The 210,368-nt window shown below is 40.9% G+C and overlaps 5 protein-coding genes and 1 pseudogene across 8 annotated transcripts; 4 read left to right on the forward strand and 2 right to left on the reverse strand.

The window, feature by feature from the left end:
• Window positions 1-25,642: 25,642 nt before the first annotated feature.
• Window positions 25,643-66,488, forward strand: HYCC2 (hyccin PI4KA lipid kinase complex subunit 2; the record flags this gene model as incomplete). Of its 2 annotated transcripts, XM_080689635.1 has the most annotated exons (11): window positions 25,643-25,693; window positions 27,430-27,531; window positions 35,897-36,076; window positions 41,535-41,615; window positions 43,248-43,363; window positions 45,339-45,434; window positions 49,674-49,790; window positions 51,181-51,268; window positions 58,564-58,723; window positions 59,461-59,628; window positions 65,893-66,488. In XM_080689635.1, the coding sequence occupies 11 exons, from the start codon at window positions 25,643-25,645 to the stop codon at window positions 66,486-66,488; spliced, it is 1,755 nt and encodes a 584-aa protein (XP_080545761.1). The 2 variants fall into 2 exon arrangements, with proteins under 2 accessions (XP_080545761.1, XP_080545762.1); XM_080689636.1 differs by lacking the exon at window positions 59,461-59,628.
• A 21,636-nt stretch (window positions 66,489-88,124) lies between these two features.
• Window positions 88,125-137,606, forward strand: ORC2 (origin recognition complex subunit 2; the record flags this gene model as incomplete). Its single annotated transcript, XM_080719905.1, has 16 exons — window positions 88,125-88,218; window positions 91,886-92,029; window positions 96,032-96,121; window positions 98,481-98,573; window positions 99,698-99,729; window positions 104,921-104,981; window positions 108,346-108,539; window positions 110,984-111,082; window positions 114,620-114,729; window positions 119,131-119,263; window positions 120,969-121,065; window positions 123,748-123,894; window positions 127,273-127,444; window positions 133,392-133,453; window positions 134,869-134,987; window positions 137,520-137,606. The coding sequence occupies 16 exons, from the start codon at window positions 88,125-88,127 to the stop codon at window positions 137,604-137,606; spliced, it is 1,734 nt and encodes a 577-aa protein (XP_080576031.1).
• Window positions 137,607-141,086: 3,480 nt separating this feature from the next.
• On the reverse strand, window positions 141,087-142,140 carry LOC308258681 (large ribosomal subunit protein eL32-like; annotated as a pseudogene). Its single transcript has 3 exons — window positions 142,045-142,140; window positions 141,518-141,675; window positions 141,087-141,330 (listed from the first exon to the last, which is right to left on the reverse strand). The product of its transcript is annotated as a large ribosomal subunit protein eL32-like (transcript).
• Window positions 142,141-146,454: 4,314 nt separating this feature from the next.
• On the reverse strand, window positions 146,455-154,926 carry NIF3L1 (NGG1 interacting factor 3 like 1; the record flags this gene model as incomplete). Of its 2 annotated transcripts, XM_080688931.1 has the most annotated exons (6): window positions 146,455-146,639; window positions 148,298-148,381; window positions 149,946-150,084; window positions 151,124-151,250; window positions 153,143-153,305; window positions 154,491-154,926. In XM_080688931.1, 6 exons carry the CDS (start codon window positions 154,924-154,926, stop codon window positions 146,455-146,457), a joined length of 1,134 nt encoding a protein of 377 aa, XP_080545057.1. The 2 variants fall into 2 exon arrangements, with proteins under 2 accessions (XP_080545057.1, XP_080545058.1); XM_080688932.1 differs by lacking the exons at window positions 146,455-146,639; window positions 149,946-150,084 and having other exon boundaries at window positions 148,319-148,381; window positions 154,491-154,845.
• Window positions 154,927-156,231: 1,305 nt separating this feature from the next.
• Window positions 156,232-170,042, forward strand: PPIL3 (peptidylprolyl isomerase like 3; the record flags this gene model as incomplete). The annotated part of the gene is made up of 7 exons (XM_080689352.1): window positions 156,232-156,412; window positions 156,689-156,801; window positions 159,563-159,637; window positions 161,916-162,009; window positions 162,752-162,819; window positions 166,410-166,528; window positions 169,916-170,042. The coding sequence occupies 7 exons, from the start codon at window positions 156,232-156,234 to the stop codon at window positions 170,040-170,042; spliced, it is 777 nt and encodes a 258-aa protein (XP_080545478.1).
• Window positions 170,043-176,388: 6,346 nt separating this feature from the next.
• CLK1 (CDC like kinase 1) lies at window positions 176,389-185,971 on the forward strand (the record flags this gene model as incomplete). The annotated part of the gene is made up of 12 exons (XM_080690182.1): window positions 176,389-176,549; window positions 176,872-177,100; window positions 178,102-178,192; window positions 178,591-178,657; window positions 180,147-180,263; window positions 180,352-180,518; window positions 182,670-182,764; window positions 182,852-182,981; window positions 184,565-184,647; window positions 184,939-185,018; window positions 185,190-185,280; window positions 185,828-185,971. 12 exons carry the CDS (start codon window positions 176,389-176,391, stop codon window positions 185,969-185,971), a joined length of 1,455 nt encoding a protein of 484 aa, XP_080546308.1.
• Between the last annotated feature and the right edge of the window lie 24,397 nt (window positions 185,972-210,368).

The following is a 210,368-nucleotide window of genomic DNA, read 5'->3' on the forward strand; positions in this document are numbered from 1 at the left end:
CTTTCAATAGTTCCTCGACTTCCTTCCCTCTTTCTTCTTCCTCCTATTTATTATTATTATTATTATTATTATTATTATTAATTATTATTATGTGGTGCTAGAGATTTAACCCAGGGGCATTCTACCTCCGAGCTACAACCCCAGTTCTTTTGTTTTGAAACAGGGTCTAAGTTGCTGACAGCCTCACTAAAATTGCTGAAGCTTTGAACCTTCAATCCTCCAGTCTCAGCCTCCCAAGTACTGGTATTACTGGAGTACAACACCACGCCCGGCTCTTCTTCCGTCAGTTGTCCTTTCTCATCACATTTCCCCATTTAGTCTCTCCCTTTCTGCATTCCCAGAATAGACTTTACCTCTTATTCCTAATCCAGAGGTCTCCCACCAACTTTCCTAATTTACCTGATAGCAACCTGACCTCTCAGGACATTCAATAAGCAACCTTCCAGCTGAAGCCAAGCGGAAACGGAAGTTGTCACATAGAGTTCCAAACGGTAGGAAAGTAGAGGAGACATTTAACGTTCCGGACCTGGCTCACAAATTCCTAGATCAGGTGGAGATAATATGAGGGATATCAGCAGTGGATATTTTTCCCCACATACGTGAATCGGATATCTGACGGACATAAGAGACATTGCAGAGAAGAGAAAGGCGGGGAAGAGATGTTTTTCTAGCTTGAACACGGAATCTTTAGACGTTGCACAAAGGGGAGGGCCGAGGACCTACCGCAGCCAATAGGAGGGGCTGTTGTTGAGGGCGCGTACTCACCCAATGAGAGGGCCGGTTATTGCGCTGCAGTTGGCAGGCTGCTGCGGGAGGCGGTGGCGGTAGGAAGCTGGAGGCGGCGGGGTGACGGGTAGGCGGCGGTGCTGTGGTCGGGGGGACGCAAAGTACTAGCTGAAGAGGGTTTCTCTTCCTCTCCGGCTGCGGAAACTACAGTGGGTGTCTGACAAGGGTGGTCTGGGGAGGCGGTAGCCAGGCTGTTGGTTCCAGAGCCTGGTGAGCCAGGTAGCAGCTCGGGGGGTCGTGAGAAGGCGGCCGAGGCGGGCGGGCGCCGAGCCCTGGGCGTCGGGGCCGCGCGCGGGCGTGGGCCGCCGCGGGGAGGAGCGGGGGAGACCGTGGTCGTGAGGGATGGAAGCATTCCTTGCACGAAGCCCCAGGCGAGAAAAGGACACGGCGTTGCAGACACCTGAGAGAAATCCCAGGGACTGCTTCTTTTGGCCATTTCTTAGGGGTGGGTGGTGGGTGCGGAGAAGAAAGATATTTACGGGCGGTCAGGTCCTGGAAACTCTTTGTAGCTGTTCATTATGTAACCCGCGGCGGTTATTTACCTTAACAGCCAGGCGGTTGACCCTCTTGGAAGAGGAGGTCTTGCAACCTATGTCAGGCGTTTTTTTTTTTTTATATGTCAAGCGCTTTTTTTCTTCATTGCCTTCAGTACTTTCTACCCAGACCGTCTCTGTAGGCAAAGGGTGATACCGTGAAGGGTAGAGAAGTCAAAAGGAGCTTATCCGGAATAGGGAGTTGGCTTGAGAGATGTTAGTTTAACTGAGATGAGTATGATCGGATTCATGTTTTGTAGTTCATGAATTTGTTTTCAGGGTCAAAGCTGGTAACAGGTACTTTTTTTAATCTTCAGGAAAGTGGAGAACCTCAAAACTCTAGTTACAGGTAAGTGCAAGTTATAAAATGACTAGAAAATTAGTTGGTTGATAACCTCCCCAACACACACACACACACACACACACACACACACACACACTGTGTGTATGTTAGGGTCTGTGAAAATAAGGGATGTCTGAATGGGGCCAGGAATAATCTTTTAAGTAGTTTGTTTTCTAAGTCTGAAAAGCTACACACACACACACACACACACACACACACACACACACACACACTGTGTGTGTATGTTAGGGTCTGTGAAAATAAGGGATGTCTGAATGGGGCCAGGAATAATCTTTTAAGTAGTTTGTTTTCTAAGTCTGAAAAGCTAGTTATGAGTTGTTTATTTCTTAGGTTGAAATATATGCACTTTGAATCTCCTAGAATTATATAAAATGTACTTATAGGTAAAATTAACCATAAATTACGTTGTTTTTAAAAAGTCTTTTGTAAAGCATTGGGTTCAGCTCCCTCTACAGCCCTTCCAAGTGAATAGAATTTATTGCTTGCACAATGAAATGTAGAATTAATACTGAAATTCTAGTTAGCATGTACATAAAACTTGATTTTTATAGCTCATTGAAAAATGATTTTAAAAGACAGGAAAATTATCTATTGCTAGAATGTAAGCTATTTGAAATGTTGTCTTTAGCTACATGATAAGGAGAGATGTATTAGTAAGTGTATCATTTTGTTGAGCTTCTCTTCCTAGTGTAGTCAGGAAAACTTTTTTCTATTAATGATACTTTATGTTAAAGCATACAAACCCTAAATCAAAATTTCATTTTTTTCCTCTCAAAATAGTATTTGTGAAAAAGGTAGATCCTTTGAATTTGCTCTGAAGTGTTCAGAATACTGAGACATTTGTGCTTTAATTAAACATTTTAAGAGATACTTTGTGTTTCATACTGTCTTTTATCTTTTTAAAAGTATGGTATGACAGTCACAAAGAAAACTCCTGTTTCTCTTTTTGGTGAATTTCTGTAGTATTTTGAATACTTTTGAACCTTTGCCTTTAAGCAGGGTGAGGAGTGTGTGTGTGTGTGTGTGTGTGTGTGTGTGTGTGTGTGTGTGTGTGTGTTTCTTATGTAACCAGCCTACTCCAACTGTCTTAGAGAACTAATGGCTGATTTTGAGTGGCCAGTAGGTGTCATTGTAGAATTCCATAAATTGAATATTGAGTAGGAAATTACTAAGTAATTAAAGAAACAGCCCAGTTAGCATATAATTGGATGATTATTTATAAATCTCTTCTGAAACATTTCAGCACTGGAGCTATTTATAAGGAATTTGAAACAAGAGATGTAAGGAAGTATAACTTTGCTTTAAAACGGATGTCGACTTTTTAAATCCAACCTTTAAGTTATCTTGGCATGCAATGTGAATTTAAGTTTGATTGTTTTTAAGCACAAAATATTGATATCTTAGTGTATTAAGTTCTAGAATGATTAACATTCTCAGCTTGAGGTTTATCATAGAAAAACCAGTGCTACATAATGAAAAACTAAAATAATAAAATATGGGCAGAAGTTTCCAAACAAGTTACCACTCTTACCACTGAGGTACATACATCCCCTAGCCCTCTTATTTATTTATTTATTTGTTTATTTATTTATTTTGCAGCCAAGAGAGTTATTCAGGCAGCGGGGGACGGGGACAGTCAGAAGAAGAAGTCAGAGAACTAGCCCCCTTTATTTTTTGAGATAGGCTTTTTCTATTTTGCCAAAGCTGGCCTTAAATTTGTGATCTTCCTGCCTCAGCTGGGATTGTAGGTGTGCACACCCTTCAACTATCTCCACTGGCTGTCTGTGGCCTCTTTTTGTTGTTTCTTATACATTTTGTTTGGCTAATATACTATGCAGTTTTTCTCAGGATAATGAACTGAACATTTGTCATTATCTAAAATGTAATATAGTGAATTCAGGAAGTAGCTGGCACTGAAATCTCTAAAGGTGGTTTGTTTACACCTGCTTAGAATATCTCTCTTTACCTGCATAGCTTTCTGATGAGCTCTTGTCAATTTGCAGCTCTGTTTCTTATGCTTGCTATTAATAGAATGTTTTAAAAGGGGGAAGGGGTTGGGCCCTAAAGGGAGTTAAGAATTTTCCATAAAGGTGTAGATAAATAGATATCTCAATATAATCATACTTTCAGATATCATATTATCTACACTTTCCTTCAAAATCCTAGTGATAGGGGAAATATGAAAGAAGATGCATGGGAGGGCTTAATGATTTGGTTCATCTCCATCTTCCATTTTAGTATCACTGATCTAATTCAAGGCTCTGGCACTTATGGTATAAACCACTAACAATAGTTTTGGTTTGAGAGAAAGGGCTGCCAATCTACCAATATTTTTATAGCTCAATAAATTGTTACCATTTAAAAGTGTAGCTAGGGAAGCATTTCTAGCCAGGAACTGAGGCTGCCAGAAATAAAATTTGTACTAAATGTTTTGGTTAGGATCTTGGCATTTAGCTGCTTTCCATAAACCAAGCTAGTGTCCTTTATAATTCAGATGTGTGCTAATTAATTTGCAAAGATATTTAACTATGTTCTCTTTTCTTAATGTCTTGGAAAGCTATCTAGTTTTAGAATTCAAACAAAATAGAAATAAGAATTGGTAGTTTTCTTGACTAAAGGTATTTTTCAATACTGCTATGATATACATATACATTACTATATGCATAATTATTCTCACAATATGTACTGAACCCAGAATTCCAAATGTGTTGACCTTGACATGGATATAGTTTATAAATTCCTGGTTCATTTTATGAAATCTAGACTTTTTGTTTGGGGATCTGGCTACCATGTAGATAATTATGAGAGAAATTAAATGAGAAAACCTTAATTTGGGGGAAAGAGTAAAAATTTAATTATGCAATATATTAAGAGGTGTGACTGGTTATTTATGGAATGTTCGTACTTTCTTGGTTTGTGATTTAACTGCTAAAATAGTAGTCATAAAATGTGATAAGTGGCACCAGTTTTTTGTTTGTTTGCTAGTTTTGTTTTTGTGGTACTGGGGATAGAACCCAGGGGCTTTCTACCTCTAGCTACACTCCCAGACTTATTTTATATTTTATTTAGAAACAGAGTCTCATTAAGTTGCTGACAGCCTCACTAAGTACCTGAGGCTTGCTTCAAACCTGCCCATCCTCCTGTCTCAGCCTCCCAAGTACTAGGATTACAAATGCGTGACACCATGCCCCGCCATGGCACTAGTTTTTTTAATGGTAAAGCACGGGTTACAGGATAGCCATTTTGTTCTAAACTTCTGAAAACAATCTGGAGATGGTGGCTCACACTTGCAATGCCAGTTCTTAGGAGGCTGAGACAGGATGATCGCAGGTTCAAAGCCAGCCTTGACAATTTAGTTAGGCCTTCTACAAATTAGCAAGAACTTGTTTCAAAATAAGAGATAAAATTGGCCTGGGGGTATAATGCCTCTGGGTTCAGTCCCAAGTACAAAAAAAAAAAAAAATTGGAATCAGATCTTTCCATCACCTTTATAAGTACTTGACTCTTTTTATTAGTGCATATTAATCATACAGAATAGTGTGTTTCCTTGTGTCCTATTAATATATGCATAAAACATTTTGGTCATTTCCACCACCACCACCACCCGCACACCTGCCTTTGCTCTGCTCACCCCTCCCCTTCCTTCCTCTTTATTAATAATCTCCCTTCTACATTCAAGTCATTTTTGTTTTCTGTATTTCACATAGGAGATAAAACATGTAATACTTGTCCTTTTTTCCTAAGTTTCAAATATGAATGAGATTGAGTATATCTATTTTTGTTACAGGTTTTCTGTTCACCTAGTATGATGTTCTGTAGGCTTATCCATGTCACAAATGACAGGATTTCATTCTTATGTAACTCAATAATATTCCATCTTGTATGGAATATTCCTGTATTTTCTTTATTCATTTGTCAGTTGATGGACACTTAGATTGATTCTGTGTCTTGTCCATATTAAATAGTGCTGCAAGAAACACAGAGTGCAGATGTCTCTTCAACATACTGATTTTCTTTCCTTTGGAAATATACCCAGTAATGGAATTGCTAAATTGCCACCTGATACTTTATTAAACATAATGCAGCATTGTATCCCATGATATCAAATTATGGAATTTTTTATGCAGGTCTGTAGGATAGGCCACAGAGAAATTGGTCTTTCTTTTCCTTTCTTTTCTTTTCTTTTCTTTCTTTCTTTCTTTCTTTCTTTCTTTCTTTCTTTCTTTCTTTCTTTCTTTCTTTCTTTCTGGTATTGGGGTTCCTGGAAACCCTTCTACCTCCAGGCTACACTCCCAGACCTATTTTATATTTTTCTTTGGAAACAGGGTCTCTTAAGCCAGTGCGGCTGGCTTTGAACCTGCGCAATCCTCCTGTCTCCGCCTCCCAAGCACAGGGATTACAAGCATGCGCCACCACGTCCAACCTATTTTCCTTTTTTGGGTGTTACTGGGAATGGAAACCAGGGACATTCTACCTCTGAGCTATACCCCCACCTGTATATTTTATTCTTTATTTTGAAACAGTGTCTCACTAAGCTGCAGAAGGCCTCATTACTCTAGTTGAGGCTGGCCATGAACCTGCAGTTTTCCTGTCTCAGCCTCCTAAGTATTGGGATTACAAATGTGTGTGAAAGCAGCCCAGGGGCTATGGTTATAGTTCAGTGGTAGAGTACTGGCCCAGCATGTGCAAAGTCCTCAGGCTCTAGCACTGTAAAAAAGAAGAAAGAAAAAAAAAAGTCAGAAAAATGACATCACTATAAGAATTTTTATTATTATTTTTTATTTTTTTGCGGGTCTGGGGATTGAACCTAGAGACCTAGAGGCATTTGACCTCCAAGATACAACCCTGCCTTTTTTTTTTTTTTTTTTTTTTTTTTTTTTTTGGTGATACTGGGGTTCCGGGAAGCCCTTCTACCTCCGGGCTGCACTCCCAGACCTATTTTATACTTTTTTTTTTTTTTTTTTAATTTTTGGAAGCAGGGTCTCTTAAGCCAGCGGGGCTGGCTCTGAACCAGCGCGATTCTCCGGTCTCTGCCTCTCAAGTGTGGGGATTACATGCGTGCGCCACCACGCCCGGTTTATTTTTTTTTTTATTTTTTTGTGGGTCTGGGGATGGACTCCAGGGGCATTTGACCTCCGAGCTACACTCCCTGCCCTACTTTTTATTCTTTATTTTGAAACCGGGTCTCACTGAGTTGCAGAGGGCCTCACTAAGTAGCTGAGGCTGTCCGCGAACCGCGATCCTCCAGGTCTCAGCCTCCCGAATGCTGGGATTACAAGCGTGTGTCACCACGCCCGGCACTATAAGAATTTTTTAAAAGCTTTGCTGGGACTTAACAAAACCTAAAAACATAAATGTGAAAGACATTAAGTGGCAAACCATAAAATTTTGGTCAAAAATGTTATGATGTAGAGAACAGGGAAGATTGCAGGCTCCAGAGCAACCTCAGCAATTTAGCAAGATTCTTGGCAACCTAGTGAGATCCTGTTTCAAAACAAAAAATAAAAAGGACTAGGAGTGAACATTGGAGGTAGATGCCCCTGGTTTTAAGCCCCAGTAACTATCCCCCCCACACCCCTTGAATGGTATGTAGAAAATTAGCCATACCTTATTGTGTTATAACAGTGTTTTTTGAAAACTTGGTTAGTATGTAAGAGTCACTATTCTTTTACTTAAAAAATATGAACAAGCTGGGCGTGGTGGTGCACACTTGTAACCCCTGCGCTTGGGAGACAGAGACAGGAGGATTGCGCAGGTTCGAAGCCACCCATGCTGGCTTAAGAGACCCTGTTTCCAAATAAAAAATATAAAATAGGTTTGGGAGTGTAGCTTGGAGGTAGAAGGGTTTCCAGGAACCCCAGTACCACCCCCCCCAAAAAAATATATATATACGTATATATGTATATATTTATGTATATATATACACACACACATATATATGTGTGTGTGTATATATATATATATATATATATATATATATAAATGAACAAGTTGTAAACCACTGGTTTAACATTTTCTATTAAAATATTTAATTTTCCTAGCCGGGTGTGGTGGCGCACGCCTGTAATCCCCGCGCTTGGGACGCTGAGATAGGAGGATCGCGCAGGTTCTAAGCCAGCCTCAGCTGCCTTAAGAGACCCTGTTTCCAAATAAAATAATAATAAAATAAGTCTGGGAGTGTAGCCCGGAAGTAGAAGGCCCCTGGGTTCCACCCCCAGCACCATCCCCCCCAAAAATTTGGCAACAGCATCTCTTAAGCCAGCGTGGCTGGCTTTGAACCTGCGCGACCCTCCTGTCTCCACCTCCCAAGTATGGAGATTACAAGCCTGCACCACCACATTCAGCGCTCAATTTCTAAAATTTACACTTCTTTGTAGGGGTAATGCTGGTATAGCATATGGAACTACGTGTAAACCAGGGTCAATTTATTCTTTCATTTGATATAGGGAACTCTGCAAGGCCATAGATTAAGTTGATATTTAGTGGGAGTAAGCACTACTGCTATCTGAGCTATTGATTCATTTTACCTGTGCTTTTATGGTCTGCTCTAAGGTCATATAATTATTGTAGTTAGAAGTAGCTGGTTATGTAGTGGTAACAACTGATCTTCAATAATGACCTAAAGTGGCCAGGTGTGGTGGCGCATGCTTGTAATCCCCGTGCTTCGGAGGCTGAGTCAGGAGGATCACACAGGTTCAAAGCCAGCCTCAGCTACTTGGTGAGGCTCTCAGCAACTTAGTGAGACCCTGTTTCCAAATAAAGTATAAAAAAAAATAGGTCTGGGAGTATAACCCAGAGGTATAAAAGCTCCTGGGTTCCACTCCTAGTACCACAAAATAATAATAATGATGATGATGATGATGACCTAAAGTGTAGCGGGTTTTTTTTTGTTGTTGTTGGTTGTTTGTTTTGTTTGTTTGTCTTTGCAATATTGGTTTTGAGCCCAGGGGCATTCTACCTCTGAGCTACAGCCCTATTTTGAAACAGGGTTTCACTAAGTTGCAGAGGGCCTCACTAAGTAACTGAATATGGCCTCCAACTTGCCACCTTTCTGCCTTATCCTCCCAAGTTACTGCGATTACAAGTGTGTGCCACCATGCCCGGCTTAAGTTTGTTAAGTTTGTTTGTTGAGCCCGGGGGCATTCCACCTCTGAGCTACACTCCCAGCCCTATTTTTTATTCTTTATTTTGAAACAGGATCTTAGTAAGTTGCTAAGAGCCTCACTAAGTAGCTGAAGCTGGTTGTGAACCTGTGATTGATCCTTTTTCTCAGCCTCCCAAGTACTAGGATTACGAGTATGTGCCACCATGGCCAGCTAAATTTATTTTTTTTAAGGATTTGTTTATTCTAATGTAAACTCTGCTGCAAATCTGGATGATTCCAGGCAGCTGTTCTTCATGTGATAGGTCAGCACTGCATCTCTATATTTATCTCTGCTTCTATTGTACTGGCAAGAGAAGAACAGGCTGGAGAAAAGCACATTGGAATTAAAAGCTTTTACAGAAGTGTGTGTGTGTGTGGTGTATGTGTGTAAGTAAGTAAGTAAGTAATCAAACCCAGGGCTGTGTACATGCTAGGCAAACACTCTACCACTGAGCTACACTTTCTAGGGCATTCGACCTCTGAACTACATTCCCTGCCTTTTTTCTTTGGAATAGGGTGTCACTAAGTTGCTGAGACCTTTGAGCTTGTGATCCTTCTGCTTTAGTCTCTCAAGTAGCTGGAATTGCAGACTTTGTTACCACATCAGCTATGGAAATCATTTCTACTTTTTGGTCAAAAGAAGTTATGAAATTGCATTTGACTTACAAAAACTATATATGTGTATTCTTCTCATGGATTCCTTTGATGGAGTGAAAAAAGCTAATATCTGACATGCAATAACACTACTGCTTGATGGAATGCTGCTATCGCATTCAGGCTTGTGGTTTGGTGGGTCAGAACCCTCAGTTCTTGAGGAAAGGTTAGGTCACATGGTCACTGGTGACTCATGGTTGGGGTGTTTTTTTTTAATTACTGGGGATTCAACACAGCACATTCTACCTCTGAGCTTTACCCCCTATCCTCTTTTTAATTTTTTAATTTGAAACAGGGTCTTGCTAAGGTGCTGAGACTAACACAGAACCTGAAGTCCTCCAGTCTCAGCTTTCCAAGTACTGAGATTAGAGTATGCACCACCACATCCTGCTATGATCAGTCTTTATAAGGGCCCAAACACTGGGCAAGAAGCTCTTACTCAAAAGAGTAATTTTCTGCAGAAGAGAGCATAGTTCTGTTTTAAAGCAATGGTTCTCAACCAGGGGCTTTTTTGTTCCCCATGAGACACTTGACAATATTTGGGAATATTTTGTTTATCGCAGTTTAGAGGAAGTGCTACTGACATGCAATGGTAGAGGCCAGGGATGCCATTAAACGTCCTGCCATGCACAGGGTAGCCTCTTAAGATGTCAGGAGTTACCAAAATTTACCACCACCTTGACTTGCCTTTTGTGGGCTCTATTAGTTTAAAACTGGCAGGAATGGGGCAGAGTAGCACACTAAGATATGGTGTATATTATTTTTAGAATTTAAAGAGCACCACCAAACACTATTTTTTCTAAGTGGAGGTAGCTGGGTGAACTATGGCACCTTCATTTTGAAGGGAGTATTTTGGCATAATCCAAACTACTAAACTCGTAAAGACTAAATGAAGGTGGTAGTTCTCTAAATTTTCATACAGTTCTACCTGTAACATGCATGTAACTTTTACTGAGGAATCTTTTTTTATGATACTAGAAATTGAACCCAGAAGCATTCTACCTCTCACTTACACCTCCAACCCTACTTTATTTTTTATTTTTTTTGAAACAGGATCTCAATAAGTTGCTGAGGCTTGGCTTGAATCTGCAATCCTTTTGTCTCAGCCTCCTAAGTACTAGAATTACGGCATGTACCATACTAGGCCTTAAGGAGTCTTGCTGGGTAAAATAAGCATGATGTTCTCAGTATAATGAACAAGTGTGATATCCAGTGGTTGGTGAGATGTTCAAAGTTCTTGTAGTGTAACTTGACAGAAACTTGGCTTCACCACTTGCTAATTGTGTGACATTAGGCAAAGTGCATGTTTCTTCATCTATAAAATGGAAATAATAACACTGCCTATTATATAGGATTGCTGTAAGTAGATGTAAAATACATAGATAGTGCTGATTTATAGTAAATGCTAAAAATGCTAGCTAATAAAACTATTTTTTGTCTCTTTGCATACTTTGTAATTTTTTATTGTATGCCAGATTTTGTATCTGAAAGATTCATACAGGTGGTTTCCATTTTTCTCTGTTGCATAAATGGCTGAGGGACTAATTACTTCCAAACAGCCAGAGATTCGGCCAGTTTAATTCTGTATTAAAAGATTTTAGCTGGGTGTGATGGTGCACACCTATAATCCCAGTACTTGGGAGGCTGAGACAGGATCTCAGGTTTGAGGACAAGCCTCAGCAAGTAGTGAGACTCTATCAACATAGTGAGACCTTGTTCCTAAATAAGAAATAAAATCGAGCTGGGGGTGTAATGCTAAGGTAGAATACCTTTGGGTTCTATCCCCAGTACCCCCCACACATACACACAGATTTTTAAAACTCAGCTTTCTGGTCATTGGCCTTTTTTTGTTATGTTTTGCTTTTGCTTTTTTATTTATTTATTTATTTATTTATTTTATTATTTTGGTACTGGGGGCTCAGCCCCTTGGTTAAGAGGGGCTTTTCTACCTCCGATCTATACTCCCAGACCAATTTATACTTTATTTGGAAACAGAATCTCACTAAGTTGCTGAGAGCCTCACTAAGTAGCTGAAAGCCTCACTGAGTAGCTGAGGCTGGCTTCAAACCTGTGTGATCCTCCTGTCTCAGCCTCCCAAGCGCTGGGATTACAAGTGTGAGCTACCACGTTTGGCCTGCTTTTGCTTTTTTAACTGAGAGCCCTAGTATCTGTCTTAGACATAGCACTCTAGAGGTTTTCCACATAGCACTCTAGTCTTCCTTGTTCACGTGGCTTCAAAATCTGGCAGTTGTCTTTGTGCTTAAAATTTTCCAAAGTACAAAAAGATGGTCAGAGTCTTATTTTCACCCCATTTCCTTGACATTAAGTGCACCTACCCAAAGTGTTTCCAGGCTTTTGGTATATCTTTCCAGAGATGATATTAATCCTTTTAAAGTCCTCTTCCCTGCCATGAAGTCCCCCTCCTATTTATAAAATCAAAATCTCATGAAAGCCCAGTGTGGAAGAGAGAAAAAGTCACTGCTATCATTAAAGTTAGGGATTCCTAGTAATTCTTCAGCCTGGAAAATATTGGAGACTTCACAATAATGTAATTTAACTGCAAGAGAATTTTTTGCCTATTTTTTGTATTTTAAAAAGTCTATTTTGCTGAGACAGGAGGATTGCGTAGGGTTGAAGCCAGCCTCCGCTACTTACTGAGGCTCTCAGCAACTCAGTGAGACCCTGTTTCCAAATAAATAATATAGAATAGGGCTGGGGGGTGTGGCTTGGAGGTAGAATCCCAGTACGGGGCGGGGGTCTACTTTAGCTGGATGTGGTGGCACACACTTGTAATCCCAGTGCTTGGGAGGCTGCAACAGGAAGATCCCAGGTTCATGGCCAGCCTCAGCAAATTTAGAGAGTTAGTTACTTAGTTTGTTTGTTTGTTTCTTTCTTTCTTCTTTTGTGATACTGGGAATTGAATACAGGGGCATTCTACCTCTGAGCTACATCCCCAGCACTATTTTATCTTTATTTATTTTTACTTTGTTTTTATATATATACTTTTATTAGTGCATTATGCCCTCACATCATAATGTAAATCACAATGATACTGGCATACATGCATGCATAGCACTTGGTGGGCTTTCCCCACCCCCTCCACTCCTATTCTCCCCCTTTCCTTGTACAGGGTACTGAGATTGGCATTGGTATTCTCACAGACATACATAATGTCAATGAAGTATTTCCTTCATTGATCCTCCCTCACTCCCCCTTTCCCCTAGACCACCTCTTTTTAGTTTTTCAAATAAAATGTCACTAAGTTGTGGAGGGCCTAAATTGCTGAGGTTGGCTTTAAACATGCAAACCTTCTGTCTTAGCCTCCCAAATATTGGAATTACACTATGTGCCACCATGCCTGACTTGAGACCCTATTTCAAAATAAAAAATAGAAAAGGCTGGGGGTATAGCTCAGAGGTAGAACATCCCTGGGTTGAATCTACAGTACCACAAATGGGGGAAAAAAGCATGCTGTGATGTTGCATGCTTGTAATCCTGGCACTTGGGAGGCTAAGGCAGAAGGATTACAGGTTCTAGGCCAACCTCAGGTACTTAGTGAAATCTTTGCAATTTAATGAGACCCTGTTTCAAAATAAGGAATAAAGCGGGGCTTGGTGGCAAACCCTTGTAATCCCAGCATTTGGAAGGCAGAGACCGGAGGATCCTGGTTCACAGACAGCCTCAGCTACTTAGAGAGGCCCTTTCCAACTCAGTGAGGCCCTGATTCAAAAAAATAAAAATAAAAAAAGACTAGCCTAGTGTGGTGGCGTACGCTTGTAATCCCAGTGCTTGGGAGGCTAAGACAGGAGGATCACACAGGTTCAAAGCCAGCCTCAGCTATTTAGTGAGGCTCTCAGCAACTTAGTGAGACCCTGTTTCCAAATAAAGTATAAATAGGTCTGGAGTATAGCCTGAAGGAAGAAAAGCCCCTAGGTTCTATCCCCAGTACCACCAAAAAATTTTAAAAAAATTTTAAAAAGACTAAAAAAAAGCAGGGCTTGGGAGTATAGCTCAGAGGTAGAATGACCTTGGGTTCCATACTCAGTACCCCCAACAAAAAAAAATTTTTAAAGGACTAGGAATATATCTTGAGTACACCACTGGATTTAATTCCCAGTAATGCTCAGAGAAAAAGAGGTGTGTGTGTGCATGTTGTTAATGAACATATTTTAAAATATTGTTTTCTAGCTGGGCGTGGTGGTGCACGCTTGTAATCCCAGCATTTGGGAGCCAGGGAATAGAGGATCGCGGTTTGCGGACAGCCTCAGCTACTTAGGCTCTCCGCAACTCAGTGAGACCCTGTTTCAAAATAAAGAATAAAAAATTGGACAGGGAGCTAGGCGTGGTGGCACACGCTTGTAATCCCAGCATTCGGGAGGCTAAAACTGGAGGATCGCGGTTCACAGACAGCCTCAGCTACTTAGTGAGGCCCTCTGCAACTTAGTGAGACCCTGCTTCAATATAAAGAATTAAAAAATAGGGCCAGGGATGTGGTTCAGAGGTCAAATGCCCCTGGGTTTCATCCCCAGACCCACAAATAAATAAATAAACAAATAAAAATAAAAAAATTTGGGCAGGGGGTGTAGCTCGGAGGTTGAATACCTCTGGGTTCCATCCCAGACCTGCAAAAAAAAAAAAAAAAAAAAGATATATATATATTTTTTTTAGTGTCTTAGGTTTTAAAGTTATGATACAGTTTTGAATCAAAGAGGTGTTGAATATAATGTGGTTAGCAAGTACATGGAAATAGTTATTACTTTCTAAGAAATTTCTTATTTTTAGCTATTTGAAAGTGATTCTTTCTGACCAGAAAACTTTAATATATTTTTGTGCCAGAAATTCTAGTAATAGAATTTTCTGTGTAAAAAGTGATATTTTCAGTTATGTAAAGTTCATTCAAAATTATTTTGTAGCATTTAATACTGTTTAAGTTTGGTTTTATGCAACATATTTAAAAAAAATTTTGGGGGGGGTGGATGTTACTGGGAATCTAATCCATGGCTTCAGGTGTGCTAATAAGCATGCACTCTACCACTGAGCCAGCCCTGCATGTTAAAGTTTTAACAAGCACCAGGCATGGTGGTGTACACTTGTAATCCCAGCACTTGGGAGGCTGAGACAGGAGGATTACAGGTTCTTGGCCAACCTCAGATATTTAGTGAAGCCCTCTGCAACTTAGCGAGATCCAGTTTCAAAATAAATAATAAAAACAGGACTAGAGATGTAGCTTGGTGGTAGAAGGTCCCGAATTCTACCCCCAATACCACACTAAAAAGAAATTTTAATGAGGGATTTTTAAAAATGATGGTGTATATGTGACAATCACATTAATATGTTTTAAAAGTTAGAGTCATGCCGGGCCTGATGGCGCACGCTTGTAATCCTTGCACTTGGGAGATGGAGATAGGAGGATCTTGCAGGTTTGAAGCCAGCTGCTCTGGCTTAAGAGACCCTGTTTCTAAATAAAGTATAAAATAGGTCTGGGAGTTTAGCCCAGAGGTAGAAGGGTTTCCAGGAACCCCAGTACCACCAACCCCCCCCCCAAAACAAAAAAAGTTATTGTCATAAAATCTTTTTCTAAAAGGGATGTAATTTTACAGCTGGGTGTGGTGGTTCACGCTTGTAAACCCAGCCTTTGGGAGGCTGAGACCAGAGGATCACGGTTCGTGGACAGCCGCAGCTACTTAGAGCCTCGGGCCCTTCACAACTTAGTGAGACCCTGTTTCCAAATAAAGAATAAAAAATAGGATAGGGGGTGTAGCTCATAGGTCAAATGTCCCTGGTTTCCATCCCCAGACCCACAAAAAATTTAAAAAAGGGATGTAATTTTATAGATTATACAAGCGAGAATTCCAGTTAATTTAAGTAACCTACCCAAGGTCTTGCAGGTAACTAATGACAGATTTTGAAATTCAGAGTTTCTGCTTCCCAAATAAGAATTTATTAGATTTGGTAAAGGTATACAAGTATGCCAGTTATTATAGAAAAACCTTTTTTTTTTTTTTTTTTAGGATGGTCAGGGGACAATTTATTCATAGTCAAAATCACCCTTAAATTCTTAGGAAAATCTTAATGCCTGTAATTCCCGTACTTTGGAGGCTGAGAAAGGAGGATCACAGATTCAAAGCCAGACTCAGCAACTTAGCGAGACCCTATTTCAAATTAAAAATAAAAGGGGCTGGGGATGTAGCTCAGAGGAAGATGCCCCTGGGTTCAATCCCCAATACCAGAAAGAAGAATGAAAAAATTTGAATCTGTAATTATTTTTAAGAATTAGATGAACTATATTATAAATGTATAATTAAATCTGTTCTTTCTGTTATATTTCAAGAATATTCTAATATTTCATTTTTTTAAATTTTTTATAGAGTTGGAAAATATTTAACTCTCAACAAATGAATTCCACACTTGAACTCTGCCGCATTCCAGTGCCGCCACCTCCTTTAGAAAACTGATCTTAAAAGAGGTAAAATTTTTACTTTTAACTCTTTAAAGGAAAACATCCATGTCATTAGACATGGCAGAGTTTTTGGTAATCTTTGGTGAGTATCTTCTAGTTATTTTATAGTTTTATCCAAAATTATAGCATATTAATTACACCTTTGAATTCTCCTTTTAAAAAACCAAGTGTGGTGGGATGTGGTTGTAATCCCAGTACTTGGGAGGCTGAGACAGGAGAATTGCAGGTTTGAAGCCAGCCTCAACAGCTTAATGAGGCCATGTTTCAAATATAAAAAACATGGCTGAGGGCTGTAGCTTGGAGGTAGACTATCCTAGGATTTCATATCTTCAGTAACATACACACACACAGTATTTTCCTTTAGTAATTGTGTGTTTAAAAATCTAAATTTTAAGCCAGGTGTGGTGGCACACACTTGTAATCCCAGTACTTAGGAGGCTGAAATAGGAGGATCGCAGGTTTGCAGCCAGCCTCAACTATATAGGCCTTCTGCAACGTAGTGAGACCCTGTTTCAAAATAAAATAAGATAGAGCTGGGGTGGAGCTCAGAAGTAGAATGTTCCTGGGTTCCATCCTCAGTACCAAAAAGTCTAAAGTTTATGTTTATTGAATTATTGATTTATTCAGTATAATTGCTACATCTAAATCAGTGCTATCTAACAAACTTTTGTGGTAATGCCTATGTTCTGTATCAGTGCTGCCCATGGGAGACTAGCTTTATATAGCTGCAGGGCACTGTAAATGTAGTTAATACATCTAAAGGAATTAAATTTTTAAATTTTATTTTTCAAAAAATAAAAGGTTCTCTTTCTGTTATATTTTTGTTTGTTTGTGTTATTTCCCTTGTGGAACTGGGAATTGAATCCAGGAGCATTCTACCTTTGAACTATACCTAAGCCTTAGCCCTTTTTATTTTTTATTTTGAGACAAGGCCATACTAAATTGCTGAGGCTGGCCTCAAATCTGCAATCCTCCTATCTTAGCCTCCCAAAAACTGGGATTATAGGTATGTGCCACCACACCCAGCTCTGCTACTTATTATTAATATACAAAATAAAATAAAATCAAAAGTACTCATCCTGAAATACACTATGGCTCCAACCTAAGACCCTGCACAAAACCCACCAATCCATTGTTTTTATAGGAAAAAGCTAATGTCAAGACAGATTAAGTAGAGGACTGTGAAAAGGCAAAACCATCTCGCTGCATCTAGATGGAAGGCTCCGGTGGGGTTCTGAAGTGACTGACGGCAAGGTTGCTAGAGCCCTCACACTGACAGGATTATGGGTGGGGAGAGGAGCAAGGGGACTCCCAAAGGAGGTGTATGCGGTGTGACTGTCAGGCCTGGTGTGCTGGGCTTAAGTTGATGAAACTGATCTCACTGAAGTGTTACATGACGTCTCCAGAACTGCAGTAGGCAGGGTCACACTGATACTACTGACCTCATCTCTGCCTGCTAAAACTTAACGCCGGATGCAGACTTGACTTGCCATCCTCGTTGGTCAACCTTAGTAGACCCAGGATATGCTCTTGGATGTGAAGGTTGTAAAGTCTTACTTTTGAAAGGACTTAGAGCATAGGACCTGTTACGGGGAAAAAGAACACACATTGAGCCTGACTGAGCCCTCCCAGTGCAGCAAGAAAAATATTCCTCTCTCCACCCTATCGGGAAGAATGAACTTGGCTGGGATGATTTCTTAAGTGTAGCTGATTGCGTGCCAGAGTTCTTTGTAAGGACCCACAATAGAATAAAAGTGCTCTCTACCTTTGGGTTCTTAGGCATTAGGACCCCCCAGCCCTATTTCTTATTCTTTATTTTGAAACAGGGTCTCACTGAGTTACAGAGGGCCTCACTAAGTAGCTGAGACTGTCCACAAACCCAGATCCTCCTGTCTCAGCCTCCCAAATGCGGGGATTACAAGTATGTGCCACTATACCAGGCTTAGATTTTAGTTTTTTGAGACAGGATCTTGCTAAATTGCTGAGGCTGTCCTGGAACCTTTGATTATTCATCTCAGTCTCCCAAGTACTAGGATTATGCAGCACCATACCAGGCTTTTATTTGTGTTAATATATTTGATATTTTAAAATCTTTGTCATAGGCACTTGTGTTATCCCCATTTATTATATATGAGGAATTTGAGAACACAGAGTAAGAAACTTTCCCAAGGACGTGTAGCTTGTAGATCATGGTACTAGAATTTATACTGCTTGACCGGCATAGATTGTATTGTCATTTATATTCTGATTCTGTGAAAATTGACAGTTCCTGTCAGGCATGGTCGCACACGCTTGTAATCCCAGGACTTGGGATTCTGAGATGGGAGGATCGCAGTTCTCAGCCAGCCTCAAGTTACTTAGTGAGGCCTAGCCCAAAGAATTTAAAGTGATTTGTCCAGTGACCTAAGGAGTATGGTTCATTCATTCAACAAATATAAGAATTAAATACCTAATATAATGGACCAATAATTTTTTGTGTGTGTGGTGGTGGTAATGGGGGTAGAACCCAGAGGCTTTCTACCTCCAGGCTATACTCCCAGACTTTATATTTTATTTGGAAACAGGGTCTCACTAAGTTGCTGAGAGCCTCACTAAGTAGCTGAGGCTGGCTTTGAACCTGTGCGATCCTCCTGTCTCAGTCTCCCAAGTGCTGGGATTACAAGCATGAGCCACCACGTCTGGCTACCAATAAAAATTTTTAAAAAAAGAATTAAATACCTGTTATTTGTCCAGGTACCTTAGTATGCTTGTTAGCTTAAATGCATAGTGGTCAGCAATACAGAGATAGACTCTGTTCTCATGGAATTTACAATCCGATGGGGAAGATAGATAATCAATAAGTAATGAGGTCTAATAAATAAGTTACAAGATCCAAAACTCTAGGAAGGAAATAAACCTCGTGTTGGGATGGAAAATACTGAGGAATGGAGAAAGGGCTCCTATTTATATAAAATGGTTGGGAAAGGGCTGCTGAGACTTAAGGGATTGGAAGGAGCCCTATAGCATTCCAGGCAGAAACAGCCAACTGAGATGCCCTGGGGTGAAGGTGTGCATGAGACTATAGAGAAACAAAAAGGACAGTGTGACTAGAACTATGGGGAAAGTAGTATGAGCCCTAAGATAGGGAGCAAATTATGTAGTGCCTTTTCAACTATAGATTTTAAAGTAGGCATTAAATACTTGTTTTTATTTTTCTAGGGTTGTGTTGGAATCCAACTGAGGGCCTGGTGCATGCCAGGCAAGTGCTCTGCCACTGAGCTTTAATTCCAGCCAGTAGACATTAAATTCAAATCTGAGTTTTACCACTTAAACTATTTCCATGTATAGGTCACCATCCTATTTACACTTTACTTTTCTTGTCTGTTGAACAGGAATAACAGAAACTATTTCGTAGCACATAGCATCGTGAGGATCAAGTATGTGGTACTTATGGCAGACAGTACTGATAATCCTCAGTGTGCAATAACTATATGAAGTAGGCACCATTTTTTTTTTTTTTTTTTTTTTTTTTTGGTGGTACTGGGGTTCCTGGAAGCCCTTCTATCTCCGGACTTCACTCCCAGACCTATTTTTTTTCCATTTTTATTTGGAAACAGGGTCTCTTAAGCCACCCCGCGAGGCTGGCTTCGAACCTGCGCGATCCTCCTGTCTCTGCCTCCCAAGCGCGGGGATTACAAGCGTGCGCCACCACGCCCGGCAGTAGGCACCATTTTTATCTCCAGTTTTGAAAGGAGAAAAGTGAGTCACCAAGAGCTTGAGTGTAGCTAGTAAGGGAAGGGTATGAGGGTTTACACATAGCTAGTAAGTACCCTTAACCTTAGGCTGTCGGCTCCAGAGTCTGAGATCAAAGTGTGGTCTGGAGATCTTTTAAAGGGGCTCTTGGGGGTCACAGTTATTTTCATATTAATAATAAGTCAGGTGCCTCATATGCTGGTGTATGCCTGTAATCCTAGTACTTGGACAGCTGAAAATGGAGGATCGTAGGTTCAAGGCCAGCCTCAGCAATTTAGTAGACCTGGTTTAAAAATAAGAAATAAGCTGGGTGTGTGGCTCATGCTTGTAATCCCAGCATTTGGGAGGCTGAGACAGGAGGATCGCGGTTCGTGAATAGCCTTAGCTACTACTTAGTGAAGCCCTTTGCAACTCAGTGAGACCCTGTTTCAGAAAACAAAAAATAAAAAATAGGGCTGGGGGTGTAGCTTGAAGGTAGAATGCCCCTGGCTTCCATCCCCAGTACCGAAAAAAAGAAAAGAAAGAAAGAAGGGAGACGGGGAGCTAATGTTATAGCTCTGAGGTAAACTGTCCCTTGGTTCAACAAACCCACTACCATAAACTAAATAAATAACAATAAGACAGTATTTGCATCTTTTATTGTCATTTTCATAGAGTGAAATTTTTCAGCAACAGATTGAATGCAGAAGCAATTATAAGATTAGTGGGAAATGTTCTCACTAAATTTGTTTGTTTTGGAAGACTGTAAGTTTTATTTAAAATGTTATTTATGCGCCGGGCGTGGTGGCACACGCTTGTAATCCCTGTGCTTGGGAGGCAGAGACAGGAGGATCGCACTGGTTCAGAGCCAGCCTCGCTGGCTTAAGAGACCCTGTTTCCACATAAAGTTAAATAGGTCTGGGAGTGTAGCCCGGAGGTAGAAGGGCTTCCAGGAACCCCAGTACCACCAAAAAATAAAAAATAAATAATAATAATAATAATAATAATAATAATAATAAATAAAATGTTATTTATGTTAACATGAAATGGGTGTGTGTGTGTGAGAGAGAGAGAGAGAGAGAGAGACAGACAGACAGACAGACAGACAGACACTAGGGATTGGACCCTGGGGTGTTCTACCTCTGAGCTATACATGCAGCCCGACCCTTTTTACTTTTTACTTGGAAACAGGGTCTTGCAAAGTTACCATGCTCTCCCCTTAACCATGCAATCCTCTTATCTCAGCCTGGGATTATAGGAATGTATCACTATATCCAGCTGAAGTGAATTTTTTAAAAAGTAAATTAATAAAAAATAAACTTTTGAATGAGACAAAAAAAAAGTTGAGTTCTGCCTTAAATTCCTAGATTGTACTTTCATTAAATCAGATATAATATTAAAGTGTCGTGTGTGTGTGTGTGTGTGTGTGTGTGTGTGTGTGTCTGTTTGCATTTGCTGAGAGCCTTGCTAAATTTCTGAGGTTGATTTCCAACCTAAGATCCTCCTGTTTCTGCCTTGCAAATATTGGGCTTGTGAGTATGTCACCACTCTCTACACTCAAATACCTTCGTAGGCTCAACAATAACTTACTTATTTTTGTGGGTTTTTTTTTTTTTTTTTTTTTTTGGTGGTACTGGAAATGGAACCCAGGGGCCTTCTACCTCCGGGCTACACTCTCAGACCTATCTTATATTTTATTTGGAAACAGGGTCTCTTAAACCAGCTGAGGCTGGCTTTGAACCTGCGAGATCCTCCTGTCTCAGCCTCCCAAGCGCTGGGATTATAAGCGTGCGCCATCACGCCCGGCTATTTTTCTGTTTTCATTTTAGTTTAGCTTACTTTTTGCCCTACTGGGGATTGAATCCAGGAGCATTCAACCTAGCTCTTTTTATTTTTTATTTTAAAATAGGGTTTCCTTAAGTTGTTGAGGCTGACCTAGAACCTGCACTCCTCCTGTCTCAGCTTCCCTAGTACTGGGATTACAGGTCTATGCCATCACACCTGGCTATTTCTTTTTTTTCCAGAGTTGGAGATCGCACCCAGGGGCATTTTACCTTGAGCTAGATTTTCATCCCTATTTTTTTTATTTTTCATTTTGGAACAGGGTCTCACTAAATTGCAGAGGGCCTCACTGAGTGGCTGTGAATTTGTGATTCCCCTGTCTCAGCCTCCCAAGTACTGAGATTACAAGTATTTTTAAGATATATTTTTCCGCCAGGCGTGGTGGTGCACGCTTGTAATCCCCATGCTTGGGAGGCTGAGACAGGTCTGGGAGTATAGCCCGGAGGTAGAAAGCCTCTGGGTTCCACCCCCAGTACCACCAAAAAATATATATATATTTTTTTTTCCCTACATTTTAACATTTTTTAAAATCAAGATGGTTCTTGTCAGAAGAAACTTTTCAGTTGTCAGGCGAGTAATTGTGAAAGATCAATAGTCATTCATACTTACCATTTCTAGAATTTAGCTTTTATTCACTTATATTTTCTTTGATATTATCAACACCACATAGAGTTGAAATTTTAATTAAAGTCTCTGAGTGTTGTTTAAAATGTCTACAGTAGGCCAGGCATGGTGGCACACGCTTGTAATCCCCGCACTTGGGAGGCAGAGACAGGAGGATCACGCAGGTTTAAAGGCAGCCGCGCTGGCTTAAGAGATCCTGCTTCCAAATAAAAAGTATAAAATAGGTCTGGGAGTGTAGCCTGGAGGTAGAAGGGCTTCCAAGAACCTCAGTACCACCAAAAAAAAAAAAAAAAAAAAAAAAAATGTCTACAGTATATCACTGTATAGCAGTTTTGAATGAAATTGTCTCAGAAGATTGCCTGACATATGCCAGTTAATTCAAAGACAGAAAAACCATCAACTCTCAGTCTTAACTTAAAGGTTGGTGTTACTGACTCATGCATCTTGGAGAATAGTTACCTGTCAAGCATTTCTGGGTTGCCAGGCATGATGGCATACTCCTGTAATCCCAGTACTTAGGCTGAGACAGGAGGATTGCAGGTTCAGGGACAGCCACAGCAAGTAATGAGACTCATCAAACTAGTGAGATCCTGTTTCAAAATAAAAATAAAATAGGGCTGGGGCATATAGCTTGGAGCTAGAACATCCCTGGGTTTAATACCCAGTAACCCCCCCCAAAAAAAAATTTCTGAGTGATTTTTTGGAGAATCTATTTAACTTCTATCTGTATTAAATTCTCCAGATAAAATTAAGCTTAACCAAATAGGAAATGCAGGCAAAAATCTCAGGTTTTGTTATGACCAAAAATAAAGCTGTTGATGCTAAAGATAGTAAATTATGTTCATAAGCACAAGTAACAAAATTATCACGTTTGAGTGTGTCTTATGCCCAGCACTTGAGAAACAGTGCCTGTCCCTGTGAAGTACAGATTTCAGTGGGTAAGATAAACAGTAATAAATATACAAGTAATAGCCAATATGGTGGTACATAGCTGTAATCCTAGGAATTGGGAGGCTGAGACAGGAGGATTGCAACCTTGAGGCCAGTTTCAGGAATTAGACCCTCAGTGACTTAGTGAGACCTGTTTCAAAATAAAAAATATAAAATACGTCTGGGATGTAGCTTAGAGGCAAATGCCCCTGGGTTTAAGCCCCAGTACCACAGACATATACAAGTTAAAATTATTAACAAAGTACCTGTATAAAATATATAAAACTAGTGCAATAAAAATCAGAATTAGGGTGTTCTAGTGTATCTACAGCTGAAATATTGATACCTAGAATGTTGCAATATATTTGAAAAGGATATAACAAACAGATTTCACAATTTATTTTACTGTACTTTAAATAAATCACCTTACTTGATTGGATATGACTTGCATTTTTTCAAATTAAACAGCACATTTACAGTTTACTTTTTAAATAAATCAAGAGGTCCTTGTGTAGGGCCTTGCTATAAGTTGCTGAGACTGGCTTTTGCTAATAATAATAAAACATTTCTACAATTACTAGCTCTTCAGAATTTTAATTTCTAGAGCTGTGGTAGAAGCTCTCAGGGCTAATGCTATATTGAACCTGGATTTTTGTTGTTATTAGTCTTGTACAATTGGGGAATTTGCAACTAGCTGTGAAAAGAATATCAGTCCTTTCTATCATAGCCAGGTAAGCTTTTAAAACCTTGAATTTTATTATACACATGCTTAAAAACCTAAATCAGGTCATGTGTGGTAATCATACCTGTAATCTCAATATGTGAAAGGCTGAGGCAGGAAGGTCATGGGTTCAAGGCCAGACTTAACAATTTAGGGAGGCCCTCAGCCACCTAGTGAGGCCCTTAGCAACTTAGTGAGACCTTATTTAAAAATAAAACATAAAATAGGGCCGGGGATATAGCTCCAAGGCCGAACATTCTTGGGTTCAATTCCCAGTGCCACCAAACACACACACACAACACACACACACACCCTAATCAACTTCCCAAATATATACTGAGAAAGTTCTGTTCATACCATGCCTGAGTCTTCAACCTCAACTCTACTCCTTCTGCTCTAACCTCCAAGGTACATGGCTTTCCCGATCCAACTTCCTATTTTGCTATAGGACCTATATATAGGTTGTTCCCTCTTCTTAGAATATTCCTTTTCTAATCCCCTTAACTCTGTGGATCCTTGATATCATAGGTTAAACATTATATTTAAGAAGCCTTTTATTTTTTAATTTCATTTGTTTATTTTTTGTAGTACTGGGAATTAAACCCTAACACATGCTAGGCAAGTGTTCTATAACAACTATATCCCCAGCCCTTTTTTATTTTTTTATTTTAATTATTTATTTTGGTGGTACTGGGGATTGAACTCAGCGGCATTCTACCTCTGAGCTCTACCCCAAGGCCTATTTTTATTGTTTATTTTGAAACAAGGCCTCACTGTGTTGCAAAGGGCCTCACTAAGTAGCTGAGCCCAGTCTTTTTTTAAAAAATTTCAAGCCGGGAAGTCGGGCATGGTGGCACACACTTGTAATCCCAGTATTTGAGAGGCTGAGACAGGAGGATTGCAGGTTCACCATCAGCCTCAGCTACTTAGTGAGACCTGGTTTCCAAATAAATAATATATATATGGCTCGCGATTTAGCTTGGAGTTGGAATGCCACTTGGTTCAATCCCCAGTACCACACATACACACACAAAAAAATTCAAGCCGGGAGTGGTGGTATATGCTTGTAATCCCAGCCTTTAGGAGGCGGAGACTGGAGGATGGCTGTTCACCGACAGCCTCAGCTACTTAGCGAGGCCCTTTGCAACTCAGACCCTGTTTCAAAAAATAAAAAGACTAAAAAATAGGGCTGGGGGTGTAGCTTAGAGGTAGAATGCTTCTTAGTTCCATCCCCACTACCGGAAAAAAAAAAAAAAAAATTCATACAGGATCATACTAAGTTGCCCAGCCTGGCCTCAAATTTGTGATCCATCTGACTCAGACTCCCTAGTGGCTGGAAATACTGGCATATACCATTACATAGGGCACTTTCTTTGCTGCTTTGAAGTATAGTTTTGGGGGAAATTGCGAAATCATTGGGATAATAGGTTGCAACTATATCACTAAAATAGAACTTATTTCTGTAATATTTTGCTTTAATTGCACTCCAATCTAAAACAATTCTTATCTAAAGTGTATACTAGCTGCACATGGTGGTACATACCTGTAATCCCAGTACTTAAGAGGCAGAGACAGGAAGACCACAAGTTTGAGGCCAGCCTGGACAATTTAGCAAGACTCTGTTTCAAAATAAATAATAAAAAATAGGTCTGGGAAATCAGAGGTAGAATATCTCTGGGTTTAATTCCTAGTACCACACATGCACAAAATAAATAAAAATAAAAATGTTAAAAAATAAAGAATATTCTAGCATTAGTTAAAGGCATGCAAATATCATTGTCCTTGTTTTTTTTCATAAGTAATACTATTCTCAGAATCAGTGATTTTTTTATTATTATTTTAGAGATAAAAGAAGAATAGAAGGTAAAAGAAGATGCTGGGATCTGAACGTGGTGTTGTAGAAGAATGGTTATCAGAATTCAAGGTAAAGGATTGTGGATAAAAATGTATATATAGTTTATATGTCACTAATTCAAACTGAATATGGTTTTTTTTTTTTTTTTTTTTAAGTGGTACTGGGGTTTCTAGAAACCCTTCTACCTCCGAGCTACACTCCCAGACCTATTTTATACTTTTTTATTTGGAAACAGGGTCTCTTAAGCCAGCACAGCTGGATTCGAACCTGCGCGATCCTCCTGTCTCTGCCTCCCAAGCGCGGGGATTACAAGCGTGAGCCACCACCACGCCTGGCCTGAATATGTATTTTATGGATAAACATACAAATATGCTATGAAGTAGAAATGGAAAAACGTGAAGTAATATATCTTTAATTGCAAGTCTATAAAAAGGTACCAATGTGTTGGGTGTGGTGGCACACATCTATAATCCCAGTACTTGAGAGGCTGAGGCAGGAGGATTACAGATTCAGAAACAGCCTCAGCAATGTAGAGATACTCTCTGCAACCTAGAGAGACCCTGTTTCAATATTTAAAAAAGGGGGGGGGCGGGCGTCTGGGGCAATAACTCAGAGGTAGAATGCCCCTAGGTTTAATCCCTCGGGGCATTTATCACACACACAACACAAAAAGCACTGGTGTGAATAAGGGCCAGAAGGAAGATGTAAATATAAAAATAACTATTAGGATTGATGAGGAGGCATTTAAATTTTAAAATATATTTAATAAAAAACTGACTGTGGTGGTATATACCTATAGTCCGTCCCAGCTACTTGGGACACTGAGGCAAGAGGATCACTTGAGCCCTGGAGTTTGAGACCTGCCTGGTTTGTTTTGTTTTGAGACATGATCTCAAAGCAAGCAAACAAAAAATGAAATACAGAAGAAAAAAAAAAAAAAGAGCCTCAGAGTTTTAATAAAGCACAAAAAAGAATTTATGCCTTACACTTTCTTTTCTTCTTTTGTGGTACATGGGATGGAACCTAGGGGCCTTCTACCTCTGGGCTACCTCCAGACCTGTTTTATATTTTTATTTGGAAACAGGGTCTCACTAAGTTGCTGAGAGCCTCATTAAGTAGCTGGGGCTGGTTTTGAACCTGCGCGATCCTCCTGTCTCAGCCTCCCAAGTAAAGGGATTACAAGCGTGTGCCACCATGCCCAGCCTAACATTTTTATTTTTTATAATTAAAATAAAATAATTTTGATGACAATTATATAACTGAACATTATGGAAACAGATATTTTGTAAAACATAAATGCAAGAATTGAAATACACTGGGCATGGTAGGATACATGTATAATCCCAGGATTTTGGAGGCTGAGACAGAAAGATCACAGGTTCAAAGCCAGCCTTAGCAACTTAGTGAGACCCTGTTTCCAAACAATAATAAAATAGGATTGGGGGTATATCTTGGAGATAGAATGCCCCTGGGTTCAGTCCCCAGCAACACAAAATAAATAAGTTAAATAAATATGTCCTACATTTATTTTTTTTAGGTCAGATTAGTTTAAGGTGGGCTATTTCAGCAAATATAGGTATAATTTGTGATTTCTAATCATTTTTATGGTTCAGTAGTCAAAAGAATTGTTAAATGTAACATCCTAACTTAATTTGTTTTATTAACTCTCACAGTTATTTCTTTTATTAATTACTTATAGTTTTCTTACTTTACCCTTACAAATCTGTTCAAGAGGACTCACATATAATAAAGTTTATGACCTTCTAAATATTAGGTTTCCTTTTGTTTTCCTTTGGTTCTTTTAGGCATTACCTGACACTCAGATCACCAATTATGCAGCAACTTTACATCGGAAAAAAACACTTGTACCAGCACTGTATAAAGTTATTCAAGATTCTAATAATGAGGTAGGAAAATTCATTAAAAATAATTTCTACATAATAAGATGAAATGCCTGTCTTAAAACATGTAAGTGTAAGTTTTGTAGTTTTCTGTCCTTACTTACAGATCTGGAATTTTTTCTTTCTGCTACTTTTCATTCTGTTAGTGCTTTGGCTTTACCCATTTCCTCCTTTTCCACATTTTAAAATATTTTTTGTCAGATTTTTCTTCTGTTGAGGGCATTATGTTTTGATTCTTGGTTTGAGTGACCATTGCCTCACTAGATTGTTTATTTGATTCGAAACTCTCCTCTGTTTTCTGTTGTGGAATATTTCCTGTTCTGGAATCCAGATTTTAACTGTATACTGATTTCTCTTTTTTAAATATTGTTTGCTCTTATTTTAGCAATAATGTAGAATTATATACAATCACTCCTATCAGTGAAACCAAACTTGTAAAACACAAAATAATGCTGCTACTAAGTGTAGTTTTAAAATGGCCAGAGGACACACTTGTTAGTCTAAATAGTTAAAATCAGTAGACTTAGAATATCAGATTCCCATTATTCTGCCTGTGATGGAAGGACGAAACTGCACTATGAATCTATATGTTATGCCAAAAACACACTTTCAATTATACAAAAGCAAGACAGATTTATCACCACTGGGTACATGTATGCTTTAAAATGAAAACGAAAGGAACACCCAGGAAAGTAGCTTCTTATCTTCCCAGATACAGCCTCCAGGAATGCCCTGCTGTGTACTGGAATGAGTTTGAAGAAGTTCAGGTAATCATCTCCTAACCAGCAGCTTAACGTAAAGTGTATCTTCATTTTTGTCCTGTCACTAAAAGCCTGCTTATTGACCCTTTCTTTCCTATCTTCTATATTTGGATTGCTTTTCTGTTAGACTTGCATCTCTTGCTATTTGTAGCAGCAATTGCAGGGTTCATTTGCTTCTTTTTCTCTTGCAGTATATTTCTGAATGTTTTGTAATTCTAGGTATAAGTAATGTACATATATGCATATCCTTCTGAGTCAGGAGTATTCAGAATTCTTGGTTTGAATAATAAATATGCATATTCCCTCCCCTTGTTTTATGCTGTCTTAACATTTAAGCTTTGCTTATTAAAATTTATTTGCTTATGCTTTCTCCTTAGATTGTAAGCTCTTCATGGGCAGTGATCATATAGTTTATGTTTGTTATTTCTTTGGAATCTAGTACTATATCATGTACATAGTGAGCATGTAAGAAATACTGATTGGACTGAGACCAAAGCTCAGTGGTAGAGTCCTTGCCCAGCATGTGTGGGCCCCTGGGTTTGATCTTCAGCATAACTAAATAAGTAAATGAATAAATTTTGATTAGAAAAACATGAAATACAGAAAGATTCTAAAATGCTGTCATTTTCATTAGGCCTCACAAATGTATAAAAAGTTTCTTCCCTTTTTTAATACTTTGAAAGGTACAGCATTTTTATTTTGTTATTATTATTTTTAAACTTTCTTACTCTTAAGTTAATATGATATTTTTAAAAAGTTATTACTTGCCGGGCGTGGTGGCACACACTTGTAATCCCCGGGCTTGGGAGGTGGAGAAAAAGAGGATCGCGCAGGTTGGAAGCCAGCCGCGCTGGCTTAAGAGACCCTGTTTCCAAATAAAATATAAAATAGGTCTGAGAGGGCAGCCTGGAGGTAGAGGGGTTCCATCACCAGTACCACCAAAAAAAAAAAATTATTACTTTAAGCCAGGTGTGGTCGCGCATGCTTGTAATTTCAGCATTTGGGAGGCTGAGACAGGAGGATCACAGTTCGAGGACAGCTTCAGCTACTACTTAGTGAAGCCCTTTGCAACTCAGTGAGACCCTGTTTCAAAATAAAGAATAAAAAACAAAAATTAGGGTTGGGGGTGTAACACAGAGGTAGAATGCCCCTGTGTTCTATCCCCAGTACTGCAAAAACAACATCAACAACAAAAAGTTATTACTTTATATTGTTATGCTTCAAAGTATTAATGTGGGGGATACTGCAATTGTGGCTAGAAATGGAAATATAATCTGAGAGGTCAGAGCTTAACACCAAGCATTCACTATAATCAAGCTGCAAGAGCAGGTCTGAGTTTCCATTTTTTCTCCTGGCAGATCAGCAGTAAATCTGAACTTATAGTTCAGACTGCAGAAAAACAATGATAAGGTCTATAGAACTTCAAAACAGTTCTGGACTTTAGTCATAGAAGGAGAGCCCTTTTGGTCAGGATTTTGTTATATTCTGAAATATAAACAAATGTATTATTTAAGTTGTTTCAGAAAATAGTCACATGCCATATTTACTATGAGTTGGAATTTATGCAGTCATACAAATCTTATTTAAAGACTATAAAAGTTCTTAAAATGGTATTTTCCTTTCTTTTCTTTTTTATTTTTTGTGGTACTAGAGATTGAACCCAGGGGCATTCTACCTCCAAGCTATACCCCTAGCCCTATTTTTTATTCTTTATTTTGAAAGTGGGTCTTACTGAGTTGCAAAGGGCCTCACTAAGTAGTAGAGGCTGCCCTTGAACTACGATCCTCCTGTCTCGGCCTCCCAAATGCTGGAATTACAAGTATGTGCCACCACGCCCGGTTTTATATTTTTCTTAAAAGTTTAATGTTACCATATTATTATGGCCAACATGTGTTAATGCTTTGGTTTTAGTTTATATAGACTAACAGTCTTTATTATTTCTTCTACCAGATCCATTAGTCACTCCTAGCAATCCTTCCACTTAAAGGAGTCCAGCAAGTTTCTTCATCACCCCTATCATTATTTTAAGATTTGAATGCCTTTCCTCCTCCCCTATTGTAGCTAAATTTTCATGGTCCATCATTACTACTATTCCTTTGCAAATATTCTTCGCTTCTTTGCCTCTTATTCCCTTAGTTTCTATTCTTTGGGCAAAATTTCAACACTGAAGCTGGGAGTGGTGGTACACACTTGAAATCTCAGTACTTGGGAGGCTGAGGAAGGAGGATCCAGGTCGTGTCCAATTAGTGAGGTCCTCTTCAACTTGGTGAGACCATGTTTCAAAATAAAGAATAAAAAGCTGGGCGTGGTGGCACACACTTGTAATCCCAGCATTCCGGAGGCTGAGACCTGAGGATCGCGGTTTGTGGACAGCTTCAGCTACTTAGTGAGGCCCTTTGCAACTCAGTGAGACCCAGTTTCAAAACAAAGAATTAAAAATAGGGCAGGGGCTGTAGCTTGGAGGTCAAATGCCCCTGGGTTCCATCCCAAGACCCGCAAATAAATAAATAAAATTTAAAAATTAAAAAAATAAAGAATAAAAATTAGGGCTTGAGGTGTAGCTTGGAAGTAGAATGCCCCTGGTTCCATTCCCAGTACTGAAAAAAAAAAAAAAAAAAACAAGTCAACACTGGGTAAGACCTAGCCATGTGTGGAGAAAATGCAGTTTTTTTTCTTTCTCTTTAAATTCAGGACTACAAATCTTAAATGAACACATTATATGTAGCCTTGCACTCTTATTTTTATACTTCCTTTGTACACTGTCCCACTGTTGGTGTTACACTTTCTCTTGTTCTCATACTTTTACTCTCCTTCCTCTTCATTTTCAGCTTGCTTTTGAGTTTATTAACAAATAAGAAAATAGTTGGGAACTCTCTTCCCATTCATATCTACCTCTCAAATAGCATCTCTGCTTACATTCTTGCCCTTTTTGGTATTAAGTAGGTAAAATGGTAAACAACCGTATTCTATTTTTTACCTTGCCTATTATCTACCCCATTTCTCTCTCCCCATTCACAGGTGAACTTCAAATACAGTTGCTTATTTATAGCCTCAATCTGCTTGTCTCTATTTCTTTACCTCATATTCTTTATTTAACCCACTTAAGTTAGGCTTAGGTCTCCATTATTAAACCAGAAATAGTCTCAGCATGTTCATGTCTTTTGATAGTTATCCTATCAAAACAGTGTTCGCAAGCCGGGCATTGTGGCACTTGATTGTAATCCCTTGGGAGGCTGAGACAGGAGAATTGCATAGGTTCGAAGCCAGCCTCAGCTGTTGAGTGAGGCTCTCAGCAACTTAGTGAAATCTGGTTTCCAAATAAAGTATAAAATAGGTCTGAGAGTATATCCTGGAGGTAGAAAGCCCCTGGGTTCCACTCCCAGTACCACACTAAATAAATAAATAAATAAATAAATAAATAAATAAATAAATCCCTTATTTCTAAGCATTAGCATCATGCCATCATGTTTTCAAATTCTCAATATAAAGAAAAGTCTGATCTCTCCTAAATGGTACAAGCACCCATGGCAATTAAGCCCGGCATGGTGGTACATGCTTGTAATCCCAATACTTGGGAGGCTGAGACAGGGGATCGCAGGTTCGTGGCCAGCCTCAGCTACATAGTGAGGCCCTGTTTAAAAAATAAAAAGGACGAATATTTATTTACTTATTGGTGGTACTGGGGTACCTGGAAGCCCTTCTACCTTAGGGCTACACTCCCAGACCTATTTTGTATTTTTTTTATAATTTGGAAACAGGGTCACTTAAGCCAGCGCGGCTGGCTTCGAACTGCGCGATCCTCCTGTCTCCGCCTCCCAAGCGTGGGGATTACAAGCGTGCACCACCACGCCCAGCTAGAAATAAGGGTTTTAACAGGATAGCATTGGCAGGTTTTTTTTTAACAGTGTATTTTGTAATGGTATCTGATTAAAAGTTCCTCGATGGCTAGAATCCTTGACTACTTAAAAAAAAAACCTGAATAGTAATGTTGGAAGCTGTATTTCTTTGCTTAATTAAAATAAAGTGTCCTCTTTGCCACTGCCCTTCTCAATTCTCAAAAGGGATTGAATTATTATTGTTGGTTTTGGTACTGGGGATTGAACCTAGGGGTACTGTACCTCCAAACTATATCCCCAGCCCTTTCTTGTTTTTGAAAAAGGATCTTGTTAAATTGCAAAAGGTCTCACTAAATTGTTGAAGCTTATTTGGAACCTGTGATCCTCTTGTTTCAGCTCCCCAAGTACTGAGGTTACAGGCTTATGCCATCACAATCAGCTGATTAAATTCTTTAAAACAGAAATTTGTTGTAATTTTATTACAGCCCATAAAATTTAATGAAAGCAATTTTGGGGAGTCTTTTACTAATGTGTATAATGAGTTTGAATAAGTATGTACTTTCAACAAATTTATGAAAGCTTCCACATTCTTTAATTCCTCAGAAGAGCCAAATAGTGCTGTCTGAATTTAAGAAAGATGCTATTGACTATTTTCAAAAGTTTATTCTTAGCCGGGCGTGTTGGTGCACACATGTAATCCCAGTACTTGGGAGGTTGAGACAGGAGGATTGCACCAGTTCGAAGCCAGCCTCAGCTACTTAGGCTCTCAGCAACTTAGTGTGACCCTGTTTCCAAATAAAATATAAAATAGGTCTGAGAGTATAGCCCAGAGGTTGAAAGCCCCTAGGTTCCATCCTCAGCACCACACACAAAAAAGTTTATTACTTGTTCATTATTGATACTATATGATATACTGTCTTTAGTCAAACAACTCTCACTTCCTTTCTAGTATAAAAAAATGTGGTAGAATAGAAAAATCAACTTGATATTAGAAGACATGAGTTTAGAATCTCCCTCTACCACTAATTTCTGTGACTTTTGATGAATTGTCTTACCGGCCTAGACTTTAATGTAAGAGGAGAATTGGAATATTTTTAAGACGTTAAAACTATGTAATGATATGACTAGGTCATGTAAGTTTTAGAGTTGTTCTTTAATAGTTAACTTATCTAAATATTAACTGTAAATTAGCATAGACTTGAGTTTTATGATTAAAAGTTCCTAGATTGCTAGAATCCTTGACTTCTTTTAAAAGAAAGTGATTTTAGTTTTACAATTGTGAGAGTAGCAGCTTTATTCTAGAGTGTTAGATTATCACAGACATATGTAACTACATTCAAGCAAATTTCTAAATGTGTCAGTCTTTTAGAACAGAAAACATATGAAATTACTGGGTTTATTTTCTAAAGAGTTTGAGTTAAATTTTAATTTAAAAATTTTAGTTTAACCAGGTGTGGTGGCACATGCTTGTAATCCCAGTATTTAGGCCCGCAAAAAAAAAAAAAAAAAAAAAAAAGATAGGGCTAGAGGTGTAGCTTGAAGGTAGAATGCCTTTCAGTCCAATCCCCAGAACCACACACACACATACACAAAAGTATGGTTTCAAGTCAGTTTTTTACATACATTTAAAAGTCATAACCAGTTTTATTCAGTCTGCAGTTATTCCAACAAAATATTTATTATTTATTTATTTATTTATGTGTGATAATGGAGACTGAAGCCATAGGCATTCTACCTCTGAGCTATACCCCCAACTCAAATTTATTTTTTACAGCCAGGCATGGTGGTGTATGCTTGTAATCGGAGTACTTGGGGAGCTGAGACAGGAGGATCATGTAGGTTCAAAGCCAGCCTTGGCTACTTACTGAGCCTCTCAGCAATTTAGTGAGACCCTGTTTCCAAATAAAATATAAAATAGGTCTGGGATATAATCTGGAGGTAGAAGGTCTCTGGGTTCCACCTCCAGTACCACAAAACAAACATACATACATACATACATACATACATGCGTGCATACATACATACATATATATATACACACACACACACATATATATGTATATATATATTTTTTGAAGATTTAAAGAAGTTTATTAAAAAGATTGAAATACAGAAAATAGAAATACAGAAAATAGTTACAGCCCCATGCCAAAATGGCATGAGGGGGGAGGGTGGCCCGGGCCAACTCACCACTCCCCTATGTATATATATTTTAAGCCTGGAAACAAGGTCCCACTAGGTTGATGAGAGTCTCATTATTTGCTGAGGCAGTCCTCAAATCTGTGATCCTCCTGACTCAGCTACCCAAGTACAGGGATTACAGAAGTGTGCTACCACACCTGGCCCAATAAAACTTTTAAGTTAGCAATACGTGAAACTGCTTATTTCATGCAGCTTTCAGGAGCATGAGTTACTTATAAGTAATTTCATTTTTGATAGCATATAAATAGCCAATTAAATATTGAAAACGCTATTTCTTTATAATTTGTTTTTGAAAATCTTTTAAATATTTAAAAAATAGTGCCGGGCGTGGTGGCGCACGCTTGTAATCCCAGTATTTGGGAAGCTGAGACAGGAGAATCGCGGTTCGCGGACAGCCTCGGCTACTTAGTGAGGCCCTCTGCAATTCAGTGAGACCCTGTTTCAAAATAAAGAATAAAAAATTGGCCGGGGGTGTAGCTCGGAGGTCAAATGCCTCTGGGTTCCATCCCCAGACCTGCAAAAAGTAAAATAAAAAAAAATAGTAATTTTAAAAATCTATTTTGAAACTTAAAGGTTTGTTTTTCTTGTATGTATTTAAATTGTTAGCTACAATTTTACATTCTCAAATAGTACATATTGCAAAATCTTTTTCTCTAGTGAGAGGTAATATAATTGTTCTAAATCATAGTCTCATGTGAGATTTAAAGTTTATTTAAAGTTATTTTAGTAAGGCCTTTTGAAATTCTAAAGGACACTTTAAAATGGAGGATAGTATGAGTTGGTAAGAACAGAAAAGGAAATTCGCCAAACATAAATGTAATACATTGGCTGAAATTATAATTATCTAATAAACTTAGTAGTGCTATATATTAAGTGCTATGGTGAGCCAGGTACAATGGAAAATGCCTATAATTCTAGCTATTCAGGAAGCTAAGGCAGGAGAACTACAAGTTTGAGGCCAGCATGGTGAGATCTTGTATCAAAAATAAAAGAACTAGAGATGTAGCTCAGTAGGGTACTTGACATGAATGTTCAAGGCCATAGGTTTAACCCCCAATACTGATGTTGGGGAGGGGTATAGTGATATTATATGAGCACACATACTTGGGTATTGTTTGTTTTGTGTTCTCTCTCTTTCCCTCTCCCCACCCCCCCACCCACCTTTCTCAGTTTTTATGGTACTGGAAATCCAATCCAGGGTTGTTCTACCACTGAGATATATCTCCAGCCCTTTTTATTTTTTACTTTGAGACAGGGTCTCACTAAGGTGTTCAGGCTGGCCTTAAGTATGGGATCTTCCTGTCTCTGCCTCCTATGTACTAAAATCACAGGTTTTGTGCCAGGACACCTGGCTATAAAGTACTGATTATAGTTAGTGGATTGGTCAGTTTAATATGTGGTCTTTTTATATAAATAGAGGTGTAAAGGCTTTGAATTAACTAAAAAATATGAGAAATTAATATAGATAATTAATATTTAAAATATAAAGCAAATCAGGTAAATGTGCCTTTTTAAAAGATACATCTATAACCAGAAGAATGAAAATAATTGATGTACCTTTTTTCATTTTAGCTTTTGGAGCCTGTTTGCCACCAGCTGTTTGAGCTCTATCGTAGCTCCGAAGTTCGACTTAAGAGGTTTACACTGCAGTTCTTACCAGAATTGATGTGGATTTATTTACGGTTTACAGTTAGCCGAGACAGACAGAGTAATGGTTGTATTGAAGCGCTTCTGTTAGGAATTTACAATTTGGTAAGTTGAAAATGGCAGTTTGGGAAATTAAAAATATTTTTAAATTATCTGAAATAATGTTTAGAGAAAAAATAAATTAAAATGCCTACTGAGCCTGTAGTGGTGGTGCATGCTTGTAACCCCAGGCTGAGACAGGAAGATAACAGGGTTTAGAGCCAGCTGCGGCAATTTAGTAAGGCTCTGAGCAACCTAGTGAGACCCTGATTTCAAATAAGAAATAAGATTGGTCTGCAAGTATAGCTCAGAGGTAGAATGCCTCTGGGTTCAGTCCCTAGTACTACCAAAAAAAAAAAAAAAAAAAAGCCTACTGAATAATTTGAATTAATCAGGTATAGAGGTAAGGACAAGTGTTTTATAAAATTGGTAAAACTATAATTGATAGCATTACTATCTTATGACTTATTTCTCTAAGTTATTTTATTTGACCAGTGTTTATGAATGCTTTCTGGGTAAGGCATTGAGTTGGACATTCAAAACACAAAGACTTAGATGTGATGCCTGCTTTTAGGGTAACTTATGCTGTATTAGAAGAGACATGTTGATAGATTATGCAAAATGTAGAGTTTGTATGGAAAGAGGATTTCAGAGAGAAATTCAAATATTAGCTGAAGTTATTACAGGTTTTCCTTAGGAAATGTCCACCAAGCTGGGCATTATGAAGAAGTATGATTTTGATAGGTTGAGCTTAGGAGTTGGTATGATTCAAGAAGTAATCATCTGGGTGTGTTGTGGTACATGCCAAAATCCTCATACTTGGGAGGCTGAGACAGGAGAAACACAGGTTGAAGAACAGCCTCAGAAGCAGAGCAAGACTCTAAGTAACCTAGCCAGACCATTTCCAAACCAGAAATAAAAAGGGCCAAGGTTGTAGCTTGGATATAGAATGCCCCTAGATTCAGTCCCCAGTAAACACACACACACACACACACACACACACACACACTGAAGCAATGAAGTATTTAGATGAGTATTAGCAAAGAGGCAGGATAGTCAAGTCATATTTTAGGAAAAGGAAAGTAACTGTTTTAAGCATAAAATATATAAGTAAGCAGGAAAGATGATTTTGTTTCAGTTTTAGAGTCTTTACAGTGAAGAGTTTAAATTTTCTTATACATTGGGAAAGAAAGAGTTGGAAAGTTTTGAGCAGTTGGATAGTTTTTGTACTATGTTAGGAAAATGAATTAGTGGTGGTATGCAAAGAGACCTTGGAATTATAAGTTGAATTTAATCACCACTCCTTATATTTTAAAGGATACATAAATAATTGAGATGAATAGAAGTACACATGAGATTTCTGGTCTCTTAAGTAGAAGCAAAAAGTCCAATATACTTTTAAAGTATGATGACTTTTTTATACGTCTGAGTAAGAACACAGTGGAAATTAGCCAGATGTGGTGGCACACGCTTGTAATCCCAGTACTTGGAAGGCTGAGACAGGAGGATTGCAAAGCGCGCGCGCGCGCGCACACAGACACACACACACACACACACACACACACACACACACACACACAGGAAATTAGAGGGAGAAAAGAAACCACTAGCACTTTGGGCAGCCTTATATGAGGATTATAGAAAGTGACCTGAAAAGGTGGGGAAGAATTCCAGGACTTCATTTTATTTATTCTTTATTTTGAAACAGGGTCTCACTGAGTTGCAGAATGACTCACTAAGTAGCTGAGGCTGGCTGCGAACCTGGATCCTTCTGACTCAGCCTCCCAAATGTAGGCATTACAAGCGTGTACCATCATGCCCAGCTGAATTCCAGGACTTTAAAATGTCTATAAGACACCCTTCAGAAGATTTGGGCAGCAAGGCTCCTTTGCCTGTGCCATGCAAGAGAACAAAGCAGTATACTATATTTCAACCCTTATGTGCCTCTGTACAGAATTGGGACAGTTATCTCAACTCATTAATAAAAATTATGAATTTTATGAGTGTGTCATGGAGAGGGGAATGGTTGAGAAATCACCAGCTTTACCTAAAACTTATGCTTCTTTGTTTTTTTTAGATTATAGAACTTGCTTATATAAATTTCCAATTCAAAGTATAGTTTTTACCAAAATGTAGTTTGATCACCAAACTTTTGATATTGAAATTTATTAATTTATTAATTATTATTTGATAAAATATAGGCTACTACACTGTTTATCAAGCTCTTTCCTTCTAAGGAATTCTTAAGTACCTTAAAAATTCTTTTTTTTTTTTTAATCTGGATGCCTAGTTTAGGACATTTGTGTTACTATTCCTACCCTTTGAAGTCTGTGTATTATACTTAATAAACAAATACTTCACATAATAAAGTTTAGTTTTATAGTTGAAAGGTAATAAAGTACCTGAATCTGAATTTTACAATATATAAATACTCTGTATCAGTGCCCACTCCTTTATGTCTTATCACTTAAAATTTTTTTCAATGGCTAGAATTCTAAAGGAAGAAACAAATAATTTGTATTCTATTCAAAACCATGCTGCGCTGCTTACTGGCTTTTTAAAATTTGGGCAAGTTACTGTCTTGACTTTGCTTCATCAGTAAAACAAAACTTTATTAGTAGGATTTAGAATAACTTAAAAACCCACCAGGTTGGCTAAGATACTCAGTGTTTATCTTATTGTCATCATAGTTAGAAGTAGTTTTTTAGTTGGTTTTTGGTTTGTTTTTTTTTGTTTTGTTTTGTTTTTTTGGTAGTGCTGGGGTTTCTGGAAACCCTTCTACCTCCAGGCTACACTCCCAGACCTATTTTATATTTTTATCTGGAAACAGGGTCTTTTAAGCCAGCAAAACTGACTTAGAACCAGTGTGATCCTCCTGTCTCCGCCTCCCAAGCACGGGGATTACAAGTGTGCGCCACCATGCCCAGCATTAAAAGTAGTTTTTAAATGAAAAGATTAGTCTAGTAATATAGTTCTCTACTTTGCTAATTTACATGATTGTTTTTCTTTGAGAGAAGGAAATTTGTTTTATAGATCCTGCATTTCTTACAGTGTTTACCACAGATATTTAGTAAATGTTTAATTTAATAATTGAGTTTAGTGTTTTTATTTTTATTTTTTGAGATACTGGGGATTGAATCTAAGGGACTTCTACCTCTGAGCTACACCTCCAGACCTATTTTTTATTTTTTATTTTGAAACAGGGTCTCACTAAGTTGCAGAGGGCCTCGCTAAGTAGCTGAGGCTGGCCATGAACCCAGATCCTCCTGTCTTAGCCTCCCGAGTATTGGGATTACAAGCATGCATAACCACGCTTGGCTAAAGGTTAGTGTTTTAGATTATTTAACATTAAGCTCTCATTTTATTAATTTGTGTAATGTAATAAAAATTGATAATGCGATAGATGAAAACAAAAATATTGCGCAAAGCACATTGTGTAACAGTGTGACAAGTTATTGTCAGTACTTGTTGGTATCATGAGGGAGTGGTGGTGCACAACTACAACTTTAATCTTAAAACTTGGGAGTCTGGAAGAGCAGGAGCACAGGTTCGAGACCAGCCTCAGCAACTAAATGAGACTCTCAATAGCCTAGCAAGACACTGTTTCAGAGCTGAATGTTATGGTGCACACTTGTAATCCCAGTATTTGAGTGGCTGAGATAGGAGGATTTCAGGTTCACAAACAGCCTCAGCTACTTAATGAGGCCCTCCACAACTCAGTGAGACCCTGTTTCAAAATAAAAAATAAAACAGGGCTGGAGGTGTAGCTCAGAGGTAGAATGCCCCAAGACCCTGTTCCTGTTTCAAAACAAAAAGAGTAAAAATAAGTGAGAAAGGACTGGAGGTACGAATCAGAGGTAGCATAGCCCTGGGCTTAATTCCCAGTGCCACCAAAAAAAAAAAAGTTTTTATATTAAAATGCCCAGTTTTATGTCAGAAATGCAACTCTGGGCTTTTGACTTGTAATTCTCATAGTATCTGTGTTCTCTGTTTCTCAGCTTTTCTTACCACACTCGTTTTTTTTGTTGTTCTCCCCTCCCAATATCCTAATTTTTCTTTTTCCTCTTTTCTTCTCCAGCATTTATTTTGTTTTGCCTCATATAGCCCCAGGGGGAGTTTTATATTACTCTCAACAGATTTCAGCCTACCTTGCTCTACAAATACATGCAAAGATAAAAGTATTTAGCTTACTCTGAAGTTTAAGAATACAAATTAAAACTTTTTGCCTAACTAATTAGGGTCATTCATCTTAAATAGTCTTTGAAGTACAAATAGTCTAGATGTGATAGTCACTAGTGTAATACAAACAACTTACATGAGCTCTCTAGGGACTTTTCTTGACAAAATTAGAGGTATGGTAATTGTTCACTTCTATGTACTCTCATGACATAATAAATTAAAATAAGCTATAATGGGAAGTTCTTTAAGGTTAGTGTTTTAGTGATGATAGTTGTTTTTATTTTTATTCTTATTTTTTCTTTTATGCTATGCAGTTATTCAGTCTGTCTACCATACAGGTGTACTAATCTCTTTATGAATTGCATGCCAGCGATGTGTACTCACATGAGCTTTTAAGAAACATACAAAACTAAGGCAACAGGGAAAAAAACAGATACCATACTACTTCACTCCCGATTGCTATCATCTCTAGACAGATATTTATTCATACCTGATGAAGATTGGAGGTGCCAGAGACTAGAAAAATGAAGAACAACATTGACCTTTTTAGGGAGAGATAAAGTACTTTTTAAAAAAGGACAGCAATTTTTTGCTGGACGTGGTGGTGCACGCTTGTAAGCCCCGCGCTTGGGAGGCTGAGACAGGGTCGCACAGGTTCGAAGCCAGCCTCAGCTACTTAGGCTCTCAGCAACTTAGTGAGACCCTATTTCCAAATAAAATATAAAAATAGGTCTGGGAGTATAGCCCGGAGGTAGAAAGCCCTTGGGTTTCACCCCCAGTACTACCAAAAAATAAATAGATAAAATGTCATGTTGTAGCCAGGCACAGTGGCTCCACAACTGTGATCCTGGTACTTGGGAGGCTGAAACAGAAGGATCTCAGGAGGCCAGCCATAGCAACTCAGGGAGACCCTATCTCAAAATAAAAAATGGCTGGGGAAATACCTTGGAGGTAGAATGCCTGTGGGTTAAATTCTCAGTACAAAAAAATGTGACATTGTACACCATCAGTATATCCTATTTACTTGTCAGTTATATTTCAACAGAGCTGGAAAAAATTTACTTTGTATTAGAACAATGTTTTAATCTCCCTATTCTTTATATAAATTTAGCATAAAAATTTATGTGCCTGCTTGCTCACATGTTGTATGATTTGATAGAGTTGTGTTCAGTTGTTCTGGCCAGTAAGTTAAAGCAAATATGTTAAGGTAAGGGTAGTACTACTTTTACCATATTAATATTTCTAAAATTCTTTCTCAATTACCAGTGATAAATTTAATAAAGTAATTATTAGTAGTATATAGACCTGTGATTATTAAATTATCTTTGTTTTTATTTTACTATAGGAAATTGCTGATAAAGATGGAAACAATAAAGTTCTGTCTTTCACTATTCCTTCCTTATCCAAGCCTTCAATATACCATGAAGTAAGTAACCTTGGAAAGGTGGAATTGTTTAAAATTATATTTTAAAAAATCAGTTTTTTACCAGAGATAAAAATTGCTATATCTTTACTGATTTGTTTCTTTTTTTCTTTTTCTTTTTTTTTTTTTTTTTTTTTGGTACTAGGGGCAAGAGACTTTCTACCTCTGGGCTACACTCCCAGACCTATTATTATTATTATTTTTTTTTGGAAACAGGGTCTCAATAAGTTGCTGAGAGCCTCACTATGTAGCTGAGGCTGGCTTCGAACCTGTGCAATCCTCCTGTCTCAGCCTCCCAAGCGCGGGGATTACAAGCGTGCACTACCACGCCCGGCTTACTGATTTGTTTCTTAAAGGCAATGTTTTAGCACATGCCTGTAATCCCAGTACTTGGGAGGCTGAAATAGGAGGATTGCAGGTTTGAGGACAGGCTCAGCAGTATAGTGAGACTCTTGGCAACATAGTGAGAACCTGTCTCAAAACAGAAAATAAAAAAGAACTGGATTATAGCTCAGAGGTCAAATGCCTCTGGGTTCAATCCCTAGTACCACCCCCAAAAAAGTAGATATTTGTTAGCCAAGGACAGTAGCACAAACCTGTAATCTCAGCTACTTGGGAGAACTAGACACAGTTTTTTACAAGTTCCAGTACAGCCAGGGTGACGAGGCAAGACCCAGTTTTAAAAATAAAATTTAAGTGTGCATGAATGCCTCCACCATCTTGTACTCCATTAAGATGTATGACTACAGCGGATCATGGTGGCGCACACTTATAACCCCAGCATTTGTGAAGTGGAGACCTGAGGATCATGGTTCGTGGACAGCCTCAACTGCTTAGTGAGGCCCTTTGCTACTCAGTGAGACCCTGTTTCAAAAATAAAAAGACCAAAAAAAAAAAAAATCAGGCTGGGGGTGTAGCTTGGAGGTAGATTGCCTCTGAGTTCCATCCTCAGTACCACACACACAAAAAAAAGATATATGACTGCAATGCACTTATAACAAATTTAAATACATTAAAAAATAAAATAAAATTTAAAAGAAAGGCTGGGAGCCAAGCACCATGATGCATGCCTGTAATCCCAGTACATTGGAGGCTGAGAGAAGGAGGATCAAAAATTCAAGGCCAGCTTTTGTAACAGACTGAGACCCAATTTCAAATTTTTTTTTTTTCGCCGGGCATGGTGGCACACGCTTGTAATCGCCATGCTTGGGAGGCAGAGACAGGAGGATCACGCAGGTTTGAAGCCAGCTGTGCTGGCTTAAGAGACCCTGTTTCCAAATTTTAAAAGTATAATAAATAGGTCTGGGAGTGTAGCCTGGAGGTAGAAGGGTTTCCAGGAACCCCAGTACCACCAAAAAATAAAAATAGAGATTTTGCTGGGCATGGTGGTGCACGCTTGTAATCCCTGCACTTGGGAGGCTGAGACAGGAGGATCACACAGGTTCGAAGCCAGCCTCAACTACTTAGTGAGGCCTTCAGCAACTTAGTGAGTCCCTGTTTCCAAATAAAATATTAAAAAGGTCTGTGAGTATAGCCCGGAGGTAGAAAGCCTCTGGGTTCCACCTTAAGTACCACCACCAAAAAAAAGAGAGATTTTTACTTCATTTTGTCTCATACTGTACCTTATTTCTGTAGCCCTCTACAATTGGATCCATGGCTTTGACAGAAGGGGCTTTGTGTCAACATGATCTCATCAAAGTTGTTTATAGTGATCTTCATCCTCAGAGGGAAACATTCACTGCACAAAACCGGTAATGGTCAAAACTAAAGAGAGTAACAGTTGTGAATTTATGCTTAATAGTTAACCATAACTACTTCACGTTTGATTAAAAAGAATAGTCTAAAATTTAAATGTCATACTAGTGAGATACATCATAGTACAAGGTAAGCATCTTAATCTAAAAATCTGAAATCCCAGTTGCTTCAAAATCTAAAGCTTTTTGAGTGCCAACGTAACACCACAAGGGGAAAATCCTACACATGACCTCTTGTGATGGGGATACAATAAAAATGTAAGCACACTGACTGTTGTGTAAAATTACCTTCAGGCTATGTGTATAAAGATATATCTGAAACATAAATTAATTTCTTGTTTAGGCTCTGTCTCAACCCAAGATACCTCATCATGTATATGCAATCTTTCCAAAATCTGAAACACTTCTGGTCCTAAGCATGTAGTGAAATACCCCTCTGTCTAATGTTTGGTATTATGTTATGACCATCTTATTTAATTAAAGTGTGTGTGAAGTCAGCGAAACCAGGATTCATATTTTCGCAGTGCAATTTAGAAACTTATCCCATAAGCTAATTTACTTTCCTTACCTTGCTTAATTTTATTATTATAAAACAGGATGAGTACCTCAAGTTAGACAAACTGCACAATTCTAAACTGCCCTCAGTTTTGACAATAACTGAAAGTTTGCCTTGGGTTGGAGGTCTCCAAAACCACCCTCTTGTTTGATAATTTGCTAGAAGTACTTTTAGAACTCAAGAAAAGCCAATATAGTAACAGTTAAGGTTTATTACAGAGAATTAGCCCAAAGAAAACAGATATTATATATAATAGAATATGGGAGGACTCAAAAAGCGAAATCTTTATTGTCCTTTCTCATGGAGACATTAACCTCCAAGAATCAATGTGTGACCATATACACAGAGTATTGCTCTCTACAGAAACTCTCAATCTTTGGTTTTTGGAGTCTTACTGAGGCTTCATTATTTAGGCATACATAGTTGATTGATTGCCCACATGCCTGATCTCAGCCTCCAAGTTGACTGACAGTGTGACTTGAAGCCACCACCTTAAATCACATGGTAGTTCTTTCTGGAATGTCCAGCCCCCACCTAAAATGTCAGATGTGGACAGCACAACCCAAGTTCTGGTGTCACCAGCCTCCTTCCTAAACAAAAATTCTATCAGAAATGACATAGATTACTTCCTAGAAGCAAAAGCCAGGCTTCTCTTTGGGCAGGGCCAAATTATTTCCTACACAGACCATCCCCTGGTTTTTGGCCAAGGCTTTCTTACACAAAACCAAATACGTTTTTCTGGACATTTACATTTATTATAGCATTTCTATCACAGAAACAGCAATACTCTCATCGTGAATATGACTAATGTGGAGGAGCCAGTGTAAGCTAGGGATTTAAAGAGAGAGCTAACTTGCCTATTGAAGCCACTGCACACATTTTCAGGTTTTATACTAATTTGATCTACCATGTCATAAACAGTTTGTCACAGAAGTTAACTGATAATTAACTAACACTCATCATTTTCCACCACTAATTCTGAGGATTTGACCATCAAGATTAATTACCATAACCATATCAACACTGCCAGTGTTACACTGTGTCACAAGATGACAGTAGATGTAGCCTGCAGAAGTAGGGATTTACATGCCTTCTGTTTGTAATACCTCTCTATCTGTGAATTCTGCCTTTTGATTCAACCAAGCATAGATGGAAAATATTTGCATCTGTACTGATCATAGATTTTTTTTGTCATTGCTCCCTATGCAATGCATTATAACATAACATCTCTTTGTATAAAGTTTACAAAGCATTAGATACTGCTGTGACAGCAAGGAATATGGCATATAAAAGGAGAATGATAACAAAACAGTTCAAGAAGATGCTATAGTAATCCAATTGAAAATCAAGGTCAGTGGTAAAGGTATATTTCCAGTAGAAATAACTATTTATAATCCTTTTCCATTGATTTTCTAGATTTGAAGTTCTTAGTTTTCTCATGCTGTGTTATAATTCTGCTATTGTCTATATGCCTGCCTCATCTTACCAGTCTCTTTGTCGGATGGGCTCCAGGTAAGAAAGTAATTATGATTAATTTTCATATTCATTTATTTGACAGGTATTTATTGAGCAAATTCTCTATGCTGGGCACTGTTCTCATGATAAAGCAGTAAAAAAAAAAAAAAAATACCTCATGGAGCTCACTTTCCCATAGTCTTTATTATCCCTCATGACTTTCTGAAAATTATTTTAATATGAAGGGAATATTTTCTAGCTAAACAAGGAATTAGTTCAAGAACAAGGAGTTAGGTCAAGGGAGGATATTGTTTACTGATATATCTAATCACTCCTTGAAAACAAGGAGTTAGATCAAGTTAGAATATTGTTAGCCAAGTGAGGTGACACACACTTGTAATCCCAGCTTGGGAGCCTGAGACAAGAGGATTGCAAGTTCAAACCCAGCCTCAGCAATTTAGCAAGGCTCTCAGTAACCTAGAAATAGAAATAAGAAATAAAATTGGGCTAGGGGTATAGCTTGGAGGTAGAGAACCTCTGGTTTCAATCCTCAGTGCCAAAATAAAGAAACCAAAAATAAAAAAAATATCATTTAGTGATAATATCTAATCACTCTTGGATGCCACTTTTTAATGAATCATGCTGAGTTTTGAATAAATAGACCTATCTAAGCCAGTTGTGGTGACACACACCTATAATCCTACTACTTGGGAAGGTGAGACAGGAGGAGCAGTTTTGAGGACAGCCGCAGAAACTTATCAAGACCCTCTTTCAAAATAAAATAGACTGGGTGTAGCTCAGAAGTTGAGTGACCGAGGGTTCGGTCCCCAATAACAAACAAACAAACAAACAAACAAAATGGCCTATGTATGGGAAACATCTAAAAAGAATGTGAACCTTTTACAAGAACTGTCTCTGTTGGAGAATAAGGTTAGCAGTACCAATAGTTGTCTGTGTGTATGTTGGCGGCAGGTGGGGAGATGCCTCTGTGTGTTTCACAGGTTATAATCTTTACTAAATCAGAATTTCTAATACTTTGGACAGACCTTGCTGAAGTTTAAGTTTCCACTACAGAAAAATTTTAATATAAATTAGAGTCAAGAATTTTAATTTTGAGTTTATACTTCTAATTTTAATGAGGATACTAATGAGAAGATTAAATAGTCCCCAGAAGATTAAGTAGTTTTTTAGTTTTCCATTGTGCATAAAAAAGTATGAACTAGATTGGTGTGGTGGCACATGCTTGGAATCCCAGCATTTGGGAGGTGGAGACCAGAGGATCGTGGTTCGGGAAAGCTTCAGCTACTTAGCCAGGCCCTTTGCAACTCAGTGAGACTGTTTGAAAAAAATAAAAAGAGCCGGGTATGGTGGCACACGCTTGTAATCCCCGTGCTTGGGAGGTGGAGACAGGAGGATCACGCAGGTTCAAAGCCAGCCTCACTGGCTTAAGAGACCCTGTTTCCAAATAAAAAAAAATATAAAATAGGTCTGGGAGTGTAGCCCAGAGGAAGAAGGGTTTCCAGGAACCCCAGTACCACCAAAATAAAAATATAAATAAAAAGAATAAAAAATAGGACCGTGGGTGTAGCTTGGAGGTAGAATGTCCTTGGGTTCCATCCCCATTACCAAAAAAAAAAGTATGAACTAGTCAGGTGTGGTGGCACAGACCTGTAATTTCAATACTTGAAAGACTGAGACAGTAAGGTCTCAGATTCAAGGATAACCTCAATAATGTAGCAAGACTAAGCAACCTATTGAGACCCTATTTCAAAATAAAAGAGCTAGGAGTGTAGCTTAGAGGTAGAATGCTCCTGGGTTCAATTTCCAGTAACACACACACACAAACAAAAATGACATTATTTCACAGATTTTATGAGCCTAGAATCTAGACATAAGTTAGCTGAGACCTCTTAGAGTTTTATAAGGCTGTAGGTAGTATGTTTTCTGGGGTGGGTGTGGTGGCGCATGCTTGTAATTCCCTTACTTGGTAAGCCAAGATAGGAGGGTTGCAGGTGTGAGGCCAGTCTCAGCAATTTAATGAAACTCTGTTTCTAAATAAAACTTGAAAAGGGCTGGGTGTGGTGGCACACACTTGTAATCCCAGCATTCAGGAGGCTAAGACCGGAAGGATCGCGGTTCGTGGACAGCCTTAGCTACTTAGGCCCTTCGCGATTTAGTGAGACTCTGTTTCAAAATAAAGAATAAAAAAGAAAAAAATAGGACAGGGGGAGGTCAAATGCCCCCCAGGTTCCATCCCCAGATCCACACACACAAAAAATGAAGAGGGCTGGGGGTTAAGCTCAGAGATGGAAAACCCTGGGTTCAGTAATCAGTACCAAAAACAAAATAAAAATTAAATAAAACAGTGTTGGGGGTTTAGCTCAGAGGTAGATTACCCTTGAGTTTAATCCCCTGTACCACAAAACATTCTCATTCTGTTCTGTGGTTTTAGGGTCCTGGTCCAGGTATCAAGGACTTGAAAATGCTGCTAAATGCAGCAAATCTTGCTATCTGGTGTTGGTTGCATTGTTTCCATTGTAGAAAGAACAGTCTAGCTGACCATCAGTTTCCTGTTGGCCATCTGCCATTGTCCATCTTCAATTCCATGCCAAATGGACCTCCCAGTACAGGCAATTTACAACAGGGCAGCCCCTTCTTCAAAGCCAGGGAAGAAGTGAGAAAGATACCAGCAAGACCCTTTACCTTATGTAATAGGATCACATAGCCAAATACACAGAATTGGAGAATCCCATCACTTCACAAATTCCATCTTCACGTAGAGGAGAAGTGATGACAAAGAATGTAAATACCAGGAAGGAGGGATCATAGGGATTCCTTTCAAGAGTCTGTCTGCCACATATGTTTTGTTACTGGGACAAATGTGTGATCCTCTTTATACAAAACTCATTAATTTTCCTAATTAAGGGATGATCAATCTAAATTAGTTATACTTAGATTATCTTTTTTGTTGTTGGTTTGGTACTGGGGATTAAACTCAAGGGCATTCTACCTCTGAGCCAAACCCATAGCCCTATTTTTTTTTTTAACTTAGTCTCACTAAGTTGCTGAGGCTGGCTATAAACCTATGGTACTCCTATGTCAGCCTCCCAAGTAATAAGATTACAGGCATGTGCCACCATCCCTGACATATATTCAATGAATGTAATGTAAGTCAGGTGCAGTGGCTTACTGCAGGTTTGAGTCCAGCCTCAGTAATTTAGCAAGATCAAACTAAAAAATAAAAAGGGTTGGGTATATTAGCTCAGGTGTACCTTTGTTCAACTTCCAGTGCAGTGAGTGAGTGAGCGAGTGGGTGGGTGGGTGGGTAAATGGATGGATGGATGGATGGATGGATGGATGGATGGATGGATGGATGGTTGGATGGATAGATTGATATAATGTAAATACCACAAAGGTTTGATATCCACCCTCATCCATTGAGGAATAAATAAGCAAACCTCTTTTTTAATAGCCTGACATTACACTGTCCCCTTTTCTCTACTTTTTCTGCACAACTTTTTTTTAATATAATGCAGTTTTCAACTTGCAGTCTCTTATTGATCACTACATTATACATACTTGTCATAAATATTTGTGTATTTGACACTTTTTTTTTTTAATTTTAGTTTAAGCCAGGTGTGGTGGCACACACTTACAATCCCAGCATTTGGGAGGCTGAGACAGGAGGATCCGGGCTTAATGTGGCCAGCTTTTGCAACTCAGTGAGAGCTTTTGTTTCAAAATAAAGAATAAAATCTAGAGCAAGGGGTATAGCTTGGAGGTAGAATGCCCCTGGGTCCCATCCCCAGTACCGCAAAAAAATAAAAAAAGGAGGTTGTTAGCTATTTGAGAAAAGTTATTGTTTGATGTTAGGGATTGAACTCAGAGGCCTTCTACTTCCAAGCTTTGCCCTGGTTCTTTTTTAATTTTTGTTTTAAATCAGGGTCTTTTAAGTTGTTGAGAGTCTTACTAAATTGCTGAGGCCAATCTTGAACCTGTAATCCTCTGGTCACAGCCTCCCAAGTACTGGGATTACAGGTGTGCACCAACATGCCCAGCTAAAGTTGTTGCTTTAATAGATATAATGGTTTACAAGAATGTATGCTATATGAGCATATGGATTTTACTTTCTAATCTTTTACCTCTTATGACTGTGCAAGGCTCAGAACAGTGCCAACATATAGCTGGCGTCAGTAAATATTTGAGGAATGAATAATTGAGTCAATGAATTTATGAAAGCAAAAACTATATTTAATGAATAAAGAAATAACATGAAAAATACGATATTTTTCCTAGGGTTTGTGTAAGTGGGTTTCCACGACAACATGAAAAACACTGGAAAGAACTCTGTGGTCGAATAGTATTGGATCCTGAATTTATGGTGCAGCTTCTTACAGGGGTTTATTATGCCATGTAAGTAGGTGGAATATGAAATTATGTGAGGTCTTCCTAATGTTTTGAATCTTTTTATATTTCCCATATCAGACATAACAATCTTTTGTTCCATTATGGGCCTCTTCTCCTGTTTTTCTAATAAGTTCTTCTTATAGTACTTTAAAAATAGTCAGTGTATAGCAGATAGCTATTAAGACTGGAGTCAAGCCAGGCGTGGTGGCACATGCTTGTAATCCCAGTATTTGGGAGGTAGAGACTGGAGGATTGTGGTTCCTGGACACCCTGCTTATCCAGGCCCTTCACAACTCAGTGAGGCCATTTCACAAACTAAAAAGACTAAAAAAAAAAAAAAACTGGAGTCATTTTAGAAATTGTCAGGAAGCTGGGCGTGGTGCCGCACGCTTGTAATCCCAGCATTCGGAAGGCTGAGACTGGAGGATTGTGGTTCACAGACAGCCTCAGCTACTTAGTGAGGCCCTCCCCAACTCAGTGAGATCCAGTTTCAAAATAAAGAATAAAAAGTAGGGCAGGAGGTGTAGCTTGGAGGTCAAACGCCCCTGGGTTCCATCCCCAGACCCACAAAAAAAGAAAAAGAAAAAAAAAAGAAATTGTCAGGTTTTCTATATGGAATATTATTTCTATAAAGTTCATAGCCTAGATATTCATGAATGCATTTGATTAATTATGTGAGGAAACATGTGTAAACTAAACATAGTATTTGAAATCTCCATTTTGTTTTTGTTTTGTCTCAGCCTCCCGAACGCTGGAATTACAAGCGTGTGCCACCACGCCCGGCTCCATTTTGTTATTATAACCAGAACTAGGACAATTTAGAAACGATATGATTGAAAATAATTGATGTTGCTGGGTGTGGTGGCGCACACTTGTAATCCCCGCACTTGGGAGGAGGAGGCAGGAGTATCGTGCAGGTTTGAAGCCAGCTGTGCTGGCTTAAGAGACCTTGTTTCCAAATAAAAAATATAAGAATGGGTCCGGGAGTGTAGCCCGGAGGTAGAAGGGTTTCCAGGAACCCCAGTGCCACCCCCCCAAAAAAATAATAATTGATGTTTAATTTTTGTCCAGTTTTCTTGCCAGCAAGTCAGGCTTGGTGGTACATGCCTAGAATCCTAGCTTCTCTGGAAGATGTGGTGGTAGAATCACAAGTTTGAGACCAGGAAAGCCAACTTAGGGACATCTTATCTCAATTTTTTTTTTTTTTAAAGATGAATTTGGGAACATAACTCAGTGACAAAAACTGCTGGGCTCAGCCTTCAGGACCAGAACAAAGAAACTGATGTAAAAATCTGTTTTACAACCAAAATAGTAGGACTTACAACAATTTTTTAAAAAGTTGCTTTGAAGATTAGAGATATTTACTAAAGATAGTAAATGATTTGCTTTTCCACAGGTATAATGGACAGTGGGACCTTGGCCAGGAAGTTCTTGATGACATCATTTATAGAGCTCAACTGGAGCTCTTTTCTCAACCACTATTGGTAAATTATTTGTTCTGTTCTATAAAAAAAAAAAAAAAAATATATATATATATATATATATATATACTTATAATTAAACATCTTAGGTTCAAAGTCATACAAACATATACAGTGTGTGTGTGTGTGTCTGTGTGTGTGTGTGTGTGTGTGTGTGTGTGTGTGTGTGTGTGTGTGTTCTAGGAATTGAACCCAGGGGCATTCTACCTCTGTTACATCTCCAGCCCTATTTTTTATTTTTATTTTGAAACAGGGTTTTGCTGGGTTAATGAGAGTCTTACAACTTGCTGAGGCTGCCCTTGAACCAATGATCATCCTGTCTCAGCCTCCCAAGTACTAGGATTAGAGGCGTGGGCCACCATGCCCAACAGTTTCATTCATTTCTCTCTTTCTTTCTCTTTCTTCCTTCCATCCTTCCTTTCTTCCTTTCTTTTTTCTTTCTTAGTAGTACTGGGAATTGAACCTAGGAACCCAGGGTACTCTAAGACTGAGCTATATCATCAGCCCCGCCCCGCCTTTTTTTGTTTTGTTTTGTTTTAAGATAAGGTCTAAGCCAGGCATGGTGGCACACACTTGAAATGCCAGCATTTGAGAGGCTGAGATGGGAGGATTGCAGTTTGCAAACAGCCTCAGCTACTTAGGCCCTTTGCAACACAGTGAGACCCTGTTTGAAAATAAAGAATAAAAAATAGGGCTGGGGTGTAGCTCAGAAGTAGAATGCCCTTGGGTTCCATCCCCAGCACTATAAATAAACAAACAAACAATAAGTAAATAATAAAAAAAGACACGGTCTTGCTAAATTGCATAGGTTAGCCTTAAACTTGGGATCTTCTTTCCTCAGCTTCCGGAGTAGCTGTGATTATAGATATGCACCACCACACTGGTTTATTTACTCCATTTTTGTTTTGTTTTTTGTACTGGGGATTGAACCAAGGGACACCTTTGAGCTACACCTCCAGCTCTATTTTTTTTTTCTTTAATTTGAAGCAAAGTCTCTAAGTTGCAGAGGGCCTCACTGAGTAGCTGAGGCTGGCCATGAACCTGCAGTCCTCTTGTCTCAGCCTCTCAAGTACTGGGTTTACAAGCATGTGCCACCATGCCTGGCTGTATTTGTTTTTGATATTGGGGATTAAATTTAGGGACATTCTACCTTCAAGCTAGACCCCCAACTCTTATTTTTATTTTATTTATTTTCATTTATTTATTTTTTGGTACTAAGGATGAAATCCAGGGGCATTCAGCCTCCAAACTACACCCCTAGCCCTATTTTTTATTCTTTATTTTGAAATAGGGTCTAAGTTGCATAGGCTCTCACTAAGTAACTGAGGCTGGCTGTGAACCTGTGATCCTCTTGTCTCAGCTTCCCAAGTACTGTGATTACAAGTGTGTGCCACCATGCCCGGCTTTATTTTTATTTTTTATTTAGCAACTGTTAGGTATGCGCAGTAAAGAGATGAGGAAGCGCGGTAAGTTTTTATGGGGTCCTCTCGGGGATGGGGGCTGGACCTCCCAGAGACCTGCAAGCCCCTCTGAGGCTGAAAGGGTAATGCTTCTCTTTTAAGGCATATTTCTTGGGGGTGGGACTATGCATGGGAACGCTGCCCCTCTCGCAACATCACCTAGCAGAGTCTCCTCCTTTTCCAGGGTTCTGCCCCTGTGGGAAGTGGGAGGGACCCGACTTGTCAGAAACAGGATCACAAATTTGCAGTCTTCCTGTCTCAGTTTCCCAGGTACTGGGATTATAGGCATGCGCTACCATATTTGTCTTTATTTGTCTTTATTTATTCTCTTTTGTGTGTGTGTGGTACTGAGCCATTCTCTCAGTCCCCCCCCCCCTTTTTTTTTTGAAACAAAGTCTTGCTAGGTTGCCGAAAACCTTGATACATTACTGAGGCTCTCTAACCTGTGATTCTGTCTCAGCCTCCCAAGTACTGGGATTACAAGTGTATGCCACCACACATGGGTTTATTCATTTTTATTACACATATTTGTACCTAAAGAAGGCCCTATTCAGTTTAAAGAGAGGAAGAGGGCCGAACATAGTGGTGCACACTTGGAATCCCAGCATTTGGGAGGCTGAGACCGAGGGATCATGGTTTGCAGACAGCCTCAGCTACTTAGTGAGGCTCTCCGCAACTCAGTGAGACCCTGTTTCAAAATAAAGAATAAAAAATAGGGTAGGGGGTATAGCTCGGAGGTCGAATATCGCTGGGTCCCATCCTCAGAATCCAATAAATGAATGAATGAATGAATGAATGAATGAATGAATGAATGAAGATAAAGCTGGGTGAAGTGGTGTGCACTTGTAATCCCAGCATTTTGGAGGCCGAGATAGCAGAATTGCGGTTCAAGGACAGCCTCAGCTAGTGAGACACTTTGCAACTCAATGAGACCCTGTTTCAAAATAAATAGTAAAAAATAGGGCTGGGGGTATAGCTCAGAGGTAGAATGCCCTTGGGTTCCACCCCTAACACCACAAAAAATATAAAGAGAGGGAAGCAGGGCGTGGTGGCACACGCTTATAATCCCCGTGCTTGAGAGGCTGAGACAGGAGGATTGCACAGGTTCAAAGCCAGCCTCAGCTACTTAATGAGGCTCTCAGCAATTTAGTTGAGACCGTGTTTCCAAAAAATATAAAATAGGTCTGGGAGTATAGCTTGGAGGTAGAAAGGCTCTCAGTTCCACCCCCAGTAACCATCAAAAAATAAAAAATAAAAAAATAATAAAGGAAGATAAAGTTCAGATAAATTAAAGAATTAAATGTTTTGATGTCTATTAAGAAAAGAGAAAAAATGTTAAATATTCAGATTTCTAAAAAAGGGAAGCCTTTCTAATCTTAAGAAGCAGGAATAGTTACTAAAAGGAAATTGACCTCTCCTCACATAACTATCCAAATTCTGCACTATTCTTTTTTAAAAGCAAAATTAAATATGCAGTGCATATACAAGAACAATATTTTCAATAGTCATGACAAGAAAAAGCCAATTATATTATTCCATATAAAAGATTTCATACTCCCCTACATGTCAAAAACATAAATAATTAAAAAACAAATGCGAACATCCAGTAGGGGAGTGAAGAGGTATTGTTTATGTTACCGTGGTATTATAGCACAACTCTATCTGCAGAAGCAATTTGGTAATGTGTTTCTTTTCTTTCTTTCTCTATCCTTTGTCTAGCAGTGTATCCCAGGAAACAAATTTAAATAACATTAACAGGCATGGGGAAAACATTACAGTGTTATTTTAAATATTAAAGAATAAAAATAGAGCTGGGTGTGTTGGCACAGGCTTGTAATCCCAGCATTTGGAAGGCTGAGACAGGAGGATTGCGGTTCGCGGACAGCCTCAGCTTCTTAGGCCCTTTGCTACTCAGTGGGACCCTGTTTCAAAATAAAGAATAAAAAATAGGGTTTGGAGTGTTACGTGTTCTAAATGTTCCGCAGCAGAGTTGTTGTTGTTGTTGTTGTTGTTTGGTTTTTTTTTTTGTGTGTGTGTGTGTGTGGTACTGAGAATGGAACCCAGGAGCATTCTACCTCTGAGCTATACCGCAGCCCTATTTTTTATTCTTTATTTTGAAACAGGGTCTCACTGAGAGTTGTAAAGGGCCTCACTAAGTAGCTGAGGCTGTCTGTGAACCACGATCCTCCTGTCTCAGCCTCCCAGATGCTGGGATTACAAGTGTGCACCAACACCTCTGGCTTGAGAATGATTTAAGTTACATGATATTTACTTGACATAATTATCTTTTAAATTTTATACTAAAGAAAAATGCTAGCTGTTTAAGTGAAAAAGCAGTATACACCTTTTAAAAAAAATCTAGACAAGACATAAGAAACACAAAATGCTGTTATCTAAGTGACTTGACTTAATGAATTTTTAATTCTTCCTAAGTTTCTTTTCTCTTTTTACTTTTAAAAAATTTTTTTGCAGTAGTAGGGATGGAACCCCAACATTTTCTACCACTGGGCAACACTCCCAGACCTATTTTATATTTTATTTGGAAACAGGGTTTCACTAAGTTGCTGAGATCCTAACTAAGTAGCTGAGGTTGGCTTCAAACTTGTAGGATCCTCTGTCTCAGCCTCCCAAGTACTAGGATTACAAGGGTGTGCCACCACGCTCAGCTCTCTTCCTAGTTTTCTAAGCTTTTTGTAGTATTTTTATAATAGTATTTTAAGAATCTTATTTGTGGCCATTCGTTTTGGCGCAGCTTGTAATCCCAGTGTTTGGGAGGTTGAGACAGGAAGATCGGGTTTGGCAAACAGCCTCAGCCACAGGCCCTTTGCAACTCAGTGAGACCCTGCTTCAAAATAAAGAATAAAAGCGGGGTATGGTGGTGCATGCTTGTAATCCCCGTTCTTGGGAGGCTGAGATAGGAGGATCTCACAGGTTTGAAACCAGCCTCAGCTACTTAATGAGGCTCTCAGCATCTTAGTGAGACCCTGTTTCCAAATAAAGTATAAAATAGGTCCAGGAGTATAGCCTGGAAGTAGAAAGTCCCTGGTTTCTACCCCCAGTACCACCAAAAAAATTAATAATAATAAAATAAAGAATAAAAAATATTGCTGGGGGTATAGCCAGAGGTAGAATACCCCTGGGTTCCATCCTCAGTACCGCAAAAAAAAAAAAAGGTTATTTGTTCAATTTCAACTTTTAGTACTTTTTTAAAAGCCTTTTTTTCGTGTATCTTGCATTTATATCTTATTTATATTGTAAGCTAAATATTAAGATAGCGTCTTCAGTAATTCTTTGATACTGTAATTCCTTTTTTTAAAATCTCAGTATCCCTAATTTTTCCGTAAGGGTTACATGAAAACAAATACATCACAGATTACATCATCATTGTAATGTCATGCATTTATGAGACTCTTTAAATTCATGGTTTATAGCCGGACGTGGTGGCACATGCTTGTAATCCCAGCATTGGGGAGGGTGAGACAGGAGGATTGCGGTTCATTGACAACCTCAGCTACTTAGTGAGACCCTTTGCAACTCAATGAGACCCTGTTTTCTTTTTTTTTCTTTTTTTTTTTTTTTTCTTTTCTTTTTTGTGGTACTTGGGATGGAACCCAGGGGCTTTCTACCTCTGGGCTACACTCCCAGACATATTTTATATTTTATTTGGAAACAGGGTCTCACTCATTTGCTGAAAGCCTCACTAAGTAGCTGAGGCTGGCTTCGAACCTATGCGATCCTCCTGTCTCAGCCTCCCAAGTACTGGGGTTACAAGCATGTGCCAACATGCCTTGCGAGACCCTGTTTTAAAATAAAGAATAAAAGCCGGGTGTGGTGCTGCACGCTTGTAATCCCAGGATTCGGGAGGCTGAGACCAGAGGATCGAGGTTCGCAGACAGCCTCAGCTACTTAGTGAGGCCCTCTGCAACTTAGTGAGACCATGTTTCAAAATAAAGAATAAAAAATAGGGCAGGGGGTGTAGCTCGGAGGTCAAATGCCTCTGGGTTCCTTCTCTAGACCCGCAATAAAATAAAATAAAGAATAAAAAAGGGCTGGGGGTGTAGCTTGAAGGTAGAATGCCTCTGAGTTCCATCCCAAGCACCGCAAAAAAAAAAGGGGGTGGGCAAGCTGGGCATGGTGGCACATGCTTATAATCCCAGTACTTGGGAGGCTGAGACAGGAGGATAGCAAGTTCATGACCAGCCTCAGCAAAGTGTCAGGCCCTCTGCAACTAAGTGAGACTCTGTTTCCAAATAAAGAATAAAATAGGGCTGGGTATATAGCTCAGGTTGAATACCCTTGGGTTCCATCCCCAGTACTGGCAAGAAAAAAAAAATCTAGAGCCATCTGAGCATGGTGGCAAATACCTGTAATCCCAGTACTTGGGAGTCTGAGACAGGAGGATTAAAGGTTTGCAGGCAGCCTCAGCAACCTAGTTAGGTCCTCCACAATTTAGTGAGACCCTGTTTGAAAATAAAATAGGTCTGGGGTGTAGCTCAGAGATAGAATGTCCCTCGATTCAATCTCCAGTACCAAAAAAAAAAAAAAAAAAGAAACAAACAAACAAACATGGGCTGCATGTGCACACCTAATTTCAGTACTTGGGAGACTAAGACAGAGGATTCTAAATTGGAGGCTAGCCTCAGCAATATAGTGACCCTTAGCAACTTAGACCCTATTTCAAAATAATAAAATAGAGCTGTGCATGGTGGCATATGCTTATAATCCCAGTACTTGGGAGACTGAGACAGGAGGATCACAGGTTCACAACTAGCTTCAGCAACTTAGTGAAATACTGTTTCAAAAAGTAAAATTTAAAAAAAACAAAAAAAGGCTGGGAGTATAGCTCAGAGGTAGAATGCCCCTGGGTTCAATCCCCAGAACTGCAAAAAAAAAATTAAGTAGGGCTGGGGATATACCTCAGACATAGAATGCACCTAGGTTCAGTTCTCAGTAAAACACACACACATACACACACACACACACACACACGCACACACACACGCACACACACACACACGGATTAATCTAATGGCAATTACAGAACAACTAGTTCTCTCCATCTTTTCTAGGATAGCCAAAAGTAGTAGGACAAAATATTAGTCTTTAGGAAAAATTTATCCTTATGGGGACAGAGGAATGGAGAAAAGCCTAATGTTTGTCAGAGTTTAAATTCGGCATGTTATTTACCATGTGAAGAATCAGAAGCTTTTTCTAATTATTTTATATCAGGATATAACACTTTTTCTTTGGAATACCTTTTCTCTTTAAAAGTTAAGAACTTCAAGGAATCAGTGGGATATGACTCACTGTTTTGTTGTTTGGGGTTTTTTGTTTGTTTTTGTTTGTTTTTTTGCTAGGAATCAAACCCAGGGTCTTAGGTACATTCCCACTGAGCTATGCCCACAGCCTTGTGACTCACATTTTTTAAAATAAATTCTCATTTGTAAAGCCTGCTCTAAAGAATACAAAATATTGGAGATAACAAACATCCTGACACATTTGTACTTTTATATGTTATCATACTACATGTTTTAAATACATATTCAAAAAATTATGGGAACATGAAGTATAAAATAAGCAATGATGCATGCTGGTAGCTGAGCATGGTGGCACATGTCTGTAATCCCAGTACTTGGGAGGCTGACACAGAAGGATCACAGGTTTGAGGTTAGTCTAAGCAACTTTGTGAATAAATATTTCAAAATAAAAGTAAAATTGTTCTCAGGATTTAGCTCACAGTTAGAATGTCCCTGAGTTCAATACTCAGTGCTGCAAAAAAAGAAAAAAAAAAGATGCATGTTGGTTGTAAATTTGTATAGATTTATATTACTATTTTAGGTTGCCAATGCCATGAAAAACTCATTACCATTTGATGCTCCTGATTCTTCACAAGAAGGACAGAAAGTACTCAAGGTGGAAGTCACTCCAACAGTGCCCAGGATTTCTCGGACTGCAATTACAACAGCTTCAATCCGTCGTCATAGATGGAGGAGAGAAGGTAAGTACGAAGTCCCCATAATCTACCCATGGATTCAAATAAATTTATCACTGTTTGTATAGACAGGTGATAGTATAGTACTCTAGATAATTTAAAAATTTTTTTTTACTTTTTAAAACAGCACCAGAAATGTGATTGATTAAATGCTTAATGCTATTTTAATATAAGTATGTGTATATTTATAAAGTAAATAGATGTTAGACTACTGTATGAATGTTAAAACAGAAAAATAAGATCAGGTTAATTTTTGTCTGCTTTTGACTTAGTAAAAGAATAGGAAAAAGTTTCTTTGAGTCTGTTAACTTACTGGGGGAAAAAAAGGTGCGTGTATGAGCATTGTGGGAGAAAACTATATAACTGACCAAACTAACAGTATAATACAAGCTATTCATAAAATAATTGATTATTGTTTTTGGGTTTTTTTATCTTTTCCTTTTTTACAAGTGCTGAACCGAGCAGTATTAATACATTGTGGTATTTGAATAGTCGAGCTCTCTTGCCTAGGAAATATTGTCATTTTAATGATCCCTATTTTTCTGTCCTAATCATTTGCAAACCTCCCATTGTTCATCTGCCGCCTTATGTGTGTGCAAGCTGTGCGCACACATGTAATTATATAAATAGTGTTTGTGTTAATATCATATCCATATATACATTCTCTTATCTGCCTGGGTCAAAATGCTCAGAAAAGAATAGAGCAGCACAAAAGCACTAAAATTTTATATGTTGAATCCCAGATGGCTTTGACTTCTCAAACGAGGCTGACTCGAGTATTCCTGGCTCCCCGATCCAACACGGCTCCACTGACCTAGGGATCAAACGTGTGCAAGAGGGGGAGGTGCTGGTGCGCAGGACCCCTGAGCATGGCTCGCCGGAGCCCAACTCAGCAGCAGCCACAACAGAGGGTAGGACAGAGATGAGGAGGCAGAAGGCAGTGAGGCAGTTGCTGGAGAAGGATCCTGGCTCTCTGTCCCCAAGCAGAACAGCTTTCCATTCTAGTGTGTGTTTCCAGTACCCTGGGGTGTATTAGCCCCTCCTTGCAAAGCACCTCTCTTCCCCATATGCTTAGTACCAGGTTAGGTACAATCTTTAGTTACCATTTGTGCTGGCCTGGAGTGTGCATCCCTGTGTAATCTAAGAATAGCTTGGCATGGCTACTAACAAGGCAGGGGCCTGTATCCAAAGGGTCTGCAAATGCTTGGAAATTTTTCATTACTGAGCATGTTTATTCTAACATTAGGAAAGAAAAAAATGCACCCAATGATGTGAGCCTTATTAGTCAATATGATGCATTTATACAATAGTTTATTCTTTAAAAATCTGTGAAGCCTGGCATAGGGGTACACATTTATAACTCTAGTGCTTGGGAAGCTGAGATAGAAGGATCGCAAGTTCAAGGACAACCTCAGCAAGTAGTGAAGCTCTCATCAACCTCATGAGACCGTGTTTCAAAATAAAAATAAAATAGGGCTAGGGGTGTAACTCAACGGTAGAATGCCCCTGGGTTCAGTCCCTAATGCCCCCTTCCACACAAACACACACAAACTATGAAGAGTTTTAAAACATTAGTAAGTATATTTGGGAAATTGAAGTGGAGCTAGCCAATTTATCTGTAATTCTAGGATGTTCAGTTAATAAGAGTTTCTTATTCTTTTGACAGAATATACTGGTATTGATTGACTTTTTATAATCTGTGTATTAAGTTGCCTATGTCAAGTAAATTACTAACATTTTCCTTTATAATTGTGCTATCCCATGCACACTACATTTTATAATGTATTATAAATAATGGTCATATTATTTAGTTCCCAAATGGAATTGAAATGTATTATTTAGAGATCAGATATCCTAGTAGATCCTTGTTTCTATAATGTAGGTTTCTCAAAATGAGAATTTCTTATATACCACCTCCCCTCACTGTCTATACTTTGCTTTCCCAAGAAATTATTTACTTGCTGTTTTGCATGTAATTCCATAGGAGTTAGCTTTGTTTTAAAGGAGGGAACTACAGCCAAATAGTTTTCTCATTACTTTCATGTATTTCCATTGTGGAATCTTTACATTAATTTATGAAGTTAACCACGTAGTTTTAGAAGAGGCTACATATTTTTGTGTGTTTTAAAGCCAAAACATTTATAAACAACCTTAAGGAAGTCTTTTGCTCTTTGGTGCATTCGAAATTTGAGCATGCTCAGTAAGAATCTGTATCTACCCTTTCTGCCCTTGCTCATTTGCCCAGATTGACCTTAACTTCATTTAATGGTGTTGCATGTGCATGACCTAGGGACCCAGAGAAATAGGTACTGTTTTAGAGATCCTTCTTTATATGACTATGGAAGATGCGGCCTTCCCCTCCACTTCTTTTATATATATCTTTATACTATCCCTAAGAGTCACTATTACCTTGAATAAATGCATAAAAATGAGAATATGAATAGATGTGGAACCCCAAGTTGATCTAAATTCAACAACATCTCATTTCTTTATATTCTTTTTTATTGGTGGTGGTAGTGCTTGAGGTTGAAACCAGAGGCATTCTACTTCCGAGCTACTCCCTCAGCCCTATTTATTTTTTTATTTAGAAACAGGGTCTCACTAAGTTGCAGCAGGCCTCCAGGTAACTGAGGTTGGCCATGAACTTGCAATTCTCCTGTCTCAGCCTCCCAACTATTGTGATTACAAGCATGTACCACCATGCCCAGCTTTGATTTCTCTACATTCTTATGACTGAATTATTTGATATATATCTTCTATTATTGTTAGGATTGTTAGAAGAATTTGTGGTAAATTTAGTACTATGTTAGTTAACAGATGATATTATTCTAGAAAGTGTGGGATTGATTTGAAGCATTGCTTCCAGTTCATCAAAGTCATACATTTTATTTATTTATTTATTTATTCATTTATTTATTTGGTGGCACTGGACATTGAACCCAGAGGCATTCTACCTCTGAGCAACACCACCGCCTTATTTTATTTGTGGGTCTGGGTGTGAAACCCAGAGGCATTTGACCTGTGAGTTACACCCCCTGCCCTATTTTATTCTTTATTTTGAAACCAGGTCTCATTGAGTTGCAGAGGGCCTCACTAAGTAGCTGAGGCTGTCCGCAAACCACGATCCTCCAGTCTCTGCCTCCCAAATGCTGGGATAACAAGCGTGCACCACCACGCCCAGCTAAAATATACATTTTAAAAAAGGAACCAAAATAGTAATTTCTCTTCAACATTGTATTAAATTCTATTAAATATTAAAATATCCTATTTTGATAATTTGTATTATTGATAAAATTCCAGTTTCGGGGAAGGAATAGGAATGTGAAGCCATAAGGAAAGAAGAGTAAGTTTCTTGAGTTTGAAATTTCTGAAAAATATTTTTATCTATGGACATGGTGGTGCACACTTATAATTCCAGTATGTGGGAGGCTGAGACAGGAGGATCACAGGTTCAAAGCTAGCCTCATTAGTTAATGAGGCTGTCAGCAACTTTGTGAGACCCTGTTTCCAAATAAAAAGTGAAATAGACCTGGGGTGTAGTTTATAGATAGAATGCCCCTGGGTTCAATCTGCAGCACCACAGGGGGAAAAATTACCTCTATATCTAGAATTAACTAAGACTCAATTTAAATAAATATTAATAGAAAGTAAGCTTTTTGGAAAGACAGCTGTCAATAGAAAAGTTTATTAACATTTTTCAGAGTCAGGCATGGTAGCGTTTGGGAGGCTGAGACAGGAGGACAGCCTCAGCTACTTAGTGAGGCCCATTGCAAGACCCTGTTTCAAAATAAAGAATAAAAACTAGGGCTGAGGGTATAGCTTGGAGGTAGAATGCCCCTGGGTTCCATCTCCCCGGTACTGCAAAAAAAAAAAGAGAGATTTTTTTTTTTTTTTTTTTTTTTGAGCTGGGCATGGTGGCACATGCCTATCAATCTTAGTACTTGGGAGGCTGAAGCAGGAGGATCACAGGTTTGAAGGCAGCCTCAGCAACTTAGCAAGATCCACTTCAAAAGAAAAAGATAGGACTGGAAATGTAGCTCAGAGGTAAATTGTCCCTGGAGATTGAACCCAGGGGCATTCTACCTATGAGCTGTGCTCCCTTCTACCTCCAGGCTACACTCCCAGACCTATTTTATATTTTTATTTGGAAACAGGGTCTCTTAAGCCAGCACGGCTGGCTTCAAACCTGCACAATCTTCCTGTCTCTGCCTCCCAAGCGCAGGAATTACAAGCGTGCGCCACCACACCCGGCTTAGTCTTTTTTTATTTTTTTGAAACAGGGTCTCACTGAGTTGCAAAGGGCCTCACCAACTAGCTGAGGCTGCCCACAAGCCACAATCCTCCATTCTCAGCCTCCCAAATGCTGAGAATGCTGAGATTACAAGCGTGCGCCACCACGCCCAGCTTTATTGTTATTATTTTTCAAAGAAATACTTTTCAGCTTGGCATGGTGGCACACGCTTGGGAGGCTGAGACAGGAGGATTGCATAAGTTAGAAGCCAGCCTCAGCTACTCAGTGAGGCTCTCAACAACTTAGACCCTGTTTTCAAATAAAGTATAAAATAGGTCTGGGAGTGTAGCCTGGAGGTAGAAAAGCCCCTGGTTTCCACCCCCCAGTACCACAAAAAAATAAATAAAAATTAAAAAATAAGTCCTTTTCAGGTGTCTCTTCTTTGGATTATGAGTGGTATTATCACCTAGAAAGAAAATTACAAAGAAAATAATGTTTTAAACATGTTTTAGGGTAGGCATGGTTACCCCTATAATCCCAGTACTTAGGAGGCTGAGAAAAAAAGGATTACAGGTGTGAGGACAGCCTCAGCAAGTAGTGAGACTTATCAACCTAGACATCTGGTGTAGCTTGGAGGTAAAATGTCCCTTGGTTTAATCACTAGTCACACACACACACACACACACACACACACACACACACACACGTTTTGAGCCGGATGTGATGGCACATGCCTATAATCCCAGTACTTGGGAGACTGACACAGGATTGCAGGACAACCTCTACAACATAGCAATTCTCAGCAATGAGTGAGACCCTGTTTCAAAATAAAAGCTAAAAATAAAATAGACCTGGGGGTATAGCTCTTTGGTAGAATGCTCCTGGGTTCAACCCCCAGTACCACTTAAAAAAAAATGTTTTGTAGTATGATTAAAATAGTTTTACAGTTAAAATTGTGTATATTTTAAAATTGAAGAATGAAGCCGGTCGTGGTGATACACGCTTGTGATCCCAGTACTTTACGGCCAGCCTCAGCTTCATAGTGAGGCCCCCTACAACTTAGTGAGACCCTGTTTCAAATAAAGAATAAAAAATTGAGCTAGGAGTATAGCTCAGAGGTAGAATGCCCCTGGGTTCAATCCCCAGAACCACAAAAAAATAAATAAAGGAAGAATATAAATCCATCATCAGCCTACTAAGCTGAGGATAATGCCTATGATTATAGTCAGTGTTCCATTATTTTGAAACAGCATTTCCTAGTATATAAAATAACAGTAGCTTCTCTTGCATGGTGGCTTTTACCATTATCTTTTTATGGCCATATTGCTTGGGCATCAGATCTGCATGCAGCAAGATTCAGAACTAGCACTGAGTCTCTCAGTCTCCTTTCCTAAGTCAATAGATAAACCCAGTGATACATTTCTGCTCACTCCCAGTTTTATATTACTAATATATCTGAACCAGTAGCTATTTGTTCTTGAGCACTTTTGAGTTCTTTGTATTAATTATAAATAATTTACTAAAATTATATCATGTGAATATAAAGTTTTTATTTTAAGATACATTTATACAATTCTTTGAAGAGGTTGAGAGAAGTGGTGTGAGCTGCTACTACTGTTTTTAGTAAATGCATTTTCACATGGCTTTGCATGATGATTAAACATTATTAAACTGCTGGATATATATACATATATATATATATATATATGAAACAAGATGCCTTTTGCTTTAAGGATAGCCTAATTCTTTATTTAGAATCTTTAGAAGGAAGGAATCCAAATGAGAAGAAATATTTTTATTTTTCCAGGTATTGTGTTAATAAGAGATTGTGTTGAAATGTTACATATATATGTATGTTTTCCTTCTGTAACCTGTATCTCATAATAATTGTTTAGCTTGTTTCCTAACATTTTACCTTAACTATAATGTTGATATCTGTTTTATAGATTCAGATTAAACTTTCTCACAGTCTGGGAAAAATATTTAATAATGTAGCAAACCAGTATCAATTTTTGAGAAAAAGAAATGTGTTAACTTTCTAAAAGAATGTTTGATCATACTTACATTAAGAGAATTGAGCTTTCTGGAAACCACAAGCTGGATATTATATATATATATATTTTTTTTTTTTTCACAAAAACTCAAGATAAAGATTCTTTCATGTACCAAAGTTTGTATGTGAAGTATAATGGAGCATTACAGTATTTTGTGATTGTGACAACACATCTCAGTGCCAAGAATATAAAATATTATAGAAATTCATAATGTAAACAGTAAAAATCTTTTTAAAGTACCCCTGATATTTCCCTATTTTGCTGCTAATAATGTTTTCTCATTATTTGATCAAGAAAATATGAACTAGTGAGCAGGTATGACCATAAGACAAAATTTGATTGTGAAATTGCGAAAAACAATGTAGTTTTTAGTTTTAAGTCAGAAAATTTCCTAGTTTCATGTTAAAGGTTTTAAAGCTTTGTAGAAGCAGTTAGCTGTTGAGTAAATATAAAATTTTATTGTAGTTTAGAAAACAGATTTGGTTTGTAGGCTTAAAGAAGCCTTGGGTATAATTCTGAGTAAATGAAATTAGCAGTGTCTCTTTATCATATGGTTGGTTAAAAAAAGGCTTTCAATTGTCACAATGAATGACAGAATGTTGTATTTATGATAACAAAATGTATTTTATTTAGTTTTATGTGCCTAAATTTTGAGAGTATACTAAGTTTATTTGTAAGTTTTATAAAAGCTGAAGTAATTAAAGCTAGATGAACACAATAATTAACATTAGAATTATATGTAATTAATGTTTATTCTCCTAAATTAAAGGAAGTATTGGTAATAAGTCCATTAAGAACTTAGAGCAAACATTAATCAAGAAATAAGGTTAGTTTTGTTAGTCACAACTTCTTAATTTTCTATTGCTGAATCTGTCTGATTTGTCTTTTAGGTGCTGAGGGTATAAATGGAGGAGAGGAGTCTGTAAACCTGAATGATGCAGATGAAGGATTTTCATCAGGGGCTTCCCTCAGCAGCCAGCCAATTGGGACCAAACCATCCTCCTCTTCTCAGAGGGGGAGTTTAAGGAAAGTAGCAACTGGGCGTTCAGCCAAAGATAAAGAAACAGCTTCTGCCATCAAATCCAGTGAGATCTCTCGAGATTCAGTCATTCGCAAACAGTATATGCAGCAACCAACTGATTTTAGTGTAGATTCAATTGAGCTGACACCGGTGAAGAAACACCTGAGCCTGCCTGCTGGCCAGGTGGTGCCAAAAACCAGTAGTTTAATCCGGACAGCCAGTGCTTCCTCAAGTAAATCATTTGACTATGTAAATGGCAGTCAAGCAAGTACCAGCATTGGGGTTGGCACTGAGGGAGTTACTAATCTAGCAGCTAACAATGCTAATCGATATTCAACTATCAGTCTACAGGAAGACCGGCTAGGTCAAGCTGGTGAAGGTAAAGAGCTCCTCAGCCCAGGAGCCCCCCTAACCAAGCAGTCTCGATCCCCAAGTTTCAATATGCAGCTAATATCCCAGGTGTAGTTTTGACATCCTCTCTCTTTTGCTTACCTTTTAAACTCAACATTTCATTGTGTAAGAAGATACTTCGTCCCACATTGTGAAAATATTGGTCATCTCAATCAGATTTTATTTAGTTTAGGAATCTTCATACTATATTTTGTATGGAAACAGCAATAAGGTTTTCTTTTCCCTCCTTCCTATATCTCCTCATCACCTATTCCTTGCAAATGTGTTCGTGAAGCAGTATAACCTGCTTGCCTTTTCCATGCCTTCCTTTCTCCTTGGGTGATGTGCAATCCATTGTAGGCTGATCGGTCCCATTTCAACACTGTGAGACTGAGGGTACGTTAGAGGAAATGGTGGATATGATCCCTATGAAATGATTCTTTGGCTTCTGTTTAAAAACAAAACGGGTTTGTTGACATAATCTATAGAACTATGAAGATTACTGGATCATATTTTTTTCTTTCTTAACCAGGAGTGCCTCAGAGATTCTGCTATGACTTTGGACTTCTCTGAGTCTGTGCAATCATTTTCTTGAGAAGCTTGGGGAAAGGTATAGATTGCTGCACTTTTTCATTAAAATGAGGGTAGCTCTTTTTTTCCCCATTTTCTTTATCCCAAGGACAATTGTTCAATTACTGAGGCATTTAAATCAATTTGTGACTACTTCGTTTGGAGGGTGGAGCTCCAAGTTGATTGTGTAATTGTTAATGCACTTTTCAATGGCTCTCTAGTCATTAACATGTCTTCCCTCTTCCTACAGGACCTAAGGTCATTTCTGTCCTTAAAGTTTGAACAGCTAACAAATCAGTGTATCCAAGAGGCATGTTCTCTTTCCCAGGAATGATTGACACTTTGGTGCTGGGGCTTTGTGGGGGGAGGGGTGGTTTTTGTTTAGCTTGTGTGGGATTGTTAGGGGAGATTTGATTGATTATTTTTCTTTTCCTTTGTGAGCTGATAATGACTGAAGTAGAGCTGTACGTCTTCAGGTAAAGAGAGGGATTTCTCAGTCCATTTTCTGTAATGTCAGACTATTGGAGAAACCCTTTCAGCTGCTTTCTAGATGTACCTAGATTCAGTCAAATGTTTTGGATTAAGAAACCTAAAGTCCTGATAGATCATATACTCCAAGGAAATAATATATCAGGGACAGATAATTGGCTGAAAACACTGATGCTTCAATGTGACACATTTTTATAGAACATTTCTACCAGGGGTACTGAACTGGATTTCTCCTACAAGGACCATACTGCCTTTGTGTTTAATGTAATGCAATTTGTGTATCTTCTAATCATAAATCTGCAAAGTTCCTCATTTTTATAAAACTTTGAAATCATGCCAGTAAGCTAGAGATGTTGAATGTATGTAAGTAGCATTTGATAACTGCTAAGAGGCCACAAAATACATTATTGATTTAGAAAAATATTTTCATTTTTATTTGGTTGGATAAGGGTTTATTATAACCTCTTCTGGGTATCAGGCTCTAATGTTTAAAAAAGAAAATAATATATTGGGTTTGAAATCAGTATTGTGACTTGAACTGCTGTCAATTATTCTTCCACAAAATACATCAATTATTAGCGCTTTGTATATTTAGACAGTTTTACTTTATTATTGTGAAAGAAAAATATACTGAGTTTATAGAAAGCAAGTATTCTCCTAATTAACAAAGTTTAAAATTTTATCTCTATGAATTAAAATTAGTTGATTTTGATGAATAACCACAAAATGTCTGTTTTATTTACATTTAACAAGTTCCCCTCCCCCCTTTTTATTGTAAAAGCTTTTTTTTTTAAGGGAGTTTATGTTAGAATTTTCATACGACCACAGAGATGTGTGTCTGTAACATTTTCAGTTCATAAGGAAATGGAAAACTAAAGCCTAAACTAGCCCACAGTATTGCCAAAGCTGGGTAAAGGCAAAAGCTGATAGGTGACTTCCTGATGTGTGTGATGTGTGTAGTATATATATGTGCATATCACATGAACACTTTTAAGTATCCCTTATTTATTTTCATTTAACTAAGCAATGTCATGTAAATGAAAAGAATTTAAAATAACCAAAATAAATGAAGTATACAAGTTTAGGGCATACTAAAGAAAACAAGGTTTTAGATATATAGAGAAAGAAAAATTGTGCTTACCAGAAAATGAGATTTTGGCTGTAAGGCTTGTAGTTCATATTATAGAAAAAAGATGCCTGTTTTATACAAAGATAATGGGCTGTTTATATTGATACTGAAAGTATTTTGGTTAAAGCACAAAAGAAATACCAAATTACAGCAAAAGCTGTAAAAAATATAATAAAAAAATTCCCTTTGATTAGAAAACTTTTGTTAATCTTGAAAACTTGGTTTAAATATTTTTTCATCTCTTAGAGGATTTCATTTATCTGTGTATATACATATATTTTATATGTGTATATACTCATTAATGTTTCATGACCCTACATTATTTGTTTTCCTTTCTTATGAGTTGGCCCCAATGAAGAATCGTTTCATTTAGTTTAAACTTTGCATTACGGGTCTTAGAACAGATTTCCTGCGTGAGATATAGTTGCTGGGTTTTTTGGCTTTTGTTTGTTTTTTGTTTGTTTGCTTGTTTGTTTGTTTGTTTGTTTTTGCAGTACTGGGGATGGAACCCAGGAGCTATATCCCCAACCTTATTTTTTATTCTTTATTTTGAAACAGGGTCTCACTGAGTTACAGAGGGCCTCACTAAGTATTAACTGAGGCTGGCTGCTAACCTGGATCCTCCTGTCTCAAACCTCCCAAATGCTGGGATTACAAGCCTGTGCCACCACACGGGGATGAGATGTAGTTTTAAAGTAAACAAGTTAATTTAACAAACTATCAAATATTCTAAGAGTTTTTTTAATCCCTCTCATTTATTGGCATTTAATTATAAATACTTTTTGTTTCAAGTATGCAACAGCTGTTACAATAAATACAAGCCTGCAATATTCATGCTTTGTCATTTGACAGTGTTTTGTTTTAAACTGAAGTTCCATTAAAAAGTCCAGCCAGCCAGGCATGGTGGCACATACCTGTAATCTCAGTACTTGGAAGGCTGAGACAGGAAGATCACATACTCAGCAATTTAGTGAGACTCTTATTTCAAAATAAAAAATAAGATAGGAGTAAGGGTGTAGCTCAGAGGTAGAATGCCCCTGAGTTCATTCCCCAGTACCAAAGGGGAGAGAGGGAGTCCATCCATTGAAGAAGACATTCAAGGAGAAAATACTTGTTTTCTATAATATGAAACAATTTGATTAATACCATCTATATTCATGTTGGATATAGGAGTATAAAATATCTGAAAGTTTGGGGAATGCTTCTCTATGAAATAATTTTTAAAAACATGTTACTAGAAAACTAAGTTGTAAAATAGAGTTTACTTAGGTGTTTAAATATGAGAATATTTTAAGGAGCTAGTGAGGAAAGTGATTATAATTTAAAATTCTAATCCCATACCATCACCACCCTTGTCAGAACCACTCTTCTGTGCCTATTTATTATAGATAGAATCAGAAGTTTTTGCTAGAAGAGACCCTAGAGATATAATCTAGTTAATCTACACACACACACACACACACACACACACACACACACACACTCATCCTCAGAAAACTGAAGCTCAAAGAGATGATGACATGATATCACATAATTAAGCAGAGCCAGAATCAAACCTTGTCGCCCATCAGGTGCATATTAACAACCCACTGCCTCTCTCTACCCATGCTTTGGTAAATATGGTACATAACACTTTCCATTTCTGCAGATTCTTTACATTTCTGGTCTAGTAATTGATGAATACAGCACATTAAGGAAAGCATTAAATTCAGAAAAAATGCAAAGTGATAAATATAGATAGAGAACTATTAGAAATGTCGGCTATACAGATGTAAAGATAGGTACATTATTATTTTAATTTACATTTACTAATTTTCTATAACAGTTTTTTGCTGCCATGTTTATATTTGTGGAAGTTTATTTAAATGCAAAATAAACCCAGTGAAAATGCTTTGATCAGTGTGTCTAGCTATTTTAAAGTAACATTTGAATCGGCTTTCAGTCAACAAGGTAGCAAGTTAATTGTATTTCACAATGGAGTATTGCAAACTAAAGATTAAATCCAATTTCATTAATTTCTAATGTAGAGAGAGACTGATTATGCCTAGAGCAGATTAAAGCAATATATCCTTATGTGACTGAAAAAGATTTGTATAGTGAAGCTTATAATTTCATAATAGAACAGTGACCATGTCATTTAAAGTGTACATGCCGTATAAAATGTCTTAAATGTGGTAGTCAGCTATATAAGCTCCATGTTTTCAACTTGTATTCTTAAGTTCCACTTAGTAGCTTTAAATTAATTGTAATTATTTATTAGACACTGGAATACTGAAAACTTCAGATTGTTTTGTTGCACTATTTTTGTGAATATTTTCATGAAGTGGGTGTTTTTTTCTACCTCACTTTGTGAGGTTTGTATGGGTCCATTTCTGAGTACTTTAGTTGTTGACAATCAGTTGTCTCATTTAATTTTCTGCATGTTCAGTTGTAAATATTAGTATCTGTTTTATGGGAAGCATACTGTACAAACACTAGCAAGGAGGATCTCTCCATTTCTTATCTTGGATTACATTACCAAGTTTTTTTTGTAATCAGCATTTTAATTACATGTTTTTTTTTTTGTTTGTTTGTTTTTTGGTGGTACTGGGGTTCCTGGAAGCCCTTCTACCTCCGGGCTACACTCCCAGACCTATTTTATATTTTTGAAACAGGGTCTCTTACGCCAGCGCGGCTGGCTTCGAACCTGCGCGATCCTCCTGTCTCCGCCTCCCAAGCCCGGGGATTACAAGTGTGCGCCACCACGCCCGGCTTACATGTTTGTTTTCAGTTAAAAAAAAGAGTTTAATAGGTCATACCAGTGGTCACAAAATCTAAGAATGTTAGGACCATTTTTTTAAATTGTGGCTATTTTAGACAGTCTGAACATGAGACTTTTTATCTGTCAACTTGAATAATTACTGTCGTTTCAAAGTGCTTAGAAACAAGATGACTGGAAAACAACCAGATATTGACAGTTTAAACTCTTAAAAATTAGAATATTTGGCAGATTACAAGAAGATAGAATGCAGCATAAAATTAGTAAAGCTAATACAATCATAATGAGTCACCAGATTGTTATAATTTTTCATGCTTAGGTGGTCATGATTGATCGTGTAAAAAAAGCTTTAGTATTCATTGCATTGTATGTATCTAATGGGCATATTGATACTGGCACTGAACATATGTAGGAAAATATTTTCCATACAGGAGTCACCATCTAATCTCCCTGCCCAGATAGGCTTTTTTTTTTTTTTTTTTTAACCCTGACCACACAACCACAAAGTTTTGGCCATTTCTTCAGTATTTTGTAATTTTAGCCATATACACAAGAGCAAACAATTGAGATAGAAGTTAGCAGAAAGTTAGGAATGATGAGAAATAACTGGCAGCACAGTACAGAAATACAGATTCTATGTTTTGTTACTGGATTTTGAGAAAATGTATTCATAATGTTTACAAATTAAGAAATATTCCATATGTCTGTTATTATGCTACTTAATATAGATTTTACAAGAAATAGAATTAGGTATAGCTTAAGGTATAAATGAAAGTATAAAAGAGTCTTTTTTAAAAATTGTGTATTTGGAGGTAGAGAGATCCTTTTATTTTCAATGAACTTAATTGGACAATCCATCCCCAGCTACACAATTGATATCCATCTGGTTTCTGTATTTGAGTGTAAACAGCTCCGTGTTAATAATATCAGTGGAAATTTTTTACATCTTCGTTGATTATAAAATTTACCAAAGAAAATGTTATTGACCAAATATAATTTTTATACCTGTTAAGGAATGAAGTCCCTTTAACATAAAGGATTGTTTACCCTGGGGGAAATAAATATTATAATAGACTTTGACCTGAAAAAGAGGTATACAGTACCTACACAATTCCATTTGAGATTTTCTTATGTCAATAAGATGTCAAAAGTACCAGTTAAAGGCTAAGTCCAAATATTATTCCTTATGACGCATTTTCATGTCTCCTTAACTAAAATTAAGGATGCTCATTAGTATTGTACAAAAGGAGAAATTCCTAAAATTGATGTATTGTGTGATAATTGTGGATTTTTAAAATTTTGATAGGAGTTATGGAAGTACACCTCTTTCATTGGGCAGTGGCAATTTCTAATACAATATTGATTAAACTAGTATGGTTTATTTACTTAATTTCTGTACATGATCACTGGTTCTTTTTCTTTGTATAAAAACATGACTGGTTCAAGAAAAGCTAAAATACTCATTTTTTTTAAGTGTGTAGCCCGAAAATAACTAAAAATTTATAAACTGTTAGATAATTATTTCTTAGAGTCATGAAGTATAATTGTATAATAACTGATGTTCCAAAAAGGTTTTATGTATTATTTTTTCATATCAAGTGGTAGTTGAAAGTATTGAATGTATTAGCTATCTTGAAAAGAGACTTTCTAACAATCACTGATACTAGTTTGGGGTTTTTGTGTTTTTAGTTTTATCATCCAAACTGAGTCAAGGGAGATGCTCCATATGGTGTTTTAAAATATTTTTAAGAAGTTCATGTAATGTTCTACATTGAGTGTTTTTCTCCTTATCCTAAAAATTAGTCTGGCTTTGCATTCAGTTTAATTGGCTAGGTGAAATGGCTTTTACAGTGCATATTACTTCCCCTCTACTTTTCTCCAGATTATTTGGCTCTCCTAAGCCATCATTTCTGAAGGATTTTTACTGCATTGGCTTTGTGTGATCTGGTCTTTATAACAGTGGCCAAGTAGACAGGACATATCCCGCTTTCATATTGTAGATTAGCTCTTTCATTGTTGTTTGACCAGCATCAACCGATAGCTTGGTATAAATTTCCCAAGTATTCAGAAAATGGTGCTGGAGAAAATTTAAATAGAGTACGCATGTAAAAATGATCTCTCTTGAGTAATGTCCTTCTAACCCAGGAGTGGTGAAAATTCATTTTTTTCAAAGCTGAAGAAAAAGAAAACCCGCACAATTTAAGATCATATATAGGTGCATGTAAGCCATTATCCAGTCTTACTGAACTGATTAATGCTGTTGATTGTTGAAATGTGAAATGTAGTCATTGTTAACCTTGTAAATATCTTCCAGAGATGAAAAAATATTTTAAGTTATTGTAAATAAAGATGTATAAAATTCAGTATAAGTCTGCAATGCAGAAGCATAATCTAAGATGTTAAATACTGTGTTTTTTGAGAGATGTGTAATTTTCCCCTAGTTGTTTCTAGTTACATTAAGAATGTAAATTTTCTTTTGTACAGTATAAAAATACATCTTTATTTGGCTTTTAACTGTATTTCCTTGTTGGTTTTATCATATGTAAGTTTTACACTTTATAGTAGTTCTTTATATTTTTTTCAAAGCATGCCATTTTATTTATGTATAGCTAGACTTTTTCTTTGTGTAATACTCTATTAAAGTAAGAGTAAGGTAACATAAAATTACATATAACGCTGGGCACGGTGGCACACGCTTATAATCCCTGTGCTTGGGAGGCAGAGACAGGAAGATCGCGCAGGTTTAAAACCAGCCGTGCTGACTTAAGAGACCCTGTTTCCAAATGAAAAAGTATAAAATAGGTCTGGGAGTGTAGCCCGGAGGTAGAAGGGTTTCCAGGAACCCCAATACCACCAAAAAAAAAAAAAAAAAAAAATTACATATAACACTCCATTAAAAAAATAATATTAAGGCAGGAATTAAATTAATACATAAACTGTATACTATACATATGTTAATTATAGGGACACAAATTTAGCACATTGTAAAATAGCCAATATAAAGAGAGAAGATTGATTACATGATTTTCAAACATTCTTAAGATCAAGCAAATCCGTTTCTCAGGGGAAGCCCAACAGTTTCTAATACTACAATGTCAACAGTTTTTCTTACCTGGATCCTTACGAAGAGGAGCCGCCATTATGAACAATAGTATGTGTATTTCTGTCCCTCTGTCTGTCTCTGGAACTCCCTCCTCTGTGCTAGGCAAGTGATGTATCAAGGAGCTGCACCCCACCCCTTATACTCTATTTTGCATAGCATGAAAGTTCCTGTTGCGTCACACTCATACTAGGAGTTTTCTCATAATTATACTTTTGGAGTTATGGTGTGTGTGTGTGTGTGTGTGTGTGTGTGTGTGTGTGTGTGTGTGTGTGTGTGTTACTAGGGATTGAACCAGGGGCATTCTACCTCCAGGCTACATCCCCAACCCTTTTTATTTTATTATTTGGAAATAGTGTATCATTAAGTTGCAGAGGGAGGGCTCACTAAATTGCTAAGACTGACTTCAAACCTGCCAGCCCAAGTACTGGGATTACAAGCATGCACAACCACAACCACGTTGTTGTTACATGTTTTGAGAATGTTATGGTTTTGAGGAAACTGTCTCCGGGAACCCCTGTTAGGGTCCCGGACACAATTTCCCTCAAACCACAACAGAACCAAAAAAAAACAGAAAACCCGTGGATTCTTGTCCTGAGCTAAGGATAAATACACATTAGCCCGGACTTTTGCTAAAGATTTAAAGAAGTTTATTAGAAAGATAGAAATACAGAAGACAGTTCAAGCCCCATGCCATTCAGAAATGGCATGGAGGGGGAGGCAGTTCAAGCAAATTCACCAAAAATCCCTGCATGCTGAGTGTTCTTGTCCCACCAAGTCCTCATCAGGTCCTTTGATATGTAGATGTGCTGCCCTATCTCTAGCCCAGGTCTCCTGCTCATCTCCACCCCAGCCAGATCCGCCCCCTCCTAGGCAGAGGGGGGCAGCCCTGTCTTAGGCACAGACCCCCACACCTTTTGTTACACTCCCAAGATGTGTTGTTTATCCAGGATCTGGGATTTAGGAATGTAAAAAGGCCCTTTTTCCTGAAGAACTTTGCCTCTCTTTAGACATGTAAAAAGGCCCTTTTCCCTGAAGCCCCTGACTTTCTTTATTACCAAAGATACATTTTTAAAGTTGGAAATCTTTCCCAATACTGGTACATTAATACATTTTGACACCTCTTCCCAATACTGGTACAATTGTATTGTCTAAAGATCTTTAATCTTTTGGATCTTGGTTTAGTCAAGGGTTGAGGCTAAAGTGCTCTTTTACTTTCCCTGTTTGTTACTAGGGATTGAACTCAGGGGCATTCTTCCTCTGAGTTACAATCCAGGCCCTTTTTTAAAATTTTGTTTGCAGTACTGGGGATTGGACCCTGGGGCATTCTACCTGCAAGATACACCTCCGGCCCAATTTTTTTTATTCTTTATTTTTCAAATGGTCTCAATAAGTTGCAGAGGGCGTCACTAAGTAGCTGAGGCTGGCGGCAAACATGCGATTCTCATGTCTCAGCCACCCAAATGCTGGGATTACAAGGGTACACCACTAGCCTGGATCCTTTTTTATTGTTATTTTGAAACAATCTAGGTTGAAGAGAGTTTCAACACTTGCTAAAGTTGTCCTTGAACCTGTGATCCTCCTTTGTCAGCCCCCCAAGAATTGGGGTTATGAAACGGGGTTTCTTGAGAAGAAACACAGCATTTCCTTAGGATGAAAGGGAGTTTCTTGAGAAGAAACTCGGCGTTTCCTTACCGGATTCTTGTCTGTGGTGAAAGAATGACACCCGCAGACCTCAGGAAGAGGAGTAAAAGGTTTATTGGAAGCAACAGGGAGTAGGAAAAAGTGGCCGAACACCCGTACAGGCTGTTGGAACTTTTGATGTCCAGCAGCTGCCTTCAGATCAATACTTGAGGGTAGCCCAAGCCAAATACCTTCATTTGCAAGCTGCTTTCTCCCAAAGTCCATGCGATCTACCAGAAAAGAATAGGGAAAGTGGCTGAGCACCCCTAAGGGCTGTCGGGGCTCTGATGTCCAGCAGCTGCCTTCAGGACAATACTTGAGGGTAGCCCAAGCCAAATGCTTTCAGTTGCAAGCTGCTTTCTCCCAAAGTCCACACAATCTGCCAGAAAAGAAGTGCAGGTCACCCCTAGGGGCCCTGGTCGGCCTTGATGTCCAGCAGAGGCCTTCAGGTCACTACCCGAGTGACGCGATCTGCCAGAAAAGAAGTGCAGGTCACCCCTAGGGGCCCTGGTCGGCCTTGATGTCCAGCAGAGGCCTTCAGGTCACTACCCGAGTGTAGCCCAGGCCAAGTGCCTTCAATTGCACCCCACCTTCTCACAAAGCCAACGCGACCTGCCAGAGAGCAAAGCTCCCCAACGGGGAGGGGTTCCCGGAGTGGGTAACCGTTCTGATGACTGGTCTAGGGGTTTATATATTTCTGCATGTCTTCTGTTGGAGTCTGGAAGGCAGTTCTTAAAATCTGCATAGGGTGTTTGCATGTTCTTTGAGGGGTCTCCTTTCAGTAGGGGTGTCAGACTTGCTCCAGTGATGTCTCCTGGGTTTGTTGATTAGTAACCAGATGGGGATGGAACCCAGGGGCATTATACTTATACCTTAGAATCAGGGTCTCATTGAGTTGCAAAGGGCCTTGCTAAGTAACTGAGGCTGGCCTCACTAACTTTCCCTTTTTTAATATGCATTTCCTAGAAAAATCTTATGACCCCCCCCCGTGACTATTATTCCTTACCATAAGCCAAAGCTTTATTCATTTTATTTCAAATGCAAGCAATACAAAGCACATGTTTCTTTCTTTCTCCCCCCAAAAAAAAACTGGGGATGGAACCCTCTGAGTTACACTCTCAGCCCTATTTTTATTTTTTATTTTGAAACAGGATTTCACTAAGTTGTAGAGGGCCTCACTGAGTAGCTGAGGGTAGCTACCAACCTGTGATACTCTGGTCTCAGCCTCCCAAGTGCTAGAATTACAAGCATGCGCCACCAAACCCAGCTAGCACATGTGTTTTTGATATTATGTCTTAATACAAAGGCTACCATTTTCAGAAGAAAATGGGTTAAGGCAGCTCATCAAGTCTGAGTGTGTTCATTGGATCTACTAGAAAGGATAAGAGTCACCAATTTTCAGTGTTTTCTTTTTCTTTCTTTCTTTTTTTTTTTTTTTTTTTTTTGTTTGGTACTACAAACTGAACGCAGAGAAACTTTTTTTTTTTTTTTTTTTTTTGTAGTACTGAGGATCAAAATCAGGGATGTTCTACTTGTTGGGTTTTTTTTTTTTTTTTTTTTTTTTTTTTTTTTTTTTTTTGCGGTACTGGGGATGAAATCCAGGGGCATTCTACCTCTGAGCTACACTCCCAGCCCTAAAGTCTTTTTTTTGTTTTGTTTTTTGAAACAGGGTCTAAGTTGCAAAGGTCCTCACTAATTAGCTGAGGCTGTCAGCGAACCGCAATCCTCTGGTCTCGGCCTACCAAATGCTTGGATGACAAGCATGTGCCACCACGCCTGGCCTAATTTATAATTTGAAACAAGGTCGCACTAAGTTGGAGAGGGCCTCACAAGATTGCTGAAGCTAGCCACAAATCTGTATTCCTCCTATCTCGGCCTACCAAGTATTGAGATTACAAGTGTGCGCCACTATACCCGGCTTAAATCACAATATTTTCACAACTGTGATTGCAGCTTTATATATACAATAAGACTCAAGAATTGTTTTCTAAAGCTAGTTATTATTTAATTACTCTGTGTAGTATGTGTGTGGTAGTGGAGATTAAACCCAGGGGTGTTCTACCTCTGAACTACATACTTATGTTCTGTTTTGAAACGGGGTCTTGCTATTTAGCTGAGAGTCACACTAAGTTGCTGAGGCTGTTCTCTAATCCGTGATCCTGTCTTTGACTCTCAAGAACTAGGATTACAGGCACGCATCTAGCTTTGTGTATACTTTTAATAACTTTTTTGGGGGGGCAGTGTTGGGGATTGAACCTAGGGCTTTGTGCTTGTGAGGTATGCATTTTACCACTAATCTACATATATCCCACGCACTTTGTGTGTACATTTTCAAGGCTTAATCTGCTCAATCTTTCACTATATTCTTGGTGTAGTCATTTCACATATATTTGGGTGGAGAGAGGGCTCACTGTTTTTTCATTCCTGGTACAAGAAAATCTCTGTGTGTGTGTGTGTGTGTGTGTGTGTGTGTGTGTGTGTATGTGTGTGTGAGATACTGGGGATTGAATCCAGGGTCATTCTACTCCTGTGCTACATCCCCAACCCTATTTTTATTCTTTATTTTGAAACAAGGTCTAATTAAGTTGTGGAGGCCATCACTAAGTACCTGAGGCTAGCTGCAAACCTACGATCCTCCTTTCTCAGTCTCCCAAGTACTGGGATTATAAACATGTGCCACCACACCCAGTTTAAGAAAATCTTAGTTTTGGCTACCCTTTTATTCCTAGATACTTAGAAGTAAACGTCTTTGTTTGTTTTCTGAGTATAATTGAAATAAATTATATGAATTATTTGCTGACCAGCATTTGGGAGGCTGAGACAGGAGGATTGGGGTTCGCGGACAGCCTCAGCTATTAGGCCCTTTGCAACTCAGACCCTGTTTCAAAACAAAGAATAAAAATAGGGCTGGGTGTAGCTTGGAGGTAGAATTCCCTTGGATTCCATCCCCAGTACCACAAAAAGAAAAAAGATGCACACAGTATTATCCATTTGCCCCTTTGGAATAGTCTAATATCCTACCCCAAATCTCCATGCTTATGTGGAGAATTCCCATTTCATGGTCCCTTCTAGCTTCAACTTGCCACCACTCCTGACTCCTGCATCCGTTCTGGATGGTATGGCTTTGTTGTCTAATATTAACATAAATGTAAACCTTGTTTCCTTTCCTCTATTTTCCATACATACGCCATGAAAACAAAAAACCCACCACTCGCACCAAGGCTTCTGATTTTAATAGAAGACTTTATTGAAGATTTGAGGGGAGGAGTGAAAGGTAGTTCACTTAAATCACAGAAAAAGAACACATTAGTTGAACATACCTATTCAACATTCCTAGGTCAACCAGGTGCAGTGGCACACACCTATAATCCCAGTACTTGGGAGGCTGAGATAGGTGGATCAAAGGTTTGAGGTGAACCTCAGTAACTTAGTGAGATCTTGTTTCAAAACTTAAAAAGGCAAGGCTTGGTACACACCTGTAATCCCAGTATTCGGGAGACTGAGATAAGAGGATTACAGGTTCAAGAACAGCCTCAGCAAGTAGTCAGACTCTCATCAACCAAGTGAGACCCTGTTCCCAAATAAATTGTTCCCAAATAAATTTTAAAAAATCAGGCTGGGAGTGTAGCTCAGCTCTACACCCCCAGATAGCCTCTGTATTACAAGAAAGGGGGGCTGGGATGACCCAGGCATGGTGGTTGCACGCCTGTAATCCCAGAATTTGGGAGGTTGAGACGGGAGGATCATAGTTTCACGGCCGCCTCAGCTACTTAGGCCCTTTGCAAGTCAGTGAGACCCTGTTTCAAAATAAAAAAAATAGGGCTGGAGGTGTAGCTCCGGGGGGTGGGTATAATATCCCTGGATTTCATCCCCAGTACCACAAATAATGATAATAATAATAATAATAATAAAGAAAATATGGCTGGAGGTGTAACTCGGATGCAGAATGCCCCTAGGTTCAATCCCCAGTACCAAAAACAATCCCCACAAGGGGTGGCATACGCCTGTAATCCCACCACGTGGGGGGCTGTAATAGGATTGCAGCTTGGAGGCCAGCCTCAGTAACCTAGCAAGACTGTTTCAAATTAAAAATAAAGCAGGGTTCGGGATGTAGCTCGTTTTCTTTCTGTGTCAATTCATTTTATTTTCCCACCCCTTCATCCCATTATCTCTCTCCATCTCTATATTCAATGCTCCAGCCCTACTTTTTTCGCCTCAAAAGAAGACTGCTAGATAAATCAATGAACACTAATACTGGCAAAAGACCAAAATTATCTATACAGCCGGCTTTCGCCTTCACGAGCCTCCTCCCACACTTCCTTCTTCCTTCCCCGGAAGCGGAAAGAGGAGGAAGACCCGGAACCTAGGGGTTAGGGATTCGTTTTCCTCAGATTTTCTGATGGGCGAGGCCCATCAGTCAGCACTGAATGGTCGGCAGACTTGTCGCTCTCGGCCAGTTCGCCTTCCTATTGGCTCTCCAGGGCACCGCCCTCAGGGCAGGGCGGGAGATTTGGTGTACTGTGCGGCGGTCTCCGGCCCGCCTGCTGGCCCTCGGGGTCGGCGGCACCTTCCTTCTCTGGCGCGTTTTCTGAGAACTCGGCCCCTCGGCCGGGCGGCGTCGCGGTTCCTGCGGCCTGGGCGCTGCGGGGTGGCGAGGTCGGACGCAGGCTGGGGGGGCCGCGCCCCGCTGAGACCTAGCGGGGCGTCGTGGGGCGTCGGGACCGCCGGCCTCCCTTCCCCGCGCTTCTGGAGGCCGGAGAGGTGAGTCCTGCGGCGTGGCCCGCGGCGGAGCCGGCGGCCCTGGAGCCCCGGCCGGCCGCCGCAGCCCGCCCGCGCCGACGCGAGGCGCAGGCCCGAGCCGCAGTGCGGTGTGGCCAGGGGCTGGCTGCGAGGCCGCTCGTCAGTCGGTCCCGGGGGCCAGGCTCCCGGCTCGCCGAGCCCTCGGGTTGGAGAAGCCCTGTAGCGGAGGCAGTGGAGCGGCCCGAGAGGACCCGCGTGTGAGGGCGCAGAGGAGGTCACGTTCCCACACCGCCGCTGGAACGGGAGCCTTTGAACCTTGGGTGTTACCCCGGCCCCGACACACCGAGCGAGTCCTGCTAACTGAGCAAATAATCGCCTTGGCGCAAGTCTTGGTTGTAAAATGTTAACAGATCAGGATCTTTCGGTAGAACTTGTTAAATGATAAGGATGGTGAAATATTACTTTTCATTTTACTGTTGGAGTCCTAATGGAACCTTTACCCCTTCTCCTAGGTTTGCCATCTGAAGAAAAATAACATGACATAATCTTAGTGGCACTGAACATGAATGGGCATCGTTTATCTCTTATTGAGCACTTTCTGTTAGGCGTGGAATAAAATATAGAAATATGCAAGAGATCTGTATGGTGAAGTTGCAGCTTAAAAATACCGTTATTAGACGGGCGTGGTGGCGCACGCTTGTCATCCCCGCGCTTGGGAGGCTGAGACAGGAGGGTCGCACAGGTTCGAAGCCAGCCTCAGCTACTTAGGCTCTCAGCAACTTAGTGAGGCCCTGTTTCCAAATAAAATATAAAATAGGTCTGGGAGTATAGCCCGGAGGTAGAAAGCCCCTGGGTAATACCCCTAGTACCACAAAATATACACACATACTGTTAATAGAGGACAAATGTTTAGTGAATACTTTTGTAATCAAGACATTGGACAGAGTCTGGTAGTTATAAAATGTGGCGTTAAGATTAGAACCCAAGTTTGTCTGATATTAAAATTGGTGCCTATGCATGAGAAGTCACCCACCTGATGGCTTGACCAAGTCTATAAGATCTAGTTCAAAATGGCTCCTTCGGGCTGCTGGTGGAGGAGCTTTGTTCATCACAACATGAGATTATTCACCAGGCCACCGAGGGTCTCACAATATGTCAGCTGTTTTCAGAGCAAGTGATCTGCCACAGTCTCTTTATGACTTACTCTCTAAAAGTCACACACCATAAGTTCTACTTTATTTTATTGGTTAGAAGCAAGTTGGTAAATTGAGCCCACAACTGAAGGAAATAGACTGACGCTTTTGTGTGTGTGGTACTGGGGTTGAGCCCAGAGGCATTCCACCTTCAGTTACACTCCCAGCCTTATTTTATTCTTTATTTTGAAATAAAAATCTCACTAAGTTGCAGGGCCCTGATTGCTGAGGCTGGTCTTGAACCTGTGATCCTCCTCAGCCTCCCAAGTTCTAGGATTCCATGTGTGTACCACCATACCTGGCTAAACTCAGCATTTTGAAGGCAGGAATATCAACTGTTTTGTGGATGTATTTTTAAAACCACCACAATCCTCTCTTTAGTGACATCTTCAGAGTCCACTTTTAAGCCAACAGAGTAGTCAGTTATTTTTTAGTGATAGCACTGTACACTACACTGATAAAAAAAATCACCAAAATGAAGAGTCAATATGATGTATAATATAATGCCTAGTAAAAGTATAAGAAAAAGCAAATAAATCTCATAGCTTGAAATTTTTGTTTCTGTTTCCAACTTTCCAAAAAAGTTTAATTTTATATGCTAACTGATTAGCTAATACATTTATCCTTTCTTCTAATAACCATTACCTGGCCCTTATTTTATGTTAGATATTGTTAAATGGTAAAGGAATACAAATGCTTTGATAGAGTCTCTTTTCTAACTGCACATTAGAATCACCTTGGGGAAGTTTAAAAATACTTCTGCCCAACTCCTACCCAGAGCAATCAAATCAAAATTGCCTGGAGCGTAGGGCTTGGTATTGGTATTTAGTATAATTCTTCAGATTCAAATATACAATAAATGACATAAACAGTTGAAAAAAAATTGGTGCCTTACCACTAATCTATACCACCTTTCTTTAAAAAAAAAAAAAAAAAAGGATTACATCTTTAAAAAGTGTAGCAGGTTCTTTTATTTGCTGTCAGAGGAAAGTGTGTGATGCTGTGAACACTCAATTGGTGGGCTGTATTATTACCTTGTAGTTAACTGCTTGAAAGCATTGACCTATAAAACCCCAAGGCAATGCCTTGAAGGGTCCTCGGTGACCACTGTGCATATTTTATTGTGATCATTAGGTAGTATTTTTTCAGGAAGAAAAATGTTAAGGAAGAGAAGGGTTTTTTTGTTTTCTCTTTAAGTTTAGGTAAGAAGTTCTTCAATTGTATTTTTTTTACTCTTAAGGGCATAAATCTAGAAAAGAAAATGTATAAATGTATTCAGACTTCAGGCAATTCTTATATAAAATTCCTTAGGGAAATTGTCTTGGACAATATTCAGTTGCTCAGTATATTTGTTTCTTTCCATTTTCTTTGAAAATCCAGGCCCCAAAGAACTCTGTTTTTGCTAATAAGAATTATGTAAAAGACTTTTACTCTCTTTTTTTTCTTGGGTTGCCATGAAGCTCAGAGCCAAAAGTTCTTGCATAATTTTGTTTTACTTTTCTTTATATCCCCTATTCTAGACTTCCTCTTACTATTTAAAGTTTACAGTTTTTTATTTAATTGCATTTGTTCATTGTTGCTGATTAAAATCCTCTAAAGAACACAGTAGTATTTACCTGTTTGTTTGATATACCTGTTTGTTTGCTTGTTTGTTTTCGCTGTACTGAGGATTAAACCCAGAGGCATTCTACCTCTGAGCTACACCCCCAGCCCTTTTTTATTTTTTGCTTTGAAACAGGGTCTTGGTTGGTAGCTAAGTTGGCTGAGGCTTGTCTTGAACCAGCAATCCTCCTGTCTCAGCCTCTTAAGTACTGGGATTACAGGCTGTGTTGTCATACCTGGTTAACAGTATATACTTAAATTAAAAAATGCAGATTATACTATATCAGGCCAGGTTCTTTCAAGTATGCTTGATAGTACTAGTGATGCCTAACCTCATAATCTAGAAACTTAGAAGAACAATAGAAGTCTTTGAATACTTAAAGTTCTAACATGTGGAAAAATGGTTAGACATATTATGAATAGTTTCCAGACGTCAAAACAAGCAATTTGTGGTGGTGCACGCTTGTAATCCCAGCATTAGGGAGGCTGAGACTGGAGGTTCGCGGATAACCGTAGCTACATAGTGAGGCCCTCTGCAACTTAGTGAGACCTTGTTTCAAAATAAAGAATAAAACTGGGTGTGGTGGCGCACGCTTGTAATCCCAGTGCTTGGGAGGCTGAAACAGGAGGATCACACAGGTTCGAAGCCAGCCTCAGCTACTTAGTGAGGCTCTCAGCAACTTAGTGAGACTCTGTTTCCAAATAAGATATAAAATAGGTCTGGGAGTATAGCCCAGAAGTATAAAGCCCCTGGGTTCTACCCCTAGTACCACACGCACAAAATAATAATAATAAATAAATAAATAAATAAATTTTAAAAAATAGGGCAGGGGGTGTGGCTCAGAGGTAGAATGCCCCTGGGTTCCATCTCCAGACCCACACACAAAAAAAAAAGGGGAAAAAAAGCAATTAGTATAATAGATTTGTATTTAATGGCAGGAGAGTTATGTGGTATAATAGAATGAGGATTTATTTATTTTTTGTGGGTCTAGGGATGGAACCCAGGGGTATTTGAACTCCAAACTACACCCCCTATCCTATTTTTTATTCTTTATTTTGAAACCGGGTCTCGCTGAGTTGCAGAGGCCCTCACTTAGTAGTTGAGGCTGTCCGCGAACCGCGATCCTCTAGTCTCAGCTTCCCAAATGGTGTGATTACAAGCGTGTGCCACCATGCCCAGCTCCTAGAATGAGGATTTAGAAATCAGACAAAAATGTTTTTCAAGTCTAAAACACTTTCTAATTGTGTAAATTTGGGTGAATAATACTTATTCTCAATTATCTGCAAATTGGGGAAATAATATATACATACATACATATACACATAAATACATACATTTCAACACCTAAAAGACAGATTAAAGACATTTAATTAACTGATGTACATAAAAGTGTCTAAAGCAAGCTGTGGCATACTAGTGCATGCTTGCATGCCGTAATTCCAGTACTTAGGAGGCTGAGACAAGAAGTTCAAGGCCAGCCTTAGTAACTTAGTGAGACCCTGTTTCAAAATAAAAACAGGGCTGGTGGTATAGCTCAAAGGTAGAGTGCCTTGGGGTTCAATCCCCAGTATCCCCCCACACACACATAGAAGTGCATAATATAGTGCCTGACATAGCCTATCAAAAAATGTTTCTTTTAGCTGGACTTAGTGGTGCACACTTGTCATCCCAGCACTTGGGAAGCTGAGACAGGAAGATCACAATTTGAGGCCAGCCTCAGCTACTTAGTAAGGCCTTTTGCAATTCAGTGAGACCCTGTTTCAAAATAAAGAATAAAAATTAGAACTGCGAGTATCACTCTGAGATAGAATGCCACCCCCAGTAAGCAAAAAAATTTTTTAAATGTTTCTTTTGTATCAATACTATGTATCAATATATTAAACTTTTTCTATAATACACCCAGATTCCCCATAATAAGCAATACCATGACTAGGAAAATGGCCCAGAACATTTTATTAGTGATTATATAAATTATGGATGAAATGTTTATTATTTTTATACACACAAAGTATAAATCATAGAGTCCTAAAGATTAAGTAAGAATATATGTGAACTACTAACAACACAAAAGTGCTTAAATTTTGTCTCCTAATTCTACCCTCACCCCCATCCAGATGTTTTCAGTCCCTAGGGCTCTCTCTTACAAAATAGTAAGTTTGGTCCTTTTCCATTCTTACAGCTCTGTAAGGATATTTATCTGTTCACCTTGTTTGTTAAAAGCCATGGGTGAGTCAGGTGTGGTGGCGCACACTTGTAATCCCCATGCTTGGGAGGCGGAGACCGGAGGATAGCGTAGGTTTGAAGCCAGCCTTGCTGGCTTAAGAGACCCTGTTTCCAAATTTTAAAAAAGTATAAAAATAGGTCTGGGTGTGTAGTCCAGAGGTAGAAGGGCTTCCAGGAACCCTAGTACCAATTTAAAAAAAAAAAAAAAGCCATGGGTGAGCCCGGCAGGGTGGTCCACTCTTGTAATCCCAGCCTTTGGGAGACTAAGACCGGAGTGTCACCGTTTGCAGACAGCCTCAGCTACTTAGTGAGGCCCTCTGTAACTTAGTGAGACCCTGTTTTAAAATAAAGAATAAAAAAATAGGGCAGGGGGTGTAGCTCGGAGGTCGAATGCCCCTGGGTTCCACTCTCAGACCCGCACACACACAAAAAATTGATGTCTGGGTTTTGGCCCTTTGCCTTTGTTTTTCTCTTACCTGACCCTGAATAAATTCTTCTACTTACAGGTGACTGAAGTTCCCAACTGAAAGATATGTAGTAGCTTAAAAGGTAAATAAACTGGAATAAATCTTTTATATATGCCAGTTGTCAAAAGAAAGCTTGGGAACATTTAGTTATCTGCATACAAATAACTAACTCATGAAAGATAGTAGTTACTTTTGTCAGAAGAAAATGCCTAAACAAAAAATAAAAATAATTAATACTCACATGGAAAAATCAGGATTTATTATAAGAGTGGAGAGGGGAAAAATTGAGTTTTGAAGCTAAATTTCTGAGAATAAGCCAGAGCTGATGAAATTTTTGCTTGCCAAACTCTGAAGTTTCTTCAGTGAGGAACTGACTCTATGGTGGTAGAAGGACTCATATTTGTAATTTAGTTAGCAAGGAGCATAGAAAACGTAGCACAGTCATAGGTTTGGTGAGCCTGCAGCAGGTGTAAAGGCAGGTACTTGAGGGTTATTTGATCCAGGCTTGATACACCAGAGAAGTGTTACAGATATGGCCAGTGAACTCTTATCTTTCAGTGAATGAATAGCAGAATCCACGAAACCATTATTTGTTTGGCTGTCCCTTTTCTAAAAGCTAGGTATTAACTGCCCCATTTCTGTTAATGTGGGTTTTACATAGTCAGGTTAGAGCTTTCTTATTTTTTTTGGTGGCACTAGGGATTGAACCCAAGGCATTATATCTCTGAACCTGATTTTATTTATTTGGAAACAGGTCTCACTGAGTTGCAGAGGGCCCCTCACTAAGTTGCTGAGGCTGGCTTTGAATCTGCGATCCTCCTATCTCAGCCCCCTAAATTCTGAGATTACAAGTGTATGCCACCACGCCAGGCTCTTAGAACTTTCTTTACAAGCAGAATCTTTCCTGAGATTATTAGGGACCTTAATTGGATTTTAGCTCTTTTCAAATCACAGAAAACTTTTCATATTTTTCAGATAAAGAATTGAGTTACTTATAATCAGAAACATAATAATAAATAATTCAGTTGGTGTGGTGGTGTATGCCTTAAATCCCAATTGGGAGGCTGAGACTGGAGGATCACAGGTTTGCAGCTAGCATCAGCAACTTAATGAGACCTTGTTTCAAAAGTATAAAAAATAAAATAGGGCGGGGGTATAGCACAAAGGTAGAACATGCCTGGGTTCAATCACTAGCCCCCCCCCAAAATAAAATTGGGCTAGGGATGTAGCACAGAGGTAGAACATCCCTTGGCTCAGCTTCCAGTACCATAAATAAAAATGCAAGGAAATAAACAACAATAGAAAATATAATTTTTCAACTTCCTTTTTTTTCTGTGTGTTACTGGGGATTGGACCTAGGGGCATTCTACTTTCAAGTTACACTCCCAGCCCTGGTTTTTTATTTTAAAGACTTTTGAAAATGTTATGGAAGAGCCAGCCATAATGGTGCATGCTTGTAATCCCAGCCTTTGGGAGGCTGAGACAGGAGGATCATGGTTCATGGCCAGCCTCAACTACTTTGCAATTTAGTGAGACCCTGTTTCAAAATAAAGAATAAAAATTAGGGCCAGGGATATAGCTCTGGGGGTGAAATGCCCCTGGCTTCCGTCCCCAGTAACTAACACACACACACACACACACACACACACACACACACACACACATGTTATGCATATATGTGAATATTTAATTAATATGTAAGTTGGTATGAATTATTTGTCATGTTGATTTATTGCTTTTGTTTAGGCTGGCCCTGATGAATCAGCTGGAATTAAAGGAAGACAAAATGCTGGAAGTTCAATTTGTGGGAGATGATGATGTTCTTAATCACATTCTTGATAGAGAAGGAGGTACATTATAAATTCAAAGGATGCTTATGGATTTTTTTTTTTTTTTTCAGGTCTGGGGATGGAACCCAGGGGAATTTGACTTCTGAGCTACACCCCCTGCCCTATTTTTTTATTCTTTATTTTGAAGCAGGGTCTTGCAAAGTTGCAGAGGGCCTCACTAAATAGCTGGGGCTCTCCGTGAATCACGATCTTCTGGTCTCAGCCTCCCAAATACTGGGATTATAAGCGTGCACCACCACGCCCAGCGATTGTTTTATTTTTAAAACTGTTTTAGCATCTTTTTTTATTTTCTATACTGGGGGTATTCTAACTCTGAAATACACCCCCAGCCCTATTTTTTATCCTTTATTTTAAAATAGGGCCTTATTAAATTGCAGAGAGACTCACTAAGTAGCTAAGTCTGGCCTTTAACCTGTGATTCTGCTGTCTCAGCCTCCCAAGTACTAGGATTATGAGTGTGTACCACCATGCCCAGCTTAACATCTTTTTTTTTTTTAACTATAAAACAAACTATTTGTTTTAGTTTTTAGTTTGCTTCTTTCAAACTTTTCATAACTAAAATGAAGTGCTCATTGTAATAGGGTAATAATAAGTATTCTTTGTAATTTAAAATATGTAGTTATTTTGCCTGCGTTGTGACGCACACTTGTAATCCCAGCATTTGGGAGACTGAGACAGTAGGATCATGGTTCACAGACAGCCTCAGCTACTTAGTGAGGTCCTTTGTAACTCAGTGAGACTCTCTTTCAAAATAAAGAATAAAGAGCCAGGCGTGGCGCATACTTATAATCCTAGCTCTTGGGAGGCTAAGAATGGAGGATTGCATAGGTTCTTCTTTTTCTTTTTCTTTTTTTTTTTTTTTTTTTTTTTTTGGTGGTACTGGGGATGGAACCCAGGGACCTTCTACCTCCAGGCTATACTCCAGACCTATTTTATATATTTTTTTGGAAACAGGGTCTCTTGAACCAGCTAAGGCTGGCTTCGAACCTGTGTGATCCTCTTTTCTCAACCTCCCAAGTGTGAAGATTACAAGCATGCGCCACCACACCTGGCAGATCACATAGGTTCTAAGCCAGCCTCAGCTACTTAGTAGGGTTCTCAGCAACTTTGTGAGTTTCTGTTTTCAAATATATTATAAAATAGAGCTGGGGTGTAGCCTGGACGTAGAAAACCCCTGAGTTCCACACCCCCTCCCCCAGTACCACACACACACACACACAAAATAAATAAATAAATAAAAATAAATAGGGCTGGGAATGTAGCTCGGAGGTAGGATGCCCCTGGGTTCCATCCCCAGCACCACAATAAATAAGTAAATAAATAAATACATAAGGATATTTTGATCCCCAAAACTATACTTCCAAGGTGTGTGTGTGTGTGTTACTGGGGATGGAACCCAGGGGCCTTTTACCTCTTGGCTAAACTCCCAGACCTATTTTATATGTTTTATTTGGAAACAGGGTTCGAACCTACATGATCAGCCTTCCAAGTACTGGGATTATAAGCGTGCGCCACCACGATTGGCTCAAAATTTTTTAAACTTTGGTTATATAAACAGTGAAAGAGCTGGGTGTGGTGGCGCACGCTTATAATCCCAGTACATGGGGGGCTGAGACAGGAGGATCACAGGCTCATACCTAGCTAGCCTCAGCTACTTAGGCCCTGTTTCAAATTAGGGAATAAAAATAGGGCTGAAGGCATAGCTTGGAGGTCTGCATTCAAACCACAGTTCTGCACAGTAAACAGTGAAAGAGGGTAGTCAGAACTTTATTATCATTATTATTGTTGTTGTTGTTGTTGTTGTTGTTTTGCGGTACTGAGGGTAGAACCCAGGGATATTCTACCACCAAGCTATGCCCCCAGCCCTATTTTTTATTCTTTGTTTTTGAAACAGGGTTTGAGTTGCGAAGGGCCTCACTACGTAGTAGCTGAGGCTGTCCTCAAACCGCAATCCTCCTGTCTCAGCCTCCCAAATGTTGGTATTACAAACGTGTGCCACCACACCAGCATGTTTTTTTTGGGGGGAGCTTTGTTCTTTAATAAGCCGTGGGGTGATTGGTTCATCAAGCTGCTTTTGTGTAGCTATACAGTGCATATTTTGAAGGACACAAACTGCACTTTATACAGAAATGTCTTGGCCCCACCAAAAGGAAATTACAAAGTGCCAATTGATTGAATCAGGACCCAGTATGTTTTCTATTTTTATGTTTGGATCAGGCTAATGGGGATTGAACCCAAGGGCATTTTACCTCCAAGCTAAATCTCAGACTTTGTATTTTTTACTTTGGAACATGGTCTCCCTAAATTGCTAATGCTTGTCATGAACCTGTGATCCTCCCGTCTCAACCTCCCAAGTACTGGGATTTTAGGCATGCCCCACCACATCTGGCTCAGGACTTTTAATCAAAGAGAAAATCCTGACCTTCTTTTAGTAATGATTATTTAAGCAGTATGGTTAATTTGCTTATTTAAATATACTGTTTACCGGGCATGGTGGTGCGTGCTTGTAATCCCCGTGCTTGGGAGGTGGAGACAAGAGGATCGTGCAGGTTCAAAGCCAGCCGTGGTGGCTTAGGAGACCCTGTTTCCAAATAGAAATATAAAAAATAGGTGTCTGGGAGTGTAGCCCGGAGGTAGAAGAGTTTCCAGGAACCACAGTGCCACCAGAAAATAGATAGATAGATAGATAGATAGATAGATAGATAGATAGATAGATAGATAGATAGATAATACTGTTTAAGCTGGGTGCAATAGTACACACCACTAATATCTATACTTGGGAGATTGATAAAAGAAAATTTGCAGTTTTGAGGCCAGCACACAGAAAGTGTGATCTTTTCAAAATGAAAAATTAATGGTGTCGCACACTTGTAATCCCAGCACTCCAGAGGCTGAGACAGGATTGTGCAGGCTCAAAGCCAGCTTCAGCTACTTAGTGAGGTTTTCAGCAACTTAGTGAGACCTTGTTTCCAAGTAAAATATATTTAAAAAGTAGGTCTGGGAGTGTAGCCTGGGGGTAGAAAGCCCCTGGGTTCCACCTCTAGTACAACAAAAGAAAAGAAAAACTTAAGCTAAATGTGGTGGTGCACACCTTTTTTTTTTTTTTTTTTTTTTTTTTTTTTTTTGCGGGTCTGGGATGGAACCCAGGGGCATTCGACCTCCGAGCTACACCCCCTACCCCTATATTTTTTATTCTTTATTTTGAAACCAGGTCTTACTGGGTTACAGAGGGCCTCACCAAGTAGCTGAGGCTGTCTGCAAACCGCAATCCTCTGGTCTCAGCCTCCCGAATGCTGGGATTACAAGCGCGCACCACTCCGCCTGGCTGTGGTGCACACCTTTAATCACAGTACTTGGGAGGCTGAGATAGGGAGACTGCAGGTTCAAGGAAAGCCTCAGCAAATAGTGATATTTTCAGGAATCTAGCAATATCCTGTTTCAAAATTAATAAAATAGCCCTGGAGTATAGTTCAGAAGGAGAATGCCCCAGTACCAAAATTAAATGGATGGATGGATAGATGGATATGTAGCTCAGTGGTAGGAAATCTCTGGGTTCAGTCCTTTATACCATGAAGGAAGGGAGGGAGGGGACAGGAAGGGAAGAGAAAGAGAGAGCAAACAAACTTCTGCTTGTCATATTCTGATTCTTTGCATTTTCTTTACACAGGCACTAAATTAAAGAAGGAGAGAGCTCAGCTTTTGGTCAACCCCAAAAAAATAATCAAGAAGACAGAATTTGACTTGGAGGAAAATGACCAGGAAGTCTTAAAGGATAAGAATTATGTGGAAGTTTTGGGAAGAAATGTTCAAGGTATTTGATGGGGGTAATATATACTCATATTTCTGCTAGTAGCAGAACTTGTTTTATAGAATACACTAAAGGAATCTGGTAGGTGTGCTATAATTGTGTACCTCAGTTGAAATTTTTTTTTCTTGAAGTTTTTTTCTCCATAGTTTTTTTTCTTTCTTCTTCTCTGTTTCACAAATAACATAAGAAGGAATTTACAGGCCTACCACTCTGAAGTTGTTTTATTTTGTTAATAAGGATTGAACCCAGGGGCATTCTACTTCTGAGCTATATCCTCAACCCCTTTTATTATTTATTTATTTATTTATTTTTTTTTTTTTTTTGCAGTACTTGAGATGGAACCCAGGGACATTCTTCCTTCAAGCAGTACCCCAGTCCTATTTTTTATTTTTTATTTTGAAACAGGATTTATATATTTTTATTTTTTATTTTATTCTTTATTCTGAAACAAGGTCTCACTGAGTTGTAAAGGGCCTCACTAAGTAGCTGAGGCTGGCTGCAAACCTGGATCCTCCTATCTCAGCCTCCCGAATGCTGAGATTATAAGTGTGTACCACCACACGGGGCTTTTATTTTTTATTTTGAAATAGGGTCCTGCTAAGTTCATATAGATCTCGCTGAGTTGCTGAGGCTGGCCTCTAACCTGTGATTCTCCTGTCTCAGCTTCCTAAGTACTAGTATTATAGACATACGTTGTTGTGCCTGGCTCTAAAGTTATTATTAAGATACCTCTTTTTCAGTTCTAGGGATTGAATTCAGAGCCTTACACATGCCAGACAAGCATTTTACCATCTAGCCACATCCCCAGTCCTGTATTTTTAACTTGCTGAAAATAATTAAATAAAGCAAGTCAGCAAGTCACTTCAGTATTATCCTGCTTTTTTTTTTTTTTTTTTTTTTTTTGGTGGGTGTGAGGATGCAACCCAGGGGCATTCGACCTCCGATTTATACCCCCCTCCCCGCCCTAGTTTTTATTCTTTAATTGAAATAGGGTCTCACTGAGTTGCAAAGGGTCTCACTAAGTAGCTGAGGCTGTCTGAACTGCGAACCTCCAGTCTCAGCCTCCCGAATGCTGGGATTACAAGCGTGCACCACCACACCCGGCTTAACTCTTTATTTTTAAACAGAATCTCACCAAGTTACAGGGGCCTCACTAAGTAGCTGAGGCTGGTGTGATCCTCCTGTCTCAGCCTCCCAAGTACTGGGATTATAAGCGTGCACCACCACACTGACTACCTTGATCTTTTTTTATAATACCCAGAAGGAATATTCTAGAAAGTAGTGTTGTTACAACCTAGGCATGCTTATATTGTTTTGTTTTGTTTTGTGGTACTGGGGACAGAACCCAGGGGCTTTCTACCCCCAGGCTATACTCCCAGACCTATTTTATATTTTATTTGGAAACAGGGTCTCACTAAGTAGCTGAGAGCCTCACTAAGTAACTGAGGCTGGCTTCGAACCTGCGCGATCCTTTTGTCTAAGCCTCCCAAGTGCTGGGATTACAAGCGTGCGCCACCACGTCCGGCTATATTGGTTTTTTAAATACTTAATTCAAATTCTTGCCAGGTTATTTTAGGATTGAATTATATTTTAGTTAGGGATCTTCTGGGTACACAGAACACAAATTTACTCAAGCTGCTTAGAAAAACAAAGATCAAGAAAGAAATTAGCATTATTAATCACTACGGGCCTTGGACCTGGAATGACAATAAGACCTAAAGAACTTGCTCTCTTGGGCCAGTCTCCCTTAGTCGTCTCTGTCCTGTTCTGCCTATGTCACCTGTCTCTTTCATGTATGTGGTTTTTATGCTCTCACAGTTATAAATGGCCGTCACTACTATTTTCTGACCTTTTTCTGATTTCTTAAGTCCTTCTGGTTTAGTTGTCAGTGTTAAATAACTTGTTTTTCTACTGCCCCGTTCTAGATTCTCAAGAGTAGATATAAATTCAGCTCAGTGAAACGCTGTCCTTAATTAGGTTTAGTGGGTAGGTCTCCTAAGTGTTCATAACTAGACAATTGACCATTTAGGGCATATTCTGAATAGGACTTTGGATTCTTAACCACTTCTCTTATGCTAGCCTAGGAAGAGATTGAAAACAGTGTTCCAAAAGAGAAACTTTGTTTTTTGTTGTTTGTTCATTAATTGTTTTGGTTGCTGAGGATCAAACCCAGGGCCTTGTACATGCTAAGCAAGTGTTCTATTACTAAGCTATACTTCCAGCTCTGGGTTAGGGGGATACTGGGGAATGAACCAGGAAAACTCTACCTTTGAGCTACACCCCCCTACACCAGTCCTATTTTATTTTTTTGTTTTACCATGTATTGCTAGATATTTTCCTAAAGTTTATATAGGTTACATAGCACATTTTCCTAAAATTTTATTTTTATCCCATTTTTTGGAGGGGTAGGGAATGAGGAAGGTACTTAAAATTTATCTCATTTCAGAAACAAGATGCTTTTTTTAAATTATTTTTTATTTTGTGGTACTGGGGACGGAACCCAGGGGCTTTTCTACCTCTGGGCTATGCTCCCAGACTTATATACTTTATTTGGAAACAGTGTCTCACTGAATTTCTGAGTAGCCGAGGTTAGCTTTGAACCTGTGCAATCCTCCTGTCTCAGCCTCCCAAGTGTGTGCACCGCCACACCCAGCTGCTGCTTGTTTTGTAAAAGAAAAAAATTTTTGAGCCAGGCATGGTGGTGCACACTTTTAATCCCAGCATTTGGGAGTCTGAGACAGGAGGATCGTGGTTTGTGGATAGCCTCAGCTACTCAGTGAGGTCCTTTGCAACTCAGTGAGACCCTGTTTCAAAATAAATAAAAAATAGGGCTGGAGGTGTAGCTTGGAGGTAGAATGCTTCTGGGTTCCATCCCTGGTACCGCCAAAAAAAAAAAAAAAAAAAATTAAATAATGCATCCATGTGAGTGTGGAAGAGACAAAACAGTGAAAGGGCCCTCAATTTCACTTCCCAGAAGTTACCACTCTCAAAGTAACTATATTTGAGCTGGGTATGCTGTTAACACACCTGTAATCTTAGTATTTCAGAGGCTGAGATAGGAGGATCATAGGTTCAAAGAAAGTCTCAGCAACTTAGGGAGGCTCTCAGCATCCTAGTGAAATTCTGTTTCCGAATAAATAAAATTAGGCTGGGGGTGTTGCTTGTAGATAGAATGCTTCTGGGTTCAATCCCCAGTACCAAAAAAAATTATAAAAATAGCTGGGCGTGGTGGCGTACGCTTGTAATCCCCGCGCTTGGGAGGCGGAGACAGGAGGATCATGCTGGTTCGGAGCCAGCCTTGCTGGCTTAAGAGACCCTGTTTCCACAAAAAAGTAAAAAAATAGTTCTGGGAGTGTAGCCATGGGAGTGTATCCTGGAGGTAGAAGAGCTTCCAGGAGCCCCAGTACCACCAAACAAAAATTTATAAAATTAGGTCTGGGAGTATAGCCTGGAGCTAGAAGGGTTTCCAGGAACCCCAGTACCACAAAAAATAAATAAATAAATAAAATAAAAAGGTGGGCTGGGGTTGTATCTCGGAGTTAAAATGCTCTGGGTTCCATCTCTAGTACCGCAAAAAAAAAAAAAATTCATATATGTAGGATCAATCTGAGCTTGTTTGTTTTTTGTTGTTGTTTTACAGCACTGGGGATGGTACCCAGGGGCATTCTACTCCAAGCTATGACCACAGCCCCTATTTTCTTTATTTTGAAACAGGGTCTCACTAATTTGTAGAGGGCCTCGTTAAGTAACTGAAGATGGTGGAGAACCTGCAATCCTCCTGTCTCAGCCTCCCATGTACTAGGATTACAAGCATGTGCCACCATGCTTAGCCAATCTCTTTTTCTGTATTGTGTATTTTTAAGTGTTTTATATATAAATACATATTGGTATACCTTTATGCAGTGTAGTAATGAATATGAATCTTTAAAAAGTTTTAGCATTTTTTTTTCTTGTTAATTAACTTTGCCCCATTTTCCTAAATGCATGTTGTATTTTCTCTTCCAGAATCCTTGAAAAATGGCTCTGCTATAGATGGTGGAAGTAAAGTTTATTCTTTTCAGAATAGAAAACACCCTGAAAAGATGGCTAAACTGGGTATGTTGTTTTTCCAATTTCTATAATCATTAGTTACCTTTTCTAAGATATATTTAATCACATTTTTAACAATTATCATCCCATTATAGTTTCTGAAAGAATGTGGAAACATACCCTAAGGCTTAGGAAATTAGACATTTTCTAGAATAATGATATAGTTTGATATGTATTAAACCCACTTAAATTCATTTTTTTTAATGCTCAGATGTCTTTTGTTCTGAGGTTAAAGTCAGAGGATGACAAGTCCAAGGCCAACCAGGGCAACTTAATGAAACCTGTTTCAAAATAAAAAGGATTTGGGATGTAACTTAGTGCTAGAGCACTTGCCTAGTGTGCAGTAGTCCCTGGGTTCAATCCCCAGTTCTGTTGTTACAACAAAAAATAAGAATCATGTAGAGATACTCTGAGCTTATAAAATAAGAATTTTTTTACTATATATAGACAGATATTTGTATTATGGAAAAATATTTTAAAATTATTAGGAGTGGTCTCTTCTAACATTTTTCTTAACCATATTACCACTTATACTAATTATACATGAATTGCTGGTTTTGAGAGAATCAGACTATAATAAACATCTAATATTAAAATTAAACTTAATTCTTTTGTGAAAGTCAGATAGCACTGTATTTAGATCTTGTAATAAGAATGGACTTTATTTTTTAAACCTTTCTGGAAAGGAAATAACATCTGTGAAAGTGCTTTGAAAATAGGAGGGTTTAGCCGGGTGTGGTGGCGCATGCTTGTAATCCCCGCGCTTGGGAGGCTGAGACAGGAGGATTGCACGGGTTCGAAGCCAGCCTCAGCTACTTAGTGAGGCTTTCAGCAACTTAGTGAGACCCTGTTTTCCAATAAAATATAAAAAAGGTCTGGGAGTATAGCCCAGAGGTAGAAAGCCTCTGGGTTCCACCCCCAGTACCACCAAGAAAAAAAAAAAATAGGAGGGTGTATAAGTATACAAAGGTTTAGGAGCCAGGCTTTGTGTCACATACCTGCAAACCCAGTTCTTGGGAGGCTGAGACAGGAAGATCACAAGTTCATGGCCATCCTCAGCATCTTGTAAGTCTCTAACTTAGTGAGACCCTGTTTCAAAATAAAGAATAAGCCAGGTGTTGTGGTGCATGCTTGGAATCCCAGTAATTGGGACCCTGAGACAGGAAGGTCACAGAATCACAGCCAGCTATAGCAGCTTTAGTGAGAGCCTGTTTCAAAATAAAAAAAATAAAATAGGGCTGAACTGGGTGTGGTGGCACACGTTTGTAATCCCAGCATTCTGGAGGCTGAGACCAGAGGATCGCGGTTTGGGAACAGCCTCAGCTACATAGCGAGGCCCGCTGCAACTTAGGTCCTGTTTCAGAATATATAATAAAAAAAATAGGGTAGGGGTTGTAGCTCAGAGTTCGAATGCCGACCCTAAATAAATAAATAAATAAATAAATAAATAAATAAATAAAATAAATAAATAGGGCTGGGAGTATAGCTCAGAGGTAGAATATCCCTGGTTCAATCCCCAGTACTCAAAAACAAAAACAAAAAAAAGTAGTACTGCAGCCGGGCGTGGTGGCGCACGCTTGTAATCCCCGCGCTTGGAAGGCAGAGACAGGAGGATCGCGCAGGTTCAAAGCCAGCCGCGCGCGCTGGCTTAGGAGACCCTGTTTCCAAATATAAAAATGTAAAAAGAGGTCTGGCAGTGTAGCCCGGAGGTAGAAGGGCTTCCAGGAACCCCAGTACCACTAAAAAAAAAAAAGTAGTACTGTTAATATGGGTGGATTTATCTTCCTAATAAAAGTCAGGTTTTTTTAAGAATTTTTTTAAATTTTTTAAAATTTATTTATTTATTTATTTATTTTGGTGGTACTGGGGTTCCTGGAAACCCTTCTACCTCCGGGCTACACTCCCAGACCTATTTTTTATATTTTTATTTGGAAGCAGGGTCTCTTAAGCCAGCGAGGTTAACTTTAAACCAGTGCAATCCTCCTGTCTCCAGCTCTCAAGCGCGGGGGGTACAAGCATGCGCCACCATGCCTGGCCTTTTTAAGAATTTATATGAAGCAGCCAAGCATGGTGGCACATCCTTGTAATCCCAGCATTTGGGAGCTTAGACAGGAGGATTGAGGTTCGTGGATAGCCTCAGCTACTTGTTGAGGTCCTTTGCAACTCAGTGAAACCCTGTTTCAAAATAAAGAATAAAAATAGGGTCAGAGTTGTAGCTCGGAGGTAGAATGCCCCTGGGTACCACAAAAAAAAAAAAAAAATTATGTGAAAAAAAGAATTTACATTAGTGAAATAAGGTTACTTTCCTTCTTTATCTTCTATTCATTAAATGTTTATATATATAATACATGTATTTTTATTACAGCTTCAGAACTAGCAAAAACACCAAGAAAAAGTGTTCCACTCAATTTGAAGAATGATTCTGAAATCTCAGTAAACATTCCTCAAAATAGCAAGGGTAAGACTTTACCTCATTTCTTTGAAGAGAGCAGTTAGATGAAAGATAGTTCCTTCAAGTTAAAGTATTTTACTTTTTTTTAATCTAAATTTTATTTTTTTTTATTCTGAAATAGAATAATACAGTTAGTACTCTGAATCGTCGTCCTTAATAGAGCCATATTTATCAGTCAGTGGGGATTCTGTGCCTTTTGAAGTTGGATATATTGACAGGAACAACTAGTTAAGTTGTTAAGTCCCTCTGCCATTTCCTGGAGCTATCTAAGTCATGATTGATTTGACTTTGTTGACTTTGGCAGTTACTATGTGAAATAAGAATTTGAAGTTTTGCCAGTCTTATAGTTTATGTAGAATTGTAGATCCACTTTTTGTGAATGGTTCATTCCAGCCAGGTTAAACAATATGTTTTTTTTTGTTTTGTTTTGTTTTTTTGGTGGTGGTGGTGGTACTGGGTATAGAACCCAGGGGCCTTCTACCTCTGGGCTACACTCTCAGACTTGTTTTATATTTTATTTGGAAAAAGGGTCTCTTAAGCCAGCCTCAACTGGCTTCAAACCTGTGTGATCCTCATGTCTCCACCTCCCAAGCACAGGGATTACAAGCGTGTGCCACCACTCCCGGCAACAATATACTTTTTAAGAATCAAAACTGAAAAAGGCACTGGGTGTGGTACCTCATGCCTGTAATCCCAGTACTTGGGAAACAGAGATAGGAAAATCATAGGTTCGAGGACAGCCTCGGCAAATAGACTCTCATCAACCTAGCAAGACCCTGTTTCAAATTACCTGTTTCTGAATAAAAGTAAAATAAGGATGAGGGTTTAACTCAGGTTGAATGGCCTGGGTTCAATCCATACTACAACAACAACAAAAAAAGGAAAGAAATAAAAAGGCTTCATTTTGTTCTTGTTACAATGCTATGGAAATGGAAGAAGTAGCTGTCACTAATGGAAGTGGTCGTGAAATTAGGAGTGATTACTTTAGCCTCTACTGAAGATGTAGTTTACTGAGAATTTGCTAATATGTGGCTTTTGTAGAAACTACCTACAATTTTGCATTTAACAAAACTAGACTATGATGAAAAATGAAGTTTCTGTAGTAAGTCATGGCTTTTTGTTTCATTTAGGACATTCTACTTCAGATACAACCCAGATGAAGGTAAGCAATTAACTGAAGACAAGCAAAAGCCTAGCGTTACAAAATCAGACATGAACAGTTGGCATTTTTTCTCTTCATTTATACAGTGCGATCTTCTGGACTCCACTCTGCTTTCTGCTCTGTCATAACTATCCCTGGATTTTTAACTGGGAAGAGCTGTCCTAGGAATTTTATGAGTTTTGTTTTGCTTTTTTATATAATGCTCTGTTGTTTTTCAGAAGCGTTGATCCCAATAGCCACTGAATCTATTACTATATCATTGTATAATTTACATTTGAAAACCAAGTCGGTTTAATAGATTCATTACAGGTAGCTGAAAGGAATTGATCATTTTTATGTCCTCTTTTTTGTGTTTTGATGGTTGCATTTTTTCACTATGCCTTGTCAAGTGGTCTTGCCTAAATATGAGATGGCCCAGATGGTCTTGGAAGAATCCAGGGCATTGGGTATGTGAGTAGTAAGTATCTGTGTACAGGCTTATTTAATTAATTGGGAGGCTGAGACTGGAGGATTGCAGATTCAAGACCAGATTCAGCAATTTAGCAAGACTCTCAGCAACATAGTAAGATCCTGTTTCAAAGCAAAAAAAAGAGTGGGGGTATAGCTCAGAGGTTAAATACCTGTGGGTTCAATCCATAGTACCACACAAATAAAAAGAAGTAAGTATAGACTTTTTTTTTTTCTTTCAGGTGTAGGGATGGAACCCAGGGGCATTCGACCTCCGAGCTACACCCCCTGCCCTATTTTTTACTTTTTATTTTGAAACCGGGTCTCACTGAGTTGCAGAGGGCCTCACTAAGTAGTAGCTGAGGCTGTCCGCAAACCTCGATCCTCCTGTCTTAGCCTCCCAAATGCTGGGATTACAAGCGTGTACCACCACGCCTGGCTAAGTATAGACATTTTAGACCATGGTTATAGCCTTTGCAGGAGTGTCCAATTTAGGCATAGCGTTAGACATGTTTACATGTCAGATCCTCCTTTATCTCCGTTTGTCTGTTTTGAGATGAAGTCTAACTATGTACCCAAGCTGGCCTCAAATTTGTAATTATCCTGTTATCCTGTCTCAGCCTTTTTTTTTTTTTTTGCATGTCTGGAGATGGAACCCAGGGGCATTTGACCTCTGAGCTACACCCCCTGCCCTATTTTTTATTCTTTATTTTGAAACAGGGTCTCACTAAGTTGCAGAAGGCCTCACTAAGTAGTAGCTGAGGCTGTCCGCAAACCGCAATCCTCCTGTCTCAGCCTCCCAAATGCTGGGATTACAAGCATGTGCCACCATGTCTGGCTAAGTATAGACATTTTAGACCATGGTTATAGCCTTTGCAGGAGTGTCCAATTTAGGCATAGGGTTAGACATGTTTACATGTCAGATCCTCCTTTATCGCTGTTTGTCTGTTTTGAGATGAAGTCTAACTATGTACCCAATCTGGCCTCAAATTTGTAATTATCCTGTTATCCTGTCTCAGCCTTTTTTTTTTTTTTTTTTTTTTTTTTGCATGTCTGGAGATGGAACCCAGGGGCATTCGACCTCCGAGCTACACCCCCTGCCCTATTTTTTATTCTTTATTTTGAAACAGGGTCTCACTAAGTTGCAGAGGGCCTCACTAAGTAGTAGCTGAGAGTGTCCGCAAACCGTGATCCTCTGGTCTCAGCCTCCCAAATGCTGGGATAACAAGCATGTGCCACCATGCCCAGCTTTGTCTCAGCCTCTTAAGAACTAGGATTACAGTCATACAGCACTGTGCCTGGCTTGCCTTTCTCTTTAATAATTATTTTTTTCTGTGTTGTTTCTGTATGTTTTATCACTATAAAAGAGAAAACTCGTGAGCATATCTCAAGCAGGAATTGAGATAAATGAGAGCATTTCTTTTCAAGTTGTAGTTCACAACCAAATAGTATATCTTGTCAACTTCCCTGAAAGACTATTAGAAAATCCCATTGATAAAACAAAGCTCTCTACCACAATAAGTGACATCACCATGACTGGGTCCTAGTGTGCGATCTTAGAAGGAAATTTAAGAATCCCGGTGTGCTGGCACACACTTTTTTTTTTTATTTTGGTGGTGCTGGGGGTGGAACCCAGAGGCTTTCTACCTCCGGGCTATACTCCCCGACTTATTTTATGTTTTATTTGGACACAGGGTCTCACTAAGCTGCTAAGAGCCTCACTAAGTAGCTGAGGCTGGCTTTGAACCTGCGCGATCCTCCTGTCTCAGCCTCCCAAGCACTGGGATTACAAGCGTGCGCCACCACGCCCAGCAGGCACACACTTTTAATCCCAGTACATGGAAAGCTGAAATAGGAGGATCACTGGTTCTTGGACAGCTTCAGCTACTTAATGAGACCGTCTGCAACTTAGTGAGACCCTGTTTCATAATAAAGTGTAAAAAACAGGGCTGGGAGTGTAGCTCGGAAGTAGAATGCCCCTGGGTTCTCAATACTGCAACAACAACAACAAAAAAAAAACACAAAAAAAGGAGTTTAAGAAAAAATATGTATAGAGCTTCAGAATCTGAGCTCAACTGGCTTAAGGCAAGTCTTCAAGATGGTACGCTAAGTGGTATTGGACAGAGTCAGGGATATGATATTTTAAGATTGGCGGACACAGTGAAGAGAGGTCTTAAAGTGCATGTTGATAAACAAATTGTCTGATAAGGTGAACAAACTTTGCCCTGGGGAGTAATCTTTTGTCCTCCAAAAGAGCAAATTGTTTTGTTTTGGGTTTTTTTGGTGGTACTGGGGGTAGAACACAGAGGCTTTCTACCTCCGGGCTATACTCCCAGACCCTTTTTTTAAAAATATTTTATTTGGAAATAGGGTCTCACTAAATTGTTGAAAGCCTCACTAAGTAGCTAAGGCTGGCTTTGAACCCGTGTGATCCTCCTGTCTCAGCCTCCCATGCGCGGGGATTACAAGCGTGCGCCACCACGCCCGGCAAAAAGTGCAAATTGTAAAGCTAGATTAGTTTGTATACATTTCTTGTGATAGACAAGGAAGTTATTGATTTGTTATGCCTTTTGAGAAAGCATTTTCTGAAAGTTATTTTGGTCTCAGACTTGATAATTAGGTTGTATAGATGCAAGTTACCTCAAATCTTTTTTTTGAGATGGAACCCAGGGGCATTCTACCTCCAAGCTACACCCCCAGTTTTTGTCTTTTTTTTGTTGGTGGTGGTGGTACTGGGGGTACTGGAACCCAGAGCCTTTCTACCTTTAGTCTATACTCCCAGACCTATCTTATATTTTATTTGGAAACAAGGTCTCACTAAGTTGCTGAAAGCCTCACTAAGCTGAGGCTGGCTTCACCTGTGCAATCCTCCTGTTTCAGCCTCCTAAAACGCTGGGATTACAAGCATGCACCACCACACCCAGCCCCAGTCCTATGTTTTTATTCTTTATTTTGAAACAGGGCCTCACTGAGTTGCAAAGGCCCTCACTAAGTAGCTGAGGCTGTCTGTGAACCTCAATCCTCCTGTGTCAGCTTCCCAAAAGCTAGAATTAGAAGCAAGCGCCACCACACCCGGCTCAATTCTCAGTCTTGAAATCAGTTTATTAGGATATTTCTGCACTTTAAAAAATGAAATAGAGCCGGGCGTGGTGGCTCACGCTTGTAATCCCGGCATTTGAGAGGCTGAGACCAGAGGATCGTGGTTCGCGGACAGCCTCGGCTACTTAGTGAGGCCCTCTGCAACTCATTGAGACCTGGTTTCAAAATAAAGAATAAAAAATAGGGCAGGGGGTGTAGCTCAGAGGTCGAATGCCCCCGGGTTCCACTCCAGACCCGCAAAAAAAAAAAAGAAAAAAGAAAAAAGAAATAGGTCTGTGCGATGGTGCATGGTTGTAATCCCAGTACTTTAGAGGCTAAGACAGGAGGTTTGCACATTCGTGGCCAGCCTCAGCTACTTAGTGAGGCCCTCTGCAATTAGTGAGACTCTGTTTCAAAATAAAGAATAAAAAATAGGCTAGAGATCTAGCTTATAGGTAGAATGCCCCTGGGTTCGATCCCCAGGACACACACACAAAAAAGAAAGAAATAGTGTATGAAATTTTTATTTTGAGCCGGGCATGGTGACACATGCTTGTAATCCCAGCGCTTGGGATGCTGAGACAGGAGGATTGTACAGGTTCAAAGCCAGCCTCAGCTACTTAGTGAGGCTCTCAGCAATTTAGTAAGACCCTGTTTCCAAATAAAATATAAAATAGGTCTGGGATTATAGCCCGGAGGTAGAAAGCCTTGGTTTTACCCTCAGTACCACACACACACACAAAAATTATTTTGTTGCCAGGCATGATGGTGCATGTCTATAATCACAACACATAGTAAACTAGGACTGAAAGATCATAGGTTGGGACCAGCCCCAGCAACTTAGGTCCTCAAAAATTTAGTGACAACCGGGCATGGTGGCGCACGCCTGTAATCCCCGCGCCTGGAAGGCTGAGACAGGAGGATTGCACTAGTTCAAAGCCAGCCTCAGCTACTTAGTGAGGCTCTCAGCAACTTAGTGAGACCCTGTTTCCAAATAAAATATAAAAAAGGTCTGGGAGTATAGCCCGGAGGTAGAAAGCCTCTGGGTTCCACCCCCAGTACCACCAAAAAAAAAAAAAAAAAAAATTAGTGACTCCCTAAAATTAGGGCCAGAATATAGCTCAAAAATAGAATGCCTGGGTTTCATTCTCCAGGAACACACAATTTATTGTGAATATTATTTTATTGTAATTTTCATCAGTTATATATTATACACACACACAAGTATAAAGTCAAGATGATAAAAGGCAAAAAAATTTTTGTTTTTTTGGGTTTTTTTAATTTAGATTTTTTTTTTTTTTTTTTTTTTTTTTGGCAGTAGTGAGGATGGAAGCCAAGAAGCATTGGGATTACAAGTGTGTGCCACCACACTCGCCTATACGCTCTAATTATTGTTTTAACAAAGTTCATTTGTCATTTTTATCTAGTTCTAATGTAACTTATTGAAAGCAAAATATTTTTGTTTCTTTTTTTTTTTTTTTTTTTTTTTTTTTTTTTTTGTGCTGGATATTGAACCCAAGGGCATTCTGTCTCAGTACTGGGATTATAGGCATGCACCACCATACCCGGCTTCAGAATATTTTTCTTTTCTAGTCTTTTTCTCTCTAATCAATTATTAACTTTCATTGTATTATTTTACTATTGTGCTTTTTTTATTTTTTAACAGAACAATGAGAAAAATGAACTTATATCAACACCATCTCGTAGTCTAAGAAAAAGACTAATAGGTATGTATTTCTTTTTATATGAAGTTTTATAAAAAGTAATGTCTAAGCAACGGTTAATTAATGATTAAATATGTGGTTTCTGGACTTTGACTGCGTGGGTTTTTAGTGTCTGGCCTGTCACTTACTAGAATCTTCAATGCCTCAATTTTTTCATTTATAAACTAGATACAGTGATGGTACAAACCTGAGAGATTTTTTGAGTATTAATTGGAATAAAAGACATCAAGCTTGTTACTATTTGACCTTGTTACAAGTTTACCAAGTGTTAGTAATAGCTATCTTTTGTTGTTATAATAACTATAACTACTTATTGATATTTCTTTCCATGAAAGAAGATATGCTTGTGTTCTAAAGCTGTAGATTGCTTAAGGATAAGAACTAGAGGGTTGTGTATAATCTTTTTAACTCCAAGACTTAGCACTATGTCTTTCATATTATGATCAGTGGATATTGAAGTTCAGTTAAAACATTGCTTCAACTAAGTAACATACATTTTAGTTTGTTTCGAGACAGCTGGGAAGTCTTTCTGTTGATTTATTGAACAATTTATAATGAAATAACATTAGCTATTCATAGTTGTCCTGAATGCTATTAAAAGTAGAAGAGAAAAAAGAAAACAGCGAGGCCCAGTGGTGCACACCTGTAATCCTAGCACCTGGGAGACTGAGTTGGGAGGATTGGAGGTTTGCAGGTTCTCAGCAGCTTCAGCAACTTAGTGAGAACCTGTTTCAGAATAAAAGCTAAAACTGGGCTGGAATTGTAGCTCAGAGGTAGAACACTCCTGGGTTAAGTCTCTAGTAGCCCTCCCCCTGACACACACTAATTGTCTATCAGAAGTAATAAAAGATAATTATTCACAATTTATTATAAATTCATGTCAAATGCATCCTATGTTCTATATTTTTTCCAAAAAAGAATCTTTTTAATATTTATTTGTTTATTTTGGTGATACTGGGGGTGGAACCCAGGGGCTTTCTACCTCTGGGCTATACCTGTTTTATATTTTATTTGGAAACAGGGTCTCACTAAGTTGCTGAGGGCCTCACTAAGTAGCTGAGGCTGGCTTCGAACCTGTGCAGTCCTCCTGTCTCAGCTTCCCAAGAGTGGGGATTACAGGCGTGTGCCACCATATCTGGCTAAAAAGAATATTTTTTAGAGAAAAGGTGAACTCTTTCTTTTTAGTTATCATCAAGTATATATGCCTACATATACATAAGACAGAAACATTTTCTGGCACCTGCTAGCACTTCTACCTTACACATATGCAAAGAGCAACAGTCAGTTTAAATCTGAATCTCTAAAATGCATATGCTTGCAAAATGACGTGGTTTTAGCTGGGTATGTTGGCGCATTTCTATACTCCCAGTACTTAGAAGGCTGAAACAGGAGATCACAGGTTCAAGGACAGTCTTCAGCAACTTGGGAAGACCCTGTTTCAAAACTAAAAATGAAAAAGGCCTGGGGGTATAGCTCAGAGGTAGAATGCCTCTGGATTTAATCTCCAGTATCACCAAAAAATGTGTATGTTCAATTGGTGTATTTTTATATGCTAATTCTGGATAATCCTCTGAAATTCATGTTATTCACAATAAACATACTGATTTGTTAAAGTTTATCACTAATTTTTTTTTTTTTTTGTATTGGGAATGAAATCCAGGGGCATTCTACCTCAAAGCTCCACTGCCAGCCCTATTTTTTATTCTTTTATTTTGAAACAGGGTCTCACTGAGCTATAAAGGGCTTCACTAAGTAGCTGAGGCTGTCCGTGAACCAGGAGCCTCCTGTCTTAGCCTCCTAAATGCTGGGATTACAAATATGCATCACCATGCCTGGCTGATTCCACTAATGATTTATTTATTTATTTATTTATTTATTTATTTATTTATTTATTTATTTTTATGGTACTGGGGTTCCTGGAAGCCCTTCTACCTCCGGGATACACTCCCAGACCTATTTTTACATTTTTATTTTGGAAACATGGTCTCCTAAGCCAGCGCGCGTGGCTGGCTTCGAACCTGCGCGATCCTCCTGTCTTTAACTCCCAAGCGCAGGGATTATAAGCATGCGCCACCACGCCTGGCTCCATTAATATTTTAAAATTTACCTTTTAAAAATAATTCTGTAGCTGGACGTGGTGGTGCATGCTTGTAATCCTGTCTTGAGACAGGAAAATCACAAGTTTCCGGCCAGCCTCAGCTACTTAGGCCCACTGCAACTTAGTGAGACCCTGTTTCAAAATAAAGAATAAAAAATAGGACTGTGGATATAGCTTGGAGGTAGAATGTCCTTGGATTCAATTCCCAATAAATAGGAAGGAAGGAAGGAATTTTTTAATCAATTCTGAGATGTAGTGGCATATGTATTAGTAGTAGTTATAATAATAGCTGCCATTCATTGAGTGCTATCTCAGGATGGCATTTTCAGTAGGGAACAACAAAATTCGATAGTAGAGGTTAACACTATAGACATTTAAATATCTTATAAAAATTTAGAGGTACGAGTTCCATAGTTGATGTAGTAAGTGAAGTATCAGTAACAACCCTGGTTCTTCCAATCTTTTTTTTTCTGCTACCAGCATTTTTCATTTTTAGATTTGATACTTCATGTTGGAGAATAGCTTCCATAACTTTTAAGTTATGGGTGTAAATAGGACCTTTTTTTCCATAAGTGAGAAAAATTTTTCACAGAAGCTCTCAGCAAATTTTTCCTGAAATCTGTGGTCAGAGAGGTATGTAGCCAGACCTAGTTGTAAGGGAGAGCAAAGTATGGAGGTAATAGATGATTGCCACAGTTCATCTTTTAGGATGGGGCATGTTGCCACACTTTACAAATTAGAATTCTTTTAGCAAGAAGGAAGGAAGGAGAATAGAATAAGGTGTGGCTAACAGGTTAACAGTTTCTGCCAGCTTCCAATATCAGGCATTAGTTGGTTTAGGTACCTTTTTTTTAAGATATTGAGGGTTGTACCCAGGGACATTCTACCTCCAAGATACACCTCCAGCTCTATTTTTTATTCTTTATTTTGAAACATGGTCTCACTAAGTTACAGAAGGCCTCACTAAGTAGCTGAGGCTGGCCACAATCCCCCTATTTCAACCTCCCAGTAATGGACAAGCTTACGCTACCACACCCAGCTGTAGATCTATTTCAATATAATTTTCACAGTGGTTTATTAGATATGGTTAGTCTTATTTGATAAAGGAGAAAGCTGGTACTCAGAGAATTTATGTCACTAACTGGTGAAATCATGAGTAAGTAATGACAAAACCAGAATTAAATGTCTCTTTAAAGCCTGTGGATTTTATATTCCACAGTGTCTCTTGTCAAACTGTCAAATTTTCCCAATTACTTTTTCCCCCTACAGTGCCACGGTCTCATTCTGACAGTGAAAGTGAATATTCTGCCTCCGACTCAGAGGATGATGAAGGGAGTGCACAGGAGTATGAAGAGGACACTAGTGCAGACATACTCAGCCAGAAGGTTCAGACTCAGAACAGAGCAGTTTCAGCTCCTGTTTGCAAAGGAATACCTTCTAAGAAAGTGAAAAGAGATAACACAGTAAGTGAAGAGAGAAACTTTTAACTTTAAGGAAAAATTGTATATAATACTCTAAAAAGTTAGGTGAAATAATCCTCCCCCTTGATATCATCCCTGTACCTGGGAGGCTGAGACCAGAGGATCACAGGTTCAAGGCCAGCTTGAGCAACTTAGCAAGATCCTATTTCAACTTTAAAAATAAAATGGCTGGGGATGTAGCTCAGAGTTAAAGGTAGGTTGCCCTAAGAAAAGAAATCTCCATGAAGGATCAACATAGTTTTTTTCTTCACTTTTCTATATTTTCTCAGCCTTCCACCTAAATTTCCATGTAAGCCAAACGTTATGGTACATGCTTATAATCCCAGGAGTTGGGAAGCTGAAACAAGAGGATTCCAGGTTCATGGCCAGCCTCAGCTATTTAGTGAAGTCCTCCGCAACTTAGACCCTGTTTCAAAATAAAAAAAAATAGGGCTGAGGGAGTAACTTGGAGGTGGAATGCCCCTGAATTCAATTCCTAGTACCGTCAAAACAAAATTTTTTTCCATGTAAATTTGTTTCTATTTTTGTGCTACCTGGCATGTCTGAATCAGTACATGCTAAAGGTGATATTTCAATTCAATTGTATAAAAAATAAATTTTAAACCAGATATGGTGAACTGGCCAAGTGGCACACACCTGTAATCCCAGCCTCAGCAAGTAATTAGCAAGACCCTGTTTTTTTTGTTTGTTTGTTTGTTTGTTTATTGGTGGTACTGGGGTTCCTGGAAACCCTTCTACCTCTGGGCTACACTCCCAGTCCTATTTTTATATTTTTATTTGGAAACAGGGTCTCTTAAGCCAGCGCGGCTGGCTTCGAACCTGCGCGATCCTCCTGTTTCTGCCTCCCAAGCGCGGGGATTACAAGCGTGCGCCACCACGCTCGGCCAAGACCCTGTTTTAAAAATAATAAAATAGGGCAAGGGTAGCTTGTAGGCTGAATGCCCTGGGTTTAATCCCCAGTTACCACACACACACAAAAATAAACCAAGCATGGTGGCCCATGCATATAATCCCAGTACTTGGGAGACTGAGACAGGAAGATTTGGGGTTCATAGCCAGTCTCAGTAGTTTAGTGAGGCTCTCAGCAATTTAGCAAGACCCTGTTTCCAAATAAAATAGGGGGGTATAGCTTAGAAGTAGAATGTCCCTTGGTTCAATCCCCAGCACCACAAAATGTCCTGGTGATCTATGTGAAGGTTTAGAGCAGTCTAGGAAGCCTACTGCTTAAATAGCTTCATAGGATCACAGCGCTTAGTCCTGCCCCAAATCAGAACAAGGATTGAATTTTACTTTTTTGAACAAGGAGCTATTTTACTTTTACTTAGTATTTTACATAGTACTTGTACTTTTATTAAAAAAAAAAAAAAACTCACGTCTTGTTTTTTTTATTTTCAGCCCTGTTGATTATCCCCTCATTTTCATAGGATTTCATCTTTACTAATATTAAGCAATTTTTACAATTCTTTGAGGAGAAATAGAGGTTCCCATGTATAATATCATCTTCCCCCCCCATTTTGTTTTTTAGTCTGGGTGGAAAATTATATATCACATATAATTATATATTATAATTTTGAGATACATATACATATGATTATAATTTTGGAATCATTTCAGGAACAGAATACTTCAACTAGTCATTTCTTTAACTTATATGATTCTAAAAGTTATTCAGTTTTATTACTGGAATTAAAAATTCTTAATCCTTAATATACATTATTGCTTTAAAAAGAAAATAACTCTCTCAGAGTGTAGCAGCGCATTTCTGTAATCCCAGCTATTCAGGAAGCTCAGGCAGAAGTATAACAAGTGTGAGGCCAACTTTGGTAACTTCATGAGACCCAGTGTCAAAATATATACATTTTATATATAACATATGTACAGTAATATATAGTATAATGTTTATAGTATATATAATATCCTCACCTATGCACTTTATTTATTTATTTATTTTTTTGGTGGTACTGGGGGTGGAACCCAGAGGCTTTCTACCTCTGGGCTACACTCCCAGACCTATTTTATATTTTATTTGGAAACAGGGTCTCACTAAGTTGCTGAAAGCCTCACTAAGTAGCTGAGGCTGGCTTCGAACCTGTGTGATCCTCCTGTCTCAGCCTCCCAAGCACGGGGATTACGAGCATGTGCCACCACACCCGGCTTGCACTTTATATATAATGTATATTGTATATTTTAGCTAGGCATGATTGTATATGCATATAGTCCTAACTACTAGGGATGCTGAGGCAGGAGAATAGCTTGAGCCCAACAAGTTTGATACCAGTGTGAGCAATAAAGTAAGACCCTGTCTCAGCTGTCACCCTGCCCCATTTTTTTACATATCCTGTTTTATATTAATATTACTGTCTAATTTTGATGGAATATAAATATCTGAAAGCACTTAGAACTGACTTTACTCTGTCCACTTTTAGAGTAACTTAGTAGAAGAATATTTTGAAGCTCACAGTAGTTCAAAAGTTTTAACCTCCGATAGAACACTGCAGAAGCTAAAGAGACCTAAACTGGATCAGGTATGTTACAAGTAATAATGTTATTTTAAATTTTTCTTACTGTGACTTGAAAATTACACTAGTTGAGAACAGTTTTAAAGAGTATATGAGTCGGGGGTAGTGGCACATGCTTGTAATTCCAGGTTCAAAGCCAGCCTCAGCTACTTAGTGAGACCCTGTTTCCAAATAAAGTATAAATTAGGTCTAGCAGTATAGCCCAGAGGTAGAAAAGCCCCTGGGTTCTATCCCCAGTACCACACAAATAAAAAAAAAGAGTACATATATAGAGCTAAGCACAATGACACACACTTGTAATCCCAGTACTTAGGGTGCTGAGACAGGAGGATCACAGGTTCATAGCCCACCTCAGCAACTTAAAAAGGTCCTCCTCGACTTAGTGAGACCGTTATAAAATAAAATAGGACTGAGATATAGCTTAGAGGTAGAATGTTCCTGGGTTCAATCCTCAGTACCATGGGGAAAAAAATTGGTATGTGTTTTATAGTTTCATATCATAATGTAAATCATAGTGATAGTGATATACGTGCACACAGCACTTCGTGGGCTTTTCTCCAGCTCCCTCCCAAACTCCTCCCTCCCCCTACAGGGTGTTGAGATTGACACTGGTATTCGCACATAAGTGCCTAATGTTGATGGATGTGATTCCTTCACTGATCCTCCCTCCTCCCTCTCCCCTTCCCCTGGACCACCTCTTTCACTCCACTAGAGTTTCTCCTTTATCTGAAGTCCCTCTGGTATCCCCATTACTCCGTAGCTTCCATATAAGTGAGAAAACATGACCCTTCACTTTCTGTGACTGGCCAATCCCACTTAACATAATGTTCTCCAGGTCCATCCATTTATAATAACCATTAGGGTTGTATCTACCATGTACCATTAGACGTTGTTATTCATTTGACTCACATGTTCATTGAACCTCACAGTGATCATAAAACAATGACTGTGGCCTGGCTTTCTCTCAGTTACAAACTTTGTAAACAGTTTTCTGCTTGGTGATATTACAGAAAACTTGCCTAGTGCAATAAGGTAGCAAGGTTACTGTGTTCTATGGTTCCAGTAGCTCATTTTACAAAAAATACCAGGTAGCTGTACCTATTAGAGTTTTAACTTATATTTCTTCTGTGAGAGCAGACTGAAGCATATGAGTGAAAAATGTTTTAGTAGGAAGTGGTGTTGATTAGCTAAATCAAGAAGAGATTGTTATTTGTTCAAAGATTACCAAGATTTTATTATACAAGTTTAATATGCCTTCTATAAAATGCTTGGAATCCTTATGTTTGCATGACCATAATGAGATATCTGTGGGATAAGACCCATCTATAAACACAGAATTCATGTATGTTTCATATATGTACTATGTACACACAGCCTAAAGTAGTTTATGCAATATTTTTAATGTACTTCTATTTTAACTGATTGGTCAGATGTGGAATTTTCTATTTGTTGTGTTATGTTGGCACTCAAAAATTTTTAAATGTTGGAGCGTTTCATGTTTGCAGTTTTAAAATTAGGAATGCTCTGCCATGCATGGTGGTGCACGCTTATAATCCCCACACTTGGGAGACGGAGCAGGAGGATCGCACAGGTTCGAAGCCAGCCTCACTGGCTTAAGAGATCCTGTTTGCAAATAAAAATATAAAAAATAAGTGAGAGTGTAGCCCGGAGGCAGAAGGGTTTACAGGAACCCCAGTACCACACACACACACACACACACAAATTAGCGATGCTCAACCTATACTTATACTCTGCAAACTAATATTTAATGAATCTTCTAAGATGCACAGGGCTGTGTGTGTGTGTCAGGGGATGGAACCCAGGGGCATTCGACCTCCAAGCTACATCCCCCTTCCCGCCCTAGTTTTTATTCTTTAATTGAAACAGGGCCTCACTAAGTAGCTGAGGCTGTCCCCATCCGCGATCCTCTGGTCTCAACCTCCCAAATGCTGGGATTACAAGCTTGTGCCACCATGCCTGGCTGCACAGGGCTTTTGGCAGAGTGTTCAAGATATCGAAAAGAGTTATAAGGTTGAATGACCTGAATAGCATGGTGCTATTTAGTTTTAGGGTTTTAATGTTTGTCACCTGGCTTATTGGTATTAAGAAATCAGATCAGAGACAAGCTAAAAACAGGTATCAAGCCGGGCGTGGTGGCGCACACTTGTAATCCCTGCGCTTGGGAGGCAGAGACAGGAGGATCGTGCAGGTTTGAAGCCAGCTGTGCTGGCTTAAGAGACCCTGTTTCCAAATAAAAAGTATAAAATAGGTCTGGGAGTGTAGCCCGGAGGTAGAAGGGTTTCCAGAAACCCCAGTACCACACACACAAAAAAAAAAGTATCAAGAGGTCAAGTTGTTATGCCAGACATAGTGGCGCACCTTGTAATCCCAGCATTTGGGAGGCTGAGACAGGAGGATCACAGTTCACAGACAGCCTCAGCTACTTAGTGAGGCCTTTTGCAAGTCAGTGAGACCCTGTTTTAAAATAAAGAATAAAAAAATAGGTCTAGGGGTATAGCTTGGAGGTAGAATGTCCCTGCGTTCCATTCCCAGTACCGCCAAAAAAGAAAAAATTAATGTTGCTTAGAGCTTGTATTTTTATATAAGCAATATAGGAGATAAGTGAATTTAGGGTCAAAGTAGGACCTACAAAACAGTCTCTAAGAGAATGAAGGTTACTGATAATGAAGGGAGAGAAGGCTTTTTCTTGATTTTAGATGCAGCATAGCTAATAGTATAAGCTCAGAAGTATGTGACAGAAAGCCTTCATTTCTCATCTTCTGGGTTGCTGAAAGTTGACTAATCTAGGATTTGCTAATCTAGGGTGTCTCTCTTCCTCATAGACAACAGAGGCGTTTTCTTATATGACCTCTTAAAGCTTAGGCCCAAAACTGGCCATTGTACTTCTGCTTCATTCTAGTGGCCACAGTATATTACATAGCTGAAAATAAAGTCGTGGGAGGGACAGCAAAGTCATGTAGGAAAGAGCAGGGCTACAGGGAAGGAGCAAGTACTGGGGCCAACGGTACAATTTCCATGAATATTAAAGTTTGAAATGAAAATGCATAGGTGAAAATAACATTCCAGAGATTATACTCAAGTAAATATTCATCTGGAGCATTGGTTCATCCCTACAATCCCAGTACCTGGGAGGTTGAGACAGGTGAATCTCAGTTTGAAGCCAGCGTATGATAACTTAGTAAGAGCCTATTGCAAAATAAAAACTAATGTTAAAAAAAAAAAAGGCTGGAGGAGCTGGACATGGTGGTACACACCTGTAATTTCAGCACTTGGGAGGCTGAGATAGGATCACAGGTTTAAGGCCAGCCTCAGCAATTTAGTGAGACCCTGTTCCAAAATAAAAATAAGAAGGACTGAGATGTAGCTCAGAGCTAGAATACCCCTGGGTTTAATACCCAGTACCCCCAGAAATGCAAAAAAGGCCTTTTCTAACCCCAACCTGTATGGAAGTAGTTTTAGTTTGGACTGATTTGATGTTTGTGGTTTTATAATTATTTTCATCCCTCTTTTTATTTTTTTAAGCAAACTCTGCATAAACTATTGAGCAAGGTTTCACCTTCATTTTCTGCTGAACTTAAACAATTAAATCAACAGTATGAAAGTTTATTTCATAAATGGATGCTACAGTTACAGTAAGTATAATCATCATTGCAAAAACTTGCAAAAAAGAATAGTATGGCCAAGCGTGGTGGTGCATGCTTGTAATCCCAGCATTCTGGAGGCTGAGACTGAAGGATCTCAGTTTCTGATCAGTGTCAGCTATTTAGCAAGTCCCTTCGCAACATAGTGAGACCTTGTTTCAAAAATAAAAAGACAGCCAGGGTGATGGTGTATGCTTGTATCCCCACACTTGTGAGGCTGAGACAGGAGGATCGGAACAGGTTCGAGGCCAACCTCAGCTACTTAGTGAGGCTCTCGGTAACTTAGTGAGACCCTGTTTCCAAATAAAATATTAAAAAATAGGTCTGGGAGTATAGCTTGGAGGTAGAAAGCCTCTGGGTCCCAGTACCACCAAAAAAATAAAAATAAATAAAAAGACTAGCTGGGCATGGTAGCTCATGCTTGTAATCCCAGCGCTTGAGAGGCTGAGACAGGAGGATCGCACAGGTTCAAAGCCAGCCTCAGCTACTTAGTGAGGCTCTCAGCAACTTAGTGAGACCCTGTTTCCAAATAAAGTATAAAATAGGTCTGGGAGTATAGCCCGGAGGTAGAAAGCCTCTGGGTTCTATCCCCAGTACCACACACACACACAAATAAATAAATAATAAAAATGACCCAGCCATGGTGGCTCACGTTTGTAATCCCAGCATTTGGGAGGCTAAGACCAGAGGATTGCAGTTCGTGTACAGCCTCAGCTATTTAGTGAGATCCTGTTTCAAAATAAAGAATAAAATATAGGGCAAAGGATATAGCTTGGAGGTCGAATCTCCTGGGTTCCATCCCCAGACCTGCATATATAAATAAATTAAATAAATAAAGTTAAGCCTGGCGTGATGGGACACACTTGTAATTCCAGCATTCGGGAGACTGAGACCATAGGATCATGGTTTGCAGACAGCCTCAGCGACTTAGTAAGGCCCTCTGCAACTCAGTGAGACCCTATTTCAAAATAAAGGGCAGGGGATGTAGCTTGGAGGTCGAATGCCCCTGGGTTTCATCCTGAGACCTGCAAAAAAAGAAAGTTAAAGATGGGGCTGGGGGTGTAGCTCTCAAGGTAAAATGCCCCTGGGTTCCATTCCCAGTACTGCAAATAAATAAGTAAGTAAGTAAGTAAGTAAGTAAGTAAGTAAGTAAGTAAGTAAGTAAAGCCAAGCATGGTGCTGCATGCTTGTAATCCCAGTATTTGGGAGGCGGAGACAGGAGGATCTCAGGTTTGCAGCCAGCTTCAGCTACTTAGTGAGGCCCTCTGCAATTCTGAGACCCTGTTTCAAAATAAAGAATAAAAAATAGAACTGGGGCCATAGCTTGGATGTTGAATGCCTCTGGATTTCATCCCCAGTACTGCAAAAAAAATTATTTAACTAAAAATAATAATATAGGACTGGTGGTGTAGCTTGGACGTGGAATGCCCTGGGTTCAATCCCCAGTACAAAAAAAAGAATTTTTTTTTAATTTTATTTTTCAGATGTCTCAGATTAAATTTTAAATTCCAACTAAAGTACCTAGAAGAGTGTTTTAAATCAAATGTACACTAGCCAGGCGTGATGACGTATGTTTCTACATCCCAGAACTTGAGAGGCTGAGACAGGAGATCTCGGGTTCTCAGCCAACTTTAGCTACTTAGGCCCTCTGCAGCTTCATGAGACCTTGTTTCAAAATAAAGAATAAAAAGTGGGGCTGGGTTTAACTTGGAGGTAGAATGTCCTTGGATTTCATCTAGAGTACTACTCAAAAAAAAAATACATACTAAAGCCTGGCATAGTGGTGCACATTTGTAATACCAGTACTTGGAAGGCTGAGACAGGAGGATCACAGGTTTCCTAGCTGCCTCAGCTACTTAGGGATGCCCTCCACAACTTAGTGAGACCCCATTAAATTTTTTTTTAATTTTAATTTTTTTTTATCTTGAAATGGTCTTTGTGAGTTGCAAAGGGCCTCACTAAAGTATCTGAGATTGTCTGGGAACCGCAATTGTCCTGTCTCAACCTCCCAGATACTGTATCACCAGGCCTGGCTATGAGATCCCATTTAAAAATTAAAAATAAGCCGGTGTGATGGTGCACGCTTCTAATCCCATACTTGGGAGGCTGAGAAAGGAGGATCGCGCAGGTTCGAAGTCGGCCTCAGCTACTTAGTGAGGCTCTCAGCAACTTAGTGAGACCCTGTTTCCAAATAAAGTATAAAATAGGTTTGGAAGTATAGCTTGGAGGTAGAAAAGCCCCTGGGTTCCATCCCCATTACCACAAAAAATAAAAAATAGGGCTAGGAGCCGAGCGTGGTGGCACACCCTTGTAAATCCAGTACTTGAGAAGCAGAGACCAGAGGATCTCAGGTTCGTGGCCAGCCTCAGCTACTTAGTGAGGCCTCTGCAACTTAGTGAGACCCTGTTTCAAAATAAAGAATAAACCAGAGTGGTGGCACATGCTTTTATTTTATTATTTATTTATTTATTTATTTATTTTTTTCCGAACCTGCGCGATCCTCCTGTCTCTGCCTCCCAAGCGCAGGGATTACAAGCGTGCGCCACCACGCCCGGCATGGCACAAGCTTTTAATCTCAGTACTTGGGAGACTAAGATGGGAGGATCCATGCCCAGCGTCAGCTACTTAGGCCCTCTGCAACTTAGTGAGACCCCGTATAAATAAAGAGTTAAAAATAGAGTTGGAGGTGTGGCTCGGAGATGGAATGCCCCTGGATTCAACCCCTGGTATTGCAAGAAAGAAAAAAAAAAAAAAAAAAGACCACCTCTGTTATTTGGCCTCTGCTTACCTTTCCAATTCAGTCTATCAGATTTTTTGTTTTGTTTTTTTAGTGTGGTACTGGGGATTGAACCCAGGGGCATTCTACCTCCAAGCTCCACTCCCAGCCTTGTTTTATTATTATTTTTTAATTGCAGAACTGAGGGTTTAACCCAGGGGCTTTTCTACCTCTGGGCTATACTTCCAGACCTATTTTTAAAATTTTTTTTAATTTATTTACTTTATTTTATTTATTTTCTGCTCTACTGGGGATGGAATCCAAGGGCATTCTACCTCTGAGTGTCACCCCCAGCCCTATTTTTTATTCTCTTTATTTTGAAACAGGGTCTCACTGAGTTGCATAGGGCCTCACTAAGTAGTAGCTGAGGCTGTCCTCAAACTGTGATCCTCTTGTCTCAGCCTCCCAAATGCTGGAATTACAAGCATGCATCACCATGCCCGGCTTATTTTTTATATTTTTTTTTTGGAAACAGGGTCTCACTGAGTTGCTGAGAGCCTCACTTAAGTAGCTGAAGCTGGCTTTGATTCTTTGCGATCCTCTTATCTCAGCCTCACAAGCTCTGGGATTTTGAGTGTGCACCACCACACTTGGCTTTTATTCTTTATTTTGAAGCAGGGTCTCACTAAGTTGTGGAGGGCCTCACTAAGTAGCTGAGGCTGGCTGCGAACATGTGATCCTCCTGTCTCAGCCTCCCAAGCACTGTTATTTTTATTTTTAAAACAGGGTCTTGCTAGGTTGATGAGTCTCGCTTCTTGCTCAGGCTGTCCTTGAACCTTCAATCCACATGTCTCAGCCTCCCATGTACTGACATTCCAGGTATGTGCCAGTCACCATGCCCAGCACAGTCTTTCAATTTCAACTCTGCGTTAGCTTGTTAAGCTTTTTAATGTCTTTATTGATTCTAATATGACTCCAGATGTCTGTCACTTTAAAGGTAATGAGAAAGCCAGGTGTGGTGGCGCACGCTTGTAATCACAGCATTCGAGAGGCTGAGACAGGAGGATCATGGCTCCTGGACAGCCTCAGCTATTTAGTGAGGCCCTATGCAACTTAGTGAGACCCTGTTTCAAAATAAAGAATAAAAAATAGGGCAGGGGTTGTAGCTCAGAGGTCAAATGACTCTGGGTTCCATCCCCAGACCTTAAAAAAAAAAAAAAAAAAAAGGTAATGCCAAAGCAAGGCATGGTGGTGCGTGTTTGTAATCCCAGTGCTTAGGAAGGTGAGTCAGGAGGATCACAAGTTTGAGGCTAGCCTTGGAAACAAAGTGAGGCCCTTCTCAACTTAATGAGACCCTGTTTCAAAATTTCAAATAGGCCTAGGGGTATAGCTCACAGGAGAACAACCCTTGGGCTCAATCCCCAGTACCACCAAAAAAAAAAGTTACTGGAGCTAGAGAGAGAGTTACTGAAGAAGATGGAACTATAACCTTAAATATGAGATAATAAAATGATACCCTTACCTTTGTATAAATTGGAAATTAATAATTTCATCATTTAGACACCTCCGTTCTTCCTATATTTATTGTAAGCTTAAAGTAAAGAAATTGCTTAATAACAAAATTGGCAATAAGAGGTTTTCAATTTTATTTTCACGAATGCTATCTTTCCTAACAGCCTTGGGTTCAACATTGTGCTGTATGGTTTGGGTTCTAAGAGAGATTTACTTGAAAGATTTCGAACCACCATGCTACAAGATTCCATTCATGTTGTCATCAATGGCTTCTTTCCTGGAATCAGTGTGAAATCAGTAAGTTTTAAAAAGGTTAAAGGAAATAGCACTATATCCTTTGCTATGCTATACTATATTTGTCTTTTTGGTTTGTTTCCAGTACACAGGATTGAACCCAGAGGCATTGTACTTCTGAGCTATACCTCCAATCCTTTTTTTTTTTTTTTTTTTGCGGGTCTGGGGATGGAACCCAAGGACATTTGACCTCCGAGCTACACCTCCTGCCCTATTTTTTTATTCTTTATTTTGAAACCGGGTCTCACTGAGTTGCTGAGGGCCTCACTAAGTAGATGAGGCTGTCCGCGAACCGTAATCCTCAGGTCTCGGCCTCCTGAATGCTGGGGCTACAAGCGTGAGCCACCACGCCCGGCTCCAACCCTATTTATTTATTTTTATTCCTTTTTTTTGTTTTTGTTTTTGTTTTTTTCAGTACTAGGGATGAAACCCACGGGCATTCTGCCTCCGAGCTACACCCCCAGCCCTATTTTTTATTCTTTATTTTGAAACAGGATCTCACTGAGTTGCAAAAAGCCTCACTAAGAAGTAGCTGGGGCTGTCCGCACACTTGGATCCTCCTGTCTCAGCCTCCCAAATGCTACATTACAAGCGTGTGCCCCCACACCCAGAATTTTATTTTCTTCCTTCTCTCTCTCTCTCTCTTTTTGTGGTGCTGTCAATGAATTCAGGGGCCTTCTACCTCTGGGCTACACTCCCAGACCTCTTTTACATTTTATTTGGAAGCAGGGTCTCACTAAGTAACCGAGGCTGGCTTCAAACCTGCACAGTCCTCATGTCTCAGCCTTTATTCTTTCTTTCTTTCTTTTAATTTTTATTTGTGCATTGTAGTCATACATCTTAATGAAGTACAAGATGGTACATGTACATATCACTTATTTAGACCTTCCCAAATTGCCACTCATAAGAGATTTGTGTGTGTGTGTGTGTGTATGTGTGTGTGTGATACTGGAGGTGGAACCCAGGGGCTTTCATACCTCCAGGCTACACTCCCAGACCTATTTTATACTTTATTTGGAAACAGGGTCTCACTAAGTTGCTGAGAGCCTCACTGAGTAGCTGAGGCTGGCTTGAACCTGTGCAGTCCTCTCCTGTCTCAGCCTCCCAAGCGCTGGCTTTGTTGTTGTTGTTTTGTTTTGTTTTTGTTTTTGTGGGTTTACGGATGAAACCCAGGGGCATTCGACCTCCAAGCTACACCCCCTGCCTTTTTTTAAAAATTATTATTCTTTATGTTGAAACCAGTCTCACTGAGTTGCAGAGGGCCTCACTAAGTAGCTGAAGCTGTCCACAAACCACGATTCTCCGGTCTCAGCCTCCCCAGTGCTGGGATTACAAGCGTGCGCCACCATGCCCGGCTTTGTTCTTTATTTTTGAAACAGGGTTTCACTAAGTAGCTAAGGCTGGCGGTGAACCTGCGATCTTCCTGTCACAGCCTCTCAAGTACTGGAGGATCATGGCCACTGAGCCATGTTCCCAGCCCCAGCCTGTACACCTTTGCTATTCTGTTTCCTTTTAGCCATAATTTAGACAAAAAATGACTTGGATATAATTAAAAACCTAATAGAATTTTGAGAGTGATTTTTTTTCAAGTTATATGGGAGGTCCAAAATCATTTTTAACTGATAATGGATTTATTTGCTAGTGATATTTATCCTGCATGACAATAAATTATAATTGGTATAGTACTTCTTATACTTTTATGATATAGATCCTGAATTCTATAACAGAAGATGTCCTCGATCATATTGGTACTTTCCGAAGTGTACTGGATCAACTAGACTGGATCATAAACAGATTTAAAGAAGGTAACAGAGTAGATGATCTTCAGTATTAGAGTGAATTTTTTGTTTTGTTTTCTTTTGTGTGATGCTAGGGGTTGAACCCAGGCATTGTCCTTCCTTAAAACAAGGTCTCACTACTAGGAGCCGAACATGGTAGCACACGCTTGTAATCCCAGTGCTTGGGAGGCAGAGACAGGAGAATCACACAGGTTCAAAGCCAGCCTCAGCAACTTAATGAGACCCTGTTTCCAAATAAGTATAAAATAGGTTTGGGAGTATAGCCTGGAGGTAGAAAGCCCCTGGGTTCCACTCCCAGTACCACCAAAAAAAAAAATAATAATAAATTTTTTCACTACTTGCTGAGGCTGTCCTCCAACCTATGTTCCTCCTGTCTCAGCCTCCCGGGTACTGGGATTACAAGCGTGCACCACCATGCCCTACTCACAATATACATTCTTCTACCAACTCTATACATTTGAAAACAAGTAGAATCAATTTTCATTATTTACAAATTCTTTGTATTTGTCTCCTGGTATGCAAAGGGGATTCTGGTGGATACCAAAATATGATGCTCAGGTTCCTTATATATAATTCCACTAGTATTCACTTGTAACCTGTGCATATCTTTTATACTTTGTGTGTTTGGGGGGAAGTTGGAACTGGGGATTATTCCCAAGGGGGTTCTGCCTCTGAGCTGTATTTCCAGCCCTATTTATATTTTTATTTTGAATGAGGATCTCACTAAATTGAGAAGGGCCTTGCTACATTGCTGAGGCTGGCTGTGGACTTGCAATCCTCCTTTCTCTGCCTTCCAAGTACTGAGATTACAAGCAGGATCCACCACACCCAGAGTAGAATGCCCCTGGGTTCAATTCCCAGTACCACAACCACCAAAACAATAAAAAGAAAAGAAAAGATGCAAACTCAGAGTGTGTGTGTGTGTAAGTAAAACACTTTTTGTGTGTGTGTGTGTGTGTGGGTCTAGGGATGGAACCCAGGGGCATTTGACCTCCGATCTACATCTCCTGCCCTGTTTTTTATTCTTTATTTTGAAACAGGGTCTCACTAAGTTGCAAAGGGCCTCACTAAGTAGCTGAGGCTGTTCACGAACTGTTATCCTCTAGTCTCAGCCTCCCAAATGCTAGGATTACAAGCCTGTGCCACCACGCCCGGCTCCTCTTTTTTTTTTTTTTCCTTGCTCCATTACCTCTAGTGGAAGAGAAATTTACTTTTCTGGAAGGATTGTCTTCGACCATGTATGCCATGTGTGTCCTATTTCTTTCTTTCCTTCTTTCTTTCTTTCTTTCTTTCTTTCTTTCTTTCTTTCTTTCTTTCTTTCTTTCTTTCTTTTTTTTATCCCAAGTGCAGGGATTACAAGCATGCACCACCATGCCCGGCTTTGTGTATCCCATTTCTAACCAAGTCTCCTGAGAGAACAATGCCATTGGGTTTTAAATATGCATAGAAGAGCCAGGCTTGGTGGTGCACACTTGTAATCCCAGCATTTGGGAGGCGGAGACCTGAGGATCACAGTTCGCAGACAGCCTCAGCTACTTAGTGAGGCCCTCTGCAACTTAGTAAACCCCCACTTTTTTTTTTTCCAGTTCCGAGAATTAAACTCAGTAGTATTCTATTAGTGACCCAGTTCCTCAGTAATGTTGAATTTTTTTGTTTTGTTTTTGTTTTGAGGCAGAATTATCACTAAATTGCTCTGGCTGGACTCAAACTTGTGATCCTTCTGCGCAAGCCTCAGCTTCAGCTTCCCAAGTAACTGAGATTATAGCTGTGCATCACTGCACCCAGCTGTTCATTAACTTTTATAATATTTGTTTTTCTGAACTTCATGATGCCTAAGCAGTATCTTAAGGCATACACACACACACACACACACACACACACACATTTTTATTTTATTTTATTTTTTTGTCTCCTTTGGCTTTCATGATAACCAGGGCTTTGTATATAATCTCCTATTGCTTAATGAGAACCCTTTTTTTGGTGTTCCTTCTCCCACTTTGCCTGGCAATATGCAGATTCATTTTGTTTATTTTGTGTATATTGCTGTATTAAAATTGTTTCAAGTGCTAGCTATAATGTCCTGCCTATTTTATGAATGAATGGTATATTTTTTCAGGTAAGCAGCATAGCCCAAGCGTTAATTCCTTGTTTGTTGGGGTGGTTGTTTTTTTTGGTCTTGTTTTTGGTGATACTGAGGTGGGGTCTTCCTATGTTGCCCATGCTGATCTTAAACTCATGAGCTTAAGTGGTCCTTCTGCTTCAGCTTCCCCAAGTAGCTGGGACTAGAGGCATAATAATGATTGCTACCTGGCTAATAATCATTGCTTTATCCTATAGTTCTTTGATATAGTCTTTAACTTAGCCATTGTGTGTGGTAGGGATTTAACAAATACTCACTGGATATAATAACTGTATTTCCGCCAGCCGTGGTGACGCATGCTTGTAATCCCAGCATTTGGGAGGCTGAGACCTGAGGATCACCGGTTGTGAACCGCCTTAGCTACTTAGTGAGGCCCTTTGCAACTCAGTGACACCCTGTTTCAAAATAAAGAATAAAAAAGAGGGCTGGGGGTGTAGCTTGGAGGTACAATGCCCCTGGGTTCCATCCCCATACCACAAATAAATAAATAAATAAATAAATAAATAAATAAATAAATAAATAAATAACTGCATTTCCTTTCCTTTCAGATTCTTCTTTAGAACTCTTCATTCTTATCCATAATTTGGATAGCCAGATGTTGAGAGGAGATAAGAGCCAGCAAATTATTGGACAGTTGTCTTCTTTGCATAACATATACCTAATAGCATCTATTGATCATCTCAATGCACCTCTCAGTAAGTTATTATTTTTCTTTCTTGAGAGATCAGTCTTACAAAGTTTTCTTACTGTTTTTCTATATACTTTTCACCTGTTAAATGTTTAAAGAGATTGCCAAAAAAATAGGTATACTCAATTTGATTTAGAATATAATTCTTGAAAATAAAAATTCACGAGCTGGTTGTGGTGGCTTGTAATCCCAGCACTTAGGAGGCTGAGACAGGAGGATGGCACAGATTTGAAGCCAGCCTCAGCTACTTATTGAGGCTCTCAGCAACTCAGTGAGACCCTGTTTCCAAATAAAGTATAAAATAGGTCTGGGAGTATAGCCCAGAGGTAGAAAAACTCCTAAGCTTCACTCCCAGTACCACACCAAAAGGAAAGAAAGAAAAGAAAAAGAAAATAAAAATTCACATACTACAGAGGAATATTTAATTTGTATTTAATATACAAATGCAAATTCAGATGTTAGACAGGCATGGTGGTGCAAGGCTGAGACAGGAGGATCGCAGTTTTAAGTACAGCCTCAGGTACTTAGGCCCTTTAAAACTCAGTGAAACCCTGTTTCAAAATAAAGAATAAAATATAGGCTGGGGGTGTAGCTTGAAGGTAGAATGCCCCTGGGTTCCAACCCCAGTACTGCAGAAAGAAAAAAAGAAAGAAAGAAAGAGAGAGAGAGAGAGAGAGAGAGAGAGAGAGAGAGGGGGGGGGGGGAGGGAGGGAGGGATGGATGGATGGATGGATGGATGGATGGATGGATGAATTCAGATGTTGATTAACAGTGAAATCAGAGTGTGAGTTGCTGGTTTTGATGGGAAGTGATAAGAATGAAACATCTTAGAAGCTGGATGCAGAAGCACATGACTGTATGCCTGTGATCCAAGTTACTAAGGAAGCTGATGCAGGAAAACTGCATGTTCAGGGCCAGCCCAGGCAACTTAGCGAGATCCTGTATCAAAATGTAAAAATTAATCCAGCTGTACTAGCACATACTTGTAATCCCAGTACTGGGGAGGCTGAGACAGGAGGATCTGAGGTTTGAGGACAGCCTCAGCAAGTAGTGAGAGTCTCATCAACCTAGTGAGACACTGTTTTAAAAATGAGAATAAGGTCGGGTGTGGTGGCACACGCTTGTAATCCCCGTGCTTGGGAGGCAGAGACAGGAGGATCATGCAGGTTCAAAGCCAGCCTTGCTGGCTTTAGAGACCGTTTCCAAATTTAAAAATATTAAAAATAGGTCTGGGAGTGTAGCTCGGAGGTAGAAGGGTTTCCAGGAACCACAGTACCACCCAAAAAAAAAAAGAGAGAGAGAATAAGCCTGGTATGGTGGTGCATGCTTGTCATCCCAGTGCTTGGGAGGCTGAGACAGGAGGATTGGACAGGTTCAAAGCCAGCCTTAGCTACTTAGTGAAGCTCTCAGCAACTTAGTGAGACCCTGTTTCTAAGTAAAGTATAAAATAGGTCTGGGAGTATAGTCCGGAGGTAGAAAAGCCCCTGGATTCTGAAGGGTTGGCACAGGAAAGACCCAAGGCCAGCCGTCGGAGATAAGCAAGCAAGCAAAAGCTTTATTAAGACAGCCCAGCTTCCTTTTATATCAGGCAGCTGGGGGGGAGGGGGCTTCCACTCACAGCGGAAGATCGCACAAAGTACAGGGCATTTACTGATTGGATGGTTCATACCCCAATGAGTGTGTTATCAGGGGACTGGTTGTTGGGTATCCCGTTGCCCCTTTTGCCTGGCTATGAGGTAGTCAGCACAATCCGGAAGAGAAGCCGGAGAGGCGCCATCTTTGGCATGACTGAGCATTCCACCCCCAGTACCACCAAAAATTAATAAATAAAAAAATAAATAAAAAAGAGAATAAAAATGAGTCGGAATGGTGGCGCACACTTGTAATCCCAGCATTCAGGAGGCTGAGACCGGAGGATCGTGGTTCATGGACAGCCTCGGCTACTTAGGCCCTCTGCAACTTAGTGAGACCCTGTTTCAAAATAAAGAATAAAAAAATAGGGCAGAGGGTGTATCTCAGAGGTTGAATGACCCCGAGTTCCATCTCCAGACCTGCTTAAAAAAACAAAAACAAAAACAGAGAGAGAATAAAAATAGGGCCAGTGGTATAGCTTTGAGGCTAAAATGCCCCTGGGTTCTATCCCCAGTACCACAAAAAATAAAATAAAAACACCAAGGCCAGGCATGGTGGCACACACTTGTAATTCCAGCATTGGGAGGCTGAGACAGAAGATCACATATAGCCTCAGCCACTTAGTGAGGCCCTTTGCAACTCAGTGAGACCCTGTTTCAAAATAAAAAATAGGAATGGGGGTATAGCTTAAAGGTAGGATGCCCCTGGGTTCCATCCAGTGCAGCAAAAATAAAAACACTGAAGTTAAAGCTTGGAGGTAGAATGCCTCTGGGTCTAGTAGCCAGTACCAAAGATAAATAGGTAGGTAGGTAGGTAGGTAGGTAGGTAGGTAGGTAGGTAGGAAGGAAGGAAGGAAGGAAGGAAGGAAGGAAGGAAGGAAGGAAGGAAGGAAGGAAATACATACAATGATAGATAGCTCGGTGTGGCAGCATATGCCTGTAATCCCAGTATTTAGTAAACTGAGACAGGAGGATCACAGATTTGAGGTCACCATATGATAACTTAGCAAGACCCTATTGCAAAATTTAACAGCTCAGAAATAGAGTGCTTGCCTAGCATGCTGGAGGCCCTGAGTTAAGCCTCCAGCATCATGGGGTGGGGGATGCCAGGTGTGATGGTGGCACACGCCTATAATCCCAGTACGTGGAAAGTTGAAGCAGTATGATCACAGGTTTGAGAACAGCCTTAGGAACTTAGCAAGACCCTGTTTCAAAATAAAAACAAAATAGGGCTGGTGGCAGAGCACTCTGGTTCAGCATTCAGTACCAAGTAATTAATTTAAGACTGGGGTAGCTCAGAAGTATAATACCCCTAGATTCAATCCTCAGTACCATATAAAATTAATAAGTAAACAAAGAGGACTGGGGTATAGCTCAGTGCTCAGTGATAGAGTGCTTGCCTAGCATGCTCTAGGTTCAATCCCTAATTCTTAAAAAAATAAAGTCAGGATTTTTTTGGCATTTCTAGGGATTGAACTCCTCAGGGACATTCTACTTCCAGGCTACACTCCCAGCCCTATTTTTTATTATTTATTTTGAAATAAGGTCTCACTAAGTTGAGGGCCTCACAAGTTGCTGAGGCTAGCTTTGAGTCTGTGATCCTCCTGTGTCGGCCTCCCAAGTACTGGGATTACAAGTGTGTACGCCTGGCTACGATTTTTTTTAATTATTTAGTGCTTTCTTGTTCTTTCCTAGGATGGGATCTAGTAACAATATGAAAATAATTAATTCTTTGTTTTGGTCATGTCCTCTAGTGTGGGATCATGCAAAGCAGAGTCTTTATAACTGGCTTTGGTATGAAACTACTACATTCAGCCCTTATACTGAAGAAACCTCCTATGAGAATTCTCTTCTGGTTAAACAATCTGGATCTCTACCACTTAGTTCCCTGACTCATGTCTCTCGAAGCCTTACCCCTAATGCAAGGTAAGAAAGAAAACCATAGCCAATTTTTTTTTTTTTTTTTTTTTTTTTTTTTTGCGGGTCTGGGGGTGGAACCCAGGGGCATTCGACCTCTGAGCTTTGCCCACTGCCCTAATTTTTATTCTTTTATATTGAAACTGGGTCTCACTGAGTTGCAGAGGGCCTCACTAGGTAGCTGAGGCTGTCCGTGAACCTTGATAATCCGGTCTCAGCCTCCCGAATGCTGGGATTACAAGCGTGTGCCACCACGCCCGGCTTCTTTTTCTTTCTTTCTCTTTTTTGCAGTACTAGGGATGGAACATAGTGGCATTCTACCTCCAATCTACACACCCCCAGCCCTTTTTTTTTTTTTTTTTTTTTTTTTTTTTTGGTGGTACTGGGGTTCCTGGAAGCCCTTCTACCTCCAGGCTACACTCCCAGACCTATTTTTGCATTTTTATTTGGAAACAGGGTCTCCTAAGCCAGCGCGTGGGGCTAGCTTCGAACCTGCGCGATCCTCCTGTCTCTGCCTCCCAAGCACGGGGATTACAAGCGTGCGCCACCACGCCCGGCCCCCCAGCCCTATTTTTTATTCTTTATTTTGAAACATGGTCTCACTAAGTACCTGGGGCTGTCTGAAAACCGTGATCCTCCTGTCTAGGCCTCCCGAATGCTGAGATTACAAGCATATGCCACCACACGCAGCTAGCTCAGCCCTATTTTTTTATTCGTGTGTGTGTGTGTGTGTGTGTGTAGTACTGGGGTTCCTGGAAACCCTTCTGTCTCTGGGCTACACTCCCAGACACCTATTTTTTACATTTTTATTTGGAAACAGGGTCTCTTAAGCCATCTGGCTTCGAACCTGCGTGATCCTCCTGTCTCCGCCTCCCAAGTGCAGGGATTACAAGCGTGTGCCACCACACCCGGCTTTTTATTCTTTATTTTGAAACAGGATCTCACTGAGTTGCAAAAGAACTCACTAAGTAGCTGAGGCTGTCCACAAATTGTAGAACTGCTATTCTTCTCCTTGAAAGACCCCCGAGTGGTCTTTCCCTTAGGAATGGAGACCCCGAAACCCAGAGATCAGTCCGAGACCACAGGATGCAATAGCATGAGGATTTTATTGAAGGACACAGGTACCTGCGGGCGGCAGAGTCTGCAGAGACTTGCGCACCCCTGGTCTTTTTCAGGGGGTTTTTATAGGGGCAGCGGAAGTGGGGTTACAGAAGCAGAAAAGCATTGTTAGCCTAGATACAGAGTTGTTATTGGTCCGGGTAACTAGGGAACAAGACGACCTCGATCATGAGGTTGTTTTGGCCTTTACTTAATAGAAAATTGTATAGGACATACGGTAACGGTCTGTTCTGCCAGGAGACTGCAAGCGAGCAGTTATGCTCCCATTCTTCCTGTTTGGCAGGCTTACTGACTTTTGAAACCCTCCACAGTAGCAACTCTATCTTCCGGGTTCAGATTTAGGTTAATCATGGCTTCGCTTTAGCTAAGCTGAGCTAGGGTCTTTCATCCTGTCTCAGCCTCCCAAATGCTGGAATTACAAACATGTGCCACCACGCCCGACTTCTTATATATTTTCACAATACTGGGGATGGAACCCAGGGGCATTCTACCTTTGAGCTACACTTCCAGTCCTATTTTTTATTCTTTATTTCATAACAGGGTCTCACTGAGTTACAAAGGGCTTCACAAAGTAGCTGAGGCTGTCCATGAACCACAATCCTCCTGTCTCAGCCTCCCAAATGCTGGGATTACAAGCGTGCTCCACCACACCTGGCTCCATAATTCTATTTTAAAGAAATATATACACTGAGGGCTGCAGGTTGGTATAGTTCATTGTTAAGAGGACTTGCCTACTATGCATGAGGCCCTGGGTTTGAGTCCCTTGCTTTGCAAAAAGAAACCCTCTATACATTTGAATATATTTACTACTATATTTATTGTTGATATTAAAGTCCAACCCACTTAGTTCAAAGAATCAAGAGAAATAATTGTAATAATAGATACTAGTATTGGATTATGCAGTAGGCAAAATACTCAATATTAGTCTCTTAAGTTACCTAATAGTACAGCCTGAGTACTAACATTTTTTTCTTAGTAAAGAATAAAGTGTTTATGTTATAAATATAATAAAAAATTACTGCTTCTGAATAAGAGTATCTAAGTGTTCATCATGGGGAAAAAAGTAAAATTTTGGTGGATTTTACTTAATTTTCTTATTTCGAGACAGACCTCACTCTGTTGCCCAGGCTGATCTCCACTATCTTTATTAATATCATATCTTTATTAATATTTATTAATATCACTATTAATATGATCACTTGAGCTCATGTGCTCAAGCGATCCTCCTGTTCAGCTTCATAAGTTGGACTATAGGCACAGCAGATACCACAGCACTCAGCTCACATTTTATTTAACATTTATGGTTATTTTTAATGACATATTGAACATTATGATCCTGCTTACAAGTATAAAATTCTAAAACTATATTGTACTTAATAAAAGGAAGTGTGGAACAACAACAAACCTTGCTGAGAGAACATAAATAAAACTTGAATATATAAGAAAAGAAATAAGCCAAGTCCAGTGGTACATGCCTATAAAGGCCAGCCTGAACAACTTAGCAAGACCCTGGATCAAAATAAAATAAAAAGGGCTAAGGATGTAGCTCAGTAATAGAGGGCTTGCCTAGCATGCAAAATGCCTTGAGTTCTTTCCCCAGTACTGCAAAAAAAGGAAAAAAAAAACCTGAATATTATAAAGGAAACTATTCCTCCCATATTAGAAATGTATTAGATCTAGCTGGGCGTGGTGGTGCATGCTTGTAATCCCAGCATCTGGAAGGCTGAGACAGGAGGATCCAGGTACGCAGACAGCCTCAGCTACTTAGTGAGGCCCTTTGCAACTCAGTGAGACCCTGTTTCAAAATAAAGAATAAAAAAAGGGCTGGGGCATAGCTCGATAGTAGAATGCCCCTGGGTTATAACACAAAGAAAGAAGTATATTAAATCTATAAATTGTTTAAAACATTAGTGTTTTGTTTTTTTTGAGTGTTTTAAATTTGACAGAAAATTCAGTTTCTTAAAGAATAAGCTGATGAAATTAACAAATTCAGTTTATTTTTCTTGAAAGAACAGTAAGGAGACACCTCTAGGAAAAAAATAAAACATCAAAAATTAAAAGCTAGAACCTGAGAACCAGGTTTGGTGGCATAGGCCAATAATCCCACCTTAGGAGGCTGACACATAAGGATCGCAGATTTAGGACCAACCTCAGCAATTTCTTTTTTGTTTTTCTTTTTCTTTTTTTTTTCTTTTTTTTTTTTTTTCTTTCAGCACTGGGGATGGAACCCAGGGGCATTCTACCTCCGAGCTACATCCCCAGCCCTATTTTTTATTCTTTATTTTGAAACAGGGTTTCACTGAGTTGCAAAGGGCCTCACCAAGTAGCTGAGGCTGTTCTCCAATCTTGATCCTCCTGTCTCAGTCTCTCAAATGCTGGAATTACAAGCATGCATCACCATGCCCAGCTTTAATGAGACTCTTTTTCCAAAATAAAAAATAAATAGGAGCTGAGCGTGATGTTGCACACTTGTAATCCCAGCATTTGGAAGGCTGAGACAAGAGGATCGCAGTTTACGGACAGCCACAGCTACTTAGGCCCTTTGCAACTCAGTAAGACCCTGTTTCAAAATAAAATATAAAATATAGGCTGGGGGTGGAGCTCAGAGATAGAATGCCCCTTGGTCCCACCCCTAGTACCACAAAAAAAAATAAAAATAAAAAAATAAAATAGGTGCTGAGTGTGGTGGTGCACACTTGTCCCAGTACTTGGAAAGCCTGTGGAGTCCCTCCACAACTTAGACCCTATTTCAAAATAAAGAATAAAAAATAGGACGGGGAGTGTAGCTTGGAGGTAGAATGTCCCTGAGTTCAAGTCTCAATTCCACAAAATAAATAAATGAATGAATAAATAAAATAGGTCTGGAGGTGTAGCTTGGAATGCCTGAGTTCAATCCCCAGTACCACAAAAATAAAATAAATAAAATAGAAAATAATATATTGTAGCCAGGTGTGGTGGTACATGCTTGTAATCCCAGTATTTAGGAGGTGGAGACAGGAGGATCCAGCGTCAGCTACTTAGCAAGGCTATTTGCAACTCAGTGAGATCCTGTTTCAAAAAATGAAAAGACTAGCCAGGCGTGGTAGCACACACTTATAATCCCAGCATTTGGGAGGCTGAGACTGGAGGATCGTGGTTCACAGACAGCCTCAGCTACTTAGGCCCTTTGCAACTCAGTGAGACCCTGTTTCAAAATAAAGAATAAAAAATAAGGCTGGGGAAGCTTGGCGTGGTGGTGCACCCTTGTAATCTCAGCATTTGGGAGGCGAAGACCAGAGGATTCCTGTTTCGCTAAGAGCCTCAGCTACTGAACAAGGCCTTTGCAACCCAGTGAGCCTCTTTCAAAAAATAAAAAGAATAAAAAATAGGACCGGAGGTGTAGCTCAGAGGTAGAATGCCCCTGGATTCCATCCCCAGTACCACAAAAATAAATAAATAAAACTAAAAAAAATAAAATAAGGCTGGGAGTATAGCTTGGCTGATTCTCTGCAACTTAGTGAGACCCTATGCAACTTAGACCCTGTTTCAAAATAAAGAATAGCTGGGGATGGTGGAGCACACTTGTAATCCCAGCATTTGGGAGGCGGAGACAGGAGGATCACAGTTCTCGGACAACCTCAGCTATGTAGTAAGGCCCTTTGCAACTCAATGAGACCTGGTTTCAAAATAAAGAATAAAAAATAAGGCTGGGTGTGTAGCTCAGAAGTAGAATACCCCTGGGTTTCATACCCAGTACTGTAATACTGTAATAATAATAATAATAATAATAATAAATAATAATAATAAACTAAAAAATAGGACTGGGAGTGTGGCTTGGAGGTACAATGCCCCTGGGTCCATCCAGTACTACAAAATAATAATAATAATAATAATAATAATAATAATAATAATAATAAATAATGTTGATAATGATAATATAGTCTAAAACCAGTAAGGAAATGGTAAGTTTGTAGTACATGATAAACAGCCACTAAAAGTTATTTAGAGGGTTGTGATTATAGTTCAGTGGTAAAGCACTTGCTCAAGGCTCTGGCCTCAATACCAGGGGCGGGGGGCAGTATGGGGAGGGAGAAAGTTGTTTTAAGAAGAGATTTTAAAGGCATGGAAAAAATCAGTAAGTGAAAAGGCAAAGTATAAGATGGAGTATATGGCCGGGCGTGGTGGCGCACGCTTGTAATCCCAGCATTGGGGAGGCTGAGACCTGGAGGATCGCGGTTTGTGGACAGCCTCAGCTACTTAGTGAGGCCCTCTGCAACTCAGTGAGTTTTTTTTCTTAAAACTCACTGAGTTTTTTAAAAAAATTATTTTTAATATTTTTTAAATATTTTTTTATTTAAAGAATAAAAAAAATAGGGCAGGAGGTGTAGCTCAGAGGTAGAATGCCCCTGGGTTCCATCCCCAGACCCACAAAAAAAATAAAAAAATAAAAAAATAAAATGGTGTATACATTATATAAATGTATGAGTCTATATATATTTCTACCTTGTCTCATTCTACAAAGACTTAAGATAGTATATACAATATGATACCAACACTTAATGTTAGAGGCTATTATCTTAGGATTATGGGGTTGATATTGTCCTCTTTATATGTTATTATATTTCATATTTTCTACCAGGGAACTAATCTGCACTCAACAATATGGACCCAAATACTCCTAGATAAGAAGGCTTTTTGCTTTAATTAATCAAGGAAATGTTCTTGGAGAAAGGAGCAGAAAATAATTCTGACAGGCCACACACTTTGACATTCTCTTTGTGCATTTTACTATTAGCTATTCATCTCTTCATTTTCTGGTTCTGGATTTGAATTATTTTGTTTTTGTTTTTTTCCTTAGGGGGATTTTCAGGCTACTAATAAAGTATCAGCTGGATAACCAGGATAACCCATCCTACATTGGTATTTGATGTTTATGATACTAAATTGTATGACTTTTGCTTTACCCTCTAAATTATTTCTCAGGAATCTAAGGAGAACACTGACCTTTGTCACAGTGAATAAATGGTTGCTCTGTGATGGTATGTCTGCCGCATACCAATTTTTTTTTTTTTTTTTTTTTTTTGGTGGTACTGGGGGTGGAACCCAGAGGCTTTCTACCTCTGGGCTATACTCCCAGACCTATTTTTGGAAACAGGGTCTCACTAAGTTGCTGAGAGCCTCACTAAGTAGCTGAGGCTGGCTTCGAACCTGTGTGATCCTCCTGTCTCACCCTCCCAAGTGCGGGGATTACAAGCATGCGCCACCACGCCCGGCTCGCATACCAAAATTTCAAGCAACCCTCTGGACACAGTGCTGAACAGGCTGTTTGCCAATGTGAATTGAAAGACAAACCTAGCTTACTTCTAAAATTTCTTATACTCTATGCACATGTGTCTGCCAGTTACACATTTTTAGTATGTGAACACCTAAAGATTTTCTTCCCTTTGAGCAAAAACACTATTAATGTAAACACACATTTTAGTAACTGTTCAGCTTTCTTGACTCACTAGCTCCCTTTTTAAATTTAATTAATTAGTTTATTTATTTATTTATTTTATTTTGTGGTACTGGGGATTGAACCTAGGGGCACTATACTCTAGTTTCCTTTCCAAAGGACAATTTTGCTGTTTAAAACTGACCACAGGAGCCCGGGCATGGTGGTGCACACTTGTAATCCCAATACCCGGGAGGCTGAGACAGGAGGATTGCAGGTTCCTGGCCAGCTTCAGCTATTTAGTGAGGCCCTCCTCAATTTAAAAAGACCGTTTTTGTTTTTGTTTTTGTTTTGTTTTTGGTGGTACTGAGGTTCCTGGAAGCCCTTCTACCTCTGGGCTACACTCCGAGACCTATTTTATTTTTGGAAACAGGATCTCTTAAGCCAGCACGGCTGGCTTTGAACCTATGCAATCCTCCGGTCTCCACCTCCCAAGCGTGGGGATTACAAGCGTGTGCCACCACGCCCGGCAAGACCCTGTTTTAAAGTAAAGAATAAAAATTGGACTAACGGTATAGCTCAGAGGTAGAATGCCCCTGGGTTCAATCCTCAATACTGGGGGGGGAAAATAACTGACCACAGGGCTGGACATAGTGGCACATTCCTATAATCTCAGCTTTAAAAAAAAATGTAAGCCACAGTGTGCAGTACCTAGGTATTTTCTGTTCCCTAATTTTACTTTTTGAGTTTTTGTTTGCTTTTTTAATCAGCATTTATCTGTGGCTTGGTATAACATGCAATAGCACCTTTGTTTTGTGGTCTGTGGTATGCCTATCTATTGGATATAGGTGTGTCATGTTTTAACTGCTGACTTATGTTCACCTCCTTTTTAACTCTCCAGGACTTTCTTTTCAAGATTTTTACCAACAGTGTCGAGAGGCATTCCTTGTCAATAGCGATCTGACACTTCGTGCCCAGTTAACTGAATTTAGGGACCACAAACTTATAAGAACAAAGAAGGTAAGACTGCTATTTAAGCATTGTGTGCCAGGAATAGTGTTTATTGTTTACTTAGTAACAAGTATACCAGTGGCTCAAACCTGACTATGAAACAGAGGCTCTGTGATGGGTCACAAACATTCATTTCTGTCAGCGCGCCATTTGAGTGTGTTCACTTGTGGTCTCAGTCCTTCGGAGACCGAGACAGAACAAATGTAGATTTAGGGATAGTGTGCTGTAACTTAGTTAGATCCCATTGTGTGTGTGTGTGTGTGTGTGTGTGTGTGTGTGTGTGTGTGTGTGTGTCACTGGGGACAGAACCCAGGGACATTCTATCTCCAAGCTACACCCCTAGCCCTGTTTTTTATTCTTTATTTTGAAACCGGGTCTCACTGAGTTGCAAAGGGCTTCACTAAGTAGCTGAGGGTGTCCGTGAACCGCCATCTTCCTGTCTCAGCCTCCCGAATGCTGGAATTACAAGCTTCCGTCACCACACCTGGCTTAAGATCCCATTTTAAATTAAGTAAAAAGTGACTAGGGAATAACTTAGAAATAGCGTGCCTCTGGGTTCAGTCCTTAGCGACACACACACACACACACACACACACACACACACACACTAGAAATACTCTGCTTCAGAAGAGAATACCTGGGGATAGAACCCAGGGGCATTATTCCTCCGAGATAACACCCCCAGCCCTATTGTTTAGTCTATTTATTTATTTATTTATTTGTTTGTTTATTTGTGTGTGTGTTGTACTAGGGCTGAAACCCAGGGGCTATCTACTCCCAGGCTACACTACCAGACCCATGTTATATTTTATTTGGAAACGGTCTCACTAAGTAGCTGAGGCTGGCTTCAAACCAGTGCAATCCTCCTGTCTCAATCCCAAGTGCTGGGATTACAAACGTGCACCACCATGCCCGGCTAGTCTTTTTATTTTTGAAACAGGGTTTCACTGAGTTGCAAAAAGGTCTCACTAAGTAGCTAAGGCTGTCTGCAAACCATGAACCTTCGGTCTTAGCCTCCCAAATGCTGGAATTACAAGTGTGTGCTACCATGCCTGGCTTTAAAAGTTCTAATTCAAGGTAATAGGCCATTAGAAATATAGTATGTGCCATATAATTATTTTCTCTTTTTCCTCTACCTATTCAATCTGCATATATTGAAAACTGTATATCATATACCGCATTAAGTATTAGGATATAGTAAAAAGTAATAACGTCATAGACTTTTCTGATGGCACTTAAAGTCTGGCGGGGATGAGCTGGTATGGTGGCACCCACCATTTCAGTACTTGGGAGGCTGAGACAGGAAGAACAGCAGGTTTGAGGACAGCCTCAGCAAGTAGTGAGACTCATCGACCTAGTGAGATCCTGTTTGAAAATTAAAAAAAAAAAAAATAGGGCTGGGATGTAGCTTGGAGGTAGAATGCCCCTGGGATCAATCCCTAGTACCGAAAAAGGAGAAAAGTTTAGTGGGGAGATGGACATTAGTCAAGTCATCACCCACATGTAACATGTAACATGTTTTAACTGTGCTAAGTCTCATGACCAGAAAGTAGATTGTTCTGAAAGAGCATATTAAATAGGTAAATTTGATATGACTCTGGATATCCTGAGACCATTTAGCTGAGATCCACTGGAAGACTGGACAGCTGCTTAGTCAAAAAGTGAAGGGAAAAGTATTCCAGGCTGGGAAGAGTATGCAGAGACCTAGAATAAACAGAAGGCCAGCATGCCCGCATGGCACAAGATGAGGCTTAGAGGGAGCAAGAGAAGAGCTATACCACATCTAGCTTGGTTTGGTTTTCTGTCTAATAATGAACCTAGGGTCTCATTAAATTGATGAAAGTCTCACTACTTTCTGAGGCTATCCTCCAACCTGTGATTCTCCTGTCTCAGCCTCAAGTACTGGGATTACAAGTGTGCACCACCACGCCTGGTTGACCATGTGTATATTTAAGTGAAGGGAAGGATTTAATCCTTAAACTAATGGAAAGTCATTAGAAGCTGGGCATGGTAGCAACACCTATAATCCTGGTTCATGCAGGTAGGAGATTGAGGCAGGAGGATCACAGATTGAAGGTCACTTCAGCAACTTTACAATACCCTATTTTAAAATAAAAATAGGAGCTGAGCACAGTGGTGCACACTTGTAATCCCAGCATTCAGGAAGCTGAGACCAGAGGATTGCGGCTCGCAGACAGCCTCAGCTATGTAGTGAGACCCTTTGGAAGTCAGTGAGACCCGGTTTCAAAATAAAAAATAGGGCTGGGAGTACAGCTTGGAGGTAGAATGCCCCTGGGTTTCATCCCCAGTACCGCAAAAAAAAAAAAAGGTAAAATAAAAATAGGACTAGGGGTATACGTCAGAGCTAAAATGCCCCTGGGTTCAATCCTCATTACTATATCAGTGTATATATATATATATATATATATTTAGTATATATCAAAGGGATAAAATCCATTTTTTTCTAGTTTACCTACAATAGAAGGATTTAAATATCTCTTTTATAAAGGATTAACCAAACATGGTATCTTTATCTTTTAGGGAAATGATGGCGTGGAGTATTTACTAATTCCTGTTGACAATGGAACATTGGCTGATTTCTTGGAAAAGGAAGAAGAAGAGGCTTGAAGCTGTCCTTTACTCTTGAACCTTACATGGAAGGGTTGTTGGACCCCAGCTTTGACTCCTCTAGTTAAAGTGTTGTGTTTACATCCAACATTAGGTTATTTTCCACGGAATACTTAAGGGGTGTGTCATCAGTTAGAACCTTTGATTCGCATGACTGGGGTACCATCTGTAGTACTATGCAGTGGTCCTTGAGTTGGAGAAAATGTGCCTTTCGTTCATTACTTCTCTGCAGGCTTCTTGCTGGGATGAACACTGTGCTCAGGGACTATTTGGAACTGGATGTTTTAAATCCTTTTATACTAGAGATAGTCCTTTTTTTTTTTTTTTGGTGGTAGTAGGGTTCCTGGAAGCCCTTCTACCTCCGGGCTACACTCCCAGACACCTATTTTGTTATATTTTTATTTGGAAACAGGGTCTTTTAAGCCAGCGAGGCTGGCTTCGAATCTGCGCAATCCTCCTGTCTCTGCCTCCCAAGTGCGGGGATTACAAGCGTGCGCCACCACGCCTGGCATTAGTCCTAATTTTTTTGAGGGACTTTTAGCACTCCTGGACTGATGGTTTGCACGTGTGCTTGTTTCTAAGTGTGGAAGTACGAAGACGAGATTCATGTAAATATATTGTATGTATCAGAACCCATGAGCGGAGAAGGCAGGTGTCTCTTCCTGATTTTCAAATGACTGAAGAAAAGGTATAGCTGGAGAAGTAGGTGATCCACTTTTCTCCTTTGGATTTAGGCTATATACTTGGTGGGGATACTATTCAGTTTGACTAGTGGGAGACGTATAAGGAGTTTATAGGATATTGACCCAAACTAGACAGCACATGAACTATTGATTATGAAACAGTTACTATCTGTGCCATGACCTTGACCTTCATGATATAAGTGAGAAGCCAGGCTAGAAAAATAAAATCCTGAATTACATTTTAGTAATTGTTTTCAGAACAGAAAATAAGAACATTATCATCTTTATTATTATTGTATATTGACATTTTTCTTTTCTTCAATAATATGAAGTTGACTAGTGTATTAATGGTTGGCTAAAAATATTTCTGTCAAATAGACATAAACTGTAAGATATTGCCATTGGTGGCTTAAAGTCATTTTGGTTTTTTGTGGTACTAGGGATCTAAACCCAGGACATTCTACCTCTAAGCTGCATCCTCAGTCCTATTTTTATTCTTTATTGTGAAACAGGGTCTCACTAAGTCACAAAGAGCCTCACTTAAGTAGTTGAGGCTGGCTGCGAACCTGCAATCCTCCTGTCTCAGCCTTCCAAGAACTGAGATTACAAGTATGAGCCACCACTCCTGACCAAAATGATGGTTTTAAGATGGGAGAGGCAGCGTACCTCTGCAATCCCATAGGGTAGGGGGTATAGCTTGGAGGTAAAATGTTCTGGATTCAATCTCCAATAACAAGAAAATTAAAATAGGGATGGGGGTATATCTCAGAGGTAGAATGCACCTGGGCTCAATCCCCAGTACCACACACATGCAAAAAGATGGTTTCAAGCTCCTAAATATTTAAATGAGCCCTTTTTAACCTAGGAAAGGAATGAAGAATAAGCTTGGCCACTATTGTCAGCTTATATTCTTCACATACCCCTGAAGTATTACACATGTGGAAATGAAATTCATTAAAATATTGCTGTAGCCAGGTGTGGTGGTGCACACTTGTAATCCCAGCGCTTGGGAGGCTGGGACAGGAAGATCATGCAGGTTCGAAGCCAGCCTCAGCTACTTAGTGAGGCTCTCAACTACTTAGACCCTATTTCCAAATAAATTATAAAAATAGGGCTGGGGTGTAGCCCAGAGATAGAAAGCCCCTGGATTCTACCCCCCAGTACCACAAAAAAAAAAAAAAAAAAAAATACTGCTGTAAGCCATAAATGGTAGCATATACCTGTAATCCCAGTACTTGGGAGGCTGAAACAGGAGGATCACAGGTTCACAGCCAGCCTCAGCTACTTGGTGAGGCAATCCACAATTTAAACCCTGTTTCAAAATAAGCATAAAAGTAGGAGCCAGGAGTGGTGGCACACGCTCGTAGTCCCAGCATTTGGGAGGCTGAGACAGGAGGATCACGGTTCACAGCCAGCCTCTGCTACTTAGTGAGGCCCTCTGCAACTTAGTGAGACCCTGTTTCAAGATAAAGAATAAAAAAAATAGGGCTGGGGGTGTACCTCGGAGGTAGAATACCCCTGGGTTCAATCCCCAGTACCACACACACACACACACACAAAAAAAAAAGAATAAAAATAGGACTAGAGCCGGCAGCCATGGTGGCACATGCTTATAACCCCAACATTTGAGAGGCTGAGACAGGATCATGGTTCGAGGACAGCCTCAGCTACTGCTTAGGCCCTTTGCAACGCAGACCCTGTTTCAAAATAAAGAATAAGAAAAAGGGCTGGGGGTGTTGCTTGGAGATAGAATGCCCCTGGGTTCCATCCCCAGTACCACAAGAAAAAGAAAAAAAAATAGGACTAAAGGTGTAGCTCAGTGGTAGAATGCCTCTGGGATTCAACTCCCAACAATGCAAATAAAATGAAAATGGAGGTGTAGCTCAGAGGTAGAATACCCCTGGGTTCCATTCCCAGTACCTCCTCTTCCCAAATATATATATGTACATATATTTTAAAAAAATTTTTTCTAAAGCCATGTGTGGTGGTATTCCCAGTATTTGGTGGGCTGAGACAGGAGGATCACAGGTTGGAGACCAGCCTCAGCAACCTAGCAAAACTGTTCAAAGTAAAAAAAGTAAGAAGGGCTATAGCTCAGCTATAGATTGCCTTGGGTTCAGTCCCCAGTAAAACATACACACACACATGGCTGTGATAAAATCTGTAGTGCATCTACTTTTCTCATCTCTTATGCTGTATATCCCTTTCATGAAAATATTTCCAAAAGTGTGCAGAATTTCTTTATTTCTTTGTGATATATAATTAATTTTATGTTAAATATGCTTCTTAAGGGATTAGTTTAAATATATTTAAAATATGTAAACAATTTACCAAAATATGATATTTTTAACTTTTTATACTGCCAAAGGATATTCAGTGAAAGTGAGTTTCCCATTTCCTTATCTGCAGTCCTTTAGGCCACCACTGATAGCAGTGTCTGAAGTTTAAGTCTATGAATACATAAAGAGTAACAGGTTTTCTCTCCTTTTAAAAACACATTGGTAACAATGCTTGCTGGTTTGCACCTTGCCTTTTGCTTAATATATCTATGACAACTGTTACAGTATAAAATATATATAAACTTCTAATGACCTAATATGTAAATATTTGCATTTGCCTTTAAATATCAACTGGTTTATTTTTATATTTGTGTCTATACTATTTGCAAGCAGTCTGTGTCAACAGATTTTACTACTAATAAAAACCCAATTTGGATAGAATCACTTCTTTATTTTGGCAGTTTTGTGGCTTATTATTTAAAGCACGCATGCAAAAACAAGCCTGTGAGCTGTGTTTTTTATTTCTCTTTCTGCAGCCTGGCGTTGGGGTTGGTGACTGAGGGCCGTTTGGGCTGCTCTTCCCTCAATGGCTTTGTAGTTCTTGGAGGAGACATTGTGAACAGTTTCAGCACAGTAAGATTTGTGGCGCATCAGGAGCACGTTCAGCCTCTGGACATGGTGGACCAGTAACTTCTAGAAGCCACTGGGCAGCATATGCTTGGTTTTCTTGTTGCTCCCGTACACAATGCTGGGCATCAAGATCTGGCACTTGCCGGGCGTGGTGGCGCACTCTTGTAATCCCAGCATTTACAAGCCTCAGCTACTTAGTGAAGCCCTTTGCAACTCAGTGAGACCTTGTTTCAAAATAAAGGAAAAAGTAGGGCTGGGGATGTTGCTCAGAGGAAGAATGTCCCTGGGTTCCATCCTCAGTGCCCCCCAAAAAAAAAATCTGACCCTTGAATATTCTCTATACGCTGTTGTCAATACCTCTGGGTATGTGCCTATTCCACTTAATTTTGACTTATCAGTCTGGTGCTGGATATACTTCTGGGTCCTTTTTATTTATTTTTTAACAATCTTATGCTTCACGAGCGGTCTGAGGGCAGCCTTTAAGCGGATTGGGAAATGGCTTTCACCTCTGTAGGCAACACCAAGGAAGAGAAGGGAGGCAGAATGGCAGAATCACTTTTTTTTTTTTTTTTTTTTTGCAGTACTGGGGATGGGACCCAGGGGCATTCTACCTCTGAACTAGACCCCCAGCCCTATTTTTTATTCTTTATTTTGAAACAGGGTCCCACTAAGTTGCAGCAAATGCTGGGATTACACACGTGCACTACCACACCCAGCTCAGAATCAGTATTTTAAGTTATATTTTTTATTGAAATACCTCAAAGCATTTCAGAAGAAAATTTTTGAGTGTGCCAGACACATTCGTAACATCCTGGTGGAAGCATCACGTGCTTATCATGAACTTACGGCAGCAATGTTTGTAAAATCTAGCAGTGGCACTGTGACCTCGAAAGCCACGGCATGTGCTATGTTAACTTGCTTCTGGTGAGGTGGAGCAGACATTCCCAGACCTGGAAAGATATTCTGGGTGCCCAATAAAATGATTAAAAAGATGGGTATGTAAACCCCAGAGCAAGGTTCTGCCTGCCCAAGGCTGCTGCTATGCAAAGGCCCCTGGAGAAGCTCCCATTGCCATGTCTGACTTGGAGGCTAAACCTTCGAGGATTTGGAGGCCAAGAAGGAAGGAGAATATATTAAAGTCTACTTGGACAGGTTGGCAGTGAGATTCACTTCCAAGTGAAACAGGCAGCACATTTCAAGAAAATCATACTGGCAAAACAGAGTTCCAATAAATTCACTCAAGTTTCTCTTTGAAGATCCAAGAATTGCTGAGACTCATACTGCAAAAGAACTGGCAATGAAGGGAGATGTGACTGAAGCTTATCAGGAACAAATGGCAGGTGGGGGTCATTCAATGGTTTCGATATATGTTTCCTCTCAATTTTTTTTTTTTCTTTTGCAGGTCTGGGGATGAAACCCAGGGGCTTTCTAGAAACTCCAAGCTACACCCCAGCCCTGTATTTTATTCTTTATTTTGAAACAGTCTCACTGAGTTGCAAAAGGCCTCACTAAGTAACTGAGCTGTCTGCGAACTGCTATCCTCCTGTCTCAGCCTCCCAAATGCTGGGATTGATTACAAGTGTATGCCACCATGCCCGGCTCAATAGTTCTTTTTAATGTGGTATATAAAATAAGATTGAAAACTGGCACCCTATCACTTTAAAACATCTGGTAAGCTAGGTTATGGTGGTCCACATTTGTTATACTGGTACATGGGAAGCTGAGACAGGAGGATCGCAGGTTTGTGGCCAGCCTCAGCTTAGTGAGGCCTTCCACAACTTGGTGAGACCTTGTTTCAAAATAAAGAATAAATCGCCGGGCGTGGTGGCACACGCTTGTAATCCCCGCGCTTGGGAGGCCGAGACAGGAGGATCGCGCAGGTTCGAAGCCAGCCGCGCGCGCGGCTTAGGAGACCCTGTTTCCAAATAAAAAATGTTAAAATAGGTCTGGGAGTGTAGCCCGGAGGTAGAAGGGCTTCCAGGAACCCCAGCACCACCAAAAAAAAAAAAAAAAAAAAAAAGAATTAAAAAAAAAAGGGCAGGGGGTGTAGCTCAGAGGTCAAATGCCCCTGAGCTCCATCCACAGACCTGCAAAAAAGAAAAGAAAAAAAAAAAATAGGGCTGGAGGTATAGTTCAGGTAGAGTGCCCCTAGGTTTAATCCACAGTACCACACACACACACACACACACACACAAAAATCCTGTAATTTGAATTCCAGTGCACATTAGTCATTATTTGTTTTTGTTGTGCTGATTTTTGGTGATCAAACCTCAACTCCCTTCATATGTCTTCTTTTTAAAATGACACGTGTGCTGGGTGTGGTGGCGCATGCTTATAATCTCCACGCTTGGGAGGCTGAGACAGGAGAATTTCACGGGTTCGAAGCCAGCCTCAGCTACTTAGTGAGGCTCTCAGAAACTTAGACCCTGTTTCCAAATAAAATATAAACTAGGTCTGAGAGTATAGCCCAGAGGTAGAAAGCCCCTGGTCCCACCCCCAGTACCCCCCCCCCCAAAAAAAAGAGCCAAGAAGCCGTGTGTGGTGGTGGTGCACGCTTGTTTTCCCAGCACTTGGGAAGCTGAGACAGGAGGATCACAAAGGTTCGAAGCCAGCCTCAGCTACTTAGTAAGGCTCATAGCAACTTAGTAAGACCCTGTTTCCAAGTAAAATATAAAATAGATCTGGTAGTGTATCCTGGAGGTAGAAAGCCCCTGGGTTCCATGCCCAGTACCACACACACACAAAAAAAAAAAAAAAAAATCCCAGAAAAGTTCTGTTTTGTTTTTGTGTGGAACGGGGGATGGAACCCAGGGGCATTCTACCTCCAAGCTATACCCCTAGCCCAATTTCTTATTCTTTATTTTGAAACAGGGTCTCACTAAGTTGCAAAGGGCCTCAGTAAATAGCTGACGTTGGACATGAACCCAGATTCTCCTGTCTTAGCTTCCCAAATGCTGGGATTATAAATGTGTGCCACTAGGCCAGCTTCTGTATTTTTTTTTTCTTCCTGAAACGGGGTCTCACTGAGTTGCAAAGGGTCACTAAGTAGCTGAGGATGTTCATGAACCAAGATCCTCCTGTCTCAGACTCCCAAATGCTGGGATTAAAAGCATGTGCCACCATGCCCTGCACAAAGTTCTAGTTTTCATTAAGTTAATAAAGAGCTACTTAGGCCCTCTGCAACTCAGTGAGACCCAGTTTCAAAATAAAGAATAAAAAAATAGGGCAGGGGGTGTAGTTCGGAGGTCGAATACCCCTGGGTTTCATACCCAGACCCGCAAAAAAAAAAAGAGAGAGAGCGTTAATAAAGATATTCAGGCCAGGCATGGTGGTGCACACTTGTAATCCTCGAGCTTGGGAGGCGGAGACAGAAGTCAGCCTCGCTGGCATAAGAGACCCTACTTCCAAATAAAAATAATATAAAATAGATCTGGGAGTGTAGCCCGGAGGTAGAAGGGCTTCCAGGAACCCCAGTGCCACAATAAATAAATAAATAAATAAATAAATAAATAAATAAATAAATAAATAAATAAGTTAAAAATAAAGATATTCAGAGTAGGGCATAGTGGAAGCCAGTCTCAGGTACTTATGCCCTCTGTAACTTAGTGAGACCTTGTCTCAAAATAAAAAGAAAATCAGGCTGGGGGTGTAGCTTGGAGGTAGAATGCCCCTGGGTTTAATCCCCAGTAAAATAAATAATAAAATAGTTATTTGTGCAGAACTATACACAGCAGCACATAGCTCCTTTTGATTTTATTTGTACTTTTAGCCTGAGATATGAATTTTAAATGTACATTGTCTATATTGGCTTCATTAAAATAAACAATATTTGAAGCCAGGTGTGGTGGCACACGCTTGTAATCCCAGCATTTGGGAGGTTGAGCCAGGAGGATCGCAGTTCTTGGCCAGCCTCAGCCATTTAGGCCCTTTGCAACTCACTGAGACCCTGTTTTTTTACTTTTATTTTTTGGTGGTACTGGGTTCCTGGAAGCCCTTCTACCTCTGGGCTATACTTCCAGACCTATTTTATATTTTTTTATTTGGAAACAGGGTTTCTTAAGCCAGCGTGGCTGGCTTCCAACCTGCGCGATCCTCCTGTCTCTGCCTCCCAAGCACGGGGATTACAAGCATGCGCCACCACGCCTGGCATTTGAGACCCTGTTTTAAAATAAGGAATAAAAAATAGGGCTGGGGGTATTGCTTGTAGGTAGAATACCCCTGGGTTCCATACCCAGTACCACAAAAGTAAATAAATAAATGTTTATTTATTTATTTATTTTTATTTATTTATTTATTTTTTTTTTGTGGTGCTGAGGATGGAACCCAGGGGCCTTTTACCTCTGGGTTACACTCCCAGACCTGTTTTATATTTTATTTGGAAACAGGGTCTCACTAAGTTTCTGAAAGCCTTACTGAGTAACTGAGGCTGGCTTTGAACCTGCACGATTCTCTTGTCTCAGCCTCTCCAGTAATAGAATTACAAGCATGCACCACTAACCATCCAAACCCAAGTTTTTAAAGTATATAGCTAGGCATGGTGGCACACATTTGTACCCAGTACTTGGGAGGTTGAGACAGGAGGATCACAGTTCATGGCCAGCCTCAGCTACTTAGTGAGGCCCTCCCCAGTTAAGCAAGACTGATTCAAAATAAGCTGAGTATGGTGGTGCACGCTTGCAATCCCAGCATTTGAGAGGCTGAGACAGGCAGATCACAGGTTTGAGGACAGCCTCAGCTACTTGGTGAGACCTTGTTTCAAAATAAATAATAAAAAAATAGGGCTGAGCATGCAGCTTGGGCGTAGAATGCCCTAGGATCATCCCCAGTACTGCAAAACGTAAATAAGTATGTATGTATATGTATATACATTATTTTTTGTGGGGGGACAGTACTGGGAATTGAGCCTGGGGACATTCTACCTCTGAGCTATATCCTCAGCCTGATTTTATTTTTATTTTTGAAACAGGGTCTTGAGACATCCTCTTGTCTCAGCTTCACAAGAACTGGGATTACAAGTAAATAGACTTCAGTAAATTTCCCATAGAGTTTATAATGAATATTTGTTCTTTAATGTGGTGGTAAACATTACAATTTTACCTTATGAGCAACAGAACATTTGGAGACTTGATTAACAACCAAAAAGAACACATTTAAAGACACTCCTTTGGAAGGAGACCAACACCACTAACTCGTGTTACACATGAGTCTGGATCAAAATGATTTGTAGATCACGTCACCCTGATGGTCCTATATGCATTATACAACACAAAGAGGGTCCCTGTCCGTCTCGGACAAGATAATATTAATCTTCTTCTCCAAGTGAACACCCAGCATATCTCTAAGGTCAGAAAGAAAGCCTCGTTCAGTGTTGCTGTGTTCACAAAGAATGACATTAATCCCTCTGGAAGTGGCATCCAAAACATCGTGATGGGACATCTCGCCTGCCAAAACCAAAAAAGCACATATTTAGATATTAGACATGGAATCTGTGAAGTGCAGAACCCCAACAACCAAATACCAAGTTTGTATATTGTATGAAGTAAACGTGTTACACAGAACTATTTTACATATAAATCTAGGAAGCTGTGTATAGTTTTCTTACATGTCCCCAATGTAAAGAAAGAGGCCATTAAACTGAGAATTCTACCCTTCTGCCTCTTGGCAGCCCCTCGGCAAGTGTATCAGCTAGCTTTGCATCACTGAAATGAAACAGAAAAAACAGGATACTTATAGAGAGTTTTATTCAGCATTGAAGGTTCAAAGTCTAAATGGCATAGGGCTCTAGGGTGAGGGCTGCCTCTCCTGCTGCATCCCCTAGTGGTGCGCACAGCAAAGGCTGCAGTGCGCAGTGCGTGGAGCACAGGGCGGGGCAGGCACCAGGCTTTCCTTAAATAACCTTCCCCAGAGAACTCAAGGTAACATATAAGAACTACCTTCCCAAAGCACACCCCAATGACCAGAAGACTTCTCACTAGGCCCACCTCCCAGAGGTTCCATGACCTACCAGTAGTAGGGGCCAAGTTACTATCACACAGGCCTTGGGAAGGAGGGAGAAACAAACTATGTTATTTATTTTTTGTTTTTATTTTTTTTTATTTTTTTGGTGGTACTGGGGGTGGAACCCAGAGGCTTTCTACTTCCAGGCTATACTCCCAGATCTATTTTATATTTATTTGGAAACAGTGTCTCACTTAAGTTGCTGAGAGCCTCACTAAGTAGCTGAAGCTGGCTTCGAACCTGTGTGATCCTCCTGTCTCAGCCTCCCAAGCTCGGGGATAACAAGAGTGCGCCACCACGCCCGGCTTATTCTTTGTTTTTATCTTTTTTTCATGAGGGGTACTAGAGGTTGAACCCAGAGGCATTTTACCTCTGAGCTAAAACCCCATCCCTTTTTAAAATATTTTGAAAGAAGATATTCCTGAGTTCTGAGGCTGGCCTCAAATCTGTGATTCTCCTGTCTTAGTACTGAGATTATAAAAGTACACCACCATGCATGCCTGACACCAAATTGTATACTCCAGCATATCCGGCCAGAACAAGATCTGTACGAATACCCAAAGTTCCCACAATAAAATAAATGATGACTGCCACGTAAAACAGGACTATCAGAAAGTTCCCTTATTAAGTAATACATACCTCAGGAGAAAACTAGGTATACTTCCCAGAGGACCCTTTCTGCTTTCTGAGGTAAACATCAGTTTTTTAGATAATCCAGTAATAAACTGTTTAATGATCTCCTCTTTCTACCACAATTCTTATATAATTCCTTTTTAGTTTAAAAAAATACTGATTAGATTTTACCTATGTGCCAGGCACTGTCCTAAAATCTGCTATTTTTGAATTTGTGAAAACAAATGTTAAAATGGTGTGTGCTTGTAATCCCAGCACTTGGGAGGCTGAGACAGGATTGCACAGTTCAAAGCCAACCTTAGCTACTTAGTGAGGCTCTCAGTAACTTAATGAGACCCTGTTTCCAAATAAAATATAAAATAGGTCTGGGAGTGTGTATCCCTAAGGTAGAAAAGCCCCTGGGTTCCACCCCCAGTACCACAAAAAAGAAAAGAAGCCAAGGCTGAAAAAGATCCAAAGGCTGCCATACCTGTGAGGTAGAGGTCAGCCTCTACCCCCTGCAGAATGCTGCTCCCAGAACCAGCACACAGCGCCACGGTGTTGATCTGGGACTCTTGAAGACAGCAAAGGAAACAAGAAACAAAAACCAACGTTTTACAATCCCCTCAGTTTGCTGTTACAATCAGTACCACGAATCCCAAACGCAACACAGATTTCATGTGTGATTGCATCACCAGCATATGAATTATGCTTGCTGAATTAAAAAATTGTGTTTAGTACAGGCATACAGATCCCTCTTTGACACTGCAAAGTGAACTCAGGTCAGGGATATTACTCCTTCGATGCGGCTGCACAAACCCACGAGCCTCTGGAAAGCTCTGGTGGTACAGCTTTCGGCTTTTTCCAGTGCTGCCAGGTCAAGTAACCTCCCTCCATCTTCAGACCAGGTGAGAGCGAGGCAGGTATGATCTCCACACTCAGCTTCACTGGAAAGAGGAATGCTCTGAGTGGATTTAGCACATATTATTTAACTCAATATTTAGTTTCAAAGAGCAGCCTCTCAAAAGTAAAGTAACAGAAATCCTTGAGTCCCAGTCCACTTAGGATTCGCTTAGCAGTTGTTCTAGTTTAGCAGTATGGCGTGTTGGGGGGATCTTCGGAGTTGGAGCAAAGACAAATCCCACCATCCTATCTATTTTCTTTGGAAATTAACTCCCATGAACTGTTTGGTCCTACTATGCCTTTTGGAGAACTTACTGACCTTTCTTTTCACCTATAGAATGGGAACACTACTACCTACCACATAACTAACAGCAGCGGACACTGGCGGTGAAGTGTGCCGGCCACCATGCCATCGCGCGGGTCACATCGCCACCCTATGCACAGCTTCACTGTTGACGCAGTTGTTACAGGTGAGGCTACCAAGGCAGAGCAGGGCCAAAGAAACGGTCAAAGCCACAGGGCACACAGGGCAAGCCTGAGCCCAGGCTGCCTGACCTTGAGTTCCACCTCACAATCACTGTGCCCCCCTGCTTTTGAAGAGGGGGCCCAAACGCTGAGGACGGACATTCATCACAGTGCTGCACCCGCTACCACGGCCCAACAAATGTCTCTTCATTGTTTTCGTTCCCAAAGTACCAGGGAAAGCCAGGCCCAAAGGCGGTAGCACAGACTCAGTACCTGCATTGCCCCAGACCCTTAGTAGCATCTCACTACAAAGTATCCTCCTCTTGCAAAGGACAAAAGTTAGGCTGTTCTTGCAACAGTCATGTCTCCAGCTCTCACCCTGGCATACAGTGGGACTGCACTGAGCCCCCACTATGGGTTATATTAAGCAATGAGACTCATCTGGACCATGAGTTAAACAGACCTAATATCATTTCCAGCCTGGAATTTCTGACTGATGATTTAAGACCTTCTTCCTCCCCTTGTGACATCAGTCTATAATGAGTACACTTCCCCTGCTGGCTTGAGGAGAACACAGAATGACTAATGAATCTTAATGTTCAAAACAGTGAGGCGTCCTCCATGGTATAATGTACCCCACCCGGATCAACAAAGTGGTCCATCTCCTGTGAGCTAACATGTTCTCTATCACTCATATTAATGAAACCAAGAGTTTTAGTCCTTTTCCAAGGTTATCAGTAAGTATATTGAATAAATGAAGACATATTTACCTAAGGTTCTCCCAACCCCAAGAGCTAAGCGAACATGAGACAGTTTTAGGTGTCTTTTAATGCGCTCAATCATGGTTGCCAGGGAGACAGATTCATCTAGTGTGCATAACCGCCCCATTCCAGTGTGCAGAAGCAAAGGCTGAAGAGAAACAGAAGATAGAAACACTGTCCATCATCAGTCCTAAAAAACAAGCCAAAAGGCTAAAGGTAGGGGAGCAAACCCAACAAAACCATTCTGACTTCCAGGAGCTCACAGCCTCATCATGCAGGCATGGTGGCCTGCACCTGTAATCCCAGCACTTGGGAGAAGGACCACAGGTTCAAGGCTTGCCTCAGGAATTTAGCAAGATCGCTTCTTTCTTTCTTTCTTTCTTTCTTTCTTTCTTTCCTTCTTTCTTTCTTTCTTCCTGCCTCCCTCCCTCCCTCCCTCCCCCTACCTCTCCCTTTCTCTCCCCCACCCCACTCTCTTTCTTTCTTTGAACTGAGGATTGAACCCAGGGACATTCTACCTTCAAGCTATACCCCAGCTCTATTTTTTTATTCTTCGCTTGTATTTATTTATATTGCGGTACTAGAAATGGAATCCAAGGGCATTCTAGCTCCGAGCTATACCCTCAGCTTTATATTTTATTCTTTATTTTGAAACAGGGTCTCAGGAAGTAGCTGAGGCTGTCTGTGAACGGCGATCCTCCTCAGCCTCCCAAATGCTGGGATTACAAGCGTGCGTCACCATGCCTGGCTATTCTTTACTTTGAAACAGGATCTCACTAAGTTGCAGAGGGCCAGCTGGGCGTGGTGGCTCACGCTTGTAATCCCAGTACTTGGGAGGCTGAGACAGGAGAATCACAGGTTCGAGGATAGCCTCATCTACTTAGTGAGGCCCTCTGCAACTTATGAAAGGAGAGAATGAGATGGTCCAGACAGAAGGTAACAAGAGACCAAGCTGGGTGCGGTGGCCCATGACTGTAATCCCAGGACTTGGAGGCTGAGACGAGAAGACTGCAGGTCTGAAGAGAGCAAGTAGTAAGACTCTCAGCAACCTGGGGAGATCAGATTTCAGATAAAAAAGTAAAAAAGGGCAGGGGTGCAGGTTGGGGGTAAAATGCCCCTAGGTTCAATCCCAGTGCCCTCCCTCAAAAACACTGTACAGTTAGACAAATATAAAATATCTTTACTACCTTTTCCAGTGACAGAATTTCAGTGTTCTGATAAAGCTGTGTGTTCTGATAGAGAAAAGCCACCATTTGCATCAAAGCCTCCTGATTACAATTCAGAATGATTCGTGTCTGTTCTTCATTATCAATCCTAGAACAAAGAAAAGTCACTCACTGTTTTTGTTTCTAGTTTTAACCTCAAACCTACAATCCTCCAGTCTCAGCCTCTCAAGTACTGGGATTACAAGTATGCGCCACCACGCCGGCTCTAAGACATTTTAGATGACTTTACAATTAGAATTTTACACTTAAAAACTACTCATCAACCGAATTGCCTTTTGTTGTAATCCCATACAGATTTGAATTTTAATGAGAAATCATATTTATCTTCATTTTAAAGACAATTGTGCCAGGCATGGTGGCGCACGCTTGTAATCTCAGCATTTAGGAGGCTGAGACAGGAGGAACACAGTTTGCGGACAGCCTCAGCTACTTAGTGAGGCACTTTGCAACTCAGTGAGACCCTGTTTCAAAATAAAGAATAAAAATAGGGCTGGGGCTGTAGCTTGGAGGTAGAATGCCCCTGGGGTCCATCCCTAGTACTGCAAAAAAAAAAAAAAAAGTTAAGTCAGGCATGATGGCACACAACTGTAATCCCAGTACTTGGGAGACTCAGGCAGGAAAATCAGAGGTTAGGGACAGCCTCAGCTACTTAGCAAGACCCTGTTTCAAAAAGGAAAAACAAAGGCTGAGGCATAGTTCAGAAGTAGAATTCCCCTGAATTCAATCCCCAGTACCACAAAAATACAAACAACAAAAAACAATTTTTAAGTCTTAGCCTTTATAATTCTTTTTTTCTTGATGGTTTTGGAAATTGAAGCCAAGGCCTTGCCCATGATAGGCAGGTAATGCACTACTCAGCTACACCCCAGCTCCTATCTTGACTCTTCTGGTGCTTCCGTGTAGGTATATTAGCCTAAAAGAATATCACCTCTCTCTGCCCTAAATAACTAGTGATTGGCCTTATAAAGGGTATTTAAATATATTTTTCCTTAAAGTACTTGGGATTTGTTGCGTGCTAAATAAGTAAGCCTTATGTTATTACTACATCATTAGGGTTCGTATCTCCTAAAGTAAAAGCAGTATCTTGCAACATTAACAAGAGGATTAGAAACGGTATATGTACACCACATGGAAAATACTCAGTATTACTATTTTTATAATTTTGAACATTCCAGTTTTCCTTGTATAGGACCCACAAGCTGCTTATAAACCAACCCCAGGGACAATGACTCATGTCAAATCTAAGTCCAGGGTGTTATGGCTTGGATGTGAACCATCCTGCAAGGCCTGTGTGTAGCGATGTTCATAGGTGCTGGGCCTCTGGGAGGGGACTGGATCATGAGGGCCCTGACCTCATCAATGGACCAATCCATTTATAGATTCATAAGTTAATGGGCGCCAGGCATGGTGGTGCGTACCTATACTGAGACTGGAGGATCACAGGTTTAAGGACAGCCTTAGCCATTTAGTGAGGCTTTCAGGAATCTAGTGAGATCCTGTTTCCAAATAAGAAAATCAGTCTGGGGATGTAGTTCATAAGTAGAATGCCTCTGGGTTCAATTCCTAGTACAACAATAGAAATAAAATAAAAAATAAGGTAAATTAATAGGTTATTGGGGGGAGCTTCAGGAGGTGGGGCCAGGTGGAGGAAGTGGATCATGAGGGGAAGGGTATGCTTTGTCCCTGGCCCCTCATCTCTTCTGTCTTGCACTCCACTTCCTGGCTGCCAGGAGGCAGGTAAACAGCATTACTCCACCACACACTCCCCACAATGATGTTCTCCCTCACCACAGACCTAGAAACACAGAGCCAAGGAACCAGGGACTGAAACCCCTGAAGCCATGAGCTAAAATTCATCTTCCTTTAAGTTGATTTCTCTCAGGTTTTTGTCATAGTAGTGGAAAGGTGACTTAAGACACAATTACAGGCTTTTAAAGAAGATCCACACAAACCCAAGTAAAAGAGGAAAATATATTGTACCTAGCAGAAAAAGAAGTGACAGAAACACCTCCAATTCTCTTCACTGCAGACATGACTTTGTCCAGGTCATGGGTGTTGTTAACACTGAATTCTACTCGGTGAGTTCCCTCTGTGGGGTAGCTGGAAGCTTTGGAAGGATGTATGGGCTTGGTGGTGCAAGCTCCTAGGGGAGAGAAATGTGGGGAAACAGAAGTTTTGGTTGTTTTTTCTTTTTGTCTTAGATTAAAAAATAAGCCAGATATGGTATGCAAATGCCTGTAATCCCCAGTACTTGGGAGGCTATGATAGGATGATCACAGATTTGAGCCCAGCCTTAGCAACTCAGAAAGACCCAGTTTCAAAATAAAAACTAAAATAGGGCTGGGGATGCAACTCAGTAGTAGAACACTGCTGGATTCAATCCCCAGTAGAAAATAATTTTTAAAAACCATTAAAAAGAAAGAGATGGGCATGGTGGCAAATCCTCATAATCCCAGCACTTGAGAGAGAGACTGAGACAAGAGGATTGCAGGTTCAAGGCAAGCCTCCTCAATTAGCAAGACCCTCAGCAACTTAGCAAGACCCTGTTTCAAAATAAAAAATAACAACCAGGCCTGGTGGGACACTCCAGTAATCCCAGTACTTGGGAAAGGAGGAAAGTAGATTCAGAACCAGCCTCAGCAACTTAGTGGAACTCCCAGCAATCTAGCAAGACCCTATTTCAAACAAAAAATTAAAAATGGAGCCGGGTGTGGTGGTGCACGCTTGTAATTCCCGCACTTGGGAGGCAGAGACGGGAGGATCACGCAGGTTCGAAGCCAGCCATGCTGGCTTTAAGAGACCCTCTTTCCAAATAAAAAAGTATAAAAATCGGTCTGGGAGTGTAGCCCAGAAGTAGAAGGATTTCCAGGAACCCCAGTACCACCCAAAAAAAAAAAAAAAAAAATACTAAAAATGGGCTGGGAGTATAGCTCAAAGGTAGATTACCGCTATGTTCAGTCCTCAGTACCACAATAAATAAATAACTTTTAACAATAGGGCTTTGAGGCTGGGCGTGGTGGCGCAGGCTTGTAATCCCAGCATTCGGGAGGCTGAAACTGGAGGATCGCAGTTCGCGAACAGCCTCAGCTACTTAGTGAGGCCCTTTGCAACTCAGTGAGACCCTGTTTCAAAATAAAGAATAAAAAATAGGGCAGGTGGTGTAGCTCGGAGGTCGAATGCCCCTGAGTTCAATTTCCAATACCAAATTTAAAAAAGAAAGAAAAAGATGAAAACCCCCTCACCTTGAAAACCTTAATAGAAAGACATTCTAAAATTTCAAAGTATTTGTAGAGAAAATATCAAATATGAAGAACGAGAGGATTCTCACCAAGCCCTATGGCCAACCAGTTGTTGACTCCCTGGGGTGCAGCATCGTAGGCTGTGTGAGGAGAATAGATGGCGACTCTGTTCTCCAGGGCGCGGATCACCAGGCGCTCCTTCCAGCTTTTCCAGGTGATGCGCTTCATGGGCCGGAAAATAGGTGGATGGTAGGAGAGAATGAGATCTGCCCTCCTTTGCAGAGCCTCCTCCATTACCTCCTCGGTCAGGTCATTGGTCAGGAAGAGCGTGTTTACAGTATGTGGTGGACTCGGTTCCACCAGTAATCCCACATTGTCCCAGCTCTCAGCAAATGATAAGGATGCAAAATCATTCAAGGAGGAAATGAGAGCCTTCAGATCCATGAGGGAATGAGAAGAACTGCAGAAACGGGGCCGGACAAGCTGGACTGCCGCAGGGACCAGGCGTATGCACAATGACAACATACAGAATCCAGGCAAAACTGAGGGTCTGGAGTCAAAACACAGGAAATGGTACACACATGTACTCTAGGCCTGGAGGCATCAAACCTGTCACCAGACAGATTTACACAGTAGCTCTGCCACTTGGGGAAGTACTGTACCATACACAACCCATTAATCTCTGGCAGCTTTTTTCTTGTGTACAAAAGACACCACAACCTACCTCACAGGCCATCTAGAGAAGCATATAAATTAGGTACCAGCAAAGCCTAGACACAATACACAAATACACAAATGTTCATTCCCTCCCCCCTCACCTGGAGTATGTGTGTTTGTGTGTGTGTGCTGGGGGCTGAACCCAGGGGCATTCTACCTCCAAGCTACACCCCCAGCCCTATTTCTTATTCTTTATTTTGAAACTGGGTCTCACTGAGTTGCAGAGGGCCTCGCTAAGTAGCTGAGGATGTCCGCAAACTGTGATCCTCCTGTCTCAGCCTCCCAAATGCTGGGATTACAAGCGTGCGCCACCATGCCCGGCTACAATAAGGATTTTCTTAACATTCCTTTCTTCGGTGTCCTTCCATAGCACCCCCCAGTCTAATATTTCCATGATGTTATAATTCTATTAGTTTGTCTTCCCCAGTATGCTAAAGCTATTGGAGAGTCAGAACTATCTCTAATAAATCTCAGCGTGGAAGAGCACAGTGGTGCACACCTGTAATCCCAGATACCCTGGAGGCTGCGGCAGGATGATCACAAAATAAATGCCAGCCTTGGTAAGTTAGCAAGATTCAGTCCCCAAATAAATAAAAAGTGCTGGAAATGTAGCTTGGTGGCGATGTCCACAGGGGTCCAGTCTTGAATAGGGCAAAAAGAACACCAAAAATAACTAAATAAAAATTAAGCAGGACAGTGACATAAACAGTGTTGGCTGTGGTGAAGTAACGTGAGCAAATCCTCTACGTTACTTCTACTCTCACTCGAGTGCACCGCAGGCCGTTTCTAGGACAATGACGGGCCAGGTGTCACCGCCATTACATCCTTGATCCAGGATCCTCGCCCCCGTCCTATGGCAAGGCATTCTTCTCCTCTTAGCTCCTTTTCTGCCCTTTCTCTGCAGCACCCGGAACAGTCGCAGCTGGTTAATCGTGGGCTAAGAGCACAACAATCTACAGACATTTTTTTTTTTTTTTAGTAGAACCTGGGGACATTTCCCCTCCGAGCTACACTCCGAGCCTTTTTATTGTGAAATAGGGACTCGCTACGTTACTGAAGCTGGCCTCGAACCTGGGCTCCTTCAGCCCAGCCTCCCAAACACTGGGATTACAAATGTACGTCCTCACGCCGGCTTCCACGCGCGTTCTTAAATCACTCAAGACTCACCAATCCCGGAAACACCCCGTCTCCTCGTGCGTCACTTCCGGCCCCAGCTTTCCCCGCCCCTTTGAGGGGTTTAGGAAGGAGATCCGGAAGAGAGCGCGGCGGAAATGGTCCCTGGGCTTTCATCCGAGTAGAAGCATGGCTTAGCTCGCTCCGGTAGTTCCGGGTTTTGAATCTTGGCCCAGCGTTTGGTTTTGGTTTTTGTCTTTTGCGCTCTCCAGTCGTTTTCTACTTGTTAGCTCCACCCGTGGCCCCTTTTTATTTTGAAGCAGGGTCTCGCTAAGTTACCGACGCTGGCCTCGAACCTGCGACGCCGGGCGCGCAGGGTGAGCGATCCCTTCGAGAGCACGTTTGTGTTGGGAGGGGAGTCACGTCCTGCAGCGCTGCGCCTTTTGGTTTGCCGTAGGAGGCGGGAGAGGGGTGCGAGGCGAAGGCGCGCGGTCCGGGAGCCCTCCACCTCCCCGCCCTCGGCGGAGCTCGCTCTCCCGTCCCGGGCTCCAGGGGACGCGGCGGAGTGCTGTGGGGAAGCCGGGGCTGAGCGACCCAGGTTGGGCGGGAGGCGGCGGGGAGGCACCGCGAGAAGCCGGGCGTGGTGGCGCACGCCTGTAATCCCAGCATTAGGGAGGCTGAGGCAGGAGGATTGTGCTTCGCGGACAGCCTCAGCTACTTGGTGAGGTCCTCCGCAACTCAGTGAGACCCTGTTTCAAAAAATAATAAAGAATGCCGGGCGTGGCGGCGCACGCTTGTAATCCCCGCGCTTGGGAGGCGGAGACAGGAGGATCGCGCAGGTTCGAAGCCAGCCGCGCTGGCTCAAGAGACCCTGTTTCCAAACAGAAGTATAAAATAGGTCTGGGAGTGTAGCCCGGAGGTAAAAGGCTTTCCAGGAACCCTAGTACCACAAAAAAGAAAAGAAAAGAAAGAAAGAAAATTAGGGCTGGGGGGTGTGGCTCAGAGTAGAATGTCCCTGGGTTTCCTCCCCAGTACCGCAAAAGAAAAAAAGAAAAAACTCATTCTTTTTTCTTTTAGGAATAGAAACTTCAAGCTTTTCTCTTTAAAATTCTGAAAAATTAAATAGTATTTCGTGAAACCATCTAGAAGAAAAATGGTAAGTTTTGTAGAATTTTTTTAAATGTCTTTCATTGTTAAGTACTTTTAGAAATTCAGTTAAGAAAAATAAAAATACATGAATAAACTGTAGGTTATAGAATGTTACAGCGTGGAATGATTTTGGGGGGGGAATTGAACTCGGGCATTCTATCTCTGAGCTACACTTATACCTCCAGCCCTATCTTAGTCTTTATTTTGAAACAGAAACTCACCAAGTTGCTAAGGCTGGCCTCAAACTTACGATATTCCTGTCTCAGCCTCCCAAGCACCACCACATCCAGGTTAGAATGGCTTTTTCTTTCTTTCTTTTTTTCTTTTCTGGTGGTACTGGGGTTCCTGGAAACCCTTCTACCCCTGGGCTACACTCCCAGACCTATTTTATATTTTTTTTATTTGGAAACATGGTCCCTTAAGCCAGCAAGGCTGGCTTCGAAAACCAGCGGGATCCTCCTGTCTCCGCCTCCCAATCCCGGGGATTACAAGCGTACGCCACCACGCTTGGCGTTAGAATGGCTTTTTTAAAACCAAAATTACTTCCTTTCGTATATTTTTCCTTAAAATACACAGACTTTGCCAGGCGTGATGGCACATGCTTGTAATCCCAGCTTTCTGGAGGCTGAAACCAGAGGATCGCGGTTGGTGGACAGCCTCAGCTACTCAGTGAGACCCAGGTTCAAAATAAAGAATAAAAAAAAAAAAAATAAGGCAGGGGGTTTAGCTCGGAGGTTGAATACCCCTGGGCTCCATCCCCAGACACACACACATACAACTCAAACTCAATTCATTCTTTCTTTTTTTTTTTTTTTTTTGCGGGTCTGGGAATGGACCCCAGGGGCACTCAACCTCCAAGCTACGCCCAGCGTTTTGTTGTTGTTTTGAAATGGTTTACCTAACTTACTGAGTTTCACTATTTGCTGAGGCTGTCCTCTAACCTTTAATTCTCAGTCTCCCAAGTACAAAGATTACAGACATGTGCCACTGTGCCCAGCTTGCTTTCTAAACCTACATTGGAATCAAACTACTTATGGAAAATGATGGGGGTTTTGTGTGTTTTTTGTTTTTTGCGGTACTAGGGGTAGAACCCAGGGGCATTCTACCTCCGAACTCCACCCCCAGCCCTATTTTTTTATTCTTTATTTTGAAACAGGGTCTCACTAAGTAGCTGAGGCTGTCTGCAAACTGCAGTGCTCATTGTCTTAGCCTCCCAAATGCTAGGATTACAAACATGTGCCACCACGCCGGGCGCAGAAATGATGTTTTTTTTTTTGTTGTTTTGTTTTTTTTTTGGTGGTACTGGAGTTCCTGGAAGCCCTCCTACCTCTGGGCTACACTCCCAGACCTATTTTTATATTTTTATTTAGAAACAGGGTCTCCTAAGCCAGCGCGTGCGGCTGGCTTCGAACCTGCGTGATCCTCCTGTCTCCGCCTCCCAAGCGCGGGGATTACAAGCGTGCGCCACCACGCCCGGCGAGAAATGATGTTTTGAAAAAATTCATTTTTGCCAATAATTTTACGTTATAATTTTTTCATTTTGCCAATAATTTTGTTGTTTTCATGAGTAAAAATAATTTAGTATTGTTTATACGTTACCATCACTAATATATATATTAAAAATGTTAACGCCGGGCGTGGTGGTGCACGCTTGTAATCCCCGCGCTTGGGAGGCAGAGACAGGAGGATAGCGCAGGTTCGAAGCCAGCCACGCGTGCTGGTTTAGGAGACCCTGTTTCCAAATAAAAATGTGAAAATAGGTCTGGGAGTGTAGCCCAGAGGTAGAAGGGCTTCCAGGAACCCCAGTACCACCAAAAAAAAAATGTTAAAAATATAATTCTTTTTTTGGTACTGGGAATGGAACCCAAGGGCATTCTACCTGTGAGCTACAGCCCAGCTCTATTTTTTATTCTTTATTTTGAAACAGGGTCTCACTGAGTTGCAAAGGGCCTCACTAAGTAGCTGAGACTATCCGTAAACCGTGATCCTCCTCACTCAGCCTCCCACTTGCTGGAATTACAAGGGTGTGCCACCACGCCCAGCTTAGACAGATCATCTTTGAAGTTGTATTTATGTCTTTAATCGGATTGTCATCCTGCATATCCAGTCAGGGAAATTGTACAATACCTATAGTCACCTGAAAAAAAATCTCATTTGTTCTTACATTGTCTCGTCTTTTTAGTCTGTGACATTGCATACAGACGTAGGTGATATAAAAATAGAAGTCTTCTGTGAGAGGACACCCAAAACCTGTGAGGTAAGTACCATTATTTGCATATTAAAAATCAGTTGATACTGCCAGGTATGGTAGCCTATAATCCCAGTATTTGGGAGGCTGAGACAGGAGGCTCACAGGTTTGAAGCAGCCTCGGTAACTTGGAGAGGCCTTTAGCAACTTAGCAAGACCTTTTTTCCAAGAAAAGGCTGGGTGTCCCAGACATGGTGGCACATATCTGTAATCCTAGTATTTAGGAGGCTGAGACAGGAGGATTGCAGGTTTGAGGACAGCGTTAGCAAGTAGCGAGATTCTCATCAACCTAGTAAGACCCTGTTTCAAAATAAAATTAAATAGGGCTGGGGGTATAGCTGGGAGGTAGAGTGCCCCTGGGTTCAATTCTCAGCACCACAATAAACAATAGTAATAATAAAAATATTCAGTTCGTGTAATGGGATGACCATTTTGAAATTGAATCTTGTACCCTAAAAAACTTTTGTGCGTTTTTCTCAGGAAGTTAAATAAGAGAACTGTCCTATAATTATTTCACCTGTTGAAATGACAGAGATAGGGGTTAAATCAGCGATGAGTACATGTTTGTACACACAAGGTTTTTACCCCAATATGTTGTATGAATATAATGCACCAATAAAAAAAATTTAAAAAAAAGAAATGACAGATATAGGAGAGAAGTCAGCGGTATATATTCATTCATTCCATAATTTGAGAAAGATTATATTTTTGTAGGTTTTTTTTTTTTTTAACTAGGAATTGAACCCTAGAACACTCTACTTCTGAGCCACACCTCCAGCCATTTTTATTTTTTACTTTGAAACAAGGACTAGATTAGTTGCTGAGGCTGGACTGAAGCCTGCTGTCCTCCTTTCTCAGCCTCCCAAGTACTGGGATTACAGGCCTACACCATCATCCCTAGCTTGGGAAAGGTTGTCTTGCCGGGGTCTGGGGATGCAATGATGAGCAAGAGACATTCCTTGCCCTTATAGAGCAAATATTCTAGTTAGGAAAGTAGGCAGTGTGGAAGCCAGGCATGGTGATGCACACCAGTATTCCCAGTACTAGGAAGGCTGAGACAGGACAATGGCAGGTTCGAAGCCAGCCTTAGCAACTTAGTGAGACTCTCAGCAACGGAGCAAGTCCATTTCCAAATAAGAAATAAAAAATTGGGCTGGGGGTATAGCCCAGAGGTAGAATGCCTTTGTGTTCAATCCCTAGTTCCATACACACACACGAAAAGAAAATAGGCAGAGTGGGAAAATTAAGTAGTTCTAAAAGGTGATAATGCCTTAAAGGAAATAAAAGGACATAAAAAATAACAGGAAAAGAGCTACTTAATGCTTAGGGAGGTGAGGACAGGCCTACACAAGAAAGTAATGCTTAAACTGAATGCAGAAGGTATGGAATCATCTCCATGGAAGAAGATATAAAAAGAGCGTCCCAACGACTGGGGGGTTAGCTCAGTGGTAGAGACTTTGTCTAGCATGCATGCGGTCCTGGGTTCAATCCCAAGCATTATTGGGACATCATGACACGTGTCTGTAATCCCTATACCTGGGAGGTTGAGACAGGAGGATCTCAGGTTCCAGGACAGCCTCAGCAAGTAGTGAGACTCACATCAACCTAATAAGACGTTATTTCAAAATAAAAGTAAAATTGAGCTGGGGATGTAGTTCAGAGATAAAATGCCCCTGGGTTCAATCCTCAGTACCACCACCAAAAAAAGAAAAAAAAATCCAGGTACAGAGGTAGTAGTTCAGGCCCTAAGGTAGGAAAGCCTTCCCCTTTTGGACAAATTGTTAAAAACTAAAGGAGTCAACATGGTAAACAAGCAGTAGATAAAGGATTGTTATCATATAAGATGTAGAGGGGAACCATGTCATGCAGGACTTCTTAGGGTCTGTGGAAGATTTTCCCAAGAGCAGAAGGAAGCTATGGAAGTGTTTTAGGCAGGGATGTAACATCTAAATGAATGCCTAAGGCTGGGTGTGGTGGCACAGGATTGTAATCCTAGTACTTGTAAGGCTGAGACAGGAGGGTCTCAGGTTCAAAGCCAGCCTCAGCAGCTCAATGAGGCTCTCAGCAATTTAGCGAGACCATGTTTCCAAATAAAAAGTAAAATAGGTTGGGGGCTGTAGCCCAGATGTATAAGGCCTCTGGATTCCATCCCCAGTGCCACAAAAAATAAAAATAAAATATTGTCTGAAAGTCGTGTTTAATATACTGCTATTGTGTTTTCAGTAAATATGATTGATTTCAAGTGTGTTTCTGCTATACATTTCTCAATTATTTTTACTCTCTCTAGAATTTCTTGGCTCTTTGTGCCAGTAATTACTACAATGGCTGTATATTTCATAGAAATATCAAGGGTTTCATGGTGCAAACAGGAGATCCATCAGGTAAATTTTTCCATTAACTAAGAGCAGGGGAGAGCCGGGCGTGGTGGCTCACGTTTGTAATCCCAGCATTCGGGAGGCTGAGACCGGAGAATCATGGTTTGCAGACAGCCTCTGCTACTTAGTGAGGTCCTCTGCAACTTAGTGAGACCTGTTTCAAAATAAAGACTAAAATAGGGCAGGGGGTGTAGCTCAGTGGTAAAATGCTGCTGGGTTCCATCCCCAGACCTGGGGGGAAAAAAATCAAAGGAATTGGATATATATTATGAAGACAAGGATAAAAAGAATGGAAAATAAGCCGGGCGTGGTGGTGTACGCTTGTAATCCCCACGCCTGGGAGGCTGCGACAGGAGGATCGCGCAGGTTCAAAGCCAGCCTCAGCTGGCTTAAGAGACTCTGTTTCCAAATAAAATATAAAATAGGTCTGGGAGTGTAGCCCAGATGTAGAAGGCCCCTGGGTTCCATCCCCAGTACCACCAAAAAGAAAAAAAAACAAAGGAAAATAAAGCATGTGAAGTCTTTACCATTAATAAGGAGTGCTTTCTTTCTTTCTTTCTTTCTTTCTTTTTTGTCAGGGATAGGGCTATTTTATTTTTCTGGCCTGTAAAATTAAATCTAGAAAAGTACTAGAGACTATGTGAAATTTTATTTATATTTAAAGAGTTATACTATAAAGTTTAAGTTTTAGAAATTGAAGCCTTTTTCAACTTTAAATACTTTTGATTTCTTTGTCCTCCAAAATTAGGTACTGGAAGAGGAGGTAACAGTATCTGGGGCAAGAAGTTTGAGGATGAATATAGCGAATATCTTAAGGTATATTCCAGAGCTTCGGAATCTTCTTTCTCCTGCCTGGTTACCCTTGAAGACATTGGTATATATGTGTTGAAGTAACACGAGTTAACATCATTACTAACTGAATGTACTTCTTTGTACTATTTGCATATTTGATAAGTGACGTTAGGGAGAAAAATATAAAAGGCAGGTCTAGCTTGACATGTATACAAGGATCTCATCTTTGAGTCCTGCCCACAATGTTTAACTAGGAATGGAGCAGGATGTTCATGGTGAATGACATGAGTCAATAGTCTGTAAGAGGAGGGAAGAAACATCGCATTCCGCATCGTTCAGTATTAATCCCCATCTTCAGCTAGATGTTTGAACATTCCTATATAAGATTTACTTAATGACTATGGCAGATCGCAACTAGTTTAAAGAAGAGTACATATAAATAAATCTTCACCGTGGTCAAATTAGGGATTTGTATTTTTTTATTTTTATTTTTTTATTTATTTATTTTTTTGTGTGTGTGGTATTGGGAGTGAAACTCGGGCTTTCTACCTCCGCTTACACTCCCAGACCTATATTATACTTTATTTGGAAACAGGGTCTCAGTAAGTTGCTGAGAGCCTCACCAAGTAGCTGAGGCTGGTTTTTAAGCTGTGCGATCCACCTGTCTTAGCCTCCCAAGCGCTGGGATTACAAGCGTGCGCCGCCACGCCCAGCTGGGATTTGTTTTTGTTTGTTTCTTTGCTTTCATTGTTATTGTTTTGTGGTACTGGCATGGGAACCCAGGGGCATTTTATTCTTTTATTTTGAGACAAGATCTCACTAAATTGTGGATGCCCTCACTAAGTTGCTGAGGCTGGCCTTAAACCTACGATTCTCCTATCTCAGCCTCCCAAGTACTGGGAACTACAACTATGTGTACATGTATGAATCTTAGAAACATAACAATGTTAAATGTGAAAAGTATTCCCAAAAAGTAAATGGTAAACAATTTTGTGAAGTTCAGAAACTAACCAAAGGAAATAGCTCATTTTTTTGTTTTGTTTTGGGTTTTGTGTGTATGTGTGTGTGATACTGGGGATGGAACCCAGGGGGCATTCTACCTCTGAACTACACCCCAACCCTATATTTTATTCTTTATTTTGAAACAGGGTCTCACTGAGTTGCTAAGGGCCTAAGTAGCCGAGGCTATCTGCGAACTATGATCCTCCTGTCTCAGCCTCCCAAATGCTGGTATTACAAGTGTGCGCCACCCCGCCTGGCTCCAATAATTTATTGTTTAGCTATGTATAAATACATTAGAGTAGTGATTACTTCTTTGGGAGACTGCAGTAATAGATGGAAAGGAACACATAGACATTTATAACATTTTGATGTTAATTTTTTTAATGTGTTAAATTTTCTGTAAAGAAGTTAAAAATAAAAAACTTCAGCCAAGCGTGGGAGCGCATACTTATAATCCCAGTACTTGAAAGGTTGAGACAGGAGGATTATAGGTTCATGGCCAGCCTCAGCAATTTAAGATAAAAAATAAGCCAAGTGTGGTGGTGCACACTGTAATCTCAGTATTTGGGAGGCTGAGATAGGAAGATCACAAGTTCATGGCCGGCCTTGGCAACCTAATGAGACTTTTTTTTTTTTTTTTTTTTTTTTTTTTTTTTTTTTTTGGTGGTGGTGGTGGTGGTACTGGGGTTCCTGGAAACCCTTCTACCTCTGGGCTACACTCCCAGACCTATTATATATATTTTTTAATTTGGAGACAGGGTATCTTAACCCAGCAAGGCTGGCTTCCAACCTGCTCGACCCTCCTGTCTCCGCCTCCTAAGCACAGGGATTACAAGCGTGCGCCACCACGCCCTGCTAATGAGGCCCTATTTTAAAATAGAGAATAAAAAATAGGCTGAGGGTGTGTGGCTTGGAGGTAGAATGTCCCTGGGTTCAATCCCTAGTACCACAGTAATAATAAAATAAGGCTGGGGGTATAGCTCAGAGGTAAAATCTCCCTGTATTCCATCCCAGTGCCACAAAAATAAATACCTTTTATTCTTTCAGTACTGGAATTTGAACCCAAGGGCACTATATCATTGAGCTATATCCCAACCCTAGCCTGTGTGTGTGTGTGTGTGTGTGTGTGTGTGTGTGTGTGTGTGTGTGTGTGTGGTACTGGGGATGGAACGCAGGGGCTTTCTACCTCTGAGCTACACTCCCAGACCTATTTTTATATTTTATTTGGAACTAGGGTCTCACTAAGTTGCTTAGATCCTCACTAAGTAGCTGTAGCTGAGGCTGGCTTTAAACCTGCACGATTCTCTTGTCTCAGCCTCCCAAGTACTGGGGTTACAAGTGTGTGCCTTCATGCCTAGCCTTTTTTTTTTTTTTTTTTAGACAGGATCTTGCTAAATTGCTGAGACTGGCCTTGGACTTGTGATCCTTTTTTCTTAGCCTCCTAAGTTGCTGAGATTATAGGCCTACACCACACCTAGCAAATGTTAACTCTTAAATCTGGGAAACAAATTAAAGGGTTCTTTAACTTGTAATGGTGTATATATATTGTTTATGTATAAACTATTACATTTTATTGGTAGTCACTTTTTAGGTAAAGCATTAATATGTCCATGTTGCTGCACCTCTATAGGTTTTTTTTTTTTTGTTTGGAAACAGGGTCTCAGTAAATTACTGAGAGCCTCACTAAGTAGCTGAGGTTGGCTTCAAACCTGCGTGATCCTGTCTCAGCCTCCCAAGTGCTGGTATTAAAAGTTTGTGCCACAACACCCAGCTGATAGCTTTTCTAAGTAATATCACCTGGTGAATAGCTAATGCTAGAGTAATCAATGAAGATACTTGTAGTGCGTTTTATCTTTAGGTCCTCTTGACAGCTCATTCAAGTCTTCAGTCTTAGCAAGATCCTTTTAATTTCTGTACAAAGTCCCCCATAAACAATGTCAAGATGTACAGCTAAATGAGACCTTCCTTAGATCATCCAGTCTTGGGGTTATGAACTGACTTCCCATGGGTGAAAGACCATGCAATCTCCATGGCGACCAGTTAAGAGAAAATTGTTTTAATGCCACAAGGCAAGAGCTAACTACTCACTTTGCTAGTCTCTCTGTCCCTAATGTTTACATTCCACCTAAATGTCAATTTACTATCTGTTTGATCCTTGTAAGCCTCTGAATTCTGAGTAGACCCCAACCAGCCCAACTTCCCTTGTTTTGCAGATAAAGAAACTAGCGAGAGTCCAGTATGTGAAAAGGGGTTTTGTTGCCTGATCGTTTCATGCCGGCACACTTTTCCTTAACATAACTGTAAGGACTATTTCTATTTATACACTGATATTGCTAAAAGTGTTTGTGGCTATACGTATCCAAAGTGAAAAGGAAACTAATTGGAAAATACTTTTGATGTGTAAGCAAAGTACATGCACGTTTTTCAGGGATATAGATAATACAGAAACTGAACATTGGGATTACTCTTTATCCAATTAAGAAGCTAGTTAAATGTTTTCTTGATCCCTTAAATGTTGGGAAGGCAAAGAGTACATGTCTTATTTCAACCCTGTGTTTTCAATACACAGGTAAAAACAGATAAATTAATGCTTTGGTCTGTCTTTTTTTTAGCACAATGTTAGAGGTGTTGTATCTATGGCTAACAATGGCCCAAATACCAATGGATCTCAGTTCTTCATCACCTATGGCAAGCAACCACACTTGGACATGAAATACACAGTGTTTGGAAAGTGAGTATTCAGTTAAGGCTCTTTGCCATGTCAATGCCTAAACATGGCTGAGGTAGTAGTATAACAAATAATGAGAAGAATCGTATGAGAACTAACTGTACCTGGAGTTTGTCTCCCGCTTACTTACTGGCTGTGACCTGGAGAATGTTACAACCTCTCTGAGCCTCATTTTCCTTATTTTGGAAAAGAGATGCCAATTTTTTACCAGGAATGTTACAAAAATTCAGAGTAATGGATCTTGAGGCCGAGACAGGAGGATTGCGGTTCACGGACAGCCTCGGCTACTTAGTGAGGCCCTTTGCAACTCAGTGAGACCCTGTTTCAAAATAAAATATTTAAAATAGGGCTGGGGTGTACCTCGAAGATAGAATGTGCCTGGATTCATCTCAAGTACTGCAAAGAAAAAAAATAGCTTTTAAGGTGGGCGTGGTGGTGCACACTTGTAATCCCAGCATTCCAGATGCCAAGACCGGAGGATCATGGTTCGTGGACAGCCTCAGCTATTTAGCAAGGCCCTTTGCAACCCAGTGAGACCCTGTTTCAAAAAAATAAAAAGACGGCCGGGCGTGGTGGCACACGCTTGTAATCCCCGCGCTTGGGAGGCAGAGACAGGAGGATCGCGCAGGTTCGAAGCCAGCTGCGCGCGCTGGCTTAGGAGACCCTGTTTCCAAATATAAAATGTAAAAAGAAGTCTGGGAGTGTAGCCCGGAGGTAGAAGGGCTTCCAGGAACCCCAGTACCACCAAAAAAATAAATAAATAAATAAATAAATAAAAATAAAAAATAAAAAGACTAAAATATAGGACTAGGGGTGTAGCTTGGAAGTAGAATGCCACTGGGTTCCATCCCTAGTACCACCAAAAAAAAAAAAAGAGAGAATAGCTTGTAAGCTGGGCATGGTGGCACTTGCTTGTAATCCCAGTACTTGAGAGGCTAAGACAGGGGATCACAGGTTTGTAGCCAGCCTCAGCAACTTAGGCCCTCCACAACTTAATGAGATCCTGTTTCCAAATAAAAAAAAGAATAAAATGGGTTTAGGGGTATAGGTCGGAGGTAGAATGCCCCCTGGGTTCCATCCCCAGTACCACCACCAAAAGAAAAAATAAAAGAAAAGCAGGAGGCAGCCAGGTGCAGGTGTGTTGGCACAAGTTTGTAATCCCAGCAGCACTTGGGAGGCTGAGACAGGAGGATCACGGTCATGGACAGCCTCAGCTGCGACTCAGTGAGACCTGTTTCAAATTAAAGAATTAAAAAATGGGGCTGGGTTGTAGCTTGAAGGTAGAATGCCCCTGCGTTCCATCCCTAGTACCAGAAAAAAAAAAAATGCAAAGGGGTCACTCACTTCAGGACTTTTAGTGGAAGGCAGTACTCAGAGTAGTGACATCCTTTTATACTTTTTCTAGCTATTTACTATAGCAAAGAAATACTTATGCCTAGTATGATATTGTAATATAGTGAGAAATATTGTCTACATCTCTAATTCCTGGAACAGAGCTCCTAAAAACCTTTGAAATTTTCTTAAATGATAGGCATGAAAGGAATATATTTTATTCAGAATAAGCCCCGTGTGTGTGTGTGTGTGTGTGTGTGTGTGTGTGTGTGTGTGTGTAACTGAGGATTGAACCCACCGTCATTCTACCTCTGAGCTTTACCTCAAGTCCTTTTTTATTTGAAACAGGGTCTCAATAAGTTGCTGAGGCTGGCCTCAAATCTGCAACCCTCCTGTCTCAGCTTCCCAAGTACCTGAATTACCAGAGTGTGCCATTACAACTGGCTGTAATAAGCCCCTTTGAACCATACTGCAGTTGATGCTAATGATGTGACTCTTGGTGGGCTCCTAGAGAGCTTCAGGGTGGGGTCTGATTGCTAGAGGAACAAATCATGTGATCAAGGGTTGACACTTTGCCCCTAACTCCCCACCTTTTCCCAACCCTGAACCCAAGAAGGGGAGAGGAGGTAGAAATAGAATTTAATCACCTATAGCCAGTGATTTAAAAATCAATCACATCAAGCCGGGCGTGGTGGCGCACGCTTGTAATCCCAGTATTCGGGAGGCTGAGACCAGAAGATCGCGGTTCGCGGCCTCAGCTACTTAGTAATGCCCTCTGCAACTTAGTGAGACCCGGTTTCAAAAATAAAGAATAAAAAATAGGGCAGGGGCTGTAGCTCGGTGGTTGAATGCCCCTGGGTTCCATCCCCAGACCCACCAAAAAAAAAAAAAAAAAGAATAAAAAATAGGGCAGGGGGTGTAGCTCGGAGGTTGGATGCCCCTGGGTTCCATCCCCAGACCCGCAAAAAAAAAAAAAAAAAAAAAATCAATCACATCTATGTAATAGACCTCCATAAGAACCCCAAGTGGGAGCCGGGTGTGGTGGCGCACGCCTGTAATCCCCGCACTTGGGAGGCGGAGACAGGAGGATCGCGCAGGTTGGAAGCCAGCCGTGCTGGCGTAAGAGACCCTTTTTCAAAATATAAAAAAAAATAGGTCTGGGAGTGTAGCCCAGAGATAGAAGGGCTTCCAGGAACCCCAGTACCACCAAAAAAAAAAAAAAAAAAAAACCCAAGTGAGGCTCAGAAAGCATCTGGGTGGTGAATACATGTCTGTGTTGGGAAGATGGCCTGGAGGAGAAGAGCATGTGCCCAATACCTTGTCCTATGAATTCCTTCATTTGATATTTCCAAGTGGTATGCTTTATAATAATATGTAATATTAATCTCTTGAGTTCTACGAACCATTCTAGCAAATTATCAAACCCAAGAAGGGGTTCTGGCAATGGCTAATTGTACAGATTGCCACCTAGGACTCCCCTCTGGCATTGTTGGGGGCAGGATGGCCTTGTGGGACTAAATTGTGGGGCCTGCATGAACTCTGAATAGTTAGGGTCAGAATTACATTTTAGGACACCCAAAGAATAGAAAATTGGGAAAACCAACACATTTGATGTCTGAATTTACATTCTGTGAGTTTATTTTCCCTTTAATGAAAGGAAATTAATAGTTTGCTGTGTATTCAGCTAGAGAATTCACAGAACTGTAAGACATGGTCCTTTCCCAAGAATCATGCTATAGACATTTGGAGAATATATATATATATATATATATTTTTTTTTTTTTTTTTTTTTTTTTTTTTTTTTGCGGGTGTGGGGATGGAACCCAGGGACATTTGACCTCCGAGTTACACCCCCTGCCCAATATTTTATTTTTTATTTTGAAACAGGGTCTCACTGATTTGCGGAGGGCTTAAGTAGCTGAGGCTGTCAGCCAACCACGATCCTCTAGTCTCAGCCTCCTGAATGCTGGGATTACAAGCCTGCACCACCATGCTGGGCTTGGATAATATATTTCAATCTGAAGAAGTGTTTCATATGTTACATTTTGTCTCTTTCAGGGTAATAGATGGTCTGGAGACTCTAGATGAATTGGAGAAGTTACCAGTGAATGAGAAGACTTACCGGCCTCTTAATGATGTGCACATTAAGGACATAACTATTCATGCCAACCCATTTGCTCAGTAGCTATTACAGTAGCTGGACAAATACTTGGCCAGCTGTTTGCTGGCACACGCCCATTGTGGTTTACCCAGGTTTCATTATGTCAGAGATTTCATCATCCTGCTTGTTTACAGCAAACTCATCTGAGCTGTTGGTACCAAGTAGAGCCCAAAAGCTTTTACTCCTGTTCTGAGGACATATTCTTTACTACTTCTATTATCTAATGTATTTCTTTAATTTTTATATAAAATGATACCTTCTGTTTTTGTTAAATGTGAATAATCATTTTGAAATATGGAACCTCAAACACAAGGGTTTTTTTGTTCTGTTTTGTTTATGTGGTACTGGAGATTGAACCCAAGGGCATTCTACCTCCAAGCTATAAGCTACACCCCTAGCCCCATTTTTTATTTTTTATTTTGAAACAGGATCTCACTAAATTGAACACACTAAGTATGTATTACTAACAACAGGTAATTCAGGTATTATTGAAGTATTTTACATGACTTGTTCACCTTTTATAATTAGAGAAAGGAGGACCAATGTAAAGTCCTGGTCTAGAAGGTACAGCTAATCAATCTGCTATTTTCTCTGGTCTTCAGATTTACAATAAAGCCCTAAGAACTCCTAGAGTACAGTAAACAGTATTTCCCCACTGATTTGCTTGTGGAACATTTTTTGTGTGTATGTGATGCGAAGATTGAACCCAGGAGCAGTCTACCTCTGAGCTATATCCCTAGCCCTGTATTTTTTAATTTTTTATTTGAATTTTGAAACAAGCTAAGTTGCTGAGACTGCTTTCAACCTGTGATCCTCCTAGCTCAGCCTCCCAAGTATTGGGATTATAGGTGTGTACCACCACACCTACCCAATTCAGAAACGTTTGGGTTCTTTTTTGGGGGAAACCGGGTACTGAGGATGGAACCCAGAGGCATTCAACCTCTGGACTATACTCCCAGCCCTATTTTATTTTTTACTTGGAAACAGGGTATCACTAACATGGTAGCCTCACTAAGTTGCTGAGACTCCTGAAACCTGTGATCCTCCTGTCTCAACCTCCTAAGTATTGGGATTTAACCACAGGCATGCACCACTGCACCCATCTAACTTTTGGGTTCTTAAGAGTTTTGTTTTTGTTTTTTTTTTTCTTTAATGGCAGTACTGGGGATGGAACCCAGAATCCAGGGGCATTCTACCTCTGAGCTACAGCCCCAGCCCTATTTTTTAGTCTTTTTATTATTATTTTATTTATTTATTTACTTACTTATTTTGGTGGTGCTGGCAATAGAACCCTTCTACCTCCAGGCTACACTACCAGACCTTTTTTTTTTTTTTTTTTTTTTTTTTTTGGTGGTACTGGGGTTCCTGGAAACCCTTTGACCTCCGGGCTACACTCCCAGACCTATTTTTATATTTTTATTTGGAAACAGGGTCTCTTATGCCAGAGAGGCTGGCTTCAAACCAGCGCGATCCTCCTGTCTCCGCCTCCCAAGCGCAGGGATTACAAGTGTGCACCACCGCGCCTGGCTCCTTATTTTTTATTTTTTATTTGGAAACAGGGTCTCATGCCAGCCGCTGGCTTCAAACCTGTTCTCGATCCTCCTGTCTCCACCTCCCAAGCTCAGGGATTATAAGTGTGCGAAACAGGCCCAGCCTTTTGGGTTTTTTTTGTTTTTTGTTTTTGCGGGTCTGGGGATGGAACCCAGGGGCATTCAACCTCCGAGCTACACCCACCCCCTGCCCTATTTTTTTATTCTTTATTTTGAAAACGGGTCTCACCGAGTTGCAGAGGACCTCATTAAGTAGCTGAGGCTGTCTGCAAACAGTGATCCTCCCATCTCAGCCTCCCTAATGCTGGGATTACAAGCGTGCACCACCAAGCCCAGCTAAGAGTTTATTCTTTTTTATTTTATTTATTTATTTTTGCGGGTTTTGGGGTAGAATCCAGGGGCATTTGAACTCCGAGCTACACCTCCTGCCCAATTTTTTATTCTTTATTTTGAAACAGGGTCTCAGTTGCAGAGTGCCTCACGAAGTAGCTGAAGCTGTCCGCGAATTGTGATCCTCGGGTCTCAGCCTCCCAAACGCTGGGATTACAGGTGTGTGTGCCACTACACCCGGCTTGAGTTTATTCTTAAATATCTGCCTAGTTACAGCCATAAAGATATCATAGATAGAGAAGAAGGTGTACTGGTTCCCCACCTTGGGCTTAATGCAAGTACCATGAAGTTCAAGGTCCAGAACACTTAGGCTGTATGCTTGTGCTGACTTCCTTGAGCTCACACCTAGAGCTTTGCTCACTGAACCACACCATTAATTAAAGAAACCTGCTACCCTACTCTGGCCTCGTTCTTATTCTCTAAGGACCAAGCCTCCTGCAACATAACTACTAAGAAAATTTAAGAATCAGCCTGTTCCCCACCACCACCACCCTCCAAAAAAAACCAGGCATGCTAACACTGGAATCCCAGTACTTGGGAGGCTAAGACAGGATTGAAGGTTCTGGAGGGCCAGCCTCAGCTACTTAGGCCCTCTGCAACTTAGTGAGACCTGTTTTAAAATTTAAAAAATATGCTGGGTGTGGTGGCGCATGCTTGTAATCTCCGTGCTTGGGAGGCGGAGACAGGAGTATAGTGGAGGTTCAAAGCCAGCAGTGCTGGCTTAAGAGACCCTGTTTCCAAATAAAATATAAAATAGGTCTGGGAGTGTAGCCTGGAGGTTAAAAGGGTTCCATCCCTAGTACCACCAATAAATAAAATAAGGCTGGGGTGTGTAGCTCAGAGGTAGAATGCCCCTGAGTTCAATTCCAAGAACCACAAACACATTTTTAAATAAGCCATCAGCAACTTACTGAGACTTTCAAATTTTTTAAAATAGAGCCAGGTGCCGGACGTGATGGCACATGCTTGTAATCCCAGCATTTCGGAGGCTGAGACCTGAGGATTGCTGTTCGCAGACAGCCTCAGCTACTTAGTGAGGCCCTCCACAACTTAGACCCGGTTTTAAAATAAAGAATAAAAGTTGGGCGGGGGGGGGGGGGGGGCTGGGCATGCAACTCGGAGGTAGAATGCCCCTGGGTTCCATCCCCAGTACTGCAAAAAATTAATTAATTAATTAAATAAAATAGAGCCAGGTGTGGTGGCACACGCTTGTAATCCCAGTGCTTGGGAGGCTGAGACAGGAGGATCCCACAGGTTCAAAGCCAGCCTCAGCTCCTTAGGCTCTCGGCAACTTAGACCCTGTTTCCAAAAAAAGTATAAAACTAGGTCTGGGAGTATAGCCCGGAGGTAGAAAAACCCCTGGGTCCCACGTCCAGTACCACAAAAAAAAAAAAAAAAAAAAAAAAAAAATTTAAAAATAGGAGCTGGGCGTGGTGGGCTTGTAATCCCCGCATTTGGGAGGCTGAGACTGGAGGATCGCGGTTTGCAGACAGCCTCAGCTACTTAGTGAGGCCCTCTGCAACTCAGTGAGACCCGGTTTCAAAATTAAGTATAATATATATATGGCAGGAGGTATAGCTCGGAAGTCGAATGTCCCTGGGTTCCATCCCCAGACCCGCAAAAAATAAAAAATACGACTGGATGGGTAGCTGAGAGGTAGGCTGCCTCTGGGTTCATTCCCCAGTACCACACACACACACACACAAATAGAGATGGGTGTAGCTCAGAAGTAGATTGCCCCTGAATTCTAAGCACCCCAAAAATCATCACCTACAAAATAGAAGCTGGAAAGTTGGAACAACAGATTAGCTCATGTTCCTCTCTAAGGTTTAATGCAAACTATTCTCTATGGCACTAACTCGGGGAGCCTGGGCAATTTCGGGCTCTGCTTACTTAAAATTTCAGTTTTCAGCTGGGCGTGGTGGTGCACGCTTGTAATCCCGCAATCCCCACGCTTGGTTGAGACAAGAGGCTCGCACAAATTCGAAGCCAGCCTCAGCAACTTAGTGAGACCCTGTTTCCAAATAAAATATAAAATAGGTCTGGGAGTATAGCCCAGAGGTAGAAAGCCTCTGAGTTCTACCCCCAGTACCACCAAAAAAAAAACCTTTTTTCTCAGTTTTCACGTGGGCACGTTGGCACACACTTGTAATCCCAGTACTTGGGAGGCTGAGACTGGAGGATCACAGGTTCGAAGGCAGCCTCAGCAATTTAGCAAGACCATGTTTCCAAATAAAATAGGTCTGGGAGTGAATCCTAGATGTAAAAGGCCCCTGTGTTCTATCCCCAGTACCACACATACGCAAAAAATAAGTTTGGTAACGTAGCACATGGCCCGAGATTCCCTTTTGATTCGAATTGTTTGGCTCAGTCCAGGATAATGGCGTCTCATACTTAACACCCCACCCTTTGTCAGTTGACTTGGCCTGACACTACAATGCTGGAATACTGTTTGCTTGCTCCTTTGTCCTTTTAAACCTTGAGAGAAAGCCGGGAGTGGTGGTGCAACGACCCTTTCCAAATACAGTATAAAAAAATAGGTCTGGGAGTATAGTCCAAGGTAGAAAATCCCCTGGGTTCCACCCTCAGTACCACAATACATTACATACATTGAAAGAATCCGACCCAATTTCAGCACATGTGGTGCCTAGCCATTAAAAACTACTATTTTTTTTTGTTGGCGATGCTGGAGACCCAACCCAGGGGAAAAAAAAAAAAAACAACCTAGTTTTAGATAGGTCTCACACTCAGCAAAACCGCAAACAAGCCAGTTACTGATAGGCGCTGTGTGATACTGGTGGTCAGCTGTTAGCATCGTTTTAGGGGTTGCAGTCAAGTATGTGCGGTTTTGTATTCTGCTCCCCCGACTTCCTCGGTTCTAGCGTTCACACACTGCTTCAGTGAGCGTGGGCAAGACATCTCCCCAAGACTTGCCGGGTCCTCCCCCAAATCGAACAGCGACCAGGCACCAGGCCCACGAAGACGCCTCCGGCCCTGCTTTAGGCCGCCGGCCTGGCTCGCCCTGGCGCCTGCGCACTCCGCGCCGCGCCCGGCCCCGCCCCGCCCGCTCCGGGGGCGCGCGCGCCGGCCCCGCCCGCTCCGGGGGCGCGCGCGCCGGCCCCGCCCATCGCGAGGACGCGCACGCCGCGTCGCCAGTTGTTTTCAAGCGCAGCAGCTACGACTGTCAGCTCCATTTTGTGTTCGGCGCCGCTCGCGGTCGGTCGGTTCTTCTGCAGTCGCGTTGCGAGCTCGGTCCCCTTCGGCCGGGAGCCCTTGGCAGGACGGTGAGACGCAGGGGGGCGGGCGGGTGTCCCTTGCTGTGCGCCCGGCGCGGCCCTCCTGCCCGCCGCGGAGCCGCTCAGGCCGCGCCGCTGCGCTCCGCTCGGCGGCGGGGCGGCGGCGCCATGTTGTCTGCGCGGCCATAAGATGGCGGCGGGGCGGAGGCCGCGCCTTCCTCGGGTTCTAGAATGTTCCAAGGCCCCGCCGCCCGGGGTCAGAGGGCACGGCGACCGGGGGGCCGGGGGCCTCGAGTCTGGTCGCGACCTTCAGGGTTTGCGGGCGTCTGATCCAGAGCTGGGAGAATTCGGTGCGAGCCTGGGGCGCGGAAAGCCGCAAGCTCGAGGCCAGCCGGGCAACTCAGTAAGACCTCGTCCGAAAAGAAAGGCTGGGGGCGCCGCCCGTGCGCCCCGGCTGGGGAGACTGACGCAAGAGGCCGCGGTGCAAGGGCGGCGTCTGCGGCCCGGCCAGACCTTGTTTACGAACCGGGCCTGCCGTCCCCGCCGGGCCTGGGCCAAGCGAGTCCCCGCTTCGCTCTCCAGTGGGAACACGAGCAGGAACATTGTGGGAGGAGAGAAGGCGGCGGTCACCCTAAACCTTGATTCGGCGTTGAATGCAGCACGTAGTTTGGAGCAGTAAAGCCACCAGCTACTTGAACGGCACTTTAGGCTAATTACATCTGAGTTGGAGGCTATTTCTTTTTTCTTTTGGTACTGGGAATTAAACTCCAAGCTATAACCCCAGGCCTATTTTTATTCTTTATTTTGAAACTGGGTCTTACTAAGTCGAGGAGGGCCTCATTAAGTAGCTGAGGCTGACTGAGAACCTGCCATCCTCCTAAGTACTGGGATTAAGAGTGAGTCACCAGGCCCTGTTTACCTAAGTTAGCTTTTTAATTTCCTCCCACAGCCTTCCCTGTGCCCCCTTTTCCTGCTAAGGACAAAATAACATGGGCAATGTAGAATGCCTTTGAGGTTCAAAGTCCAGAATGTGTGGCAGTGCAATAATTGATAGTGAATTCTGTTTGGATGACAGTGGCTTTGAACTTTGATTTAAAAGGCCACAGCTAGTGTTAATTTGCAAGGATGTGTTTTACTATTAAACAGTGCAGTGTAAGATGCAGTTTAACTGGAGAAAACTTGTCTTGTCCTTAGATGAGGCACTCAAAAAGAACTTACTGTCCTGACTGGGATGACAAGGATTGGGGTTATGGAAAATGGAGAAGCAGCAGCAGTCATAAAAGGAAGAGGAGATCCCATAGCGGTGCTTGGGATAGCAAGCGCTGCAAGTACAATCACTCTAAAACATCTGATAGGTAAGAAGGGCACTTAAAATCTCTCTCTAAAAATACATTTTCTTAATGATAAAACTAGTATTGCTTAACACTATTGATTGTGATTACTTTTTCTTTTCTTTTTCCAATGTTATATTCTGATTGCTTGTAATGTGCGTAAAGTTGAGTGCTTTGGGGTGGGTGGAAATATAAAATTCTCAAGAGTACCATTTTAAGAGATTGACTTTAGGGCTCAGTGCTTGAGCTCTTGCCTTAGTATACTTGAGCACCACAGGGGAAATAGTTGAAAATGTGATGGTTGGTATTATTGTAAAACACAGAAAATACCTTTTTTTCCCTCTAGTTATTATTTAGAAAGCAGATCTATAAATGAGAAAGATTATCATAGTCGACGCTACGTTGATGAATACAGAAATGACTACAGTCAAGGATATGAACCTGGATGTCGCTATCGAGATCATGAAAGCAGATATCAGAACCATAGTAGCAAGTCTTCTGGTAGAAGTGGAAGAAGTAGTTATAAAAGTAAACACAGGATTCAGCACAGTACTTCACATCATCGTTCACATGGGGTATGTGCTGTTTTAAAACATTTTTGACATTTTATTTCCCATGTATAACAGGAAAACATAAATTTGTGTTTAAGAAAAGTCTGTTTAAGATAGGCATCTAAACTTTAACTTGCAGGATTTTTTCTGTATTTATAGATTGGGTAGGAAATTTCCTGACATACAAAATATACTTAGTTTTGTAATAGATTTAATTATTAGCTGGCTACTCTCATTTCACTGAAATAGTGTTGGTAATTTTATAAAAGTAATAGAAGATATTCTGAAAGTTTTTTTATGGTATTTCAAAAACTGATTTGTTTTGATAATTTCAAGCCTTATCACAACAAATACAACAGACATTTTTGTATAGTTGAAGATTAGGTATGCTTCTTTATTCTAACAAAAATGTTCTAATCTTTCTTTCATTAAGCAAACTACAACAAATTTGAATTTTATGGGATATGTATTGATTTGGAGGTCAGCTTAGATGACATTTAAAATGCTGTAGTGCTATTGTTGTATACCGAATCTCTTTTCTTCCCAAAATTAGGACTTTGATTTTATTTACTGTTTTAATATTTATTTTCTTAGGTTAGCTAGGAAATCTTAATTTGGCCACAGTCTACTTTGAACAAGTAACTATTACATCCTACAACTTTGCAACATTAAATTAGGACACTAGAAACTTAAAATTATGTTTCAGTGTTTTTCAGTGAATTCTACAACTAAGCATTTTTTAAAAAAGAAAAACAATTGTATTTATGTTTTGTTGCCTTACCACTTTGAGCATCTTATCTGAAAATCTGTTCCTTGCCATGTTTTTCTCCTGTTAACATAAACTATGTGCCCTGTGAATTTCTGGGGACTGAATTTGAAATTGCTCCTGCCAACCGTTTGTGGCCTGGCGTGTATCTGAATGCCTGAATATCTCCCCGCTGAATGAATTTCGTATTCTGCCCTGAATTCACTCGGGTATATTGATTGGCTGGATGATCTTGGTGCCGCCCACTTGACGTTTCCAGAAGAGTCACCGAAGGAAAAGAACCAGGAGTGTAGAGGATGATGAGGAGGGTCACCTGATCTGTCAGAGTGGAGACGTACTAAGTGCAAGATGTATAGAATATTTTTCAACACTTATTAACTATTCAGATAATCTGTATATAGATTAAGATTTCAGGGATTTGGAAATCTTTTTCTTTCTCTGTTTTTTTTATTTTGTTTTGTTTGTTTTTCCATTTCTTTTGGTGGGGGGGATTATATTTTTACTTTCCTTAGAAATTGAATGTTTGTTATGCAGAACTTCCAGAACAGTAAATCAAGTTAATGAAATTAGCTAAAAATGAAATTAGACCTAAAAATAGTTGTATGTTTTTTGGTGGTGTTGACCAATAAAATAAAATATCTAGTGATAAGGAAATTAGCATCAACTAGAATAATCTGCATTGTTAGCATTTATTATAAGTACGTTGTTTCCACTTCTTGTTATGACGAGATTTATTTCTCTCTTTTAGATGAAATTGTTGATACTTTAGGTGAAGGAGCTTTTGGGAAAGTTGTGGAGTGCATTGATCATAAAGCGTAAGTCTCATGCTAAATTAACTTGAGGTTGATAATATAGAAAATTATCTCCTATTTTTATGCTATTTTGGCTTGGGTATCAAACTCCTAATGGTTCTTGTTTTTTGAGTTGTTAAAGTAGTACCTATTAACAGTATGCACAGCGTGGGGGGATACTGGGGATTGAACCCAGGGACATTTGAGATATGCCCATAGCCCTATTTTATTTTTATTTTGAAACAGTCTTACAACTTGCTTAGGCAGTCCTGGAACCTGCCATCCTCATGTCTCAGCCTTCCCAGAACTAGGATTACAAGTGTGCATAACATACCTGGCTTGCACATTTGTTTTGAGTGGAGTCTTACTTGGTATATAAGGTGCTAAATTTAACCACATGGGTGTTAAATTAGAATTGATTGTTGATACACAGTCGGGCATGGTAGTGCACACTCTTAATCCTAGTACTTGGGAGGCTGAGACAGGAAGATGGCATAGGTTCAAAGCCAAGCAAAAGTTATTTAGTGAAGCTCTCAGCAATTTAGACCCGGTTTCCAAATAAAATATATAATAGGTCTGGGTGTGTAGCCCAGAGGTAGAAAGCCTCTGGGTTCCTTCCCCAATACGACCACGACAACAAAAATGAGTTGTTTTGTTGTTGTTGTTGTTGTTGTTGTTGTTGTTGTTGTTGTTGTTGTTGTTTGGGGTTTTGCTTGGTTTTGGTGTTGGTTTTGGGGGGGGTTGTTTTTTTTTGTTTTTTGTTTGGGGTTTTGTTTTTTCTTGCTAGTCTGGGAATGGAACCCCCCAGGGGCATTCCACCTCCAAGCTACACGCCGTGCCCTATTTTTTATTCTTTATTTTTGAGGCAGGGTCTCGCTGAGTTGGGGAGGGCCTCACTTAAGTAACTGAGGCTGTTCCTGAACCAAGATCCTCCTGTCTTAGCCTCCCAAGTGCTGGGATTACAAGCGTGTGGTGCCACACACTACTTAACTATATAATTTAACATAGAGAATACAGTGGTATATACCTGTAGTCCTTGCACTTGAGAAGCTGAAACCAGATCATAGGTTTGATGCCAGCTTCAGTAATTTAGGGAAGCCCTGTTGGAAAATTTTTAAAAGTCTAGGGGTGGGAGCTGGACATTGAGGGGCACGCTTGTAATCTCAGCATTCAGGAGGCTGAGACAGGAGGACCGCGGTTTGTGAACAGCCTCAGCTACTCGGGCCCTCTGCAACTTAGATCCTATTTCAAAATAAAGAATAAAAGTAGTGCAGGTTTGTGGCTCAGAGGTCGAATACCCCTGGGTTTCATCCTCAGATTCCTCCCGCCCCCCAAAAATGTCTAGAGGTATATAGTTCAAGTAATATTCCCCTCAATTTGGTCTTTAATACCACAAGGAAAGGAAGAAAAAGAAGGGACGGATGTAATTGGCCAGAGGAAAAGTAGTTTAAAGAAAAGGGGAATTGGGTATCATATTTACCATTTTTTTAACTTGGACTTATTCTCTCACCAGGGGAGGTAGACATGTAGCAGTAAAAATAGTTAAAAATGTGGATAGATACTGTGAAGCTGCTCGCTCAGAAATTCAAGTTCTGGAACACTTGAATACAACAGACCCCAACAGTACTTTGTAAGTATCAAATTAGAACCTAGAAAATTACCTCAGGTCACTTGATTTGTGGGAAGCTATACTCAGTCATTTTCCATGTATTTTATAGCCGCTGTGTCCAGATGTTGGAGTGGTTTGAGCATCATGGTCACATTTGCATTGTATTTGAACTGCTGGGGCTCAGTACGTATGACTTCATTAAGGAAAATGGTTTTCTGCCATTTCGAATGGATCATATCAGGAAGATGGCGTATCAGATATGCAAATCTGTAAATTGTAAGTTCTTACCCTGTCTTTTAGAAACTGGGTTTGAGACTAATGCCAGACTGATTTGAATCTATCAGAGAACCTCTTTTTAAGCCAGGAGTCTATCAGTGCCCATTTCAGTGTCATTTACAGGGAAGGGGAGGGAGCCAGGGGCAAGCTCTCCAAGTGCTGTGTGCATGTATGTCTAGCACTTGGAACTTCATTATAATGTGAGATTACGGTGCACCAATAAAAGTATGTATAAAAGTTGGGTGTGGCGGCGCACACTTGTAATCCCAGCATTTGGGAGGCAGAGACAGGATTGTGGTTCACAGACAGCCTTGGCTACTTAGGCCCTTTGCAATTCAGTGAGACTGATTCAAAATAAAGAATAAAAAAAATAGAAGCCGGGCGTGGTGACACACGCTTGTAATCCCTGCAATTGGTAGGCTGAGACAGGAGGATTGTGCAGGTTCGAAGCCATCTGTGCTGGCTTAAGAGACTGTTTCCAAAAGAATGAAAAATAAGACTGTGGTGTAGCTCAGAGGTAGAATGCCCCTGGGTTCCATCCCCAGTACTGCAACAACAATAACAACAACAAAAACACAAAAGTTATGTATAAATAAAAAGTGTTTGGAATGTAGCTCAGAGGTAGAATGCCCCTGGGTTCTACCATAGTACCACCAAAAAAAAAGACGAATGAGCTGAGCCTGGGCATAATGGCATACTCCTGTAATCCCAGTGAAAGAGTGAGACAGGAGGTGCTTAGGTTAGAGGCAAGCATGAGCCAGGTATGGTGGCTCACACGTGAAATCCCAGTACTTGGGAGGGAGGCTGAAGCCTGGCTTCACAGTAAACGTTGGTAGTATATACAAGTACAGTGTGATTAGGCCTAGGGTTCATTACACAGCACCAGAATTTTAAGTTGGTATGAATCCTTTGGTGGGGGAATTAGAAAGACATGGTCATCTTTCTAATTAGAAAGACATGGTCAAAGAATAGAATATTTAGAATAAGTCTGAGATCAGGCAGGCAAAGTGGTGCACGCCTATCATCTCAGTACCTGAGAGGCTAAGGCAGGAAATTTCCCAAGTTCCAGACTAGCTTCTTTAGTCAGACCCCATTTCAAAAGAAAAAAAGCTAGGGATACAGCTTAAATGTAGAATGAAAGCTAATTTTGCCAGCATTGGCAGTGGATGCCCTCTGCAATGTAGTGATACCATGTTTCCAAATAAAGTTTAGGCGTACCTGGAAGGTGAAGGCCTAGATACATTAACCCCCCCCCCCCAAAAAGGAGCTGGGTAGTGTCACATGCTTGCAATCTCAGCTACTCAGGAGAATGGGCAGGTGGGTACTTTGGCTCTGGGCTACCTGGGCAGTCATGCAGTGATAGCTCAAAATAAAGTAGCCAAGCATGGTTGCACATGTTTGTAATCCCAGTATTAGGAAGACTGAAACAGGATCATTTAGCCTCGTTCCTAAGAAATAAGAGCCCTGAGTAAAAATAATGAATGGCAGCTCTCAGCTCTATAAGAGGAATATTTTTTTCTTTGCTTTTTAAGTAATAGGCTCTCTATGGACTTCTTTAAAAAAAGGCGGTAGATTTTAGTCCCTGGTAGTTTTCTAGCAGACTGAAATATTTGACCAATTATTTGGGCACCAGGGAACATTACCAAAAAAGTTTTGTTTTGGGAACTAAGGATTGAACTCAGAGGCTACTCCACTTCCAAGCTACAACCCTAGCACATTTTTGGCTTCTAGGGATTGAATTCAGGGGCCTTCCACCTCTAAGCTAGGCCGCAGCCCTACTTTTTTATTCTTTATTTTGAAACAAGGTATCATTAAGTTGAGGAGGGCCTCACTAAGTAGCTGAGGCTCCCTGTGAATCTGCAATCCTGCTGTCTCAGCCTCCCAATTACTGGGATAATAAATGCATCACTACACCTGGCTAACCCCCCTAGCAGTTTTTATTTTGAAACATGGTCTTACCAATGGCCTCCCAAAGTTGCTGAGGCTGGCCTGAAATCTGTGGTCCTCCTATCTTGGCCTGCCAAGCACTGGGATTGCAGGCATGTGCCGCCACATCCAGCAAGGTTTTTTTTGTTTTGTTTTGTTTTTGTTTTAGAATAGGGAAAGCCTATGTTTTTCATATTGCATCAATTTTTTTTGTGTCATTCTCAGTTTTGCACAGTAATAAATTGACTCACACCGACTTAAAGCCTGAAAACATCTTATTTGTGCAATCTGACTACACAGAAGCATATAATCCCAAAATGGTAAGTCTTTGATATATTTTTTTGTAGTTCAAGTAAATATTTGCTTTAGTATTTCATGTGTTCATAACTATTATTTATGATTTTCAGAAACGTGATGAGCGTACCTTAATAAATCCAGATATTAAAGTTGTAGACTTTGGAAGTGCAACATACGATGATGAACATCATAGTACGTTGGTATCTACAAGACATTATAGAGCACCTGAAGTTATTTTGGGTTAGTACTCATTGTATACCCACTTACCTTTTTCCCCATAGAGTCAGTATTATTAAATACAATTAGAAGCAGGGCATGGTAGTGTATGGTTGTAATCCTAGTACTTGGGAAGCTGAGACGGGAGGATCGCCCATTCTTGGCCAGCCTTAGCTACTTGGTGACAGCCTTAGCTACTTGGTGAGGCCCTCCACAACTTACTGATTCCCTGGTTCAACATAAAAAATAGCTCAGAAGTAGAACACCCCTGGGTTCAATCCCCAGTACCACAAAAGAAAAAAAAAAAAGCAGGGGTTTAAGCTCTTGCTTATTTCAGTTGGCCAGCTCTGGAACTTAAAGCAAGTGGCATAACCTTTCTGGAATTGTTTGCACATTTAATGATGGGATATGTTCTGAGAGAGTGTTGTTGAGTAAACATAGAATGTAGCTTACTACACACCTAGGTTATGTGTGGTAAGCTGTTACTCTTAGGGCCAGGTTAAGCAACACCAGATTTCATCAGGCACAGCAAAAAATGATAAGATCAAAAGAAAGCATGAGGTGGTATATATATGAGGCTACTGCCGGCACAGTTTTTGATTTTTTGTTTTGCTGTTGTTTGTTCATTTGTTTTTGTGGTACTGAGCATGGAACCCAGGGGCATTCTACTTCCGAGCTACACCCCCAGCCTTATTTTTTATTCTTTATATTGAAACAATCTTATTGAGTTGCAAATGCCTCACCAAGTAGCTGAGACTCTACAAACTGTGATCCTCCTGTCTCAGCCTCCCAAATTCTGGGATTACAAGCATGCACCACCACACCTTGCTTTACAGTACAGTTTTAAGTATTGTTACTGTAGATAGTCTAATGTGCTGTGGTGTTATAAAACTGGCGGTTCAGGTTTCTTTATACCAGCATAACTACAAACTCTTGAGTATAATGTAGTGTACTGTGAAGTTACAACACCTAAATTGCTAAGTGTTATGAAATTGTCAATCTCTAACTAATGGCCATCTATGCTTAGTCCTTGCATAATGCCATTAGCTACTTTTTTACAGGTTAGGATATTGTGGGTCAGAAAATTTTTTTCTGAAAATCACTAGTCCCAAATCACAAGTTGAGATTTGAAATCACCTGTGTCCAAAGCCCTAAATTTTACATGTACGATCCCAGCCCTATTTATGTATTTATTTAGCGGTATTAGGGATAGAAACCCGGGGCATTCTATCTCTGAGCTACGCCCCCACCCCAATTTTTTATTCTTTATTTTGAAACAGGGTCTCACTAAATTGTGGAGGGCCTCACTAAGTAGCTGAGGCTCTTTGTGAGCTGCAGTCCTCCTGTCTCAGCTTTCTAGATGCTGAGATTACAAGCATGCAACACCACACCAAACTTATTCTTTATTTTTGAAACAGGGTCTCACTGAGTTACAAAGGGCCTCCTCACTAAGTAGCCGAGGCTGGCTATGGACCTGTGATCCTCCTGTTTCAGCCCCCCAAGTACTGAAATTACAGGTGTGGGCCACCATGCCCGACTTCTTAATTAACTTTTAATGTCTTTGGAATATGGAGGATCTTTTCCTAACATTATACTTTGCTTTACAGCTCTAGGGTGGTCTCAACCATGTGATGTCTGGAGTATAGGATGTATCCTTATTGAATATTATCTTGGATTCACAGTATTTCCAGTAAGTGACAATGACCTGTTTGAGTGGCTTTGCATAAAAAAGTGCCTGTTCATGTAATTTTAAAGTACACATCTGCATTTACATAGCATTTTTTCTAATTGCAGACTGTTCGTTACAGATAAACATAAATTACGTAATCATGTTGCTTGCGTAAATCAAATTATGCAAGAAACATGATTGTGTCATCTTGTGACTTACAATCATCTGTGGGCTAGAAAATTAGCAGAGGTATTAAATGAGAATGAAGTATAGTATTTACACAGAGTTAAGATGTTCTTCTTTGTAATTTAGACTCATGATAGTAAGGAGCACTTGGCAATGATGGAAAGGATTCTCGGACCTCTACCAAAACATATGATACAGAAAACCAGGTACGTTTTATTTAAAAGTGCCATACTAATACTTTAAATAGCAAATTACTTTGGTAGGGAGTGAATAACTTGATATTTCTGTCCCTTGGCCACCTTTTAAAATCTCTAAAAAGGCATTTTAAGTTTTTGATGTCAACATTTTAAACATGAATGTATATTGACTTGTTTTAGGAAGCGAAAATATTTCCATCATGACCGGTTAGACTGGGATGAGCATAGTTCTGCTGGCAGATATGTCTCAAGACGCTGTAAGCCTCTTAAGGTAGGCCTGGGACATCGCTTAAATGTTTAAAACTTGCAAGCTGGGCGTAGTGGCTCATACTTTGGTAAACCCATCATTTGGGAGGCTAAGACAGGAGGATCATGGCTCTTGCACAGCCTCAATGAGCCCTTTGCAATTCACTGAGACTGTTGCAAAATAAAGAATAAAAAAATAGGGCTGGGTTTCTCCTTCAATTTGGGTCATGCTTGGCTTTGTTTCCCCCCTCCCCCCTTGGGTGCTGGGATTGAATATCCAGTGGTCATGCTACAGTGCTGAGCTCCATGCCCAGCTCCTTTCTGTTTTTATGATAGAAAAATAAAACACCATCTGTAATCCTAGTACTAGGGAGGCTGAGACAAGAGGATTGCAGTTTAGCGTTACGCCAGCCTCGGTCACTTAGACCTTGTTTCAAAATTCAAAGGGTTGGGGTTATTGGTCAGAACTAAAATGCCCCCTGGGTTCAATCCCCAGTGCCAAAGAAAAGAAAAATAAAATACAATAAATGATAGTGGAAAGGGCAATTGAATGTTATTTCTTTTCCTTTCAGGAATTTATGCTTTCTCAGGATGCTGAACATGAGCTTCTCTTTGACCTCATTCAGAAAATGTTGGAGTATGATCCAGCCAGAAGAATTACTCTCAAAGAAGCCTTAAAGCATCCATTCTTTTATCCACTTAAGAAAACTACATAGAAGCATAATTACATAGCTCATACAACTCTCTTGAAGAGATCTTACACAGACTGTATCAGTCTAGTTTTAAATATTAATTTATTTTGTACAGCTTTGTAAATTTCTTACATTTTTGTATTGCCATGCTTATTTTGCTTGGATAATTTGATTTATTAGGTACGTAACTAAAGTAACTATCCTTAAGTAATTATACAATGATTTATTCAGAATAAACTGCTTATGAAATTTATATGAACCTGTAATTTGTTATTAGCACCACTTTCTCCTCTATTTTAAAGGATGGATATAGCCAGCTGTGGTGCATGCTTGTAATCCTAGTACTTGTGAGGCAGAGATAGAACTGCAGGTTTGAGGACAGCCTCAGCAAGGAGTGAGACTCATCAACCTAATGAGATCGTGTTTCAAAATAAGTCAGGCTTGGGGCACTGCATTGGTGGTAGAATGACCCTGGATTCAATACCTAGTACCAAAAATAATGAACATTATTAATCTTGGAGGTTTATTCAAGTCTTTTGGAAGTAATTTTATTGGGATTTAGACCTACCTTTTCTAAATTATTACATATGTGAAACCAAATTAAAGGTCACAGGAAAAACAAGAGATGAGCCAGGAAGATTTTTTCCCTTTATACTTGTTTACATTTTACCTTGCTCATCTTTGCCAGAGTGGGTTTTTGCAAATAGTTTTGAGACCATGTGTTCCTTCAGGACTCAAATGACAGGAATTTCTAGCATCTTTTACAGCCAAGTCTTTGAGTTATCAACTAAGTATAAGGCAGACTTGCTTTATTTATGCTTGCTCATATGGGACTTGGAGCATTATATCTCCAGTTGTTTTTTTGGTTTTAGCATGGTTTTTAGGGTTGTTTGTTTTAGTGCTGGGGAGTAAACCCAGGGCCAGTCTACATTCTACCTGCATATTCACCAGCCTTTTGTGGTTTTTTTTTTTTTTTTTTTTTTTTTTTTTTTTTTTTTTTTGGTGGTACTGGGGGTGGAACCCAGAGACTTTCTACCTCCGGGCTATACTCCCAGACCCATTTTATATATTTTTTTTGGAAAACGGTCTCATTAGGTTGCTGAGAGCCTCACTAAGTAGCTGAGGCTGGCTTCAAACTTGGGCGATCCTCCTGTCTCAGCCTCCCAAGTGCGGGGATTACAAGCGTGCGCCACCACACCCGGCAGCCATTTTTATTTTGAAGCAGGGTTTCGTTGGGTTGTTGAGAATCCTGTTGCTGAGATGGCTTTAAGCCTGGGGTCTCTTCACAGCCTTACAAGTATTAAGATTACAGGTAGTCAACCTCCACACATATCCCCAGCCCTTTTTTATTTTTACTTTGAAACACGGTCTCACTAAACTGCTGGAACTGGCCTTGATCCTGCAATCATCCAAGTGTTCAGCCTCCTAAATACTGGGATTATAAGCATGTGCAGCCTCGCTTGGCATTTTATTTAGAAATTTTAAAATGGCTTTAAGAAGCTGCATGTGGTGGCACATACTTGTAATCCCAGCATTTGGGAGGCTGAGACAGGAGGATTGAAGGTTCATGGACAGCCTCAGCTACTTAGGCCCTTTGCAACACAGACCCTGTTTCAAAATAAGGGATAAAAAATTGGGCTGCAGTTGGAGCTCAGAGGTAGGATGTCCCTAGGTTTCATACCTGGTGCTGCAAAAAAAGGGGGGGCATGGTGGTGCATGCATCTAATCCCAGCATTTGGGAGGCTGAGACTAGAGAATCACTGTTCATGGACAGCCTCAGCTACTTAGGGCTTCCACAACTTAAACCCTGTTTCAAAATAAAGAATAAAAAATAGAACAGGGGGTGTAGCTCAGACGTGGAATGCCCCTGGGTTTCATCCCCATACCAGCAGAAAAAAAAAAAAAAATGGCTTTAAGCACCAGGTATGGTAGTGCATGGCTATGATCCCAGCACATGGACTGAGAATGGTGGATCACACCTGTATTCCCAACTACCTGGGAGGCTGAAGCAGAAAGATTGCAAGTTCCAGGCCAGCCTGGGCAACCTACTGAAAATTTGTCTCTAGAAAAATAAAAGGTTGGGAACTTAAGAGCTCAGCAGTAATGCAACATTGGTTTAAAAAAAAAAAAGGTTAATTTTTTTAATAAATTTTTATTAGTGCATTGTCATGCACTGAAAATGGAACTCCGACCCCTTTTGGGGACTCCAACCCTTACATAGATTTTGTATTGGTATCTTTCTCATCAGCGTTACCAAGGCAATGGGCTAGTTACTTACTCCTTAGCCAGGTGGTGCCTCTTTGTCTCCCAAGGGTCAAGAATCTACCTGGCCCTCAGCTCTATTGTATTGGGCAGTATTAGTTGCTCATCACCTAGGGTGCTTTGAAGCCGCACACAAAGTTTACCTTTCTATGCCCAAGCCAGATCCCAGAGGAGAGGAGGTAAACAGAGGCACCGGTTGCCTCTATTGTGGTTTTAGAGCTAAAGGCTTCAGTTGACTCCAAGGCTTTTACTATAGGTTAATGATTAGAATAAAGGGCACAGAGAGGAACTCTGCATTGTATTAGCTTCAGCCCCTTCCCGGCCTGAGTTCTTGCACAGCACCTAAGCTCCGACTAGATTTTACATTTTGGAAATTATCAAAGCAATTTTCCAATACCAGCACCTTAGTACATTTTGATGCCTCTTCCCAATACTGGCGCAGTATGTTGTCCAGAGTTGCTGAGCATGTGGGTAGGAGCAGTCTTTTTTGGGGGAGATTTCTCCAACAGCTCAAGGCGGGTTGCATTGGTTTTATCTACCTCTCCTGAATACTGGATGCAGCTGCCACCACCGGTCTCCCTAGTGGATTAATTTTTTTTTTTTTTTTTTTTGGTGGTACTGGGGTTCCTGGAAGCCCTTCTACCTCCGGGCTACACTCCCAGACCTATTTTTACATTTTTATTTGGAAACGGAGTCTCCTAAGCCAGCGTGCGGCTGGCTTCGAACCTGCGCGATCCTCCCGTCTCTGCCTCCCAAGCGCGGGGATTACAAGCGTGCGCCACCACACCCGGCTCCCTAGTAGATTAATTCTTAAATATGCAAATGATTATGGGAGAAAGGCATGTTATTCCTGGATGTTCTGCATGAATCTCCTTTGGACCCATACAATAGTTATCCATTTTGGCATTGCAGGGCATAGAACTCTGCCTGGTGCCACTTAGCTCATTCTAGCCAGGAAATTATCATTTACTTCTCAAAAAAGTTCATCAAATTCACTGTACAGATGTATCTGAAAATTTTTAGGCCCCAGATTGTTGAGGTTTCCATTCATTTAGAGCATGTAAATGATAACTTTTATCAGTCATAAGTTGTGTACTTTTGTGTGTGTGTGTGTGGTACTGGGGTGAACTCAAAGGCATTCTATCTACAACTCACCCCACCCGCAGCCCTCTTTCTTTTTTTTGAGGTACTGAGGATGGAACCCAGGGCATTGTACCTCTGAGCTACACCTCCAGCCCAATTTTTTATTCTTTATTTTGAAACAGGGTCTCACTGAATTGCAAAGGGCCTCACTAAGTAGCTGAGGCTGTCTTAATCTGAAGGTCGTGAGTTTGAGCCTCACACGGGGCACCAGACTGACGGGTCCAGCCTGTCAGCTGTGGGGCTGAGTAGGAAGGTTGAGTGCTGATGGCCCGAACAGAACCACACAAGCCGGGAAATGTGTCAAGCAGGATCTCGTTTATTTCTCTCAGGCAACCCAGTTTAAAGCAAAAAAACCGCAAGAGCGATTTCCAACAGGAAACTATTCTAACCTATCAAGCTGAAGGTCACCCTTGCATGTGTAAAGTACATAACTTGCAGCCAATCATTATCCAATGCACGAGGGGTTCACGAGCATGGAAGCATTACTTGAGCCAATAAGGCTCAACATTACCAAATTGGGCTAGCGGGGATAAGGGGAGTAGTTATACCCTCCATATCCGCTCGGTGGTACATGTTGCAGATTCATTCACTGGAAGTTCAGGCGGATGTGTAGACCTGCACTCAACGCTACATGTAGCTGATTCATCAGAAATTCTGTCAGGCGGTTGAGCAGACCCCAACATTCTATCTCTGACTCACCCCAGCCCTATTTCTTTTTTGAAGTACTGAGGATGGAACCCAGGGCATTGTACCTCTGAGCTACACTTCCAGCCCAATTTTTTTATTCTTTATTTTGAAACAGGGTCTCAGTTGCAAAGGGCCTCACTAAGTAGCTGAGGCTGTCTTCGAACCACGATACTTCTGTCTCAGCCTCCCAAATGCTGGGATTACAATAATCGTGTGCCACCACGCCCAGCTTGCCAGCTCTAATTTTTATTCTTTATTTTGAAACAGAATCTCACTAAGTTGCAGACAGCCTCACTAAGTAACTGAGGCTGGCCGCAAGCCTATGATTCTCCTATCTCAGCCTCCCGAGTATTGGGATTACAAGTGTGTGTCACCACACCATGGTTTGTACTATGTTTATTATATAATTCTATGTTATGGTATTTTGGGTTTTTTTTTCTTTTTTGTTTTGTTTGTTTTTGCAGAATTGGGTATTGAACCCAGGGGTATTTTGGGCTACACCTCCAGACCTAGTTTTACTTTTATTTTTTATTTTTATTTATTTATTTTTACAGGATTAGGGATGGAACCCTGGGGCATTCTACCTCCAAAGCTACATGCCCAGCCTTATTTGTTTTATTTTTATTGTTATTTATTTATTTATTTATTTATTTATTTTTGCAGTACTGGGGATGGATCTCAGGGGGATTCTACCTCCGAGCTATATCTCCAGTCCTATTTTTTATTCTTTATTTTGAAACAGGGTCTCACTGAGTTGCAAAGAGCCTCACTAAGCAGCTGAGCTGTGGATGAACCATGATCCTCCTGTCTCAACCTCCTGAATGCTGGTATTACAAGCTTGCACCATCATGCCTGGCCCCAGCCTTATTTTTTATTCTTTTTGTGTGTGTGTGTGTGTGTGTGTGTGTGTGTGTGTGTGTGATAGTGGGATTCCTGGAAGCCCTTCTACCACCAGGCTACACTCCCAGACCTATTTTATATTTTTTTATTATTTGGAAACAGGGTCTCTTAAGCCAGCATGGCTGGCTCCGAACCAGCGCGATCCTCCTGTCTCCGCCTCCCAAGCGCGGGGATTACAAGCGTGCGCCACCACTCCCGGCTTATTCTTTATTTTGAATCAGGGTCTCACTAAGTTGCTGAAGGCCTCACTAGTAGCTGAGGCTGGCCACGAACCACAATCCTCCTGTCTCAGCCTCCAAAACACTGGTATGACAAGTGTGTGCCACCACACCCAGCTTATTACATATTTTAAAATAGGGTCTCACTAAGTTGCAGAGGGCCTAAGTAACTGAGGCTGACCACAAACCTGCGATCCTCCTGGCTCAGCCTCCCAAGTACTGGGATTACAAGTGTGTGTCACTATGCCCAGCTATGATAGTATTAATATTGCCGTTGAAGGTAGCTGTGGCTAGCCCACTGTACTACAATTCCTAGCTTTAGATCTAGACATCAAAAGTACATTGGAGCCGGGCGTGGTGGCACACACATATAATTCCAGTACTTGGGAGGCTAAGATAGGAGGATCACAGGTTTGAGGACATGCTTTAGCAATGTAATGAGTTTCTCATCCACGTAGGGAGACCCAGTTTACAAATAAAAAATAAAGCTAGAGGCAGCCCCTGGGTTCAATCTAAAGTAGAATGCCCCTGGGTTCAATCTCCAGCCTCCCCCCTACCCATACCAACACAAAATGCATTGGCGGCCCGGTATGGTGGTCTACTGTAATCCCTTTGCAGTACCTGGAGACATCAGCCACACGGCCCGGGCATTGGGCCAGCAGCTTGGCCTCCTGTGGCCCTTGCGGCAGTGCATAGCACCAGCGCCACCGAGCGGGCAAGCTGACCACGTGTCCGTGGAGACAGCCACCACGGCCTGTGCATTCAGGGCTTGCAGCCTGCACAGCCCCACACCCTGGGAAGGAAACCTGGTCCGGATGTCCTGGACTATCTGTGACTCAATGTCACTTTGATCGGGTGATGCTGGATGGGATGAGCCTTCTGATGGTCAGCTTCCTTTAAGGACCAGCCATTTGATCTCACACAGAGTTCCTGACTTTCCAAGGAGAATGTGTTTATTTTCCTCCCATCCCTACCTAGACAGTCCGGTCTAATGTCAACAGGTAACAGACAGCATTTACTTCATGCCCAGCCGTCGCCCTCGTGGAGGTAGGCAGGGTAGGATCTCTCCCCACCCTGGTCAGACCAGGACTTTCTAGGATCCCTGCTGGATTCGCCACTCGCTGTTACGGGATGGCCCTGGATCATCAATGGACTCAACACTATCTGGGGCCCTGTGAGGTGCAAACCGGGGTCTGACCTCGGCATCCGTCTCAGTCACACACTTGCACTCACGACTCTCACACACCCAGCCCCGTTCCTGAACTGAATTCCAGTTTCATGTCTTTTCCTGCGGACACTACTCGGGGAGATTCCCTGAAAAGGGAGTGGTCAGCGCTGTCTTCCGCTATCCTGGTTGCTGGACCTGACCTACCGTAATTCAGATGTTAGCGCTGGAGAGACAATGTCCTGTTCCTTCTCTGGCCTAAAACCTCAGCGGCTGTTAACCCCTCAGCACCTACTACCTCCCAGAGAAGCCTCGTAGCAAAAAGAGACCACCTGCTCAGAGGGCGGCCTCTGCTACAGGGAAGGCCGCTCCCCGGGAGGCACAGACCGAGGAGGCAAAGTGCCCTGCTCCTGTCTCTGGGACCAAGCCGGCCACGGTGCATCCTTCGTGGTTGCCAAGATGTTGCCAGACCCTCATTCCCACAGCCTGGCCCCCAGAAACCAAAAGAAAGAGCCTGTGGATGTAGCTTGGTGGTAAAGCACATGTGGGAGGCCCTGGTGTCAATCCAGCACGGGGGGGGGGGGGTCTGTAACCCCTACCTCCTAGAGGTCCCACCTCCATCCAATACCACCAAGCTGAGAAGTCAACCTGCAACACATGGGCCTTTGGGGGACATTCCAATCCTAAGGATACCACTATCTTAACATATTTTTATTTAATTGTGTGTGTGTCCTAGGGGCATTCTACTCTTTTTTTTTTTTTTTTTTTTTTTTTTGGTACTGGGGATAGAACCCAGGGGCATTCTACCTCTGAGCTGCAACCCCAGCCCTATTTTTTTTTTTTTTTGAAATGGTCTCTCAGAGTTGCAAAGGGCCTCGCTAATTAACTGAGGCTGTCTGTGAACAGCAATCCTCCAGTTTCCGTCTCAAAGGCTGGGATTACAAGCACGTACCATTCCCGGCCCAATTTTTTTTTTTTTTTTTTTTTTTTTTTGTGGGTCTGGGGATGGAACCCAGGGGCATTTGACCTCCAAACTACACCCCCTGCCTTATTTTTTATTCTTTACTTTGAAACCGGGTCTCACTGAGTTGCAGAGGGCCTCACTAAGTAGCTGACTGGCCCAATTTTTTATTCTTTTTTTTTTTTTTTTTTTTTTGCAGGTCTGAGAATGGAACCTAGGGGCATTTGACCTCCGAGCTACACCCCCTGCATGCTCTCTCTCTCTCTCTCTCTCTCCATATATATATATATATATATATATATATATATATATATATATATATATTGTGTGTGTGTGTGTGTGTGTGTGTGTGTGGTACTGGGGATGGAACCCAGGGGCTTATTCTACCTTTGGGATACACTCCCAGACCTATTTCTTTTATATATATTTTAATTTGGAAACAAGGTCTCCTAAGCCAGCGAGGCTGGCTTCAAACCTGCGAGATCCTCCTGTCTCTGCTTCCCAAGCATGGGGATTACAAGTGTGTGCCACCACACCCAGCCTATTTTTATTCTTTATTTTGAAACCGGGTCTCACTGAGTTACAAAAGTCCTCACTAAGTAGCTGAGGTTATCCTTGAACAGCAATCCTCTTGTCTCAGCCTCCAGAATGCTGGGATTACAAATGTGTGCTACCATGCCCGGCTTGGGGCATTCTACTGAGCTACACCTCCATCCCTGTATATATATTGGTTCTGGGGACTAAGCCCAAGAGCATTCTACCACCAAGATACAGCCCTATTTTTTTATTCTGAAACAAGAGTCTCCCTAGGTTAATCAGCGTCTCACTGCTTGCTGAGGCCTTCCTGGAACCTGGGATCCTCCAGTCTCGGCCTCCCAAGCCCAGGATCACAGGCCTGCACCACCCGTGGCTGGCAGTGCCTCAATTTACTCTTTTCTTTGACCAGGCCTCTCCGACCACGTGCTGTGAGGAGCAGGGTGCCCCCGTTACTGCCAGGGGAAGAGGGTACGGAAGCCCGGGATCTCCTCCCAACCCCTGTGGGCCCCAGGTTGGGAAGGGGCTCCTCATCCCTGCTGCACTAGGGAGGGCCCCCCAGGCCTCTGCAATGGCCTTGGGCGGAGAGGCCTCATTATCAGCAGCATTGGTAAGGCGTCCTACTAAATGGGCCTCCTCCCGGACCCCAGTACAGGGAAGGAGAGTGTCTTGTTACTGGTGATGGAGACAGAGTTTCAGCAACCTGCTCAGCCCACAGGGGTCGGGGACTCGTAACCAAGGAGCAAGGAAACCGCTCCTGGGCTCAGAGCTTGCTGGCAGGGTGGGGTCGGAGCAGTAGTTCTTTCTGGGACACTGGGGACAGAACCCAGGAGTGTTCTACTTCTGAGCTACACGACTAGCTCTCACGAATTTGTGTATTGTGTATGCATATATGTATGTATTTGGTGGTACTGGGGATTGAACCCAGGGGCAGTCTACTTCCAGGCTATACTCCCCAGCCCTATTTTATTTTTATTTGGATAGCAAGGCCTTGCTAAGTTGCCGAGAGCATCACTAAGTTGCTAAAGCTGACTTCGAAATTGTGATCCTCCTGTCTCAGCCTCCTGTCTCACACTCCCAAGTGTTCAGCTGATGTGAAACTGGACGTCAGCCTTTCTTCCCACTTGGAGGGGGTCTCGCTGTCCCTAGTCGCAGGGACGACAGTTGTGTGCCACCGCACCCAGAAACTTCAAGCTTTTGCTGGGTCATCTACTTGCAGGCCACACTTATGCTCAGGTCTCCGTTAGGTTGTCTTGAGTGAGACCCGGACACAGACGTGAGTGGAAGCAGTTTGCTGGGAGATCAGCCTGTCAGGTATCAGTGGTGGACGGGGCAGGACAGCCAAAGGCCAAGCCAGAGAGTTGGGTAGTGCTGGGGGCGGGGACTGCGAAGCAACTGAAACTCGCTCGGTGCACACAGTGTGGTGGGACCTAAGCCTCACGGCAGCAACTCACCTCTTCTAAAAGGACCGGAAACCTCCATCTCACCTCTACCTTATAAAGCCCTCCCTTTATGCCCCACAGCGAGACCTTGTATTACTTGTGATGCAGTGCTTCTAGAATAATGAATCACTTTGTGTGTGTGTGTGTGTGTGTGTGTGTGTGTGTGTGTGTGTGTGTGTTACTAGGGATGAAACCCAGGGGCATTCTACTTTGAGCTACACCCCCAGCCCTATTTTTTCTTTATTTATTTTTGAAACGGTCTCACTGAGTTGCGAAGGGCCTAAGTAGCTGAGGCTGTCCACGAACTGTGATCTTCCTGTCTCAGGCTCCCAAATGCTGGGATTGCAAGTTTGTGCCACCATGCCCGGCTATGAATCACTATTAATTGGTTAAAAAAAAATTTTTTTTCAGTGCTGGGGATGAAACCCAGGGCTGTACTACTGAGCTATACTCCCAACCCTTTCAAATTTGAAGTACATTGGATGGAACCCAGGGGCATTCTACCTCTGAGCTACACCCCCAGCCCTATTTTTTATTCGTTATGTGGAAACAGGGTCTCACTGAGTTGCAAAGGGCCTCACTAAGTAGTAGCTGAGGCTATCTGCAAACCACGATCCTCTTCTCTCAGCCTCCCAAATGCTGGGATTACAAGCGTGTGCCACCACGCCTGGCTTATTTTTAAGTTTTTTTTTTAATGGTACTAGGGATTGAACACAGGGGCATTCTATTTTCAAGCTACAACCCCAGCACTACTTTATTTATTTATTTATTTATTTATTTATTTATTTATTTATTTATATTTTTTTGTGGTACTGGGGGTGGAACCCATGGGCTTTTCTACCTCCAGACTATACTCCCAAACCTATTTTATACTTTATTTGGAAACAGGGTCTCACTAAGTTGCTGAGAGCCTTACTAAGTAGCTGAGGCTGGCTTCGAAACTGTGCAATCTTCCTGTCTCAACCTCCCAAGCGCTGGGATTACAAACGTGCGCCATCACGCCCGACTTACTGTCCTACTTTATCTTTCTTATATCTTTTTTTTTTGGTAGTACTGAGGATGGAACCCAGAAGCCTTCTACCTCCAGGCTATACTCCCAGACCTATTTTTATATTTTATTTGGAAACAGGGTCTCTTAAGCCAGCTGAGGCTGGCTTCAAACCTGCATGATCCTCCTGTCTCGGCCTCCCAAGCGTGGGGATTATAAGCATGTGCCACCACGCCCAGCACCCTACTTTATCTTTATTTATTTATTTATTTATTTATTTAGCGGGTCTGGGGGTGGAACCCAGGGGCATTTGACCTCCGAGCTACACCCCCTGCCCTATTTTTTATTCTTTTTTTTGAAACCGGGTCTCACTGAGTTGCAGAGGGCCTCACTAAGTAGCTGAGGCTGTCCGCGAACCAGTATCCTCCAGGTCTCAGCCTCCCTAATGCTGGGATTATAAGCATGTGCCACCATGCCCGGCTCCTACTTTATCTTTATTTTGAAACAGGTCTTACTAGGTTGATGAGTCTTACTATATGCTGAGGCTGTCATCAAACCTTCAATCCTTTTATCTCAGCCTCCCCAAAGTACTGGGATTACAATCGTGAGCCACTAGCCCACCCCCAACGTGTTTGTTTGTTGGTTTGTTGGTTTGTTTGTAGTACTGGGGATTGAACCCAGGGACATTCTACCGCCAAGCTACACCTATATTTTATTCCTTATTTTCAAACAGGGTCTCACTAAGTTGCGGAGGGCCTCATTAAGTAGCTGAGGCTACTCACAAACCTGCGATCTTTCTGTCTCAGCCTCCCAAGTAAGTACTGGGATTCCAAGGATGCACCGCCACACCTGGCCCCTTTTTAATTTTGAGACAGGGTCTCCCTAAGTTGCCGAGGCTAACCTGTGAACTTGAGATCCTCCTGCCTCGGCCTCTGGAGTAGCTAGGATTATAGGTGTGTGCGCCACAACCCACATCAAATTTGTTAATTTTTTGTATGTGTGGTACTGAGGATTGAACCCAGGTTCATTTTACTTCCAAGCTATACCATCAGCCCTATTTTATGTTTTATCTTGAAACAGAGTCTCACTAAATTGCTGAGGGTCTCAATAAATTGCAAAGGCAATGCTTCTGTCTTTCATATACTGGGATTACAGGCATGAGCCGTCACATCCCACAAATTGGTTAAAAGTTTAAAAGTTGGAAGTGGAGCCGGGCGTGGTGGCGCACACTTGTAATCCCTGCACTTGGGAGGTTGAGACAGGAGGATCACGCAGGTTCAAAGCCAGCCTCAGCTACTTAGTGAGGCTCTCAGCAACTTAGTGAGACCCTGTTTCCAAATAAAATATAAAATGGGTCTGGAAGTGTAGCCTGGAGGTAGAAAGCTCCTGGGCTCCACCCCCAGTACCACACACACACAAAATATATATAAAATAAATAAATAAAAATTCTAAAAATAAATAAATAAAAGTTGGAAGTGGGGTGGTGGCACACACTTGTATCCTAGCATTTGGGAGGCTGAGACAGGAGGATCATGATTCATGGACAGCCTCAGCTACTTAGTGAGGCCCTTTGTAACTCAATGAGATGCTCTTTCAAAAGAAAAAAGAAAAAAATAGGTTTGGGGTATAGCTCAGAGGTAGAATGCCCCTTGGTTCCATCCCAGTAACACACACAGTTTAACACGGCCGGGTGTGGTGGTGCATGCTTATAATCCCAGTACTTGGGAAATTTAGACAGGAAGCTGGCAGGTTTGCGGCCAGCCTCCGCCACTTGTGAGGCCCTTTGCAACTTAGTGAGACCTATTTTTAAAATAAAGAATAAAAGCCAGGCGTGGTGGCGCACGCTTGTAATCCTAGCATTTCTGGAGGCTGAGACCAGAGGATCGCGGTTCGCAAACAGCCTCAGCTACTTAGTGAGGCCCTCTGCAACTTAGTGAGACCCTGTTTCAAAATGCAGAATACAAAATAGGGCAGGGGGTGTAGTTTGGAGGTCAAATGCCCCTGGGTTCCACCCCCAGTACAACAACAACAACAAAAAGATTTAAAAAAACCAGGCTGGGTGTGGGTCTCAGAAGTAGAATGCCCCTGGGTTCAATCCCCAGTACCACAAAAAATAAACAATCAAATAAATTCACTCTGTTCTGTCACTGCTTGTTCTAGGTGGTTATAATTAAAAACAAACCACCAGCAAGCGCGGTGGTGCATGCCTATAATTCCAGTGATTGGTGTTAGAAATAAATTTTCATGAGTTGGAAGAAAAAATACATGTTCAAGAGTGGCTTGGCGAGCTGGGCGAGGTGGCACACTCTTGTAACCCCCGCGCTTGGGAGGCTGAGACAGGAGGATCGCACAGGTTCGAAGCCAGCCTCAGCTACTGAGTGAGGCTCTCAGCAACTTAGTGAGACCCTGTTTCCAAATAAAATATTAAAAAAGGTCTGGGAGTATAGCCCGGAGGTAGAAAAGCCTCTGGGTTCCACCCCAATACCACCTAAAAAAAAAAAAAAAAAAAAAGAGAGTGGCTTGGCAAGGCCACATTTGTCTTGCCCACAGGGACGTCAAGTATGTGAGCACAAAATGCAGAAATCTGCTGGATCTTTTATTGCAGTACTTGGGAGGCTGAGACAAGAGGATCACAGGTTTGCAGCCAGCCTCAGCTACTTAGGCCCTCCGCAACTCAGTGAGACCTTGTTTCAAAATAATAAAAAAAAAAAAAAAAACTAGATCTTGCAGGGCGTGGTGGCGCATGCTTGTAATCCCAGCATTTGGAAGGCTGAGACAGGAGGATCACGGTTCATGGGCAGCCTCAGCTACTTAGGCCCTTTGCAACTCAGTGAGACCCTGTTTCAAAATAAAGAATAAAAAATAGACCTAGAGGTGTAGCTCAGAGGTAGAATGTCCCTGGGTTCAATCTCCAGTACTGCAAAAAAAAAAAAAAAAAAAGAAAAGAAAAGAAAAAAAGAAGCAAAAAAAAAAATCTTAAAACTAGGTCTGGGAGTGTAGCTCAGAAGTAGTGTGTCAGCAGGGAGTGGTGATGTTTGGGAGGTTGAGACAGGAGGATGGCGGTTCAAGGACAGCCTCAGCTACTTAGTGAGCCTGTTTACAACTCAGTGAGACCCTGTTCAAAATAAAGAATAAAAAATAAATAGGGCTAGGAGTGTAGCTCGAGGTAGAATTCCCTGTGGTCCGTTCCTAGTAACACACACACACACACACACACACACACACACACACACAGAGAGAAAAAGTAGACTGTCCCTGGGTTCAACCCTCAGCACCAAAACAAACAAGCAAACCTCCCCAAAACACCTCTCTCTCTCTCTCTCTCTCTCTCTCTCTCTCTCTCTCTCTCTCTCTCTCTCTCAAAACACAAACAGAAAAGTCCAAAAAAACTTGTAGAAGGAGGATGAACAGATAAAGCTCTAGTCTCTTCTGTTTTAACGGGTTTGAGGCCAATACAGATTCTCACCCTACAGGTCTAGAATGCTTGGCCCTAATGGAATAAAGGATACTGTAATACAATAACAAATATATATTTGGTCTTTTTCTTCTTTTTGTGTGTGTAATTAAACCCAGGGGTGCTCTACCCCTGAGCTACACCCCCAGCTCTTTTACTCTTTTTTTTTTCCGGGTCTGGGGATGGAACCCAGGGGCATTTGTCCTCCAAGCTACACCCCAGCCCTATTTTTTATTCTTTATTTTGAAACAGGGTCTCATTGAATTGTGAAGAGCCTCACTAAGTAGCTGAGGCTGTCCATGAACTGCGATGCTCCGTCTCAGCCTCTTGAATGCTGGGATTATAAGCGTGCGCCACCACGCCCGGCTTTTTTTCTCTTGAAACAAGATCTTATTAACTTGCTGAGGCTGACTTGGAACCTGTGATCCTTCTGTCTCAGCCTCCCCAGCACTGGGATTACAGGCGTGCACAGCACCAGGCCTCTTTGGTCTTATCTCGAGTTCCTGTTTGGGGAACTAAGGACCTTGGGATTTTCTAGGTTTCAAGGTAAAAGGCAGATGAGGTGAAAGACCAGACCTTCCAACCACACTGAGTTTATTTTAACGAGATCACCCATGTGGTAGAAGGGTGGAATTTTCAGCAGTCACCATCACTGGAGAAAGGAAGAGGGGTTAGGCCTGACTTCAACCACCAGTGACAAGCTATTTAATTGTGCCTATGAAATGAAGTCTCCCCAAAACCACAAGGGCAGGGTTCTGAGAGCTTGTGGGTTAGTGAGCAGAAGTTCTGGGGGGCATCTCACCTGGGCAGGGCGTGGAGAGCTGTGTGCCCCTTCTCACATGCCTGGCCCTGTGCACCATCTCTCTCTCTCTCTTTTCCTTCCTTCCTTTCTTCTCTTTCTTTCTTTCTTTCTTCCTTTCTTCTTCTTTCTTTTCTTTCTCGGTGGTACTGGGAATGGAACCCAGGGGCTTTTCTACCTCCAGGCTATACTCCCAGACCTATTTTATATTTTATTTGGAAACATGGTTTCACTGAATTGCTGAGAGCCTCACTAAGTAGCTGAGGCTGGCTTCAAACCTGTGCGATCCTCCTGTCTCAGCCTCCCAAGTAGTAGGATTATAAGTGTTCGCCACCACGCCCAGCTTCTTATCTATCTATCTATCTATCTATCTATCTATCATCTATCTATCATTTATCCATCTCTTTCTTTCCTTCCTTCCCTCCTTCCTTCCTTCTTTCTTTCCCTTTCTTTCTTTCTTTCTTTCTTTCTTTCTTTCTTTCTTTCTTTCTATTTGGAAATAGAGTCTCACTAAGTTGCAGAGGGCCTCGCTAAGTTGTCAAGCTCTCTTCGAACCTGTGATCCTCCTGTTTCAGCCTCCCAAGTACTAGAACTACAAGTGTAGGAGTGCTGGAAAGCAGGCTAGAAGAAGCGTTCCCCCCTCCCCAGCATGAGAAGTTAACTAGAGAAGTCTTCTCCCATATTAGGACTAGAAATAAGATATTAGAATATAGAGTTAAGATATAGAAGTAAGGTAGGATTAGAAACAGAATGAAGATCTATAAGCCCAGCTGCCCAGGTTGCAGGATTCAAGGACCAGGGCAGGGGACCCACCAGGTCAAAGCCTCTAATCTCCAGCTTGCCGGCCAAGGTCTTTGTAAATGGGACCCCATCCCCATATCTCTGAGCCAGATCAGCAAACAAGGCCAGGCTAATCTGCTCTCCAGGCAGAGTCCTCAGCGCAGAGATAAGCCTGGCCCAGCCAAGGTGGGTGGGAAAGGCAGCCCTAGGGACTGAGCACATACCATAGGGAGATAAGCAGTCCTTAGCAGGCTCTGACATGTGTGGATGCATGTTTTAAAATTATTGGTTGTACTTGTTTGTCCTTGTATCTGATTGGTTGTATTCTAAGGTTGGCAGGCTCGGACTTTTGGCGGGCTCTGACATGTGTAACCACTCCCTCCTGGGGCTATAAATTCAGACCTTGGAGTGAACTCTGGGTCGAACCTCGACCATTTAGTGTCTTGGTCTCGACCCCTGGCTTGCCGGGACAGAGCTGCAGCACAATAAACCTCGCTTGTATTTTACATCTCTTGTGAGTCCTTCGTTATTTGGGTTGGTGGGCGATTCTCGGACCCTTCATTGGAACTAGAGTTGACAAGACTTGTGCGCTGACATGAAAGGGAATTACTGAAAAACTGGTATTTTCAACCATGCAAAGATGAGTTTAAGGTACAAGCAAGTCACACAAAATAAAAATGGATGTGAAGGACTATGTTCCTGGAGGCAATGGCCTTCACGTCCTAATGAAAACATCGAGGAAGCTGGGCGTGGTGGGGCACGCTTGTAATCCCCGAGCTTGGGAGGCAGAGACAGGAGGATTGTGCAGGTTCGAAGCCAGCCGTGCTGGCTTACGAAACCCTGTTTCAAAATATAAGATAGGTATGGAAGTGTAGCCTGGAAGCAGAAGGGTTTTCAGGAACCCCAGTTCCACCACACATACACAAAAAATTATATATAAAATGTCTGGGAGTGTAGCCTGGAGGTAGAAGGGTTCCATCCCCAGTACCACCACCAAAAAAAAAAAAAAAAAAAAAAAAAATCAAGGAAAAACAGGTCAGGTGTACAACAACCAACTGAATAGTCATTGTCATTGTTTTTCTAATGTTAACAAAGAGTCTCATGAATTTTTATTCACTTTCAAGAGTACAGACAAGAAGCAAGTTTCAGTTAAATAGAGAAATAAGTAGCGATGTCATTGGGGTGGACGGCTGTTCTTGAGGTTGTTCTGAGTGCCAAGAGCTATCTGGGTTACCAGCCATCCAGTTCTCTCTGTTCTTTAACTGTTTGCCAGGCCGGGCTCCCTTATTCCTAACTAGAATGGAAATGAGGTGTATTTACAGAGTAAATAATTTATTCTTAAAATGCCAGAGAATATTGAACATCTTTTTGAAGTAACAAAGGTTTCAGTCTATACCCAGGTCACTTTTTCCCAACAAATTCACCTCTTAAATTAACATGCATTTATTTACTTATTTATTGTGGTACTGGGGATGGAACTCAGGGGAATTCTACCTGAGCTACACCCCTACTTTTTCTTCTTTATTTTGAAACAGGGTCTCACTGAGCTGCAGAGGGCCTCACTAAGTAGCTGAGGCTGTCTGCAAACTGTAATCCTCCTGTCTCAGTCTCCTGAATGCTGGGATTACAAGCATGCGCCACCATGCTCGGCTGGAACTAATATTAATTCTAAAGTAAAGCCGGGCGTGGTGGTGCAGGATTGTGATCCCCGCGCTTGGGAGGTGGAGACAGGAGGATCGCGCAAGTTCGAAGCCAGACTCGCTGGCTTAAGAGACCCTGTTTCTAAATAAAAATATAAAATAGGACTGGGAGTGTAGCCCAGAGGTAGAAGGCTTCCATCCCCAGTACCATAAAAAAATAAACAAATAAATAAAGTAAAAAGATTATGTGTGCACTAGAAAATGAAAATGATTGTATTTGCCCAACTCCTAACTGCCCATGTTATATAAAAAGAGGCTTTAGGAAGCCTTTCTGATCCATTTTCTAACAATTATATCAAGATTATGTTTGTATATGACTCCACTGAGTCAACTTTTTTGGGAGAATATGGTTTGAGGAAACTGTTCCTTGGGAACTGCTGCAAGGGTCCTGGACACACTTTCCCACAACCCATAACAAAATCCAAAACTGAGGAGATAGAAAGGAAATAGGCAGATAGGGAAAAGGCCTTGGTAGAAAAAAGCTAATTTCCTGAGTTTCCTGAGGGGCAACAAATGCCTGAAATTCCAATAAGAAGGCCAGAGCTTCACAAAGCCATCCTGAGTTTCCTAATCAACAAACCCACCAAGCAAGTCTGGCATTCCTGAAAGGAGACCCTTCAAAGAACTTGCAAATGTCCTATGCAAATTCTCCTTGGAATCTCAAAGTCACCCTAACCACAAACGGACTTGCAAGCGGTCAGGCATCGGCCAGTCAGATGGCAAAAGTGGGGCACTATCCCACTCGGGACCCCCTCCCCTTTTGGGGAGCTGTTCTCTCTCTCTCACAGGTCGTGTTGGCCCTGAGAGAAGGCAGAGTGCATCTGGCACGTGGCTCGGGCGACTCTCGAGTAGTGACCTGAAGGCCTCTGCTGGACATCTAGGCTGACCAGGCCCCTAGGGGTGACCTGCACCTCTTTTCTGGCAGATCACGTGGACTCTGGGAGAAAGTAGTTTGCAACTGATGGGCACTTGGCTCGGGCGACACTCGGGTAGTGACCCTGAAGGCAGCTACTGGACCCCGGAGTTCCGACCGCCCCTATGGGGTGTTCGGCCACTTTTCTCTATTCCCTTCTGGCAGATCCCATGGACTCTGGAAGAAAGCAGCCTGCACCTGAAGGCAATTGGCTTGGGCTACTCTCAAGTATTGTCCTTGATAAGTAAAATAAAAAATTAATGCGAGTAAAATAAATGAGTACGGCAGGCAGAGTGTGAAAAACACGAGAGGGGTCCGGTACACGTGGCATATAAAGTTTTAATGGCACGGCTCTCCCGGGGATCAGGGCGAGGCACCGCGGGGGACCGCGCGCCTGTCTGAGGCATATAAAGTTTTAATGGCACGGCTCTCCCGGGGATCAGGGCGAGGCACCGCGGGGGACCGCGCGCCTGTCTGAAGCTTGAGGACGTGGGCTCTCCTTTTCAAGGTATGCATCTCGCGAGAGGAGGGTTTACTCGCGGGAACGCCCAATTCTCGCGGGGGTTTCAGCCCCTCCCTTGCCCTGCAGAGGTCATGTGACACAAAGTCACATGAGTGCAGGACCCAACTTATCAGTCCTGAAGGCAGCTGCTGGACCCCGAGTTCCAGCCCCTTTGGGGGTGTTCAGCCACCCTTGCCCTATTCCCTGCTGCTTCCAATAAACCTTTTACTCCCCTTCCTGAGGTCTGCGGGTGTCATTCTTCGCTCTCCGTAGACAAGAACTCGCCGGGGTTTTCTCGCAAGAAACCCCCGTTTCAAAACGACCAAAAACAGAAAAAAACTGCAGGTTCTTGTCCTAAGCTAAGAATAAATATGCATAGCTTGGACAGTTGCTGAAGATTTAAAGAAGTTTATTAGAAAGATAGAAATACAGCCCCAGGCCAAAATGGCAGAGGGGGGGGGGGTGACTCAAAATGAATACACCAAAGGGATTACACGTGGACTCGGCCTTTTATACCCATGACCTCCATCTTGTTCACTCTTGTTCACGTAATCCTGAGCAAGATGAACTAGTAAACGTCCCTGTAAGGTACCTCCCCCAGCCAGGTGTGGCAAGGTGTCTCCTTTCATGAAGGGCAAGGTCAAACCCTGCTCCATCCTCCCTAGATTATCATGTAGATCTGTCTTCAGATAAAGGCCTAGTTCTCTCTTAAGATCTGTCTTTAGATAGAGGAAGCCCTAGTTCTCCTCTCCTATTGACTTGTTAATTGCTTTTAGCTAGGTTAATTTACATTGCAATAGTTGCCTGCTTTTAGGCAGAAACCAAGTCCTTGCACAGATTTGCCCCTCACCCAATTTTTGTAATATATTAATAATCATAGCTTTCTCAAATCTTCCTAGGCCATTCCCAATACTGGTACAAACTTCTTAGACACAACCAATCATAAACTCAGAATTTCTAAGTTAAAAGCACAGATCTTCCAGATTCCACTTAAGTCAAGGTTACTGTGACCCTCTAGTCCTAGTATTTTAAATCTTTAGGTCTCAGTACACTGGTGAATATAAATACTACCTATCAGCATTAGAGAACCAATAGTGCACATAAGACAATTTGAGATTTCTCAAAGAAATGCCTAGCAGTCACCCACTGTACATGCTACCCGTCAACAGCATCTGAGGAAAAAATAAATTTTTTTTGTGGTACCGGGGATGGAACCCAGAGGCATTCTTCCCTCTGACCGACACCCCCAGCCCTATTTCTTTTCTTATTTCTTCTTTCTTTTTCTCTTTCTTTCTTTTCTTTTCTTTTTGCGGGTCTGGGAATGGAACCCAGGGGCATTCGACCTCCGAACTATACCCCCTGCCTTAATTTTTATTCTTTATTTTGAAACAGGCCTGAGTTGCAGAGGGCCTCACTAAATAGCTGCGGCTGTCCCCGAACCACGATCCTCCAGTCTCAGCCTCCCAAATGCTGGGATTACAAGCGTGCGCCACCACGCCCAGTTTATTTCTTATTATTTTGAAACAAGTCTGAGTTGCAAAGAGCCTAAGTAGCTGAGGCTGTCCATGAACTACGATCCTCCTGTCTCAGCCTCCCTACTGCTGGCATTGCAAGCATGCGGCACTACGCCTGGCTGAGGAAAACTTTTACAGAGAAAATCCAGTAGTCTCATAATGTACACCACAACTTTGGTATCATTTAAAGCCAACCAATAGTTGTGCTAGTTCCTGTACGCAGACTACTTTAGTAAAATTCTAGAGGTTCATCAGCAAATTTCAATACCATTTTCCTGTGTTGCATCCATACCTTTAGACTACTCATCTAGAGGATTTTCAAATGATTTTTTAAATTATTTATTTATTTATTTGTTTGTTTTTGGTACTGGGGTTCCTGGAAGCCCTTCTACCTCCGGGCTACACTCTCAGACCTATTTTTATTTTTTATTTATTTTTATTTGGAAACAGGGTCTCTTAAGCCAGCACAGCTGGCTTTGAACCTGTGAGATCCTCCTGTCTCGGCCTCCCAAGCGCAGGGATTACAAGCGTGCGCCACCACGCCGGGCAGTTCAATTGATTTTTAGATAGCCTGAATGGTCCTACTTTATGATACATTTATAATCAAGTATGAATCTATTAAGTCCTTCAGAGCCAATTGGAAATACCTGGCTTGGTTCCTACAGTGGGCTAAGTACAAAGCACACAATGTGATCTGCAGGAATTTCCTTGATTTTCTGGTGACTAACGAAAATAAAAGTTTGTACACCATGGATAAGCATAAGGACTTGTGCACCATTAGGTCTCCCTCAAAGTTTATTTTGGTGGTGTTAGGAATCAAACCAGGGACTTTTTTTGTGTGTGGTACTGGGGGTGGAACCCAGAGGCTTTCTACCTCCGGGCTATACTCCCAGACCCATTTTATATTTTATTTGGAAACAGGGCCTCACTAAGTTGCTGTGAGCCTAAGTAGCTGAGGCTGGCTTCGAACCTGTGCATTCCTCTTGTCTCAGCCTCCCAAGAGCGGGGATTACTAGCGTGCGCCACCACGCCCGGCTAAACCAGGAACTTTCAACATGCTAGGCAAGGACTTTACTATGCAGCTCTATCTTCAACCCTTTTTTGAGGTCTTCCTAAATTGCCCAAGTTGGCCTAAAATTTGTAATCCACCTGCTTCAGCCCCAAAGTTGCTAGCATTACAGGAGTATGCCACCATATCAAGCTTCCCCTTCATTTTTGGTTTTTGGTGTAACTGGGAGTGCTGGGAGTTGAGCCCAGGGAGTCTACCCCTGAGAGCCAGTTTTTTTGCAACCCTTGTCTCAGCTCTCCCAACTACTGGGATTGTCCACCACGCTCAGTTTTGTTTTGGAGCTGTTTATTTTTGATGGTATTGGGGATTGACCTAGGGGTGTTGCCTCTGAGCTCCAGCCCTGCCATTTTGTATTTTTTCCCAAGTTAGCCTTTGATACAACCGTGTAAGTGCAGGTGGATGTGGGAGGTAACCCAGGGACACCCTGACTGACCTTACTGGATCCCCCCATGGTAACGTTACCCATAGCTATACAGCAAGGCCCCTGCCCAAGACGGTAGTGCCTCATCCAGGGGAATTGCAGGGTCTTTTTTTTTTGGTGGTACTGGGGTTCCTGTTAGCCCTTCTACCTCCGGGCTACACTTCCAGGCCTATCTTTACATTTTTATTTGGAAACAGGGTCTCCTAAGCCAGCGCATGAGGCTAGTTTTGAACCTGCGCGATCCTCCTGTCTCTGCCTCCCAAGCGCGGAGATTACAAGCGTGTGCCACCATGCCCAGCATTTGCAGGGTCTTTTTCATGATGGGACACACACACACACACACACACACACACTGGATACAACTAGTTATTCCATCAAATACACTGCTAGCTAAATTCCTTGAAGGCTAATTTGCTCAACATCCCTCTCCCCAACATGGGATTGACTAGCCTGGTATGAGGCACTGAGCCTCTCTGCACTATGGCAGAAATGGGCTTAAAACCCCGACCTTCCTGAACCTGAGATGCCCCAAGAAAAACTGGAATACCCTCACAAGACCTGGCTAAGGTGCTGACTGCAGCAGTGCCTGGGGCAGACACTTGTATTTGAAGCAGGGTCTTACTAAGTTGCTGAAGGCCTTGCTACGGCCTCAAACCTACAATCCTCCTGTCTTGGCCTCCCTAGTACTGAGCTTATGGGCCTGTGTCACTCTACTCAGATTCTAATTTTTAACAAGTTGAGTATACATTCTCAACAGGGGCAATTTTGCCCCCAGCAGGCACCCCAAAACCTTACTCTTCATGTATAAAGCACACAGTACATATGCAGCATATCTATTAAAATTTATTGGGGTGCTATTTATTAGGAAAGGGTTTATTGGGTACTGATAATGGGAAAAGGTTTGAGAAACAATGAATCAGAAATCATGCATTTCCCTTCATTATTATACTAGGTTAAGATTATTGTCATTTGTGGTAATCTGTTATAAGAACAGAAAAAAAATCTCTAGGAAAATACTCCCAGTGTAATAAGGTTAAGAAACTATGACCAGCTCTAAACACATTTAATTATAGTATCAGGAGACTTATCCTTAGAAAGTGACACCAAATTAGTTGAAAAGTCAATCGACATTTATCCAACCATAATTAAAAGTACAATTTTAACACCTATATTATGAATTACATATTTGAAGCCATAGGTTGGCACTGGCAGCTGAGTTTTAAAATTCAAAAGGAAAATCTGCAGTTATTAAGCATTCCCTTTCTGTGTGTTCTACTCAGAGGTGACTTTTCCATTCACTAAGTACTGTAGTAAGTAAATACTACTGTCATTATGAAGAAAAAACTGATTCAAAGATCATAATGTAGTTCTGGAAGACTACACACTCTTTCACTATACACAGTATATAATAAAACAGTACACTTTGTACGGCAGTAACATGCAATGATCTGGTTGTAGGAATGCCAATGTAGTTTCAGCTACATCATAATTCTGTATAGGTGTTTACAGTTTGGGAGTTTTAAGGATGAAAGGATTATTTAATGCTTACACAATAAAGACACCTGCACACACAACATACATTACTATGTTATTAAATGAAATTTATAAAACAAAAAACAAAAAGGCTGATCTATAAACCCTAAGTGTAAGGATGGACTTTATTAAAAAAAAAAAGTCTTGAGGACTACAAATTACAAAGTAAAAGCAGAGCACTGCGTAGAAATCTACTGAATACATTTGCCTGCATGTGAAAACTTTATCAAAGTTATTCATTTAACAAATTTACCCCATTCACAATGTTTTGTCAGTTACAACGCTCTTCTTTCAAGGTTACTATACCTTTATTTCAGATTATATTACATGTTATCCGATGAACTTTTAAACACCAAAATTCTGGTTAATAAAAATGGCACCTTCAAAGGGGAAATTTCCACTCAGTCTCTGGTGGCATTATTTCAGGCTAGCTTCTTTCACCAATTAAAAAATGTTCACTTTTAACACGCCTTTCTACCCCAAAATGTGGCTTACACCCCTCCCCCACACAACTATACACAAATGGGCAGCAGCAAGAAAAGATAAAAATTAAAAGGCAGCCATTAAAATAAATGGATTAACCATATAGAAGAAATATTTGGTCCATGGCAATAAAAAATTGGCAACTAAGGTATGTTAATAGCCAGGTGCTTAAAACATTACTAAATATGTTAAGAGAATGAAGCTAGTCTAGTATGACCAAGTGGAACATGTAATTATCATTGCACTTCATTCTTTGCAACAAACACTCTAAGCCAATAAAAAAATGGTTTTCTTAGACTCCCAATTAGAATATCCTAACCCATAACATTTCCAACAAGTTTACTGGCTCTAGTTTGCCAGTTATTTTCTTTATTCACACTCCATTAGAAGTCCTTTCCTATTAATCTTAAGTATATCTGGGCACAAAATATTTTAAATGAATTTTCTAAGGTACATTTGAAAATGGTTGAATGGAACAAACACATTTGTTTTGCCTGAAAAATATCTGAACTGAAAACAGAAGAGTCTCCATGGGAAAAGCTCGTCTTTCTTCTTCCCACCACCTCTGTACATATGCTTCCTCAACTCATCAATTTGTTTTCCTGGCTTCACTGAAGGTGAAAACCAGAAAGCAAACAACCAACCTAAAAGACATCTGGTGGTCAAGACGAAAGAAAATGCCAACATGCAAGAGAGTCCAAATACTCAGGATCCACGTTTATGAATTAAATTACTGTATAAGAGATTTTCACTGATGAACAGGGCTCTGGGCATACCAAATTACCACACAAATCATTGCTTTTTGAGATTTTGGATACTTTTGCAGTTTAATTTGCAAACAGAATTTTTATAACAAATTATTTTTAACCAAATCATACCTTGAAAACTGTTTATATATAGAAAACCCAGGGAATAAAGTCAACTGTTCATTGTGGAAGGCCTTAAATTACATT

Source organism: Muscardinus avellanarius (assembly GCF_963383645.1).
Source record: "Muscardinus avellanarius genome assembly, chromosome: 2".
NCBI classification, from domain to species: domain Eukaryota; kingdom Metazoa; phylum Chordata; class Mammalia; order Rodentia; family Gliridae; genus Muscardinus; species Muscardinus avellanarius.